The 232,637-nt window shown below is 43.9% G+C and overlaps 3 protein-coding genes and 1 non-coding gene across 22 annotated transcripts; all 4 read right to left on the reverse strand.

The window, feature by feature from the left end:
• Window positions 1–4,304: 4,304 nt before the first annotated feature.
• Window positions 4,305–66,138, reverse strand: LOC120373599 (putative RNA-binding protein Luc7-like 2). 5 transcript variants are annotated; one of them, XM_039492250.1, is made up of 12 exons: window positions 65,743–65,793; window positions 56,058–56,128; window positions 54,827–54,900; window positions 54,317–54,411; window positions 39,162–39,260; window positions 36,926–37,036; window positions 34,571–34,714; window positions 29,918–30,094; window positions 26,365–26,456; window positions 24,211–24,240; window positions 23,062–23,250; window positions 4,305–4,645 (listed from the first exon to the last, which is right to left on the reverse strand). In XM_039492250.1, exons 3-12 carry the CDS (start codon window positions 54,888–54,890, stop codon window positions 4,453–4,455), a joined length of 1,194 nt encoding a protein of 397 aa, XP_039348184.1. In that variant the 5' UTR covers window positions 54,891–54,900; window positions 56,058–56,128; window positions 65,743–65,793; the 3' UTR covers window positions 4,305–4,452. The 5 variants fall into 5 exon arrangements, with proteins under 5 accessions (XP_039348184.1, XP_039348192.1, XP_039348219.1 ...); XM_039492258.1 differs by having other exon boundaries at window positions 54,827–54,897; window positions 65,743–65,780; XM_039492285.1 differs by lacking the exon at window positions 54,827–54,900 and having other exon boundaries at window positions 65,743–65,901.
• Window positions 66,139–80,084: 13,946 nt separating this feature from the next.
• Window positions 80,085–81,167, reverse strand: FMC1 (formation of mitochondrial complex V assembly factor 1 homolog). Its single transcript, XM_039492298.1, has 2 exons — window positions 80,900–81,167; window positions 80,085–80,391 (listed from the first exon to the last, which is right to left on the reverse strand). The coding sequence occupies exons 1-2, from the start codon at window positions 81,035–81,037 to the stop codon at window positions 80,188–80,190; spliced, it is 342 nt and encodes a 113-aa protein (XP_039348232.1). The 5' UTR covers window positions 81,038–81,167; the 3' UTR covers window positions 80,085–80,187.
• A 3,448-nt stretch (window positions 81,168–84,615) lies between these two features.
• On the reverse strand, window positions 84,616–84,688 carry TRNAR-CCU. Its single transcript has one exon. It is a non-coding gene; the product is annotated as a tRNA-Arg (tRNA).
• Window positions 84,689–86,128: 1,440 nt separating this feature from the next.
• Window positions 86,129–197,657, reverse strand: UBN2 (ubinuclein 2). Of its 15 annotated transcripts, XM_039492354.1 has the most exons (18): window positions 196,489–196,582; window positions 194,131–194,261; window positions 191,869–191,958; window positions 184,618–184,752; window positions 158,326–158,463; window positions 157,284–157,396; window positions 148,012–148,510; window positions 144,137–144,207; window positions 143,203–143,332; window positions 139,662–139,780; window positions 138,836–138,949; window positions 136,468–136,611; window positions 127,889–127,939; window positions 125,691–125,733; window positions 122,163–123,698; window positions 98,480–98,726; window positions 97,480–97,569; window positions 87,513–95,368 (listed from the first exon to the last, which is right to left on the reverse strand). In XM_039492354.1, exons 2-18 carry the CDS (start codon window positions 194,152–194,154, stop codon window positions 95,319–95,321), a joined length of 3,594 nt encoding a protein of 1,197 aa, XP_039348288.1. In that variant the 5' UTR covers window positions 194,155–194,261; window positions 196,489–196,582; the 3' UTR covers window positions 87,513–95,318. The 15 variants fall into 15 exon arrangements, with proteins under 15 accessions (XP_039348263.1, XP_039348288.1, XP_039348253.1 ...); XM_039492319.1 differs by lacking the exons at window positions 194,131–194,261; window positions 196,489–196,582 and adding an exon at window positions 197,214–197,657; XM_039492327.1 differs by lacking the exons at window positions 194,131–194,261; window positions 196,489–196,582 and adding an exon at window positions 197,214–197,657 and having other exon boundaries at window positions 184,651–184,752; window positions 191,869–191,961.
• Between the last annotated feature and the right edge of the window lie 34,980 nt (window positions 197,658–232,637).

Raw genomic sequence — 232,637 nt, forward strand, 5'->3', positions numbered from 1 at the left:
TGCACTTTCACCAGCATTCACACATGCAGCTGCAGTTACACACAGGCTCTCGAACCACCAGGTTCCAGGTCTAGGACCCGAGAGACGTACCGTCCAGCCCTGGTCAAATCTGGCCAGTATATGGGTTTAATACCCAGTCCGCCTCTCCCTCAATGTGAAGAGGACAATGCACACTTGTGGTAACCAAGCAGAGATTTTCCACAAGCACTCCAGTCAAAGCTCACTGGTTTCGATTAAAACAAAACCAAGTTTATTAAACAAAAGTGATTATAAGTGATAGCAAACATTTCAAAGCAGACTACCTAGCAATTGCAAACAAAAAATGCATACTAAGCTTAATATACTAAATAGATTGGATATGATTAGCAGATTCTCACCCTGAGAAATGATACAAGCAGACTGCATTTTCTTAAGGGGTAAGCTGCACTTGCTTTACAACTTGGAATCCCCAGGTCTTTCATAAACAAGCTAGAAATCCCTTTAGCCTGGGTCCAGCACTTCCGTAAGTTCAGTCTTATTCCTCAGTTGTTTCCAGGAATCTTCTTGGGTGGGGAGTGAAGAACCCCAGATGTCACTCTCTGCCTTATATAGCTTTAGCATATGGTGGAAACCCTTTGCTTCAAAGCTTGGTTCCCCAACCAGTTTGTGGAAAAATACAGACATCCCAAGATGGAGTCCAGAATCATGAGGCCTGAGGTCACATGTCCTTGTAGAGTCATATCAGCTATTACTTACTGCATTCTCAGGAAGGCTCACCAGGTGGGAGATTAGCTTCTCCTAAGGCCTACTGTTTTCCCTAATGGCTCATTGCCCTGAACAGGTCTTTCCCAACCAGTTATCTAGACTGAAAGCATCTTATCTAGTGGGTGTTACCCAGGTGTAACTACATTTGAAGTACAGATACATACTCGGTATTTATAATTTCAGATAAAAAAAATTATGCTTGCATACAAATAAGAATCATAGTCGTAAATCATAACTTTTTCAATAACAGCTTACATGACCTACCGTGCACACAATGAATCATAATTATGCCATAATCATATCACTGAAGAATATGGGGTGCAGTATCACAGTAGGTTTCTGAGCTAGAGGGACAGATGTTGGTGATTTGTATTTACAATGCACTTGGCAATATAGACAATTTCACAAAACATTCCTGGAGAAGGAAAAATCATGCTCCAGATTTAAGAATGGTTTCATGTAATTGTAAAATTTGCCCACCAAAACTGCTGTAACATCTTCATAAGTTCCTGAAGTCACTGACCTAAAAAATAGGACGGAATGTGCCACACAGGGTATAAAAACAAATTTCAGTTCCGATCAACTAGAATGCTCCTACATATAGTTTAAGAAGTAAATGTGCCCTGCTCATACCATCTATCTTAGGCTAAAATACTGGCAGAACTACACTGGTATACCTGGTTAGTACAGAGCAACTGTGCTGCCCGTTTCAGGATTGGAGTATAAACTGAATGGTACAGTAGCCCAATGAAAAAGAAATACATGTGGTAACAGTCACTAGGTAGGACGGAGCAGAGACATGCCATATGTACGTGTTGCAAGGGCTCACATGTGCCCTTACCTGAGGGTACGAAGGATACACTGTGGAACTTTTTGAACAACGACAGTATATCACATCACTGTGTAGTTCAAGGGTGCAGAAATTCAAACTAGGACAAATATATATAAACATAACTTACATTTCTAAAGCACCTTTCATTGTGCAGGATCCCAAAAGGATCAATCCCTGGAAAAATCATGGAGCAGGCCCTCAATCAGTTCTGAAGCACTTAGAGGAGAGGAAAGTGATCAGGAACAGTCAGCATGGATTCACCAAGGGCAAGTCATGCCTGACTAAGCTAACTGCCTTCTATGATGAGATGACTGGCTCTATGGATGAGGGGAAAGCAGTAGGTGTGGGGGGAGGGATAGCTCAGTGGTTTGAGCATTGGCCTACTAAACCCAGAGTTGTGAGTTCAATCCTTGAGGGGGCCACTTAGGGATCAGGGGCAAAATCAGTACTTGGTCCTGCTAGTGAAGGCAGGGGTCTGGACTCAATGACCTTTCGGGGTCCCTTCCAGCTCTGTGAGATAGGTGTGTGTCTCTCTCTATATATAAATTCCTTGACTTTAGCAAAGCTTTTGATATGGTCTCCCACAGTATTCTTGCCAGTAAGTTAAAGTAGTATGGGCTGGATGAATGGACTATAAGGTGGATAGAAAGCTGGCTAGATCATCCGGCTCAATGGGTAGTGATTAATGGCTCCATGTCTAGTTGGCAGCTGATATCAAGCAGAGTGCCCCAAGGGTCAGTCCTGGGGCTGGTTTTGTTCAGTATCTTCATTAATGATCTGGAGGATGGCATGGATTGCACCCTCAGCAAGTTTGCAGATGACACCAAACTGGGAGGAGTGGTAGATATGCTGTAGGGATAGGATACAGAAGGACCTAGACAAATTAGAGAATTGGGCCAAAAGAAATTGGACGAGGTTCAACAAGGACAAGTGGAGAGTCCTGCACTTAGGACGGAAGAATCCCATGCAATGCTAGACTAGGGACCGAGTGGTTAGGCAGAAGTTCTGCAGAAAAGGACCTAGGGGTTACAGTGGATGAGAAGCTGGATATGAGTCGACAATGTGCCCTTGTTGCCAAGAAGGCAAACGGCATTTTGGGCTGTATAAGTAGGGGCATTGCCAGCAGATTGAGGGACGTGATCATTCCCCTCTATTCAGCATTGGTGAGGCCTCATCTGGAGTACTGTGTCCAGTTTTGGGCCCCACACTACAAAGAAGATGTGGAAAAATTGGAGAGTCCAGCAGAGGGTAACAAAAATGACTAGGGGGCTGGAGCACACGACTTATGAGAAGAGGCTGAGGGAACTGGGATTATTTAGTCTGCAGAAGAGAAAAATGGGAGGGGATTTGACAGCTGCTTTCAACTACCTGAAAGGGGGTTCCAAAGAGGATGCATCTAGACTGTTCTCAGTGGTACCAGATGACAGAACAAGGAGTAATGGTCTCAAGTTGCAGTGGGGGAGGTTTAGGTTGGATATTAGGAAAAACTTTTTCACTAGGAGGGTGGTGAAGCACTGGAATGGGTTACCTAGGGAGGTGGTGGAATCTCCTTCCTTAGAGGTTTTTAAGATCAGGCTTGACAAAGCCCTGGCTGGGATGATTTAGTTGGGGACTGTTCCTGCTTTGAGCAGGGGGTTGGACTACATGATCTCCTCAGGTCCCTTGCAACCCTGATATTCTATGATCCCCTTATAAGGAATCACTCACTCTCAACTGAAACACAACTGCCTCTGGGGTGGAACATGGATCACATTCTGTGTCAGTAACAAAAAGGTTCATTTTTAGGAGGAGAAAGTAAAGACTAACTTTTCTAAGTTGAAGCTGCTAAAAAGGTATGCATTGGTAACAGCCAGGACACTATGATTTTAAGAGCTTTTGTCTCTTCATTATCTTGGAGTAGCCATGGTCTGTTTTAGGTCTCATCAGAAAGACAGAACTTTCAGTAGTAGAGTTGTGTGTTTAAAACATTTTCCTCCAAATGAGAAAGTTCTCTACTGTTTCTTCTCATACAATTGACCTAACCAAAGAACATACACAAATAATTAGCCACATTCACCTTGAGACACCAAGGTGCTCAATGTTAACTTACCGGACAATGCAGTTTACTTTTTAATTTTTTTTATTTTATTTATTTATTTTTACAATTAAGGATGTACAGCCTACATCCCACAAGAAAAAGCAGAAAAAGTCCTTATGGAAAAAAACCCAAATATACTGAACACATACCAAATGGTACAGAGGTGGGACTGGCTTTGATTTCAAAATTTCAATAAAAATAAAAAAAAGATGTAATGCAACAGCTGTTCAATTCCCCAGTCTAAATAGGCACTGTAAAAAACGACATTTCAGCTTTCTCTGGCACATATTCCAGTCTAAATGCTCTTACTGTAACCAACTCCTAGGTTCCCATACAATCACTGGGAAACAACCTTAGAATAAAAGTTTAGTACCCACCCGCCCTCTTAAAAAAGCCTTCAATGCTGCTGTTTGGACTGGACCAGAATTAGAGAATTTTATAAAGGTTTGAGAGCACCCAAGGCAAGTAGTGCAATATAATTTGTCACTATTTAACTTGCTTTGGAAAGGAGAGTAAAACAGTGAGATCTGCACCTTGGTACATAAAACTGTCATCCTGGATAAAGAGAAATCGTTCAGAGAAGTTTTACAGCTTGGTCAAAGTCAAGGACACAGCTTTAGGCATCATCAATTGAAGGGGTTCAATTCAGACTTAGTTATAACCACTTTTATATACTGTACTTCTACCCTAGTTGGATCAGTGTCTGGAACTGCCCACTGGTGTCCCTTTGAACAACTGTAAACTAAACCATAGTATGCAACTCCATAGGAAGCTAGAGGATCCGGTGACTGTACAGCAGTTATATCTCCCCTGCTTCACGCTCCTCTGAGCTCCTCCGGTCTTCTGATCGGCCATTAGCACTTTCATATGAACGTTTCCTGTCTTTGTTATCTCGGGGTGACCTCTCTCTTGAGCTCCTGTCTTTGTCACGTGATGTTCTGTCATGATCTCTTGACCGTTCTTTGTCTCTGGAAGATCTTTCTTTTGAGGATCTGAAAAGTGCAATACATTTGAGAACCCAAATTAGTCATGAATCTGTTGCTGACACAAAGAACATGTTTTGTTAAAATTTTGTATTTATCTTTCGCAGACATACCCAGTTTGGTTCCATATAGACAAATACATGAGAAGCCATCAGGAGACACAGACCCCCATATCCAATTTCAAAACAGACTAGCAGAGGCAGCATTTTTGAAGTACACTTATTATGGAGCTAAGCTTAAGGTTAGAACTTGCTTTTCATTAATCCTTTTGACCCCTTCCCCTGAAACTTTCATCAATAAAAGTTTCTGCCTGAATTTTCTCATGTGTGGTCTTTAGTCCAAGGAGAATTTTCTGGCACACTTTGAGGTTGATAACACAGAGCAATTTTAAAGTGAGATTGAGATATCAAAGGTTTTTCTTTTCTTTTTATAAACAGAAAGCAAACTACTGAAGTCTTCTAGTTTTTCGAGTGCCATCCCTCAAGAACAGCTTCGTTTACAGACTCCAGAGTTGTTTTGTTCATTGACCCTCTCATGAAAACTAGCATTTTTGAGTAATTTTAGGAAAGTTGCATGCTTTATTTTATTTTTTTAGATGCTTAACTATGATTATTTGAACTTCCAAGAACTCTGCCAGGCAGCCACAGGAATTTTCTACTGCAGATTTGTGGTATAGCTTTAATCAAGTAAAAAGGTGTCTCATATTCCCAGCCCTGCATAAGGGGTTAATTCTTACTCCCCTTGTAAAACACTTTGACTCTATAGATGAAAAGGCTCTTTGTAAGTAATAGTACCACTGAAGCTTTCCAATGTTATAAAAAACTAAATGATGGAAAGGGAAATTATTACAGTGGTCAAGAAATTCTGTGTACTTAAAACTTGTATAGGAGATTCCCCTGTCTCCACTTAATGGAATTGTGTTGAGAGTTTGTATTAGTGTCTCATTATCTTAACTCTTCAAAGGACAAGACTGTAAGAAAGAAGATCTATAATCTGTTCTCAAGTTTTGATGCAGACTTCCTTTTTGAGCTTGGACAAGTCACAACCTCAGTTCCCCCACTTGTAAAATGGAGATTACTCTACAGGAGTTTTTCAAAGCTTAAATATTTAAAAGACATCTCGAGGTCCTCAGATGGAAGGTCATATAGAAGTACCTAGTATCAATCACACAGAGTAACTCAAATTACAGACAAAAGAATTAAGAAAAGATAAGACTTGTTACAACTTGGCTCAGTTACCACCCTGTATGGTCAGTCTGTTGTGAGTGGGTCCAATCACCACATCCCACTGCAGTTCCAAATCAACTGGGTCTGGGTAGAATCTAGTCACTGTTTCTAGCTCTGGGACTATGGATACACATTCAGGTTCAGACCTATTTGACACACTACCTTGTGACTTACGGTGCCACCACCCAGAGGCCCTACACCCCAAAGTCAGTGTGAGCGCTACTGTACACCTCACCCCCCAAGTTGCTCCCCAGAGGTCCACCAAGCCAGTGGGCACTCAGATTCTAGTTCAACCCCTCTGGGGAGAAATCTTGCAGGAAAGCATGGAAATGAAGGTTACTTATCTGTAGCTGGACCAGATGAGCCTCTGCATAGTCACACTATGGGAATCATGGCACCTGTGCTGTGAGCTTTCAGTACCTTCTGGAAAGCAGTGCCTGTTGAGGCCATTCACTCCTCTCTCCTCCACTCACCCTGGAGAGTTTTGAGGGTAGAAAGGGAAAGTGGCCCTAACTGCTCTCCAGTTCTTTCCACTACTTTGGGAATTCTAATCTGAGCCATTCCAGAAGTAAGTAGGGGGAGGGAGAGAGAGAGAATGAATATGCAGAGACTCATCTAGAAGAATTCTGGTTACAGGTAAATAACCTTCATTTCTTCTGAGTGGCATCTATACATTCCCACTTGCAGGTTGAACTGCTTACTAAACTCCCACAAGAAGGTAGGCTGAGGAGTTCTAGGTAAACAAGGTCAACAGAACACTTAAAACAAGCATTAGTTCTGCACAGAGTGAACAGAAGTAACCAAACTTCTCGCTTTCTCAAAAAAACTAAAACCAAAACAAAAAACCCCTTTGGTTACTAACCTTTCTGTAACTCTTGTTCTTAGAGATGTGTTGCACATGTCCATTGCAATTTAGGTATGTGCACACCCTGAGCACAGTTGCCGGAATTTTTTCCCCTAGTGGTATCCATCAAGTTGGTTCCAAGCACCTTCTCGTGTTGGGCACTCATAGCATTGGTATAAAGGGCCCTGACGATTCTGCTCCCCTTAAGTTTCTTCTTACCAACTGACTCTGATGAGAGGAGACTGACGGTGGGTTTTGGAATGGACATGTGCAACACCTCTTGGAGAACAACAACTACAGAAAGGTTAATAACATTTTTTTTCCTTCAAGTGCTTGCACATGTCTATTCCAATTTAGGTGACTCAAGTAGTTGTACAGGAGATGGGCTTGTAGTTCAAGGACAGGCTGACTGCAAGACTGCACGCCCGAAGTTGGTGTCATCTCTAGCTAGTCAGGTGATGACATTTGGTGAAGACCGGTGTGGCAGTTGACAGGTTGAATGGAAGACGTGCAAACTGGTAATGAACTTGGTTCATGACAAATCTTAGGAACCTTCTGTGGCCTGGGAAGATTCATATGTGGAAGTATGCATCCATTAGATGGAGGACAGCATACCACTCCCAGTGAGTAAACAATGGAAACCAAGAAGAGCATGTGAAATTTAAGTTCTTAAGATAGTGGTGTCAGATCTAGTATTGGCCTGACACCACCCTTGGCTCCCAGGATTAGGAAGTAACAAGAATACAACCCCTTTCCTCTTAAGTGGAATGGAATCTCTTTCACAGCTCTCACCTGAAGGAGGAACTGAACTTCTTGTTCTAAGAGTTGCTCGTGAGAAGGGTCCCTGAAGATGGCTGGGAGGGTGGGGGTGGGAAGGTGAGGTAGACAAAAATTGGATAGTATATCCCATTTCTACTGTGCTTAGAAACCAACGATCTGAGGTAAGATGGGTCCAGGCACTGAGAAAGCAAGAGAGTCAGTTGGAAAACAAGGAGAAAATTGCCTAAGCAATGAGGAATTCCTGCAACCATCACAGGCAGTAAGAAGGAACGGAAGAGGAGTGGGGTCAGTAGGACCCTTCACACCAACGGTATCAGTAGAGCCCTGTAAATCTGCTGATATCCACTTTATATCTACATCTGCGGATGTGGATATCCGCAGATCATTTTTGCAGATTGTGGATGGATGTGGAGACTAATTTTATATTCACACAGGGCTCTAGCTATGAGCGTGCAACACCACAGGGTGCTAGAGCTGACCCGAGAGATGCCAATAGGGGGAAAAATTCTGGCAACTGTGGTCAGGGCATGCACACCCCTAAACTGGAATGGACATGTGTAAGCACTCAAATAAGTCACCTTAATGAGGGAAAAAATTTGCTAAACCCCCCAAAATATAACAAAACCACATATATAGATACAGTAACAGTCATGCAACATGATGTGATGATGACAGTGTGAAGGTATGCCATGGATATTGCCTTTGTCCTGGATGAGGGCTAACAGTTCCAGGAGACTGAAGCCCTGTCAGGTGATAATTTGAAACAGTGCATTTTACAGGGACAATCTTTGGACCATGAGGGCCTAACTCCTCTTGTATCAGCTCCATCTCTCCAAGGGCTTGAAGATCTTCTAGATAAGCTTTGGCCCCATATAAATAATGGCAAAGTTTATATATAAAGTATGATACCAAAAGGTAATTGACTTTGTTTGCAGCAAGAGACATTTAGATTAGATATTAGGAAAAGCTTTCTAACTATAATGTTAGTAAAGCACTGGGACAGGTTATCTAGGAGCTTGTGAAATCCATGTAATTGAGGGTTTTAAGAACTGGTTAGACAAACATCTGTCAGGGATGTTGCAGGTATATTTAATCCTTCCTCAGCATGGTGGGGTGGACATCCTACATTTCTATAATTCCTCATTGAATGTAAATGAGGCTTAGGGACATATAGACATGCAAGTAGTCAGAATAAGATGGAAAGCCCAGGCATCTCAATTAGGATAGACATGAGGGCAGGACCACCTGTTCTGTAAGAATGAAACTTAAAGGTGATAGTACAGATAGACATTAGGCTTGGATCTCAGAAACTATCAAGAATAGTATCTTCATAGAGATACAGTCCAGAGAACATCTGACTAATGTTTAAATGGAAACCTCTGAGCTTTATGAGAATAAAAGCTACAATCCCACAGGTCATGCTAGACAGGAACACCCTAGGGTGAGACAAATGAACTTATTCTTCTGCAGCATTAGCAGTACATCCTAAGCATTACAATGGAGAATTTAGACTACTTTAATGCAGCTCTTAACAGCAAAATAACTACTCCAAGCAGCTCTAGAGGTACACAGAGCAACCCTATCACAGAGAAAGTTATTACTAAGCGAAGAAAGGCTGTCAATGTGCATCATATGTTGGAACAGAGATGACAACCAAATGTCCTTTGGCAGGAGTTGTTTCTTAAAATAAAAACAAAACAAAAAAACTCCAAATGCAATAGTCTAAAACAACAGTCAAGGAAGCCTTATCAAGTTCACCAATTTAGGAACTGTTTAGATGGGGGAATTGAAAGAGATTCATAGCGTAAAGGCTCCTGTTTTTCAACAGAGACTTTCGGACATCAGCATAAACAATCAAGAGACACAACAATATTGAGTCAAGATGTCAACCAGAGAAACTTCAAATCTGTATGGAGACAGGAGACCCAGTTGTTTGGAAAACTGAACTTGACGGATATACCACCATAACCAAAATACTGAGCGACAGACTTGCCAATCTGTAACCACGAATACTGAAAGCAACTTTATACCAACCTAACATCAAAATCCCTTCTGGTTCAATAAATCAGGGGCAACATGCAAAGAATTTCCTGTTCTAAGTGCAGGAAAGGAGTGCTACATTAGGACATGCTTCTCTCTGGTTCAGGACCATAGGCAGGCATGTTTTATCCCTGTTTGGAAAGGACTTTAGTAGTATTTAACCCATTTGTAGAACAAGATAATATAAGATGGAGACCTTAGGCAGAGTACTTGTGCAACTGAATGAAAAACTCTTCTCAAAGAATCAGTCAATACATCTTCTTTTCCTGGTAGATGAGACATAGGACCAATTCAATGAAGTTATTGGACTTTGGAACAGGAAATTTCCCTGGCAGAACTGTTTAGAGCGAATTCCTCTTCAGTGGTGTGTGAGATGCATTAATGTAATGCTGTCCATCGTAATTTAGACAGATTTGCATTTGATCGCAGGGAGAAAAGCCTGGCCAGTCAGGGCAATCTTTCACTCAGCTGCCGTATCTTTACATCTTCCACCAAGATCACAAACCTGGGAGTGGATGGAGATGAAGGTGAAGATTCCTTTCCACCCTCTAGGATTATTACTGCACACAGCCAGAAGATAAAGAATTCCCTGAAGAGCATGCTCTTTCCCCCATCTTATGAAATCTTGCAACTGGAAGATACTGAGGCATTGTAGCTGAGGTGTTCCTAGAAAAGGTTGTAGAATCCTGAAGAGTTCTGCTGAAGTCTCAGACATAACCTGGTATTAAAACTATCAAGTAACTGCATAGATAAGGAACCTGTCAACTGCAGACAAGCTTACAAGTCTGGAATATATTACAGCTTTAGTGACCACAAATCTTCTGAATGAGTATGAAAGTTGTGCAAACTACTAGGAAAGAACCATCTAGACACATGGAGGGTCAAGTCTATATAGAAACAAACACCCAAACATTCAAGAAGAGTCATGATAGCCAGACAACACTTGTTGCCATAGAAATGGCAATCGGAAAGGTACAGCTTTACTGATAGAGGTCTTCTTTGACTCCAATAAGAAATATGTATAAAGAAATAAATATGCAACAATTGCATAGAAAGGGGGGGTAGAGTCTGGAACATTTCTGGAAATTAAAAAGAGCTCTTTCTCTGGAACTCAGAAGTATGTCCCCCCTCAGGATATTAGTACAACCAGCCAGCAGTCTGCTCCATGCCATGTAGTCCTGTTGTCCACACTGTATGATAGGTGGCAAATCTCATTCACACTGCAGCCAGGAAATAAACCTTATGCCGTCTAAGTGTAGGCAATGGATGTTCCAACCCTTACATTCAACTGTCCTTCCAAATTGGAAAGAACAGAAAAGACGGTTACTCACCGTTGTAACTGTTGTTCTTCGAGATGTGTTGCTCCTATCCATTCCAGTTAGGTGTGTGCGCCGCGCGTGCACGGCTCTTCGGAAGATTTTTACCCTAGCAACACCGGCGGGCTGGCTGGGCGCCCCCTGGAGTGGCGCCGCTATAACGCTAGATATATACCCCTGCCGACCCATCCGCCCCTCAGTTCTTTCTTGCTGGCTACTCCGACAGTGGGGAAGGAGGGCGGGTCTGGAATGGATAGGAGCAACACATCTCGAAGAACAACAGTTACAACGGTGAGTAACTGTCTTTTCTTCTTCGAGTGATTGCTCCTATGCATTCCAGTTAGGTGATTCCCAAGCCTTACCTAGGCGGTGGGGTCGGAGTGAGACGTGGCAGAGTGTAAGACTGCTGAGCCGAAGGCTGCATCATCTCTGGATTGTTGCACCAACGCGTAGTGGGAAGCGAAGGTGTGGACAGAAGACCAGGTGGCCGCTCTACAGATGTCCTGGATGGGGACATGGGCCAGGAAGGCGGCAGACGAGGCTTGCGCTCTCGTAGAGTGAGCGGTGAGGCGGCTAGCTGGCACTCGAGCAAGCTCGTAACATGTCCGGATACAAGACGTTACCCAGGAGGAAATCCTCTGAGAGGAGACCGGCTTGCCTTTCATATGCTCCGCAACCGCTACGAATAGTTGGGGCGAACGCCGGAAGGATTTTGTTCGCTCTATGTAGAAAGTGAGGGCCCTGCGGACGTCCAGGGTGTGAAGCTGTTGTTCCCAACTCGAGGCGTGAGGCTTCGGGGAAAAAACCGGAAGAAAAATGTCCTGGTTCAAATGGAAGGCCGACACCACCTTAGGGAGGAAGGCCGGGTGTGGCCGAAGCTGAACTTTGTCTGCATGAAAGATGGTATACGGTGAACCAGCCGTCAGTGCATGAAGCTCAGAAACTCGCCTCGCTGAGGTTATGGCAACTAGGAAAGCCGTTTTCCACGACAGGTGGAGTAGGGAACACGTGGCCAAGGGCTCGAAAGGGGCTCCCATGAGCCTGGCCAAAACTAGATTCAGATCCCAGGACGGGGTAGGACGTCGTATTGGCGGGAACAAGCGATCTAGGCCTTTTAGGAAGCGGGAAACTGTCGGATCGGAGAAGATAGACCGGTGACCGACCGGCGGTCGAAAGGCGGATATGGCCGCTAGGTGTACTTTCAACGATGAGACCACGAGACCCTGCTCCTTAAGCGACCAGAGGTAGTCCAGGATCGTTGGAATAGGGACGACAAACAGACTAAGGTCTCTCTGATCGCACCAGAGTGCGAAACGCTTCCATTTCGCGAGGTAAGTCGAGCGAGTGGAAGGCTTCCTGCTCTCTAGCAGGACTCGCTGGACCGCCACCAAACAGTCACGCTCCGCGTGAGTCAACCACTCAGGTACCAGGCTGTAAGATGGAGGGACTGCAGGTCCGGGTGGCGGAGCCTGCCGAAGTCCTGCGTTATCAGATCCGGCCACAACGGGAGTGGAATGGGATCCCGTACTGAGAGCTCGAGCAGTAGAGTGTACCAGTGCTGTCTCGGCCAGGCCGGAGCGACGAGTATGAGGTGGGCCCTGTCCCTCTGAAGTTTGAGCAGCACTCGATGTACGAGTGGGAACGGAGGGAAGGCGTAAAGGAGGTGATCCGTCCAGGAGCAGAGGAATGCGTCCGACAGGGAGCCTTGGGAGCGACCCTGGTAAAAACAGAACTGGTGGCATTTCCTGTTCTCTCTGGAGGCAAACAGGTCTATTTGGGGAAACCCCCACCTTCGGAAAATTGTGTGCCACATCTGGACGCAGGGACCACTCGTGAGAAAGGAACGACTTGCTGAGACGGTCGGCCAGCGTGTTCTGCACCCCCGGAAGATAGGACGCTACCAGGTGAATCGAGTGGGTTATGCAGAAGTCCCACAGGAGCATCGCTTCCGTGCAAAGCAGGGAGGATTGGGCCCTGCCCTGCTTGTTGACATAAAACATCGCCGTCATGTTGTCCGTACACACCACCACACAGCGCCCTTGGAGATGGGAGCGGAAGGCTTGACACGCAAGGCGAATTGCCCGCAGTTCCCTGACATTAATATGTAGGGAGAGCTCTCGGGGCGACCAGAGACCTTGGGTGTGCAGGTGGGCCAGGTGCGCCCCCCACCCCAGCTCCGAAGCATCCGTGGTCAGGGTGACGGATGGGTGAGGAGGGCGGAATGGGACTCCGGCACACACGACTTCCGGGTCCAGCCACCAGCTGAGTGAAGCAAGGGTCGGCTTCGTGGGCGTGACCACCATATCTATGGAGTCGCGGTGTGGCCGGTACATCGACGCAAGCCAAGTTTGAAACGGGCGAAGGCGCAACCTCGTGTATGAAGTGACGAACGTGCACGATGACATGTGGCCGAGGAGGCGGAGGCAGGATCGCACCGTTGTTGTGGGAAAGGATTGCAGGTCCCGAACTAAGGAGACCAGAGAATGATGCCGAGGTTGAGGGAGGCGGGCCCTGGCCAAATTGGAATCCAGGACCGCTCCGATGAACTCCACCCTCTGCGATGGAGTCAACGTGGACTTCTCGGCATTTACCATAAGTCCTAGGCGCTGAAACAGGGCCAGGGTCGTGGTCATGTGACTTGCTACCAGTTGGCGGGATGGTCTGCGGACCAGCCAATCGTCGAGATACGGGTATACGTGTATACGACGACGGCGGAGGGCTGCGGCAACCACTGCCATGCACTTGGTGAAGACCCTCGGCGCGGTGGAGAGGCCAAAGGGAAGCACCGTAAACTGGTAGTGTGTGCTGTTGACGACAAACTGCAGGTAGCGTCGATGAGGAGGGTAAATCGCGACGTGGAAATACGCGTCCTTCATGTCGAGGGCGGCAAACCAGTCTCCCGGATCCAGGGAGGGAATGATAGTCCCCAGGGTTACCATGAGAAACTTGAGCTTGAGCAGGTATCTGTTGAGCTCCCGGAGGTCTAGTATAGGTCTTAGACCTCCTTTCGCTTTGGGGATCAGGAAATATTGGGAATAAAATCCCCTGCCTCGCATTTCGCTCGGCACCTCCTGTATGGCACCCAAACTCAGCAGAGTCTCGACCTCTTGGGAGAGGACTTGCTCGTGAGAGGGGTCCCTGAAGAGGGACGGGGTGGGTGGGAAGGAGGGAGGGGGCGAAACAAACTGAAGACAGTAACCGGACTCTACCGTGCGTAGCACCCAGTTGTCCGTTGTAATCTGGGCCCACGCCGGGAGGAAATGGGAAAGCCGGTTGAAAAATAACGGGGAAGGATCCGGTAATGAGACTGATGGGCCGTCCTAGGGCATCCCATCAAAACCCCTGCTTCGGCCCTTGAGGGGCCTTGGGGGGCGCCTGGGACTGGGTGCGGCGGTTGCCGGATGGCCTACGCCGGTTCAGCCTGCCTCTACGCCCATTATCAGGCTGTGGCCTGGCCTGATTGAATGGCCGATACGGCTGCTGCCTGAAGGACCTCCGCTGGGTAGCTGGCGTGTGCATGCCCAGGGTGCGGATGGCGATATGGCCATCTTTCAGGGTCTGGATTCTGGAGTCTGTTTTCTCCGAGAATAGGCCCTTGGTATCGAAGGGCAGGTCCTGTAAGGCGTACTGGACTTCTGGCGGCAAGGTGGAAGACTGCAGCCAGGAGACACCATAATAGAGGCCCAACTTCAATGTATACCCCAAATTAAGAAAAACAGTAAAAGAACTAAAAAAGAGCCACCATGGCTTAACAACCATGTAAAAGAAGCAGTGAGAGATAAAAAGACTTCCTTTAAAAAGTGGAAGTCAAATCCTAGTGAGGCAAATAGAAAGGAGCACAAACACTGCCAACTTAAGTGCAAGAGTGTAATAAGAAAAGCCAAAGAGGAGTTTGAAGAACGGCTAGCCAAAAACTCCAAAGGTAATAACAAAATGTTTAAGTACATCAGAAGCAGGAAGCCTGCTAAACAACCAGTGGGGCCCCTTGATGATGAAAATACAAAAGGAGCGCTTAAAGATGATAAAGTCATTGCGGAGAAACTAAATGGATTCTTTGCTTCAGTCTTCACGGCTGAGGATGTTAGGGAGATTCCCAAACCTGAGCTGGCTTTTGTAGGTGACAAATCTGAGGAACTGTCACAGATTGAAGTGTCACTAGTGGAGGTTTTGGAATTAATTGATAAACTCAACATTAACAAGTCACCGGGACCAGATGGCATTCACCCAAGAGTTCTGAAAGAACTCAAATGTGAAGTTGCGGAACTATTAACTAAGGTTTGTAACCTGTCCTTTAAATCGGCCTCAGTACCCAATGACTGGAAGTTAGCTAATGTAACGCCAATATTTAAAAAGGGCTCTAGGGGTGATCCCGGCAATTACAGACCGGTAAGTCTAACGTCGGTACCGGGCAAATTAGTTGAAACAATAGTAAAGAATAAAATTGTCAGACACATAGAAAAACATAAACTCTTGAGCAATAGTCAACATGGTTTCTGTAAAGGGAAATCGTGTCTTACTAATCTATTAGAGTTCTTTGAAGGGGTCAACAAACATGTGGACAAGGGGGATCCGGTGGACATAGTGTACTTAGATTTTCAGAAAGCCTTTGACAAGGTCCCTCACCAAAGGCTCTTACGTAAATTAAGCTGTCATGGGATAAAAGGAAAGGTCCTTTCATGGATTGAGAACTGGTTAAAGGACAGGGAACAAAGGGTAGGAATTAATGGTAAATTCTCAGAATGGAGAGGGGTAACTAGTGGTGTTCCCCAAGGGTCAGTCCTGGGACCAATCCTATTCAATTTATTCATAAATGATCTGGAGAAAGGGGTAAACAGTGAAGTGGCAAAGTTTGCAGATGATACTAAACTACTAAAGATAGTTAAGACCAAAGCAGATTGTGAAGAACTTCAAAAAGATCTCACAAAACTAAGTCATTGGGCAACAAAATGGCAAATGAAATTTAATGTGGATAAATGTAAAGTAATGCACATTGGAAAAAATAACCCCAACTATACATACAACATGATGGGGGCTAATTTAGCTACAACGAGTCAGGAAAAAGATCTTGGCATCATCGTGGATAGTTCTCTGAAGATGTCCACGCAGTGTGCAGAGGCGGTCAAAAAAGCAAACAGGATGTTAGGAATCATTAAAAAGGGGATAGAGAATAAGACTGAGAATATATTATTGCCCTTATATAAATCCATGGTACGCCCACATCTCGAATACTGTGTACAGATGTGGTCTCCTCTCCTCAAAAAAGATATTCTAGCACTAGAAAAGGTTCAGAAAAGAGCAACTAAAATGATTAGGGGTTTAGAGAGGGTCCCATATGAGGAAAGATTAAAGGGGCTAGGACTCTTCAGTTTGGAAAAAAGAAGACTAAGGGGGGACATGATAGAGGTATATAAAATCATGAGTGATGTTGAGAAAGTGGATAAGGAAAAGTTATTTACTTATTCCCATAATACAAGAACTAGGGGTCACCAAATGAAATTAATAGGCAGCAGGTTTAAAACAAATAAAAGGAAGTAGTTCTTCACGCAGCACACAGTCAACTTGTGGAACTCCTTACCTGAGGAGGTTGTGAAGGCTAGGACTATAACAATGTTTAAAAGGGGACTGGATAAATTCATGGTGGCTAAGTCCATAAATGGCTATTAGCCAGGATGGGTAAGAATGGTGTCCCTAGCCTCTGTTCGTCAGAGGATGGAGATGGATGGCAGGAGAGAGAGATCACTTGATCATTGCCTGTTAGGTTCACTCCCTCAGGGGCACCTGGCATTGGCCACTGTCGGTAGACAGATACTGGGCTAGATGGACCTTTGGTCTGACCCGGTACGGCCTTTCTTATGTTCTTATGAGATCCTCCTCATGGTCACTCCTGATGCCAAAGTTCTGGCTCCGGAATCTGCCGAGTCCAGCGAGGCCTGGAGGGAGGACCTGGAAGCTTTCTTGCCCTCCTCAAGCAGGGCTGAGAATTTTTGCCTGGAGGATGATGGAATCAACTCCGTAAACTTAGAGAGGGCCGCGAAGTTGTCGTATGTGTAGCGGCCAAGGAGAGCCAGCTGGTTGGCTATCCGTAGCTGAAGGCCGCCCGCCGAATAGACCTTCCAGCCCAACAGGTCCATCCGCCGTGCATCCTTGGACTTTGGCGCCGGCGCGGGTTGCCCATTTCTCTCCCGGTCATTCACAGACTGCACGACAAGGGAGTCTGGGGTCGGGTGCGTATACAGGTACTCGTACCCAGTCGGGGGAACGGAGTACTTTCGCTCCACGCCTCGAGCAGTGGGAGGGATGGATGCAGGCGACTGCCAGATTGTAGTGGCATTCTTCTGGATGGTGCGAACGAAGGGCAGGGCCACTCGCATCGGGGCCTCAGCTCCAAGCACCGTAGTAACCGGATCCTCGTCTTCAGTGACCTCTGCGACCGGGAGGTCAATGGCTTGTGCCACCCGACGAAGGAGGTCCTGGTGGGCACGCAAGTCAATCGGAGGGGGATCCGATGATGAAGACCCCGCCACCGCCTCATCCGGTGAGGAAGACGAGGACAGGCCCTGGCCCATGGCTTGAAGCTGAGGCTCGTCCATGGGGTGCGAAGCCTCCGCCTCTACGGGATGCTCCGCCGGTACAGGCGGTGGTGGAGCCTCAGCCGGAGGTGATGGAGGGGGCCTGCTGACAGTGGCGTCCGGCACCCTGTGTTCGGAGGCCCTGGGTCGCTGCAGGGAGGGGACACCTTGAGCCTCGTGATAGGCCCAGGGGGTCCAGAAGCCCCATTGCTGTGGACCGTGGTCCTGCCCTTGGGGGTCTGCCCGGTGCTCTCCAACACTGCCCTCGTGCGAGGCGACCGACGGTTGGCGGGAAGGCCACGGGGGGGCACAGGCGCTCAGAGACTGCGCCGTCGATGCCGCTAATCTGCCCGTGGACGGTGCCGGGGACCGGTGCCGGTCAACGCGGTGCCAGGAGCAAGAGCGGGACCATCGACTGCGTGAGTATCAGGAGGTCAACCGCGATCTTGACCGTCGTCGACGGGAGCGGCTCCGTGAACGGTGATGGGATCCGGACCTTCTTCGGTGCCGACGGTCCGGAGACCGGGACCAGGATAGTCTCCGGGAGTGCGACCGGTACCGCGATGAGGAGCGGTACAGGGACTGCGACCGGTGCCGAGAAGGAGAGTGGTACCGGGATGGTGACCGGTGCCGGGACCTAGATCGGCGTGCAGGTGACCGTCTCCGGGATTGGGATCAGGAGCGGGACCTGGATCGCCTTCTATCCTGTCTGTCAGGGGAAGGAGGCCTCGTCATGGCCGGTTTACCCACTGACTGTACAGCCCGCACCGGCAGTGCCGGGGGCCGGAGGCTCGGTGCCTCTGTGAGCTCTATGAGCTCCCTCGCCGTCGAGAAAGTCTCAGGCGTGGACGGGAGAGGCAGCTCGACCACGGTTCGCACCGGGGAGCACGGAGGTACCGGACTCAACGGCCCTGACGGTGCCGGAGTCGACGGTACCGCGCATTATCTATGCGCTGTCGAGGTCGGTGCCGAAGGGGCCGACACTGGCTGCTGGACAAGCGGTCCCGATGCCGACGTCTTCATAGACTTTTGCTGCGGCTTTCGTTTCCCCGATGGTGAGAGGGAACGGTGCCGAGGCTTCGGTGCCGGCTGCTTTTTCTTAAGAGTCTCGGTACTGGACCAGTCGGGGACCGCTGGAGCGCTCCGTGCCGAGGATGACGGCGGAGCTGAAGGTGTCGGCAACGCAGGGGTAAGCGCCGTCTCCATTAGGAGCTGTCTCAATCTAATGTCCCGCTCCTTTTTCGTTCTAGGCTTGAACGATCTGCAAATTGGGCACTTATCTGGTCGATGGGCCTCACCCAGACAACGCAGGCAGGAGTCGTGAGGGTCCCCAATCGGCATGTGCCGCTGGCAAGCCGCACAGGGCTTGAACCCTGGTGTCTTGGGCATAAGCCCGCACCAGACGGGAAATGAGGGCTAAGCCCCCCTAATCCCCTTAATCTACCTAATAACTAACTTAACTAACTATTTAACTAACTATATACACTAAATACCAAATGAGAAACAGAGGTGAGCTAGGGATGTGGAGGTCAAAGGAGCACTCCACTGTTCCAATGGCCGTCACGGGCGGGAAGAAGGAACTGAGGAGCGGACGGGCCGGACGGGGTATATATCTAGCTCTATAGCGGCGCCACTCCAGGGGGCGCCCAGCCGGCCCGCCGGTGTTGCTAGGGTAAAAAATCTTCCAAAGAGCCGTGCACGCGCAGCGCGCACACCTAACTGGAATGCATAGGAGCAATCACTCGAAGAAGCAGCCAGGTTTACTAAGACCTGAAATGTGGGTCAACTGCTCCATTGGACCAGAGTACTCTATTAGAGCCAAGGAAGGCTTAGTAAAGCTAAGTATTGGTGCCTATCTGTGTTTCTACTACTCATGGGGGGGAGGAGTAATGTCACGGTAGCCAATCCCAGACACTATACTCCTTCCTCATTTAGAACCAGAAGCTAGGTATACAGAGCCCAATATTATTCTAATAAAATTTCCTCTTGCAAGAGGTCATGTTGATTGATCCATGTGTCTATTTATGTCTGATCTAGAACAGTGGTTCTCAAAACAGGGGTACATGTACCCCCGGGGACACGCAGAGGTCTTCCAAAAAATACATCAACTCACCTAGATATTTGCCTAGTTTTACAACAGGCTATATAAAAAGCACTAGCAAAATCAGTACAAACTAAAATTTCATATAGTGACTTGTTTATACCTCTCTATACACTATACACTGAAATGTAAGTACAATATTTATATTCCATGGTAAAAAAGAGAAAGTAAGCAATTTTTCAGTAATAGCATATTGTGACATTTGTATTTTTATGTCTGATTTTGTAAGCAAGTACTTTTCAAATGAGGTGAAAATTGGGGGCAAACAAAACAAATCAGACCCCTGAAAGGGTACAGTAGTCTGGAAAGATTGAGAGCCACTGATCTAGGAGATATCAGAGTAGGCCTCAAAGCCCGTCATAGACATCTCTAAATCTAAATAGGTCCTACAGCACTGTATCTTCTCTGCAGAACCTTGGCAACATGCTTTTTAATTCCCTGTGTGGGAAGGACTTCAGTATCTTTTTTGCCTTTGCATTTGAGGGTTACAAAGAGGGTTGGAAGCCAAAAGGCAATCCTTTCTGGATCAGATTCCTCTGACACTGTAACCTGTCTCTCCTACAAAGGCTGCACAGCAGAGAAATCTTTGGATCCTTGAAATATTTCAGAATCAATAGAACTTTAGTGGGTATAGACATCTGAAGGGAGTCTTTCATCCAGATCTCAGTTCTCAGCCTTTCAGATCTCAGCATCTGTATCTTGCAAACCTGGCTCTGGGCCGCTGAATTTGATAGAGCATCGGAAAGAGAAACACCCTCTCCTTGGGAAACAGCCATGCAGAGCACTGAGTGTGTGCATCTGAAAATGGCTGAACAGGAAGCACAATGTTAAAACACTATCCCTGTAACAGAGACCCACCATCCTGGATCTGATCAGAATCTTATTCTTCCCCCTTTCCAGTGTTGTGAGGGCTTCCACACTGAATTTGTTTCCTCAAGCCACTATATTGGGTACAGAATCAATAAGGCAAGTAGTTCTGCAAAGATCATGGTGTTGGAATTTCAGTACCATGGTCTTAGTGGTGCAGAACCACTAGACAAATTACACTCAATAGTCAAAGATGTCTGATTCTCATGCTGGCTACATCCCAGGCAATTTGATCTTGGGAACCATGCTTGGCAGTTATTCATATCTGGCTGTTGAATCTGGATCCATGTTGCTACTCAGGATCCATGTTGGTTCTGGCTCTGGATGTGTACTTGCCAGGCACTCATCTATACTTAGCTGTAAAATTTGGATTTTTTTTCCTTTTGTAGCCTGGACCCATGCTTTGCTGCAACCCCAGATCTTCCAGATCCTGGCTCTGCTGATCATGATCCTTTGGAAACCGGATCGAGTGGCCAGAGAGCCCCTTTAGGCACATTAGGTCTCTTAGATCAACCTGGACAGACCCTGGAACCAGATGCCCAAGCTGATGCTAGGACTTACAAATGGCCAGACTTAGTTGACTGAGCCTGAGGAGCCTCCCCGTCAGCTGGGTGGCGTGGAATGGCCCAACCCTCTCCTGCCAGTCCAGACAAAGCCAGTGTCAAACAAGCATCTGCTCTCCTCTTTTAAAAGAAAAATCTCACAAACTAACTATAAACAAAATTTGCCCCAAAGTTTACCAAAGAGGTGGGGGGCAGGAGCAGATGAGGAAAGCATCAAGGACACTGTGTTCAATATGGGTTCTCTGCCTCTGTGGCGGTTAAAATGAATTGGAGGGTGGTTAGGACCACTCCCTGTTTCCTACCCTCAGAACCCTCCATGACAAGAAGGGGAGGAAGGAACAAGTGGCCCCAAAGAATGCATCTTTCCAGAAAGCTCTGGAAGCTCATGGTGTATGTGCCTTGATCCCCACAAATAGGAATAAACAAAGACCTAATGAAGAACAACACAGGCTAAGAGGATTTTCTTAACCATAGTGACTTTACTCGTAAAGCACTTGAGAGTGAGAGATCTTTGAAAACGACTAAGTCTTCAGATTCAACTTCCCCATGTCTAATCTCTCCCCTTTTGGGAGTCTAAGATTTGCCAGCATTTCAGGCCTATAACCTGGGTATCATTTTTTATTCAGATCTCTACTTAGGTCCTCACATCTAAGCCAAGTTTAAGTCTTGCAGATTCTTTGTGTGTAACATCTAAGATAGTGCCTTTCTTATCCATCCACACAGCCCAAACTCCCATCCAAGCTCTCATCTTGTGTCCCAATTACTGCAACATCATTTTCTCTACTCTTGACAATACAGTTTTGCCTTGATTATCTATTCTGAATACTGCTGCAAAGATCATTTTCCTAGCCTGTTGCTTTGACAACATTCTTTGCAACCCTCTACTGGCTCCCCTTTCTCTACCACAACATACATAAGTTGTTTGTCTTCACTTTTAAGGATGGTCTATTCCCACCTACCTAACATCTCATTAGAGAATGAGATGCTGATCCTCACCTACAAGTGGCCCAAGATGCCAGCCTCCATCGCCCACTTGTTAAATTTTCTAATAGGCATCTTTGTGCTTTCACCCACATGTTTGGGAGAAGCTCCCCATGAACTTCCTCAAAATCAACTCATTATCCTCCTTCAAAACCCTCCTCAAAGCACTGCTTTGCCACGATGCCTACAAAAAAAATTAACAATGGTTTGGCTGCTCATGTGCTGAGACCACTGCTTATCAAGCTGACAGATACTGTCTCACTGCTTCCTTGTGCTCGTCTTTCTGTCTCCATCTGTTGTCTCCTGTTGTATACCAGATTGTGAGCTCTTGAGGCAGAAGCTGGATTTTTTTTGTTCTGTGTTTGGACAATGCCTAGCACACTGGGGTCCTAGTCCACAACCAGGGCTCCGAGGTGCTAGCTACAGTAATACAAACAATCACAACAGATGGTTCTCAGCAATAGTCCTTCAGTGAGCTATTAAATACCTTTGCAAGGCAGGGAAGCTGTCTGGAATGCAGTACAATAGGTTGTCTTCAGGAACATTCAGGCTTATTTTCACTCACAGTACAGCACAGGGTTCACAATTTGACAAATATATTGCACTTTGTCACAGCAGTTTCCCCACACCAAAACAAACAAAAAGGTAACCTTGTTTCTATATCAGTGCTCATGCTAAAACAATGACTGAAATCAGGAAATGCCCCACGAGGTGTTTAAAATTACTAAGGGTATGTCTACACTACCCGCCAGATCGGCAGGCAGCGATCAATCCAGCGGGGGGTCGATTTATCGCGTCCAGTCTAGACGCGATAAATCGTCCCCCAAGTGTTCTCCCGTCAACTCCTATACTCCACCGCCATGAGAGGCACAGGTGGGGGCGATGGGGGAGCAGCAGCAGTCAACTCACCGCGGTGAAAACACCATGGTACTTAGATCGACTTACATCGGACTTCAGCTACGTTATTCATGTAGCTGAAGTTGCGTAACTTAGATAGATCCACCCAGTGTAGACCAGGCCTAAGTGTTCTTGGTAAACAATTACATTTCTACTCTAAATTTCTGGAAACAGTTACAACTGTTTTCTGATCAGTGTATCAGGGACGGGAAACTGCTTCTCTCAGAAGGCCAACATTTACCTTTTTTTGCGTTCTCTGCTCCTGTCCCTGGAACTATGCCTGCTTCTCTGATGGCTGCGGCTCCTGCTGCGGCTGCTGGAGCGAGACCTGTGACGGTGGCGTTTCTCACGGGATTTGGAGCGAGTTCTTCTCTTTCGTTCCCGGGAGGCAGAGCGAGACCGATGTCTGCGGCGATCTCGAGACCTAGATCTGGAAACAAAGGATTTACGGTGAATGAGGCAGTCAGCTGCTCTACCAATATACCAATATTTAGTGCTTTGTACATGGTAGTGAGTCTGTACAGAGATCAGTTTCCAATTATCACAGCTATTATATATTTCTCAGAGACCGGCCTGAAGGAGGAAAGTGATGGGGGAATCCTCCAAATTCCCCTGTGACCAACCAAATTTAGAGCACATGAAGGGAAGACTCTGCATGTTTGGTGCTTTGCCACTACCCTTCAAAGAAATCCAAGTGCTTATTCGACAGAGTCTATTTAACAAACACAAAGTTCAAAATGTTGATGTTATGAAAGATGTAGTGACAATGAGTCTCTGGCAGGTGCTTTATGAAGCCTTCTATTTAAGGCCTGATATGCACCAGATACCACTGAAGTTTTAAAACAAGAGCTATATTCTTGTTTAGGGCCATTAACATAAGAGAATATTTGCAGGCTCTCAAACCTCTGAAGGTTTATTATTACAAATAATTTCCTATTGAAAGGCTAGCAATGCAAATGAGTGGCTTCCAACTGAAGCTTAAGAGGCAACGTGCATTGCCTAAGTACTGACACCTCTGGATGGGTCACCTGTGGAGCCTGAACCTGGGATCTCAGGGTCTAAAAGCACAAGTGTCCATTGCTTAAGCTAAAGGACTTGGGCCATTAGCTTGCAAGCAGTCACAGACTCAAGCCTTTTGACATATTCTTATTACCACCAGAGGACAAAAAAAAACATTGTGTTGGCCATGGGCGAACACATGTGCATAAGCAGTCCAACACCATAGTGATCAGTGCAGTATAAATCTGTTGAGAACGGCCATCATCTATGATGCTTTGGTACTAAACAAGGACGCTGCAGTCTAGCAATGCTTGACAATGAAATTTATAAAGGTTCTAGCTTTTAAAAGCTTGACTTCACTACTAGTGTCCCTTTCTTACAGATTACATACCTTCTGGGATTCTTGCTATGGGATCTGGACCTGAAACAAATGGAAAATGGCAATCAGCTTGTGTTATACAAACAAATATTCACATTTAGAAAATGCAGAATATTACAATGAGAACAAGCTAAAGTAATTGATTACTTACCACAGGGGTCAGCAACCTTCGGCATGCAGCCCATCAGGGTAATCTGCTGGCAGGCCACAAGCCATTTTGTTTACATTGACCGTCCGCAGGCATGACCCCCCCGCAGCTCCTAGTGACCATGGTTCATCCTTCCTGGCCAATGGGAGCTGCAGGAAGTGGTGGCCAGCATGTCCCTGCGGCCTGCCGCTTCCCACAGCTCCCACTGGCCAGGAATGGCAAACCGTGGCCACTGGGAGCTGCGGAGGCCTGTGCCTGCGGACGGTCAACATAAACAAAATATCTCACGGCCCGCCAGCGGATTACCCTGATGGGCTGTGTGCCGAAGGTTGCCAACCTGACTTACCATTACATTTCTGATTCTATGAAACAGTTAAGATAAAGGCCCCAATAAAATGTGAGTTACAGTTTCTTTAGAGAAAGATTTCCCAATGCTACACTGATCTGACTGTTTAAATGCTTCTTCTCTCTTTCTTCCTGGGTATAGCATGCCACAAAAATTCCCTATTTTATTTAAACTCTCTTGTTTTTTTATGAAGACCTTAGAAAGTTAAGGAAAATACTGACCCTCTGTTCTTCTGATGCACAGAACACCTGATTTTATGGGGGATTTCATAGCTGAGATGTGAGCTCATCAACACTGCTGTAGAAAGTCACTGTGGACTTCTTAAGTCCACAACATAATGCATGCAAACAGCAGTTTAAACAAGTCTGCGTGTGAATTCCTAGAAACAGTGATTGTGTATTTCACTGAGAAGATTCAGGACCACTCCTAAAGGGCCAATTATATACTCAACTTCTTTAGGTCTAATTTGAGTATTTCAGATACCTTCCAATCTATCTATGCAGGGTATTTTCCCTAAAAAGACACCTAATGTATAATTTACTTGTTAATTCTCAGAGAAAATTACGTCTGAAATCACACTGAAAAGTCAATATTTGCTCATGTTTATATTCACCCAGTTGTATCCATTACTTATATAGAAAAAGTACAGTAACTCCCCACTTAACGTCCTCTCGCTTAATGTTGTTTTGATCTTACATCCCTGCTCAATTACAGAACATACTTGTTTAAAGTTGTGCAATGCTGCACTATAACGTCGTTTGGTTGCCTGCTTTGTCCACAGCTGGCAGCCTCCTTATCACCCCCCATTTTCCCCGCCTCCGGCCCGAAGCAATCAGCTGGTTTGAGGCATTCAGGAGGTAGGCGGGAGAAGTGAGGACACTGTGCGCAGGCTCCCCCTCCCTCCTGAACACCGCAAACTAGCTGATTGCCACCAGCAGGAGGCAGGGGAAGGAGCGGGGAGAAGCTAGGATGCGACATGCGCAGTAAAGGGTGGGGGGAGAGAAGAGGCAGGTTAAGGGTGGGGGTTTGGAGGAAGGGGTGGAGTGGGCGGGCCGAAGGTTGAGCCCCCCCGCGCCTGGTGCTTGCACAGTAGGGGAAGCTGCAGCGGCTGCTGCGCAACGTACTTCTCCTAGCCAAGGCACCTTCAGCCTCCTTGCCTGCAGTGCCAGTGGGCTGTGCCTGTGTGGGGTAAGGCGGGGGCACCTCCCATTGCTTCATATTACAATCATCATTGTTGAGTATTAAATTGTTTCTTTAAAATTGTTGAAAAACGTATACCTGTATTAAATTGCTTGTTTAAAATGTATATAATGCCTTTTGTCTGGCAAAAAAAAAAAAATTCCCTGGAACATAATCCCCTCTATTTACATTAATTCTTATGGGGAAATTGGATTTGCTTAACATGGTTTCGCTTAAAGTCGCATTTTTCAGGAACATAAATGCAACGTTAAGTGAGGAGTTACTGTATTCCACCAGAAACAAGGAATTATAGGCTTGAGAAAAGCAGTCAAATAGCAAATAATTTTCAATTCATGTAGAATTTTCAGCAAATGCAGCCTGTTTTGCCACCAAGCATACATACACGAACACAAATATGCAAGAAAATTCAGTCTTGCATAGATTCTACAACAGCTATTAAATGTATGCTGCCAAAAACAGAGCAGTTCTCTACCTCCTTAGCTTCTCCCTTTCTTCTTTCTCCCTCTCCTCTCTGCGTTTCAGGCGCTCCTGATTCCGTTTTTCCTGTTTATCAGCCACAACCCTCTAAAAAACAAAGGGACATTTTCAATACATCACTTCAACTGAAAGGTGATATAAAGTCATCTAAACAGTTAATAGTTGGTTCTTTCTCACTTTCTGTGCATGTATATTATCCCCTCTCTTCTCATTCTCAGCATCATATTTGACTTATTTACTTTGTTTCGGAAGTGGCCATTATTACAAGAGAGCTACACAGAAGTGATGGTATTAACATCAAGACCTGAAGGAAGTAGAACTATACTAAGTCAAAGTTTTACATGGAAAGGAGTTCAAAAGCAGTGGGTCAGGATTTCAATGTGAGAGTTTCTATACTAATTCTGTCATACTCTGGCCAGTGGGTGGTAAATCAGAATGTGCAGAGCTAGAAATTTTATGAGCTTCCTTCGTTTACACTGGAAGATAAGTAAGGGCTTAGTCTGCATCAGAAAGACCCTGAATGGGCTGGTGCCTGGATCTGAGGCTACTTGTCTCCACACTGTGAACATGACAATTACAATCACAGAAAGGATGCTTCAGTTGATAGTATGTGGAGGTTGAATTCACTACATTTAGGGGCAGGGCACTCTCAGCAGAGGGCCCTTAGGTGTGGAACTCACTGCAGCTGGACATTAGGAAAAGCCCCAAGTCTTTCCACCTTCTGGGCATAATGCAAGAGATTCATCTCTTTATAAAGGTCATCTTCCGAGTTGTGGAATTGTCCCAGACCATCTTGATTAGATTTCTGAGGAGAGTTTTAGGAAGGAGGAAAGTTGTGTTTTTTTTTTGTAAGTGACGTACTTCAAAGATTACATACAGGGTACTTTAGGAATTTGGAATCATCATCCATGGACAATTTTTTAAGTTAGTATTCAATTTCTTATAGTTTTGATGTCAAGTAATTCCTTGTAAAACAATGACAATTTACTTGTAATTATTTTTAATAACTATTCTTGTTCCAGGGAACTATTTGCATTAATGCCTCCCTCTCATAAATATCACACATAACCACACAACACAACACTCTGAGTCCACTAGCACTTTTACTCATGATCATAACAGAAGCATTTACTGCATTTGGGCTCCAGCTGGGGAAAACTTGTGCTTAACTCCTATTGAAATCAAGGGGCCTTAAGCACATGCTCACATAGCTCACTGAATTGCAAAACCATAATTCATAGATTTTTAAGGCCAAAAAGGACCATTATGATAATATAGTCCTTCCACCCACATAACACAGGACACAGAATTTCACTCAGTATTTCTTGCCTCAAGCCCACAATTTCTAGTTAGGCTAGAGATTCTCATTTAGAAAAGACACAATAGCAGAGCAGGGAGAGCAGAGAAATCTGGGAGTTTAGAGGTGGTGTCGGGGCTTGTAAGCTCTGAATTCTCCCAGTCTGTGCGTGTGCTGGGATCTCAGGGAGCCCCTGGAGCAGGATGCTGAACGGGAACGATGTTGACATTCGTGCTGTGACTGGCTGCAATAGCCCCTCCGAGATGAGGACCTTTGGTGTCGTCTGCCTCGGTCCCGTTGGTGTTCGCTCCTTGAGGTGAAACGGTGCTGAGAGTCTAGGTCAGACGGAATCCAACCAGTTTGGTGGGCGTCAAGGGCAATCCACGTGGACTTTGCCCGGAATGGTCGCTGGGCGGCGAACGGTGTCAGGAACGTTCCCTCAACCGAAACCAGTACCGAGCCCGGGTGACTGTGGAGATCCCAGCGGCAGCCTGCCTCTGGAGCGCGGGCTGACATCGGTGGTGCTCCTGGTACTGGCATGGACATAACATCCCGGGTCGCCTACAGGGCCTCCAGTGTGGAGGGCACCCGGACATCTGGGGAGGCCTGCTCCGAATGGGCCAGGCTACTCTGCTCGACTTGAGTCGGAAGCCTAGAGGCCGGTGGGGATCGAGGACTGCCCGACATGGGTCTAACCTCTGTCCCAGGTTTACTGAAAAAGCAACAAAGAATCCTGTGGCACCTTATAGACTGCCACAGGATTCTTTGTTGCTTTTACAGATCCAGACTAACACGGCTACCCCTCTGATACTTGACACCAGGTTTACTGAGGCGCTGCAGCGAAGAAAGCCTCTTTCTAGCCTTCTTGACATGCCCCGTGGACAGGGAGCAGTACCAACTAGTTGATGGTGCCGAAGGGTCGCCGCGCACCGACACTATGGTCCCCCGGTGCTGACTCAGAGCAGTGCACCAGAGCCGGGGTCAGCGCCGACTCCATCAAAATAGCCCAGAGCCTAATGTCCCTTTCTCTCTTGGTCCGAGGCTTAAACGACTTGTAAATCTTGCAGCAACCGCAGAGATGGGTTTCCCCCAAACAGCTCAGACAGTTTGTATGTGGATCACTCAGTGGCACAGATCGCCTACACATGCTGCATAACTTAAAACCCGGAGCATGGGGCATGCCCCAGCCTGGGTCCTCTAGCTGAACTAAACTAATTAACTACAGGTACCATACACTGAATGAACAAGCAGTTTTGGGGACAAGCTACAGCAAAGCTGGAGCAGAGCAGTTCCAAATCACCTTCACTGGCGGCAAGAAGGAACAGAGAGTGGGAAGAGCGTGCAGCGCCCCTTATACCGCACCATGGAGGCGCCACTCCAGGGGTCGCTGGGGCGCTCCCCTATGGGTACTGCTAGGGGAAAAACTTCTGGCACCAATGCATGTGGTAAGCACACACACCTACTGTGGACTAAACATGAGCAATCACTCAAAGAAGAATCACCACATCTCAAGATTAACAGTAGATTAACCATTGAAATAACTAAAAATTTGCATCATATTTCTAGTCTGAATTTATCGAGCTTCAACTTGAAGGGACTGGATCTTATGCCTTTGTCTGCTAAAGTGAAGAGCCCTCTACTACCAAGATCTCCCTCCCCATGTAGCTACTTTTACAGGTCATCTGTTAACCTTTTTCTTGGACAGAGCTTCTTTCATTTCTCACTATAAGGCAGGGTTTCCAGAGCATGGACACCACATTCCAGTAATGGTCCTGTTCACATTGAATACTGAAGAAATACCACCTCTATTCCTACTCAATATTCCCCCTGCTTGTACATCCAAGATTCACATTACTCCTCTTAGCCATAGTATCATACTGAGAACTCATGTTCAGTTCATTATCCAACATGACCATCAAGTCCTTTTCAGTGTCAGTGCATTCCAGGATACACTTCCTTCTTCTGTAAGTGTGACCTATGTTCAGAGATGTATGATATGCATTTGGCTATATTAAAATGCAGGTTGTTCATATGAACTCACCATGCCAAGAGATCATTTTATAACACTGTCCTGTCATTATCTTTAACTTACCATTCAACCAATTTTTAATAAGGGCCTGCCTCAAAAGTTTTAAATTTACAAGATGAACAAATAAATTCACATACAATAAAAAAGTTTCCACTAACATCTTCTCACATGTGATTAAGTTGTCAGTAAGAGAGAGAGAAAAAATAAGTAAGACTGATTTACCCTGAGCTCCTCAAGTTTCTCCCTTATTTCGATAAACCCTAAGTGCAGTTTTCCTCCAAAGTGGTCAGCAAGTCGCCTGTCATTATCATGAAGACCAAGGTAGGCAGAACACACTTCACAGACACGGAGCTTCTGCTGCTGAAAGCTGGAGGCAGGCATTGAATTCCTGTACACTTCCTGGAGGGGAGAATGGGGAAGACATTTTGAGAGCTTCTTACTCTTCAATACATGAAAATATGAACACAAGAACCTCTTATCAGAAGCAACATACATAAAGGGTTATACCTGCCAATTAGGAGTCAGAGTAATTCAGGATACTATATAAGACCTGTTTTACTATTAATGTTATCCATGTAAGGTATAAATCAAAATGTCTCCATTAAAATACAAAGAAGTTTCATTATTTTTAAATAAAACATTATTTGGACACTAACTACAAAAAAAATAGAGCCATGGGCAATTCATTTTGCTTTTCAAATAAAAACAAAAGACAACAGACCTGTTCTTTAATCTCTCCTCCACAGTAGGTTACTTTGGAGGAGTCTGACAATTTTTGAGAGCTCAACATTGCTAGTAAATATTAGCAGTGAGCACCATATCTATGAAGATTGCACAGTGGCTTCCATAGTGAATCTATTTAAAATGCTATCCTGAAAAATCATCTTTCCAGTCTTGATCTCTACTGAAGAGTTATTTTTAATTGAGCAAAATTTGTTTGGCCATTTGAGTATCTGAGGACAGCTGGGAGAAGGAACAAAGCCACACTTAATCCTCTGTTAAAAAAAACCCCAAAAATTTGCAGTTATTTTAAGCTGCTCAAGCATAAAAAAGACTCAGATAGAAAACAGAAATATGACATTGAAATAGCTCTCAGTGAAGAGTCTTTTGAGAGCTCCAGTGAAAACTGGTTTGTCTTGTCAGAGTTATACAACTCTGAAAAAGTCTCGCTCAGTGCAACTCATCATGCACAAGGCTGAAAACTAGTCTTCTTACCAGCACTAGCCATAACACCAACTGGTCTTAACAACTGTAGAACCAAATACACTGTCCATGGAAACGAAACAGACCAACATAACTCAACTTAAGTAAAAGCCTTATCTGTGAAAACAAATACACTTGAAATAGTGCAAGACTACCTTAAAAAAAAAAAAGTGGGAATACCAGCAGAGACCCAATGCCCTGAATAACAGAATAGTGGTGAAAATATGAGATATATTTAGGCTAACTCTGTAGCAAAGTTAGCTTTACAATGAGGGTGGATACAAATAAATGATTTAAATTTTTTTTTTAAAAAAAAAACTCACTTTATTTAAAATCGGATTTTTTTGATTAAATGCTTTTTGAGGAAAAAACCTACCTAAAGATAGTTTTAATTAAGATACATCATAGCTCAAAGATATCTCAGCATGGAATAGGGATTATAAATTCTAATTCTATAGTATGAGACAATATATTCATGTAATAGTTAAGAAAAGTTTTGTAAATGAGTTCCAATAGTTCATGGATTAGGGAACCAATCTTATGGGGTTCATGAGGCTTCTGTATAGATTATTTAGGTTTATCTTTCTATCTACCCAATGGGACTCAGTGCTCAGTCTAGAAGATACCATCAGAGATGCTTAATTTTGCAGTTCTCAAACTGTGGATTTGTGTCTCCAGAGAGAACATGCTTGTTATAACAGCAAAAATATTTTTAAATAAATAAATTATATAGAGAGGTGAGAAACAACAGACCTCAACCCTATTGTCCCTCTGCAAATTTGTGTCAATCCCTTACCTCTCTCTAAAAGTGCAAAGTTTCAAAAAGTTCAATGAATAGAAGATTGTGGGGGCAGAATAGATCTGGACAAGGAGAAGTCATCTGGAGATAAATGTGAGAAGGGAGGGCCAGGCAGCAGAAAAAAAAAAGTGAAACTGTTTGAGCAGCATATTCCAGAAGTCTTGAGGTCTTTCTGAGTGTAGCCTTCATTGATTTGAGATCTACCATATCATTCTCTCACTAGAAGGGAAAACCTATAATGGCAGCAGGCCATAAAAAAGACCCAGTTTGGGGATATTTTAATGAAGTTCCTCTACCTGTGGGTAAGACAGGCATGCGTGCAAAATGCAAACAGTACTATAAAGAAATGCAAGGCCTGGTCGCTCGAATGAAACAACATCATGAGAAGTGTTCCTTCTCAGGAGGTAGCTGCATTGAAGATAATGAAAGGAAAAAGAAAAAAAAATCTCCATCATCCAGAAACAACCATAGATAAATCTGTAATAAGAACCAGCAGATTATAAAGAGAGGTAATTGATTAAAAATTGCCTGGTTTGTTTATGCAACTCTCCTTTCCGTATGACTGAGAACCCACAACTTTATTAACATGTTCAGTCATTAAGACCAGGATACAGTCCACCCAAAATAGCAGATGTCACAGGCAAATTGCTGGATAAAGTGTATGAAAGAGAAATTGAGCAGTGTGCAAAAGGTCTAGAGGGTGAAATTGTTAACCTGAATCTTGATGGGTGGAGCAATGTCCACAATGATCCTGTTGTATATGCTTGTGTGACAACAGAAGGAGGGAATATCTTCCTTAAAGAAGCAATTGATACATCAGGAAATGCACACACAGAATACTTACAAGAAGTAGCAGTAAGAGCTATAACAAACAGTGGAAAAAAATTCAATTGTCTAGTACACAGCTTGGTTACAGACAATGCTGCAAATGAGATGAGAAGAAATTTAGAAGAGAGTCCCAAGCTAACAACATACAATTGTAATGCTCATTTAATGCACCTCCTAGCCAAAGACTTCAGTGTTCCAGAAATAAAGGCTAATGTTTTTGAAACTGCAAAATACTTCCGTAATAACCACTAAGCAGCAGCTGCTCTGAAAAAAGTGGGAGGAACCAAGCTAACTCTCCCACAAGACATGCAATGGAACTAAGTAGTGGACTGTTTTGAGCACTATATCAAGAACTGGCCCAATCTGATGACAGTTTGTGAACAAAACTGTGAAAAAATAGATGGCACTGTCACAGCCAAAGTTCTTAACACTGGGCTTAAGAGAAATGTTGAACACATGCTGAGTACCCTGAAGCCTATTTCTGTAGCCTTGAACAAAATGCAGGGAAATAGCTGTTTTATTGCTGATGCTGTTGAAATTTGGAAGGAACTGAGCGAGATCTTAAAAGAGAAATATGCAATGACAGAGTTAAATTACAAGCATTAAAAAAACCAAATGGGACAAGCACTATCTCCAGTTCATTTTCTTGCAAATATTCTCAATACTTGGTACCAAGGTGAAACCTTAACTGCTAAAGAAGAGGAGCTGGCTATGACATGCACATCCAGCAATCATCCCTCCATAATGCCAACTATGATAAACTTCAGAGCTAAGGATGAACCATTCAAGAAATATGTTTGCTGATGTTTTAAAGAAAGTCACACCAGTGAACTAGTGGAAGTCATTTAAGCACTTGGATTCAGACTGTTGAAGCGATAATCTCACTTAACAGCAGTAGCTTCTTCTGCTGGTGTAGAAAGAATATTTTCATTCTTTGGACTAATTCATTCCAAATTGAGAAATCATTTTGGGACCTGAAAAAGCAGGAAAGATTGTATTTCTTTTTCAGATTATGAACAAAACAGGAAAATGAAGGTGAAGATGACTTAGTTAGCTGCAGAAGCCAATATTTTTAGTTTCTCATGTTGACCTGGCTGACAGCCGATTTAATTTTTTTAAAATAAATAAATATTTAGTTATTTTAGTTAAACAATTTTAACAAAAACAAATCTGATTTTAAAAAACTTGAATGTTTACATTCAAAAATTTATATGCTTGTTTGTTAAAATATTGTATGTTTGCTGTTGAAGAAAAACATCCAGAATACACAACATTGTTGTTTTAGTTAAATAAAAAAAAATTAAATGTCTGTTTGGTGATGTTCTCCTCCTAATACATCATGGCAACAAAATCCTCCAAATATTAATGATTAACCTGTTGAATTGGAGATCACCTCCCAATGACTTCATAAATATCTGCTTCAATTACCTTTGGTAAATGAAATAACCAAACAATCATTCATTTTCTGATATAGCTATAAAATGAATCTGAAAAGTTTTCAAAAAACACTTTAAAAATGTATAGTGTAGGTTTCATTTTTAGAAGGTACACATCTATTTTTGAGTTGGGAAGAATATGTATTAATGTTATAAAAACCAATGAGAATGCACTTTTATGTAGAAACCCATGATTAAATCGAGTCTTCCTGACTAGTGATTTAAATCAAATCCACCCTGTTTACAATTGACTGTCTCATACCCTGAATCAAAATTAAGGAAGTGCTGCGGATTGATAAGAAATTGTATAGTACATAGCTGCTGATGAAATGTAAGTTATTTTTGGGCATTCAAAAAATTTAGGTGCCAAAATACACACTTTTGGAAGAAAAATCCCTTTTACATAAAAGTTCAAGTCAAAGACATACTCAGCCATTTCCATTTTGGCAATAAAAATAATACAAACCATTTAAAACCTTGCAATACATGCTGAGCATTCCAAACCAAATTATTCAGAGAAATATGATTTAAGAGATCTGGTCTCATCTCCTAAGGACCATCTGGAATGAAGTGTCAATGAATTCACAGATGTAAAGACAACAAAATTACCTCTGCTTCTCTCTTCTTTGCCCTTGCTTTCTCCACTTCATCCATTACTTTCTGGGACTCCTCCACATTTCCATCAGCTCCCAGCTGTTCTACTTTGGCCAATAGCTTCCCAATTTCTTCATTCAATTCATGAACTCGTTCAGCCTTGGAAAAACAAGGGGGAGCTCAATACAGGCAGGTTTTCATGTGTTTTAGGTTTGGATTTTTCTCAGAGAAGCTAGATTGTGCTTGTTGGGATTAATATCCAGAAGTCATTGCTTATATGAAATAAACTCTTTAAGGCAAAAGTCAATGGAAACACATGTGGATCAGAGGTATTTGTATATGAACAAGTAGTGTAGGCCCCACCCAACCTGTATTCTGCAACACATATACTCCGAAGTAGGAAGTCCACCCTGCATATTCACAAGTTATTAAATATTCAGGTTATGACATTTCTACAGCTTCCTCTGGGATTTTCATGGTGGTAACTGTTCCATAGTGAGCTGGAGCCAGTTCGCACCAGTTCACGGGAACCAGTTGTTAAATTTAGAAGCCCTTTCAAATTTAAAGTGGTGCCTTAGGCGCCAACTCCGTGAGCTCCGGCAGCTCCCCGCCCTAGCTCACCTCCGCTCTGCCTCCTCCCCTGAACGCTCCGCCCCGCTTCTCCTTCTTCCCCACCCCCGTGAATCAGCTGTTCGCACAGGAAGCCTGGGAGGGCTGAGAAGCAAGCTGTGGCTTCGCGCTCAGCCCCAGGGAGGCAGAGACAGAGCTGAGGTGAGCTGGGGCAGAGGGGCGCAAGGAGGGCTGCCCACGCCACGGCAGGCAACCCCCTGCTCCCTCCTTAGCTACGCTACCCCGCCCCTAGGAGCCAGAGGGACCTGCTGGATGCTTCCCAGGAGCCGCCCCAGGTAAGCATCGCTGGGACTCCCCACCTCGCCCCCTGGCAGGTCCCTCTGGCTCTTAGGGGTGGTGCAGGGTGGGCACCCACTAAGGTGGCCCACGAGACCCTCCTGCCCAGCCCCTGAGCTCCTGGCCGGGGAGGCTAGTCCCCAACTGTTCCCCCTCCCCCGCAGCTTCAGCTCGCCCCGCCACCGGCCCATGCTCTGGGCAGCAGGCTGCGAGCTCAGCCTGACCCAGTGCTCTAGGTACCACGGCCCACCTCCAGCCAAACAGCGTGGCTGTAGCGCCTCCAGACACCAGTGCTCCATGTGGTTCGTGGTGGCAGAGGCCTGGCCCGGCTCCAGCTGAGCAGCGTGGCTGTAGCGCCACCAGCCACCTCCAGGCAACACGGAGGGGGTGTTGGATAGAGGGCAGGGGAGCTTGGGGGGTCTGGATAGGGTTTGGGGTGGTCAGAGGGCAGGGAACAGGGAGATTGAATGAGGGCAAGGGTCCCGGGGGAGCAGTCAGGAAGGAGCAGGGGTTGGATGGGGCGGTGGGAGGCAGTCAGGGGCAGGGGTTCCAGGGGCAGTCAGGGACAGAAAGAAGGGGTGGTTGGATGGGGCAGGGGTCCCGGAGGGCCATCAGGAATGAGAGGAGGCATTGGATGGGGATTGTGGGGGCAGTCAGGGGACAGGGAAGGGGGGTGGATGGGGAGGCGGCGTGTCAAGGAACGCAGGTGGTTGGATGGGGCAGGTGTCCCGGGGAACGGGGGCAGGCCACAACCCCCTCGTGGGGGGGCCACAGCTCCATTCCCTGCCTGGGGATGAGGCTGGGGGCAGGGCCGTGAGCAAAGCCGCACCCGTCCACAGATCCAGCTCCTGGCCAGCATGGCAGCCCAGCTGCGGCTCCATTCCCAACCCCAGCCTCAGCCCCTAGCCATAGCTCTGTTCCTGTCCCCAAACCCACTCCCAGCCTCTGCCTCCTTACCCCTGTCATGCCCCTCTCCCCCCAAGCCCAGCTTTGGGGGGGAGGGGGGGAGAGGAGGAGAAAGGGAGTGTGACCCTTAAAAGTTTGGGAACCACCACTCTAAACTCCCACATGCTCCAGGCCAGGATTAGGGTTGTGGTACCAGGGTTGAGGGTGCATATATGTAACAATGGGTTGCAAAAAAAAAAAAATGCCGTTGGGTGGGTTGCCTTCGTAAAAAATTTGGGAAACAATGATTTTAGGGACAGATTCAGGGAGGAGATGGAATCTCTCTCACAAACAAAAATGCTCAGTTCGGGTGGCCTGTCAAAGCCTAAACTTCCTTCTTTATGAAAATGGTTTGAATTTCACTTCTGGGTAGTCTCATTTGAATTCATCTCAGATGTACTTGTGCTAAATAAGAAATGGTTACTTTCTGAGAGAGGAAAGTCAGCCCAATTTTAAGTATTCCCTTAAGCAGTCCAACAGGGCTTTGCAGCATGTCAGACACCAGTTTTAAATGCTTACTTTAGCTGCAACTTCAGCACTGATCTCTTCTTGGGTTTCTGCTAGTCTTTTCTTAGCCACTTCAGTTCTTCTGTCACAGTCGGCAATGAATGACTGCAGGTGATCCATTGCCTAAAACATCAAAAGATTATTACTGCCAGAAAGAACAAGCAAAGCCACCTAGACAAAAAAAATCTGGACAAAGCCATATTTGAGAATGTGTGGGAATTACCTAACAAACTCCTTTTAGGTTCTCTTCACTAAGAAAAAGATCATTTTTAACCAGTGTTCAAATCCTTAGAGAGCAGCCTAGAATTTACCTCAACCAGCCAATATGGGTTAAAACTAAAAATGTTTCATCATTGGGATTCTAAATGAGAGTTAATGAACATGGATTAGTTTACCATGGGTTAAAAATATATATCTTTATTACTAGTGAATATAAGGCCTTAGGAGCTCTAAATGTGACTATTCAAAGCACAGATGACCGCCATGGTATATAATCTGTTAACCCAGATGCAAAACAGAAATATACTTTTAATTCTGTGGATACGGATAGCATACTAAAGCCTCTCTTCAAAACATGCAGAATTCCTTCAGAATGTGTCACTGTGCATGCACAGAATTCATGTCCCTCCCCGCCACATTTTTTTTTCTCTCTGCAGAAAATACATTCTGCAGAGGAGGTGCTACTGTTATGCCCTTTGCCTGCCAGGGGCTGCTGTGGTGCCAAAATAGAGGGCAGCCACTCACTAGCCTTAACACCCGAGCAAAGAGAGAGCAGAGGCTGCGTTCCTCATCACACCCTGCTCGCAGAGCCAGGTGGAAGAGGCACATATGGGGGAAGGGAAAGAGAGCGGAGGCACATGGGGCAGGTCACAGACTGGGATTCAGAACGGACACTGGAGGGAGGGGAGAGACAAACGGGGGTGGGGGCTGAATCAGAGTGTGAAGGGACACACAGGGACAGATGTGACAGACTGAATGGGAGAGGCTAGGGGTCAGCCAGGGTCTGCATGGGGGAGGCTCCCCAACTCCTTATCACTCTCCCCCACATTCCCCCCAAAAAACAACTATTCCATACTTCTCCCACCCACATCCAACAACCTTCCAGGTTCATTCCCAGGCTCCTTCCCAGCAATTATGTCCCTCTCCCTCAGTTCCTCCATTATCCCTGACTCCCTCAAGCTTTCGCACTGCTTCTGATGGGTGCAGGAAATACATTTCTGTAGTGTAGTTTAATGAATTACTACTCAAAGTTTTATATTAATACAGTAGAACCTCAGAGTTCTCTCAGGAACGGAGATTGCTTGCATCTCTGAAATGCTTGTAACTCTGAACAAAACATTATGGCTGTTCTTTCAAAAGTTTACAACTGAATGCTGAATTAATACAGCTTTGAAACTACACTGTGCAGAAGAAAAATGCTTCTTTTACCATCTTAATTTAAATGAAACAAGCACAGAAATGGTTTTCTTACCTTGTCAAATCTTTTTTTTTTATTATTATTTTTTAACTCCCCGCCCCCTTTTTTTAGTAGTTTACACATTTAACACAAGGCTATCCTGTTTGCCGGAGGGAGGGGGGCGGAAGGGGGTACCTCTTCTGCTGCCTTATTGTGTACTTCCAGTTCCAAATGAGATGTGTAGATGACCGGTCAGTTCATAACTCTGGTATTTATAATTCTGAGGTTCTACTATATGGCTAGTAAGGAACCTATTTGTCAAAAAAACATTTCCTGAATCTTTTTCATTGTCTGTATTGTTACAGACATATTTGTGGACAGATATTTTTAAATAAATTACCAAAATAATTGAAACTGGCATGATTATATTATGTTATTTTGAAAAATAAAATATGCAGAATTTTAAAATATTGTGCACATATTTTGTATTTTTTTTTTTGGTGCAAAATTCCCTAATGAGTAATTTGCATCGTAACAAACAACAATTAGTTTTGAGACAGGAGTTGATGGCAACAGTTAGATGACATTCAGAGTTATGGGGATAACAGATATGAAGAATTAACTGCCTAGCCACAGACATAATACTCAGCTCTAGCCACAGACTAGACGGTTAGCTATTTATATGCTCCCATTATTGTAGTATCTAGATAATCATGCAAGAGCCCCACCCTCCAAATCTATAGCTTTGTGGAGAAGGTTTATATTTTCTCTATATACTTAGCATGTTACATCTATTGTATGTACATAACCAGTTTGTAGAGAGAATAGTGTATTTTAAGGCAAAAAACATACATCAAGCTCAAAGAAAAAGTCTTGTTCTTTGGATGCAATTTCATAATCTGCTCTTAATGCCAGGTCATGCACCTTCAGACATTCTCCAAGGTCCATCCTCTGAAAATAGACAAAAATGATTATTTGGGGGTGGAGTGGGAGAAGAGGTAGAGCTTAATCTGTAGGAGAATTATTACTATAAGTGGAGTGTGAATGATTTTTTCAATTGTAAAATATTGGAAAGTGAACAATTTTTCTTTATGGACCTTCAGATAAGATTATTTTAGTATTGCTGCAGGTTATTTCAGTTTTGCTACAGAAACAATGTGGCATTTGGAATGATTACAGCATACAGGTGTCAGAAGAAATAAAGCAGAAAAATGACTAACATTAAGTCAGATCCTATTTGTGCTGTATGACCTGAGAACCATCATCTCCCACCCTAGTTTAAAACATGCTCACTAACCAAAGTTCAAGAAAATGACTGAAGTAATAGACATCCAGTATTTAGCTAAACAATTTAAAAAGGTCCAAGTCACTGCAACACTGTTCTCAGCTAACTGGGTAATAGTCATCTTAATTATCACTTCAAAAGTTTTTTTTCTCCTGCTGATGATAGCTCATCTCAATTGATTAGACTCTGCCTGTTGGTATGCATACTTCCACCTTTTCATGTTCTCTGTATGTATAAATATCTCCTGTCTGTGTGTTCCATTCTATGCATCCGAAGAAGTGAGCTGTAGCTCACGAAAGCTCATGCTGAAATAAATTTGTTAGTCTCTAAAGTGCCACAAGTATTCCTGTTCTTTCTGCAGATGATCTGCAGTGACAGTTGCTGGTCCACACTAGGAGATAAATAACTTAGTCTTAATCATCCTTTAAATTGCTGCAATCTAAGCTTTCTTACAGACAAGCGTTGTTTAGAACTGGACAGGTTATATAAAAAGTCTGGATGAAATCTCCCTCAAAAGATTTTGGTGATGAGTGAAGACCAGCGGTCTAAGTGTACGTCTTAAGACTGAGAAATAAAAAAGAAATAAAAATAAAATTAAAAACAAAAAAACTCCAGCCCCTTAGTTGTTTTTTCCCCCTCATCTAAAGTAGTATTAAAAGGGATGCAGTGGGAAGGGAAAGAGGCAAAAGGGATGCGGTAGAAAATGAAATGGATTGAGCCACTGCCCATTATATGTTATGGAGAAAAAAACCTGCAAGGAGCAGAGAATTCTTTTAAAAAGTGTGCCCACAAGGGTACACTCAGCTAGCAGTTAAATTCTGTTTCTAATTTGAAGTCAGCTATAATAAAGCATAAAGTTCTAATGAAATCAGCTGCCTATGAGTTTGTAAGGAGGCAAGACAAAGCAAGATAAACATAACCCAATCAGTTCTTACTGAAAGAAAGAACAAAGTGTTACCCAAAACACCATGTTATTATGCAAAATGAGATTCTGCAAAGATGTCCGATTTTTTTTTCTCTCATGTGAAAATACTTAAGACGCAACAAAATTAGGTTACCAACATCTTTATTTATTTTACTATATCACATAACATTTCAAAAAACAAAATGTGTAGAATTTTCCTTAAATCAACAGCCTAAGATAACAATGAGAAATATTTAATCAAACTATGAAAAGTATCTGAGAAGAAACAATAAATTTGTAATTTCTAAGCCACTTGTTGGCAGTGGCCATCTTGCTAAATCGTGACCTCAAGCATGCAACTGTCAGTATGCATGGAGAGACCTGAACATTGTCAGAGACTGGAAATAAGTCACTGCTCTGGTTTAACAGTGATTTTACAACCAAAATAAAATAATAAAAATGAGTTTAAAGCATTTTTTTAAATAAGCACTGTATTAATAGCAGGGTGAAATTTGAAAGTCACCTGATACTTGACTCCAATTGTCAAAGACAATTTCACTTTAACAAAATACCTAATGTATTACCAGAGGTTCAGAAACTACTGGCATTATAAATTATTTACAAAGGTAAACATTTAAGAGAACAGTCTCCAATAGCTCACATCAGTGAAAAGTATGTTTAAATTTAACATTTTAAAATGTTTGTGGAGAAGTAAAGAACCCTAAATGTTCTTGGTTAGGTTAAAAAAAAACAAAAAACAAGTTTTTAGTTTTTTACATACGCTTCATCTTGTTAATCTAAGGTTTTTTTTTTCCTTTAGGATTTTATTTAATTGTTGAGCTGAGCCAGAGAATTGCTATTTTCTCTGCAATTGCTACACAGGACTTTGTGACAATCATGTTGTTAAGTGAAATAAGCCACTAAGACAGAGATTCTCAAACTTTTGTACTGGTGACCCCTTCCACATAGCAAGCCTCTGAGTGCGACCCCCTTTATAAATTAAAAAACACTTTTTATATATGCAATACCATTATAAATGCTGGAGGCAAAGCAGGGTTTGGTGTGGAGGCTGATAGCTTGTGATCTCCCCCCCCCCCCCGTAATAACCTCATGACCCTGAGGGGTCCCGACCCCCAGTTTGAGAACCCCTGAACTAAGAGTTAGTGACCATGTAAGTTATTATGCACGTCTGCTTTCCATGGTAGCAGATTCCAATTCTTTATTCTAACTCCAGGTTGAAGATTTGATTATGAGGAGAATAATGAATTATGTTTTGATAAATGTAATTAATCAACATTAGAACGTGCATGTCTTGCAGCCTCAGAAAGCACTGCACATCGTATCTACAGCATTGTTGAAATTAGGACTAGGTAAATTATAACCACTTAAGAGTTAAAACCTTGGGTTTAAAAGAGAACTGTTAAATTTGTCAGCACATTGGACAGAGTTGCTCCAAGCCAGGTGTACACAAAACTTTACCTCAATCTGGTGATCTGCAGTAATAAGTGATATGAAAATATTGGCATAAGATCTGAAATATGTCCAGCATGAGATGGAGTGAAAAAAATAAATCTGAAAATTTTCCAATTCAGAGACAGAAGATTAGACTAGAAGGAAAATTACAAATTATACTTAGTTAATATATTAGAACACTAAAGCTATCAAAAACAAAGTTTTGGACATGAGACTATAATTCAGATTTAAGGTTCTTACACCAAACTTTGCAGACATAAGCAAAACCTGGCTAGATGTCATTGTAGTTGTTGGTGCAGACTTCAGCCAAGTACACTGTGCAGCACTAGACACAGGGAACTCAGGCAGGAGGTATGGCTGTGCATGTTGTAGCTACAGTCACATGTAGGAGGTCTACAGACCTAAAGATAGTTATAAGAGTCCATCTGATTTTCAGGTCTTGGAATGGGGTTAATATTGATACACTGGTCACTCTGAAACACCAAAGAGGCCTTTGCTGAACCGATCAGATTCTTCACTGTGCTGAGGCACCAAGGCTGACAATGTTTGGCAACTTCACTAAAGTTAATGACTTCTGCATAGGTTCAAGTTTTCATGGATGTCAGGTGCCATGACAACTAGGGCACTGTAAAAATTAGTTTGCAGATCAGCTCACAGAGCCAGAAACTGTGGTGTCAAGTATTTGGAATGGGACTGGAGACGGAGCAAGAAAATGTTAATCAGGACAGATCTTTTATCTTCTGTGATTTGAGGTCAGGACACATCTTTCCCATAAGGACAGAGAGCACGTTGTGGTCGTCCATGCCCTTAGAGGTTCCAGATGGCTCTGGAAGTAACGTATTGTTTGCCATCAGGCCACTATCAAAGAGTTGGGACTGAATAACAACCTTTTGTCCGCCATCATTGATATAGTGACCTGTAAATGTCCTCTTAACTTCACCCTTACAAGTCATGATGGTTTACAGAGGAAGGTAAAGGACAAGCAGAATGGCTACAGCACTGGAAGTCCCTGACTGAATTTGATCGCAAATGTATAGAGTATTTGCAGTCACATGCAGGAACAGTGCACGAGACAAAGAAGAGTGCTTCACCTCCACCATAGCATCTGCTAACTCTCTCACTGCAAACTGGATGTAAGCCCTTCACAAGCGAAGGCCATTGTGGCAATATTGAATTGGAGGCTATCAATATATCCATGTGGGAAAAAACTTCCTTAAGGACAAAGGACATCCTACCATGGAGCCCGTGCTTCAGAAACTATTGCTTGTCATCAAATCTTGCCAACTACCAACATATGTAAAACCTTCCATTTTTCTGGAAAGGTCAGCAAAAAGGTGGAAGCAGATTAAATGGCAATTTTTCAAGTCCTCCAATTTCCTAGTTCCAAGTCAGTTGGGTTTTAGATAACTATTAATCTGTATTAAGAGATCCTACACACAGGCTCTTACAGGAAACTGTTTTGCCACCTCTTCTGTGTAACATGTACATGAGGCCATCAGAGTTAGTAAGGAAATATGGATTGCACTGAATTCAGTATACTCACCTTTTCAATCACATAAGATCCACTGGTGCAACAAAATGAATAAACTCAGTGTCTTTATGAAGACAGAACAGAGGAAGGCAAGCTTGATGAGTATTAATTAAAACAAGACTGGAGAAGCGATGGTGGGTTAGGGACAGAAGTTGAAAGATAAGTATAGACCCCTGGATGAGAGAATCCACATTTGTACCCCAAAATTCACTTTTGGAACTGAATGATTCAGAGATGCTTTTGGAATTTTAACTAACAGCTGTAGCTAAACAGGTCTTTTCCAAGAATCTGGATCTAGTTAGAGTGAGATTTTGTTTCTGTTACAGACCTTGCTATAATCACTCACTTCTTTACCACCTTGAGACAAGACTGGTATCATAAGCACTACAGGGGGTTGGGTTGCAAAGAGACTATTCAGAAACTCGAGCTAGTGCACAATACAGATGGCCGTATGATGAGCCAGCCATAATGTAGCAGCATATAACATCAAAACTTCCAGGAGCAGCACTGCTTCCTGATAAATTTCTGGGAGAAGTTCAAGGTGCCTTTTTTTAAAACAAGGCTTTAAGTCTTAAATGGTTTGGTATCTGAGGTACTGCACTTTTGTCTTCTACTGCAGCAGTACAGAAGAAGAGAGGTACTCAAGCTGGAGCACCATTTCTACAAATGAAAGGGAGCTTTTTATGAGGTGTCCTCAATTATGGAATTCACTTCCTTTTTTAATCCAATACAGCCAGAATTTGTGTCTTCTAGATATGCTGCAACACTTATATTTTCTTGTAGGCATAGGAGGGTCTGGAGACTGATGATGATTTAAGTTATTTTATGACATGAATGGACAGAGTGTATTTTTTGTGGGAGAGTTTACTAACTGGAAAAACTCATGACCTGAAAGTATTGTAAAGAAAATTTTAGATAGGCATCAGATTTAAAATGCCCATCCAGAGTTCCATGTTTTTACACACCCCCACACACCCCTTTAATCTTTCCCCTACCTATACTTTCCTTTGGAATACACGAATTAAAACACTGTAGATTTTCACTAGGATATAGACTGCAACCATCCTCCCCTACCCTATCAGACATTGGGTGATTTCAGGGCAGTATTGCAAGGGTGTCTGCAATATTAGGATTTTACAGACCAGCTGTGTAAATACTGGTGTGAGGTCTGGCCAGTCATCTAGAGATTGGAGTCTGACCAATACTGGAAAGGTGAAGTAAATGTAGTCAAAGCTCTGGCCCATTTTAACAAGAACCTTAAGAATGTACCTAACTTTCAACAAGGTGAGTTCTCCTGTTAAAGTCAATAGGATTACTCATGTGCTCAAAGTTAACCATGTACTTAAGTATCTTGCTAATTTGGAACCTCTATCTATATGGTCCTATCCTGCAAGCCTCCTGGAAGGTGTCGAGTGCCATGGCTTTGAGGGATGATGTAGGTACTCAGCATCTTGCAGGATCAGACCTACATAGTGTACTTTATGGTAGGCATATGGAATGTACAAAATGTGTGACAAGGTGCTCTCTGGCCCATAATGAAAAAGGAAGATAAGAGGCAGGGCCTCTGGTTCATGAGTTGTATATGGGATTTTTTGCAAGACAACATGCAGTATTTTTGTGGCATGCCTGAGTATCTGATAGGGAAGTATGGTCAATGTTAATGGGGCAGAGTTAAGACTACTGCAGGGAAGCAAAAGTTAATTTTCTCAATGTCAAGGATTTTTTTTTTAAATATCATTTTAATAATTTCCTGAACACACATTATAACCTATATATAAGCCCCTTCATTTTCAGTTTAAACAGATTTTTACCAAAAAATTCCCAAGTTTTACAAAAAGTATTCATTTTTTTCCCCGATTTTCACTCTACTTTCTAAACAGGCACGCACACAAGCTCTGAAGTGCACACACATCTGAATGTACTGATGAATCTTATGCCCATCACATACACATTTCAAGCTGTTAGCAGATAACAGTTTAAATATTTGACACACTAAAATGGGAAGAAAGCAAAAATCTGTATCAGAATATGTTTCAGAACACATGGCAATATTCAAAAGTTTAAATACAAAACAGGAGAAAAACAACAAAAAACAAAAACAGGAGAAAAGGATGAAGTGGAGTGCATGCGCTGCAAATGGGGTGGCCCAATTATTAAATGTAAATATTTATAGGCTAATAGTTCTAAGTCTACAACAGTAAACTATTTATTCAAATGAAAAGTTTTATATGGAGATTGGAGATATATAGTTTTCTTAAACTCAGAGGTGGCATTATTTTAGTTCTGCAGCAACCCACATTGATGAATGGAATTCAAAGCATTTATCTATTGAATACTTTCCCCTCGTCTTTACATCCACCAAAATAAACCCCAATATTTACCCAGAAAAATTATTACTTGTTTTTTGGCTAAAAACTCTGGTAAATTCCCAGAAAAATGTAAATAAATAAAATAAAAACTGAAAACAAAGGGCCCTACCTATGTATTAATGACCTTATCTTTATTAAGTATTTGTCTGAAACTTTTCTTAGTTTTCATTTTCGTATTCTGGTGTTTCACTTCTACAGAAATTTGAAACATAACACTGTAAAGACATGTATAAGCTGTATAGGTTTTGATTCACAAACCTTGTAAAGATATACAGAGGCCAACACAGTGCTTACATCTGCAGGCTGCTTGTAAGCTCCATACCACTAATTATAGCTTAGAAACTCCACTAATATTGAGTAGAGTTTGTAATACTAGTGAGGAAAAAAAATCTAAAGAATTTAGGAATTCTTGAAAAAAGGAAAAATTAAGCCTATGTATTAGTTTTCACTGGGCTTAAAAATGAAGTCTGAAGCCTTTAGGACTACGTACTTTAGATATAAATGGTCAAAAAAACTCTTATATAACAAGTGTTAGTGAGAGAAATATGACTTATTTTGAAAAAAATCATAACTGGAAGGAGCTGGGTCAATTAATCTCAAACTTTCTAAAAATTCTCAATCTGAAATGTTCGGGTTAAGCCCTGCACCCACATAAAGCCTGAGATTAACCCTGTGCCCATATAGTCAGATTGAAGGACCAGGGCATCAGTATGCAAAATATCAATCTGAAAGAACAGTTTCTGTGAGAGAAGAGAGGAGAATGTCAAAACCAGGTTTAGAACAGACATTGATTTATATGCAGTCACTTTCTGTGGCCCATGATAACTAGTATATTACAGCTTACCACGATATAGTATTACCTGTAAAGAACTTAAAGACGGCTTTGCGTAAACAGACATTCACATAGGAGAGAATACACTGTGGTTTTTTTAACCTTAATTTTAACTTTTTCAAATAGGTTCTATTCTCTTACTTCCACTGTTCCTAGAACCAGGGTATACAAAAAAAAAGTTCCTCTTCCCCCTCTCCTTGCCAGCTTCTTCTACTGGAATATAGACAGCTGAGTGTGAGATCCATGCAGTGGCTTTCAAATTAGAGCTGGGCAAAATTTTCAGATGAATAGTTTATTCAATTAAAAAGGAAGTTTCAGGTTGACCAGAACTATTCATGAATATATTCACCAAACACACATACTAAACATTGCAGTAATGTCAAACCCAAATTTTTGTCCCAAAAAATTGTTTAGACTTTCAGGCATTTTGACAAAAGCAAAATAAAGGATTCATGAAACAGCCAGAAGAGGAGCCTCCCTCATAAGTTTTAGCTCAGTAGTTAGGGTGCACTCACGTGGGATGTGGGAGACGAGTTCCATTCTCCACTCTGCCTGATGAGGAGAGCCATTGTGGGCGACCCTAATTCAAATTCCTTCACCTCATCAGGCAGATCAGTGAATTGAACGTAGGTCTCTCACATCCCAGATGAGTGCCCGCTCAACAGTCATCAACAGAATCTCCTATAATATCCTGGGTCTGGCCAGAGTAGCAGATCCTATATACAAAACATGAAATGACAGGTAAGAAAACTAGTTTTATCCTTTCTCCATGGTAGGATTCATCACTCTACGCAGTAGTTATGGGAAATGGCCAGAAGAACACAAACTCCTTTCCAAAAAAACATGGAGGGAGATGTACATTTTAGAGATCCATTGCTCTAACAAGAGGAAGACAGAAGCAGAAGATACACTTGCATCTGAGTGTTTTACTTGTTCCCCAATCAAAGCAAGAGCATATCTGATGTATGGTGAGACCATTTATATACTGTATTTATAAGTGATATAGCTTTGCTTTTGTTTTATTAGACAAAATTGAGAGAAGGTTAGGAGATTCTGCATATGAAAACAGCAGGTAAGAGACCAATATTAAGTCTTAGTAGTTTGTCAAAAAGATGAACAGAAGGCTTTTCAAGGCTATTGGTTTAGTCATATGAAGCACTGTAGCTTCCTGCTTGCAAAGCCAGCAAGTCACTGGTGGAGTGAGCACTATTTCTTTTCAGAAATTTTTTAAAACCATATGGCTTTATACCAAATACAGTTTTATACCCCTTAACCACACACAGTCTACAAAGTTGATATTCCAACCTGTTTGAAGGCTTAGCAATGAAAGAGGATAGCGATCTAAAGTGTTGCCATCTCTCAAGATTTTGTCATGAGACTAGCAATACTTGGTGGGTTTTTGTTTTTTTTATTTAAAGCCTCTGTTCTTGGAATCATTTGATTATGCAAGAATCTCTGCTTTCAAAAGAAAAAAAAAAAGTATCTTGCCCTCATGGCTGGGGAGAAAAGCTTAAAGATATGAATTCTAAAGGCTTAAAAAATAAAATAAAAAAAAAGACTAAACAATCTCATGATTTTTAAGCAACTTATTTTTGAATGTTTGCAGCTAGTAAAACTGGAGTGCTCATCCAATTATGCAGAAATAGTCTCTGTAGGGGCAAAATCAGAAATAAGTCTGAAAACCACCTTGTCTGCATGTAGGGTCACTTACTAGAGAGATACTCACTCTCCTGGCTGAAACAATGGCCAGGATATAAGGGACTTTAGGGTCAAAATATGGTTAACGCTTCTGCCCTCTGTTCAAAGGATGTCTTTGACAGAGCCCAAAATATTCTCTTTAGCTTTGAATGCCCCACAGAAGCTCTGTCCTAAGAAACTGCTTTGAGGAAGCAAGATGTAAGAGGATGCAAAGTAGGAAATAGAAGAATTTGTGTACATTGTTTCTACGACACAAACTTGAATTCTCTTGAAATTCCAGCTTAGAATTTACAGAAGCTTTACAGGTCATCTGGAATTTCATCTGAAAAGTCAGCCAAAACAGGTTAATCCCCCTGAGGAAGCACTAGGAAAACAACCTCTCCAAACAGTCCTGAGAAGTTGAGTGAAGTTCTTTCAAAGTGTTAAAGGAAATCAAGCAGTTACTTAGAGCATCCATGGCTCAAAAACACTATCAGTATGGATCCCAGGTTATACATGAAGAGATCTGAACTATTCAGAGGAACTTTATGAACGGTCTTTGATCCTCAGGAAAGTCTACATACAGGGTTCTGCCAACGTAATATTCAGGGAGACCCCAGTCAAGGTAGAAAAAAAGAAATCAGGATGACTAAAGCCTTTTCCTGATTGACCCTTCTGGCCACTTGGCTATTAAGTCAGACAAGATCATGTATAAGTGCACAGATCTGCCCCACCACTGAGTTTCTCTGTCTTGTGTTTATATGAATGTCAACTATGCAGGGGGGGAGGGGGGGGGGGGGGAGAGAGAGAGAGAGAGAGAGAGTGTGTGTGTGTAGCATGAAAATCTGTATTGGGCTGATGGGATTAGCCACAGATAGTTCAATTTAAAGAAGACTCCATCTGGCCACGAATAGCTTAAAGACCTTGTGGTTGAACTCCCATTCTTCTACTGCAAAAAACAGTCAATGCACAAGTTTGACCTTAGGATATATGCTGCTGAGACCAAGAGATCTGTTCCTCCAAAAAAATTCTGATGGACTCGAGGTTTGGTAACCCTTTCTTGATTCTTCCCCAGAAGTCAGGTATAACATGATTTTCCTATGAACAGTAATAACATTTTAGAGAATCTTATGGAGACATTTCTCAAGGGCAAAGATTGCTCAGACAAACTAGAAGTTTTTATGTTCCCCTTTTAATGGTGCTGTAGGCTTCCTGAAATGGCCATTTCCCCAGAGCCGTGAGAAAGTTCATTTGAACTCTTGCTCTTAAAGAAGGCTTCTCAGTATACAGCAGGACACAGGATACATCACATAAAGGCTTGCCTCTGGGAATTCCTTTCCAATTGCTCCTGATGACGGGAATAAGTTACTAAGTTTTTTGTTGGATTCAGAGCTACACTGTGGGAGACTCTCTGTATCTTCAGGATTCCCTTTGAATGAGGTGGAAAAAGCGTTGCTGATAAAAATATTTAGGAATATGGAGACATGTCTTGAGGGGATGGATCTCCTGAGGTGCCTTGGTTAGAAGAGAGATGAACTCGACATGAAATAATCTAATAATACAACATTTAGAGTAGGGAGGTCCAGAACAAGGTAGAAGCCTTCGATGCACTTAGTGAGAACAAACACATTTGAAGATAGTCTAAGCTTTTTCATTCTTCTTGAACCAGGAAGTTTGGCCCACACCCAAAAGCGTTTTTATGACCAGTATAGGACTCTGAAGCGCATCTGTAGATTAGTGGAAACCAGGAAGGTGCTTGTCAGAACAACCTTTTACAGATTTGGGGGGAGGGGGATGGGGGGGATTTTCTGAGCAAATTAGTGTTTAACAACACACCTGAATGTTGTATCGTTATGGCCCACATACTTCTCCCAGCTACTGATACTAAAAGGGACCTGCAGAGAATCATATTACATCATGGACAGCCTTGTAGAAAATAAATAAATAAATCAACCAACAGATATTAACTTCCCCATGCCCCCTTTCTCCATATTTCCTACAATAATGAATTAAGGAGAGGGTAAAGGTGGAGCAATACAATTGGTTATACACAGACCATCATCGTTTTCTAACCTGCTAGCACACAGATTTGAGAATAAGGAGAAGTGTATTAGCCATGGTATTCCTGGAGTGCTACAGAAAGTCTGGTTGCTGAACATGACTAAAAAAGAATGAAGCTTGAAGTGAGTCAGTGACTTGGGGATCAACTGCTTTACATTTTTAGAAGGTATGGAGGTGAGGAGGAGTGGACGGCTGTTGAGCTCACTGCAGAAATAACAATGCTCTTCCAAATCAGGACAAAACTTTGTTATGCTAAAGGAAGAGTCTGTTTTAGGAAATGAGGAAAGAGAGTTGGAACACAAATGTCTGTGTAATCTGGTGAAGCTAAAGATGTGCTCTGTAAATGGCCCTCTCTGTTCTAGGTTCAGCTGCTTAGAATCCACTACCTTCCACAGTTAGCTTTTCTCCTAAGTCCTCCAAATCAGCCCCATGGCTTATTTATTTTGCCCTTTTTCCTTCTCCTCGATTTCTCTCTCATTCTCTTCTCTGCTTTTGTAAAGGCCACTTCAGAGAAGGGAGGGACAGAGCTGCAACTCCTAGATCACAAGTACAGAGAATGCAAGGATTACTAATAGGGAAATCTGTGTACGTGTGTTCTGTGAGCCCTTCATGCACCTGAGAATAATGTGGAAAAGGGCCCTGAAAGGTTCTATGGCCATCTCTTAGGAATTAAGGTAAACTGAACCAGCCACCATGGCTACCTGAAAATACACCGAGGTACAGGTAAATCATCAAGTCTACTAATTTCAGTTCTTGTCTTCCAACAAACCCTTATGTTGTTTCCAAGCTCCATTTAGGAAAATTTCTCTGAAGGACATGTTTAATGATGAAAAGAGAAGGCATATAAAATTGGTGAAGAAATATGGGGGGGGGGGGAAAATCAGGTTCTGCCTCAAAGGGCCCCCCCCCAAAAAGCCTTTTCCAGCACTGCTACTGAATAGGAGGAGGGGACTGCCTACATGTGGCACACCCTTTGATTATCACTCTGAGGGTACGTCTACACTACGGGATTATTCCGAATTTACATAAACCGGTTTAGCAAAACAGACTGTACAAAAATCGAGTGCGCGCGGCCACACTAAACACATTAAATCGATGGTATGCGTCCACGGTCCGAGGCTAGCGTCGATTTCTGGAGCGTTGCACTGTGGGTAGCTATTCCGTAGCTATCCCATAGTTCCCGCAACCTCTCCCGCCCCTTGGAATTTCCGGGTTGAGATCCCAGTGCCTGATGGGGCAAAAATCATTGTCGCGGGAGGTTCTGGGTAAATGTCGTCAGTCACTCCTTCCTCTGGGAAAGCAACGGCAGACAAGCATTTCGCACCTTTTTTCCCTGAATTGCCCTGGCAGATGCCATAGCATGGCAATCATGGAGCCTGTTTTGCCTTTTGTGACTGTCACCGTATGTGTACTAGATGCCGCTGACAGAGGCGATTCAGCAGCGCTACACAGCAGCATGCTTTTGCTTTTGCATGACAGCAGAGATTGTTACCAGCCATACTGTACCATCTACCATACCATAAATTGGTAATAAGATGATCATGGTTACCAGTCCTTTTGCACTGCACCATTTGCTGCTGTCATAAGTGCCCCTGGCTGAGATCAGCCAGGGGCGCAAAAGCCAAAATTGGGAATGACTCCCTGAGTCAATCCCTCCTTTTTGGTATCTAAAAATAGAATCAGTCCTGCCTAGAATATGGGCAAGTGTACTAGAGAACCACTGTATCATAGAACCAGAGAGCACACAGAAATTATGAGCTGTATGCTATTCACAGGGGGTGCTCCTGCAACAACCCCACCTGTTGATTCCGTTCTTCCCCCAGCCTTCCTGGGCTACCGTAGCATTGTCCCCCCACTTGTGTGATGAAGTAATAAAGAATGCAGGAATAAGACACAGTGACTTGTTAGTGAGAAATGAGTGGAAGGCAGCCTCCAGCTGCTATGATAGTCCAGACAGGACATTAAGCAGTGTGGAGGAGAGGAGCCCAGCATCCCGCTGCTAGTCCAGGGGCAATTTAATCTTTTCTTTACACATGAAGGGTGGGGGCTGATGGAGCTCAGCCCCCTGTTGCTATGATGAAGATAGTTACCAGCCATACTGCACCATCTACCAGGAAAAATTAGGAGCAGGCACCCTTGATCGACCTCACTGATGCTAGTCGGCATGGATACCAGTCCTTTTGCACTGCCCCATGTGCCAATAGGCTGATGATGACGATGGATATCAGCCATATTGTACCATCAGCCACCCATGGCGGGGGAAGCAAGGATGTTGGTGTTGAGTGCTGCAGCATCGCGTCTATCTGCAGCATTCAGTAAAGATAGGGTGACATGTAAAAGAGTCAAGAGAGGATTGTTTTCCCTTTCACTTCTGGGGGTGGGGGGGGGGGGTGCGTAAATTGCCGAGCTATGCCCTGACCCACCGCGGACACTGTGTTTGACCCTAGAAGCATTTGGAGCTCAGCCAGGAATGCAAATGCTTTTCGGAGACTGCAGGAACTGTGGGATAGCTTGAGTCCTCCAGTCCATGAGCGTCCATTTGATTCTTTGGCTTTCCGTTACGCTTGTCACGCAGCAGTGCGCTGAGTCCCTGCTATGGCGTCTGTCTGGAGATTTTTTAAAAATGATTTTGAATTTCGTCTTCTGTAATGGAGCGCTGATAGAACAGATTTTCCTGCCCTTACAGAAATCACATCTGCATGGTCCATGCTGGACCTCTTGCTTTATTTTGATTTTTAACTGCATCGCCACACGTGCTGATCGGAGCTCCACGCTGGGAAAACAGGAAATATTCAAAAGTTCGCGGGGCTTTTCCTGTCTACCTGGCCACTGCATCCGAGTTCAGATTGCTGTCCAGAGCGGTCAGTGGTGCACTGTGGGATACCACCCGGAGGCCAATACCGTCGATCTGCGGCCACACTAACCCTAATCCGATATGGTAATTCCGATACTAGCGCTACTCCTCTCGTTAGGGAGGAGTACAGAAATCGATTTAAAGAGCCCTTTATATCGATATAAAGGGCCTCTCAGTGTGGACGGGTGTGGCGTTAAATCGGTTTTACGCTCCTAAAACCGGTTTAAACGCTTAGTGTAGACCAGGCCTGAGTCATAATACTTCTACTACTTCTAGCACTGGGGAAATGGTGCAGAAATCCGCAAGGCTAACGGAGTCCTCCTGCTACCCTTCAATACTTAACAGTTATAAAAGGGAGAGAAGACAGCAAAAAAATCTAGCCAGGAAAAAAAAGAGTAAGCAGAGGAACTTCTGGCTCAGCATATGGAGGCAAAAACCAGGATAACAAGCAGAGCTGTTGATGTGCCCGAACAGGTGGTGATGGTATCTAGGATTTATTTATTTATTTATTTTCAAGAAGGATTTTTTTGTTAACCTCCTCCAACATCAGTAGAAATGGCAGAATACCTGGAAGGAGAGATCATTTAGTGGATCCTACAACGGAAAGCACTACTTTGTCTACATGAGACTTCATGCACAATTGACATCATAGCTTCTATTACAAAATATTTAATATTCAACCATTCATTCTCTCTATAACCTTTCCAATGAAACAGAAGTGCCTCAAATGAACATAGGTGTATATCTGTATCATATATCAGAAATGTCATAGCACAGAACCCATGGATGACAGTGTGTGTAAGGATTATTTGTGCACGCGTGCACACGCTTTGACTATGTACAAAGTTGGCCAAACTATCCCACAACACTAGAGGGAAAACCAAGGCAGACATTTTCAAAAAACTGTCAAGTTAACTTAAATGTCAAAAAGAGGTATGTTGCAGGCATAATTAAGACTGAAACAGAAGAATGAATTTCTGTTATTGTTTCTGTAAACAAAATACAAGATTAAGTTACATACAGTTCCAGAGAGGACATCATGAGGGCAGCAGTTTAGGAGGTGACTCTTGCACACTCGGTCATCACTGAATTTGATTCGCTGACGGGTAGTATCCCCTGAAATATAGAAATGAAGACACTCCAGGTTAGACAAATGGAGAAGCCAGCCTGCTTTTGCTAAAAGTGTTAAAAATTCCTTTACCCCAAAATGAACAAAGAAACCCTAATGGAAGCTTAAATTTAAAGGATTAAGTACCCTTTAATCCCTACCCAAACATTAACTATGTATTAATTTGTTTTACATACTATATGCTGCTGTTTAAATGTAATTATAAGCTTCCACTTTTTCACATATTTTTAGTATTTTTTTTTATTGAAAAAGCAGTGTATTAGGTAAAAACACTTTGCTAAGAGAGCATCAATGTAAGATGCTATATAGGTGTCTGTTCCAGATTTTGTGTAAACTACCATAAATGGATTTGTACTTGGCAATTAGCATATAACAATCTTACAAACATGTAATAATACACACTTAGAGCCTCCACTGAACACCATCTGCCATTTCTTCCAATACTTTCTTCTTGGATGCAAAGCATCCCCTTACTTCTGGTGGGGCAGGATAAATAGAGGGCAAAAGAATGGATTAAGTGATTAGAAACCTGAAAGAACCAATCATACAAATAGACATTGCCTATATGTAACATTACTTTTTACAGAAGCTTGCAACCCCATGTCACAGACCCCATCTGCTGCACGTTGCTGAGCTGGAAACATTTTAATTCTATTTTCATAATGGTGTAGCTCCTGCATCACAGCAGAAGCATCAACCAGCTTACCACACAATGAGGTCCAATTGCAAGTTTAAAAAATCCCATCTGTGAACAAGGTTGGATAGTTCAGTTCCAAATAACCAATTATTGAGGGCTTTTTTATTGCAGGATTTGTTTTCCTTAAAAAGTCATAATGGAACAGCCACTATTCCATTTCTGGAAGTGAGGTCACTCAAAGATTTTTTTTCCTGTAGAGATACAGGAATTATAAAACATCTCAAAATCTCACAGGGTGCCTATCTACTCGTTAAAATACAATAACCGCCTAACATCACTATTAAATGAAAACCTACTGGTGAATTACTGAAGCAAGGACAGCTGTTGGAGAAAAAGTACAATGAGTTCAGTTTGCAACTTTTTCCCATCTCATTACCAAAGTACTTTAAAGAGGGTGGATAAATTTTGCAGTTATGAATGTAGTCACTTCTCCATTCTAATAAACCGGAAACATCTGAGAATTTTAAATCTATGAAATGGTTCAACAAGCCCAATCCATTTGTTAACTATACAATAAAATGGTCATGTCCTTCATTCTATTATGTAATCTCATTTTTAAATATCACTGCTATGCATAGGAAACTAAAACGTAACATTTTCAGATGGGCTGAACTTCATTCAAGTTGTTAAACAACTGAAAATTTCCAGAACAAGACACACGTAATTTGCCTGTAGGATGCAACACAATGTTAAGACCAGTAATTCACAGGCTAGAACAGCTTCAGAGCAGTTCAACAATAGGTTTTCTAGACGCTAAGTCTTCAGTTTTAATAGGTTATTTGTAAAACTAAAAATTTAGAATAATCCCTTATTCAATCACGCCTGCTACTGCAGTAAAAGGTTTTTTGGAGGGGTCCATTTTTTTTTTTTTTAAAAACACATAACTGCGTTTGTTCCACATTCATTAACACATCTGAAAAGTTAGTGATAACTCACGGCTCGGCGAATGCGGGGCCTTTCTGACACTCCCTTGCAGATTGAAGTAGGCAGGCAAAGATACATTGAACCTTTATAAATAAAACAAGGGGCCAGATTGTTCAGTTTGTATAGAATAGACTCTGCCAGCAATTTCAACACAGCATCTAGAAATACATGTTGACTGTAAAGATTTTTGTACATAAAAACAAATGAACAAACCAACTGGTGTGTTACAAAAAAAACAAAAAAACAAAAACAGCTGATGGCCACTAGAACTACTGAAAGGGATATTGAGACTGGGGAGTAGCTAAAGGACTTATGTTCCTCAGGCCTTCGGAGATAGGAGTGTTTTCAGATGTTACTAAGCTCCAGAGGGAGCATTCTTTGTACCTTTGCCACAATCAACTGCTGATTGTACAGCAGCAATGTACTCAGTCTCTCTTGCCTTTCCATTTACATAGCATGTGAGATTTAGGAAGAAGGGATAGGACAATACAGAGAAAACAGAGGTAGCTACAAAAATGAACGCATGAGTGACAACAGCTTTAGGAGCCTGTTCCACATTTACATTATAGTCACTATTTATGGATTCTGTATTAGGTCTTCACTCGAATAAATATCTAAATGTTTGCTGGGTAAGTTAGATCTGCATATAGCATTCTGTTCTTCTCTTTTCCCTGGTTCTACAAGACTGGTTTAATATATATTTGGATTTATTTTTTTAAATCGACTCTGCTGTTATCATAAAAAAGCTTTCGCAAAGAGAAGGCTCTTGTAACATTCCCTAAAGATGGTTAAGTTCTAAGTTAGTTCATCTGAGAGATCATTCCACAGGCAGATCCCCTTGAATAAAAATACTCTGTCTCAAGCATTCTGTGAATTGGTGCTATCTCAAAGCTGCACAGATGTCTTGGCAGGTCATAGATGAAGATGCAGTCACAGATGTAGTTTGCTCCTAACCCACTGATGACCTTCTGCTAGGATAAGGTGAGGGCCCATTTTGTATGTGCCTTTGCTGGGTAAGGTGTGTGAGAAGGGAGAAAGACAAAAAAACACCAAATGCCTGGGGCTGACTCTGCTGCAAAGGGAGAAACCTTTTGAGAATTATTTTGTAATGCAATAGCAGATGTTCCTTCCCAGAGTTTTCCAATAACCGAGTGATTTGGGTGTGAATAAGCCAAGGTTCACAAGAGTTCTACTAATCAAAATGAATATTCCTCTTTGGTCTGATTGGATTTAATTAAGCAGCCACAGCATTCTCTTTAATATTTTACCATATGAAAACAGTCACTAAACAAACCTATGAAATACTTACGAATATAACCTTGGGTTTTCACAAGGGGAAAAAAATCTAAATGCAATTAGTAATAATTTTAAAGTGTTTTAAATTATCCTGATTAAATACAATTAATTAAACCTATCCCTTTGTAAGCAGTAGCCTAACTTTTTGATTGCACCATGCTGCCTTTTTTTTATTCCATTGTGTTTCAACTTTTTCTGAGATAAAATAACTAAGTTAAATATCTTATTTTTTATAACTAAGGCATATGTATTGAGGCTAAGCCTACTAGAGACCATAAAACCTTAATCTTTTTTTTGTTACTATTCTAATAAATTAGTTTTTTAAAATATTTGACTACTTTTGATATTGGTCAATTGACAGGTCAGATAGTGTCAATTATTTTTGGACTAGTCAAATGACCAACTCTATTCTTAACCTTGCCCCTACAAAGTATTACATGGTCGAATCTTCAGGGCTTACCGTTTTACATCTTTAATAATAATTGTAATTTATTAATGTGTTACAGCTATCAGCATCTATTCTATTATGACCCATTTCAGTGCTCCCAATTGGATATTATTTATGTTGATTAACAGTGGATTTATATGGAAATTCAAAAGGATTGATTTAATTCACCTAAAGAAACAGCAGCTTCAGTTTTATTCAAGATATCTGACCCAAACCATATTTCTGTGATGTATTACACTAGGGTGAGCGGGAGAAGAACTTTAAACGGGAATGAAGCTATTCAGGAAAATAGCCAATTGTCAAGGATGCTTCTATGCTTAACTATCTCATTTCTTGAGATGCATGCACACAACACCCCGTTAGTATTAATACACACATCAGGAGGAGACCAGACCCCAAACAATGGCAGTAATAATGCAACAGTCATTTTAGGACACTGTTTTACTACATTAAATAAAAAGAATGTTGACTAAAAAGCAACAAAAGTCAACAGCTAAGACCAAATTATACTGCTGAGCTTTAAAGAAAATTTAAGGGCTAAGAACACACTTAGTACCTGTAAACTCTCAAGATTAAGCCTCATAAGAATAAGTCATTTTAAAACACCTTCCAAAAATCAAACTTTGCTGTGAACATCCACCATGTTCCTTTGGTTCATGCTTGAAGGAATTTACAGTACATTTTGACTGATGATTTTGGCAATGAGTTTGTATATTTCACCCATCTTTTGCAATAACTAACTACAGACTAGTTTTATTTCAATCCATCCCTTGTTCACAGTATTGAAACATACTATGAACAGCAAATTTATTCCTTCCATTTTATAATCATATATTCTAGCAGGAATTACCAGTTAGTGCTAAAGCTTAAACTCTAATACCAAGGCACAAGTGCAATGCAACCAAACACAATGGCAATGTGTCTTTGCATTTGGAGGGCAGGATCAAGATCTTAGTTTTTTCTGTATTAAGCTATATTTACTAAGACAGATTAGGCTTTTTCCTCATAACTTACACACCAAAAGTTTACATCTGTTTAATACCTACCACACTGTCTTTACCATAATATATTAATAGGAATAATATATTCTAAGCGCAGAATCCCTCATACTTTACACTGTGGCAATATAAAATTGACAGCTATATGCCACAGTCAAACAGTTCACTTAAAATTTACTTCTGAACACGCAATGCATCAAGAAGGAACATTATTCCCATGCCCATCCCAAGAGGCTACCAATTTATTTTTTATAGAGATGTTGTTCCAACAGGATCTTCAATCCTAGGTCTCAACTCTGCGGCCTGAGACTGGCAGAGATAAATTCTTGAACATTTTTTATGTTTGTTTATTTAAAGGGCAGCAGCAGCAGGGCTGAGCACAAGTCAGCAGCTCACTCCCACTATGGCAGATGTATGCCAGTTACTGAGCATGATCACTGCCCAGGGAACCTTTCCATCAGTTCCCAGTTATGAAGGACGTAAACCTCCCAAAAGAAACAAGCCACCTGATGTTAAAAATCTGCATTAAGAAGTGAAATAAAATTAAGCTGCAAAAAGCAAAAGATCACTTCAATTAAAAAAACCCTTCAAACTCTGAGGGAGCAGTGGGCAGCTGAGAAGAATCCTGTTGGAATTGCATGTCCGGAATTATCTCTTCTCTAAAGATACCATCCAACAAGATTCTCATTCCTGGAGAGTAAAAAGTACATGGGATGTCCGAAAAGAGAGCAAGGCTGCAACACACAACACTAAGTCCAAAACAAATAATGTGACCAAAACAAAAATTAAATACACAAGGGAGAGGCTAAATATCTTCTACCCTCAAACAAAACACAGACAGCATTTAAAAAGTATAAAAGTCTCAAAATCAGCCAACTCAGATACGGGATATCCTAAAATGAAACAAAAAACTTTTCAGGACAGAAGAGTTGTTTATTCCCTACTCTGTAAACAAATTCTGTAGCGCAAAGAAAACAAAACATAATTCCCTCTCGATAGCTGAATCAAAGGAGTAATCTTTTGCGAACATCTGGAGAAAGAACGGTGAAGATGTCTGCGAGCCAAATATTTAAGAGAGGCAGGGGAGACAAACTTGCTTTGGATTCAGTGAGGTTTGACATGACTATCTAGTTCACACCAGCCACGTCACAGCAACACAAAACATATCCAACAACTTTGACATGGTCTTCATAAAAATTATTGAATCAATTCTAAACAACACATTTCCAAAGTTGTTGGAGTTTGCAAGGACATTAGTCCCTCTCAAGGAAAATTTACAAGAACATTTTAATAATCAAATATATGGAGAAGGGCTTCCCCAGGATAGTTTGTGTGGAATTGGCAGTTACCGGAATACAATGTGAGACACCCTATGACACTTGGTTTCTCTGGGATTTCAGAGTCCACTGAGGTTGTCACATGTGGAGATTCACCATGGGTACTACAAAGCAACGGCCACAACTGTGTATCTAGGTACTTATTTGACCTCCCTGTTCAGTGTAGCAACTAAGAACATGGGCTCACTGGCTCTGTCAGGAAGTACTACATTTCTTGCAGCATCTCTTCCTGATAAGGTGCATGAACATATTCTCAGTGGGGTAGGGACAGAGGAGAAGCGATCTGGATAGTTTTCTGAAAACCTGAACTTGTAGCTCCATTGAACAACTCTCAGAATGCATGTGTTCAAGGTGACCATGAAACTGCCTTGGAAAGCACCAACTTTCTTGTAGCCCCAAGTGCAAGAGACACCTGAAACTGTAGCGTCAAAGCTGGAACTTTTGTGCACTGAGAGCACTATTCACAATACAAAATATACCCACCTACACAGAGAACTCTGATTGTTCACAGCGCAAGGATAAAGAAATGGTTTGAAGCTGGTACTAGAGACCTCATGGTAGCCTCACAGAGGCTCTGCAGCGATCTGGCTGGTTTGGCAAACATATGTCATCTGCGAACCCTTGGAGTTTGAGAATGACTGTCTTCCATAAAATGATCGCCAGTTATCACTGGTGGATCTGCAAGTGGCTAATGAGACCAATCCAGGATCCATAGATCTTGTCACAACTGGGGCAGACATTTCCCAATGGAAGGGGTAGATTTGGATTGTTGAGTTGGGATGCAGCGAATTCTTTCCTCCTTTCCTGTTTATCCAATTCCTGTTGTATCAGTTGGATCTCAAAATACTGGGGTCCTTGCCACAAGATCCTTTCCCATTTTGGTCAATTGAGGGCTTGGGTTTCCCCAAGAGTTTGTCAATATTGCACTTCTTCATGTTGGCTTTGAGGGTGTCTTTGAAGTGCTTTCTTTGTCCAACCCTCGTCTGTTGGCCATGGCTCAGTTGTGAGAGCATGACTTGCTTTGGGAGTTGATTTTCTGGCATTTGAAGAACATAACCAGACCAATGGAGTTGGTGGTGGATGATCAAAGCTTCAATGCTGGAGGTTTTGGCTTGGGACAGAACACAGACACAGATGTGTCAGTCATCCCACTTGATTCGGAAGATCTTGCGGATGCACCATTGATGGTATCATTCAAGAACCTTGAGGCGTCCACTGTACATGGCTCTGGTTTCAGCGCCATACAAGAGAGCTGGGATAAAAATGGCCTGGTACATGAGAAGCTTGGTTTGGTTCTTGATGTCACAATCTTTGAAGACATTTTCTCAAGCATCTGAAAGCTGCACTGGTGCATGGAAGGCGGTGTTGAATTTCCTTGTCAATGTCAGCTTTCTGTGACAGATAAGGTAAAGGGAGTGCTAGACATTTTCCAGGGATCAGAATTATGGGAGCAGGATCCTGGTGATGCAGAGCCTGTTGGAGGAATACTTTCATTTTCTTGGTGTTGTGCGTGAGGCTGAGTTGGTTGTAGGCCTCAGACTTTTTTAAGATAGTTTTCCGAGTGGGCGCACAGGGCCCAGTCATCTGCATATTGGAGTTCAATGACTGATTTAGTGATAACCTGTGTCTTGGATCAGAGGAGATTGAGGCTGAAGAGCTTGCTGTCCATTCTGTATTGGGTATCAAATGCAAACATATAATGGATCACTGAATCACCAACTCCACCTCAAGAACATGAGCACAGATGGAGTTCGAGACCTCTTGACTGAAGTCTGCCGTCAGCAATGTCTCAGAGAGCTACTGATTTTCTTCTAATACTTCATGAGTTGACTGGAGCTTAGTATCACGGACTTCGAAAAACTGAGGCTTCCAGCGTATGGCGGGGACAAGGCTTGTAGGGCACTTACATTACAAGGTGATGATGTGGGACACTTCAATGACTAGGCTGCTTCACTGAGTTGATCACAGAAGTGCTACATTTGAGCCAAAAGGACTGGCAGACAGACAAAGTCAAACGACTCACATGTCTCAACCAACTGAGGCTTCTGCCTTGAAGATTTACCCTTTGAAGCACTCTGGCCCAGACTCATGTCAGATGTACATAAATTTCTGGAGTTGCCTGGAGGATGCTTCATGTCTCCTTAGAGCCCAAGGTGACATCTGCCAATATTTCTGGCACTCCTTAACATTGTGGTTGACTCTATACACAGACAATGCAACCAATATGCTCATTTGTCATTAATAGTCCTGTTGCAAGGATGTGGAATGAAGCTTGTGAGTGGCCTTCCTTGCTCCCTATGTCCTTCAGAAAAAAAAACCAAATATACCACCAGGAGATGTGAGGCTCAAATTATGCATCACAAATGCCAGCACCAGGGTACTAAAGACAGGCTCCCAATTCCAAGAAAACTACTGGCAATGACACTAAACAACAGGTGCCTAAAATATAAGACACGGGCAAAGCTGCTTCAGAGGTGTTGAAGTGCAGATAGACAAATAGACAAAGACCATGGGTAAGCATTGATTGAAGTGTTGAAACAGCTGGCGCAAAAGGCAAAATTTAAGAGACTTGGACCAGAGTGGAAGTCAAAGACTTTACTACGAAATATTGTGTGTGTTTCCAGGAGTAAGGGGAAAAGAGCTGGAGCAATGACTGGAGAGGTCCTTTGCAGACCACAGTTCAGGAATTGAACTGAATACTCCAAAGGCAATGGTTAAACTAAATAGGATAGCATGCACTCAGAACTAGAACTGCTGGCCTGTTCTCCACCCCAACAATGATCTACATATGGACTAAATGTATTCAAGAGCTTAGAGTCTCACGGTGAGAATCCTAACAGATGTTATGTTTAGAGAAGGTTTTGTTTTCCATTAACAGACAATTCCATATCTTAGTCTGTACTCTGCTTCCAGTTAGATTCCAGTTCTTATAAATGCTCATGATCTAAAACTATACAGCTGTATAGGTTACTTGTCAAGATTACTTTATTCAACTCATTTTAATAGTTTCTTCTACATCACTTAATTTTTGTTTAAATCCCTGATTTTCTTCATATAAGCCTCATCAACAGACGACTCAACTTTGACTTTACATCATCTGTCAGGGTATTTGCATACAAGATAAATGCCATATCCTGAACTATATAACTACAACTTGCTATGTCACTTTACCTTAGAAAGAAATCGGGCTCCATTTGCTCAATACCTTATACTGGGTGTTTACAAGATAACAAGCACATATGTGAAATTTTGAAAATAATTAAAAACTTAAATTTGTACTTCCTGCAAGTACTAAATGAAGTAATCTCAACAAACATGTTGTGTGGGATTGGAATGACAGATCAATAAGAGATTGGAAGACAAGTTTCTACCTTGTCTTAATACTGAACTATTTAACATTTAAATAAAATGTTACTGCCTACTAAGTAAATACTAGAGAGTTCTGTTAGTAAGCAGTAGTAAAGCAAAATGAAAACTGGTCTTAACATCCTGACACTGAGCATACATGGTCACTGCCAATTTTAGTTAAAGATATTTATTTTCAAATATATTTCAATTTAAAAATAGTAAAGAGTGCTTACTGTCAGGACAAAGCTACTACCTAACTGTAGTACGAGTCTGACACTAATTCTTGTTAAACACTTTAAAAGAACTGTGTCTATCGAATGTACAAAAAAAGGTCAATTTAATAAGCTCAGGGCTAAGAGTTATCAACCTAAGGGTCTCCCACACTCTCCCTTTTATTAGCAAGTTTTGAAGTACTCAAGTTAGAATTGGATGCTGATCCTCTCATCCCAATTACTGTTTTGAGATTAAAAACAGCATATGCAAAGGAAAAAAAGGTATGCAAGTAAATTAATATGCAACAAAACTGTGAGATATGTATTTCCAGCGCTAAAAAAAGAAAATATGAAACAATTTTCAAAGTTACCATAACATACATACCACTAAATTCAGGAAGAGACTGTTTTACTTAACACTATGCAAAAATGTATTTCCATAATTTACTATGCCAAGAGATATGCTTGATATACCTTCACTTTCCCTCAGTATGTTATATGTATTATAGACATATAACCTCTGCCTTCTCTCTAAATTAGGACTACTTAATCTAAGGGATGGTGTCCCTAGCCTCAGTTTTCTAGAAGCTGGGAAAGGTTCAAAAGGAGCAATAAAATGGGCAACATTTTCAAATTTAAGTACCTAAAGTTAGGCACCTAAATCTGCAGCTTTCATTTACTTCAGCACCTCTGAAAGTCAGACCACTTATTTAGTTGCCTATATTTAAAACATCTTCATTTGTAAGTCTTGACGTAGTTGTATTAAATATGACTTAATTTTCCACACCTCCAGAGCACAGTTTCACTCTAGTCTTAGCTGTGTTAATTAATCCAGTTTTATGCTACCACCACAGCAGTTTTTTTAAATTATGGCATGCTCTGCTACCAATCCACTTCTTTTTTTTTATTAAACAAACAGCATTAATGAGAAATGCTTAAAAGTTGAGCCCCTATGCAATCATTTCTCAATCTCTTCAATATACCCTTCTCAGAAAGAGTCTGGGAAAACAGGTAAGATTTGCCAATGTGGCCTGAAGGTCAAGCTCAGGCTCTGTCTGATACATCCTCAACAGTATTGCATATAACATTTAAAATATCTAAACTATATCTCAATGACAGTACAATATTCTGTCAACTTGTTATTAGTAAGTTGTTTTAATAAAAGGAAAACTGAATAGCAAGAATGTCAAACGGTAAAGCTGGAAAGGTCCTTCTACGGTCTAGTCTATCTCCTGTAGGATCAGCCTGCATACATTAATCTTCCCTTTTTACCTATCTTACTTTCTGAACAGCTCTAATGGCGATGCCTCAGCCCCGCTGGAGTAAATTTTATTAACTCGATTCTCACTTTCAAAAGTGATCATCATTCCCGCCTGCTGATTGAAATGATGGTTTGGGTCAGACTTCCCTGGGACGGATTATTACCCCTCCCGCCATGGCTCTGCACCTTACGATTTGAAAGGCTGATTTCGCCTGTACGAACAATGCAAAGTGCGGTGTCGAGGGACCATGAGCTACGAGGGAAGATTTACAAGTGTTTATCTGTGACTTGGCGGGGGGTGTCCTCTGCGGTGCGCGCGGGGTGGCTCGGAGCGCGGCGTGCGCCCCGAGCACCGTCTGGGCGCGGACTCGGCCGGCCGGAAGACAGGCCTGCGCCGACCAGCAGGACGAAGGATGGATTTTTCCACCACCTGACCGGGCAGTGGGGCCGCCCGCGGCTGCAGGGCTCGAGCTCGGGCGGGCGGGGCCGCGGGCAATGGGGGTTTCATGACAGACTCGCAGCCCGGTTCTAGAGGAGCTCGCCGTAGCCACCAGGGGCCCGCAGCAGAGCCAGCCCCGCCCGCGCCCCTCACACGGGGTGTAACCGCCTCCGACCGGCCCCGTGCGCCGCCGCCACCGCCCTTTAACCCCCTAGCCCCGCCCCGAGCGGCAGGGGGAAGCTGGCGCTCGTCCTGCCAATCATCGCTGCCAGCCCAGCGCGCTCGCTGTTCCCAACCGTTGCCCCTGGCTATGACCGCAGGGGGCAGCAGCCCCGCCCCCCGGCCGGGTGGCACTTACCGTCCCGGGACGTGCCCATGAGCTGGTCCAGCATGGCGCGCATCTGGGCCTGCGCCGACATCCTGAGCGCGCGGGGCCCGGCCGGGCCGAGCCGGCGGAGTCTGCGTGAGCTCCGCCGACAGCGGCCTACAGCGCTTCGGGCCGACGCTGGCTCGCCCCCGTTACGGGTCCGGGCGGAGCCTCTCTCCGCGGCCGGTGAGGGCTACGATGGCGCCTCCGCCTCACGTTCGCGGTTCGGCCCGAAGGGCAAAGCGGGAAACTGCCTCGCGCTGCTCTCGGTCTCGCGACTTCGCTTCCCCCGCGCGCGACCCTTCACGCTTGCTACACGCGCGCGCGCGCCAGCAGTAACGGAAAGGCGCGCAGTGCGCGCGCTCTCCTCTCCCGCCCCCTTTCGACGTCAGCGCTATCAGGTTGAGCACCCGCTGATTGGGCGAGTAGACAAATATCTGTCTGTGACAAAAGCGGCTCCGCGTTTCCTGATTGGACTCTAGAACCTTTCGTCTGGCTGGGCTAGCGCGCGTGCTGATTGGACACGGGGCTCTCGTTCTTTTTCTGTGTGACGTCCTCTATACCCCCCTTCGAGTCGGGCGAACCCAATCGTTGCATTTCCCTTTCGATAAGAAGAACCTCTCCCCCTCCTCCCCCCCCCCCCCAAGATAGTACAATCCGCGTTCTACCTCAGGAGCATAGAGCAGCTGCGTGGCTGCGCGGTCCCCGCAATGACCAGCTCGGACACGCCTGGTGTAGTCTGAGCTATAGGCCATTGGTAACATTTAGATGGGCAAAATCTCTTCCTGGACTGTGAATAGCTCTGTGTCAACGAACGATGAAAAGTTATGGTGGGTTTTTTTGCAGAGTAGTTTAGTAGAACTGAGCCTGGTTGTTGTTTTTGGTTAACCATCAGTTTTTGAAAAAAATCCTGATATGCAGATTTTTGTTGGATAAGGACTTCAGTGAAAGGAAACGCACTTTGCTAATGAACGTGTTGAATAAAATCTAATCAAACCGTTGCATTTTGATATCAGGTTAAGGACATTAATTTCAAATCTCAATCTACAAAATAGATAATTAAACCACTCCTGAGATCTAAATACTACATAATGTAATAGAAATGTTTCTTTTCGTGTTTTTGAAGCTTTTTCCATGCTACTAATGTTATTGTATGTTCTGCCATAACTGCATTGGCAAGTGACATATCAAGCCCACAATAATACAAATATTGGAAAAACTCAATTTACTTTGTCTGCTCGTGGAAGCTTCTTGGGTTCTCTAACAGTTGGTATCTGAGGCTGCACTGCAATACCAATTATTCAGTGATATCCCTGCACTGAATATCTCAAGTCTGTTGATGTTATATGCCAAAGGTGTGGAGATGAAGGGCAGAATTTTGAATGGTATTGCCACACCTGATTCATCCTCATTAACTCACTTCTGTAGACAGGGGGCTGTGTCCATTTCATTTCATTCAGCTGATTTATATGGTATACCTGTTGACTGAGTATCTTAAAAAAAACCCATGTTGCCTGTGAGGGATGTGACATTATTGACATGAACTGTGACTGTATAAATCGTTGTTGCAACCAGGGTCCTATGGTTGCACCAGGTCTTGTACAGAGGAAGTCAAGTGGGGTGCCTATGGAAAAGTTGTAGTTTTCTGGTTATGATTATGTTGTCTATATGTGTGTATCATTTTTGTATTTGAAGTTATGAATATTGGCTATGTACTTTTATCTCAATGTGTTTGATTCTAAGTAGCCTCAGTGAAGTATTTGGTCAGCTTTTTGAGAAAGGACTATTCTCAGTAAGTGCCCAATCAAGAAACACTTAACTGACAATGGACTTTAGGAGACACCAGTCCACATCTGAGCTTTCTTGGGAATGTTCAAACTAACATGTAAACAATGGCGTTGGCCTGCAAAAAGCTGAATCATTCATGGACATGTGACTTGCCCAGGTGGCTACAAACTCCATCTTGTTGTTGTGACTTTGCACAGAAGAACAAAGGGGTTTCCACCCACAAGAGAGAGAATATAAAAGGCCCTGGAAGCCGCTCCATTTTGTCTTTAGCTGGCTCAAGAGATGACCTCTCCACCCCAAAGAGATGCCTGAAAGAAACTGGAATAAAGGACAATAACTACAGGGGTGTGAGTGATTGCTGGACCCAGACTAGGAAAGAGTCCAGTCTGTGAAAGAAGCTTATTGGAACATCTGTGTGGGGTGAGATTTTATCTGCAGTCAGTTTCTTAATGTATTAGGCTTAGACTTTCATGTTTTGTTTCATTTTGCTTGGCAACTTACTTTGTTCTCTCTGTTATAACTTGGAACCACTTAAATCCTACTTTTTATACTTAATAAAATCACTTTTTCTTAATGGTTAACCCAGAGTAAGTAATTAATACCTGGGGGAGCAAACAGCTGTGCATATCTCTCTATCAGTATTATAGAGGGTGGACAATTTATGAGTTTACCCTGTATAAAGTTTATACAGAGTAAAATGGATTTATTTGGGGTTTAGGCTCCCAGAAAGACCAAAATACTGAGTGTTGGGAAAGTCTCTGTTAACTAAGGAGCCCCTGAGCTGTGTGGATCTCAGTTTCAGTGAACTGCAGGAGGCCATGGCCCAACCTCTGGGTCTGTGCTGAAGCTGACTGGAGTGTCTTACGTAGCAAGACAGGAGTGGAGGGAAGCCTTCTCTGGCAGGGGAGTTTGTTCTCAGTGGTATCCCAGCACATCTAGTGTCAGTCTTGAGGGAGTTTCTGTGACTGAACCTGTCACAGTGGTATAATTGGTAGGCTCTGTGCACAGCTGATTGCTTTCAAACACTGGTAGTGATTTTAAGTGACTTTTGAGTGTAGTGGCTGGAGAACAGACAAAGTGGTTACTGGTTTCTTCTTTTCTGTTTGCTTATTTGGGGTAAGGGAAATAGAGGCAGAAAAAATAGCAAAATAGGTAAGAGTAAAGCTCAGAAGAAGCTAAAACTGCACAGGTTACAAATTGCTAAGAAGGAAAGCGAGAGCCAGCAAGCCCTGGACTTAAAAAAACAAAGAAATTGAGGCCCAGAGATAACACAAATTGAAACCCAAAAGCATGAACTGGAATGAAGTGGAAGAGGTGCTCAGAGACATGTATCCTGAAGGTGGAAGTTGGGGTCCTAGTGACTCCTGGGGTGGGAACAGATCCCAAGGACTCTGTAGCTGGAAGCAAGCCTAACCTGAATGAAAAGGGGGTTGGGGGAGGGATTTTGCTGACCAGTGAAGGGTCTGTCATAGCTGTGAGCTGGATCAGGGTCACCTTTACTTTTGGGGGACATAGTGTCTGCCCCAGAGGAGAGCCCAAAGAGGAATTTTAGGTATACTTCCTCCGCCACGGACAGCATCCAAGTCTCTGGCAGTAAGTTCAGGAGAAGAGTGTGATGTTGCACTCCACAATGTTTTATGGAAATATGCTAATGAGTGTGAATATAATGTAACTGGAATATCCTTCATGCAAAAGGTCTCTTGTAAGGTATCATTACAAAGCTTATAATCTACTGAGTGTGGTCATCCTATTTGTATAAATGTATCATTCTTGTATCTGAAACTAGAAATATGAAATATAACTCTGAGGTCCTATTGTAATTATGCAAAGTGTGGGCCATTAATGGTGGTGGTTTGGAATCTTGATAGCTCCCATCAACTAGGACAATTGGTTGTAAATGGCTCTGTTTACTTGCAAGCCTTCCTGTGAGCCAGGCCAGGAAGAATGAAGGCTTGGGGTCTCCTTTCCCTACACCCCCCCTGAATTCTCCCCCCCCCCCGAGTTTTGTGAACTAGTTACATGACAAACCTGGTGGCTGAACTTTGCGACTTTGTCTTCACCCACAACTATTTCACATTTGGGGACAATATATACCTTCAGGTCAGCAGCACTGCTATGGGTACCCACGTGGCCCATAGTATGCCAACATTTTTATGGTTGACTTAGAACAACGCTTCCTTAGCTCTCGTCCCCTAATGCCCCTACTCTACACTGATGATATCTTCATCATCTGGACCCATGGAAAAGAAACCCTTGAGGAATTCCACCATGATTTCAACAATTTCCATCCCACCATCAACCTCAGCCTAGACCAATCCACACAAACGATCCATTTCCTTGACACTACTGTGCTCATAAGTGATGGTCACATAAACACCACCCTGTACCGGAAACCTACTGACCACTGTACTTACCTACATGCCTCCAGCTTCCATTCAGGACACACCACACGATCCACTGTCTTCAGCCAAGCTCTAAGATACAACTGCATTTGCTGCAATCCCTCAGACAGAGACAAACACCTACAAGATCTCTATCAAGCATTCTTAAAAGTACAATACCCACCTGCTGAAGTGGAAAAAACAGATTGACAGAGCCAGAAGAGTACCCAGAACTCATCTAATACAAGACAGGCCCAACATAGAAAATAACAGAACGCCACTAGCCGACCTTCAGCCCCCAACTAAAACCTCTCCAGCGCATCATCAAAGATCTACAACCTATCCTGAAAGATGATTCCTCACTCTCACAGATCTTGGGAGACAGACCTGTCCTCGCTTACAGACAGCCCCCACAACCTTAAGCAAATACTCACCAGCAACTACACACCACAGAACAAAAACACTAACCCAGGAACCTATCCTTGCAACAAAACCCGATGCCAACTCTGTCCACATATCTATTCAAGTGACACCATAATAGGACCTAATCACATCAGCCATGCCATCAGAGGCTCGTTCACCTGCACATCTACCAATGTGATATATGCCATCATGTGCCAGCAATGCCCCTCTGCCATGTACATTGGCCAAACCGGACAGTCTCTATGCAAAAGAATACATGGGACGCAAATCAGACGTCAAGAATTATAACATTCAAACACCAGTAGGAGAACACTTCAACCTCTCTGGCCATTCAGTAACAGATTTAAAGGTGGCAATTTTGCAACAGAAAAGCTTCAAAAACAAACTCCAACGAGAAACAGCTGAACTTGAATTAATATGCAAACTAGATGCAATCAATTTAGGCTTAAATAGAGAATGGGAATGGCTGAGCCATTACACACATTGAATCTATTTCCCCATTTTAAGTATCCTCACACCTGCTTGTCAAACTATCTTAAATGGGTCATCTTGAGTATCACTACAAAAGTTTTTTCTTCCTCCTACTGAGAATAATTCATCTTAATTAATTAGCCTCTTAGAGTGGTTGGGCAACTCCCACCTTTTCATGTTCTCTGTATATGTGTGTGTGTGTGTGTATATATATATATATATATATATATATATATATAATCTCCTCACTATATGTGCCATTCTATGCATCCGATGAAGTGGGCTATAGCCCACAAAAGCTTATGCTCAAATAAATGTGTCAGTCTCTAAGGTGCCACAAGTACTTCTGTTCTTTTTGAGGATACAGACTAACACCACTGCTACTCTCAAACATGCCAATTTAGTGACTGTTTGGAAATTTGAATTTAAATTGAAACATTAATACACACTTTAAAAGCATATACAGTGTATGATAAAATACATATATCTGAAAAAGTATAATAGATTTCAAAAGTATGAACATAGACTAGCTTCCTTATACAGCTGTTTTTTATGACAATGTCAGTGCATTCATTTCGGTGATGTTGGCCAACCTAATAATTTCAAATGATAATTTGTAAGCAAAGTCTAAATGAGCTCTCCCTGACAGCTAGTGATGAGCTGGAGGCTGGGGGGAAAGGCTTCAGGACCAGATTGTATTTACATTCACACCTAATCTACCTAGGTATCCAGCAAACAGATCTGTGTTGCCCAAGTGATAGATTTTGCCTGAGTTTGGGTTACAAATCACTTGAATGCAGGGCGTGGGGGGTGGGAAATGAAATGTTGTTCTTATTGTATGAGTAAAGGTCAGTAAAACTGTACTTAGCCTGTGCTGATTGACCTCTATCGTATCCCCCCTTAGTCGTCTCTTTTCTAAGCTGAAAATTCCCAGTCATTTTAATTTCTCCTCCTGTTTCATACTCCTCATCATTTCAGTTGCCCATCTCTGTACCTTTTCCATTTCCAATATCTCTCTTTTGGGATGGGGTGACCAGATCTGCACACAGTATTCATGGTGTATACATACCATGGATTTATATAGAGGCAATATGATATTTTCTGTCTTATTATCTATCCCTTTCTTAATGATTTCCAACATTCTGTTTGCTTTTTTGGCTGCTGCTGCACATTGAGTGGATGTTTTCAGAGAACTATCCACAACGACTCCAAGATCTCTTTCTAGAGTGGTAACAGCTAATTCAGACTCCTTCATTTTGTATGTATAGTTGAGATTGTTTTCCAATGTGCATTTATCAACATTGAATTTCATCTGCCATTGTGTTGCCCAGTCACCCAGTTTTGTGAGATCCCCTTGTAACTCTTCGCAGTCTGCCTGGGACTTAACTATCTTGAATAGTTTTGTATCATCTGAAAATTTTGTCACCTCACTGTTTACCCATTTTTCCAGATCATTTATGAGTATGTTGAACAGTAATGGTCCCAGTGCTGACCCCTCTGGGATACCACTATTTATCTCTCTCCATTCTGAAAACTGATAATTTATTCTTACTCTTTGTTTCCCATATTTTAACCAGTTACTGATCCATGAGAGGATTTCCCTCTTATCCCATGATGGCTTACTCTTCAAAAGTCAATTTAAATTAAATACTTTTTTTTTAATTATATATTTTTTAGAATTCTAGACCTGTTATGTTTAACTTGCATTATCCTAACAAAACATTTACTTTATTCATATCTCATTAGCCCTGACACTCCCCCTGAATTTTGTCTATAATTGGAGATATACCAATCTCCTAGAACTGGAAGGGACCTTGAAAGATCATCAAGTCCAGCCCCCTGCCTTCACTAGCAGGACCAAGTACTGATTTTTGCCCCAGATCCCTAAGTGGCCCCCTCAAGGATTGAACTCACAACGCTGGGTTTAGCAGGCCAATGCTCAAATCACTGAGCTATCCCTCCCTACCTGTAAATTTGAACACCCCCCCCCCCATTTCAATTCCTGGGGAAACTACTGCTCTCAGGACATGCGATCATGCTACCTGGTACTGGAATTCATCTTAAACCTGGTGGTTTTCCATTTAGAAGGAGGGGTGGGTACCCAGAGAGACAAAGGATTCCTGCATTGTGCCAAACTATAAAAGGGGGCAGAACAGAACAAAGGGGGCTGCAGTCATGAGAAATCCCCTAGCTACCACCTGAGCTGGAACAAGGACTGTATCAGGGGAAAGGATTGGGCCCAGACTAGAAAGGAGTCTAGTCTGTGAAAGAAGCTTATTGGAACATCTCTGAGGATGAGATTTACCAGCATTCAGTTTCTTAAATGTATTAGGCTTAGACTTGCTCGTTTTGTTTCATTTTGCTTGGTAACTTACTTTGTTCTGTCTAAAACAACAAGGAGTCCTTGTGGCACTTTAGAGACTAACAAATTTATTTGAGCATAAGCTTTCATGGGCTAGAACCCACTTCTTCAGATGCATTACGTGGAAAATACAGTAGCAGGTATAAATACATAGTACATGGAAAAAATGGGAGTTGCCTTACCAAGTGGGAGGTCAGTCTAACGAGACAATTCAATTAACAGTAGGATACCAACAGAGGAAAAATCACTTTTGTAGTGGTAATGAGAGTGGCTCATTTCAAACAGAAGGTGTGAGTAACAGTAGGGGGAAATTAGGTTTTGTAATGACCCAACCACTCCCAGTCTTTATTCACGTCTAATTTGATGGTGTCCAGTTTGCAAATTAATTCCAGTTCTGCAGTTTCACATTGGAGTCTGTTTTTGAGGTTTTTTTGTTGAAGGATTACCACTTTTAGCTCTGTTATTGAGTGACCAAGGAGATGAAGTGTTCTACTGATTTTTCTAATGTTATAATTCCTGATGTCAGATTTGTGTCCATTTATTCTTTTGCATAGAGACTATCCAGTTTGGCCAATGTACATGGCAGGGGGGCATTGCTGGCACATGATGGCATATATCACATTAGTAGATGTGCAGGTGAACAGGCAGCTGATGTGGTTAGGTCCTATGGCACCGGGATTTGTTGCAGGGTTTGGTTCCTGGGTTGGTGTTTTTGTTGTGTTGTTTGTAGTTGCTGGTGATTATTTGCTTCAGGTTGGGGGGCTGTCTGTAAGCGAGGACTGGTTTGTCTCCCAAGGTCTGTAAGAGTGAGGGATTATCCTTCAGGATAGGTTGTAGATCCTTGATCATGCGCTGGAGAGGTTTTAGTTAGGGGCTGTAGATGACGGCTAGTGGCGTTCTGTTACTTTCTTTGTTGGGCCTGTCTTGTAGTAGATGACTTCTGGGTACCCTTCTGGCTCTGTCAATGTTTCTTCACTCTACCAGGTGGGTACTGTAGTTTTAAGAACGCTTGATAGAGGTCCTGTAGGTGTTTGTCTCTGTCTGAGGGATTGGAGCAAATGTGGTTGTATCTTAGAGCTTGGCTATAGACAATGGATCGTGTGATGTGGTCTGGATGAAAGCTGGAGGCATGTAGATAAGTAGAGCAGTCAGTAGGTTTCCGGTATACGGTGGTGTTTATGTGACTATTGCTTATTAGCACTGTAGTGTCTAGGAAGTGGACCTCTTGTGTGGACTGGTCCAGGCTCGAGGTTGATGGTGGAGTGGAAATTGTTGAAATCCTGGTGGAATTCCTCAAGGGCCTCCTTCCCATGGGTCCAGATGATGAAGATGTCATCACTTGGGCCTCTTCAGTCCTACTTCTTATACTTAATAAAATCACTTTTGCTTATTAATTGACTCAGAGTAAGTAAGTAATGCCTGGGGGAGCAAACAGCTGTGCATATCTCTCTATCAGTGTTATAGAGGTTGGACAATTTATGAGTTTACCCTGTATAAGATTTATACAGAGTAAAACGGATTTATGATTTTAATGCGTGTAGAATCATGTTTTCACATGAAGCATGGTGTACCCTCCCCCCCCCCAGTTAGGTTGTTAGTGGTTGCCATGGCAATGGGGCATAGTTTTCATTATTTTAATGGCAAAAATTACCCAAGATTGAGTGAAGATGTATTCATTTTTAGTCAAAATATGGCCCATATCTGTTTTTCACCCAGTGTCTACTCTTACGTGCATCGTTTCCTGGGAAACCATACAATTCCATCTTTAAACTACCACACATAAAGGTCAATCAACTATTTTTGTAATACGTATGCATGGACTTTAAAAAATAAGAAAATGGGAATTTGCCTATCCCATGGTACCAAAAGGTTGCCTGGCTTATGGACTAATGCATCTACGTCTGCTACAGGCATACTTTTGTTTTGTCATTTACAGTGTGGTAATATTTGTACAACTTTAATGCCAATACTTGAATGGAATTGTGTGTCAAAGCACCTGCAACAATGTATGCCTGAGCAAATTTTTTTTTACAAGTTATTTTTTTCCCCCTCTGAGCTTCTGTTTGGATGGAATTGAGCATCACCTTAAGGTTCCCCTTTTCATATCAGGGTAAGTTCAGAGAGAGAGATCATGTTAAAATGCAGAATGAAATTATGGCAGTGCAGGTAGAAAGATGACGGTCATAACAGCAGCTCTTCAGAAACCCCTCCCCTAACATAGAGGTCCCTGTGGGTGTATCTGGCAAGACCAGTGGGTTGGATGTGCTTCTTATATTTTCAGAGCAATGCTACAAGAATTAGCTCAAACTAGAGAGATCTCCAGGATAAAAACAAGATAACGCTGCACTTGCTATCCATCCAAACTCACAAACCTCCGAGTTATCCAATCCCTAGAACGATGTTGCCATCTAGTGTCCCAAAAGAGCCACTGATTTCTACAAGTCCCAAGAGAGCCAAAGACTCTTCCGTCTGCATCCAGGTACCAGGGCCAGTTCCAGGGTTTTTGCCACCCCAAGCAGGAAAAACGGGGGAGGGAGGAAAGCCATGATCGCTTCAGTCTTTGGCAGCAATTTGGCAGCTAGTCTTTTGCTCCGAGAGGGAGTGAGGGACCCACCGCCAAATTGCTGCTGAAGACCTGGACATGCCGCCCCTCACCCTTGGCCGCCCCAAGCAGCTGCTTGCTCAGCTGGTGCCTGGAGCCGGCCCTGACAGAAACACAATAAAATAGTTTTACACATGGCTAGTATTGAACCAAAATGTAAAACAAAAAACAGATTTAAGATTATAGATTTGAAGTTCTTGATAAAAGTTTGAGTTGAAGGGGGGGAAAAGTATGTTGCATTGCTCAAAAATAACCAGCTTTAACCAGGTTAGGAAGGGAAATCTCCCCTCCTCCTCTCCCCCACCCTTTCTCAGCTGGAGACAGGGTAATCACTACAACAATGGCAAAGTAAAGCTGGGAATAATGTGTATATTTATATTTTTGTGTATGGAGGGTTTCAAGAGGTATATGAAGGACCACCCCCCTCCACAGAAGAGGGAAAAACTAGGTTGAGAGGTGCTAGAAAGGAAAAGGTGGTTGGCCCAGGGAGCCAGTGCTTAGTGCTAGTTAGTAGTACTAGGTTTTAACCTCAACACACTCTGCTTTTCTACCACTGTCTCTATGAAGCATCATCAATTTGTCTCACACTCATTTAGTTAATTTACATTGCAGTTTGGTAATTCTACGTGTGTCACCAAGCTTTTAAATCTGACAAGGAAGATGCACATAATACAGCTACCTTTCATCACATTCACTGGACTGAGCAGTGAGGCACACTTAATCGTGCTATGGAAATCAATCACATTACTCATTTCAATTCCCAGCATATATCCATCTTGGCTTTTAACAGCCTATAGTGGTCCTGATAAAATCCAAATGATTATGCTAGGCAGGGGAAAGCATCTTGAGGAGTTAGTGGAGGTTATATCCACCCCCCATTTGACTCCAATGATCCTTGAACCCTCCCAAACACTGGAACCTTTAGGGTTGAAGGGTGGGGGGTGGCTAAACGCCAACTGTTCTCATAGAATCAGATAGAAGCAACCTGGAGTGCTCCTTCCCATGTGCATTTGGCCTAGAGATTGCAACATTTCCTCATAGATTCAGATGTGGCTGGAGTGATTTGTCATCTCTAAATCAGACTACCACAATGAGCTTGGCATGAGGCTTTATCTTAAATCCATTTGGAAAATGAAACTAGAGCAAAATCGAGGAGCTGACTTGTTAAATAAGGGTACGTCTACACTACGGGACTATTCCGAATTTGCATAAACCGGTTTTGTAAAACAGATTTTATAAAATCGAGTGCGCGCGGCCACACTAAACACATTAAATCGGTGGTGTGCGTCCATGGTCCGAGGCTAGCGTCGATTTCTGGAGCGTTGCACTGTGGGTAGCTATTCCCTAGCTATCCCATAGTTCCCGCAGCCTCCCCCGCCCCTTGGAACTTCCGGGTTGAGATCCCAGTGCCTGATGGGGCAAAAATCATTGTCGTGGGTGGTTCTGGGTAAATGTCGTCAGTCACTCCTTCGTCTGGGAAAGCAACGGCAGACAAGCATTTCGCGCCTTTTTTCCCTGGATTGCCCTGGCAGATGCCATAGCATGGCAATCATGGAGCTTGTTTTGCCGTTTGTGACTCTCACCGTATGTGTACTAGATGCCGCTCACAGAGGCGATTCAGCAGCGCTACACAGAAGCATGCTTTTGCTTTTGCATGACAGCAGAGATGGTTACTAGCCATATTGCACCATCCAAACCCTTCCATAAATTGGAACTGAGGATGATCATGGCTACCAGTCCTTTTGTACCATTTGCTGCTAGTGCCCCTGGTCAATCAGCCAGGGGCGCAAAAGCCAAGAGTGGTTACTAGCCATATTGTACCTTCCATCGTTTTGTACCATTGGCTGCTGTCATAAGTGCCCCTGGCCGATCAGCCAGGGCGCAAAAGCAAATTGGGAATGACTCCCTGAGTCAATCCCTCCTTTTTGGTATCTAAAAATAGAATCTGTGCTGCCTAATATAGGCAAGTGTGCTAGAGAACCACCTGCTCTGTGTCAGAGCCCGCAGAAATTATCTGTATGCTATTCACAGGGGGTGCTCCTGTAACAACCCCACCTGTTGATTCCGTTCTTCCCCCAGCCTTTCTTGGCTACCGTAGCATTGTCCCCCCACTTGTGTGATGAATTAATAAAGAATGCAGGAATAAGACACACTGACTTGTTAGTGAGAAATGAGTGGAAGGCAGCCTCCAGCTGCTATGATAGTCCAGACAGGACATTAAGCAGTGTGTAGGAGAGAAGCCCAGCATCCCACTGCTAGTCCAGGGGCAACTGAATCTTTTCTTTACACATGAAGGGTGGGGGCTGATGGAGCTCAGCCCCCTGTTGCTATGATGAGGATGGTTACCAGCCATATTGCACCATCCATCCACCAGAAAAAAAATTAGGGCCAATAGGCTGATGATGAGGATGGATTTCCAGCTTTTTGCACGATCAGCTGATGCTGATGATGAGGATGGATTTCCATCTTTTTGTACCATCAGCCGCCCATGGCGGGGGGGGGGGAGCAAGGATGCTGGTGTTGAGTGCTGCACTATCGCGTCTATCTGCAGCATTCAGTAAAGATAGGGTGACATGTAAAAGAGTCAGAGGATTGTTTTACCTTTCGCTTCTAGGGGTGGGTGGGGGGTGGGTGAGTAGATTGCCAAGCTATGCCCTGACCCGCGGACACTGTGTTTGACCCTAGAAGCATTTGGAGCTCAGCCAAGAATGCAAATACTTTTCGGAGGCTGCAGGAACTGTGGGATAGCTTCAGTCCTCCAGTCCATGAGCATCCATTTGATTCTTTGGCTTTCCATTACGCTTGTCACGCTGCAGTGCGCTGAGTCCCTGCTATGGCGTCTGTCTGGAGATTTTTAAAAAAGGATTCTGAATTTCATCTTCTGTAACGGAGCGCTGATAGAACGGATTTGCCTGCCCTTACAGCGATCACATCCGCATGGTCCATGCGGGAGCTCTTTTTTTATTTTGATTTCGGACTGCATCACCACCCGTGCTGATCGGAGCTCCACGCTGGGCAAACAGGAAATATTCAAAAGTTCGCGGGGCTTTTCCTGTTTACCTGACCACTGCATCCGAGTTCAGATTGCGGTCCAGAGCGGTCACTGGTGCACTGTGGGATAGCTCCCGGAGGCCAATACCGTCGATCAGCGTCCACACTAACCCTAATCCGATATGTTAATACCGATACTAGCGTTACTCCTCTCGTTAGGGAGGAGTACAGAAACCGGTTTAAAGGGCCATTAAAATCGATATAAGGTGCCTCCTAGTGTGGACGGTTTTGGCGTTAAATCGGTTTTACGCTCCTAAAACCGATTTAAACGCCTAGTGTAGACCAGGCCTAAAATAGCTCTTTGACTACATTACATCTGTCTCTGGGACATGCACTGGCTGCTTCTTGACTTTCAAGTAGTTTGACTTATCAACCCCTAAATGGCCTGGGACCTTTCTACATGAGATACCACCTCTCTTCCTGTAATACGTCTATACATGAGGTCAACAGAGGAGCTGCTGGTAGGGCATTCTCCATGAAGACCCCATGACTTTGGAGTTCATACCCTCTTCCCGTCTCAAAGTAGACAGTTGGGGATAGAACTTTTTTCAGAGTTGGGTGGATCATGAAAGGTTGAAGACCTTGATTTACTGACTAATAGGAAAGCATGTTGCTAGTTTTTTTTCCCTTTAGTGTTCCAGCATGTATGCTAAGCAAAGAACAGTAGCCATATTTACTTAAATAATCCATGTCCCTCGGGTCTCTTGTGTGAAACATTTTAAGATACAACATATTGAAGGCTTTAGAGAAAACCTAATTCTATTCCCTGAAGAAATTTAAAAAACCCAGCTATGGTAGAAATTGATGATTCGGTAGGTGGTGCTCTTCTCTCTGAATTACTATTGCATGGGCTATTGTGGTCGTAGGTGCTAGTGAAATCTTTCCAATTCAGCACAGATCTGAGGTCTTGACCTCTTGTGCTCATTAGGAATCCTCTGGTATTTTTCTTACAAGCAGTCTTCACTCTTAAAACAGCCAATTACTATATGGAAGGCAGGTAGAAAATAACTGTTTGAAGGATCCAGGTAACATTAGACACGTACAATCTCATCCAGAGATTCAGGAAAGTTTCTAGAAAATGAGACAACTCAGCACTCATGTCAGGGGAGAGTTTTTGCCCTGTTTCCCTGGACCTTGTCTGTCACATCAGATAAGCATCTGACTAGCATCTGATAAGCAGATTGTGTCTCCTTAAGGTGAGAATCTAAGCCTAAGAATAATAGAAAACCTAAGCGAGGAATCCTAAATAAAGAAGTTTCAATAAACTGATTTTTATTTAACAATAAATAGGAATTGTAACAAAGCAAAAATCTAACTCGGCTACCACTCTGAAACCTTTCTAGTGACCTCTTCCATTCCTATGGATCCCATCCTTTCCCTCCTGGCTGTTGAGGCAGTTTAAGGCCCACAAGGCCAGCAGCTTCCTCAGTGGAGCGCTCCCCTTTGGCATGGTACGCCTGGTGAAGCGCTAGGTGTTCACGGACACTGCGCAGAAGACAGAGATAAGTAGCCGCCTGGAAATGCAGCTCATGCTGGGCCCTGCAGAGTTTCTCACTGGTGATCTGTAGAGAGGAGGAAGCCAGACAACAGGCTTAGCACACACCCGACAGGCAGACACGCGGTGACCTTTCTGGCCTCAACGTCCCCCACCCGGGCACCCAGGGGCTGGCTGCGCGCCACGTGCTCGCTCCGCTTAGCGCTGCACGGCCAGTGGCCCGCTCCTGCAGCGGCGGGGCGTTGGGTCACCTCAGCTCCACCCCGGAGGCCCCGCCCCGCCCCGCCCGAGTAGGCAGCTCGGGTGACCGGCAAACCCGGGCCCGGGGTCGCAGCCCGACTTTGCGCCAGGCGAGGAACGCGGCGGCGGAGCCCCGGCCAGGCTGAGCTGCAGGGGGCAGCAGAGAGCAGCGCCCCGCCTGGCTCCTGGGGGCGGGGCACGGACTCCGAGCGCCGCGTGGAGCTTCGCGAGGCGCCCCAGACCACGCGGGAGGGGCGGAGCCACGGCGGTGTTGCCGGCAGCTTCCTACAGCGGGGGGGAGGGGGCGGCTCGGCCAGCGGCGTCCCGCCCCGTACCCGGTGGGCGCGGAAGGCCTCCCGGAGGTGCTGATAGGCCTCCATGTCCCGGTAGGGGCGGCCCGCCTGGGCGCTCACGTAGCGCAGCTCCCGAAGGAGGCTCCGCAGGGTACGGAGCGGCGAGCCCAGAGACGCCATCTTCTCGATCTTCCCCCTCAGCGCCCGTCTCCCTGTGCCCTCAGCCAATGGGGTGCAGCCGCCTCGCCAATCAGCCAATGGAAAGCAGACATCTGGCGCAGACTCCTCCCCAACTAGGGGAAAGCAATCGAGCGCTAAAAAAACCCCAAACAAACTCAGGGAGGCGGTGCAATCGGGCGCTGAACTGTCCATCGCGGTCAGGGAGAGCAGGCGCCGCACAAGCCGTCAGGACAGACAGCGCCAGGATGAGCTATAGAGGGCCGAGTTGCATGATCGCACCCACCAAACGCGCTGGCAGGGCGGGCAATCGAGCACCGAGGCGGATTTGCAATTGAGAGAAGGAGCTCTGGGGAGTCGCGCTGGCTGCGGGCGGGGTTTCTGGCCCGGTCTTTGCCTCCAGCCCCAGCGACCTTCGTTCCCCGCGGATTTAGTGCCCCCCCCGCGCCCCGTTTGTAGCCCGAGTGGGGACTGGGGGGGCCGCTGTCCCTCAGCGCTGTCGGGTCCCGTCCCCGGGGTGCCCAGTGCCCAGACATCCCGCCGGGCCCGGCGCCCTTTGGCAGTCGCTGAGTCCCAGGCTCCGCCCCACTTCCCTGTGTTACCTGCAGGGGCCTGGTGCAGTTACCGTCCCACCACCGGGGCACGCGCAACCCTGGGTATTTTGTGACACTTGCCAAACTCTGAGGCGGAGGGAAATTAGCCCATAACACATTATGAATAAAACGGAGCGTGGACACATAAACCCAACCCGCCACATGACCCTGCCCGGATACAGAGAAATGGCTCTAGCTCGGGTTCTCAAACTGGGGGTCGCGAGGTTATTACATGGGGGGTCGTGAGCTGTCAGCCTCCACCCCAGACCCCGCTTTGCCTCCAGCATTTATAATGGTGTTAAATATATAGAAAAGTGTTTTATATAAAGGGTTACAGTCAGAGGCTTGCTATGTGAAAGGGGTCACCAGTATGAAAGTTTGAGAACCACTGCTCTAGGGGCTGGCGAGTGACAAGCTGAGATGGACACTTAGTTGGGCTACCTACTCATGCTGGGCAGGAGACCAGGAATTCATTAATCCAGGCTAAACAAGTGACTTGCACTTTTCCTTATGTGTTTTACTTGAGCTTTAGGCATCTGAGCTATTTTTAAGCCTCCTTTGCTGTATTTTGAATGCCTGGAGTCTTAGGACTGATGAGTAGCACTTTAATAATGAATGTTTGCAGTCCTAGTGCCTTGTGTGCAGATCTACGGCAACAAACTGGTGTGCAGCTCAGTGCTCACAAGCTAGTGTTACTAACTTATTTTATTTTGAATTTTGCAATCTGTTTTGCTATCTCCCAACCACTGGAGTCAAATGAGTACATGAGCCTCTCAGCTTAAATTTAAAGTTTCTATTTCTTACGTAGTGGAGAAAACCTCAAAAACATGAATCCTAAAAGCTAAAAAATCCCACCACCACCAACTCTCCCTCAAACAACATCACCCCCCCCCCCCAACCAGACAAACAAAAATACAGACCTCTCCCCTTCATCCTTTGGAGCACAAGACATTCATCATTTTCTGCCATTTCTTTCTGGTGCTGGTCTGTTCAGGCTTCTGAGTGTCATGTTGATGGATTTGGCTTCTTTTTCAATTGGTCTGTATAATGTTTCGCTAAGTGGCCTGTTCATATGATCATTTGCCATGGAAGTCATGTTGTTGTCATTCTTAATGTGTGTCCTAAATATGTCCATTGTCTTCATGCCACTGTTAGATTGTTCTACTTAAAGAGTTTCTGATGTTGCAAGAAAGTCTTTCAAATGGACTTTGAAGATCTTCCATTGGCATTTACTATGAGTTGATTTTCGTATCAACTTCTATAGATTTCCATGATGCCATAAAGGAGGGAAGGCAAGATGCTAGCTTTAAAAAACAGCAATGTATTTTTGTGTGAGGGCCAATCATGTTACTTTTTCAAATCTTTTCAAGTTTATGAACATTTTTGGTGTTTTTTAATATTTGTTATGTGACAAATAGCATGGTGTCATCATCATTACACATCTCACTCCTTAGCTAGGTAAAATAACTTCTTCTAGTGCAGGTTTGGGCAAACTGCAGTCCGCAAGCCGGATCTGGCCCACCAGCCATTTTAATCCAGGCCTCACGCTCCTGCTGGGGAGCGGGGTCTGGAGCTTGACCCACTCTGGCGCTCCAGCCGGGGAGAAGGGTCGGGGGCCTCTCCACGCGGCTTTTGGAAGCAGCGGCATGGCCCTTCTCCAGCTCCTACGCATAGGGGTAGCCAGGGTGTTCCACTCTGCATGCTGCCCTGCCCTAAGCACTGCCCCTGCAGCTCCCTTTGGCCAGGAACCACAACCAATAGGAGCTGCAGGGGCGGTGCCTGCGGACGGCGCAGTGCCTGCGGACAGGGCAGTGTGCAGAGTCATCTTGCTGCGCCTCTATGTAGGAGCCAGAGACAGGACATGCCACTGCTTCCAGGAGCTGCCTGAGGTAAGTGCCGCCCGGAGCCTGCACCCCTGAGCCCCTGCCCCAGCCCTGATCCCCCTCCTGCCCTCCAAACCCATCGATCCCAGCCTGGAGCACCCTCCTACACCCCAAACTCCTCATCCCCAGCCCCATCCCAGAGCTCACACCCCCCAGTGGAGCCCTCACCGCCCCCCCAATCCCCAGCCTCAAGCCCCCTCCTGCACCCTGAACTCCTCATTTCTGGCCCCATGTCAGAGCCTGCACCCCCAACCAGAGCCCTCACCTCCTGCACCCCAACCCCAATTTTGTGAGCCTTCATGGCCCGCCACACAATTTCTATTCCCAGATGTGGCCCTGGGCCAAAAAGCTTGCCCACCCCTGTTCTAGGGGTTCTTCATCCAGTCTAATGGTTACTTTTGTGACGTTGAGAGTCATATATTTTGTCTTCCACTTGTTAATGAACCAACCAACTCGTTTTGCTGTATCTGCCAAAAGCTATGTTCCCAGAGTGGAGGAGGGGGTGGGCAACCAGAGGACTCCATCTTATTGAACCTGATTGCCATATAATATTATTAACCCCAAGCATTAAAAAATCATGAGACTTTAAAATAAGAAATTTTGGATTATTTTTTATTTGCTTTCTGGAATGTGGGCAAATAAAAAACACAACACTTTTATTAAAGTCTCATAATTTTGAAGCCAAACGCATAATATTTAAAGGCTTGGAGTTGATAAAACTGTATGTTGATCACCTACCTATCAACTGTAGGTTGATCACCTAGAATCAAACCTATCACCAATTGGAGATTTTAGTCTCCCTTCAAAAGCCATTTTATTGATCAGGGTCAGCAAGATAGGCGTGTGGTTCCTCCCCCGCTGTGGGGCAGTCAGTCAAAGACAATCTCAGATGGGAGGATGAGGTATTACGCTTCAACTCATCTCACTTCAAGTGTTCAGAGTTCTGCGTAAGGCTATATTGGGCACAAGTCACCCCCAGTGACTTCAGTCCACCCCCGAGTTGAAAGCACAGTGTGGAAAGACCTGTCCTGAGTAAAATCCGACTGAGGAGCAATTTGCGTCCCACGGATAAATAATTTGGGAAAGGGGAAAAAAATTCTCTCTTCACCCCAGATGGGACTCGAACCCACAATCCCTGGCTTAGGAGGCCAATGCCTTATCCATTAGGCCACTGGGGCTACCATAAAAGCCTGCTCTTCATTCGCTCATTTCTTCCTACATGTGATCCCCGCCCCCCCTTAAGGAACACTGATTGGCCCATCTATTAGCACCCTCCTGTCAACTGCGCACAGGAAGCTGTGCGCACAGCCTTCTGGGACTTATCATGTCTGCGCACCAGCGTAGCGCACAACGTCATGGGAGTGGCAGCTCTCCCCCTACGGAACCCTGGGAAGTGTAGTTTTACCCGAAGGCGGTCGGGCGATGATGGCGCTGGGGGCGGTGCGTGGCCTTAGAACCTGGAGAGGCCACGGAGCAAAGTGGGCGGCCCCGCCGCGCGCCAGGCCCATCACCGGTCGCTCACTGCCGCGGCCTGAGATCATGTCCGGCCCCACTCGGCGCCGCGCTAGGCTGCCACGTGCTGGGTGGCTCATAGGGGGAGCGAGTGGCGCCCTGTGCCGGTGTAGAGCAGGTACCGCTGCTCAGCTCCCCCAGCACACCCCGACCCCGGGCGGACTGAGTTTTCTGGTCCACCGTCAGCAGCTTCTGCCACATGGGGTTGGGGGTTAATTGGTCAAGCAAATCTGGCCCAACATTGTCCCCGGCTAATTTAAGAGTCGCCCTTCTGCAGTCGCAGGCCAGTTGCACTAAAACTGATGGGCCAATCACCATTTAATGCTGAGCTCTTCAGTGTCAAGAACAAGCAGACTAGATACAAACTAGGGGGCTGGAGCAAAGTTGAGAACACGACCTGTTGACCCAGCACCACCGCCGTGGGCGGAGTCAGCCCTAGCCGTTTCCGGGGGGGTGGTGCTGTGCTGTGGGGGTGGGACGGGAAAGATAAGATGTAGTTTAGCACCCCTGCCTTTACACGTTTATTTAATAATAGTTCCCATCACCCATGTAGTTGTGCATCTTTCTCAGGCTCTGTCCCATTATTGCTGCTGGCAGCCTGAAGATGAGGCATCTGACTGAAACAACGTATGTTCTTCCCCAAACGCTGGGGGATTGATCATGTTACCTGACCCTGGGTCTCTGATGGAACTGTAATTTATCAACTACAGTAGAAACTTTCATTCATTCATGCCCGTCACCCCAACCGGGGTATGGGCCGCCAACAACAGATCTCCATAGTCTTCTATCCTGGGCCATTCGCTCTAGCTGGTTCCAGGTATAGCCCATTTTTTTGCTATCAACCTGAAGGTCGCGTAGGTATTTCTTTTTTTTCTTTTTTTCCGCTGCCTTGGGGGCTGTTGCTGCAGTGCTGTGATGTTGATTTGGGTTGGCTGTGTGTATGTGTTGTGTGTATCCCCCCCAGCCCTCTCTCTCTTTCTCTTCTCTCTTCCTGAGTTGGAGGGTCCTGGGTGGGAGATGTGGATGTTGATAGTAGAAACTTAGATAGATATAAATGGTCCTGTCTTTGTGATGCTGAAAAGTTCTGACAACCACATACACGGTGCTAATATGTACATTCCTCTTTATTTAATACAGCACAGACACGTGACACATACAAAAGAAAAATACACTCATGAAAAAGAACCCTGTCCCAATTAAGGACAGGAAACATTTACACTCAATTGAATAAGGCTCTTACTTTAGAACACAGGTCTGCTAGCTACACTTGGAATCTCAGAGCAAGCCTATTGCCAAAAAATCTCAGCACCTTATTTAGGATAGTGAAAGTAGGGAGGGACAGAACATGTTTGGGACCTGTGAGGCAGGTTCAGTAGATTCAGTTACCACACTGAGATCTGCAAGAGTGAGTGCACATATGTGGTTATGAGATAGCACTGCCTTCTTTGCTATTTTATCCTGCGGGACCAAAGCATGATGAAAGGAATTATGTTCCACCAGCTCTTCTTGCAGAATGTCAGATATGCAACCTGTCAAAAAAAAAAAATTCAACCTGTCCTGCAAAATGCAGGATGATAAACCTGATTATTTGGGAGGAAAGCGAAAACATCACAGTATCAAGGTGAAGAGTTTTATCAGGAACCTCCCCCCAGGTGGCCAACACGCTGCCAGCCACAGTTGGGAATGCACACAGGAAACTAGCTTCCCTGTTAAATGGCTAGCATGTATTAAACTGATCAGCAAGCATACACATTTTGGAACTGGTGCAGACTTTTGTGGCAGCAGCTTCCCCATTTTCCTGCTCCAGTTCAGGATGGAAATTAAGCAGGCACCAGTTTCTCTGGCAAAGAGCCTTATACACTTTTTTTTTTTTTAAACTAAAATAGAAAAAAGGGAGACAAGTGTATTTACAAAATCCATGGCTGGTACAGTACATAATTTTTAAGACACACTAAATGCTACAATCTTTCAGGTCCTGAGATTATTACAAAAAAAAAATCAACTCAAAACTTGTATTCAGGTCCAGTTTTATAAGGAGAGAAATAAAAAAAAAATCACTTGTTTAAAAATACAGTATCCCTTTAAGTTAGTGGAACGCATCTTTGTAAAAAAAACAAAACCAAAGTAATTGGCACCTGTCACCAATAAGTAGCTGGATTTGGTTATTCAGGCCCCTCTCCTCAAGGGCTGCTATACATGCTTATTGTCATATGGGGGAAGCATTTCACAGGGGAGTTCATCAGGTAAGCACACGGGCTCGCTCTCCTTTCACCAAGCCAAGGGCTTTTCCCCCCCATGTTCTGAAGTAAGCAGGTATTAAGGAGCAAGTAGACGTGAATTCGTGTGGAATAAAATGAAGAAAAAAATAAATCACAGAATCCCCACTTCAAATGTGTCTGCCATCACACAGGAATTGTACATTCCCTTTCTTGGTATTAAGGAGGATCACAAAAGTCTGTATACTGACAGTTTCTTTTTAAGTTTAGTTGAGGCACAATAAGCACTCGCCTGCTAATTTTTTGTCCTAAACTTGGCAATGACAGTCAGGAAAGTACCCAGGTAAAGGGCCCTCAGCCCCTCACTTTACATAATCTACATTCTCAAGAGCACCAGCCAGCCAAGTAGAATTAAGCTGGTTAACTCTTTCATATATTTTTTTAATGAAACAGCAAACAGGATACTGCAGCCTAAACCCTTTCACTGAGAGGACTCTTGCTGCAATTAGAATAAGCAGCTTTTAAGCTTGGAAGCTCTGCTGTTGAACAAATCCCTTCTCTAGGCAGAGGTAAAAGGACTTGCCCATGTCTGCTCACAAGGAAGAGTTCTAGTACAGTGCTTTCTCTCTCTCTAAATTAGAGCAACAGATACCCTCCTATAGTAAGCATCTTTGACTGGGAGCCCAGAAATTGCCAGCATTCTAAGGATTATTTAACCATAAAATGCATTTGACCTCCAACCCTTGGGGGAAGGAGGCTGGAAGAGGGAGAAAAATCACACAGAAAGGGGACTAATTTAACTGCTAAAATATAACAATGCTCAGCAGAGACTTTTTGGGGGGAAGTAGAGAGGAATAATTAATTGTGTAATGTATTTTACTTCTTTAAATCAATAGTCCTAAATAAATATTCTGGAGAGAAACAAATCCCAGTCTAAACCTTGAGAATGTATGCAAGAAAATTGCACAAATTGCTACAGCAAGATAGAAATACTGACTTTAAAACAGACTCATTACAGCTCTTGCCTCTGAGGCTGGATTGTTCTGCTGTAACAAGTGCAACACCGCAGTGGATGAGAAGGCAGTGGGGATCCCAATGCAGCCTCTATTTAGAAGAGATTCCATCTATAAGAGATCCAGCCACTGACTAGCTAAAATCTCCCCTTAATTAGAAAGGGTCAGTTCACTAAACATTGCATTTACTAAATCCTATATTTCAGTGGTAGGAAGGGTACAGGAAATCAATCCCTCACCCACCCAAAAGTGTAATCTATACATCAGAATTACTTCAGATTGCTGTGGCTTCTTGGTCCAGTTCTGCAGAGCTGAATATTGTGCAACTATCTAAAAAGCTCTCAGAATCAAACCTATCACCAATTGGAGATTTTAGTCTCCCTTCAAAAGCCATTTTATTACACTTGTGACACTAGAGTTTGCACCAGAGAATGGGTTTTTTCTTTTTTTTTTTCTTTTTGAATACAAAGTTCATTTTCCCTGTTAGAAAAAAATACTTTTTTTGAAGTACAGACATTCAAAAACTACGTCATGTTTCTTTGGGTAGAAGTTTAACATTTGTTAATGGGGGCAGGGAGAGGAGTGTACATAACACTGGAACATGTAAAGAATACTTATCTGCATAGTTGATATTCATGACTACTAATCAAACTAAGGCCTTATCTGGAAAAAGCTGAGAACACAAAACAGTTTTTTCGCCCCCATAGGTGGAAACTAATCAGTCCCAAATAAGCTGTGGGTGTCATCAGCTATTTGGTTTATCTTAAACTTGGTAGCGTCTCCCAACTTGTTTTGGTTGGACAACAGAGCTCTTTCCCTCTCTCACATCCTCTCTTTTGTTGTTGGGCAGTCAAGAACACTGTCAAAGTTAACCAAAGGTAGTGTACCCCACTTGTACTGGACACTTTCATTAGTATTACAAATTTATTAGCAGCTTACTGCTTCACAGCCAGAAGGGGGTGATGAGAGAAAAGGAGAAGTTGCAATTCATTTCTAGAAAGATGGAATAAGTAGGAATTTTTTTTTTCATTCTAAGAGTTGCTCTATAGAGTTACAGTTATCACATGTTGGATACTAAAAATGTAGACAGACATCCTTTGCCTCAGCTAAGGAGAGCACAGCACAACTCAGGTAGGGCGTGCACACATGGCTGGAGGACACCTTTGTTTCTGCCCCCTCCAATCATGGGACAGCTGCACGCCAGGCTGGTCCCTTGGAGCAGATTCATAGGTTCTCTAAGTTACTTCACCTACCCATAGCCCCAAGGGGCTATGTTAATTAACAGCCAGAAATTGCTGGGTCTCAGGAAAGTTGGGTAAACCAGCTTTGGGGTTGCTTTGTGCTGATAGGATCACTAATTTATATAGATACAGTCGTGATTTTCAACAGGTTAAAAAAAGCTTTCGGGTAAGGTTAATAACTAAAATTACAGTCATACCCTATTTTCTCTCACAAAACCAAACCCTGGTACTTGACAGCCCACCTTACTTTCTAGATTAACTCTGCTCCTAATTAGGGAGGGAAGTTCTCAAACCTTGATCTGGTTTCTGGAAGGGGAAAGCCCACTCTTTCCTCCTCCATATTGCAACCAGACCAAGCCTGTCACTACCTAGCAGAAATACCTCACAGAACCACCATAGCTTACTTCTGTTTGTTATTGTAGGTTGAGCAACATTCAGCATTAGTCAACATTTGATTTTGATTTTGACTAGTCAACACTGATTTCTCTGAAAGTTTTTATAGAAATGCAAGCTAGACATTTGTTCAATTATTTTCAGCATATAGTAAAACCTTACTAATTTGCATTAAATCACTTGGACACCTATTAGCAGATTGCTTATTATATAACAAGCAAAATTTAACAAATAAAACAGATACGTTCATTTAGTTTGATCACTGTAGTTAAGATATATTGTAAATTATTTATACTGCTAATTAGTAGATCTTCTATAAATAATGAAGTCTCAACAAGAAGACACCTCACTCCAATCTTTGAGAGCTGGAAAAATGCACTTTTTCTGGTGTGTGATTTAAGCAGCTTGTGGATTATAGCAAGGTTTTACTGAGACTAATTTGCTGAGAACAATATAAGGAAGCGCACTCCATTCTTCTATTGTATGGGAGAAAGTGGCACAACTTTGGTGAATTTAAGTACTCATTTAAGCTAGAGAGTGATAGAATGACTATTGTCGGGCAGACGTGGATAGCACCATGAAAGCTTCCCTGTAATACATCTCAATTCAGACTTGTTTCAACCTAGTATTTTAGCTGTCTCCTCTACTAAAAGGGCTATCAGTTGTGGGGAATTGTGCCAAACTCTAGGAGTGGTTATGAGAGACAGTCTAATACTTACAGGTAGAAAGACTGAGATTACCAAACTAATCTCATTTGCGACCTAAACAAGATTCAAACAGATCTCCAAAGGGAAATGCATCAAATTCCTTTCCCACTAACCAACTCCTCTGTGTCTCTCACACACAGCTTACTATACTGTCATCTGTGCCCAAATGTCCACCTTTCAGAAGTAAAACAGAATTCTTAGGAATACTGTTTTGTGTGTGAGAGAGAACATACAGAATGAATGCCATGGTACAGCAGCTATAACTTATTATACACACACACACACACACACACACACACCACACTTTTTACAAAAGGGAAAATAGTATAACAGCATAAAGTCATCTTGGCAAGTTTAAGATTTTTCTCCCAAATGCCTCCCAGCACTTTAGGATCTCTGAGAACAGTTTAAAGGAAGGGAGAGGGGGAAATAAAATAAAGAAAAGGCACTTAAACAAAGGACAAAGGCCTGAATCAAGTAAGTCATGGAGGGGTAACAGCCATTTCACCAGAGCTAGGACCAATCAGAATCTACCAACTTTTATTTTTAAACTTCTATAAAATTAAAATTGCATAAAGTGTTAATTAACCAGTCATTTACCTACCACATTTACCTTCTGGTTCATTTTAAGAAAACAAAACAGCAAGTGTCCCTACTGTGATCCCCATCTCAGCAAAAAATGGGAAGCTGGAGTCCGGGGTGTAAGCCTTCCAGAGCTTTGCTTGACTGCAGGTTTTGCTTTTTCCTGCAATTCAATCTTCAAAGAAAGTCCAAAACTAAAATAATCGAAGAGGAATCACTGTGCCTTTAACAATGCACTCAAAAAAAATCAAACACCCCATCACGCCTAATCCATCTGTGGGCAAAAACTACTCCAAAAACGAACTGTAAACTAGATTAAAATTCGCTAATAAATACAGCCAAAAGTTCATTTTACAAATGTAGCAGCAAATGTGATAAAGTTAGTTGGAGTCCTAAGAGACAACCCCCAGAAGGTTATGGTTTGCACAACTGATGGCAGCTTGGGAGAGTTGCGGGATTTCTCTGCTTTCATGTCCTCAAGTGTCCTAGACCAAGTGGAGGAGGAGTGTGGAGGAAGTGTCAGGCAGTTGGAGTGGGGGAAAGGAACAAGACCCTGTGTGCCTGCTTCACCCAAAATCTATGCACCAAACAGCCTTGACAGGATTCAAACAAAAACCAGAACCCAGGTAATTAAAAGTCACTTCTGATTAGCTGAAAACAGATGTTAAACCCACAGCATCCACTCATGACTTGGTGGCTCAATATTACTAATGCATTTTAACAGCAACCTAATAGAGAATGATGGGCAAAAAATAACAATTTAGGCCATCAACATCTATCTTGGGGAGGTGGAGAACACAGAAATAATGATCCAAATGATTAGAAACTTTGCAGCTTGTGGTTCACCTAACCTAGTTCCTTTCTCTATTCTTTGCAAAGTTCTCAGAGGATTTAAAATTGCTACCTATGCCTTTTGGAGCTTTGGAACATGTAGCAGAAGGCATTACTCAAAGGGTTTTTAGCATCTAAAACCTGTGTTTGAAATTATTGCTTGAATTATTTGAGGTTCAGAGTGAGCTTGATACTTCAGCTCACAGACAATCCCCAAATGAAGGTCAGCTGCCCAGAAAGACAGCTCAACTGGCTCTTATTGCTTGTGAATACTGAGGGTTATTTAGTATGTACAGCAGCTTATATACATTACCAAAGGCCCTTAAAAAGTAGTAACTCTTGAAAAACAGCTTAAACAATAAGTTGCTGTGCAAGGAGTAATAAAGTGTATTAGTCTAATTTTGCATTGGGATGTTGCAGATATCCTTCACATGCTCCCTGGTTCTGCAATCCTGGGAATTACTCTATAGTTATCTTTTGACCTGGCTTTTCCGGGTTGAGGAAGTGGAGAATAGAAAAGGAGTTGGAATACAGAATCTTTCTCCTTTGGGTCAACTGATTCCAAAGTGGCCCACGAGGCTGGTAGTGACTAGAAATAGTTATACTCCAAGAACTGTTTCACTGGCCTATATGAAGTGAGTTTGTGACCTCAGTGAAGTTTCACATCATACAACTATTTCCAAAACTAGTACTAATATGCCTTCTTGTTACCATTCTCAGAAAACAGGCCAACGATTGAATGGGCTGTGGAGACTGAACTCCCCTCTCAATCCTAGAGATATACCTTGCAAATGAGGCACACTTGCGGGTTGGGGAGAAGGAAACTTGTGCTGTCACTGTCTGTGCTGTACGGATAAAGGGCTCCAATCTCCAGGACTGTCAATTGTGTACCTGTCACTAGATCTAGAATTTCACTTAAAAAAAAAAAGTATGAAAGTAAAGGATGGCAATGTGTGTGAGACACCTTGAGGGAGGAAGTATAGAAGAGGGCAGAGTTCTCTTGGGGTGGGGGTCTTTTCCACATATTGCTGCTGGGTGGCCCTCCACTTCACCCCCTCAGCTACATGCATTATTAGAAGTGTGGGGTATGTTTGGCATAGGTCAAAGAATTCTGGCTTCACAGAATCTGCTTCCTTCCTCCCTTCCTGGGGTAAAAGATCACACAAAAGCAAAACTTGGATGCTACCCTCTGAATAGTTAATGGAATCTTATGCCTTGGAGAATTTTCATCTGAGTAGGAATGCCAGGGTCTGTATGAATATATACACCCTTTTTGAAATTAACCTTGATGCTAAGAGTTGTAATTTTGTCTAGCCAACATGCCACCTACAGAACATTTACATAAGCAGAAAAAACACAATTTGCCTAGTGCCATGGGGTGAAATTCAAAACCTAATGGATCTTATTTTGGTTCAATCTGTCATTTACAGAAATTCCTTGTGCAAAATCCTTTATTGCTGGGCTCAACCCAACATTTATTTATATTTATATGATATATACAATATATATTATTTTAAATTCATGTTTTTATATAATTTATATATATAAAATTAAAGAGATCTAAATAGAAAAAAGAATTGTTGTCTGTTCTTAAGAAAAATAGTTCACATGTCAAAGAAAATGGAAAGCTAAAAGTTGGTTTAGCAAAAACACTAGAGATTTAATAGCCAGAGGTCAAAGTTTGTACTTGGAAGGTGTGAGGTGACCATCAGTCATAAGTACAATCTCAGATCAGAACTACTGGAAAGTTCAAGACAGACTAGAATTCCAGTATCTTTGATCACAGGGATATACTGGGTTTGCAAGAGAAAGGGCCTCAAATCAGAAATTGTGATATTCCAGATCAGAAGATCCCATACTTTCTTACTTTTATGTTGCAATTTCTGCCATGCTTCTCTTTCCACTTAAAGAAAGATGGGACTCAACAATAAAGTTTTAATGTAAGAACCTCTTCTGTCCTATTGTCAAAAGTGCAATGTGTGCTAAATGTTTCCTAAACATATAAATGGACTACCTGATATATTGCTATCCAAAAATGAAAGCCAGCCTTGCTGTTTTGTATTACCATCCAGGGCAGAGTTGAGGTCATGAGTACCCCAGGCCAGCAGGGGCCGGCAATGCTAAAGAGACAACACATTCAGCCCCAGGAGGAGAAAAGGCACCCCAGGTCACTTCTGAATGATTCCTCTTTGGCTAATGCTTGAAGCAGTATAACTTGGCTCTGAAGTAGGCCTCATCCAGCTCTCCTTAGCTGAAGGGTTCACTACTATGTCTAGCTTTTGAAAGTAGTTGGATGGAAGAGGGAACGGATCCAGCAGGGATGAGGAAGTGCCCTTGTGTTTTATGAAGGATGTAGATTCTACACTGTAAATAGCAGAGATACACAAGGAGAACCAATTGAAGAAATGAAGCAAGTTTAACGGTGGAAAACCATAGTGTTCATCTTCCAAAAAAAAAAAAAAAATTAGGTGTGGGGAGATAAGAATGCTGTCTGATCTGAAACAAAATTTAGATTCCATTTTATGTAAAAAAAAAAAAAGATTTTTTTTCTTTAAATACCAATCACTCTATGCTAAAATTAACTTGGGAGTAGAGACTAATGGAAACTCCTCTTTACTCTTCTCCTGCCTCTCCAACAGAATTCTCTCTTTGAAAGAGAGCTCTGCCTGGGGAGTAATGAGACTGCTTTAGCCACAGGACCCACAAAACCCAGCAGGGCCTGTATTCATTAGGCTTTTCCAAAGAGGTAATGTTGGACAAATGTCTGTATCAGAAACTATCTGTGGAAAGTTTATTCTTATTTATGCCACAGAGTGCCCAAGCAGAGACCATCTCTGGTCTGCACTACATATGGTCCACGACCATAGGATACACTCAGGGCCCATTCATATTCTTTTGCAGGGACCTTCAAGTTGTTAAAGTGGATGGCTTCCTACCTCCCAGGACAGATGGAGAAATTTACTCCATCTCTCTTCATGCTTCCTCCTTATCATTAGGCATTACCCAGAAAGTAAACATTGTGCCACTGTGGGTTTGACAAATGAAACTTGCCAGTCAGAACAGATTTTAAAAGGCTGAGTTTCTTTAGGTAAGCTCAAACTCTGATCAATCTGCATGAAAGCCTTTCCTCCTTTTCCTCCTCTATTTGATCAAGTATTTTCTTTTTCTTCTTTCCTCTCACCACAGTGCTTGGGATCAGAGTATGTAAACATTGACAGAAACAGCAGCCCTGTGACCATGTAAGCACTTTCCCAACCGGGCAGATTCCATCAGCCAATCAGAACCGCTTCATGCTCCCGTGCTCATCCAGAAGTCACTGGGTTTTCCGCTGTAACTTAGTGTCCCCTTTACTTTGGCCTCCATCTGGAATTTGGGGGTGTAGGTTGAAGGGGGAAAGAAGAGGAACAAAAAAACAGATATAAAGTTCTCTTGTGATTATGTGAGTTACACTATGAATAAAGCAACCTGCACTGCAGAATACTGAACTGCATTCCTGTTGGTTGTCCTGAACAGGTGAATTCCAGCAGCTAGTGAGAGTGCACAACTGTGACATGCAGTAAATGAACATACTTGTTTGCACCAAAGGCTGTGAATGACTGATAAGCTGTCTACAGGATGTGGGCGGCTTCTGTTTGTTTTTTAAAAATAAATTTTAAGTGGGAATGCCAAACTCAAACACTACTAAAATGTGTTGTCTTCATGGGGTGGAGGATTCCCTCATTATCTTCTTACCAGCTTATTTAATTTGCACTATAATTGTTGATGCTTAACATTCAGCAGAAAACACTATTCTTTCTTGAAGTAACAGCTAAATTGTTGTTTGGGAGAGTGCTAAATCTAAACCTCAGGTCTCTAGCACTTTTTGCAATAAAGCATATAAAAATCAACCTATGGAACTTATTGCAAACAGTTGAGTAAGAAAGGTTGAATTGTTTTCACAGGCTCTTGAAACAGCACTTCCTAAAACCCGTGGAGCTGAGCATTGTGTGGGTGGAGTAAAGAACCCCGCCAGCTCCACTCAGCCCACTTCAGACCCCCACTCCCTGTTTGGGCCACAACTCATGAAGTAGCCAAGAAAATTCCATGTCCTAAATTGCATAATCCTTTACAACTGTGGAACTATTTTTCAGCCATACTGAGCTCGTGGACTGTAACAGGGCGAAGCAGGGTCCCCCTTAGTCCTGCCTCTTCTCTGATCCAAAAAACACTCAGAGACCCTTAGGTTTAGCAATCACCGGTGCAGTTTATGCAATCCCACCACCTTCTCATCCTATACCACTTGGGGTTTTCAGCCTTGAGGACTCCTGAGCCTCAGCACCCACAAGGGAAGAGCTACCCCTCTCTGGCTTCCCCTCTTCCTTCCTTCCTCTGGGCCTGTATATAGCCACAGGCTAATAGACTGGCAGCTGTTTCCCCTTTGCCAATCAGGCACAGGTTTCTCTAGCCAGTTCCAATTTACCTCCCTTAATTGGAGCTGGCATGACAGAGGGCTGGCTCAGCAGTTCCTGCCCAGCACCCTGTCACATGGTCCCAAAAAAAATGGAGAGCCACTGCTTTAGACGGGAGTGCTCAAACTTTATTGCAACGACCCCCTTCTGACAAAAAATTACTACATGACCCCAGGAAGGGGTACTGAAGCCTGAGCCCACTCGAGCCCCACTGTCATGGGCGGGAGGGCCAAAGCCGAAGGGCTTCAGTCCTGGGTTGGGTGTCAGTAACCTGAGCCCTGCTGCCCAGGGTTGAAGCCAAAGCCAAAGCCCCAGGAGGTGGGGCTCGGGGTTAGACCTTGAGCCCCAGCAAGTCTAACGCCAGCCCTGGCAATCCCATTAAAATGGGGTCGCGACCCACAGTTTGAGAACCGCTGCTCTAGACCACACTGCCTTAAAAAAAAATCAATAAACTAATCCTCTCAGAAGGGACAATATTTATCTGAGCTAATCTGTCAAGAGTTTTCAATCTGCTCGTCCTATTTAAAGTAGGAGGTGTTGTATACATACAAAGGAATTAAAGAAAAATCAAGAAGCCGGTAACTGGAAGTTCAGTGTCACCTCCAAAGGGGAAGACTAGCTCCACAAATAAGTCCCTCATTCATCTTGTAACCAATAAAATAATTATTTACTGGGTATTAATTTTATTTCATTGCAATCTTAGGCCTCTAGCTTCCAGTGCAAGAAAGTTCACTACCTCCAAGATTTTTTACCTTTTGAGGCAATGGTAGTGACAATTTATGCATGAAAGACTCACCATTCCACTTCCAAATATAAAACTGCAATAGCATGTGCACCATTTGCCATTACTGCAGCCTGAGAACATTCCAGCCACTTCCTTTGTTGTCTTTGTTATCTTCAGATCATCATCAATCTGGTCCCCAGCAAGGAAGCTGAAGCCCAGATAAATTCTCAGGCCAAAAAGATAAATTTGGCCTTTAGGTTTTTAACTTCTGAGAAATGAAGGAGGGGAAAGGATTTCCTTACCTGTGTAAGCTTGCTGCAAGTGAGCAGGCAGAGGTGAATGAGACAGCGTCGCTGCATGCTGGGCACCTGGCTGCAAACCTTTCAGTAAATCTGAATGAAATGAAAAGATTGGGGGTGGGGGGAGCAGGAATTCACATCCAATGTATACAAGAAGGCAGTGATGTTTAAAAAAAGCAGCCTCTTATTTTCAGACCTATATTGATGGGCGCTACATAAATAAGTAGATGCACATCAGCACATTCCCATTACTTGTTTGAAGCCATACCCCAAACCTTAAATGAGAGATCAAAAATTACATGATAGCGCTATCACATGTGGGATAAAGGGCCCAATGGGTTAACATCACCAACAGTTGGTCCATTCAGCCATGTGTTTTATTCAGTACCGAGCAGGGGGCATGTTAGAAATGCAATCCTTCGGACTATTTCAGTAAACAGAAAGGTCCTATTGCCTCCAGTAATAATCCCAAGTGGAAAATCTAAAGGCTTTTTCTACACTAGGAGATAATCAATCCTGTCCTGGTCAATATTCCCCTCTGCAGTTAAAAATGGTTCTAGTATCAGAGGCTCTGTGTGAGCTGCTACTGAGGGGAGCATGGCTGTGACCTTGACCAAGTGTCTCTGCATTACCAGTCTTTTGATTCATTGCTCTGTAAAACTTATAGCACAGAAACTGCTCTAATAAAACTGTGTTCTCTCTTCTAAAAAGGTGGGACAAATGAATACAAAAAGCAAGTTCAAATCCTACTGTATACTATGAACATGTTAGTGCTGGTCATCTTCTTGAAGAAAATTGTGACTAATTTTTAGAATCATACACAACTAGAGACTTCTTATATAACACATTATAACACTGTACTTTGCCCAGTCCAACTTTAAAGGAACTCAGGCAATGGTGTTTCCATCACTTCCTTCCCAATTTGAGTTCGCAAGTGGTGAAGTAAGGAAGGATGCAGTTACCGCTGAATTAGATTGCGGTGTGAATAACTAGCTTCACTTACTCTGAGCTAGGCTGTGGTGGAAAGCCGCTGAGGTAGATCCCGAGGTGGTTGTTACTCCAGCTGTGTCCGTCCCAAAGCCAAGCAGCTCCAAGGGAAATTGGAAGGGTACGGTCACAGGAACAAGGCCACCCAGCATCCCAAAAGGAGTCAATGGTGCAGACGTCACATTCTGATTGGTTACAGACAGGGGTGATGTCATAAGAGTCAGAGGTGAGGCATTTGCCAGTAACGATGCTCCTGCTGTTGACTGTACAGAGACAAGGGTTACAAATAATAACATTTTTTTAAAAAGTATTGCTGTAGCACCTAGAAGCCCTAGTCTTGGACCAGGACCCCATTGTGCTACGTGCTGTACAAACAGAGAAAAAAAAATCAGTTCCTGATCTGAGGAATTTACAATCAAAGCCCTACTGGGATAAAACCAAGAACAAAAAGTTAACAAAATTTAAATAACTGAAATGTTTTTGTTATATCTGGTGTTCCTTAAAATACCAAGCTTAACTCCTTAGAAGTATCTGCTATCAATGTTTGATTTTTTCTTCACATTGCTGGCTTATTACATAAGCACAGCTTTCACTTTTATAAGATTCAGGCATAATGACATTCTTGTTCATCTCTTGTGATTGTAGGGTGACCAGAGGGCAAGTGTGAAAAATCGGAATGGGGCGCCCGGGGGGGGGAAGATAGGTGCCTATATAAGAAAAAGCCCCCAAAAATCAGGACTGTACTATAAAATCAGGACATCTGGTCACTCCATGTGATTGCCTTCAGTCTAGGCATAACACCATTTCTTTGTTGGTTGTACACGAGGAGAGTAATCAGAGCTCTAAAGAAGAAATTTCCCATTAATTTTTTGCATTATTTTTAATTTAATAAGAGTAGCGCTGAAATTTTTGGAGGCACGGAACCTCTTCCCCTTCAAAACATATACTTTGAAAACATTGAGTACACTAGTAGCTTTTTGATTTCATAACAAGATGTTTACAATAAGGAGTCTTGAAAGCCACAACTCTATTTAAAAATGGCTCAATTTCAAGAGCTACATGGCACTGCAAATAAGTGGCCATAATCACACTAAATGAGAATTTCAGAAGGAAGGCAGGAGAAAAACAACCTTGCTCAGAAAAAAATATAATCTCTGCATATCATTTGATATCCAAATTGCATTTGTGTTAATATCATCTCCAGGTTGGAAGCAAGAAAAGCAAAGAATATTCAGGTTTCAAGACCCTCCAAAATGCATTAATTAGCCTGCCATCTAAATACCAGCAACTGTCCAGCTCATTATAATCACCAGTTCCGCAAAGACAGAGAAGTCATATGATAATTCCCTGCCATTGCACAGGCCTTAGGCATTGGTGTACCTCAGTCCCTCCTATTCTCTGCCTCTGGCACAGTCTCCTGTGGGCTGTAATACTTGGTCTAATTTTGGTTGTTAGCTTTAGTGTGTGAGTGCTGGTGGCCTGTGATATATAGGAGGTCAGGCTAGATCATCTGGTGATCCCTTCTGACCTTAAACTTTATGACTAATCTCTTCCAACTGTTTTCTTGTGAAATGTCTGAGAAACGGAGACGAGCTTTCCAGCACATTCAAAAGTAAACAAATCCAGGCTCTGGCAGAGTAAAGGTCAGGGAAGAACATTCCGAGACTGAAGACATATACAGAGAGAGTTCCAGCTCAAGTGCCTCTGATCTTACCTACAGCTGCAAGGCACAATGAAAGAGGTGACTTCTGGTAACTCAGACCCAAGCCATTTACAGCTTTAAAAGGTCAAAACCAACAGCAGCTCATGAAGCAGCAGTAGGACAAGCTATCTCCACTTAATAATCAGGCTGCCATTATTTTGGACTAGCTTCAGCTTTGAATGATTGGCACTGAAGCTTGGTGGAGAGTGGGCTGTGTACAGATAGTGGGCTTGCGGCAGTACATAAGGTTCCCTTTGGACTCCGAAGAGAATTCTTCTCTCGGCGACAATGGTGGCGTGGTACCCACTTCTGCCTCCATATGGTGCCAGGGGTCTGGGGACTGGTGACATGCCAGAAATAGGGAGGCTGGGATCAGGTAGGGCTTGCTCCTAGATAGTGCTGGGGGACCCAGTGCCAGGAAGGTGTTTGACACACCCTGTTCCCTCCTGCTTCCAGACACTGGAGCTGGTAGGTGCCCCACTGGGGTTGGCGGAACCAGAAGAGAGAGAAGGTCCCTAGCCGCCTGAAAAGCCTCTGAGGTCCATGGTACCATTAGTCTGTTAGCACCATGGTGGCTTCCTTGTGTCTACGGAGGGTCCTGTACCAGACTCAATGCCCTCAGCGTTGGTCCGGGGGTAGAAGAGTGGCCCAGCATGGGTCTCACTAAACTCTGTTCTTGCCACTTGCCTCTCTTCTGCACCAACAAGCGCCCTCTCAGTGTGCTGCTTCTTATTTTTCTTCCTCAGCACTGGAGATGGAGAATGGTGACGGGAAGACCTCAGTGCTGGGGGAGCACTTCACACTGACGCCGAAGTACTCGGCACCAAATCGGAGCAGCTTGGCTTTCAGACAGGTCTGAGGGCAGCTTCCACGAGGATAGCCTTCAGTCTGATGTCCCCCTCTTTCTTGGTGTAGGATCTGAAGTCCCAACAGATCTGGTACCTGTCCTTCACGCGAGTGTTGCCCAGGCACTTTAAGCAGCTAGAGTGCAGGTCACTCACGGACATAGGCTTGCCACAAGAGGCACAAGGCTTGAAGCCTGGGGATTGGGGCAGGCCCAGCCCCTGGGGCTAAGAAGTCCCTCTACGCTAGGAACTAACTATTCACGCTAAATATATACACTAAAACTGCTTGAAACTATACACACTACACTATGACAACCACAAATGTAGAAAAAGTCTGAAAACCACTAGGAAGAAGCCTTTCTGAAGTAAGAAGGATTGTTCCAACGACCACCACGGGTGGTAAGAAGAAACTGCGAGGGTGCTGGGCCAGCAGCACCCCTTATACCAGCGCATAAGCGTGCAGCTCCAGAGGGCACTAGAGTGGCCGAATGGATACCGTTAACAGAAAACTTTCCAGCAAAGGTGCACACACACCTAAAATGGAAGGGACTTGAGCAACAACTCAAAGAAGAAAAAGTACTTTTCAAACATGGCTGCTAGGTGCCAACACCACCATTGTCATAGATTTTATGGTCATAAAGACCATATTTTTTGATCTGTGCTGACATCCTGCACAACACAGGCCATAACATTTCACCGACTGATTCCTGCATCAAACCTATAACTTCTGGTTCGGCCACAGCATCTTTCAGAATGATATTCTGTCTTGATTTAGTTACTTCAAGCAACAGAGAATTGACCAATGGCTAATTACTCTGACTTAAAATTTTGTGCCTCACTTAAAATCTGAATTTGTCGAGCTACAGCTTCCAGCCATTTGATCTTTTTATGCCTTGTCTGCTAGATTAAAAAGCCTATGACTGACAGAAATCTTCTCCCCAGGAAGATAGCTAGACAGTGATCAAGTTATCCGGATCCAACGGTCTCTTGGATAAGCTAAATAGACTGATCATTAATGTCCCACCATAAAACAGATTTTCCAGACCTTGAATTGTTCTTGTAGCTCTTTTCTGAATCATTTCCAATTTGCCTTTTTTGAAGCATGGACACGGAACTGAACACAGTACTCCAGTAATGGTCTCACTAATGCCAGACATCTCTTCCTACTCTACTCAATATTCCCCTGCGTATACAGCCAAGGATTGCCTTTGCTTTCTAAGTAGCTGCATTGCATTGTGAGCTCACATTCAGTTGGTTATCCATCATGACCCTGAAGTCACAGTTGCCCAAAATACATTTTCCCATCCTGTAAGTGTGACCTATATTCTTTGTTCCTGCATGGATTTAGCTGCAAACACATGTTTGAGTGAGCCCAGCTTACCATGCAATCCACATTGCTCTAAAGAACTAACCTGTCCCCATTATTTACTGCTCCACTGATTTTAGTGTCATTTACAAACTTTACCAACAATGAAGTTTTCTTCCAGATCACTGATAAAGATATTGAAAACTTACTCAAGATAGTTAAATCCAAAGCAGACTGCAAAGAGTTACAAAGGGATCTCACAAAACTGGGTGACTGGGCAAAAACATGGCAGATGAAATTCAATGCTGATAGATGCAAAATAATGCACACTGGAAAACAATTCCAACTAAACATACAACATGATGGGATCTAAATTAGTTGTCAACACTCAAGAAAGATCTTGGAGTCATTGTGGCTAGTTCTTTGAAAACATCTGCTCAATATACAGCGACAGTCAAAAACGTTAACAGAACGTTAGGAACCATTAGGAAAGGAACAGATAATAAGACAGAAAATATCAATGCTATTATATAAATCCTTGGTATGCAAACTCCTTGAATACTCTGTGCAGTTCTGGTCATCCCATCCTAAAAAAAAGATATATTAGAATTGGAAAAAATACAGAAAAGGACAACAAAAATGATTAGGAGTATGGAACAGCTTCCATGTAAGTCAAGATTAAAAAGACTGGGGGACTGGTCAGTTTGGAAAAAGAGATAACTGAAGGGGAATATGATAGAGATCTATAAAATCATGAATTGTGTGGAGAAAGTGTTATTTACCCCTTACATCACCCAATGAAATTAATAAGTGGCAGATTTAAAACAAACCTAATGAAGTACTTCTTCACACAACACAAGTCAACCTGTGGAACTCTGACAGGGGATGTTGTGAAAGCCAAAAGTAAAACTGGGTTAAAAACAAAACAAAACACATGATTATGTAAGCTTATGGAGGATAGGGCCATCAATGGCTTCTAGCCAAGATGGTCAGGGACACAACCCCATTCTCTGGGTGTCCCTAAACCTCTGGCTGCTAGAAGCTAGGACTAGACAATGGGATGGATCACTAATATTGCCCTGTCCTGTTCACTCCCTCTGAAGCACCTGGCACTGTCCACTGGGCTATATGTACCACTAATCTGACCCAGTATGACCATTCTTACGTTCTTGTGCATAGTATTGGACCAAAACAGATTCCTATGGGACTCCACTAGAATTATTGCTATTGGACTCCAATTCCCCATTTTCAATTCCTTTGAGAGCCACCAGTTAACATGTTATTAATCCACTAAATATGTATGGGATTGATTTTGTATAGTGCTAATTTTTTTAAAATCAGAATGTCATGTGATATCAAGTCAAATACCGTTCAGAAGTCTAAGTTACTTATTACCTTTGTCAATCAAACACCTTGTCTGATCCGATGGATCAGTACAGGATTGTGTATGTAACATGGACCACTAAGGACAGAATTCAAGACAATTACATTGCTTTTTTCCCCACTTGATCTCAGATTGGTCATACAAGAAAACTTTGATATTCTCAACAAGAGCTCGGTGGACAAAGGAGACAAAGCCTCCATACTTTATCTGGAGAAGTTAAAATAATCAGAACAATCACACCCATAAGGTATGAAGGTGCATGATGTCGTCAGACGCTACCGATGTGGTGCTCTGCTCTCTTCAACGTTGCTATCAGTCCGCTGCGTGTGTGTTCTCTCTGTGTGCTGCCCCGGCTCTGCGCAGATAGCTGACACAGCAGACCCCAAGAGAACCCCCAAGGACCACAGACTCTAGTAAGGTACGAAGGCACCCGGGCCAGGTTTATTGTCGAAGAGAGAAACAGTCTCCAGCTCCCCGGATTAGATATACAAGGTGCTGCTAGCTAGTACATATGTGCTCCCTGACAATGGACTGGCTCAGTCAGTGGCGGGACCTTCCACTGCCCCCTAGGCCAGACAAAGATATCCACTCAGGGGTGCATTCTTATACACAGGTACAAACAAGTTACACATCACTCCTGACGTATTGAGATGCAACCCCTCTACATAGCAAGGTACAACCACACTACAAAGTAAGGTGCCGCCTCTCACCTTGTACACATTGGTTCGAACAAAACAACTATCATATTACCCTGTCATTGGGATGGGTGAGCTTGTTCCTTGTTATCTGTGTGGAATGTACAAGTATGCGAACGTTCTGATATCTGGTGTCCAGTACCTTTTAGGTATATCTCTTTTTCCAGCATCAGCCCTTTCCTTGCCAGCTTCTGTGAGCAGGGCCTGCCTCTGGCTCACAGCTTAACTTTGCTTTATGTAGCAAAATCTTGACCATTGCTTTAGTTCAGGCCTTAGGCCTCATACTGGGCCTCTGGTAAGAATTTATGTTTCAGGACCTCATCTTACTACACATGAACCACTGTCAACGGTATCACTCATTGCTGGGTGTTTTTTTGGTTCTTTTTTTGGGGTGTGTGGGAATTATAAAATATAAACTTCCATTTAAAACAAGTTACTAGCTTCCCTCATTGTGAAGAAAACCTTCCCAATGTGAACGGCAATGCTGTCCTGAATCTACAGACAAATTGAACCACCACCACAGCAAAATGTGATCCACATTATTATTCTGAAACCTAGTTGTGTTCATCCTTTAAATATTGCTGTAAATGAGTCACTGCCAAACATAACATGCCTCTACCCAAAGGGCTCATCAACTAAAGGCACAAGTGAAAACAAGACAGGGGAGGAGACACAGTTAAGGCTTGGCTACGAAGCTCAAATGTTTCATACAATATATTTTGGCTTTAGTACTTTCTTCATACAGAAGTTGAGGGGAAATTATTGTTTATTAATGGGAAGGGTATTTCAGACCTATCAGGTGGTGCAGAAAGCAGCAAAGAAGGTAGTGGAAGGAGATGAAGGCAAAAAAAAATGACCAGGGTGAAATTATTGAAACCATAAAGGTGAAGAGACGCTTGAACTTCATACAGGAAAATAGCAGGAACTATAGCAGGAAAATGCAGAAATCTGAGACGCAAGAGAGGGTCAGGAAAAGGAAACTGCATTTTAGATTAACTGGAACAGGAAGATATCCAAGACTGACAAGCTGGAGAGAAGGTTGCAGTAACTATGCTGACATTCAAATGGTCATAATTTACAATTTTACATTTTAGGGTAAAAAAATCAAGCCAATGTAGTTATGCAATGTGGCTGGATGTTCCATTAATTGGAAAAGACATTCCACAGAAATAAAACTTCCAGCCTTCAGCAGGTAATAGCTTAATGGAGAAAGCATCAAGTATGAAATACCTATTCTTCCAGGAACCACAGGTTCATATTCTAACAGTCAACTCAATCAGCTCCTTAACCTTCTGAGACAGATAAATGGAGTGTCAGTTTACTTTCTGTAGATCTGTAGAGAAAACCTTAATAATCAAGCTCCTGTCTGCTTCATGTGCATTTCAGTAGATTATGTGTATTTTTACTTGCATTGTACTTTAACATAAGTGCATGTATCAGAGAACTGAAGCCTTTAATACTTTGTGTACATCCTGTACACATACATAATACATGCTTTGATTAGTTGGAGTTATATGATGTTGTATATGGTGCAATAAACAGCATGTTTTAAAAAGTGTATCGCTGCTTGACAGATAGCATATATACCCATCCCCACAAGTCATATGTTGTAAAATGCTGCAGTTGTTTAACAGAAAGTAAAGAATCTTTCTAGGTGTAACTGTAGGACTAATTTTTGGTTTAGGTAGGCAGAATATAATTACCCTAATTGGAATTTGGCCAAATAACCAGAGCTATTGTTCCTACACTTCCAAAAGTAGCATGGAATCTTTAACGGCGATGAGTGAGGTCAAGTGTTCTATTTTACATCTCATTCTAAAGATGACATTTTGACAGAAACCCAGCACCTCACAACAGGATACTGTGCTATTGGTACAGTAACAGCTCAGTGGGAAGAATACCATTCACTAAATCATGAATACCTTTTATTTACAGAAGCCTGGGTATTCTTTAATAAAAATTAGTAACTGCATTTTGCTCCCATATAAATGCTTTTCATCTGTAGATCTCAAAGCAATTTACAAAAGGAGGTATCAGGCCTACCCAGGAAGCTACTGGAAATGGAACACAGGTCTTCCATATCCCAGTTTAAGTGTTTTATCCACTAGATCACACAGTCTCCCAAAAATGAGTTGCTGGGTCTCCTCTTTGGAAGTTTCTATCGCAAGTTCTGATCAGGTACGACCACTTTGGTTTACATCTGAGGAGATTACAGCATCAGATGGAAGCGGTAAAAGCCATACGGTAAAACTAAGCAAAAAAACCCATACAGCCCCAGCACTCCCAGTGTTACACTACAACCAGAATGCATACATCAGAATAAATCACTGAGAACAATATGGGAAAATGTCAGTTTCAAGCTTGCAAGAGGGTGACTAAGCAGAAAGAATAAAGCTATTTTGAAAACTGGGAGAAGGATCTTAGTGCATCTTAAAAAATTTCAAATAAACTGCTGCTTTAGGTTCTACGGATGGGACGTTAAAACACAACAAACTTTCTCAAAGCTCTCTGATCAATACCATGGGTACACAACGGCAGTTCATTTAAAAGGATTTCTTTGTTCACACTTTCAAAGCAGACTTGAACAGTTGGCTTGCTGGCTAGTTTGTAAGTGCTGCAAGTTCATGCTGGCTGGATGAGTTAATGAATAAGAGGAGGTTACTTACCTGTAACTGGAAGTTCTTCGAGAACTTTTTATGTGTGGTCCCTATTCGTATTCCAATCATGGATGTACGTGCAGGCTATACGCCAGAGGGTTTTTGTAGCAGTGTCTGTTGACCCACACATGTCATGTGTCTCCTTGTGCTCCCAGCCAAGGTTATAACAGGCTGTGCGGATTGATGCCCCTCCAGCGACCCTTTTACCGCTGATAACGTTAGTCCACAGCAGAGGGGATGGAGGGCAGTTATTGGAATACAAATAGGGACCACACATCTCGAACCTCCAGTTTCAGCTAAGTAACCGCCTCTTCTTCAACTGATGGTCCTTGTATGTATTCCAATCATGGGAGAGCAGTGAGCAGTAATCAGTGTGGAGGTGGATACATGGATGCAGGAGGAAACGCAGCTTGTAGTACAGTACAACACACGGCAGTGTCCACAGCCGTCTGCTGTAGCTTCCTCCCTGAGGTGCTTTCTGAGGTGAAATTGTCACACCTCCCAGCTCTGCGGCGGGAAAAGCAAACAGCGATATGGGCTTCCCTGAGGCAGTAGAGACAGTGCTGGTGCTAGTCATTCATGGAGAATGAGCAAGGGCAGGAAACAGTTCTTAAACCCAGGATTGGAAGGCATAGTCCACGGGAGGAGGTGGTGGTGGTCAAGGTCAGACTCCAACCAGGGAAAACTATCACTAAGTAACTATCAGAATTATGTAAAACTATCTACACTACAAAAAAAACCAACAAAGAAGAACTATATAGAAGGTAGATTAAAAGCTCTCAGTGTAAACACTAAGATTGCAGAGGAACAGAGGTTCTAACTCCAGCCATGTGCCAGTAAGAGGGAACTGGAGAGGCGTCAACCCGTATGGCTTATCATAACCTTGGCTGTGAGCACAAGGTTACACATGAACAGGTCAATGGACACTGCTACGAAAACCTATGGTCTCCGGCGCATGGCATGCATGCGCACCAAAAATTGGGATACATAATAGGGACCATCACTCAAAGAATGCAGGCTTTGGTTTCATTTCCTCCTCCCTACAAACCTTTGGAAATAAAACATCATCCTTTATTTTGGATACAGTGGGCATGATTCTCCACTTCTGGTGCATTAGAGATACTCTGTGCCTCTCTGGCAGCGCAAAACAGCTCTTAAAGATAGGTTAACCAGCCACAGGTTGGCCCATCACCCCAACGTAGGGGGAATCTCACTTTGCATAGAGCCACTATTTTTCTTCTGGACACTGTGACAGGGGAATGGCCAGTGTTCCATTATGCCTATGATTCAAATTATGAGATTGGCTTAAAAAATCTGGAGCTTTAAGTAAAATACCTAATACTGTGAGATTTGCGATACAATTGTGAAAGCTGACAACACGATTATGGTTGTTGAGGGCCACTGGCTGCTGGAGTAAATTAGAGCGTGTATGTTGGGGACTGGACTGGTGCCCGACGGTCAGGGCGGGGAGGACAAAGCTACCCTTGTCCCTACTCTGATTTTCACAGAGTGCTCCTTGGACAGACCCAAAGGTAAGGGCCAGAGTGTGTTTGATGTGGAAAACATTATCCTGGGGAGTCTGCAATAGGGCTTAAAAGTCTTATAAGTAATACACACCTCAAACACACAATCACCTTTATTAAATTAGGATTTCCATGGACCAAAAGGATCTGTGAGTGGGGTGGGGATAGAGGACAATGCCTCACACCACCCAACAGCAATTCCTGCAATCAAATAGAGTTCTACAAGACCAAAATGTTGTTGTGAATGTAAATCATAGAATCATAGAATTCAAGATCAGAAGGGACCATTATGATCATCTAGTCTGACCTCCTGCAAGATGCAGGCCACATAAGCCGATCCACCCACGCCTTAGCAAGCGACCCCTGCCCCATGCTTCGGAGGAAGGCGAAAAACCTCCAGGGCCATTGCCAATCTTCCCTGGAGGAAAATTCCTTCCCGACCCCAAATATGGCGGTCAGCTGAACCCCGAGCATGCGGGCAAGACTCTCCAGCCAAACCCTCTGGAAAAGGTTATATCATACCATTGACCCATTGTACTATTTACCAGTGTGGCACTTAATTGACCTATTGACTAAGCCCGTTATCCTATCATACCATCCCCTCCATAAACTTATCTAGCTTAATCTTAAAGTCATGGAGGTCCTTCGCCCCCACTGTTTCCCTTGGTAGGCTGTTCCAGTATTGCACTCCCCTGATGGTTAGAAACCTTCGTCTAATTTCAAGCCTGAATTTCCTGACTGACAGTTTATATCCATTTGTCCTCGTGTCCACATTAGCACTGAGCTGAAATAATTCCTCTCCTTCCCTGGTATTTATCCCTCTGATATATTTAAAGAGTGTAATCATATCTCCTCTTATCCTTCTTTTGGTTAAGGAAAACAAACCGAGCTCCTCAAGTCTCCTTTCATACGAAAGGCCTTCCATTCCTCGGATATAAATAGATATAAAGCAATAAAAGGGCAGGGGGATATGAAGGGTTTAAGGAAGAAGTTTCCAGAACCCAGACAGTGTGATGTAGGTATTCCCATCTGACAAGGGAGAAGAAGAAAAGACATACATCTATTTAAAAATCTACCATCTAGGTTTCTTATTAATTAGAGAAGATGACGACATTGTAGAAAAGCGAAATGATTTCTCTCCGGTTCTCAGCATGGAGGATGTTTGGGAGATGCCTCCCCCATTCCCAGTAATAAAGATGAAGCACTGTCAGAGATTGAAGTATCAAAAGAGGAGACACCAGAATACACTGATAAATTAAACAAGAAGTCTACAGGATCAGATTGTGTATATCCACCAATTTTGAAAGAACGTCAGAATGAAGTGGCTACGTGGTTAACAAAAATATGCAATCTCATCCAAATGAGCAACTGTACCTGAGGAATGGAAGATAGTAAATGTTGCACCTATAATTAAGAAAAAGATATTAGATATCATCCTAAAAGTTACAGAATAGTGAGCCTTACTTCGGTACCAGGCAACTTGGTTGGAAAAATAATTTAAAAGAGAATTATTAAACACTTATCAAATTCATCTATGAAGGAACAGGCAAGCACAGCTTCCTTAAAGATGTCATGCCTTCCCACTCTACAGAAATTCTTCATGTGTGTGGCGAAAACAGTGAATAAAAGAAAACCAGTTGACTGTTCATTTGGAATTTAAAAAGCCTTTGGAATTTCAAAAAAGCTTTTACGCTGTGGCTACTTAATAGTAAAAGTACTCCCAGGCGTTAGAAACTGGCTAAATCTTAATCTATATTAAAAGCTGCATCTGTTTAAAACTGTTTAAAATCACACCTTTGTTAAAGTTAAATTGGAGAAACTCAATGTAGGGAAGGCCTAAGAAACAAATATGAACAGTAAGAATAAACTCTCACTCTTTGCAATGGCCAATGTTTAATCAGTAAGGTGCTCCAAAGATCAATACTAGTGTGGACAGGACTCCTGTCCGGGAGTGTGAGAGCCTCTTGCACATACCAGCATGACCAGGATCAGCTGTCAGTGAGCCTGGTGCCCACTCCAGTCGCCAGGGCTGAGGGCAGCACAGCCACGCTGGAGGAGCTGTCTGGGCTGGGTGCTTGCTCCTGTAAGCAGTGGCCTGACATGCTGCTGCTTTCGCCTCTGCAGTTCCTGGCCCGGTTGCCGGCCATGGCCCTCCTGGTCTCTCTCATTGTCACTAAAGCCCCACAACTCTGTGGATATAAATTGTGTATCCGCACAGGGCTCTATACATGGACCACTAATTCAATCTTGTATGGCATGCTACTTTTTCCACAAGCCTTTCAATAGTTTTTTATTTTTATTCTGGAATTTATCATTCTGAAAACACACACTGAACACTTTACATTTTAATTTTCCATTGTAAGTGGTACCAACTCTCTTAGAATGCTGAAAATAAATGTCCCTTATTTTTGTCCTCCTTTCCCATATTTTTACTTGACTTGGAAATTAACTAATTTGTTTGCTTCTTTATGTATTAACAGCAATTCCAACAGAGCAAAAAAATGTGCTCATACATATAATCCAATCCTACAATTCTCAACCAGGGTTTAATGCAACTAATAAGTGTTAGTTAATTGCTTCTACTGAGTCAGAGAGCGCAAGCAATTGGTTTTTTGTTGGTACTATTTTTCAAACAGCTACATGACATTTTCTTAAACGGGATATTCATTAAAAGAGGAGCTAGTAGCGACCCCTGTATTAGGTTACCTGGCTTTACATTATAAAACTTTCAACTTTTAAAATAAGTTCTAACACCTCCATTGTTTGCATCAGGCCTTTACAAATTTGGCAGGGAGAAAGCCCTTGTGATAGAAAAGTCTATTTTCTTTGTCTCACAAAATTCATTCAGTTTTAACTGATGTGAGCTATTAAAAATGACCATTTCCCTTCTGTCACTTACACTCAGAAAAAATTTGATAGCACACTAAAACATAACTTAAGAACCATTCTAGAGAGCTGGGTCCATGCTGCCATCACACAGGAGCAACAACACAAACCATACCGGGAATGGTTGGGTGCTACTTGAGCACTGAGCCAGGCCCCTCCCCTGCCCATGGACATGAAGATAGAAAATTATTTAATTGCATATGTTTACCAATGCTAGGAATCTGGTAATAAGAGAAATCAGAATTTAACATTTATGAGCATAAGTTCAGCCTAGTTGATATTGCTCAAACCTGGTGGTAAAATTCACATAATTGAATATTAAAAATCAATGGTTATAAACTATTTATGGAGCATTGACTGGGCAAAAGGGGAGGGGGTCAAAAATGGCCTTAACTGTTTTTGAGTCACTGACAACTCAGAAGAAAATGATCTGGAATGCTTACAGATCAATATCCTAAAAGCTAAAGCACAAGATGGGGTACTAGTTGTGGTTTCCTACAGACCACCAAAATCACACTAGAGAACACTTGACTGGCTCCGTAAGCATTATCTATACTGTGTTGGAAAGAAAGCTGAACTATTATGGTGGACAATCTGAGTGACATGTATTTACAGTCTCATGCTGCCCATAGCAGGATAAGTGGTATTTTAAGGGAGACGGAACCAGCCCCAACTGTGAAACTTTACTAATCTTTTCCACCTGGGGAGGTGAGCAAAGTCACACGACAGGCAGATCATGTGTCTAAATCAGTCCTTTGGGGTCGAGATAAATATGTTATTTACACTATAGAAACTGTAGTTCTTTGAGATGTTGTAGTCAGCGTGGATCCCATTGTAGTTGCACATGTGCCTCTCATACATGAGACTGAATTCCTTTCATTAGTAGCATCTGCTGGGGCTGTGCAGATGCCCGGAGTCTTCTCATACTCCTGCACAAGTGCATAAAAGAGGAGGATGGCTGAAATCCTCCTTCGGTTCTCTCACAATTCAAAGCCTGTGCAGCTGAGGACTCAGAAAAGCGGGGATGGAGGGCTAATTGTGGAATCCACACTGACTTCACCACCTCAAAGAACCAGTTATGTAGGCTGAATAACAATATTTTCCTCTTCAAGTATGTGTCAGTGTAGATCCCATTGTAGGTGGCCTGGAAAGCAGTATTCTCCTCCGCATGGCTAAGAGGACTATCAGTTGTGTTAATCAAATAAAGATTTAAAGCTAGACATTCTGGGTCTTCTGAACTTGGCATCTGCCCTAGCTGCCATTTCAAGTGCATAATGTTTAATGAAGGCCGGTGTGTTACATCACATAGCTGCCTTACAAATCTGTGAAACTGGCACATTTCTGAAGCAGACTGATGAGGTCCCCTATGCCCTGGTGGAGTGAGCCTTGACATTCAGAGAGAGAGAGAGAGAGCGCGCGCGCGCGCTGGTAACAGGTGGAAGTACACTGTGTAATCAACTTGGAAAGTAGCTGAGAAGAGATCAATTGAGCCATCTGATATACCTGATATGGCCACAAAGACAAGGAGGTGAGCTAAGGGCTCAGTCCTGTCTAGATAGTAGAGAAGGGCTCTGGAAGTGTCCAGGATATGGACTTTTTCTCCTGGAGAGGAGTGAAGTTTTCAAAAGAAGTCTGGTAAGGTGATTGAAAGTCTGATTCAGGTGAAATCTTCAAACTTGGGAATGAACTTGGGGTTTGTTCTCTTCATAGGGAAATGGTGGTGATATGACATACACGGCAGTCCAGCCATAAGGGCTTGAATATTGCTGACCCTGTGTTCACATAATGGTGACTAGAAAGACCATCTTGATGGTAAGGTGGTACACTGAACATTCTGATAGAGGTTTGGAGGGAGGCTCCATGAGCTACAAGAGGATCACACTGAGGTTCCAGGTAGGAACGGGTCTCTAACTGGAGGGCAGGCATGGAGAAGGCTCTTGAAGACTCTAGACACTCTGGGGTGAGAGAAAACACTCTGGGGTGACTGAACTGGTGCAAGATGCACAGATATTGGTGCTAGATGAACTTTGAGAGAGTGAAATGTCAGCCCTGACTATTTCAAAAGTAGCACATAATACAGGATAATTGGGATTGGGGCTTTGACCAGATTCACATAGTTCTAAATTGGCCATATTAAATAAAAACCAAACCAAAACAAAAAATGTTTCCATTTCACAGAGTAGGTTCTTCCTGTGGAAGCCTTCCTGCTCTTCATAAGACACTCTTGCACCTGTCTGGAGCATTCCATGTCAGTGATACTCATCTAGCCAGCATCCAAGCTGTCAGGTGCAGCAACTGTGTGTCCAGATGCAGCATCTGACACCCTAGATACTATGTCTGGGTAAGAGGGGAGGCATGGGAGGTTGGCTGGACATCTAATGTAGGTGTGTTTGCCAAAACTGTCTTGGCCAGCATGGGGCTATTATGACAGTGACCTTGTCCCATCTGATCTTGGATATTATCCTGGGGATCAGGGGAATCAGTGGGAAGGCACAGAGGAGAGCATGAGACCACTCAAAGAGAAAAGTGTCTGGCAGAGATCCTATACTCATGTTGCCCCCTAGAGCAAAAGGCTTCACATTTGGCGTTCCCTGCTGAGGTGAATAGGTCTATGATCAGGGTACACCACCTTCGGAATATCAGTACAGGCTGGATTTCTGCAGTGACCACTAATGGTTGGTTACCATGTTTCTGCTCAAGAAATCTGAAATGCTGACCCCTGGGGGATGAAGAACTAGTGGTAGGTGATGCATGGAGGTATTGTCTATCAGGATTTGCACTACAGAGTTCCAGGTAGGAACACAATCCTGGCTAGCCTGATGGCCCTTAGGAATAGGTCATTCCTGTGGGGATTGGTCTGGCTTTGAGGAGGGGGTTGGATGAGATGAACCTTCTGAGGTCCTTTCCAACCCTGATATTCTATGATTCTATGTTTAATTTCAGATGATTCGGGAACTACACTTCTCATATTTGGAGGTGATTCTCGTGGTCAGCCCAACCTGCCCCTAAGGCATCCATAATAAGCGTCACTGTCAAGGAAGGTCAATTGCGATAAACCAACCAGAGACGAGATCAGAAAAGCCATCACCATGATGAAGAATAGGAAGGCGGCTGGACCTGACGATATCCCAGCAGAGGCCCTGAAAGCAGACCTGGATGCCTCAGTGGAAATGCTGTACCCCCTCTTTGAGAAAATATGGGAAGAAGTGATTCCGGCTGACTGGAAAGAGGGATATCTCATCAAAATCCCCAAGAAAGGAGACCTCAGCAACTGTGCCAACTATAGAGGAATCACACTCCTGTCGGTGCCAGGGAAGGTCTTCAACCGAGTCCTCTTAGAGAGAATGAAGGATGCCGTCGATCCACAGCTACGAGATGAACAGGCAGGTTTCTGGCAGAACAGATCATGCACGGACCAGATAGCAACGCTCCGCATCATAGTCGAGCAGTCTATGGAGTGGAACTCCTCGTTGTACATCAACTTTGTTGACTATGAGAAAGCATTCGATAGCGTGGATCGAGAGACCCTCTGGAAGCTCCTTCGGCACTATGGCATCCCAGCAAAGGTGGTCAACCTGATCAAGAATTCATACGACGGCATACACTGTAGAGTGATCCATGGAGGGCAGCTCACAAACAGCTTCCAGGTGCGAACCGGAGTCAGACAAGGATGCTTGTTGTCACCACTTCTCTTTCTTCTCGTCATCGATTGGATTATGAAGACCTCCACTTACAAGCGTAGGAATGGAATCCAATGGTCATTGTGGACCCAGCTGGATGACCTGGACTTTGCCGACGACCTTGCACTCCTTTCGCACAGTAAACAGCAGATGCAAGAGAAGACCAACGTGGCAGCCACGTCATCACAGGTTGGCCTCAACATCCACAAGGACAAGACCAAGATCCTTAGGATCAATTCCATCAGCAACGACCCAGTCACACTGAATGGAAGCCCCCTGGAAGAAGTGCAGTCCTTCACCTACCTAGGTAGCATCATCGACCAGCAGGGTGGCACAGACGCAGACATCAAAGTAAGGATTGGTAAGGCAAGAGCAGCCTTCTTACAGCTCAAGAACATCTGGAGCTCCAGAGAGCTGTCTTTGGCAATAAAGATTCGACTGTTCAACTCCAACGTGAAATCAGTCCTACTGTATGGAGCTGAAACCTGGAGGACAACCAAAACAACTACCAGGAAGATCCAGACCTTCATTAATAGCTGCCTCAGAAGGATTCTCCAGATCCGCTGGCCAGACACCATCAGTAACATCCACCTCTTGGAGAGGACCCATCAACTCCCAGCAGAGGAAGAAATTAGAAGGAGAAGGTGGGGCTGGATAGGACATACACTACGCAAGCAGCCAACCAACATCACCAGACAGGCACTGCAGTGGAACCCCCAAGGCAAGCGGAAAAGAGGCCGCCCAAGAAATACCTGGCGACGCGACCTTCAGGTTGATAGCAAAAAAATGGGCTATACCTGGAACCAGCTAGAGCGAATGGCCCAGGATAGAAGACTATGGAGATCTGTTGTTGGCGGCCCATACCCCGGTTGGGGTGACGGGCATGAATGAATGAATGATGTCAAGGAAGGGGCTGAAAAGGACAGTTAATTCCTCACATTCACGGTAAGTTCTAGCAGATCAATGTACTGTAACTAATCCACAAGTATGGTGTTTGTCTAGGGAGTACACTGTTCTTAGTCAGAAGGCGTTCTCGAGGCTTCAGCACCGCATGGTGTGCCTGCCGGGGCTCAGGGCTTCAGCAGGAGCCCTGGCAGGCTCTCGAACTTCTGAAGATGGTCGTATGCAGCTCAGTGGATCAGTAAGTTTGGCCAACCAGGGTTAGAGGAAAGAACAATCAGAACACAAACATCTTATGGAGTGTGGTAAAACTGTAGGCACAGTTTTACCACACTCCTTCATCGGTGGTGAGATGTTCACCCTCTTGAGCCGGCATATGGAGAGGCAGCATTATCTGTGGGAGTTCTGATTTCAGTTTTTCAAAGCATCCAGGCAATAGCAGCATCAAGCAGGTCCAGCAACTAGAGTGGGTCAACTGCCATAAATACAGAAAGGAAATAAGGCATGGGCACTGCCAATTGTGTGCATTGATTGTGAGCAAGTGGGACGTGGAAGATGGGTTTGCCCTATATGAACAATGACTGGAAGCTCTGCCTATTTGCACATAGCATCAAGAAAATATGAGGAGGCCTAGAATACTAAAGATACTGCAGGCAGAGAAGCAAACTGTCTGGTGTCAATGGAAATGAGGTTCTGGTAGATATTGAGAGCTTGCCTTGGGATGGGCAAGGCTTTGGACTGTCACATGACAAGTAGGTCATGTGGTTAAATCAGGTGGAGATAAAACAGAAGTCTGTGGAGAGCCAAAGGGAAGACAAGAGAAGGAAAGACTTCAGGCAGAAAGCCCTGAACACGACGGCTCGCTAGAGAGTCAAAGGAGCAGCAAGGCTGAATAAGCAGCTTTAACACAGAGGCTCTCTGTAGCTCCCAGGCAGAGGGCCTGGAGCCTGCAGAAAGCGGGAGCCAACTAGGAAAATTTGAGCATAGAGAGCAAGTCTGCTAGAGGATAGCCTCAGCAGACAGGGCTACAAACCCTGTACCAACAGTTGTGAGCAAGCAAGGAAGACTGGGTAGGAGTTCATGCTTCTTTGAAAACTTAGTTAATAAACAAAGACCCCAAGAAGGGCTCTAACTCAATACATGAAATTTTATGTTGAAGTTATTGGGGAACTGAAGAGAGAAACAGAAGTAGCAGCTAGCTTGAAACCAGAACAGCTAAGGTGGCCCTGCTATATGGCTAGTACTAAAACATTCTTGGAATTTCTAAAATTGAAGATTACAATTTCTTAACTCAAAATCTGTTGCATCTAACATGGGGCAATTCTATATTAAACCTCATCTTGCCAGATAAAGTGGAATTGATCACAGAAATAAAAAATAGTGGTTGCTTAGGTAAAAGTGATCATGACTTGAGAGAGTTGTATTTTTATGTGCAAACAGAAAGAAGTCCAAAAACCATTAATACAAATACTGGGTGCTTTAAAAGGCCAATTCACAAATCTGAAAAAAATTATGACTCAAATCAGCTGGAAGAAAAAAATTTAGAGAAAAATGTGAATGATAATTGGGAACCATTTAAGAACATTTTATTAAACGCCCCCCAAATCCACAAATAGAGAGGGGCGAAAAGAGGGGGAAAAAAAAAGGACTACATTGGTTAACCTGGCTTATAGGGGAAATGAAAGCAGCTATAATATAAAATAAACGGACAAAAGAAGATGCTGATAGCAATGAATATAAAATTAGACAATAGGAATATAGAAAAATACTAAGGAAAGCAAAAAGCACACAAGATAGAAATCAATGGCCAGAAGAGATAAAGATAGTAAGGAAGAGGTGGTTTGTGGTTTTTTGTGTGTATTTTTAAAAATATATTGGGAACAAAAGAAATCCTAACAATGGTATTGGTCCATTACTAAATGGAAATGGTAGAAAAGTCAAAAATAATGCAGAAGAGGCAGAAGTTTTCAATAAATATTTCTGTTCTGGCTTTTCCCCAAATACAGATTTATTCATATTATATGATTATAAAATACTTATTCCAGCAGTAACTCGGAAGTTAAAACAGCAGCCACTTGAGGCAGTTTTAAATCTGCAGGTCTAAATATTGTGCATCCAAGAGTTTTCAAAGAGCTGTCTGAGGAGCTGAATGCACCATTAATGTTGATTGTCAGTAAGTCTTGGAACACTGGGAAAGTTCCAAAGTACTGAAAGAAAGCTATTGTGCCAATATTTTAAAAGGGTAAACACAATGACCTGAGTAATGTTAGGCCTGTCAGCCTGACATCAATTCCAGACAAAAAAAAATAAAATGGAATAACCAACACAGGACTCAGTTAATAAAGAATTAAAAGAGTAATATAATGGAAAATAGATTGTCAAAGTAACAATCTCTTTTCCTGATAAGCTTAGAAGTTTGGTTGATAAAGGTAATAATGTGGACATAATAGACCTTTAAAGGCATTTGACTGAGTACCACATGACATTTCGAGTAAGAAACTAGAACTATGCAAAAATCAACATGGCACACATTAAACATTTAAAATGGGATGACAGGTCTTAAAATGTAATTTTAAACAGGGAACCACTGAGCAGGTGTGTTTTTAGTAGGATGCCATAGGGATCAGTTCTTGGTCCTATATTATTTAATTATTTTATCAATGACGTGCATACAACCATTACTGACAAAGTTCGCAGATGACAGAAAAACTTTGTGAGTGGTAAATAACGAAGAGGATACAGATACACAGATACAGAGCAATCTGGATTGCTTGGAAAGTTGGAAGAAAGCAAAACATGCATTTCAGTAACCAAACAAAGTCATACATCTAGGAACAAAGAATGCAGACCACACTTACAGGAAGGAGGATCTATTCTGGCAAACATTTTCTCTGAAAGAGACTAGGGGATCATGGAAATGATCAGTTACACATGAGCTCCTAGTGTAACATTATGGCCAAAAGGGTTAATGTGATCTTTGAATGTATAAATAGTGAATACTGAGCAGGAGTAGAGAGGTTATATTAACTCTGAATTCAGAACAGGTGTGACTGCTATCAGAATAGTGTCCAGAATTCAAGAAGGACATTGATAAATTGGAGAGGGTTCAGATAAGAGCCACAAAAACAATTAAAGGATTAGAAAATATGCCTATAGAGAAAGACTTGAGCTCAATCTAATTTATCAGAGAGAAGGTTAAGGGGTGAGTTGATCATAGTGTATGAGTACCTATGGGAAACAAAACTTTGATAATAGGAACCTCTTCAATCTAGCAGACAAAGGTAAAACAAAATCTAATGGCTGGAAACTAAACAAATTCAGTCCAGAAATTTGGCACAAGTTTTTAACAGAGAGTGTAATAAACTATTGGGATAACTTAGCAAGGGTTGTGAAAATCTGGAAATTTTAAATCAAGACTGGATTATTATTTTTTTTAAAGATACTCTAATTCCTTGAATTAATTCCTGTTTGAAGTCCTATGGCCAGACTAGATCATCACAATAGTCCCTTCTGGCCTTATCTATGAACCATAATCCTCAAACTCAGTGGATGGCCCCAGCATCACATCCACCTTCCTTGGTGGGGGCACCACATGGGGCAGGAGCTCCCCCAAGTCCTCAAGCAGGAAGTAAAAAAAATGGGCCAGACTCCCCTATAAACCTCCAAACTCAGCATATGGTGCCTGTAAATCCCATTTTACTGTGGCATAAACAGCCTTTTTCTTGCTGCCAGCTAATATAGTGAGTCCTGTAAGTGCTACAAATCTTTAGCACTGCAGCACAGATTTAGGGTTCAAATCCTGCTGATGATGCATTATGAAGGAAGCCATTACAGATGTACATAATATCTGTTTTTACTTTTTTCTTAAAAAAAAAATCTAGGACACTACATACAAAAAGTCATGTTAAAGGATTATTATTTAGGTTGCAAAGTCAAGCTCTCAAGAAGTTAGAAAAAGCCAAATTTATGGTTGTCTATGCAACTTTAAGTCAGCACAGTTGTGCATATGCATTATGATACAGTGTTTAATTACATGGGAGCTGGATCGGTGCCGAGTGTACCGGGCCGGCAAACAGGTCGCTGACCGGTGCTGCGAGGACGACCGGTACCGAAATGGAGAATGGTGCCAGGACTGCGAGCGGCGTCGGGACATGGATTGGCAACGGGAGCGAGAACATCTGCGGGACCGCGATCGTGAACGGTGCCGCTCTGTGGTGCCGACGGAGGGTGGTCTGATCAAGGCAGGCTTGCCGATCGACTATATAACCTGCACCAGCGGTGCCGGGGGTTGAGGTAGCACAGACACTGTCATTGCAATCAACTCCCTTGCCGTGGAAAATGTCTCCAGCGTGGAGGGAATAGTGAGCTCAACCACGGCTCACACCGGGGAGCTTTCAGGCACCGGACTCGACGGCTCTTGCGTGGCCGGAATTGACGGTGCCGATATTGTCGGTGCCACGGCAGGTATCGGTGCCGGGCGGTCTGACTTAGTATAGCGCTCGGGCTGCGGAGCAGGCGGCTCGGACGCAGCAGGAGTCTTGTGCCTCTTCACCCTCGGGAAGAGGGATTGGTGCCGAGCGGATGTCGGTGCCGGCGATGGCCGGTGCCAAGAGGCCTTGGCAGTACCAGCGCGATCCGGTGCCGAGAGAGCGCTTCTTGAAGACTGTCCAGCGCTCGGTGCTGAGGGCGGAGGAGTAAGAGCTGCCTCCATCAGGAGCTGCTTGAGACGAAAGTCCCACTCCTTTTTTGTTCTCGGCTTAAAGGCCTTACAAACGCGGCACTTATCTGTTAGGTGAGATTCCCCGTGGCACTTAAGACAGGAGTCGTGGGGATCTCTTGTCGGCATCGGCTTGTGGCAGGCCGAGCATGGTTTGAAACCCGGTGAACCGGGCATAGGCCCCGGCACCGGGTGCGGGGAAGGGGATAATCCCCGAACCCCTCTGAAATATATACACTAACTATACTACAAACGAATAAAGTTAACTACAACTATATATACAAAAATTAACGAGAGAACTACGAGTAGCTAGGGAAGTGGAGGTCAGCTAAGCCGCGCTCCACTGTTCCAACGACCGACACGGGCGGTAAGAAGGAACTGAGGGGCGGATGGGTCGGCAGGCGTATATTTCCGGTGCCAGAGCGGCGCCACTCCAGGGGGCACCCAGCCGACCCACCGAGTGTTGCTAGGGTAAAAAACTTCCGACGAATGTGCACGCGGCGCGCGCACACTTAGTTGGAATCGATATGGCAAGCACTCGAAGAAGAACCTAATTATTCCTATGAAGTGGAACAGAATACTCTAGAAATTGTAAATTCTCTTCCCTGGTTAGTGGTACCAGAGCTTCGTCAAGTCTGGCCAAGGCATATTTTCAAACTCTATTTCATATGAGCAACTATGAAGACTAATCTTACATGGGCTGTTTTTATTCATGTACAAGCAAATCTTGCCCAAGACCTTTTTACTTAGCTCGTTTCCAGGATATATGTGTACTCCTGGGCTTTCATATTCCTTCTGAAAGTATTCCATAGCATACATAATAATATGTATTAGCATAAATATTAAAACTATGCTGGTTATCCATCAACTTAACAGAGGTCATGCTTGCTATTCTAACCCTACATAACTTAATTCTCATTGTGCAAGTCAATCCTGGAAGAGTGGCAGCAGATGTACTAGACACTCTTCTTTATCGTACCATTACAATAAAGGAAATCAAACACAGAAGATGTAGACAGGAATGGCCTCAGTTTACCAATGCTTGATCCCACTGCAATCTCCAGAAATACCATTAAGTAGTTGCAGTCCACAGAATCGAACATCTCTCTTCTCAGTGTTCTAGAGAAGACAAACTCTGCTCCCTTACACCACAGACCTGCCAATATATGTTGTGATGAAAATTCCTTCCCTCCCGAACCCTAAGGTCAGTTGGAACCCTGCCCCTGTGAAGAAACACCCCTTTCACCAGTGTGAAACCATTTCAGCACATGCATTAGAAAGATTTAGTGAAAACATGTTCATGACCAATCTTCAATCACATTTATGAGAAAGGATAGTGACAAAAAGAAACTTCAAAATAAATCTCATTATGAGACCCACAATTGAGTCTCATTAGATACATACCTGCACGCTGGCTGCTACAACTGGAGACCCTGAGGCAGAAGATGGTCTATGTGGCGTCGACAACTGTTTAGTAGCACCCTGTGTTCCACTTCCTGCTCCCCCCGAGAGACTAGTCCTACTTGCTCCGCTTGAATTAGGGTTACTGCCTCTGCTGGCAGGTACATTCATTCCGACTCCACTCAAGTTATTTTTGCCAATAGTCCCAGAGGGAGAAGAGCTGGGCAACTTTGAAGAGGCCTGAGGGTTCTTTGCAGGCTGAAGGCCTGTGGTGCGACTAGATGGCAGCAAATTCATGGTGGGAGACTGCCGGCTGATATTTACTCCACTGGGCTGTTTATGAAGGGGGCTGCTACTGGAGTGACTACTCTGGGGTACTAGTGCACTTGAACTGGAAGAAGTGGGTGATGTTGTAGGCCTGGAGGATGAGGTTGATTTAGATGGAAATTTAGGAGATGCTGTGGGCTTGGGTGTGACAGAGGGTTTGGATGAAGTGGGCTTGGGAGAGGCAGCCGGTTTAGGAGAGGCAGCCATGGAGAAGGGAGGCTTGAAACCCTGGGAAGAACCCTGCGACACCATAGCCTTGGCAAAACAGTTACTAGAGGTAGAGGTGCTGGATGTTGTCCGAGAAACTAGAGGGTGGGATACTTGAGAACCACTTCCAGATGAGGGGCTAGACAAAGGAAGGCGGTACATTACTGGCTTATCTGGACTCTTGATAACTGGGGATGAACAGGAGAGTTTGGGATTGCTACTCAGTTTCACCACGGGATTGGTCTGTGACTTAGTAATAGTTGCTTGTAGAGGAGACACGTATTTCTGTTGGACAGCTGAATGCTGGTGTACCTTTGTCACTTGTAATGTTGAGGAAGAACCACCTTGGCCCTCTGAAGAGGATACCAGGATAGCAGCATCCTTGCACCTCTGAGAGGAGGAGGAGGAGGAAGTAGCTGCTTGGGCCTTGGAGGAAGAAATATGGGTCTGCGAAGAGGAAGCAGCTTGGATCTGGCTTGACCTCTGTAGTCCTTGCTGAAGTAGCTTGGCTGGCAAAGGTTCCAAGGAAACCTTGGGGTTTTGAATTGAAGAGCCAGCAATAAGGCCTGAAGAGATGCCCGTGTGAACTAAGTCCTGGGGTTTCTTTGGTACTGGTCCTGTGTGACCAGCAATAAGACTTGATGAATGTGGAGTCTGAGTTGGCTCTACCTTCTTTGAAGTTGCTAGAGGCAACTTACTCATGATGCTTGCTAGCTTCTCTTCTCTTAGCCCAGGGCGAGGTCTTGAGGTTGGTGTGTCTATGGTGGACCCCACAGGCGAGATCTTGGCTCCATTGTTGATAACTGCCAAAGCATCAGATATAGAATCCAAAGAGGGTGGGTGGAAAGAGAGGTCTTCATCCAGTGAGTCATCCAAACAGATGGTCTCTGGAGCTGATGTACAGATAGAGCTAGCTACCGTACTGATAGGTGCGCTGGAATTAGTAACACAAGCTGAAGTCACCAAAGATGTACAGGTTTTCTGCTCTTTCTTTGGACTGGAGTCCTGGTGGAGGGTGGCGGGGTATGGGATAAAAATAGAGAAAAAAAACATTAGGAAGTCACAATGCCCTCTCCAAAGCAAATCAGTGCAACTTTAGTGCAATGCTATCATTCCGCAAATCCAGAAGCATAGCTCTACTGTTATATTTTTCCTTTAAAGATAGTCTCAGCATTATCTGATACCCAGATGCTGCAGTACTGAATACCTTGTTCACCAGGTAGTAGGGTACAGGAAGGGGAGAACACCGTATTCAGCTATGAAGAACAGATATTATGTGCTTCAAGTGATCATATTAAGTATACTGAATTTAAATATGTGAGTTAAGTGGTAAGGCATTGTGAATGGCCTCCATGCCATCTTGACGCAAAAGCCCAGATAATGGTCATGCTATGAACAGAGTCCAAGATATTTAGATGCTTAACTCCCATTGATTAAAATGGGAATTGGGTGCCTAAATACCTTTTGAGGATCTGGGTCAGAGTTTGCAAAAGATCTATAAAGACACTTACATTTAGTATATTAAAGCATTCACCCCTTAATATCTAGGCATCAATAAGGTTACACATTGTGGCAGACTTTCCCACCTTTCTCTGCCTGCATGACTGAACACACACAGAAGAGATAGTGCAGCAAGGAAGTAGTTCTAGGATGCAACATTTTAAAATGGGTAGTTTCAGTCAAATTCAGTCCTGTGCATATAATGTAACAAAGTGACAACATGATCTACTGTACCAGGCCCACATACTCCTGGAGTATGTTAGCAGTATACCTAGTGTTGCTCACAGGAACAAGACCTAGAGCTATAGTTCCACTTGGAATATCACAGTAAAGAAGAGTAAACTGTATTATAGAGGCTTACGGAGCTAGTCTTCAATATGCTGAAAGTTAAGGCAAATCTGAGCTCAACCATAATTACAATGGAACTCAGAGGAAATGGTAAGCCTAGTTAGAGGCTACATCAGCTTACTACACTGAACTTGTCCACCCAAATATGCAAAATTTTCCAGTGCTATGACCTAATTTAAGACGAAAATGAAGTCACCAAAGTGCACGCATTTTTAAAAAATGTGTATTACTTTAATGCATTTAGTACCTTCTTACAGCCCATTTTTAATGTCTTTATAATTTAAAATTACAATAAAGCCAAACGGTATATTACCCACTTTAAAGCCTATGGCATAAGTCTCTAAAGTGAGTAACGGCACGTGATGCCACCACATGCAATTAAGTGCTGATTGAAACAAGTAACCAGTGATTTTCAATTGATATAAAACAGGATCATTAGCAATATATTCATGCCAAATGGTTTAGTATGTGAACAAAGATTCCATTGTGCAAACTCATGTTAACTGGATTCCACTATATTTCCTCTTTGCCAACAGTGCAATGAAGCCAAACACTCGAGAGGTCACAACGAACAGGAGGCAGATTTTTTTAAAATGTGCATATGCTCTTTTAGGGAGGTTACCAAATGGGTCCACTCAAAGAACCTGGATCAAGTTTGTGATAAAAAGAGCTTGTCAAAAAAATGGAATTTCTAGCCCAAAGGAAATTCTGAGATTCCAAAATCTGATTTAATCCCAAATTGGGATGAAAAATTGAAATCTCAATATTTTTTGAGAAATCAAATATTCTGAAATATTTTGGTTTGATCTTACTGAAATTATACATTTCATTTTTATTTTGTTTTGACTTTCATGTATAATTTATGTCAAAACAGACTTTTGTTATATATTATAATTCAAAATATAATAAGCTGAAGCAAAATTTTGACTTTAATGTTAAGTTTCATTTTCTGTAGAAAATTTCAACAAAATCAATGTTCCCATGAAACATTTTGATTTCATGAAGTCAGCATTTTCTGATGGAAAACTATTCCCTTGGAAAGTTTTCTACCAGTTCTAGTGATTTAGCTATGGAAAAAGGAAATTTTTTAACATGCACCATGTTCAACATCACTTCCTGAACGTTTGCATGGGTGGCTGCAATATTTACCTTCACTTTGGGTTTAGGTGCCAGAATCACCTTCTTCTTTGCCCTAAAAGCAGGAAAGAGAGAGAGAGACACAAATCAAGAGAAAAGACAGAGGATTAGTCATTCTAATTCTAGAAGATGTAATCATCAGAGCAACAAGTTCACAGAAGACTGTTCCTCCCCCTAATTTAAACTGCAAAGGTCCCTGAGACAAAAGTTCAGTTAAGACTGGGAGGGAACAGGCGAAAAGGAGGAAGCAGAGATAATATGTAGTGCAACATAGCTCAGTGGTTTGAGCATTGGCCTGCTAAACCCAGGGGTTGAGTTCAATCCTTGAGGGGCCCATTATAGGGATCTTGGGCAAAAATCTGTCTGAGGATTGGTCCTGCTTTGAGCAGGGGGTTGGACTAGATGACCTCCTGAGGTCCCTTCCAACCCTGATATTTTATGATTCTCTATCATGCTTGTCACACTTCCCTGTGCTTCCTTAGATGCATCTGATACGCTTACTGACTATCAATTCTGCCTCATATATGCCAAGTTAAAAGAGAGGCTCATTTAGCCCTTTTGAGGCAGAGAATATTTGTATTCCAAATTATAATAGAGACTACACTGTTTAATGTAAACTCATATTTCAGTCTATTTCAATCACAACTGTGTTTGCTTACTGGGTAGCCGCTATAGCATTGTGCAATCTGGAGTGATCTATGACAGTTATACCCATACTAAAAGCCGGTGCTGCTCCACAGGTGTAGCAGTTGGGAGAAGTAATCCACCAATATACAGTCTCCCTCATATGATCAAGGAAACTGTTGCATGTAAATTAGATATACAGCAAGGGTGGTGATTGGTTGAGTTACCACTGATATCACAATGGTCTAGAACTCTTGACATGGCATTGATACATGCATTGCTGTTGCATGGGTTTAGTTTGTCAAGTCAAAATGACTTAAAACTTGTGAATTGGATGGTAATAGACTGCAAATCCTAATGATGATTGAACCTGGTGATATTCTGAATAAAAAGAACTCTCAAACATGCTTGTAGCGGTTTCCGTCACTTCATATTGTCACTTTGAAGCCTAATGTCTGAGTCAACTATGAAATCTTATTACATAGATAAAAGTGCCTCATACACCTGCTATTGGATTCGAGAACAACCTAGCATCTGGGTATCCTGAATGTTTTCACATCTGTAGTTTGTTATCAAACCATACAGGAAAAATAAATATTAAGGATAAAAGAGCAATAAAGACTGAACTTCTGTGTGATTAGCTAATAAAATGGCAAAATGTCGATATTAACTTTTGGAACTCTGTGATATTATTGAGGCAACCAGTTTAGTAAGATGCAAAAAAGTTTAAACGTTTAAATGAATATGAATAGTATCTGCCGTTATACCAGCTCGAACAACAATAAGGGCTTAACAATCCTCAGCTGCAAAGTCTGAGGAGTACCATACTCCCACCTGCATCCTCCTCCACACACATACCTTTGCCCTTCCATTTCCTCAAAAAGTATTAAGTAGTTTAGTGCACTGTACTGTTTTTATGCACTTCTCTGAAACAGGACACTATATTTATTTGTAAGATTAACACAGAATTGTTGGGGTTTTGTTTTATTTTTTGGTTATTACAGGAGTTACAATTTGCTTGGTGCTCAAAGTTATAAATGAATATTCCAATTCTGTCTGAACTACAATGACTCCTCACAGACAAGAGCAGCAGTGTTTGAGGGCTAGGGAAGGTAGAGTTTCACTCAAATCACAGTGGATATTTTAGTAGATGTGTTTTTGTGGAGTGGAACGAAGAGAGAAAGAGTGAAAGAAATACCCACATGCTATAATACCTATTTGCCAAGGGTGGTGTGAAGTTTAGGATTTACAAATCACTTTGAAATCCTTGGATGAAAGGCATTATACCAGTATTAATATCTGTTTCAGCTTTTTAACCACTTCACGCTTGAATTATGCAAACCACAGTGCGTCAACACCACCAAAGTTGTAGGTCAGAGAGTTAAATTATTAAAAGAAAAAATCCTGGTGTATTCTAAAGCTCCTCAAGCAAAAAACAAACAAAAAGCAGGAGATAGAAGCAGTGAAAATAAGCCAGAATCTGTCTGAACTCCTAAGGAACAGAGCAACACACAAGGCTCGCCACAGCTACCCAGACAACTGAAGCACAAGGAAGGGATACCAGCAGGTGCCAGATTTGTACTCACGGAGCAGAAGTGAGATGATTGTGAACACTTCGGCTTTCTTTAAAGAGCATCCTGAAAGAGAGAGAGAGGGAGAAAGAGAAAGACACACAGTGATTCTACATGAGCAACCATGACATGGTTACTAGCAACTCATCTACCACTAGATTTTCAGATAGGCCATTTGTTTATCTGCCCCCCTAAGCACAAAGCAAGCAGTTTATTTGTACGGTTGTCTTGGTATAGTTAAAAACAAACAGTCAACCATGAATAGACAAATGCTGCAAAACAGATTACAATTCACATTCAATATAGATAACTAGTGAGCTGGCAGAAAGCAATGTAGACAAGTATTACCTTCAATGGGATAGAAGTATTGTATTTTAAATGCAGCAAAGAGTCCTGTGGCATCTTATAGACTAACAGACGTATTGGAGCATGAGCTTTTGTGGGTGAATACCCACTTCGTCGGATGCATCCGACGAAGTGGGTATTCACCCACAAAAGCTCATGCTCCAATACGTCTGTTAGTCTATAAGATGCCACAGGACTCTTTGCTGCATTTACAGATCCAGACTAACACGACTACCCCTCTGATACTTGACATATTTTAAATGTCCCCCTCCCCTTGCCAAGGCTCTCAGTGCAACATACAACCAAAAAATCCCATCAATATTTCAACACATTGTAATGGGCCAACACCATGATCCTGGATTTAAATTAATTTCTGGCACTGCAAGGGTCTACACACCATAATTTCCTTACCATGGTGGAGGAGGAAAGCAGAATCCAAAAGACATGCTAGCTCCCAAACATCTCAGCATCATGTACAGAATACCAAAAAATTGCTACACACAATGACATCACATAGGCTGCTTCAACATTGTCCAAAATTCATCAATGGAGTCAACAAGTACAGCTCTACCAATGATAGCAACAGTGAATGTTTTAATGTAGATAGGGTTCAGGTGTTATTACCTTGTCATCAGATCCTACTCTGAGACAGGTTGAACAACATGGTAGGTAAAAATACCCACATGCTGTCTACACCAGAACTTCCACTATTGCTACCATTGATGGAGCTGCATCAGAGGTGAATTACAGTCCTTCCTCCTTCCCCTCCCACCCCACTGCCTCCTCTAGGCAAGGCATTTACCCTAGGACAATGAAGCATTCTTCTGCACTGCTTCCATCATCAGGCAACTCACCCATTATTTCACCTAATCCTGAACAGCTGTCTAAATAGCTTCCATCGTTGGTAGCACCCTGTAGAGCAGGGATCGGCAACCTTTGGCACGCCGCTCAGCACGGTAAGCACCCTGGCAGGCTAGGCCAGTTTGTTTACCTGCCGCGTCCACAGGATGCGGCGGCCAGCACATCCCTCGGCCCGCGCTGCTTTCCGCAGCCCCCATTGGCCTGGAGCGGTGAACCGCAGCCAGTGGGAGCCACGATCGGCCAAACCTGTGGATGTGGCAGGTAAATAAACCGGCCTAGCCCGCCAGGTTGGTTACCCTGGTGAGCCGCGTGCCAAAGGTTGCCGATCCCTGCTGTAGAGGTACACCACAGCAGAAAAACTTGTTTCCTAGTATATGAGAGGTATTGCAGCATGAGGCAGGTCCAAGAGCAGGGTTTCATAAATCCCATAAGGAAACTCTCAAATCCCATATGAAAACTCTCCCAAGTATCTTTTCATTATAGCTCCAAACTCCTTCCCTTTACTCAATTCCATTGTTAATTCTTTTGACTCCATTCTCACAGCTGCTCTCTAGTCCTACTCTCCCTTTCAAGTCCATCAATTTTACCAGTCTTCAACCTTGTCTCACATCCCATCCACGGTTCCTGCTCCCAAGCCACTGAATGCCCATAAAGAAAATCCAGGGAGAACATGAACTTCCTCCTCTACAAGTTTGTTTTGTTCTGCTTAATTACTACTATCCTCTTACAACAGTTTTACCGCTCCTCAATCTCCACCCTGTGCCCTTTCTTTACCTTAAGATCCTTTCCTCCACTGAGACAGACACCAACTACCATCAACCTGGAATCTGGGGTGGAAATTACAAGGCTCTCAAGACGCAAAGTAATGGGTCTATATTAAGGGAACTGAAATTAGAGACAATACTCAAATGACAGGGCAGCATAAATTCTAAAGCAAAAAAAATGAACTGGAAATATTGAATTTTCTGAGCACAAATACTATGCTCAACAATATATAAAAAAGTTTAAGCTAAAGAGAATATTCAGTTTAAGACACTCAAAAAGAACTCTGTGTAGTTCAAATTACATGCACAGGCTGCAGCAGGGCTCCCACAACAGCTGTGCCAGAACACTAACTGCAAAATCCCCTCCAAGAAAGATGAAAGCCTCAAAACGATGAAAAAACCCACACTTTCTGCATCCCATCCACAACACTCAATGGGGGAGGGGGGATGATCCACCTGAAGAAAAAAAGCTATCAGTAAACTGAATGTTTATCAAGAATATTTTACATTCATATAATGCCTTTCATCCTGAAGGATCCCAAAGCACTTCATCAATAGACATGCACACCAATAAAATATAACCCCTGGTGTGGAGTAAGGCAGATGGCATATAGCACATCACATGAAAGTGGGATGGGATAGGGGAGTGGTGACAGGTTTTGGCCAATGACACTGGGGCAGCCTACTAACCAAATGCCAGGAGATTGTTAGTGTCCATGCAGAACAGACAAGACATTGATTTGAATGTTTCCTCTGACAGTCTCCCTGCATGCAGTAAATTACAGGGAATTCAATGTATTATTTAGTTCATAAGAGCAAAGAACAGAGCTGAACCTGTCATTCCACAGAATCTAGATATTTCAGACCTCTTGTTTATATTATCAAACCATTCTCATCTGGAATGTTACATGCTTATCCAGCCATTCATGATTCAACATAAAGTGCCTCATTAATTTCCAGTTTATATAGTCCTGCTGCTGAACAAACACCAATCCAAAGCTAAAAAATGGTATAAATAATGGAACATACCGAGCATAATTACAAACACATCAAATAGGCAGACTGGTTAATAAAAGAGATACTCCACATGTTAAGTGCTAATTGCTTATTTACACCACACTATATGATTTGTTAGAGGTCATCTTCACCATTGTCAGACAACAGGAACCCTCTCTCCACTCACTTTTTCCTTCTCATGTACACCTTTAGATTAAAAGGTTCCATGGACATCTTTCTAAATACAAAGGACTACAAAGTACTCTCTCTGGAGTCTACTGATGCCCATTCTTACTTAAAGAAAAAAGTTTCTGTAAAAAGTTATATTAAAATTTCTTCCTCTTCCTAGTCACTATGTACAGCCTTGCCAATACTCCAGAAATTGTACAGATAGGTATTGATCTTGCAGGGCAGTAGCAATTGCACTATTTTATCTCCTACACAGCTGAATCGAATTTTTGTTGGCACAAATTTGTTAACTATACCCATTAGAATATACTATTGCTTGACTGCTGACCAATCCATCAGATGTAGTAAAAACATCTCCTGCCAGCATCACTCCAAAACCTTATTTGCATACACCGTTCTCTCCCCCTAATATGATTTTTTATAGCTCAATTAATTGAAATACAAGCCAATCAGAATGCAATGCATCAAAAATGGTACAACATTCAAAAGTCAAGCTGTCACACCAGCATGAATCACACATAACAATGATCAAGTCTACATCAGTTATCCTCTCTCTTATAATGTCACTGCAATGGAACATGGGTCACAAGATCAATTTCTCCTGCTTTGCCTTAGCTTTTCTTCTCCATGGACTGGTAATTATAGCATGTAACTGGGAGTCAAGAGACCTAAGTTCTCTTCTTGTCTCTTTCACGGGCTTGCTACAAAACCTTTGGCAAGTCACTTAGCATTTCTGTGCCTCAGGTTCTCCATCAATAAAATATGGACATTGACTATTTCACAGGGGGTGCTTATTAATGTTTAGAAAACAGATTTTTGGACAGAAATAAGTGCATTCTCATAAGGACAGCCATATACCTGTCTTTGGATCTTGTCTATTTTGGGTATTCGGTCATCTTGCTGAACTGCATTACAACCTCACGTTTCAGTGCAGGAGCTATGCCACACCAGAGTATTTTCATTCCTCCATGGCCCCTCAGACTGATGGATTGTCTCCTGCTAACTGGTGTAAAGAAATGTTCAACTTTCCCTTACAGGAGTGTTGGAAGAAATCAATCAGCTCAGCAACTGCTATTACCATCTGTGTTAAGCAGCTTTAGACTGCTTTACTTATATAAACTTGGTTGCCTCTTGTGCTCAGAGACCACCATGGTTCCATCTGTGGGAACTGAAGCAGCTGGGGCAGAGATTAGAGATGATGGCAGGGAAGCATACTGAAGTCAGATTATTTCCTGTACAAGGAATTTATGGGGTATACATAAAAGATAGGACAGCATAAAAATTTTCCTTATCCTCAGAGACAGACACACACACCATGAACTCGTGTGTCTAGTTTGTGGTTCCTACAGTCAAGTATGCTATGATGTTTGTAGCTAGGACTGGCTTCAGGCTGGTTTTTCTGTACTCTCTGATTTCACTGTTTCTTCCTGTGTACGTGTTGGGAAGCTGGGGATACCTGTGGTCTTCTGGGCTCATTAAGACTCACCATTGAGAACTATGATAATTGTTCAACCTGGCTGGCTATAGCAAATAGTGTGGATATGGTACCATTATCAACAACATGCTTAATTATGCGTGCTGGTCACCCTCAAACACATGGAGGCCCACCCCCTCCTCAAGAAGGTACCATTTGATGCTGGAGTGACTGTCAACCAGCCAATCTAATTTCTCCATTTTAGCTATTGAGAAAACTGCTATTCAGGTTTATAGGTAAACTTAAAATTAACGACAACCTGCGTAGATTGGTCCATTCTTATTCTGAAGTTGAAACCATGATTGAGAATATTCTGCTGGTTTTAGAGCAGGGTTAGATGGGCATGCTGGACCTCTCAGCAATTTTGATATGACTGAAAGTAGGCTGATTGGTGACTAAAACTTTGCTGATGTGTTCTAAAACTACCAAGGAGTCATATTTAATAGTGAAAACTGTCATGTCTGATTTGATAGGACACATCCCTGATGTATACCACATATCTTCCACATTTTTCAGTATACATGAGCTCTCTTGGTGAAATAGCCTCTAAATGCAGGATACAATTGTATCAGTATGTGGATATAAATTATGTACGTCTTGCTCTGTAGACTCAGCAAGTTATTTTTCTGTCACGTAATTACCAGATGGATATATAAAACTGCTTAGTCCTTAACGCTGATAAAACAGAAATCTTGTTGTTGGGCAGAAGTAATTTAGATGAGACTACTCTTCTCCTTCGCAGCCCCACTTGTTGAGACCACTCATCTGGAAGTAATAAGGTTAAAAATCTTGAAGACACTTTTCACACATTCATCCCATCAAAAGCCATATGCCAGATGTGTTATAATGTTTTCAGTAGCAAAGTATGCACAGGTTTCACTTTAATTTATCCTAGGATGACCTTGCAACAGCACTCAGGTACTTCATTTTCCTCACCAATAATCTCTCCTGACCCTCTTTTACCTAAACTGTTGTCCTGTGTCTTGTCTATCTTAGATTGTAAACACTCCTGGACAGAGCATGTGCTTCATTGTTTGTAAAGAGTCAGATATATTTACAGCACTATATAAATAATAAACACATTAATAATAGTAACAACAGACATACCCATGTGAACATGAACGTTTTTATCCATTAGCACATTTACTCAGTAGTTTAAAAAAATCATTGTACCCTCCCTTGTATTCTTTACATTGCCTGCTATGCAAAGGTAGACAGGTTATAAGCTTTTTGGTTGGTTATTTATTTCAGTCATAAGTAGTGTTGACTTTTGGCTACACTCAGGACCTCCTCTGAGTCTCGGATCATTGTCAAAACTCTTGACACCATCCACCTTTTAGGACTCCAACTATTATGTTTAAAGCATGGCAGAATTCATTTTTTAAAATAATTTTGATGGATAATATTGATGTTTATTTTTAAGCTTTTTAAAAAGATTATCGATTTAAATGTTCACAGTTGCAGAAAGTGATGGGGGGCTGTCAGTTATTTAATGAGAGTAGATGATAATGCTTTAACTTTGTTTTAACATTGATAAGATTCAAAAATTGTCAATATCATATGTCAAAATATACAAAGTAAATATCCTTAAATCAACAAAACATATGTTTTTACTATTCGTTTGCTAGTCGATTTGTAACAAGCCTAATTCTGAAGTCTAAATAACTGGATTTTGACTCTAAAAAGTTCTCATGCAGCATTTTTCTTTTCCTTTTCCTATCTGTAAATTTTCATAATCATCTATGGAAATATTTTTCATTGTTTTGTATGTATGGCGAAATCAACATTTATTGACATTTACTGACAAAAATCTTATCCCTCCAAATTTAATTATGTCTTAGAATTTCGCAGGCAATTATGCCTTTTCTGTGATGGACCCTAAAGTATGGAATTCATTCACCTCTTTGCCATCTGACTCTGTTCATCTCTTCCTATTTTTGAAACACCATAGGACTTTATTTCAAACTTGCATTTTAGCCTCATTATTACGTCCCTCCTACTTTCCCCTTCTGCATTGTCCTTGGTTCATTGGTTTATTTGAATTTTAACAAGATTAAGAAATTGTTGTACTTTACTTATGTCATTGCACATCATCCAAAGCGCCTTAGCAGGGGACAGTTTAGAAATACAGTAACTCCTCACTTAAAGTCATCCCACTTAACATTTTTTTTTTTTTTTAAATAAGGGTTGGAAGGGACCTCAGGAGGTCATCTAGTCCAATCCCCTGCTTGTTTCGTTGCTGATCAATTAGGGAAACATACTCATTTAAAGTTGTGCAATGCTCCACTCTTACGTTGTTTGGCTGCCTGCTTTCTCCACAGCTGGCAGCCTCCCTACGCCCCTCCCCCTCAAGTGCCTACCGCCCGCCAGCAAACCCCGCAGATCAGCACCTCCTCCCCGCTCCTGCCCATGGCAATCAGCTGGCTTGCGGCGTTTTGGAAGCAGGAGGGAGGGGGGAGGAACGAGCACTCAGCATGCAGGCTCCCGCTCCCCCCCAGCCTCCCATGGCAATCAGCTGGCTTGCTGCGTTTAGAAGGGAGGGGAAGGAGGGGAGAAGAGGGAAGGGGGGGAAGGAGCCAGGACGCAGCGTGCGAAGTAAAGGGGGATGGGGGGAGAAGAGGCGGGTCAGGGGTGGGAGCTTGGGGGAAGGGGTGGAGTGGGTGGACTGAGGGTTGAGCCCCCTGCCCCTGGTGCTTGCAGAGTAGGGGAAGCTGCCCTGGAACCTAACTCCCCCTATTTACATTAATTCTTATGGGGAAATTGGATTTGCTTAACATCATTTCACTTAAAAAGTCACATTTTTCAGGAACATAACTACAACGTTAAGTGAGGAGTTACTGTAAAAGTACAAAGATTATTAATAAAATGTTTTGTGCACTCTTGCTATAGGATCAGAGCACTGACAAATTAAAATCATAATCTAGTCACATGTTAAATTGGTCAGAGATTACACAGACAGCTCCACTTCCTATATCACCCAAAACATCACAGGAAAAGTCTCCCCAGCAATCAACCCATGATCTCCTGTATTTCCCCAAAAAGATGTGCCTTGGACCATGCACTGAAGGTTAGTAAACTCAATCTCTGGCAGACTACCAGAGAGAGTAACCCTCCCCTAAAAGCACTCTTCTTCCAGCCCTCAAGATTCTATGTAAATACAGAAACAAATTTAATTTGTAAAATCTGTCAATTTTCCTACAACTTTGTTCCAGTTCAACTGGCACAGTTTAAAGCACAGCTGGTCACTTTACGTGACCTTCATTACTTTAACAAGGTAAGGCGAAAGATGCCTGCCAGCCGCCCTCTAAAGGGACACTGTCATGTAGTGTGGCATAATATTTAAGTATATTTAGGAGAGACTTACAGAACATAATTCAAATATTTTTAGGAACATTTCATTTCAATTAGGAGATGCGTTACCAAAACATTCCCCATAAGGAAGGGTTCTCAAACTGGGGGTCGGAACCCCTCAGGGGGTCGCGAGATTATTACATGGGGGGTCACAAGCTGTCAGCGTCCATCCCAAACCCCACTTTGCATCCAGCATTTATAATGGTGTTAAATATATAAAAAAGTGTTTTTAATTTATAAGGGGGGAGGTTGCACTCAGAGGCTTGCTATTTGAAAGAGGTCATCGGTACAAAAGTTTGAGAACCACTGCCATAAGGGAACCTAATATTATAGCATCATGTTAGTATAAAAGAGCGAAGGAGCAAACCTTTAGTAGCTACATTGTTCAAACCAGGTGAAATGCAAAAAAATATACTGCATCAGTGATGAAAGTTAAATGTTTTTAAATTTTCAGCTTCAATGACCTAAAATGTTATCAGTTACAGGATATTTACTGTATTTTAAAATTATGACAGTGTCCTTTATACCAACAGTCTGTAGAAGCATGTCACCCTAAGTGAGACTCAAGAAGCTGTTACACAGTGGCAATTGGAGATACTAAGCAAGTAGCTTACCTAGCCTGCATCCAGCCTTTAGGCCAAAGTGGTTTCACCTCTGTCTCCATAAAGGTCTTGAGGTAATCCTCAGGAGACTGACTTCTATTTGGCTCTAGCTCGTAGCATCCCAGCTTGATCTTGACAAGGTTACACAACAAAGCCCTGTTGAGAAAAAGAGAAGCCAGGCATGAACCATATAATGAACTGCAAAAGTCAATTTGAATGCTCAGCAGAAAGACTGAGGAATGGAAGAGTTGTTGCCATGTAATGGGCTGTTCACTGCCCTCTGTGAAAAGAGCTCATGAGTCTCAATCCACTTTTGTAGAAAAGATGCTAATGTAAAAGACAACCATTGTAACTGACATTGATGACCCACCTCTCCACTTTCCTCTTAATTCCATCCAGGCTTTATGACTAAGGCTATGTTTTAGTCCCGGGTATTTTGAGTAAAAGTCATGGACAGTAAACAAATTCACGGCCTGTGACCTGTCCATGACTTGTACTATATCCCCTTAACTAAAACCTAGGACCATCGCAGGTGTGGGTGCAGGGGGGAATGCAGCCCAGGCAGGCTCCCTACCTGGCTCCACACAGCTCCCTGGAAGCGGATGGCATATCCCTGCAGCTCCTAAGGGGAGAGAAGGCCAAGGGGGCTCCAAACACTGCCCTAGCCACGAGCTCTGGCTCCGCAGCTCCGACTGGCCGGGAACCACAGCCAATGGGAGCTGTGGGGCAGCGTGCAAAGCCCCCAGACTCCTCTGCCTAGGAGCTACAGGGACATGCCGGCCGCTTCCAGGGAGTCACCCTGAAGGTAAGCACCACCCCACACCTCAACCCTCTACCCCAGCCCTGAGCCCCCTCCCACACCCAAACTGCTGCTGCTGGGGGTGGAGGGACCGCGGTAGCTCAAGACTGCCCCAACAGCAGCTGGTGCGACTGGCCCAAGGGCTGCCTGATCTGCTCAGGCAGCCCTGGAGTGCCACTGCAGAAGTCACAGACTCCGTGACAGACATGCAGCCTGACTTATGACCAACACCCTCTGCGCCCTCCAGTTCTTGACATGTCCTCTTTTATATGGCATCCCCATGTCTGGAACGTTCTCCCACACCTGGTCTGTCATGGCTCCAATTTCTTCTTAGAACAGAGGATGCCTAAAAGCTCTATTGATGCACCATATTCCACATCACAGTACATTGTTTATTGAGACTGCAAGCTCATCTGGGCAGGGACCTTGTCTTTTTACTGTCACTAAAGCACCTGACACTGAGTTATACCAGAAAAATTGCTTTTTAGGCCTTGGACAGATTGAATGAATGGGACAAAAACTGAATTCCCTTCTTGACCCTAGTGGTAGTCTCTCTAGGTCAGCTTGTGATATATTGGCCATAGATGTAGATGGGCAAAGACCTCATCAGTGTTCAAGAGCTGCAAATCTGGCACCTTTCACTAATGCTGGTTTCTGCTCTGAAGTGAATTTAAGTCTTGCCTAGACTGGGAGATTTAATCTTTTTAAATACTGATTTAGTGAGATCCATTTGCTTAAAAAAAAAAACCAAACAAAAAAACAAAACAAAAAAACCCCCCCAAAAAAACAATTTTCAGTAACTGTTAAATTTCCTGGAGTAGACAAGTCATCAGTATTTCAGGTGAGGTTCCAGGTGCTGTCCAGAATCTCAACAGTGCTATGTGATGCACAGGGGCGGCTCTAGCAATTTCGCCGCCCCAAGCACGGCGGCACTCCGCGGGGGGTGCTCTGGCGGTCGCCGGTCCCGCAACTCCGGTGGACCTCCTGCAGACGTGCCTGCGGAGGGTCCGCTGGTCCCGTGGCTCCGGTGGAGCACGTCTGCGGGAGGACCACTGGAGCCGCCTGCCGCTCTCCCGCTGACCGGCGGAGCACCCCCCGCAGCATGCCGCCCCAAGCACGCGCTTGGCGTGCTGGGGCCTGGAGCCGGCCCTGGTGATGCAGCCCACCCCCAGCACATCCTCTTATATTAAAGTTTCTAAGGCGAGTCCTTGAGATGCAGCCTTTCAACATTCTTCTGAAATTCCTGCATCAGGGATAGCCTCCCTTTGGCCGGATACAGGATTTTACACAACTGATGGCCTTTTATACTGCTTCAGCATTTTTATGTTGTATAAAGGAACTGGAGTGGGGATTAAGGTCCCTCACCCCTCAAGTTTCAGAAACAAAGCTGCATGGGAAACTGAGATGCCTTCCTTCATACCTATCTTTTTTATAAAGCCATGTTGTCCCTGTCCCTTTCCCAAATCTTTATCAAGCGTGTTTCTTACTGGGATTGTTTATTAGATGGTGCTGTGGCTCAGTGTCCCCACAGACAGGCTAAAATACTTGTGCAAGGTGAAAAAGGGAAATGTTATGTCACACCTCACTGTATCATCCCAGCGGAATTTCTTTCTTGGCCCAACAATCCTCTTTCCTGGCTTCTCATCATCATCTTCCTCTGATCCATTTTTCTCTCGTTCATCTTCTGCTTGCAATCTAGAACAATTTTTTTTGTGAGAGAATTAGGACTTAAAGACACAGACACCTGGTGTATTCCCCTAAGAAAGGCATGAATTCTCTTGTACCAGGTTGTACCAATTGGGGAGCAGCCCTCAGGTTCTCATTATACCGTTCCCAAAGAGGCAAACAAGACCCTCCCACTCCATCTCTCCATGTGACTCTCACCACCTCTGGCTGGCAGGGCAAATTGTGTAGACTCCTTCAGGCCTGCTCACTGCCAGTCTAGTGCTGTGAATGCGATGACAGATGGAGGATGCTCACCAGTCAATTCTTACTCCTATACCCAACCCCAAGCCCAAATCAGTTTCCCTCATGTAGTGAAGAGGTAACAGTTTTAATAATCAGGACAAAAATAATCAAGAACATAAAAAATTACATTTCAATTCCATCTTCTTGTTTCCCATTCCTAATATGTTACAGCCTCCTTTTCCTCCCATCCTTAAGATCTTACCTCAAAGTCACTTAATGGGACCTCTTTTCAGAGTTAATTGACAGTGTTACTTAATTAGCTGAAGGAATCAAGGATTACTTTGCACTGTTCCAATTTCCTTTTACACCCCTATATGGTCCAAGTACATTGCCTTTGCAGTATTTATACCCCAGAATTGAGAAACATGGAAATTTAACCTATGTTTCCTGCATGAATCCCCTCGCCAAATACAAATATCCAGATTTCAAAAGTACGCACTTTGCATTCTTGGCTTGATTGCGAGCCTGACAGTCCTCCTGATACTTGAATAATTGTTCAGGCATGACATTGCTGACAGCCAGTCTCAGCTTTTGCAGCGGTTCCCTCAAACGGTCATCCTGGAAGGGGCAAAAACATAAAACTAATCTTGGTATATGCACTGGAAAGGACATACCCAAGATGTTTTATGAGCTGCTGCTCAGAGATTGCAATCAGGCATTAAGAGTGATTTCTAATCAATATTCCCATCAAAATGTGTGTGTCACTGAGTCCCCAGGCGATGCTCTGGAACTGCGCCCTATGAAGCCAGTCAGAACTCTGGTGAAGTCTCCTCTCTATGAGCAGACTGTCTTCAGGGCAAGAAGCTCACACGGCTTCCACCTCCCTGAGTCTGACCTTGGAGCATTCAGCATCCTCTGCCCCTCCGTGCGCTTCCCACAGCGAGTCCACCCAGGTGGGGTCCTGGAGAAGCCAGAGGGTCCTGCACCCCTACTTCGCAGTCAGACATGACTCTTAGCCAGCCAGTAAAACAAAGGTTTATTAGATGACAGGAACACGGTCTAAAACAGAGCTTGTAGGTACAGGACCCCTCAGCTGAGTCCATCCTGGGGAGCAGCGAGCCAGACACCCACATCTGCCCTCACCCCTCGTCCCCCGCTAGCTCCAAACAAACTCTCCAGCCCCTCCTTTCTGGCCTTTGTCTCTTTCCCAGGCCAGGAGGTCACTTGATCTCTTTGTTCTCCAACACCTTCAGCTATCCCCTTCCGGGGGGTAAGGGCCCCAGCCATTAGTTGCCAGGGGACAGAGTGTCAGCCATTTATGTGCATTGGCCCTTTGCTCTGCAACAATCTCACCCCCTAGAGACTTAAGACTGCATAGGGGAAACTGAGGCACCCCTCAATATTCAGAGGAAAAATGAAGTCCCACTTCGTCTCAATATGGAAACTTTAGAAACAGTTCAAGCAATACCTGCTTATTGGCAGTAACAAAAAAGCATGGGAAATTCCAACATGGTTCTCTAAAATGGCAGTGAACTACCACATTATGGTTAACAATGATACAAAACAATAGATTACTGTTTAATTGCTAATACAGCTGAACTGTTAAAAGGCAAATATCTAAAAAGAAAAACATTTCTATCTTTGTGCATTTCTCACAGCATTACCTCCTGGTTTCTTCAGATGACCCTTTTTACCAAAAAGGGGCTAAAAGTGTTTGATAGAAAAGTAAGAAAAATGGACTGAAGTGGGTACCAAACACTTGCCAGTAAGTAATTTAAAATTAAAGTGGCCAAAAATTCCCAGCTGTACACAAGCCATTCGGGCAATATGCAAGACTGCCAAATTTTGAGGAATGATCATTTTCATAGCAAAAAAACTCCAGCAAATGTTAAGCTGATATTATATTATGCACCTACCATTTTCCCAGCTCTTAATTATTTTATCCCTGGCCACTGCAACCATTTGCCGAGAACGACTTTTACAACATTCCTACAACCAGCAAGAGGACGTTGTAGCATGCAACATGTGGCATTGTCTACTCCTTCTCCCGCCCCTGCCCCTCCTCCATACCACACAGGTGATAAGCCTTTTGCCTCCATGGAACACTTCCAGGCCCTGAACAAGGCATGGTCCCGAGCTCTTCCACCACCAACTCTAACTACTCGCACAAGTAGCAATGCATTAAACAGATCACCAGGGCAGCTTTACTATTCAATCATAGATCACAAAATACCTTCATTTACTCATCTTCACAGGGAAAACATACACACCCATATTTACAAGCAAAGCAACTGTGAAAATGGAGCACAAAAATCACCAGTCATAATAAGTACAAAAGAGAGTTAAACTAGATGATTCTTGCAGTCCCTTCTTACCCTATGATTCTATGAAAGCAGCATTTTCAGACTCACAAAAAGGGTTAAATTGGCTAACCTCCTGTTATGATAATGAGTTTCAACTCTGAAGCACTTAGAGGAGAGGAAAGTGATCAGGAACAGTCAGCATGGATTCACCAAGGGCAAAGTCATGCCTGACTAACCTAATTGCCTTCTATGAGGAGATAACTGGCTCTGTGGGTGAGGGGAAAGCACTGGATGTGTTATTCCTTGACTTCAGCAAAGCTTTTGATACCGTCTCTCACAGTATTCTTGCCCGCAAGTTAAAGTTGTATGGGCTGGATGAATGGACTATAAAGTAACTAGAAAGCTGGCTAGATCATCAGGCTCAATGGGTAGTGATCAACGGCTCCATGTCTAGTTGGCATCCGGTATCAAGTGGAGTGCCCCAAGGGTCGGTCCTGGGGCCGGTTTTGTTCAATATCTTCATTAATGATCTGGAGGATGGCACAGACTGCACTCTCAGCAAGCTTGCAGATGACACTAAACTGGGAGGAGTGGTAGATATCCTGGAGGGTAGGGATAGGATACAGAGGGACCTAGACAAATTAGAGGATTGGGCCAAAAGAAACCAGATGAGGTTCAACAAAGACAAGTGCAGAGTCCTGTACTTAGGACGGAAGAATCCCATTCACTGTTACAGACTAGGGACTGAATGGCTAGGAAGCAGTTCTGCAGAAAAGGACCTTGAGGTTACAGTGGACGAGAAGCTGGATATGAGTCGACAGTGTGTCCTTGTTGCCAAGAAGGCTAATGGCATTTTGGGCTGTATAAGTAGGGGCATTGCCAGCAGATCGAGGGATGTGATCATTCCCCTCTATTCAACATTTGTGAGGCCTCATCTGGAGTACTGTGTCCAGTTTTGGGCACCACAATACAAGAAGGATGTGGAAAAATTGGAAAGAGTCCAGTGGAGGGCAACAAAAATGATTAGGGCACTGGAGCACATGACTTATGAGGAGAGGCTGAGGGAACTGGGATTATTTAATCTGAAGAAGAGAAGAATGAGGGGGGATTTGATAGCTGCTTTCAACTACCTGAAAGGGGGTTCCAAAGAGGATGGATCTAGACTGCTCTCAGTGGTACCAGATGACAGAACAAGGAGCAATGGTCTCAAGTTGCAGTGGGGGAGGTTTAGGTTGGATATTAGGAAAAACTTTTTCACTAGGAGGGTGGTGAAGCACTGGAATGGGTTACCTAGGGAGGTGGTGGAATCTCCTTTCTTAGAGGTTTTTAAGATCAGGCTTGACAAAGCCCTGGCTGGGATGATTTAGTTGGGAATTGGTCCTGCTTTGAGCAGGGGGTTGGACTAGATGACCTCCTGAGGTCCCTTCCAACCCTGATATTCTATGATTCTATGACTGATTTGCATGGAATTTTGTACAATCAATCAGGTACCCCAATTTGTGTGTCCATTCATTGTGTGTTATTAACAGTGTAATCTGCCATTACAGCAGAGCTAGAAACCAGGCACAAGCAAAGCCTTCTTGATTTCTAATCTTATCTAGCCTTCAAGATGAATCAGGTCCATCGCCATAAAGGTCTTGAAATATCTGGCAAACTAGCTTTGCCTTCAGACTCTCACATCCTGCCCTTACTGTTACATATGTGACTCCTGCAGAAGCCACTCTCTTCGCATTTTACCTGGACATTGAGATGTAATTTCTTCAGACGCTTTATCAGTGTGTCCTTATTGCATGGCACAAAAGCCTCAAGATGGGAGTACACGTTGTGACGGACGATAGGACTCATCTCTTGTAACTGCAGCTCAATACTGACCAAAACAAACAAACAAGAGATAGCTAACTAGTGAGGCAATACTGGGTGAGGATGGAAACTATGCCAAAACCTAAGGAGCTTTGCAGACATTACATACTCTAGTTATGCAAACAAACACACATTGAGGGTGGAGTGTTTTTCTATAGGTGTGTCAGTAAGACTAATTTTTGCAGAGAGAGATGAAAATCCATTAGCTAAGAATGAGAGTACATTCAGAAAAATATGCTAATCTAATGCATATTATCCTGGCAATACTAAACATGGTTTTGTATACCATTCAAATTTGCAATTACTCTGCCAATTTCATGCCATGAATGAATCAACTGTGGCTGTTACATTTATTCAGAAATAATTTGATATTTTCTAAAATTTCTTTTTCAACCTACACTATGATCATACAAGACTCTGCCCCCAATACAAAAACACCCCAAACAAAAATCACCTTCCCACACCAGACACTGGGCTGCAAAGATTAGAGAATTAGAATGGGCTAGGTTTTTCCTTCTTAATAAAATCTGAAATTATTTCATTTTATGAAAACATGGGACTGTAGGGAAGTGATATGCAAACTTCCACAGAACTCTGCTAACAAACTCAAGGCCAAGGGCACTGAAATATTTTACACTGGATAAACCATACAGATGCATCTCTGTATTGGAACTTGTCACCAGTACAGATCTTCAGCTGGTCACTAACTGGCTTAGATTAACTTGTCTTCCCCACTCGTTTAGTTTCCTTTAGGTCTTTGTAGGAGTAATTTAAAGATAACATCCCAAAACATAGAGAGGTGAACACTTACTCCAGCAGAATATTGTTCATATCCTGTGTGAAGAATTTCTTCCTGCCTTCTTCATCAAACATCTTGGCAGCCTGGAAGGAGAGCAATAAAAGTACCAAGAAATTTATAGCACATTTTACCCTAAAGATCTTTACAGACTTAAATAATATACAAACTACCTTTATGGCCATATCTCACTCTGTCTTGAAATACATCCACCCTAACAGTGAAATACACCCGAAGAAGTGGGTATTCACCCACGAAAGCTCATGCTGCAAAACGTCTGTTAGTCTATAAGGTGCCACAGGACTCTTTGTTGCTTTTAGTGAAATACAAAATCACTACAAGACTATTTAGAACAGGAAGTGAAGAATATTACTACACCTCTACCCTGATATAACGCAGGTTCGCATACAACGCGGTAAAGCTCTGACACGCTGCTCTGAGCAACATGATAAGGGTGCCAGGCCAGGCCAGGCCAAAGGGGTTCGATAAGGGGCAGAGGGTCTCAGGGGTGGTCAGGGGCTCCCCCTCCCCAGGGTCTGGGGGGCAGGAGCTGTGGGAGGGCACTTCTGGGGGCCCCGCAGTCCCAGAGTGGCCCGGGGGATTAGCGGGGGGCCGGGAGCAGCCTGCTCTGCTTCCCTCACCCTGGCCCCAGCTGTGTGGCTCGGGGAAGGGGGCTTGGAGGGAAGGGAGCCCCCCAGCACTCACCAGCAGTGGCGGAAGTGGAGCAGCCCAGCCCCAGTCCCCTCCACTCCGCCAGCTTCCAGATGCAGCGCTCTGCTTCCTGCCGCCGGTGAGTGTGGAGGGTGTCCTTTCCCCAACCTCCCTGCACTCACCGGCAGCAGGAAGTGGAGCAGCCCAGCCCCAGCCAGCTCTACTCTGCCAGCTCCCAGCCGTGGTGCTCCACTTCCCGCCACAGGTGAGTGCAGGACCTTTCCCCAGCTGTCCCCCAGCGACACGGCTGGAGCTGTGGCAAGGAAAGCAGAGCAGACTGGGGCCGCGTCGCTCTGCTTCCTGCCGCAGGTGAGTGCGGGGGTGCATCCTTTCCCCAATTTCCCCGCACTCACCGACGGTGGGAAATGGAGCACCATAGCTGGGAGCTGGCGGAGTGGAGCGGACTGGGGCCCGGCTGCTCTGCTTCCCGCCATTGCCAGTGAGTGCCTGTTGTGGGGGGAGCAGGGGGGAAAGGTGGATGGGGTCAGAGCAGTCAGGGGACAGGGGGGTTGGGTAGGGGATGATTAGGGATGGGGGTCTCTGGAGTGGGAGGTCAGGGAACAAGGGGGCAAAGCAAGTTTGATATAACACGGTCTTCACCTATAACACGGTGAGATTTTTTTTTTTTTGTCTCCCAAGGACTGCGTTATATCGGGGTAGAGGTGTATATCGAATTGAAACTGCAGGAGAAGCGCAGATAGGCAAAACAATCATTCAATTTAGAATGTTTCCAGGTCTCTGGGATTAGTACCCCATTCTTTAGTACCCCATTCTTGCTAAAAGTGCCAAAGGACCTTTCAATGAAAAGTTATTAGGACCTTTGTTTTAATGCCTCCTCCAAAAGATTCCACCAGCAGGGATACTGAGCCTGGTACCAGGCATGCTCTCTTTGGTGGGATGGTACTTGACCTTACTTGATGCAGCAGAAAGGGATGGGCGTGGAAAGGTCCTGGAAGTAGGGGGGAAATTCTCAAGGGTTCCAAAACAGCAATTGGTTAGGCAGAGGAGCCTAATTACTTCCAGGCCATGGATCGCTACAGGTCAGTCAGGACAGTCCCTGCTCAGGGTGCCAGGGTGTTAAGACCTCAGAGGGGAATGAAGAAATACATGACATGACTTCATAGTCTGAAGATGAATCAGCCTCTTCTGACCAAGGAGGAAGGGAGGTGCTGTTCATGTTTGTGCTGGTGATCAGCACTGGAAGTCCTGGGATGATGGTACCAGAGAAATCATCTCCAGCTTCCCTCTTGATGGCACCACACAATGAGGCTCTTGGATATCCAGAGGCGCCCATGGTACCAAAGTCTGTATTGTAGTAGCTGGCAAAGTTTGACCTGTGGTCTTTGGTACCAGATAAGAGGTCTCCTACACCACCTGAGACAATGGTACCACGAGGCTCAATAAGTCACTTGCAGCAGTATAAGCCACTGGAGTTGATGGCACCAAGATTGCCTATGGTTGATGAGTCAATACAGATAGCACAGAGGAGCTTCACAGTGCCACTTCAGGGGCCGGATGCGACAGTGCCTGTGCCAGATTCGACAATCCTGACTGAGCAAATGATTGCCTCGTGGAGTGCCTCAACTTCGAGTGCTCTCTACTTCCATTATCTGCATGCCTGCTGAACTTCGGTGACACAGATTCTCCCTCTCCCTTTGGGGGCAGACCTGCGATGTTACTTCCTCAACACTAGGAAAGGTGACCAGTGCAGAGACTCAGACAATACAGGTGGAGTGGTGCTCACTGAAGCCAGAACACTCAGCATCCATTCAAAGCAGGAAGGTACAGCGCTTCTTCCATAAGGAGAAATTTAAGTCGGCCTGTCCTGTCTTTCTTGGTTCTAGGTTTAAAGTCCCTACAAAATTGAGACTGATCCCTGATGTGCAACTCCCCAAGACGCTTCAGGCAACAGGAATGCAAGTCACTCAGTGGCATCAGCTTCTTGCAGGAGCAGCAGGGCTTAAATCCTAGTGACCAAGACATGCCCTAGTATGGTTCCCAGTAATGGGAACTGAAGTTTTTGAAAAAAATTTAAAAGAAAAACTTATAACCATTGCTAACACTATAAACTACTAAACTAATAAAAATGGGTACAAGTTATATATTAATAGAAGGACAGAACTTGCAATTGCATGACAACTGTCACGGGTGGTAAGGTACTAAGGAGGGAGAGGTTAGGGACAGCCCCACCCTCTATCACACCATGCAGCAGTGCAGGGTAGCTGGGGATGCGTGTGCCGCTTCAATGGGTATCCTTGAAGGAAAAAATTGACCACAGTGCACTGGGTGCACGCTATCCCTGAAGTGGAATGGACATATAATCACCCAAAGAAAAACTGACTAGTTTATTTTTCATCCTTCAAATTGATATGCACACAGTAAATAAGCAGCATGGTGAAAAAATTAATACTTTCAGTTTCAATAAGATTAAGGTTACAATAAAATAACAGATTTAAAAAAAAAAACACTAAATCCTCAAAGATTTTAAACCTGACAGTATCTTTGTGAATGAACTTGGACTCTGTCCTCCTTCCTACATCTACAAATGAAAATGTTCAGAAATCATTAAAATTAGCAAAAGAGTCCAAGTTCTAAAAATTACCACTGAAACTGAAAGGACATATTGTGTCTCTCCCTGATACAAAGTGGGAAAGTCTCTTTAAAAATATCACCAGTTTACTCCTTCCTGATTGAACTTGGCAAGAAGGGCAGGAATAAAAAGACAATATTAGCAAAATAAATGAGCAAGGAATTAGGAGTTAAAGATGGAAAAGATTTATTAAGTCATCTAGTCTATCCAAGCCCAAAACTCACTAGTACTGGATTTTTCTGTACAGAATATTCAACTGTTTTGTATAGTCATTTTAGCTCAAGCAATGAAGTTCCCACTACTTCCCTATGGAAAGCATTCCACAAGCTATTGTGAGGTGAAATAAACTAAACAATAGATCTTGTTTCTGGCAAATATTTCCTTTATATTCAACCTACATCATCTTTGCTTAGTTTCACCTACTTAAATCTTACTCACAGCCCCTGGGGGTGAACCAAACAATTATGATCCCTTCCTGATATTTCTACCAGCATTTAAAGGGTATGACAATGCAGCTTAGGCTGTAACTATTCCTCTCGGCTCTCAAGGGTCCTTGAATGCAATCCCCTACCAATGAGTTTACACTTACTATTCGTAGGTCTCCAATGCGCTTTTCAAGAAGTACAGGCAGGCCTTCTGGGAGGGCAGGCACCTGCTTTGGTGTCATGACCTGAGAGGTGTTGGTTGGCTGAGTGGCACTTCCATTCTCTCCTGATGGCTCAGACACTGGGCTGCCATTAGAGGTGCCATCAAGCAGCTTGTCAAAGTCAATTTCTCCCAGAATCTCCAGGGCACTTTCGGCTTCCTGCAGGAGCTCATGCTCATTTGTGCTACCAAAAATGGAGAGGACAGGATCGGTAACCCTGAGGTTCAAGTCTGAGACATCATTTCCTGTGGTAGCAGAGGAGGAAGGGGCTTTACTAGGGGTGGAGGTGGCAATAGACACTGGTGGTTCTGGATTGGATTCTTTCTTCCTCAGGGCTTCCTTCTCCTTTTGGAACTTCCGGATCATGGCTGCCAAAGAAAGCGAGTCCTTGTATAACTTCTTCTTCTTCTTTTCAGATTTGTGTGAATTTAAAGCCATTACTCTGCAGAGAATGGAAACTTTTGTTAGAACGCATACAACTGCCAATGCCAAAGTCACTTTCTGCAAGCATGTGGGAATTTACAACAGCTCAAAAATAACCAGTGGGGAGGAAGAGCAAAGTCAGGTTGTGTGCATGCACCATGAGATTTTTTACCCAATCAAAATAATATAGACCTCGTTGCCAACCAAACTGCTCCTTTTCCATGCTGCCCATCTCTTCATCATCCACCACTACTAAATCCTGCACACAATACAGTATTAACAAAATAAAGCTTATCCTAATGAATGGTGAAGAGCAAATTATGGAGGAATCAGTAGACTCTATAGTTAAAGACAAGAGTTCTAAACTTATATTCTAAAGCTATTTTCTCTATTGCCTTCCAAACATTTGAATGGTGACCAGTTTGCTTTTGATTTGGTATATTTAACTATCATATGGCAGAAATTTTTCCTAAGAATTTTGAAAGTGTAGGATTAATGTTTATATCCTACTCAATCAAAATGAAGTTCTTATATATTTCCTCGATTTCTCTTTTTCTTTTTTAAGCATGTTATAAGCAATAGCAGGTTTTCAAAGTTAATTCAAGAATCTTTATCTTTATGTACTATCCAGAGAGAACAGGAAGGATCAAAGCAAAAGATAGTTTAGTTACGCTGCCTGTTTGTTACAAATATTTAAGATTTTGGAGGACTATAAAAAGTTCTCCAGGATCAGATAACAGAAAACATGACACTGTCTCATTGGATACATATTTTTAAGTCTCAACTAACAAAGGCTGCATTGGTAGGAAGACTGGATAGGATGGATGCCTGGAGCAGGACGGTAGGGACTAAAGAGGTTAACAGAGATTTCCTGAGAAGGGAAACCTGATGTGGTTATGAAATGTAATGAGAGCAGGCAGGACAGGAGAGTCTAGTCGTGGAAAGAAGGGCAGGTGGAGTGGCAGGGAGCAAACAGAAGAAACATGGCGAAAAGATGAAAAATAGTAGCCTAGGAGATAAAGGAATTACAACTTATAGCAGAAGTAAAAAGGAATACACTACAGTGAGAAAATGAAGAATCAGAGGAGAAAAAAGTCTGCATTAGGAAAAAACATGCTGCAAGTGCCTCAAATGCTGTCTTGTTTGGCATTATCAACCTAGAATTCAGTATCATCTTAGAGCTCAACATCAATGAGTTACTTGACATTGGCACTCAAACGCTATATTTAACATTAAGATTTCACTAGTGCATGAATGCCTGAGTATCACAGCACTTCAAGCACTGAAACATTCAGCACTGAAATCTTTACACATGAAATCTGATGGTGATATACACAGTTAGAAAACTACAGGGAATGATAGAGGCATGGAGAAACGCCAGGAGGAGGAGACTGGAGGCATAAAGAGCAACAATACTGCTTTCCACCTTACCTTTCTAGCAACACTTTCTATATAGTCTCCTTTCTCACTGCACGCCTCTATGGGCACCTGCTATTAACAAATGTGAATGGAGCAAAGGAAAGCAAGGGCACAAAGAGACAGGTGAAATGAAAAAAGGAGACTAAGGATGGGAAGGAGACTTCTTGGCATGAAAAAGAGGGAAGGGTAAAGAGAAGAAGAGAAAAGAGAAGAGAAAATATTGCTGGTAAGGGGCCCTGGGCAGAACAGAGATGCTGATCTTCATGGACTCCAGGCTCCTTTTGCATACAGTAGAACCTCAGAGTTACAAACAGCTTGTGAACGGAGGTTGTTCATAACTCTGAAATGTTTGCAACTCTGAACAAAACATTATGGCTGTTCTTTCAAAAGTTTACAACTGAACACTGACATAATACAACTTTGAAACTTTACTATGCAGAAGAAAAATGCTGCTTTCCTTTTTTTTTTTTAGTAGCTTACATTTAACACAATATTGTACTGTGCTTGCTTTTTTTGGTCTCTGCTGCTGCCTGATTGTATACTTCCAGTTCCAAATGAGGTGTGTGGTTGAATGATCAGTTTGTAACTCTGGTGTTCGTAACTCTGAGGTTCTATTGTATTTAATTTCTCCTGCTTCTCTTCCCTGCTCAAGGTTTTGTGGCATTACTATGGATATTTAAATATTAAATTACTAATGCCAAACCGTGGGTTTCCCAAGCAAGAACTTCATTAGCTAACAGTTATGGTTGGAAGTGCTACTACAGAGAACAACAATTATTATAAAAATTAAACTGTGGAAATCACTAGCTAAGGTATACAATTCTGATGCTAAACTTCAGGCATGTCTATAATGCCCCACAGTTCAGACTAAGGAGATGTGAATAGCAGTATGTACCAAAGTGCTGCTCTGTAACTCCACCATGGAGACTCTGTGGGCGTGAACTCAAATCTATATTAGTGTGAACTCAGGACCTTCAAGACTGCACCCACAGCATCCTCGTAGGAGAGAGAAAGCACAGCTCTTTGGTATACACTGCTATTTGCATCCCCTTACTCCAAAATGCAGGGCAGAATAGACATGCCTTTTCCATGCAATTCGTTAATGTACACCTACCTAGACTGCAAATTTCTGTCTGAGCAACAAGCCAGTCTCAACTTTGCATCTGTATTGCTGCTCTGAAGTTGGGGAGAGAAGAAACTCAAAACAACCTTCCCATCCATAAGAAGTTTGATCTCAATGACAACAGCCACTATAATGCATTATTGAGACTTGTAAAGTAGATGAACAAACACTATTCTACTTTATAGCTATATATAGTCTACTAATCATACATAAGAACGGCCATACTGGGTCAGACCAAAGGTCCATCTAGCCCAGTATCCTGTCTTCCAACAGAGAGAATGAACAGAATAGGTACTCATCAAGTGATCCATCCCGTCACCCATTCCCAGCTTCTGGCAAACAGAGGCTAGGGACACCATCCCTGCCCATCCTGGCTAACAGCTATTGATGAACCTATACTCCATGAATTTATCTAGTTCTGTTTTGAACACTGTTATAGTCTTGGCCTTCACAGCATCCTCTGGCAAGGAGTTCCACAGGTTGACTGTGCATTGTGTGAAGAAATACTTCCTTTTGTTTGTTTTAAACCCGCTGCCTATTAATTTCATTTGGTGACCCCCTAGTTCTTGTGTTATGAGAAGGAGTAAATAATACTTCCTTATCTACTTTCTCCATACCAGTCATGATTTTATAGACCTGTATCATATCCCCCTTAATCATCTCTCTTCCAAGCTGAAAAGTCCCAGTCTTATTAATTTCTTCTCATATGGAAACTGTTCCATACCCCTAATCATTTTTGTTGCCCTTTTCTGAACCTTTTCCAATTCCAATATATCTTTTTTGAGATGGGGCAACCACATCTACATGCAGTATTCAAGATGTGGGCATAACATGGATCTATAGAAAGGCAATATGATATTTTCTCTTATCTACCCCTTTCTTAATGATTCCCAACATTCTGCTCACTTTGACTGCCACTGAACACGGAGTGGATGTTTTCAGCAAACTATCCACAATGACTCCAAGATCTCTTTCCTGAGTGGTAATAGCTAAATTAGACACCATCATTTTATATGTACAGTTGGGATTATGTTTTCCAATGTGCATTACTTTGCATTTATCAACACTGAATTTCAGCTGCCATTTTGTTGCCGAGTCAGCCAGTTTTGTGAGATCCCTTTGTAGTTCTTTGCAGTCTGCTTTTGACTAAACTATCTTGAATAGTTTTGTGTCATCTGCAAATTTTGCAACCTCACTGTTTACACCTTTTTCTAAATCATTTCTGAATACTTTGAATAGTACTGGTCCCAGTACAGACCCCTGGAGGACACCACTATTTACTTCTCTCCATTCTGAAAACTGATAATTTATTCCTAGCCTTTGTCTCCTATCTTTTAACCAGTTACCAATCCATGAGAGGACCTTCCCTCTTATCCCAGGACAGATTACTTTGCTTCAGAGCCCTTGATGAGAGACCTTGTCAAAGGCTTTCTGAAAATCTAAGTACACTATATCCACTAGATCCCCCTTGTCCACGTGCTTGTTGACCCCCTTAAAAAATTCTAGTAGATTGCTGAGGCATGATTTTCCTTTATAAAAATCAAGTTGACTATTCCCCAACAAATTATGTTCATCTATGTGTCTGACAATTCTGTTCTTTATTATTGTTTCAACCAGTCTGTCAGGTACTGAAGTCAGGCTTACCGGCCTATGATTACCAGGATCACCTCTGGACCCCTTTTTAAAAATTGGCATCACATTAGCAATCCTCCAGTCATTTACAAAGGGATATAGTATGTGATCATGTAACTAAAGGCTATAACACACGGACAAGGAGACCAAATTAGGATTGCACAGGTAACCTTCATTCTGCATTTGCTAACTTGAGTGCCTATCTTTGCAAACTTAACATTCTTTTAGCTTTAAGTTGTGTGCAATCCCATTGGTTTTTAAAAAAACAAAGTGAAAAAATAGACAATCCATCATGTGGAACAGAGATGAACAATGTAGGTGACAACAACAGAGCTGGAACCTTTGGATTCACAACACACATCTCTGCCACTTAAGCTAACAGAGTTACTGATGGCACTATCAGACTGTCATCATGTATATACGGGCCAGCCACTAGAAGTGGATAAGAAACACTGCTAATGGGGTTCACAGATGATGTTTGCTGAGAGCAGAGGTAATGGAAGGTTTGGGAATTTTGGGTTACATTCCAGGTTCTGGAGGGGAGTTCACTCTAATGGTCCCCTCAAGCCTGACTCCTTTTGCCCTAAGCTCTCCAAGTTATATCCATCCCAATCCTCTCTTTGCTCTCCCCACCAGCTCTTTGTATCCTCCCTCTAGCTTCTCATCACGGTCTCAGTCTTCTCATCTAGCAAGTACTTGCCTCCCCTCTGAACAGCACATCTGAGTCTTCATTCCTCCACCTCAGCTCCCACTCCCAGTTTCCCTCCCCAGGCTCTTCACTCCAGTCTCCTTACTTCCTCACCTAGCCAGTCCTAGCCCCCAACCTACCACTGGCTCCTCATGTGATCTCTCTTCCCTGCTGCAATGGCTCTAATCCTAATCTTCCCCCTGTACTGGTTCCCAATCCTTTCTCATACCCACATTTCCCTTCCCCACAGCTGGCTCCCAATTCCAGTCTCCCTCCCCCACAAGACAAGCTCTTACTTCCACAGTTCTGTCTCAGCCCCAGTCTCCCCCCATCCTCTTGTCCCAATCTACTCCCTCTACTGCCATCCCAAGTCCAGTTCTCACCCCCTCTGCATTCAAGTCAAAAGGCTTTTTCCTCCTTGCTGCCTGAGCCCCAACAATGGGAACACAGACTACAAAGAGAGACAGTCTCCCTTTTTTGAAGTCAGTTGTTCAGTGCCACTGCAGCCAGAAGTAGCAACTGCAAAGTAAGTCTTGCTCAGTCCCTGCCACCCTGCAGAATTTAGCTGCCAAACTCCAACAAGTATCAGAGGGGTAGCCGTGTTAGTCTGGTTCTGTAGAAGTAGCAAAGAATCCTGTGGCACCTTATAGACTAACAGATGTTTTGCAGCATGAGCTTTCGTGGGTGAATACCCACTTCTTCGGATGCAAGCCGAAGAAGTGGGTATTCACCCACGAAAGCTCATGCTGCAAAACGTCTGTTAGTCTATAAACTCCAACAAGACTCTATTGAGCATGTATGAATTGAGATTTTTTTTTTCCAAATCTTTAGAACTTGGGCAAATGTGTGTGGTTTAATCACAGGAACAGCAAAAGACACGTCCAAGGCCAGGATGACACCCCTGCCAAATTTCCAGTCACTGTTTCAAAGCACGGTGGCACTAAACTTCTCAATGACACAGTTTTGGATTTGACTTTAACATGGGCAAAACCACTTACTTTTTCCTAATCTTATTTTCACAAACTACTGAACCATTTTTGCTGAAACTTAAACAAACAAAAAAGCCAGCCTGAGGAAGGCACCCAGCATGGGAAATTACAGCCCACATGGCTAAAATTTGGCATACTTATAACTGAGCAATTGAAAACAGGGTCTTTATAATCAGAATGGCTGTGTAACCTTAGCTAAAGATGGTGCTATTAGTACAGCATGTAACAAACTCCTTTTTGGACTAACAGCACAGAGAGTGTCATAACACTATTTCTATATTTGTCTGTGTACATTAGGCTCTCTGAAAACCCTATCACCATGGTATGCAAAAGCAGATAGTAATGGATGAGACAATTACACAAGTATATGTATATATACCATCTAGGTTTACATCACTCTTCAGATTTAAGATTTCATCTTATAGAAGGCTGCTTAAATTCCCTATGATAAAAATCATGCTGAAGGAATACTGAAGATGGGAATGGTAAAGTTATGATAGCAATATATTGGCATTTTAAAAAAATTGTCCTATGTCCAAAACTTCCATTCTACATAACTACTTAAAGTTCTTCATCCAAAAAGAAGAAATCTTTGAACTTAAAGGCCTCATTTTGCAAGCCTTTAATACCTTGAGTAATACATATACCGTATATACTCAATCATAAGCTGGTTCGTTTATAAGCCGACCTCCCCAAGATGTATAAGTGAAAATAGAAAATTTTTATAACCTAGCCCTACATTTCAGGGGTCAGCAAACTTTGACTCCCGAGCCATCAGGATAAGCAGCTCGGGGGCTGAGATGGTTTGTTTACCTCGAACGTCTGCAGGCACGGAGGTAAACCTAATTAAACAAGCTGTCCCAGCGTGCCAGCTGCTTACTCTGATGGGCCTGGACAGTAACTGGTGGGGAATATTTTTTTTTTTGGGGGGGGGGGGGGGCTGGGAGTCAGGGGAGTAACCCATATGACCACCCCCACATGACCCCACCCTTAGCCCAGGACCCCCACTCTCTCCCCATCCCATCCCTTTCCACCTTATCTGGGGAGGGTCAAGGGAGGATGTCTCTGACCTGGCTGGAGCTGCTCCAGCAGGCTGGGCAGCGCGGCCACAGCCTGCTCTGGGGGGCAGGGCCGAGCAGCACTGCTGCAGCCTGCCAGCCCTGGAGCTGCAGCTGCTGTGGAGAGTGGGGGGAGAGCAGCGTGGTGGCCAGAAGCGGAGAGACATTGGCCCCGCCTCTTCCCTTCTGTCTCTGCTGTCTGTGCTGCCTCTCCTTGCTCCCTCTGTTGGGAGGAGGGGCTGTGTCCTACCTCTCCCTCTCTATACCCGTTCATAAGATGACCTCCTCTGGTGCTTCCCTTTTTTACTAAAAAAATTTGGCTTATGAATGAGTATATACGGTACTTCTGATTAAGATCACCACTTTAGATTATTAGAACAATTAAAGCTATTCAAATTTTCACAAGTGAAGCAGAGTGATGGGCCAGAAATTAAAAACTGAAGTTTCCAACCAACAAAGACTTGTGCGCATGCTTAACTTTATGCACTAGTGAGTAGTCCCATGGAAATCAATGGGACTATTCAGAGTGTGTAAAATTAAGAACATGCATAAGTCTTTGCAGGATGGAGGCTTCAGTTTGTTCAATGACACACTAGCCTGAATGTTGTCACCTTCTGATTCGCATATAATAATATCTCGGTTGACAATATTGCAGTATAAATGTAGAGGAAAAATATCCATTAATTTTCTTACTCTCTTAGGTGAAAACAATTTTGTCCATATTACATTTTGTAAAATTCTCCCCCACTCCTCTTCAAAAGGAAAATAAAATTTTGGGCAGAAAACTAGATCAGTGCCCATTTAGTTACCCAAGCAATTAAAATAAACCCAACATCATATTCTATTATAGACTAATTACATGACAAATTTCTGTTTTCTTAAGTTTCAGCTATTACTGAGAGTAACAGTCTCAAACTTGCGTTTTAATCTTGTCAAATGTGGATTTCCTTCCAACTTTAGGCAACTGACTTTCTCCACACAAGTTTTTGGTTTGTTTTTTTAAATAGGAATGGTAAAAGTAAAATTTATAAATCAAACTTAACTAATTGATCAGAGATATGTCTTGTAAAGCTGCAGCCCAGAACAATTCTTACAAAATTTATGGACACATTATTTTAAGCCCCTGAAAAAGGAGTTTTAAATTGGGAAGTATGATATAAACTCCATTATTGTGCTAACTCTAGGAAGTCCCCGGATAGTGACTGAGAATCTTATATAAAGACTGTACCACTAACACCCAGACACACACCACTGCCCAAGCCCTAAAAAGCAATATATATATATCCATTTTAGTACAATGGACTGATCCCACTTCTATCCCACTCCCTCACTGTTCTTTTGATATCCACGTCACAACTTTACATTTAGGCTTGGAAGGATTAGATTTTTATCGGTAAGTGTCAGCCAACGTCGATTTCTCCATACACAAACCCACAAAAAATATTTTTATCTATAATAATGGAAATTTATAGATAAGCAAAGTACGAAAAATAAAGTTTGTGAACTTATTAAAGTCTGATTTAAGGATATTTCCTTTGTATATTTTGACATGTGATGTTAATTTTTTTCCAACAGTGATAAAGCATTAACTTCTTTGAATCTCACCATTTGTCATTAAATTGTTTGACCCCTTCCATAATTTTCCACAGCTGTGAAAATTTAAATAGATAAAAATCTAAAAAAAAGCTTTAAAAAAAATCGATATCCCTCAAAATTAAAAAATAAAACTCAAGTTCTGCCTACCCTATTTATGTTTAACTATATTCAGCAAAAAAGTCAAGACTGGCAAACGAACTCAACAGGGGATGAGGGGACATTAAGCTATTGCTTCTCTTGTTACAGTGAGGTGCCCTCTCCTTTAAAAACCTGACAGACGGACCTACCCCAGCTGCTTAGGAACTTTCATTTTCCGAGGCTTTTTCTCCTTCTCTGTGCCCTCTTCTTTCCGCTTCCGCTTCTTAATCCCATGGTCCTCTCCTTCTTTTAGTTTGGATACCTAAAGAACCAAAAAGGTGATAGGGTTACCTCTGCTCTACAATGTTTTTATACAATAAGTGCTTCAGCCTCATGTCTAGCAAGTCACAGACGACATCATCACTGTTAAGCAACTGGATTAAAAAAAAAAAAAAAGGGGGTGAAGGGCACTCCTTCACCTGTTTAGCCCACCAAGAGCTCAAGGCCTCAATTACATATTTTCTTATGTACTTTCTTTTTGCTTCACACCACTTCAGATGACAAATTAGACATAAGTGTTCTTAGACTAAGGGCTTGTCTTCATTACCCGGGTAAAGTCAACCTATGTTACACTACTCCAGCTATGTGAATAAGGTTCCTCCTTTGTGCTATTGGAGTGTATGTCAATACTTGAATATTAACAACAAATGTTTTTAAAATTAAAAAGTTACAAGATAATGAGACTGACATCACCTCAGGGGTAATCAAATTCTTATCGGTATGGGGGCCCGACTCCGGGCATCCGGAAGGGGTGGGGCCTCGGGTGGAAAGGGCAGGGCTTGGGGTCAGCCTCCCCATCCATGCTGCCTGGCCCGCACCACCTAGGGCTCTGGCGGTGATTTAAAAGGGACCAGGGCTCTGGCTGCTGCTGCGGAAGCAGTGGCCGGGAGAGCTCCTTTTAAATCGCCGGCCCCGGGGCATCTTCCCCTTTTGCCACCCCCGTTGGCAGCCCAGCCAGTAGTGCCTGCCAGAGGGTCTTTTGCCACAGCAGCACTTTAATGTCGGTTGGGTACGGGCTGGTACCGGCTTCTTACCGGTATGCCGTACCGGCCACCTTCAACCCTGCATCACCTATCTCTTTATCAGCAAGCTTTCAGTCTTTTCATTTTGTTGTAGCCAGATTATGAAGCCTTTCCTGATTTTCAAAATCAGCCAGAAATTCCAGGAGGAAAAAAAACTAAGATCACTTGCTTTAGGTGGCCTGTGCTTTTTGTCCTCTGCAAAGTCTTCATCCTCTGAATCAGATGCTTGGCGGAATTGCAATGTTCCCGTGTTGATATAAAATCCCCCATATTTGGTTGTCAGAGATGCAGGAACCAATTCATCATACTGGGCAGGAAACAGAAGAGTCAGATAATTAACCAACATCTATCACCTTATTAATAGGAAACAATTCACTTATTTAAATACAGTCTCTGAACATGAGGTATTAAACACAAACATCTTACATAACTTGCAAGATTTCAAATAATAAACATACCATTGCTGCTGAAAAGTTATTTGTCAAGGCTGTGGAGTGCTAGTGTCACAGTATCAATCCACTGCTTTTGAAGCAACTAATAAAAATTCATATTTGGGAGACGGCTAGGGTCGCCACAGTGTTGATGACACACTATTCATGGAGTGGCAGCAGTGGCACACCAAAAAACACCACCTGTTAGATGTTGTCCCAGTTTATAGGGACAGTCCCCTACATTTGGGTTTTTTTCTTATATGGGCTCCTATTACTCCCCACCCTCTGTCCCAATTTTTCACACTTGCTGTCTGGTCACCCTATTAGGAGATGTAACAACAGTCATCTAGGTCAATATTCTGTTTCTGACAGTGTCTACTACCAGAAGGTTCAGATGATGGTACATGAAACCATGTAGCAGAAAATTACTGAATAACCACCCAAAGGTCAACATAGAATATTTCTTCACAATTCTATCAGTTACTGGGTGACTTGCATACTGCAGTATGTAGGTTTAATATTTAGTATACCTGGATTTTTTTTCAAAATCCTACTAAGATCTTGGCCTCACCAAGATCCGCTAGCCACAGACTCCACAGATTTATTATAAGTTGAATAAAAATATCTCCATTTATCAATTTTTAATGCGTTTGCATTTCAATTTCACAGAATTCACTCTTATTTTTCTAGTATGAGAAAGAATGCCCAATTTACCTTCTCTATACCATTCATTTTTTTTGCATGCCTCTAACATGATTCTCTCTCAATTTCTCTTTAAATGGTCCTTATCTTTCCATGCCTCTAATTATTTTCATCACCTCTTCCTAGACCCTTTCTTTCTGCTATATATATATTTTGAGATAAGGTGACTAGACAGAACAGAACATTGCAAGTAAGGCGGGGGGGCTCCCATGAGTTTATGTGCAAGCTTTATAATATTTATAATCAATTTATGTAGGGGTTTTATAATATGTTCAGTGTTAAAAGTATAATACTGAAAATATTGTAATATTTTATTTGCTTTTTCTGAAAAACGCTACACTGAGCAGAGGGTTTCACTGAGCTGTCTGCAACGATACCCAGGTTGTCTTCTTGTGTAATTACACTTAATTAGAACTCAGTGGTGTCTCTGAATAGTTCATATAATTACTTTCACCATGCTTTACTTTGTCAACATTAAATGCCATCTACCATCATGTTGCCCATTCAACTGGCTTTGAGAGTCATCTGTAGTGCCTCACTATCTTCTCAAGTAGTCTACAGAATGGTCATCTGTAAAAGTTACCATCTTACCATTCCTAGCTCATGAATGTATCACATACCACCAATGGTAGCATAAAACACTATACCACCTCAAAATTAACCTTATGCAATATAATCATCAAAATGTAGGGCTGTAAGGAACCTTCAGGAGTCAAGTCCATCCAACTCCCTGAGCTGAGGCAGGACCAAGTACACCCAGACCATCCTTGACAGGCCATGTTGGTAACTATAGATTTATTCCTACTCTGTTTACTCTCACTCAGTCAATTTCTTGTAGACATTTTGCTAGCAGTGTGTGTTCAAGAAGGCTCTGTACACAGAGAGTAGCAGTCTTGTTGATTCACTCAGGAACAACATTCCACAGAGTATCATGAAAGAAGTGCTTGCAAGAGGACTAGAAGAGTGGGGCATTGAGCAGCAGCATGAAAGGACAATGAAAATGAGACAAGGATCTTAAGATTGATGAAGTGGAAGGGGGAGTGGAAGGGATGAGATGGTCATCTTGAAGGGTGAGAAATATGATTCTGGTGACAGCATTTTTTATGGGGAGTGGTGAAAGAATGGGAAATCTGTACAACACCTATGACTAGGAGTCCAGAGAGAAGACATTTACAATACCTACGAGAAAAGATTACAAGAACTATCACAACTGTAGTGTATGGATAGAGACAAATGGATTCGTGAACTATTTTGAAAGAACAAGAGACAGCATTTGGATGTGCCTTAGAGGTATTAGACATAGGAGATGGAAAAGTCAAAGGTGACCCCAAAGATACAGGCCTAAGCAACAGAGACTAATGCTTGTCAAATATGAAAGAAATGGAGAAAGTGGCAGCTCGCAAGAAAGAAAAGGAATTGCTCTTTGGCTATGTCAGCTTGAGCTGAGACACATCAATAAGAGGAAATGTTGGAGACAGGCCAAGATCCAAAACTGAACAGATGGAGACAAACTAGGCGCTAACAAGTGAATGAGAGTCACTGGGATGGAGATCGTAACTGAAGACATAAGAGCATATGAGATCACTTCATGAAAGGATATAAAATGAGGAGGGGAAAAAAATCAAGAACAGAACACTGAAGGATGAATAATAAGACTGAGAGATAGTCAACAAAAGCCAGGAGAGGTAGGTCAAGAACCAGGAAAGAACAGAATAGCAAAAGCCTAGGGTGACTAAGATGTGAAGGAGGGTATAATCAATGGTATCAAAAGCAGTAGAGTGCTAGGAGGAGGAGCATGAATTAAAAGACCTCAAGATTTGACTAGGAAGAGGTTGCTAGAAGCCTTGATGACAGCAGTTTCAATGGAATGAAGGAGGCAGAAGCCAGACTGGAGGGGATCCAGTAGGGAGTTGGAGATGAATGTGGCAGTGTTTGTAAATCATAATATTTGATAAGGGCATGGGTAAAAAAGAGAGTTAAATGGAGAAGGCACTGGAGAAAAAGGAAAGAGGTTAAATGAAGATGGAGGACACAAAAGTGGTGAGGCAAAGGAGGTTAGGAGGCAAGAGGGAATGGGGATCACTGGAGCACACTGAAGTCACAAGAAAGATAATGGAAGTGGGAGGGGGAGGTGGTGTTAGAGGGAGAGAAAGTGGAAGGCAGGCAGAGCAAAGGAAGTACACAATGATGTCCTCTCTTTAAAATGTCAGCAAAATCTTGCTAAAAGAAAATGCAGAGAGAGGTTTAATGTGAGAATCAACAGTAGTAACAGGCAACAGGGACTTCAGGCATAAAAATCAACAAGGGGAGAACTTGTAGTGGAAGAAGTCCGTGCAGCCACATAACTTTCTTCATATAGACTCTTAGTGATGCAAGAAGATAAAGGAAGTCAGAAAAGAAAAGGCTGTGAATGTGATTATCTTTTTAAAGATGGAGTGGGCATTCCACTGGGAACAGGAGTAGATTTAGTGAAGTTGGAATATGTAAGGTCAAAGGAATGGGGATGCAAGTGATGTCAAGGGCAAGAATGCAGGGAGATTGGGGGTACCCAAAGTTGGGACAAATCATCCCAGGCCAGGTAATGGTGGCAGTGAGATAGAAGAAAGCAAAAACAGGGAGTGAACTGTCTGTGGGTTGGGAAGGAAGTGTTGATATGAGTGGAGAAGAGAGTTGTATGAAAGAAGTGGGATGAAGGAGAAAAGCAGGAACTATGCCACAGAAAGTTAGTCAATCAACCAGACAAACAGAAATTTAAAGGAGTTCATTCAATATGTATAAAACCAAACAAGTAGAATGTAAACTATCCAGTGGTTCAATAAGCAATCAAGCAAATAGCAAACAAGATCAGTGAGACACAGATGGACAAAAATATACCAGTTAATGTTTCAACAGTGGCTTGTGAAAGAGTATCAAAGAGCTTTTTGAAATCCCACAAAAATTCATCCAGCTCAAAAAAATTCTAGTAGACTTGACTTTCCTTTACAGAAAGTATGCTGGTTTGTTACCATCATATCATGTATGCATAATTTATAATTCTACATTTAAATTTTCTTTTCAGCCAGTTTACCCAACCCTGAAATAATGCTAACTGATCTATAACGCCCATGATCACACCAAATGACTTTTTAAAAAAATAGGTACGTTTGCTAACTTTTAATGCTCCACTGTATTAGGTAATTATGGGATTACATAATCTTGGGAGTAGCTTAACTACTTCACTCTGAAGCTCCTTTAGAACTCTTGGATGAAGAAAAGACGGTTACTCACCGTTGTAACTGTTGTTCTTCGAGATGTGTTGCTCATATCCATTCCAATTAGGTGTGTGCGCGCCGCGTGCACGTTCGTCGGAAGATTTTTACCCTAGCAACACTCGGTGGGTTGGCTGGGCGCCCCCTGGAGTGGCGCCGCTATGGCGCCAGATATATACCCCTGCCGACCCATCCGCCCCTCAGTTCCTTCTTGCCGGCTACTCCGACAGTGGGGAAGGAGGGCAGGTCTGGAATGGATATGAGCAACACATCTCGAAGAACAACAGTTACAACGGTGAGTAACCGTCTTTTCTTCTTCGAGTGATTGCTCATATGCATTCCAGTTAGGTGATTCCCAAGCCTTACCTAGGCGGTGGGGTCGGAGTGAGACATGGCAGAATGCAAAACTGCTGAGCCAAAGGCTGCATCGTCCCTGGACTCTAGGACCAATGAGGCAAAGGTGTGGACGGAGGACCAGGTAGTTGCACGACATATCCCCTGGAAGGGTATGTGAGCCAGGAAGGCAGCAGAGAAGCCTGAGCCCTGGTGGAATGTGCAGTAAGGTGGCTCGATGGAACATGGGCCAAATCACAGGAGGTGTGGATGCACGTCGTCATCCAAGATGAAATCCTCTAGGAGGAGACAGGTAGGCCCTTCGTCCGGTATGCCAGCACGATGAAGATTTGGGGGTGATACGAAAGGGCTTTGTCCGCTCGATATAGATTGCGAGCGCCCTACGGATGTCTAGGGAGGGCAATTGTTGCTCCCTTTGCGATGAGTGTGGCTTCGGAAAGAAGACCGGAAGGAAGATATCCTGGTTGATATGAAAGGCCGACAGCACCTTAGGGAGGAAGGCCGGACGTGGTCACAACTGCCCTTGTCCTTGAGAAACACAATATACCGTGGGTCCATCGTGAGAGCCTGAAGCTCGGAGACTCATCTGGCCGATGGAAAGGCTACAAGGAAAAACTGTCTTCCAGGACAGGTATGTCAGCGAGCATGTTGTCAGTGGCTTGATGTACATATAGGTACCTGTAGCCCCTGGAGGATACCATGTACATGCGTTCGACTGCCCTGACCGCGGGCGGGATAGTGGCTGGAGACTGCCAGATGATATCCAGATTGGCCTTGACCGCGGAATGAACGGTAGGGCCACTCTAGAGGGGGCGACAGCCGACAGAATGTCTACGACCGGATCCTGTATCTCCGAGACTTCCGCCACTTGGAGATTCAAATTGAGTGTCACCCGTCTCAGGAGGTCCTGATGGGCCCCCAAGTCGATTAGAGGAGGGCCCGAGGAGTACGCTCCTGCCACCGCCTCATCTGGGGAGGAGGAAGAAGAAAGGCCGGGGACAAGCAGGTCCTGTGTGGGCTCGTGGCCCTGGATGACCTCCTGATATTTGGGATCTGGGAGTCCGGTGGCTGAACCGGGGCTTCCTCCATACCGGTCGGAGGGGGACGGCTAACTGTCGCCTCTGGCACCCAGTGTTCTGACGGAACAGAGCGAGATGGGATCACAGGTATGCCTTTGGCCTGATGGCATGCCCAAAATGTACAGGGTGACCACTGATGGGGGTCAGGGTCCTGGGGCTGGGGCACCTGGAAGACTCCGGTGTGCACATCCGAATCACAGACCTGCGCATATGACCTGCCCACGCGGGACGACAGTGATGCATGTTTGGATGACCATGGAGGAGCTGAAAAGCCCTGGCAGAGTCTCCCTCTCTAGCTGACGACGCTCAACGCGGCACCGGGGATCGGTACCGGGAGGCATACCGGTACCTGGAGCGAGAACGGGACCTGCGACCGGAGCGGTGCTGGGAGGTCGACCGAGATCTCGAGGCTCAACGCCGAGTGTACTGGGCCGGCGAACGGGACGGTGATCGGTGCCACGAGTACGACCGGTACCGAAGTGGAGAACGGTGCCGGGACTGCAAGTGGCATCGGCACCTGGATTGGCGACGGGACCGAGAACATCTGGGGGACCGCGATCGTGAACGGTGCCACTCTGCGGTGCCAACGCAGGGTGATCTGATCAAGACAGGCTTGCCGATCGACTATATAACCCGCACCGGCGGTGCCGGGGGTTGAGGCAGCGCAGGCGCTGTCATTGCAATCAACTCCCTCGCCGTGGAAAATGTCTCTGGCGTGGAGGGAATAGTGAGCTCAACCACAGTTCGCACCGGGGAGCGTTCAGGCACCAGACTCGACGGCTCTTGCGTGGCCGGAGTCGACGGTGCCGATATTGTCTGTGCCGCAGCAGGTATCGGAGCCGGGAGGTCCGACTTAGTATAGCGCTCGGGCTCCGGAGCGGGCGGCTCTGACGCAGCAGGAGTCTTGTGCCTCTTCATCCTCCAGGAGAGGGATCCGTGTCGAGCGGATGTCGGTGCCGGCGACGGCCGGTGCCGAGAGGCCTTGGCGGTACCGGCGATCCGGTGCCGAGGGAGTGCTTCTTGAAGACTGACCAGCGCTCGATGCCAAGGGCGGAGGAGTATACTATACTACAAACGAATAAAGTTAACTACAACTATATAAATCTGAACTATATAAACAGAATTAACGAGAGAAACTACGAGTAGCTAGGGAAGTGGAGGTCAGCTAAGCCGCGCTCCACTGTTCCAATGACCGACATGGGCGGTAAGAAGGAACTGAGGGGCGGATGGGTCGGCAGGGGTATATATCCGGTGCCATAGCAGCACCACTCCAGGGGGCGCCCAGCCGACCCACCGAGTGTTGCTAGGGTAAAAATCTTCCGACGAAGGTGCACGCAGCGCGCACACACCTAACTGGAATGCATATGAGCAATCACTCGAAGAAGAACATCTGGTCCCTAGTGAGAAAGAACTCTTGGATGAAAAATATCTGGTCCCTTATCAATTTGTTCCTCCTTGTTCCTAATGCAAAGACGCTGAATGATTTCTTTTAAATGCCCTAATCTTCTTTATTTGCTGTCAGACTAGGGGGAAAATTCTTATCACAGGACCGTAGAAGCTAAAACTTTAGATATGGTTGTCTGATGAGAAAGATGAAGAGCAACTAGGAAAATACTCAAAAAAAAATTGCTGTTAATTTTTAAGTACATCAGAAGCAAGAAGCCTGCCAAAAATCAGTGGGGACACTGGACAATCAAGATGCTAAAGAAGCACTCAAGGAAGACAAGGCCGTTGCAGAGAAGCTAATTAATTCTTTGTATCAATCTTCACTGCAGATTATGTGAGGGAGATTCCCACACCTGAGCCATTCTTTTTAGGGAGGAAATATGAGGCCCTGTCCCAGATTGAGCTATCAGTAGTGGTGGTTTTGGAACAAACTGATAAACTGAACAGTAATAAGTCACCAGGACTTCATGGTATTCACCCAAGAGTTCTGAAGGAACTCAAATATGAAATTGCAAAACTACTACTGTGGCAGGCAACCTTTTGCTTAAGTCAGCATGTATCACATGACAGGAGGATAGCTAATGTGACACCAAAATTTTTTAAATGCTCCAAAGGCGATCCTGGCAATTACAGGCTGTTAAGTCTAAATTCAGTACCAGGCAAATTGGTTAAAAGTATAGTAAAGAACAGAATTATTATATAGATGAACATGATTTGTTGGGGAAGAGTCAACATGGCTTTTGTAAAGGGAAATCATGCCTCACCAATCTATTAGAATTCTTTGTGGGGGTGAACAAACGTGGCCAAAGGTGATCCAGTGGATATAGCGTACCTGGACTTTCAGAAAGCCTCTGATAAGGTCCCTCAAAGGCTCTTAAGCAAAGAAATGAACGATGAGATAAGAGGGAAGGTCCTCTCATGGATCAGTAACTGGTTGAAAAGACAAGAAAAAGGGTAGGAACACATGGTCCATTTTCACAATGGAGAGAGGTAAATAGCAGGGTCCCCCAAGGATCTATACTGGAAACAGTGAGGTTCAACATATTCATAAATGATTTTGAAAAGGGTAAACAGTAAGGTGGCAAAGTTTGCAGATGATACAAAGTTACTCAAGTCCAAAGACGACTGAGAAGAGTTACAACAAAGATCTCACAAAACTGAGCAACAAAATGGCAGATGAAATTCAATGTTGATAAATGCAAAGTAGTGCACATTGTATGTATAGTTGAGATCATGTTTTCCAAAATGATGGGGGTATAAAGAGAAAGTTACTCACCTTGCAGTAACTGAGGTTCTTCGAGATGTGTCCCCCTGTGGGTGCTCCACTCTAGGTGACGGTGCGTCCCGGCGCTGTCGATCGGAGATTTTCGGTAGCAGTGCCTGGTTGGGGCGCACGCACCCAGATGGTATCTCCCGTCTAGTTGGAATCTTCCTGAGTGCGTGCGCCCCACACCCTCCTCAGTTCCTTCTCTACCGTGGAGAGTCATCTCAGTACTCCAAAGTAGAGGAGGAGGCGGGAGTGGAGCACCCACAGGCACACACCTCTCGAACAACCTCAGTTACTGCAAGGTGAGTAACTTTCTCTTCTTCTTCGAGTGCTGTCCCTGTGGGTGCTCCACTCTAGGTGAATGTGTAGCAGTACCCACTACGGTTGGTGGGACTTTGGAGATACGGCAGGGAGTACTGAAGATAATACTGTATGACCTACTATTGTGTCTGCCATGGTGTCTTGCATTAGAGCATAGTGTTTTGCAAACGTGCGTTCAGATGACCATGTAGCCGCTTTGCAGATATCAGGAATGGGAACGTTGTGTAAGAAAGCAATGGATGCCGACATGGCTCTAGTGGAATGAGTTCTAATGTCGTTTGGCGGTTGAAGATTCTTCGCACGGTAACCGGATCTGATGCAGTCAGAGATCCACTTGGACAGACGTTGTTTAGAGATAGCCATACCGTTTGATTTTTTTCAGTAATGGAAACAAAGAGTCGTGGAGACTTGTGAAATGGTTTAGTCCTGTCTAAATAAAAGGCAATTGCTCGCCTGACATCGAGAGTATGCAGGGTTGCCTCTTGTGGAGTCTTGTGAGGTTCGGGATAGAAAGTAGGTAAGTATATAGGTTGGTTGAGGTGGAAGGTAGATACCACTTTAGGAAGAAATTTAGGATGTGATCTCAAAGTGACTTTGTCTTTGGAGAAGATTGTGTAGGGAGAGTGGGCCATCAGGGCACTCATTTCACCTACTCTCCTTGCCGATGTTATGGCAACTAAGAAAGCCACCTTCATGCACATATGGAGATGAGAGGAGGTAGCCAAGGGCTCGAATGGAGGTTTCATGAGAGCGTGTAGAACGAGGTTAAGATTCCATGAATTCCATGAATTCATATTGAGTGAATTTCAGGGTAGAGGTTTTGCAGGCCTGTGAGAAACCGTTTTATGGTTGGGTGAGTAAAGAGTGAATAACCTGCTAAGAGGTCATGGAAGGTGGCAAGTGCCACCAGATGCACTTTGGTGGAGCTGAGCGAATGTCCATCTTGTTTTAGTTCCAAGAGGTAGTCTAGAATGATAGGGAGGGTCACCATATTGGGCGCTAAGTGATTATGTGAGCACCAGAGGGTGAAACGGTTCCACTTCTGCAGATAGGTTTTATGAGTGGAGTCTTTCCTACTGTGCAGGAAGACATAGCGGACCTGCTCAGAACAGGCTAGTTCATGGGTTTGGAACCATGAAGGAACCACGCTGTGAGGTGGAGCTTGAGGAACTCAGGGTAAAGAGCCAGTCTATTGTTCTGGAAAGGAGATCTGGCCTGTTGGGGAGAGCCCGTGGGTGACGGGAGGGCATGCAGAGTAGGTAGGGATACCACGTCTGTCTCAGCCAAGCCGGGGCAATAAGTATGACCCAATCCTTGTGGTCCACAATCTTCCGAAGAACCCGGTGTAGCAGAGGGATTGGTGGAAGGCGTACAGGAGAGAGCTGTTCCACGGGATGAGGAATGCATCTCCTGGGGATGCAGTTCCGAGTCCCACTCTGGAGCAAAACTGGGGACATTTTCAGTTCTGGATTGTGGCAAAGAGGTCTACTGACGGGGTGCCCCAGAGGGAAAAGAGCTGTTGAAGTATTGTGGGGTGCAGTTCCCATTCGTGTTTCGTCGAGAAGTGCCTGCCGAGTGCGTCGGCAGTAGTGTTGTGGCAGTCTGGCAGGTAGGAAGCGGTGATCTGTATTTGACGTTATATACACCAATTCCATAGGCAGATGGCTTCCATGCAAAGAGAATGTGAGCGTGCTCCCCCTTGTCTGTTGATGTAGTACATACATGCTATGTTGTCTGTTAAGACTCGAGGTATTTGTTCTTTATGAGGAAGAAAATGAAGGCACGCTCATCTCACAGCTCTGAGCAATAAGAGATTTATGTGTAGGTGCGACTCTGATGCAGACCACTGGCCTTGTGCCCTGTGTCCCCCTAAATGCGCTCCGCAACCAATTAGGGAAGCGTCCGTGGTGAGCACGAGTGCTGGGGATCAGTTCTGGAAGGAAACCTTAGTGCAGAGGTTCTCTGGTCTTGTCCACCAGTGTAGGGAAGCTAGAACATTGGGAGGCGGAGTTAACAGCATCCCTAAGGTGTGTCTGTTGGGTTTGAAATTGGAATTGAGCCAGCCCTGAAGACATTTCATGTGCAGCCTGGCGTACTGGAGTATGAAGGTGGTGGCTGCCATATGACCAAGGAGCTGTAGGCAGAGTTTTGACTGTGTCCTTGGATGAATAGAGAGCGTGCATTTGAGCTGCGTGATAGCGAGGAATCTGTGATATGAGAGCAAGGCTCTGCTCTGGATTGAGTTGAGATGAGCGCCGAGAAACTCAATCTGTTGTGTAGGTGTCAGGGTGGATTTTTGGGCGTTTATTTGGAGGCCTAGGCTGTGAAAGAGGGCGATAGTGAAAGAGTAGCTTGGAGTGTCTCACCATAGGAGTTGCCCTTGATGAGGCAATCGTCCAGGTAGGGGAACAGCGTGACCCCATGTTTGTGGAGGTGAGCCACAAGCACAGCTAGAGTTTAGGAAAAGATTCCCGGCGCTGTGGAGAGGCCGAAAGGAAGAACTCTGTATTGGAAATGGTCATGACCAATTGTGAAGCTTAGAAAGCGTCTGTGAGCTGGATGAATTGATATATGAAAAGAGACGTACTGTGGGTCGAGGGCTGTAAACCAGTCCCCTTGATCTAGTGCAGGAATTAATGTGCCCAGTGTGACCATTTTGAATTTTTGTATCCTCGCGAATTTGTTCAGTTGTCGTAAGCCTAGTATAGGCCTCCAGCCCCAGTCTTTTTCTGGGTCAGGAAGTAATGGGAGTAGAAATCTTTCCCTGGATGTTGCATCAGCACAGGCTCCACTGCGCCTAGCTGTAGAAGGTAAGCCACTTCTGCGCGAAGCAGTTGCTCATGAGAGGGGTCCCTGAAGAGGGACGGCGACCGGGAGGAGGATAGGATATGAATGGGCTAGAATAACTGGACTGAACTATCTCGAGGACTCAGCGGTCCTGTGTAATTTGCTGACAGGCATGTTGGAAACTCTGGAGGCGGTGGAGAAATGGGCAAATAGGCTGTGGAATCAAGGAGTGGTCGCACAGACCCTGGACCAACCTTTTAAAATTGTTGTTTATTCCCAGATGGATGGGAAGTGGTTGCTTGAGCTTGATTTTGTCTGCACTTAGGGGGTCTAGCGCGATTCCTATTTACGTGGTAAGGTTTGTGTTGAGGCCGATAAGACTGTAGTGTATGTAGTCTTAGGTAGGGTTGCTATCGTTGACCCCTGGGAAGAGATGGGTGAATGCCCAGGGTGCGCAGTGTCGCTCTAGAATCTTTCATTGTATGAAGTAGTTCATCAGGTGGTTGTTTTTTTTGTTTTTTTTTTTTTTAAGAAAACAGTTTATATTTATCAAAGGGGAGGTCCTCCACTTTGTTGTGCAGGTCTTTAAGGATGCCAGATGCAGAAAGCCATGAAGATCTGCGCCTAATCACAGCCGGTGCAGTTGTACGGGCTGCTGTGTCTGTCGTGTCTAAAGAGGCTTGTAGGGCTGTTCTGGAAATCAATTGGCACTCGCTCAGAATTGATTTAAAGTCCGCTGTCCTGTCCTCTGGAATGTAAGAGGCGAATTCAAAAGTTTATTGTAGTTATCAAAGTCATGCCTGGCAAGGAGTGCAAGGTAGTTTGCGATCCAGAATTGTAGAGTGGAGGATATGTAAACCTTGCGTTTAAGGTCCTTGTCTTGCGGGGTGGACTGATATTGTGGCTGTTTCGTTCTTTGTGCGACTGCATCGATAATGAAAGAGTTCAGTTGTGAGAAAATAGGAAGTCAGCGTCCTTAGCAGGAACATAGTATCTATGTTCAGCTTTTCTGCAGGTTAGTAATAAAGAACCTGGAGTTTGCAGAGAGTGTCAGCTGGTTCCAAGAGTGCCTCATTTATAGGGAGCAAAGTAGGGAAACTGAGGCTGGTGGCTGCGGACCTTAGCCTGAGGTGGAAAAGGCTCCAGTGGGGGGAGGTGCGGAGAACTCTGCTTGCGTTGTAGATCAGGTTCACTCTCAGTGAAGGTAGCCAGTTCAGGGTTGGAGGTGCCCTGCAGGGGGTCTGCTGCTGGTGCAGGGGCAGAAGGCAGGCTTGGTGCCGACGTTCTTCCTGGCACTGGGGGAGAGCACGTGGTCGGAACTGCGGCTTTTTTTTTTTTCTTCTCCCTTTCTTCCGCCCTGAGGCTTGCGGTGCCGACGGCTTTGTCGGCACCGGGGCAGAGCGCGTAGCCGGCTCCGCGGCTATTTTTAGCGCTGAGGTTTGGGTGCCGACGTCCTTGTCGGCACCGGGGCAGAGCGCGCAGCCCGCTTCGCGGCTATTTTTAGCCCTGATGCTTGCGGTGCCGATGTCCTTGTCAGCACCGGGGCAGAGCGCGCAGCCGGCTTCGCGGCTATTTTTAGCCCTGATGCTTGCGGTGCCGACGTCCTTGTCGGCACCGGGGCAGAGCGCGCAGCCGGCTTCGCGGCTATTTTAGCCCTGGGGCTTGCGGTGCCGCAGTCCTTGTCGGCACCGGGGCAGAGCGCGCAGCCGGCTTCGCGGCTAATTTTAGCCCTGGGGCTTGCGGTGCCGCAGTCCTTGTCGGCACCGGGGCAGAGCACGCAGGCGGCTTCACGGCTATTTTTAGCCCTGGGGCTTGCGGTGCCGCCGTCCTTGTCGGCACCGGGGCAGAGCGCACAGCCGGCTTCGCGGCTGTTTTTAGCGCTGAGGCGCTTGGTGCTGCGGAATCCTGCTGTGTCCGGGAGGTTGAATTTCTGTCTCTACGGTCTGTGGGAGCTGTTGTTGAGGCGTGATCCGGGGCTGAGGCGCCTACCTTTGGCGCTGTCAGCACAGAGGGTAGGGATCTCGCAGGAGACCCCTTACCCTTGTTAGAGTCTCTCCTATGAGACTGCTCTGCTTCTTGCCTCCGCTCCAGGGAGGGTGAAGCAACGCTCCCCACCGGTTCCGATCTGGCTGGGGAGGATATGGGAGTGGGTTTAACTTTCCCCATCTCCAAAAGCGGCTGCGGGGATTTTTCCATGAGAAGTATTTCAAGCCGCAGGTCTCTGTCGTGCCGAGCCCTCGACTCGAGGCTCATACAGTGGAGGCACTTTGCGGGGATGTAGGCTTCCGCGAGGCACTTCACACAATGTGAGTGCCCATCCAAACTTGGTATGGAGTCCTGCCAGAAAACACACCTCTTGAATCCTGAAGCCCCTGGCATTGTAAATTAGAAATGGCAGGGGAGACTGTCTCAGTGAGAGACAAGTCTGAAGTGATTTTTTTTTTTAAACTAAGTAACTAACTATATAACTATACTAAAGGAAGGGAAACAACTGGGAAGTAATTAATAATTATTTCTATGTTCTTTGTTACTGTTTCCTATAGATACCAGGGAAGAGAAGGCAGCACTGCTCCGAGTCCCGTCTTCAGCCGAGGACGGTTGAGAAGGAACTGAGGAGGGTGTGGGGCGCACGCACTCAGGAAGATTCCAACTAGACGGGAGATACCATCTGGGTGCGTGCGCCCCAACCAGGCACTGCTACCGAAAATCTCCGATCGACAGCGCCGGGACGCACCGTCACCTAGAGTGGAGCACCCACAGGGACAGCACTCGAAGAAGAATCAGCTGTTACCACTCAAGAAAGATCTTGGAGTCATAGCAGATAGTTCTCTGAAAATATCTACTCAGATTGCTGCTGCAGATATCAGCAGCAATCAAAAAAGCAATGTTAGGAACCGTTCGGAAAGGGCTAGATAAGACAGGAAATATTATGCCACTATATAAATCCATGGCATGCCCACATCTTGAATACTGTGTGCAGTTCTGGTTGCCCCATCTCAAAAAAGGCATATTAGAATTGGAAAAAGTACAGAGATGGCAACAAAAATTATTAGTGCTATGGAACAGCTTCCATATGCAGAAAGATTAAAAAGATTGGGACTGTTCAGTTTAGAAAAGAGATGGCTAGTAGGGGGGATATGATATAAGTCTATAAAATCATAAGTGGTGTGGAGGAAGTGTTATTTACCCCTTCACATAACACACAAACCAGGGGTGAACCAATGAACTTAATAGGCAGCAGATTTAAAACAAACAGAAGTCAATCTGTGGAACTCATTGCCAGGGAATGTTTTGAATACCTAAAGTATAACTGGGTTCAAAAAAGAATTAAATAAGTTCATGGTGGATAGGTCCATTAATGGTTTTTACCCTAGATGGTCAGGGACACAATGCTATGCTCTAGGTGTCCCTAAACCTCTAACTGCTAGAAACTGGGACTGGACAAGAAGGGATGGATCACTAGATATATTTCCCTGTTTTGTTCACTTCCTCTGAAGCATCTGGCACCAGCCACAGTCAAAAGACAACATACTGGGCTTGATGGATCACTGGTTTGACGCAGTGTGGCCAGCCTTAAGAAAGGTTGCCCCTCTCTTGGCTTGCGGACTCATTCTCAAAAGTTAAAAATGAAATTAATTGCTCTTATGACTGTCTAAAGGCAGTTCTTTAGACAATCAAGCACTCTAGTCATTCTGTTTTGGACTATTGTGCAAAGGCTCCTTATTGTTGTTGTTATATTTAGCATGTCTGAATCTCAGTCAGAAATATTTAGGTTTGTCTCTATGTAAGAGAACTATCAGTCTCAGTTCTGATACAGCCTAATAAAAATTCAAATATCTAAATATTATGGATGTCCATTTGGTTTTGAAATCTAGATCTGGTCATAGGTAGTAACACTAATCCAGCCTTTTATTAATACTACCATTTGTTGTGTCCACAAATATTTTACTTGTTGTATCTCACTCCAGCTTCAAGCCAATAGAAAAAAGACTGACAGGGCAGAAACATTCACACTGAGCTATACAGTCACATCTGTGTTAAGTCCTGGAGATGGTTTGGTGTATATAGACACACGGGTTTGTTTTCGTTAAGCTCACTGTAGAAAATCCATGTCTTCCACTACAGTGCTGTAGGACAACGAGAACACATTTCCATCAAGCACAACTTATCCTGAAATGCAGGTGGGCTTAGTGGTTAAAAGGCATATGCAATGTCATTTGTTGTAAGCTTGATAATATTCAAGTGTAACTACAGAGTTAACCACTGATAAAGCACATTCTCCTTTACCTCCTCTCTCAGTACTTGTGTAATTTTTGTCAGTCTTAGCCCTAGTTCACAATCATTAGCCCACTGTATGGAGTCAAGAAATTGAAATCATGTGAGTGACAGTTGCCATAGCCTGGTAATCTGGCAGCTTCAAGTATGTAGATCTGATTGTTCTGCAGTTATAGCTCTAAAGATCCAGAAATATTTACTTTTCAGGTTTGCTGCCCCTAAGGATAAGTTTTCAGAAATAATGGCCAGGATTGTCTTTCAGTACTATGAACTCCAACAAAGCACTTCCTAGCTTTTCAAAAAGAGATCCCCTCCTCAGAAAGCAGGGCTGCCCAGAGGATTCAGGAGGCCTGGGGCAAAGCAAAAAAAGTTGCAATACTATAGAATACTATATTCTCCTGGGGGCCCCTGCAGGGCCTTGGGCAAATTGCCCCACTTGCGTCCCCCCACCCCCCGTAATCTGGGCAGCCCTGTCAGAAAGTAAGGAAGACTTCAGTCACAGTGGTAGTTATGTCCATCATGAAACACGTGTCCACAAATCTGCCTGTATTGATCTCCTTAACTCGGACTGTCTCAGCCCCAGCTCAATTTCTTCAGTATGTTCCAAATAGGGCACAATCACAATCATTGCCTTTCATGCAACTGCAAGATTTCAAAAACTGAAGTTGCATTTAGCAACTGAATAAGTGATGTTAAGCAAGGTAAACTTCTGGATCTCATTTTTCATTTTACAGAAGAGCGAGCTTTTTTATGGCCAAATTGCCATTTTCTGCTTCCACGCATTTCACATGCAGAGCTGTCACATACATGTAACAGTTAGAAGAGGACTACTCTTTTCAGAAAGATGCATGCATTTGGCAAGTTACCAAAAAAAAAAAATAATAATAATAATAATGATACACCTCTGCCCCAATATAACGCTGTCCTCTGGAGCCAAAAAAATCTTACTGCGTTATAGGTGAAACCACGTTGTATCGAACTTGCTTTGATCCGCCAGAGTGCACAGCCCCGCCCCCCCGGAGCACTGCTTTACTGCATTATATACGAATTCATGTTATATCGGGTCATGTTATATTGGGGTACAGGTGTATTTAGATTTCCATTAATTGTGAAAGTGCCTTAAGTTTTTCATATTGGTTTAACATACTCTTCTGCACCACATGCTTTAAGATTCCTTTGCTCAGGGCCATCAGTTCTGCCTTCTGGTGATTCAAGATTTTATTTTTATTTGGTTTTAGTTTTAAACCCAAGGAACTCAGGGTGATTTGATGTTTTCCAGATATTTCTCTTTGTAAAAAGAAGTCAACCAAGTCAGTGTGTAATTTTTTTAAATACAGATGTTTAGTTTGGAAATTAATATTTGGCACTATGTTAAGCTTCCTGGCCCTGACAGCACCAAAGGCTTCAGTTCAGCAAGGTACTTACACATATGGCTAACTTTAAGCACCTCAGGTGTCTCATCAAAGTCAATGGAATTGCTCACGTGCTTGAATTTAGACACCTGCTTAAGTACCTTGCTGAATTAAGTAGTACAGAGGCCCTTTCCCTTCTAAAAGGGAATCAAATTACACTTTATAGAAATAGCGAATAATCAAATTGTTGTTAATTTTACTACAAAGCCTACTCAGGCTCGCTTGGCAAAAACAACTGCCTTTGAACTATCTGACTGTAGTTTGCAATACAGCTTTATTCTTCATCTTAAACTAACTGTCCACGACATTTGCCAGGTTCTAGAAGCTACTATACCACCTACTTTGTCCTGCTTGGGGGGAAAAAAGAAAGAGAGAGAGAGAGAGTTACTTGCTAGTAACTGTTCAAGACACACCTTTGTGCATTCACACTTATAGGATATGGCACTCCTGGCATCAAGGTACAGATGTGCCCTGAAAAATTGTGTCTATTGAGAAGTGGCCAAGAGAGCTTGGGTGAGGGTAACAGTGCACTTTAGGCCTTGTCTACACCACAGAATTGTGTCGACAAAAGTTATGCTGCTTCAATTAAAGTACTTTAATTAAACCGCTGTTGCATGTCCACACTATGATCCTTGTGTCTGGCAGCAGAGCACATCCACACTAGCAGCTCTTGCATCGACACAGAGAGCAGTGCACTTTGGGAAGCTTTCCCACTATGCAACTGGCCACAGGATACTTTGGGAAGGGTTTGCAATGCCTCCTGGGGCAAATACAGTGTCACATGATGCAGGTTTCTCATCCCATCATTCCATGGGCATCCTACTAGATTGCCAGTTGCTTTTCAACTGACGTGTATGGGGGAGGAGAGAAAGAGAGGGCACACGTGTAGGAAGGAGACAGCATGTGTTGGGGAAGCGTGTGAGAGATTGTGTATGTGAGGAATGTATATGTGAGAGACAGCGTATGTTGGGGGAGAGTGAGTCAGCAAGCTGTCTCTTAGTTCAGACAGCAGCCCAAGCAACCAATCCTGGGGGAGAGGGAGACCCCCCCCACCACATCAGGCCCCAGCTCTGCTCAGCAGCCTCTTCCCCGAACACTGTCCCACCACCTGCCCACTCTGCCTGACAGCTGATTTCACATTAATGGTTCTGTGATTCCCTTTGAGTTCTCCCACAGACTCCTAAGAGACCAGGAGCTGCATCCTCATCAGCTCTGAGAGCTCTCCACCCTGTGGAATGTCAAAGTTTCCCGGAGTCTTGAAAGGGGAGGGGCATAGTGAGCAGAGTGGTCACAGTGGACATTGTGGCATACTTGGGGAGGCCAGTTATGTCGACGTACTGAACGGCAGAAACTACACTGATGCTTTGTCGCTTTGCCATCAAAAGAAGCTTTGTGGTATGTACACCTCCACTGTTTTGTCAGCAAAAGCTACTTTTTGCTGACAAAACTGTGTAGTGTGGACAACATCTCCCAACTGCAAAGTCCTATGTTATGTAGGGCTCAGATGTACAGGGGAAGGTGGAGAGGTAGCATGAACACAGAGGAAACTCTAGGAACAAGAGCTACTGGTAAGTAACCTCTTTCTCTTTGAGGGCCTCTGAGTATTCTAATTTACAGATCATCATCAAACACTGCTCTACCAGAAGTACATCAGGCAAGGAGTTCTTCGCTAAATGTGCACTGTAGCACTGCGTTCCAAACTATGCATCAGAGCATAATGCTAAATCCAAGGATCAGTGTCTGGTGAAAGTATGCACTGAACTCAAAGTTGCTGCTCTGCAAATCATGACATAGTGGGTCTTGCAAAATGCGTCTTTAAATCAAGGGGTACTGGTTTCCTAGCTGACATGTAAGCAGTGTTCTATGCACCACCTAGCCCAATATAAAAGTCTATTTGGTAATAGGTTCTACACAGCATTTCTCCCCAAATGCTACAAATAGCCCATTAGTATTTTCTAAAAAGGGCTCTTTTTTTTTAACCCAAAAAGAAAGTGCCCTCACTACATCTACAGTATGTAGACAAGTTTCTTAAGTGGGAACAGGATTAGGGGGAAATACATTGAGGTAGGTGGAAATTTGAGACCGCCTTATGCATGAAGCTGGAATGGGGCATCACAACGACCTTGTGTTAGCCACTCAACCATATACTAGTGCACAATCAGAGCACTGATCTCATGCTTCTAGAAGGGGTAATACCTATCAGGAAAGCTAGTTTTGATTAATAAATGTTGAAGAGGCTTGTGCAAAAGGCTCATACAGAGGGCCCATCAGCTTCATTAAAATGAGCTTTAGGTGTCATGAAAGGAGAGGCAGGAAGTAAATTTACCATAACTTTAAGGAACCTGGATACTGTCAGATATGAGAAGATGGATTTGTCCCTAACAAAACTGCAAGAACGCAAATATTGCTGTCAAACAGACTTTTATGGAGAATATGGCAATTTCCTGAAACTTAAGATGTAGGAAGTACTCTAGAACTGCAAGGACCTCAGCTGGAGATGGAGTGAGTCCCTTACCTATGGCCCAGACAGTCAACTGTTTCCATTTTTGCATATTGCATTTTAAGATAGAGAACCTCCTGGATTGTAAAAGGATGTCTGAACCCTCCAAAATCAGAAACTGTCCACATTTGTCAGGTAGTTAGCCTCTGCACTGCAAGATGGAGCATCTCTGAGCTGGGATGCAGAATCTTCCCTTGCTATTGGGACAGACATCCAGAGATAGAAGGCAGCAGGTATGGTGGTTCTCTAGGCCACCCGCAGTGCTAATGAGGCCACCTTGTGGCTATTAATAGGATGTTGACAGTATGACCTGATTTTCTTATGACCCTGAATATCAAGAATAGAATGGAAGACATATAGAAGATGTTGGCTCCAGCCCAACAGAGAAACATCCTTAAGAAGGTTTGTCTCAGAGTGCTCTTGTGCAATACACTTGGCAACCGGTCTTTTGTTCGGTCACAAATATATCTATTATTGGTTGGGCCCATCTGTGAAATAGCACACTGGCTCTGCTGGATTCAAGGATGGCTTTTATTGGTGATCCTGAGACTTCCTGCTAAGCAAGTCTGCCCACACGTTTGCCTTGCCTGCAAGGCAAAGAGCTACTGAGTGGCTTTGGATGCACCACAGCCAAAGATATTTGTGGAAGCAAGAAGAGAGCTACAAATATACTCCTCCCTATTTGCTGCTGTGATACAGGACAGTGGTATTGTCTGTAAGCATGCGTACTACAAATGCTGCAGAGATAACTGAAAGGCTTTGAGAGGCCACCAAGCTGACCTAAGTTCCAGTATCTTGATAAGAAGTGTAGACTCTCAAGTGTTTCCTGGCCTATGTCCTTGACAATGCACAGCCCAGACCAGATTGGAGGAATTGGTGAGGATTATGATGTTAAGGTAGGGGAGAGCAAAAGGTATCCCCTGGAGGACATGGCCCCTGTGAATTATTTGTATTGCAGTACTGCCTGTTCCCACTAATGAAGCTATTGGAGCACTTGAGAAGGAATAGTCTCCTTTGAAGACTGTACATTTGGCATGGCCAGTGGTGTAAAAATCTCATGTTCAGACAAGCAAAGGGTGTGACAGAGTGATGAAACCATCAGGTCTAGTAGTCTTGGGGGGGAGGGGGAGGAAATCACGTAGTACATACTTGTTAATCCCTGAGAATTGCCAGAGGGTCTTGAATTTGAAAACTTTCTTGTGGAAGAAAGGCTCTGGCCTGAGTGGTGTCCAGGACTGTTCTGATTAAAATGGATTCTTCGTACAGGTTGAAGTGTCAATTTCTTCCAGTTAACAGTCCCAAAGACTGGAAGGAGTTGCACATGTAGTGCTCTCTGAGGAGAGGTCCTTCAGTGAGTTAGCCCTCAGGAGCCAATCATCCAAGTACGGGTAGACAAATATTCCTTGGTGTCTGAGGTGTGCACTAGCCACTGTGAGGCACTTGTTGGAGCTGTAGACAAGTCAAAAGGAAGGCCTCTGAATTGGTAACATCTTGTGCCCCATCTCACATACTTGATGTGAGCATGTTTGATTGCCAGATGAAAGCAGGCATCCTTTGAATTGAGAGCTGCAAATCTATCCTCTGGTATAAGGAAGAGATGTCCCCTAGAGAGAGCATCCTGAACTTGAATGCTTTTATATATCTGTTTTGGAATCTGAGGTCAAGGTTGGGTCTCAGAAAGTTGCTCTTGTTGGGGATCAGGAAATGGATTTTAGTCTCGCTTTCCCTGAGTTTTCCTGCGGACACTGTTCAGTGTCCCACCTCTGACTCACTTCTTGAAAAGGAAATCAACTTCTTCCACCAGGATTCTCTTATAGGATGGGTGTTTGAAGAGAAAGGTGAGGGTGGCGAGGCGGTCACGTGCAGAACTAGATGGAATCTGTCACAAATGGTGTTCAGTAACCAGCAATCAGAAGTAATCATGCAACAGGTGCTGCAAAAAGACAAAGTCCAAAAGTGTGAATGTATGGAGAGGAGATGCAGACTGGAGGCATGGTACACGACTCAAACATACAGTCAAAATTGCTGTTTAGAAGCTGATGTTGATGGCTGTGAGGATGCACAGGGAGGAAGCCTACTTCTATACTGCTGAGGTTATTTGCCAATATCAGCCACCTCTTAAACCTGCTATCACTTCTGGGGATGTATCCCTTGGTGTTGCCTGGGAGCTTGTCTTTGGAAGCAAAATGACAGGTAGAAAAACCTCAGAGTTGAGGAAGAGGACTGTGTTAATTGCAGGGAGTGGAGAGTGGCCATGATCATCTCTAGGTCTTCATTTTGTCACTAAAAGTGGCAGTGCCCTCAAAAGGGAATTCCCCAGCCCTCCCCAGGATTCAGGTACAAGACCAGAAGCCCTCAGACAGAAGTACCTCCCAAGAGCCATTCCTGAGGCCATTTTCCTTGCACTGGCATCTAAGGCAACCCAGGCTGCTCTTCAAGCAAGCATACAACTATTGGTGACAAGAGTCTTGGCCACTTCCTTCTGTTCCTTGAACAAGGATTCAGGTCTGGGGCTTGTGACATCAAACAAAGCATAACTGTAGTGGGACAACATAGCTTTATAGCTGACCACTCGAAGGCCTATTTAACCAGGTAAGTAAGCTCTCCTGCCAAAACATCCATACATCATCTCTCTCTGACGAGAGTGTTGCACTTACGTGTCCTATAAGATGCCTTGTTGCCCTTAAATCTCCTATATTACAGATACAATCACGGAGTTTGCCAAAGGATGCTGCAGCAGGAACTGGTGTCTTTTAGTACAAGATATATCCGATCACTATCTTGGATACAGGCAGGGCCAAAAAAAAATAAAAATAAAATAAAATAATTTTTGGCTGCACTGAGAAGGCTGAAGCCAATAGGCAGAGGCAGTTTCTCCCCAATCTCCATCTGTAATATGTTGAACAGGGGAAATCACAGGATTTCTCCAGTGCTGTGACCCCTGCTTGCAGCTAGCTGGAGTATTTGCCAGTGCCCAATAGTTTCTGAAACATTTATTAGTCAGAAGGGAAAAAGAGATGAAGCATTAATCTGATCCTCTAGTGAGGTGCCATCTGTATGTTTCTCTAATGGTGATTTATATGGTTCCTCTGAAGAAATCTCATTGTATTTCTCAGATTGTAGGTGGATTACCTGCAGATCTGAGGAATCTGGTGAAAGCAAGGAAGATTGCATTGACATCAAGTGAGGAATAGAGATGTTAGTAAAAGGACTGATGCTAGAGGAGGACACGGTGCTGAAAGAAGTATTGGCACTGATGTCAGTGTGAAGGTCTATGCCGGAGTTGATCTTGCAGCCTCCAGCAGGTCTTTCATGGAGTCCCATATGTAGGGCCACAAGACGAGGTGAAGACTGTCTGGATCTGAGGCAAGGAAAGAGGACCAGAATCTTGAGGTCAAGTTGTGGGACCCTCCAGTTTTATTTCTGAAGGAGTCCAAGGTACCCTGCAGCAGTTCCAGATTGAGACTGGAGAAGTCAGCAAAGTCAGACAGCAAACCATGCGGTGGGGTGGCTAGTAGCCTCCATGGTGGATTCCCCACTCGGACACGGAGAGGTCAAAGTTTTATCAGGATCTGAAGCAATGAGGAGTCCAGTCGGTGCTGAGATGTCTAGCTCTGGTGGCATGTGGAGAAGAGGTGACAGTTTAAATACTGTTTAAGTGTCTTCCAGGCCCTCCTGAGTCAAGAGAGAGCACTTCCTCCTTTTCTTCTGCTTATGTCTCTCTTGTGGGAGATGTGCTTCCTCTTCTCCTTCCTTTTAGCCAGATGGGCCTCTGAGTGGATCTCAGTGCCAAGACTGGGGCAATGGAGGGTAGGTTTGGTGTCAGAGAAGAGGGCAGTGGTGCTGAGTGAGGGTAGGCACCAAAATGTAGGCTTCCTGCATCACCATCAAGGCTACTGGGACCTGAATAGATGGTGCTGATTTGGTCTTCCATGTCACTTTTAGTTTAGCCTGGTTTGGGACCTGACAGGTTCCCAAGACATGGGAAGGATGTCTTCACTAAACTGTCCTATGCTACTCTAAATTAACAATTTTCTTGTAAATATCAAGCTAGACTAAGGGAAGTTCTAGCCTGAGGAAATGAAAGCGAGGTCACTTTGCTCTCTGTAGTGGCAGCAAATGAACAGAGGTGGGTGGGAGCTAGCTGACATCCTTTAAATAGGGCAATGAAGTCATCCTCATATGAGATCTCCTGAGCACCCTACAACAGACACTGCTATTCGAGGCAGTTCCACAGCTCAGTAAGAATGCACAGTGGCCCTCAAACAAACAAAAAAAAAATCAATTGTTCCTTGTCTTTCTAGCTATTCTAATTGCATCTGAGCACCATAACTATCACTAAAAAGCCCAGACTTAATTTCTGCCTCTAATTAAAGTACTAACCAACACCACATTCAAATGAGGCTTTGCATGACATATGTCAACCAATGCACTTCTCTTGGGTCCAATTTCCTTCTCCTTCCCTCTGGCTATGACTCACTTCAGTTCTCATTGCGCCATTCTCTCTCAAGCCTTCTGGCCACCCTCCTCTAGGAATAGCAGCTCAGTACTGCTGGGCTTGATACGACTCAGCCTACACCCAGAGCGCTGCTATTGCCTTTGTACTGCAGGCAGGAAGCCCTACATTTTTACTTGCCTGGATAGCACTTCACTTATCCCGGGCAATAGAATTTCCCTCAGCCTGTTTGCTCCCTTGATTGCCTGATATTCAGTGAATTCCTCACAAGTTTACTGCTTCTGATATACTTAAAGAATTTCCTGCTATTTGTTTTTATATCTGACTAGCTTCTCTTCAAATACCCTCTTAGGATAGGTCTACCCTGCAAGTGCTACAGCAGCACTGCAGCACGGACACTTGTTTCAGTGACAGAAGGGTTTTTTCTGTCACTGTAGTAAATCCACCCCCTCGAAAGGCAGTAGCTAGGTTGATGGAAAAATTCTTCCGTTGACCTAGCAGTGTGTATACCGGGACTTAGGTTGGCTCAATGGTGTGAATTTTTCACACACCGTGAGCAACATAGTTAGACTGACTTAAGTTTTAGGTGTAGACTAGGCCATAGCCTAATTTCCATCTAAGATTTTACCTGGACTGAGTTAATGCTTCTATTTACTTCATTTCAACTGGATGTCCAGTTTTTGAAGTTTGGGTTAAATAAGCTATTGAACTTTGCTGTTAAACCATACTTGCTTATCACCAGTACTCCTTATGTACTTACAGTAACTCCTCACTTAACGTTGTAGTTATGTTCCTGAAAAATTCAACTTTAAGCAAAACCATGTTAAGCAAATCCAATTTCCACATAAGAATTAATTTAAATAGGGGGGAGGGATTAGGTTACAGGGACACACACAGTATAAGTTTTAAACAAACAATTTATACTGTACACAGCAATGATGATTGTGAAGCTTGGTTGAGGTGGTGAAGTTAGAGGGTGGAAGAGGGCGGGATATTTCCTGGAGAATGCCTTACTGCTAAATGATGAACTAGCATTCGGCTGAGCCCTCAAGTTAACACATTGTTGTTAATATAGCCTCATACTCTACAAGGCAGCATGAATGGAGGGAGGGGAGACAGCATGGCAGACAGAGAGAGACACAAACCCTGTGTGTGGGAGACAGAGATGCACATTGCCCCTTTAAGTATGCTGACACCACTCTAAGTACATTGCCTTTAAAAAAAATCAGGAAGTTGAGACAGCAGCTGCGGCCAGCAAGCTCTCTCCATCCTGAGCCCTGTCCTGTCCCCACCCTGCTCTATATGGAGAAGGGGTAAGCAGGGGAGCATGGGGAGGGGGACACCCAAACATTAGCCCCCCTCTACCCTGCTTCCCTGCACAGCAAGCAGGAGGCTCTTGGGAGCAACTCCAAGGCAGAGGGCAGGAGCAGCACATGGTAGTGTGGGGAGGGACAGCTGAACTGCCTGACAATTGGTAGCCTGCTGGGCGGCTGCTGCTCAGGGAACTTAGGGGAGCGGGGAGCTGATAGGGAGGCTGCTCGCCCCCCCTGGTTACAAGCCCCCACCAGCTAGCTCTAATGGGCTGCTCTTCCTGCAAGCGGTGGACAAAGCAGGTGGCTGCCAAACGTTAAAGTTGTGCAATGCTCCCTTATAAACTAGCATGTTCTCTAATTGATCAGCAACTAACAAAAAAACATTAACGGGATGACTAAGTGAGGAGTTACTGTATTTCAATAATAAAATGTTTAAAGGTAATGAAAACAAGGTGATTGTTTTTGGAAGAGAGGAGGAGAACCTAAACATTCTTCTGAAGCGTTGGAAACCCAAACATACCAGCATTTTGCCAGAATGGGAGACCTAGTCAAACAAAACTGGTCTAATTTCACTAACAAAGCTGAGTGAAGTATGATAAAGTGAACTATTGCATCAATAAGGAAGTCAATTTGATTTTTAAAATCACTGGTTTTAATCATTTATGGGATAGTAACAAGGCAAAGAATTTATTTCTAATATACAGTGAACCTTTGATCTTCTGATGCAATGATGCCTGTGAATGACCATAAAAATTAATACAATAATAGTTTCTTAGGTGCCTGAAGTCATTTGTCTTTTGGATTCATATCATGCAAACAGAGTAAAAAGTATGTTCCCCTCACCCTCCTTAGAAATAAGTACCGACTCACATCTTTATTGCTGCTTAAATGAGATTTACTCACAGCTTCAGAGTTATCGATGAAAGGGTCTGTTTCATCATAGCCATAACCTATATCAATCAGATCCTGCAAGCGATCCTTTCGATGCTTGTGACACTTTCCACCCTGCAAAGAAAACAAAACTGTGGTAAGCCAGTCTGGGAATCACACTGTTCTGGTATCAAATGAAGTCTATGAAACAGGAACAGGAACCCTGGAACGAGGGCTCAATTTAGGAGACTACTAATCAGATAGAGTTTTTCACCTCTTGGACACTTGGGACAACTCTGAACTAGTGAATATAGAAACCAAAAAGCCATTAATATCCAATGGCTATATTTTAACTTATGCAAAAAATTAGTTGGTGGTATGTGCAATTCTTTATAACATCCACAGCAGAAACCACAAACAAAGTTGACATTCAAGTTGACCAAATGGTGGTTGACGCATGAAGGGACACATGAATCTTTATCGCATCTGGCACGTAAATATCTTGCGATGCCAGCTACAACAGTGCCATGTGAATGCCTGTTCTCACTTTCAGGTGACAATGTAAACAAGAAGCGGGCAGCATTATCTCCTCCACATGTAAAAAAATTGTTTGAGCAACTGGCTGACCAAGAAGTAGAACTGAGTGGACTTTTAGACCTTAAAGTTTTACATTGTTTTATTTTTTGAATGCTGTTTTTAGGGGAAGGGGTTTAAACATAATTCTACATCTGTAAGTTCAACTTTCATGATAAAGAGATTGCACTACAGTATTTGTATTAGGTGAATTGAATAAAATTATTTCTTTTGGTTTTTTACAGTGCAAATATTTGTAATAAAAAATATAAAGTGAGAACACTTTGTATTGTGTTGTAATTGAAATCAATATATTTGAAAATGTAGAAAACATCCAAAATATTTAAATAAATTGTATTCTATTATGAACAGCGCAATTAATAGAGATTAATTTTTTAATCACTTGACAGCCCTCATCATAAATTATTATAGTTGCAGACAGACAAACACAAATGCGAAGAATGAAGCCTCTTGTCTTAAAAAAATTTAAAAAATAAGATAACTTGAGCATATCCCTTTCAATAGCAAATGGCAACTAAGGAAAAAATATACAAGGGCAAATTTAGCTTTTGATTTGAGCTTCCTGGGGTTTTAATTTTATAACACCTTCCACAACTCCTCCTTCATTCAAAGAGCAGGTCAAACTTGGAATAACTTCATGTCACTACACATGCAGAACATTTTTCAAAGTTCTGAAAGGGAAATTAATTCTCTTTAAAGAAGTGCACGATATTACTATAGGATTCTCACTCTTGGGTCTCCAATGTAAATCATGCAGGAAAGTCCCCTAATTCTTAGATTTTTGGCCTTCTGAGGCACCTCTAAGATAGCTCAAGAGCAATGTTCTTCTAAGCATGCTTCATCCCCATGTATCTCACTGGATCCAACACACCTCAACAGTTCCTTTCAAGAGCTCCCTAAAGTTGAATTATATACAAAACATTGTTTGGTATATATCTATATAGCCCGTTACCCTAGTATCTGAGCACTTCACAATCTTTAATATATTTATATTCACAAAACATCGGACGTAGGGAAGTATTAACCACCATTTTATGGATGGGAAACTGAGGCACAAAGGAACTAAATGATTCGACTAAGGTCGCACAGGAAGTCTGTGGCAGAGCATGGAACAGAACTCAGCTCTCCAGATTAAATATTTATATTTGATACATGTAGTCAACCATTTCCGTCCCTAAAATACTCTCATGGAAGAATTCTGCTTTTGGAAAGGAAGTAGATTGAGGGATGCCCTAACAATGATAAAATAAACATCCCCCTTGACAGCCTGAACAGGAGCAAGGCCAATAGATAAACATGGAGCAGGGCTTTAACAACTACTTTGTGTGTTCCCATAATTTAAATATCTTTTTACAGGAGAAAACAGAAGCTGCCTTGGTTAAGGACTAACAGAACCCTAACATTTTTCTTAAGACCCAGGCCAGCTATATCACTGCACTGAGAAATGCCATCAGGCAGTAATTTTAATATGGTCCTCTAGCAATATTACCAGGGAAAGATGCCAAAAAAAGTTGAATAGTGCTTCTAAGGCTTGTCATCTTCTCAAAGTAAAACCTTAATGGTTTTTCAGTATGAAAGAAGGGGGCCTTTCTCCAGCCAATTGAGGATGCAGGCATGGGAAAGCATAAACAAACGTAACAGAAAGCTTGAGTGGAATAAAACAAAACTAAGGAGCAGTAAGTTACACTCAAACAAGTGAAGACATTTGAACTGCCTGTGATTGCAATTAGAGTGCTTCTTGTGGGCATGCTTGCACTCTGCTGCAGATGGTTTGCAGTCACAACTGTAAAAGCCACTTGTAGACACCACCTGAGATATTGGAGTCTGAGACCTGCTTATGGATACCATATGTACCCAGGTTCACCTGGTTTGAACTTAAGTTGTCAGAAAGTGGATTCTTGGGTTGGAATGAAGTGAAGTGTCCTGACACTGAGCCACTAAGCAAAACTCTTAGTACCCCAAAACTATTATTGGTGCTGGCCATCCACACTTAAAAAAAAAGTAATTGTTTGGCAAAAAAACATGAAAGCTTTCACCTTTTCACATGCAAATTTATCATCTGTACCTTACGAATTAAGTCAAGATGTAGCAATATACTACAATCTGCTGCATTTCAAAAATAATCAAGTAACAATGTCAAAGAAAATCCCTAGTCAAATCAAAACCATTCACTGAAAAAGTCATAGATTACATCCATTTCAGCTAATTCAATCTGATATATACACATCACTCAAGGTATTGCCTCTGTCTCTCAAAGTTATTCAAGAGACACCACCTACCAATGTGGAAATAAAGGTGGTGCTTTTAAGATGCAGAGATTGCGCTTAGATACGTTTCAGAATCAGAAGCCTATCCAGTTTAGCTGCAGATATCAGTGGTAGTTGAAGAAGAAGGACCAAGTACCTTTCAGCTAATTACCTTTTTTCATAGTAAAGTATGCACTGTGTAATTGTGTCTTTTCATCATATTAAATGTGATGTGCAGAAACCATGTATTGAATTATTTTGAACACAAAAAGACAATGAAAATATTTCTTTGCACAATATGCACCCAAAACTTAATGAGTTGAACTGTGCCTGATGATTTCATCCTTTTAAGTGACTTAAGCCTCTAAATCCAGAAGAAAGAATAAGGTTCTGGGTCCACGCTCTCTCCTAGCATCTGTAACCTATGTGGTGTTTGAAAGCTCAGCGTGATCTTAGAAGAATTACATGGATTGGTCATTTAGATAGTAATGTGAAGCACAAACCATAGACTTGATTTTAGTCAGGGAAGGAAAATGGCTGCATGGATCAAGTCAAGAATGGGGCCATTCGAAGCATACTTTGTGTGTTGAAGTCTAACTTTTGCAGGAGTCAGTCCACCTAGAAAATTCTGCCTGACCAAATGAGCAGCTATGTAAAGTGTCCCTGTTCAAATGCTCACAGAATGCATCTACTTTTATGGGAAAAATTTCTACTGGCATGCTTTTTTCCCTCCCCTTCTTCATTTGGTTCAATGAGACTTATGCCTGATTATATATAGTCTGCTTGAAAACTAGCCTACACATAAGGTTCTGATGCTGGCTATTTACCAGCTGAATGAACAGGGTGTTCCGGTGAAACACAGCATCCAGATGAGTGGTCCCCAAACTTTTTCTGTCATGCCCACCCCTTACCAGTAATGGAATCTATCAGAGCCATGGTCAGGGGCCAAGATGCAGATCGGGGCCACGGACCCAGACTGGCGCTGGAGCGGAGCTGGGGGCAGAACAGGGCTAGGTGGTGCTCCCTACCTGCTCCCTGTGGGGGCTGGCCCAGGCCCCGCTGTGCCCCCCTGAACATTCCTTCATGCCTCCTAGGGGAGCGTGCCCCACAGTTTGGGGAACTCTGATCTGGATACTTTAGTGACTGACACTATAAACACTCATAATTAGAGCATTTAACTCCATTCTCAATATATACAAACATTAACCAGTTAATTTTCCAAAAAGAATTAGTTTTTAAATCTCTACAAACCAGAAAAAAGTTCAACCTCACTGTGCGTGAACATTTTTTTTTTTTTTATTATTATTAAAGTTACAGGGGAAATGGGAGGTGAAAACTGACCTTAGGATAGGAGTTTAGTTGCACCTTTAAATACAAATAAATTGTCTTTCCACAATATTTCAAGACATTAGCAAGGAAATGCATTTCATAACATGATGTACTGTAAAAATATATTGTTTTTAACACTTTAAATTTTTCTCAAGTTCAGTAAGTGCCACCTTGCTCTTTTATTACTGGACAAAGTAAACAATAGTATTCAACTGCCTTTTTCTATACCAGACATTTTATGTACCTATGTCATCTCTCCTCATTAGCAATCTCATCCCCCATAACACGTCTAAGGTATTGTCTCTAAAACACAATTATCTCTGTATAATATATTGATATCATAGACTGAATGTTTCTTATCCTATTAAAGAAACTTGCCTTTTTGATAGGAAAAATTCCAGAGAAGTCAGAAAAATCAGTTTACATAGGAACATTAATACCAAATGTATTTTTGCTAGTGAAAGGCACTACACTAACAGCCCTGGATACTGAAGTCTTCTAAATACAATGATTAAGTTGTTTTTATTGCCAGATCAATTTATCATCTAAGACTATCCATGTGAATTTAAGAAGCTGACTGGGTGTGGTCTTATCTAACATCTCTTGGTTTCTACTTTGGCATTTATTAGTGGAAGCTTTTTTCACGGTGGACTATTTAAAAATCAAAGCAATTCAAATAAATTAATCATGATTTGAATTACCAAGCAGGGAACGTTGATTTAAACAACTGATTTTAATCATGCTTTGCATTTGTACTTTTTAGCTATTTTCTTAAAGAAAAAGCTGCGCCTCATTCATTGGTAACCATTTCAAACATGCTTATTTGCAACTAAACGTAGTTTTCACACTAAATTCAGTAATTTTTTTTTACTAACCAGAAGAGTATACTCTATACACATTTATTTAAGCAATTACATAGCTTAACATATATTTATTTGGATTCTGAATTTTTTAAAGTTAGTAGATGGTGATTTCTTATTCACTAGATTATTAATTTTTACTTATGATTTCTGTCAAGTTCTATTTGGACTGAAATTGTAAATCAAAGAAAAATGCACAACAGCATTTAGGTTTTTTTTATTAGTTAATATAATTACCTTAAAAGATGCTAGACACAAGAAACAATTTTAATCAAAAGAACTTTTGCATTTAAAACTCACATTTATTAAACAAAGAATATCTGCAATTAGTAAATTAAAGTGATTGTTTCTGGTCACCATATCCTTCAAGATTTTAGAACTAGCAGATCTCATCCTCTCATGCCTACTTTTTATTCACACATTTGAAAAAGAAAACAAGCTTTCCTTCTTTTCCATTCCCAGTTTTTCAACTCTGAATGAACTATTCATTGAACTAAACTAATTGAATTAACTGAAATGAAAAATATTCTCTGCAGCAGCAGTTACTGCTGTCAGACTCTGGTTCCAGGTGCTTAGCCCATGACTTCCCCCACTTCAGTGGTTCGACTTTCTTGAAAATTTCAGCACCAAATATACTACTTAATATTTTTAAGTGATTTTAATAGATCATAGTAAATTTAGGCCTTTACATATGTGAAATTATGACAACCTACTTAAAAAGAAAAAATTATTTTGATTTAAATTTAAATTTTTTTTTTAAATCACTGACTTTTATCCACTCTGGCTTGTTTACATTGTTTACAGTGTTGTTCAAATTACTCTCAGTACTATTTTAGTGCTTGTCCCCAGCAACCTGCAAGTTTTTTGTGATGTGGCAGCTGCCGGATAAAACTCATTCAAGACTGAAATTTCTATTACACTTTCCAATAGAGGCATCCCAAAACAAGTATGGCTCTATCTTGCTGCATCTACATTTGAGGTAGAATGTTGCAACTATTTAACAGTGCCCAATACTACTACATGACAATTCAGGAAGAGAGAGAATATGATATCAAATAGGGCTCACGCAACTAGTGTTAGGAAAAAAGATCCTGAGTAAGGCTACGATTCTGTCACAGAGGTCACGGTTTGGTGATTTTAACAGATGTCCACAGTTCTTGAAAACTCCAATAAAAGCATTAGATTTGAGAAAAAATGAGAAATCACTTATTTCCTTTAACGTCTGCAGTACAAGTGTTGAAAATAGCATTTTGTGCACTGTTACTGAGGCCAATGTTAGTGAGTAACAAGCAGGGCATTACTGGGTAACAAGCTAAGTTACAGGCAGCGAGGCTCAGGCTTTGGCTTTCAGAATCATGGAAAGCTCTGTTAGTAAATGACCATTTTAACCCTCTAACAATTAATCTTGTCAGTAGATCTTGTCAAAATTATATAAGGTTTAATAGACAATTTAAAAGTTTCTGTATTGATTTAGTGAAAACTGAATTAGTATATGTACATTTCTGTGATTTATTGTTTACTGCCCGCATCCTGTCAGTGACTTTTAATACAAATGCCCATGGCACAATCATAGTCTTAATCACGATAACCACAGTGGTCAGTACCTACATTTTTTTTCTTTCATCCAAAGAACTGCATCATCTGAATTTTTGGGTTTTTTTTTTTTTGATGATGTGGCAGCTGCCTGAGAAAAGGCATTAAATAATGACTGACATCTGAAGGCTAGGAGAAGTGGACTGTGATGGTAGCATGGGAAAAAGAATCCTCTTGCAGAGTGGTCTGCATCACTGGTACAAATATAGAGAGAAGAGTACCATCTATTGTCACTATCCTTGTATTCTGAAGCACACATGTTTTTCCTCTGAGATTTCCCATCCAGTACTGAAGAAGTGCAATGACTTCTTCCCTTGAGAGATCTATCATGAGTACAAACCACTGTATAACAGGTGCAGGTATTTGCTTAGGGAACTCACCTAAGAATATGTTCCAAGGCACAGATAATATCTAGTTGAGTTTTTTTCATTAGTATAGCCTTATCAGACAGAAAGTGTGTCCATTACAATCCGAGCAAATTAAATAAGACTAGAAACTTGACTGATATAGGTATAAGAAGCAGCTGCGAAGTCAGAGAAGCAACCATACCCAAAAAAACCTGAAAGCGTTAGCATCCAATGTTATTACTAAGAAATGGGGTGTTACAGCAGCTCTGCTAAAATACTCACATATTTTGCCTCAAATTTCTTGGCCAGCATTTCCACCTCATACCGCTCACGTTGTTCATCATTAAATGGATCTTCTGAATGGGTAGGTTTCTTCTGAGAGAAGAGAGGTGGAAATTACACATTCATTCTGTTTCACAGAAAGACATGACGAAATGAAGCCTTATTTAATATCAAGTTGTGTTCTGATAGCCTAAGTAGTTAGAATTCACTTAAAAAAAATACAGATGAACTTTTCTGCTTCCAATAGCTATTAAAAAGGAGTTAGAACTATTCAGATCAGTCAGAGCTACACAATTGCACTTTTACTCATTTATCTTGTACTTCAGTTCATAACTCTTTTGCTGGCATATCTGAAATCAGGCATATTCCAAGGTACAGTATACCCATTTGCCCAAGTAATTATCTTACCTGGCAAGCCTCAGCATTTGGCAGACATGAGAGAACTGCTGTTTGAGGAGCAATAAAAGGAAGAATTACCTCCAACCAAAGGTACTCCCTTATTGCTTATCAACACAATTTGGATGTGATATTTTGTGATGATAAAAAGATGAACTTGGTATATTTTCAGCATGGAAGCAATGCAAAAGAACTATGACACTCAATAAAGCATAGCCAAAATGGAAAAGAGGGTAATTCCCTTTGCATTCTCTCACCATCTCCTCCTGGCTCCTTCAAACAATAAGGAGTCACAGTACACACTGTCCGCATCTGCTGCTATGACAGCCATAGGGATGATGCAAACTAGAGATTATGACCTCACTGTACAAATAAGCAGGAAAGAGGTACTGGTTTCAAAAAAGCCATTTTCACCCAGCTATGGATAAACTGATGTAAGGACTGGGAGAGGGACAAAAACGGACCTGTAGACAAGAACAAAGATTTTTGTTTGGGAGTAAGGGGTAGCAAAGGAAGCCAGATTACTTTCCTCAGACAAGATTTCATCTATAGAATGGGGGTGTTGTAACAAAAAAATACTAAAATGGTCCACAGAATATTTTTTCAGGCTAATGCAGTCCTTAATGGATGCCAACTAATTTGGCTGAGCCTGGTCTTTCTATTCTAGTTTTATTTTAGCACTTCAGGATAAGAAAATTAGCGACATTCTAAACTTACAGAAAGATAAGTGCCTTCTCTAAGTAGGACATGGAAGACCAACCTAGGACCAACTAGTTGCAATTCTAGCCCAGTGAAGGATTGTGAACTATTCTCTAATTCAGTGTGATGGGGTCTCAGTAAAGTAGGTCTGCAAGGCCCACATTTCTAAAGTTCACAGGGCTTTTGAACCAAGTGCTTAGAGAAGAGGTAGAAGAAATTACTTATCTAAGAAATTCTGTAATGGTATAAAAAATTTACTGCAGGATTAACTAAACTTAACCCCTTGGTCACTTTCATTCCTAAACAGAAAAATCCTGGTTTATACTTAAGTTAAATGTTACATGAAGACAAAATGTTGGCAGCAGAAGTAACAACTTAACAAGCACAATCTTGCACTGGCATATATCAGCCCTTTATTTCTAGGTTAATTTTCCTCCTGTTGGGACCCTTAAAAGCCACACTAGATTGTTATATCACTTTTGTTAGTTAATACCACAGGCTTCTTAACATTTAAGGACAACTATTACTACTGCAACTTACCAAGACATCCTGCTAATCACATGCCACAATCTTTCATACTGTGGCCTTGGCTTCACTGGCGCTTTACAGCACTGCAAGTTTCTCGCTCAGGGGTGTGAAAAAAACACCCCCCCGAGCGCTGCAAGATACAGCGCTGTAAAGCGCCAGTGTAAACAGTGCCGCAGCGCTGGGAGCCCGGCTCCCAGTGCTGCAAGCTAATCCCCACGGGGAGGTGGAGTACGTGCAGTGCTGGGAGAGCTCTCTCCCAGCGCTGGCGCTGCAGCCACACTCACACTTCAAAGCGCTGCCGTGGCAGCGCTTTGAAGTTTCGAGTGTAGCCAAGCCCTTAGAGTTAGTAGAACACATCTTGTCAGCACTAAACTAAAAGCCCTGACAAATGAATTTTTCCATCTATCCAGAGGAAAAACAGAGCAAGGGCAGCATAAATTTCTTCCATGTAAACCGGCCATCTGTTTCTTACTTGGGGTGGGAAACCCATCTCTAGGCTGGAAAGAGGAATTCATTCTTCATGGCCAGTAAATATTTGGGCTCTTCACTGAGTCTGGCAACAAGGGGTCAATTATTATAGTGACATTTTAAAGTTATATAACTTCCTTTGGAAATATGTAAAACAAAACTGTGAAATACCCTTCCACTTCTTGCCGTAATCATCTGTCTCTTGGGGATTCCTTTAAGGCTATTCCGGTTCTATCAGATATTGTAAGATGGAAAGGTGTACTCCCTATCTTGTTATGCAACACCAAACTGTTCAGCAACTCCTTATAAGCAAGTTGGGAGCAAACAAAAGCTTTAAAAAACTAATCTTCCTTTGTGCAATAGTAATGGGTAAAACTCAACAAGTTTATATAAAGATCTTATTTTAAAATCTGATATGTTGCTAAAAATTATGCTAAATTCTAAACGCTAAAACTACTACTTTAAAAAAAAAGCCAACAGTGCCAATAACAATTTCAATCTCTGCTGGAAAGGAAGAAATAGGCCCAAAGAGATGCTATTGAAAGAGCCATAAAGGATAAGAGTGTTAATTCTTAAGGCTCATTTAATATGGATATTTCCCTCATTGCATTAACTGGCAAAATGTTAGTGTGGTTCTTCTACACGACAAATGTCATCAATTCTGTTTTAACACCATGAAAGCCATTTCCCCGTTATTTTAGTTTGCTTCGAAAAATTGCATCTGTAACATATCCAGAAAAGTGGGAAGTATCAGACTGAAAAACAGCAGGTCCAAATGAGATTACCCCCACCCCAAGGCCTACGGCCCCTATATCTTGCAGAGCTACCCTCTCGTCTCATATCTCCCTGCTTTAAGTGAAAAATTCAATACTAGTAGCTACGGAGTACAATTGTGCCTCTATAATATGGCTGGATTAAGTGTTTTCCCCCTTTGTTGTTCTACTCCAGTAAATGAGGATACTTTCACTCCTGTCTTTAACTTGAGACTTCTTTTTTAAGCCTCTACTGTTCAACAGTTTCAAAAGAGGATGGGAGGAATGAAAACTCAAAGGACCACTTCAAAAGGATGGAGGTTCTTTATGGAAAAAAATTTCACCATTTGATGGTTTCACACTGTTCAGGGGAGAGAAGACATCATGACCTGTTATTATAAAGTAGGACTCTGCAGGGAATTGATAAACATGAGAGCATGTAAAATTCTTGTCTTTTCCAATACCTAAAGTGAAACATGTTCCTTCTCATCCCAGTGGTACTAAAATCCACTAACCTGCCAATATTTTTTTTTTAAACTGGTCTACATGTGAAAGTTGTACTGGTGTAACAATCACTGAGGGGGCATGTTTTTTTTTTAAACAAGTATAGGTATACTAGTACTACTCCAGGGTGGACGCAGACTAGTATAGCTTATTCCCATTCTCTTAGAGGAATAGCTATACTGATGTAGGCATCTTTAAAAAACAGTATATTCATATGCACATGAGCAGAAGTTTACACTTGAACTATGCTGGCATAGTTAAAGCAATACAACTGTTTTAGTGTAGGCAAGGCTCTTGCCAGCACAACCACTAACGATGGTCAAAATTAATATTTCATGCTCTCTTGCTTTCAAAGAGAGGAAAGAGATGTGGAAATGAAGTATATCAGATTATCACCTACCAGCCAGATATGAATATTATATGTTACCAAAATTAATTATATTAAGACCTTCAGGGAAAACTGGACTAAAGAAAAGTTGGGAAGAAGTCAACCTCTACAAACACAAAACCTCTGAACATTTAACATCAATTTCCAACCCCCTCTCCCAACACTCCTTAATGTTCATACAGGAACAGTGAACAAATTTGGTACTGTAATATTCCATATAGCCCTGCAATATACAGATTTCCACCAAAGTGCAGACCAGCCATTTAAGTAGCCTGCACTGGCACTGTATGCTCACAGTAGCTGTAGGAAGAGATCTCACTACAGGAAGCAGATCCCACAGAAATAATTAAGAGTTAAGTTGTTCATTTTCTGTAATCCCTCTATATTTCAAGGATAAAGTGATGTTATTCATTCCAAACAGAGGAGAAGGTCAAGGAGGGTAGAATATAAGGTTGTAGTACCACTTGAATGAGAACCCAGGGCTTATCTACCCAATGCTCTGGATGTTCAAGTCTAGTGGTGCTACAGACAATGGCATTTAAGCCTTTTGTAATCAATATATCCACCATAACCGGAATGATGTCAGCTACTCCCTTTCCTCACCCCAAAAAGAGAAAAAATACCCAAGAATTTTCTATATACTAAAAGAAAGAAAAGCAAGTTACACGAGTCCTCTAGCAACTTCACTACTACCAGCATATTATACAAAAAAATGCTCAGATGTTATGGTGATGGGCAGCATTCAACACTCAAGAACTGATAAGAATAGGATAGGCCTAGTGTATCTACTTTAGCATTGCTCCACATGCTGGTCTCTGATGAGCAGCAGGTGCTGCCTATTTCCCCATGAAGTTGTATCCACAATTTTTTTTGTAATCCACTCACCAGTGCCAAATGGGAAGCTTTTCTTGGGGAGTTCTGGGGTCTACCCCACCAGTTTTGGGGTCCCCCCCAAGAATTCAGGTTTTTTTCCCCATTAAGTGAAGTTTTCAGCAGTTCTAACATTCATAATAAGCCTGAGTCTACAGACACATGCCTCCAGCACAGCTACTGCTAACGCTGTACTTTTGCCACGCCAATAACTTCACACAGCTCTGACTCAGTTTCATCCTGCTGACAAAAACCTTGCAGACAACTGTGACCTGACAGGAACTGTCAGTTTCACTCTGCAGCTGTTTGGCAGAGCTTACAACAGCAGGAAAGGCAACACTTGACCCGCTGACAGGGGAGAAAGACCTGGGAGAGGCACGTAATAATAGCACGGCCTCCCCCACGCACTGGGGCAACATATTGGCGCCTAAGGAGGGGACTTGTTTTTGAGATACCAGCCAGCAAGTGCGGAGATGGAGCCCTGTCCTCCGCACTGGGCACGCGGCAGAGGAGCTGGGCAACTGGGCTCCTCAGCAGCGCGCTGCCCGAGCCATCTCCGGCGGGGCCCACCCCCAGGCTAAAAGTCGCTCAGTAACAAGCGCCTTATCTGCGCCGCCGGAGCCGAGAGGCTGCGGGCGCGGCCGGCTGTGAGCCGGACGGGGAGAGGGAGCAGGCCCCGCTCCGAGGGCGTGGGGCGAGCGCTGTGCGCAGCTCCCCGGGGAGGTGTTGGGGTCCCGTACCCGCGGCTCCCCGCACAGCAGCAGCTCGGGGTAGCTGAACTCCACGCAGCTCTCCTCGGTTGGGTCCTTCAGCACCACCTCCAGGCGGACCGTCTGCCGCGGCGGTGGCGCCTCCTGCGGCGGCGGCGGCTCCTGCCGGCTGCTCTCGCGCTGCTGCTGTTGCGCCGGCTGCGGCTCCGGCCGGGGGGGCTCGCGCTGCTGCTCAGGCCGGCTGGTCTCACGCGGCGGTTCCGGCCGCGGGCTGGTCTCGCGCGGCAGCTGAGCCTGTGGCTCCGGCCGGGAGAGCTCGTGCTGTTGGTCGGGCGGCGGCACCACCTCGCGCCCTAGCAATAGCTGCTGCTCCGGCTCGCGGCCCCCGGGCTCGCGCTCCAGGGACGGGCTCTCGCCCTCGCGTCGCCTCACGGGTGCCAGACTAATGAACGGCACCCGGCGCGGCTCCGCCATCCTCCGACCCCCACCCCCACGCTCACCGGCCCCCCGCCTCACCCGTACGGCGACACTCCCCCGCCGGCTCCTCCTCCTTCTCCCTCCCTCCCCACCCGATCGGAGCTGCCCCCTACGTTCTCCTCGCTGCTACCACAGCCGCCATTTTGGAGCCCCCCCACATAAATAGAAGCAGGCCGCTAGGCCGCGCATGCGCAAGACGACGTGGGCCACGGGCGAACCGCCCCACGTCGCTGTTGTTATTGCTCATCGACTGCTACGTCACGGCAGCCCCGGCGCCCACACGCTGCTGACGCCTGCTCCCGCCCACAGTTGCCTTGGAAATATGCACGCTGCCTGCGGTACGGCTCTTAAAGGGCCACGAGTGCGGAGGTCACGGCGTGGGGGTTTTGCACAGAGCCAAGCTGGACGGCGGGGCCGCCTCGCTGCGAGGCCTGCGTGGGGTACGGACCTGGGCCGCACCGTGACCCTCATGTTGGGGCTGCAGCGCGAAACGCAGGGCCCGGCTGCCGGGCGCCCCGCCAGAGGCGTCCCCTCGTCCGCCTTCCCCAGGGAGCAGCGGGGCCCACCCCAGCGGCTGGGCCCGTCCGGTGCGGGTGCGTGTGACGCGGTTGGGGAGGGGCTGGCATCTGAGTCCTGACCCGCTTTACTCAGCTGCCCGGATTGGGCCGTCCTCACGGTGCCACCAGCGGAGGTGTCCCGGCGAGCCCCGGCCCCGTTGGGGAATGCGCACTTTGGTTTAGTAAAATCCTTCTGCTCCAGGAGCGCCGGGCCCCGTCCTACCCGTTGCGCAAGCCAGCCCGGGGGGCTCAGCTGTCATCTTTGAAGGCAAAACAGGAAAGTATCCCGCTGTAGAGGAAAGACAGGCGAGAATGAGACCAATATGGCTGCAGCAGGAGCTCTTTAATAACCGGAAAATCCAAAAAGAGTCTTACAAAAAGTGGAAACATGGACAGATTGCCAGGAGTACAAAAGACTAGCACATGGATGTAGTGATAAAATCAGAAAGGCTAAGTCACAGCACAGAGTTACAGCTAGCAAGGGACATAAAAGACAATAAGAAGTGAGTCTAAAATACAATAGGAGAAAGAGGAAGGAAAGTGTAAGGCCTTTACTTCACTGGAGAGGGAGTGAATAATGGATGACACCATCACCAAGAACGCTGACGTGTTTAATACCTTCCCCCCCTCCCCCAGTCTTCACTACAAAGGTTATGACTAGCTGTTTAACACAATCTTAACAATAAGACAAAGGGAACACAAGCCAAAAGAGGGAAATAACAGGTTAAAATATTATGATAAATTAGATGTATTCAAATGGTCTGTCCCTGTTGAAATCCACCTCAGATTTATTTAAGGAACTATGTGAAGCAATCTTAGAACCATTAGTTAACTTCAAGAACTGAATGAGTACTCCTATCTTTCCCCTTTTTGTCCTCCCCTTTTATAAACTAATAACAAAAGGGGAGGGTAAAATGGGGGAAGATATGCCCACTTATTTAGCACAGAATCACAATGTTGAGAACATTAAGGAATCAAAGGGCGTGAAGAAAATAAGTTATTTCATTGGCCATATACCAATGCCAGGATCCTGGGTAAAATAAATAGACTTGGAATTCCTCATTTATGAGCATAAGTTTGATATAGTTAATATTACTGAAACTTGATGGTATGAATTGCACAACGGGAATGATAAAAATCAATGACTATTACCTATTTAGGGATCAAGCGGGCAAAAGGGGAACAGGAGTGGCACTCTGTCAGGGCATTGCCTGCTTCTGATAATTTTCTTTAAAGTTATCAGTTATCTTAAATGCTTGTGGCTTGATGTCCAAACAAATAAAGCACACAATGGTGCCTGTTACAGACTACCAGTTCACAGTAGGAAATAAGATTACTAGCTCCTGATGCACCTCTTGATAGTGAGTAGGAAAAAAAAGCTTTGTGACCCTGGGGTACTTCAGTTTGAGTACTAGCAGTTTCATGGTGCCAGTGCTAAAATATCCTTGCATGAGGAACACATTTTTAATAATGGACTCTTCAGTCTTGCAGAGAAAGGTGTAACAAGATCCAATGGCTGGAAGTTGAAGCCAGCCAAATTCAGACAGGACATTTTTTAACAGTGAGAGTAATTAACCATTGGAACAATTTACCACAGTTCATGGTGGATTCTCCATCACTGGCAATTTTTAAATCAAGATTGGATTTTTTTCTAAAAGATCTGTTCTAGGAATTATTTTGGGGAAGTTCTATGGCCTGTGTTATACATGAGGGCAGACAAGATTATCACAATGTTCCTTTCTGGCCTTGGAATCTATGAAAATTCATGGAGCATGCATGAGAGGCTAGAGAACTATATTTAAAAGAGGAACAAAGAGGACCCAGGAAATTATAAACCAGTCAGCCTGTCTTTGATACTCAGAAAGATACTGGAACAAATTAATTTATAATTTTGATAAATACTAGTTAACATGAATTTATTAAGAACAAATCATGCCAAACCTACTTAATTTCCTTCTTTGACAGGGTTATTTGCCTAGTGGATTGGGGGAGGAATACTATGTGTAAATATATTTTGATTTTAGTAAGGCTTTTGACACAATCCTACATGATATTCTAATAAACAAACAAAGAAAATGTGGTCTAGATGAAATAACTATAAAGTGGGTGCAAAACTCATTGCAAAACTTTACTCAGAGTAGTTATCAGTGGTTTGCTGTCAAATGAGGGATATATCTACTAGGATTCCACAGGAGTCTATCCTGTGTCTAGAACTAATCAATATGTTTATTAACGACTGAGAAGATGGAGTGGAGAGTATGTTTATAAAATTTTCAAATGACACCCAACTGGGAGGGGTTACAAGCACTTTGGAGGACAGAATTAGAATTCAAAAGGACCTGGATATATTGGGGAATTGATCTGAAATCAACAAGTTAAATTTCAGTAACGACAAGTGCGAAGTGCTACACTTAGGAAGGAAAAAATCAAAATGCACAAATACAAAATGGGAAATAATTGGGTAAGCAACAACACTGCAGGAAAAGATCTCTTAGTTATAGTGGATCATAAATTGATTATGAGTAACAATGTGATTCAGTTTCAGAAAAGGCAAATATTCTGTATCTTGTGTATTAACAGGACTGTTGTATGTAAAACATGGGAGGTAATTGTTCCACTTTATGGAGGATTGTGTCCAGTTTGGGATACCACACTTTAGGAAAGTTGTAGACAAACTGGAGAGAGTCCAGAGGAGGGCAACAACAAAGATAAAAGTCTTGACCTATGAGGAAAGGTTTAAAAAATGGGATATGTTTAGTCTTGAGAAACGAAGACAGGGGGAGGTGTGGGGAACCTGATAATATGTTAAGGGCTATTACAGAGAAGATGGTGATCAACTATTCTCCATGTCCACTGAAGGTAGGGCAAGAACTAATGTGCTTAGCCTGCAGCATGAAACCCTTAGGTTAGCTATTAGGAAAAACATTCTAACTATAAGGATAGTTTGTCAGGGGTTGGCAACCTTTCAGAAGTAGTGTGCCGAGTCTTCATTTATTCACTCTAATGTAAGGTTTCATGTGCCAGTAATATAGGTTAACGTTTTTAGAAGGTCCCTTTCTCTAAGTCTAGAATATATAACTAAACGATTGTTGTATGTAAAGTAAATAAAGTTTTTAAAATGTTTAAGAAGCTTCATTTAAAATTAAATTAAAATGCAGAACCCTCCGGATCGGTGGCCAGGACCCGGGCAGTGTGAGTGCCACTGAAAATCAGCTCGCGTGCCACCTTCAGCACACGTGCCATAGGTTGCCTACCCCTGGTTTAAGTACTGGACTAGCTTATCAAGGGAAGTTGTGGAATCCCCATTATTGGAGGTTTTTAAGAACAGGTTAGACAAACATCTGTCAGGGATGGTCTAGGCATAATTGGTCTTGCCTCAGTATGTTGGGAGGATGGAGTAGATGACCTCTCAAGGATTCCTGCAGCTCTGTATTTCTGTGATCCTGATAACCGTTGAGCTCTGCTGGTATACAGGGGTAAGCAAGAGCATGGGATAGTATGGAAATAAAGCAAGGAAAAGAGAGAGTCACTTATTACTGGGGGGAAATCCTGACAGCCCTGGTGGGGACATACAAGTATGCCAAAACAAAAACAAGTTAAATCCCACAAATCCTTTCAAATCACTAACAGGGAACAAAGCATGAAAATATCTTGTGTCCATACAATTCCTGCCAAGAACTTTTTGCAGCTTCATTGTCACCATCACTTAGATATAGACATATCCTGGAAAGGGAAAGCCAGGGCCCAGGAGATAGGTATGGAGTTATACTAAGAATAACTTTTAAAAGTTTGCCATGTTCGCAATCAGAGAAAGGGGAGTAGGAGTCTAAAATGTAGATTTTTAAGAAGCAATCAGCCATGCACTTTTTCAGGGTTGAACAACATATGATGATGTTCTTATTCTGGATAAATGGGGCCTGGGTGGCTTGTCCTATGTTTTGAAGATGTTGTGAAGGATGAACTTAGTTCTCAGTTTCCCTTGTCCTCCTGCTCCCACCTCATAGTCTTTCAGTTGCATAGATTAGCCACTGTTTTTTCTCTCATCTGAATTCAAATAGCCTGGTCAAAGATAGTGCAAATCATACTTTTTTACTTGGAAGTGTAAGCCATTGCTTTGTTTCTGAGTAGAAAGAAGCAATAGGAAAAACACTGCTGATGGACTGTAACTCTGAGAAATGTGGGATTTCCCTTTGAAGCCTGGCAGTCTTTGGCAAGTGTTGCTATCCAAGAGGACTTCTCAACCCTGAAAACTTGCAGCTTTCATCCAGGTTTTCATAAAAGCAACTTGTGTTTGGACTCCAGCACTACAATGAATAAAACATATGATTTGTAAAATCACTTTTCCTCTGTTGTTTTCTTGAAACTTGTATCTGTTGGGGTAAAATGGCATTGCTGTATTCAAGTGGTTCCCAAACTGTGGGTCGGGACCCCAAAGTGGGTCACAACCCCATTTTAATGGGGTTGGCAAGGGCTGGCATTAGCCTTGCTGGGGCCCAGGACTGAAGCCCGAGCCCCACTGTCTAGGGCCGAAGCCCATGGGCTTGAGCCCTGAGTATGTGTGTGGGGGCCCTCAGGTAACAGGCCTCCCACCTGGGGCTGAAGCCCTTGGGATTCAACTCTTTCTCCCTCCTCCTCCCCCGCCCCGCCAAGAGCAGTGGGGCTTTGGTTTTGGCCCCCCGTCCCGGAATGGCAGGGCTCGGGTGGGCTCAGGCTTTAGTCCCCCCTCCAGGGGTCGTGTATCAATTATTGTTCTCAGCAGGGGGTCACTGTGCAATGAAGTTTGAGAACCCCTGCTCTACTCTCTGGACTGGCATAGGAAACCATCAAATCAAGATCTACTGACCCTGCCAGACTGAAATTTTAGGGCTTGTTAGGTTCTGTGAGATTAAACTCCATATTTCACTGAACCTTATTGAGGGAGGAACTTGGTGCTCAGGTAACAGGTCTTGTGTGGGATCCATGGAACTTTGAGCCAGCTGCTGTGAACCTCTTTTGCTGAATACTTGTTTTCAATTTGACAAGGATGTGAGAGCCAACAGAAGCTTGTTTTTATTTAGAAAAAGGAACACATGGATACTATCCTTGTACTGCAAGTTTGAAGACAACCCTTAGGAGGCTACCTACTGTAAAACTAAGTTGTTGATTGGAAGACAGAAATCACTGGTAAACTGGCTATCTAGATTCTTGACATTCAGAGAAATGATGAACGCAGACCAGCTTACATTTTTACTCAATACATAGTAGCTGGAAAACTACCTTGAATTTGTGTTCAATGTGGAGGTTGGGTATAAAGAGTGCATACACACCCTGGCCAGATTTTGCGTGCAGTGTCTGAATGTTTGTTTCTTTGACAGGAGAAAACAGGAAATAGTGTTAATGGTAAGTGATTGGACTACAGAAAAGTTAGTTAGAGGAAGTTACTTCTTATAAATATTCTCAAACAACCATTCTTTCTGAATTATGCCATCCCAGATCTTAATGAAAGTAGCAGTCTTCTACCTGCAAGGTTCTGGCAGGCAGAGGCACCAACTTCCTTTGTTCCCAGGTGGTGCTCGACCCCCACCCTAGGCTCCGCCCCTTCCCCAAGCCCCACTCCCATCCTGCCTCTTCCTGTCCCCGCTCCTCCCCCAGTATCTCCTGCATGCTGCTGAACAGCTGATCACCAGCAGGTGGGAGGCATTTGCCGGGTAAGGGGAGTAGCTGATCAGTCAGGCTGCCAGTGGATGCAGTCTAATGCTGGCCCTGCTCGGGGGACACCCTGAAACCTGCTCATGGCCCCCCCGGGCCAGGGAGCTCCAGACTCCTAGTTGAGAACTGCTGGGCTAGCTGAAAGAGACATTTAAATTGAGCAACACATGCCTGTAAAATGCTGATTGTGACCACTGTGGTGCTAAAATTCAGCTGAGCTGTCTACCTACGTATTGGTAGAAACCGTGGTCATTTTGCAGTTTAGAAATGGCAGGTCATTTTCAGGGACAGGAGGGATTGTGTCCCCTGGAGTTTTGTCTTAAATGCTGTTTTGTTTATTTGCACTGTTTCTTTAAAGAAGTTTGCCTGAAGGGGATACCTGACTGGTATAAAAAGCTGATCTATCAGACCAGCGCATCTGGAGGCAGTCTAAGGGCTTGGCTACACTTACAAGTTGCAGCGCTGGTGGAGGCTTTCCAGCGCTGCAACAACACCCCGTCCACACTTGCAGGGCACAACCAGCGCTGCAACTCCCTGGTTGCAGCGCTGGCTGAAAACCCATCCCGGCAGGGGTATAAGGAGTGCAGCGCTGGTGATCCAGCGCTGCTCAGCAGGTGTGGACACTCACCAGCGCTTTAATTGTCCTCCAGGGAATAAGGAGCTATCCCAGAATTCCTGTTCAGCCACTCTGCACATCAGTTTGCACTCTACTGCTCTTGCCTCAGGTGACCCGCCCTTTAAATGCCCCGGGAAATTTAAAAATCTCCTTCCTGTTTGCTGCAGCCAGGTGTGGAGTGCAATCAGTTAATCAGTTACAGGTGACCATGCCTCCACGCGGCAAACGAGCCCCAGCATGGAGCACTGGTGAATTGCAGGACCTCATCAGTGTTTGGGGTGAGGAATCTGTTCAGGCACAGCTGCGCTCCGGCCGTAGGAATTACGATAATCTTTGAGCAGATATCAAGGGCCATGCTGGATCGGGGCCATGATCGGGATGCACTACAATGCAGGGTGAAAGTTAAAGAGCTGCGGAGTGCCTATTACAAAGCCCGAGGGGAATCGACGATCCGGAGCTGCTCCCACGACCTGCCGTTTTTACAGGGAGATGGACGAGATACTTGGGGGTGACCCCACTGCCAATCCCAGGATAACGATGGACACTTCTGAGCAGGCTGGGGGACAGGAGGAGGAGGCGGAGGAGGCGGAGAGGAAACCGTGAGTGAAGCTCCTGGGATGGGGGAAGACACCCCAGAGTCCCTGGAGGCATGCAGCCAGGAGCTCTTCTCAAGCCAGGAGGAAAGTACCCAATCGCAGCAGCCAGCAGTTGCAGAAGGACAAGCAGAGGAGCGGGTTACCGGTAAGCGGCTTTTATTTTCTGGGTGGAAATGTTTCTGGAGAGGAAGGGGGGTTATGGCTGCATGCATGCCAGCCTCTAGATGTGGAATAGCCCGTTGATGTGGTCTATCACGTCGCGGTAATCTGCTTCAGTTATCTCAGCAAAAGCTTCATCCAGAGCGTGGGCAATATGCCTGCGCAGGTTTATAGGCAGAGCCACTGTGTCCCTTGTCCCAGTGACGGTGACGCGTCCGCGCCACTCTGCTGCCAGTGGTGGGGGGACCATTTCTGAACACAGGCACGCCGCATAGGGTCCCGGGCGGAATCCACATTGCTCTAAAAGAGCCCCGCTGTTCCCTAGTGACTGCAGTAGGAAACATCTTCCAGGATTAAGTCCTGTGAAAAATGTTGGGAGACTCTTTAGTGAAGAGATAGGAGATAAGATCACCCCTGCATCTGCATCTTCACTCAACCCCTCTAGCACTCCAGATTACCCGAAGCAACCAGCTCCCTCTATCACTCAAGCCCCACTTCTCCCTATATAAGTAAGCACCCTCACTCACCATTTCGTGGCTTCTGTTGTGTTATGCGTGTGGGAAAAGAATGCTAAAGTGAGAACTCCCTCAGTGTAACAATTCATGTCTGGAGATAGTGGATACAATGCTGCCCGTGTTAAATGTTGTCATTTCTGTGTTTCTACAGTGACCTTGACTACTGGACTGCCCAGATGTTCAACATCACAGAGGCTTCAAAATTTGAGAAAAAATCCCCGAAAGAGCAAAGAGGACATGCTGAAAACTGTTCTTAATCACTCTGCTCGAGAGAGTAAAGACTTGAAGGAGTGGCGAGAGAAAGAAAGCAGGATCCGCAAGAGAAATGCAGTGGCCAAGAGGAAAAGCACGGAGTGGCTGCTAAGCATCCTGGAGCGCCAAGCGGAGTCTATAGAGTCACTCGTTGCCATGCAAGCAGAGCACTACCGTGCTACTCCCCCACCCGCCCCGTCCTTTGTGCCTTGTGCCCCAATGTCAGCTCAAACCACCTTTCCCCAGCATCCAGGTTCTTACCACCACCAGCTGCCTCCAACACCTGTACGTTCCCCAACCAGCCCTGATACCTACCACCCTTACCCTCTGCATTCAACCCCCATCACCATGCAGTATATGCACCCTGAAGTGCAGGATTCATTAAACAGCAATCCAGACAGGACATATGCAAACTTGTGACTGTACAGTTCACCAACCCACACCCCTGCCCTCTTGTGTTCATGAAATGTTGTGTGTCTGTCTGTCTGTCAAGGAAGTTTTTTTCTTTTCAATAAAACAATTCTTGGATTTGAAAACAGTCTTTATTATAGCAGATAGTGAAAGATGCCTTAGCCCAGTAAAGAAAGAGGCACTGCAAATCATATTATTATTATGGATAATAGAATAACAGTGTAAGCAGTGCAATTCACTCCCATGCAAGGCAGCAAACATTACTGTTGGCTTTCAGCCTCAAATTCTTCCCTCAAGGCATCCCTAATCCTTGTAGCCCTGTGCTGGGCCTCTCTATTAGCCCTGCTCTCTGGCTGTGCATATTCAGCCTCCAGGACTTGAACCTCGGTGGTCCATGCCTCACTGAATGTTTCACCCTTCCCTTCACAAATATTATGGAGGGTACAGCAAGCGCATATAACCGCGGGGATGCTGCTTTCCCCCAAGTCTAGCTTCCCATACAAACATCTCCAGCGGGCTTTTAAACGCCCAAAAGCACACTCCACAGTCATTCTGCACCGGCTCAGCCTGTAGTTGAACCGGTCCTTGCTCCTGTCAAGCTTCCCTGTATAGGGTTTCATGAGCCAAGGCAGTAATGGGTACGCGGGGTCTCCAAGGATCACAGTGGGCATTTCGACATCCCCTACTGTGATCTTCCTGTCTGGGAAAAAAGTCCCTGCCTGCATCTTCCTGAACAGGCCACTGTTCCGAAAGATGCGTGCATCATGCACCTTTCCAGGCCAGCCTGTGTAAATGTCAATGAAACGCCCACGGTGTTCCACAATCGCCTGGAGAACCATAGAGAAATACCCTTACGATTAACGTACTCTGATGCCAGGTGGGGCAGAATAGGAATATGCGTCCCATCTATCGCCTCCACAGTTAGGGAAACCCATTTGTGCAAAGCCATCCACAATGTCCTGCACGCTCCCAGAGTCACGGTCTTTCTTAGCAGGATGTGATTAATTGCCTTGCAAACTTGCATCAAAAGCGATTCCCACGGTCGACTTTCCCACACCAAACTGGTTCCCGACCGACCGGTAGCTGTCTGGAGTTGCCAGCTTCCAGATTGCAATAGCCACCCGCTTTTCCACCGTCAGGGCAGCTCTCAATCTTGTGTCCTTGCGCGCAGAGTGGGGCGAGCTCAGCACACAGTCCCATGAAAGTGGCTTTTCTCATACGAAAGTTCTGCAGCCACTGCTCGTCATCCCAGACTTCCATGACGATGTGATCCCACCACTCAGTGCTTGTTTCCCGAGCCCAAAAGCGGCGTTCAATGGTGCTGAGCATTTCCGTGAATGCCACAAGCACTTTGGTGTCACACGCGGCAGGAGAATCGATATCGATATCATCGTCAGACTCCTCACTGTCACTTTGGAGCTGAAGGAATAGCTCGACTGCCAAACGTGTTGTGCTGGCGACACTCATCAGCACAGTCCTCAGCAGCTCGGGCTCCATTTGCCACAGAAATCGCGATTCACACAGAGAGTAAAACAGAAAGACACTCACAATGGCGCCAAACGCTGCCGGAAAGAGTGAATGCTGGGATGTGAAGCGATGCACCACGGGGCGCTGGCAAACAGGAAGCGGAATGACCCGCACACTTCCTTCCCCTTCCCACAATACTCAGCGCCAAAATGGGACGAGGTGCTCTGTGGGATAGCTGCCCACAATGCACCTCTCAATACAGCGCTGGAAAGTGCTGCAAGTGTGGCCACACTGCAGCGCTGGTAGCTGTCAGTGTGGCCACACTCCAGCGCTGGCCCTACACAGCTGCATGACCAGCGCTGTAACTCCCAGTGCTGCAAATTGTAAGTGTAGCCAAGCCCTAAGGTTGCAGATCTGTCTTCGAAATGTTGAAGCCAGCTTATTGTGTCTTATTTATATTCACAGTCAAGCTTTAAACAAAACTTTAATGAGTCACAGTTTTGTTTTAAGCAGCCACCACACCCATTTGTAACACAAATAAGGAGGATTATCCTTGATGAGGAATCCTTTTCAGCAAAGACTTGAAAATGGGAACTTCTCAATACAAAGGCAATAGTTCTAAAAGAGACGCTGTGAACATTCTTGCTTGAAGCCTGTAAGTAACACATTGTACAATATATATTTGTATTATAGATGTTTTCCCTTTGAGGGATCTTATGCAGGTAGTGAGCGGACACAATCCTGCTTTTGAAACTAGATGAGAATAAAATTGGGCACATTCAGACCAGAACAGACTGCTTATTAGGTAGCTAGCTATTTCCTCTTTAATGTCATCTTTAATTGTTACCAGTACTTCATTAATTCCCCAAAGCAATTCAAACTACTGAACAGGTAACAAGATAAGGAAGGGCTATTAGGGCAGGAACAAGCATTGAGCAGTGTTCTCCCCCAGAGAAAGGACAAGCTCAGGGGAATATTTGTAAGCTGTCTCTATGAGAACCAGAAAGATTAGTGGATCCAAATCAACCTTTTGGGGAGCAAATGGAGCAGGAAACTCAACTGCTGAGTTCTTTTCCCAGCTCTACTGCTAACTTACTGTGGGATTTTAGGAAAACCACTCAACTGCTTTTTGCCTCTGTTTACCAATTTCATAAAACAGTTCTTTCATGCCTTTCTCACAGTGATTTGCAAAATGCTTTGAGTTACTTAAATGATGGACATTTTATAATGGCCAGATCCACAAAGATACTTGGATGCCTAAATCCCTGTTTAGGCTCCAATGCGATCCACATAACTGCCACTTGGCTGCCACCTAACCTTGCAGGCACTCAGCTTACTCATCTAATTTTTGCAGTAAAAGTTCCCTAGGCACAGCCTCAGCAGAGCTTTCCCAAAAGTGTGGAGGGGTAGGGGTCAAGGCCAGGGCCCTTGGCCAAGATGGACGCTGGAGCGGGCCAGGAGCCATGGACCCTCCACCTGCCCAGGATGGGGGGGGCAAGAGTAGCCCCCACCCCGTGTATCTGCCCTGTGGGCTCCCTGCCCAGGGCGTGTGGAGGATTCGCAGCTCCCCACAGCTGCCCACATGGCTCTTACTCCAACCCGACTCTGGCTGGGGCCTTGGAGCTGCCACCCAGCCATGGTAAGAGCCATGTGGCCAGGCAGCTGTGAGGAGCCATGGACCCTCCACCTGCTCTGGGCTGGGGGCCCAGGGGCAGGGATGTGGGCCAGGGGCTGCTCTGAGCCCTCCCACCCCAGGCAGGTGGAGGGTCCGCATAGTTTAAACAACAGCCCCAGGCTTCCCGGACAGGCTCCAGCTGCCAGCCTGGCCATGGGGGCAATGTCTTGGGGGGATGAGGAGGGGTGGGAGCAGGAGAGCCCATGGCAAAAAGTGAGAAGGCCATGTCCTCCTGTCCCCTCCTTCCAGCACCGATGCCCAGGCACCTAAATTTCTGCCAGTGAGCAGGTACACTGCTGCCCAACTCTAGCTGATCAGGTGCATATCTCATGCCTAAGCTCCAGCACAATCCATGAACCAGGGGAAAACAAGTGTTTGTCTGCTTAACTTTCATATGGGGCCCAACCTGGTAGGTGTGCTCAGAGGCTGCCCACTGAATTGTGTCCCATTCAAAATCTGGCCACTGGACAAGATGGCTATGTCCACCTCAAAAACCTTTAGCCCCATGTTCAGAATACTATACTAACCTGGGATGTGGGAGACCTAGGTTCAATTTCCCCCTTAGGCAGCGGGCGAGAAATTATTTGAAGTGGGGTCTCTCACCTCTCAGGACAATGCTCTAACTGCTGATCTATTGCAGTGGTTCTCAAATTTGTTGTATTGGTGACCCCTTTCACAAAGTGAGCCTCTGAGTGTGACCCCCCCATCCCTTTTAAATATAAAAATGTTTTTAATTTATCATTTTAAATGCTAAATTTATAATCCTGTTTAAAATGAATTTACCTTTTCTCACCACTTTTAAATAAAGACAAACACATTTTTATTGAATTATTGTTATAAGCAGAATTTTTATTCTTTAATAGTTAATGTTTAATACTGGGAGTGCAAAGAAACTTGATATCACTTTTCACAGCAGACTTAGCCACTGTTACTTCTGTGCTGCTGCTGCTGCTGCTGCTGCTGGTGGTGGCAGCACTGCCTTCAGAGCTGGGTGGCTCATGACCCCCACATAATAACCTCAGGACCCCCTAATTGGTCATGACCCCCATTTTGAGAACCCCTGATCTATGGGATATTCTGATGTAGGGCTCCCTTAATCTCTCCTGTTGAAGCTTTTACACTGGTGAGCAGTTAAACAAATAATCAGAATTAAGTCAATGGGACTACTCACATAACTGCTCACCATTTTAAGTAAGAGGTTCACTGTCTAAAACCAAGGAATTAGAGGAGTTATTTAATACATCACACTTAAATACAGTCTTCCATGTGAAGATTTCAGTATACTCTACAAATAACTAATAAAGTTTCAACATAATACCTCTGTTGGGTAGGGCAAGCTAAGCACAGTGGGTTTTCAGATTAAATTGAAAAAGAGAAAATGTAGGCTGATTAGCAGGAAACATTTTCTGATTATGAGATCTATTCAACTTTGAAATAGACCATAAAGAAAGTGTTGGAAGGCCCACCCCTTCAGCAGGTAATTTATAAACAGATTAGACAAAGCTGTGGGTTGTATTATAGGAACAATCACACACTAGAGGATAGAGGAGAAGGGAAATGAATTTAGCAGAAAAGTTAAGGTGCAGAAATAGCTTCATGTGGTACTGTGACTGAAATGCAAAATGTACGCATTGTACAGAACCTGCCCTAGAATGACTAGGAACATTGAGTGGGAAAACTTGTATATCTTCTCATTGAGTTTATTCAGCATGTGACCTAATAGATCTTTACTTTATGATTGCAAAAACCAGCCTTCTATTCTTTCTCAGTTCACTGCATTTGTGACATCTGTGAATGAACAGGATAAGAGTAGGAGGTACATTATAAAGGAGAACCATATTACATACAGATACTATGATAATCAGTAATGATGAGAAAGAAACACAAACTTCAGGATCACGTTTGACAGAGTTTTGGTAACAACATTTTTCTAAAGTTTGCTTGCAGTAGTTTAAGGACTAATTTTAAAGTCATTCACTTTGTGCTACTTGCATAAATTCATTAATCCTGGAAGATGAGATATACCTTTAAGTTTTACATAACAAGTAAGGTGCTTTTCCACACAGCAAGAAATCTCTCTACTGCAATTACTTTGCACTATATGATGCATGGTGTCCCACAGAATATTGGTCACTTGAGACTGATTGTGTATTAAAGGAACAGATGATAAAAGATGAGGCTCATTGTCCCTCCTGCAGCCAGTTTAAAATGTGGTTTGAAGATTCTGACTTTGTAATGTAATTCCTACATCCAGGGAAGCACAGCTCAGAGACCACACTGGATCAGTTATCCCATTTTTCAGATAGGTTTGATTGACACATGAAATGGTTATGTATGAACTACTTGCATACAGTATTTGAATATTGAATAGCTCAAGGCCTTTTTTCTTTTTAAAATCCATGTAAAAAAGAAACTGTGTACAGAGATGTCAAGGTATTTATACAGCACTATGTAGCCTACAAGATTACAAATATGTTATAGACCCATTGGACACAACACTATATGTAGGGTTGAGTTGATTTTTGCACTTAAAATGGGGATTCAGTCTAAATTTATAACACTTACTAATACAGAATGAATTTTCTGAAAATGTATAAGTAAATATTAATATAGCATTTGAATTAAAATTAAAAATAGGCCCTCTAAGAATGTCAGTAATTGCCTCACTGGTCAGAGGTGTCAGACACCTGGCTTACTTGATATGCTTGCATGGCATGTTCAAATAAAGAGAATCAGAAGAGGAAAGAGAGAGAAAGGGTAGAAAGTGGAGGTTACTTACCTGTAAATGGAGGTTCTTTGAGATGTGTGGTCTCTACCTGTATTCCACATGTGGGATACGCATGTGCACCATATGCCTTAGTCCGGAATTTTTAGTATTGGTCCACACATGCACCGTAGCTCTTCTCATGCTCCAAATCAAGGCTTTAAGGGACAGTGTGGGTTGACACCTCCCCAGTTCCTTCGTTTACCACAAATTCAGATAATCCACAGCAGAGGGGACAGAAGGCTGGTAGTGAAATACAGATAGGGAACACACATCTCAAAGAACTTCCAGTTACAAGTAAGTAACCTCCCTTTCTTCTTCGTGTGATGGTCCCTATGTGTGTTCCACATGTGAGAGAGTAACAATCAGTGGTCAAACAAGAGGTGGCTGCGAGGACACAAAAGTGATAGCTGACTGTAATACTGCTGTCCCCACAGCTGTATCTGTAGTTGAAGATTGGACCAAAGCAAAATACCTTGTGAAAGTGTGCACAGAGCTTCAGGTAGCTGTCCTACATATCTCTAGTAGAGGTACGTCTCTCAGAGATGCAACAGAGGTTCCTTGCGCTCTGGAGAAATGATCCTCTCCTCGGGAGTGGGGGGTGGGATGTGAGCTAGTTGGTAGCAAAGGATTATACAACCAGAGATCCATTTTGAAAGTCTCTGCACAGAGGCAGCAGAGAGATCAAGGGATCAAGCTATGGTAACAAATAATAGGTGTCTTTCTAATAACTTTTATTCTTTGTAGATAAGAGGCCAGTGCCCTTCAGACATCCAGAGAATCCCTTCATCCGAGGCACGTGGTTTTGAAAAAAATACTAGTAAACTGATGGTTTGACTCATATGAAACTTGGAAACTACTTCAGGGATGAATTTTGGGAGGGGGTACAGCAAGACCTTTTCATTATGGAAGGTAGTATATTGTGGGCCCACCATGAGTGCTCTCAACTTGCTAGTTCTTCTGGCTGATACTATGGTGATCAGAAAGGCCACTTTCATAGACAGGTGGGCCATACAGTGTGTGGCTAGAGGATCAAAGGAAGGTCTGGTGAGAGATGAAAGAACAAAATTGGGATCCCACTGGGACACAAACTCCATCAATGGGGTTGAAAGGATCGAAGGACCCTCTTTAAAAATGTAGCTGTGACAGAGTGAGTGAAGACTGTGCGATTATTAACAGGAGGATGAAAAGCATTGATTGCTGCTAAATGAACCCGAAGAGAACTAAAAAGAGAGAATTGAAGACTTAAGGGTAAATAGGTATTCCAGGACAGCAGGGATCCCAGCAGATTCTGGAGATAACTGGCCTTGCTGAGCCCAAGAGGAGAAGTTCCTCCATTTAGCTGAATAACCTCTTCTAGTAGAGTCTTTCCTGCTTTGGTTAAGGGTGGATTGCCCCACTCTGGAACATAAGTACTCTACATTGATGCCCATCCAAATACGGGGCTCTAAGCTGCAGTGGTTCCAGACTGGGGTATCTGAAAGTGTCCTTGTGCTGTGTTAGACGGTCCAGAAATGGGCAGGTGTTAATGTGCGGTTGAGACGAAGGCTTCATTAGGTCTGTAAACCAGAACTGTCTCAGCCTGCAATAAGGAGGATTTAAGCTCTGTCTTGATGGATTTCCAATAGATCAGGGGTCGGCAACCTTTCAGAAGTGGTGTTCTTCATTTATTCACTCTAATTTAAGGTTTTGTGTGCCAGTAATACATTTTAATGTTTTTAGAAGGTCTCTTTCTATAAGTCTATAATATATAACTCAACTATTGTTGTATGTAAAGTAAATAAGGTTTTAAAAATGTTTAAGAAGCTTCATTTAAAATTAAATTAAAATGCAGAGCCCCCCGGACTGGTGGCCAGGACCCGGGCAGTGTGAGTGCCACTGAAAATCAGCTTGCATGCCACCTTCGGCACACTTGCCGTAGGTTGCCTATCCCTGCCATAGATATTAATGTAATGGGAGGGAAGCCATACCTTGGGTGATCCTTATCCAGTGAAAATGATGAAATTGTCCCTGGAATCATCAGATCCAGTTTACCTTCCTTCTCTGAATACTCCAACAGAGCTGGTTCATAGTGGCAAATACAGCTCATGTACTGATCCCATGGGCCCCAATAGTGCCAGTAGGAGGGATCACCCAGCTGGGGAGGGCTGCCTGGCATAGAGTATTACCAGTCTCTTGCAAATCATTCTTGGCAGGAGAATGAAACCTAATCTTCTAGGGCTTCTGTCCAGGACTATATCTGCCTGATACCTCTGAGACTCCTGAGGAACTTCCAACTCATCGGAAGAAAAGGTCAGATCCTAGATTCCCAGCAGAACCAACAGTACCAATGGTTGCGTGCCAAGGCTCGCGGGTCTGAGGGGAGAACAGCTCTGCACCCTTTGAATAGCTTTCTCCTTTGGAGCAACTATGTCCCTGAACAGAGACAGGCCAGAGAGGAGGAGTGAATAAGGAAAGGGGAGAGCAAAAATGTCCTCTGGGGAATGACCCCATACTCAGAAGACCCTGGAGTATGGGGTCAGTCCACTGGTGGATCTGTCGAATCCAGAGCTTCCCTGATCATAGTGGAAGTGGGATCCCTCCAGGGCTGTGTTGGTATAGGCACTGCGTTGGCTCTGGATGTGGAAGGGAGCAACAGAGGGATGTTTTTCCTGTGCATTACATGTTAGAACCAGTAAATCCATAGCCATACACACCACTTTCTCTTGCTAAGAAGTTTTACTCATGCCTAAGTCTTTAGCACCTGTGCACACAGAGTCTCCCGACTTTAATGAGATTGGAGGGGATGCTTGCTTTTCGGGGCAGTCTTGGATGAAGACGATTTGTCCCTCTGCCTATCAGAGTGCCCCTTACTCTCATGGGAAGCTGCCTTTTTATGGTTAGAAGTCTTAGCTTGTGCTTGGAGGGGTGCTGCCTGTTTGATGAGGCTGATGTACCATAGGGTCTCCCCAGCCTGGATCTGATTGGGGTCTCATTGCCTGGCCCATCAGGTGTTTCTTAAGTCTCAGTTCCCAGCCCTCACAAGTTCTGGGGGAAAAGGAGAGACAAATGGTGCTCTGGTCTGAGATGTGAGCCTTGCTGAGGCAGCAGAGACAGCATCGATGTTCTTTGCTCACTGAAAAAAGAGCGTGGGCAGGAAACAATTTCTGGACTCTGGGCATAATCCCTGCCTTCCTGGGGGAGCGAATTCCCCAGAGTGGGGAAAAAAGGGGAACAACTACTTCACTAAACTATACTGGAGTCTAAAAAGGAGAAAAATACTAAAAACAATTTACAATATATTTACAGAAATGACACAGCAGCTGAAGGAGCTGAGGACAAAGATGATTCCAACTTAGACCATGCAGCAGTAAGACAGAACAGGCGAGGCGTTGGTCCGCACCATCCCATATATCCTCAGTTTGGGGAACAAGGAGAACTACAGTGCATGTGTGGACCAACTGACACCGCTTACCAAAAAATTCCAGACTCAGGCACATGGTGGAACCTGCATGTTCCACATGTGGAATACACACAGGGAACATCACTCAAAAGAAGAAAAGTTGTGCTCTTAGAAGTAAAAATATCCAAGAAGACACTGAATAACTAAACTTAGTTTAGCTAAAGGCCATATTCTACTTTGACCTTACTGCAAACTGTTGACATCAGAGGGAGACCCACTACAGATTGAGGGGGCATGTAATCCTAAATCCTAAATGTATACCACAGACAAGCATTAAAAATGGAATGTGGCTTTTGCCACAGAACAAATTTGATACCTGTCACTGGGAGATTGCTCAGGCCCAACTGTCAGTTCTTAAAGGTTATATGGCCACATGCTAGATTCAGGGATTAGTAAGAGAGGAATGCTGCTCTATTGGACCAGTTCAGATGCTGGTCAAGGAGACCACCTCCTCTTGAGCTTGCTTCCATCAGTTAAGGAGGTAGGACTACCCTTCTTTCCCCCACAGTATGATTTAGTGAGATTTTATTGGCATGATAAGTTATTCAGGTGTTGCCAAAGTTTAAGAAAAAAACACCTTCCTCAGCTATGTCAGGTGGATAGGACCCATCCAAGATAGGGTTACATACTGTGACAGGGTCAGGCCAGATGGCTACAAGAGAGTGGTCGAAGGTAGATACATTAGCTCCAGGTTAAGCAGGTCCCTTTTCCCTGGGTAAGATAACAGGGACTATTCCAGAACACTCAGGAACTTTCTAGAACTAATTAAGGCAGGCAGGCTAATTAGGACACCTGTAGCCAACTGCGAAGTTACTAGAATTAATTAAGGCTAATCAGGACACCTGGTATAAAAAGGCTCTCACTCCAGTTAGTGAGGTGTGCATAAGGAGCTGGGAGTGAGAGGATGTGCTGCTGGAGGACTGAGGAGTACAAGTGTTAACAGACATCAGGAGGAAGGTCCTGTGGTGAGGACAAAGAAGGTGTTGGGAGGAGGCCATGGAGAAGTAGCCCAGGGAATTGTAGCTGTTCCTGAAGGCACTCTAGACAGCTGTAGTCCACAGGGCCCTGGACTGGAACCTGGGGTAGAGGGCGGGCCCGGGTTCCCCGCAAAACCTCCCAACTCCTGATCCAACACAGGAGGATCTCTGAGGCTAGCAAAATCCGCTAATAAGCACAGGACCCACCAAGGTAGAGGAGGAACTTTATCACGATACATATTTGGAGTTTGATCCCCTGTGTCCATTTGTTACTGATCCAGTGGCAGATTGCTATGTAATACCATGCCATCTGTACCATTACTCTCCTTTCTCACTGCATCAGGTACAGTTTTGCTTCATCATTGTTTGATGAAGTCATTTATGACTCCTGATAATCTGAAAGATCTTTTTTGAACTTTCTTGTATTTTGGATATTGAAGAAGAAAGTGTCTCTGCTTCAATCTCTCCTCTTTTAAATTAGCTGTACAATAACTCCTCTCAGTGTTCAGGCTGTGTTTTGTAGCTACTAGTTTCCATTTTGTATTTGACTTATCCCCTTTCCCCTCCTACAGCCTACTCTTTGCTCCTCCATTCCTCATATCGCTGCTCTTTCCCTCTCCACAGCTCTTCTGTTCCTTCCAGGCTGCCTCACATCTCTACTCGACCCCTGCTCTACCCCCACGTCTGTTTCTCTCCAGCCCTTGGATCCCACAGTTCTGCTTTCTGGTGTCAGGGGAATTGAGCTGGATTGGACAGGGAGAAGGTTTTGTTTTGTTTGGCTGGGGGTTGAATATATAGTTGTAGAAACTCTTTATTAAAGAATTCACCCTTAATTCCCCTTTCTGAGCTACAAGAACTCCAACTCCACATCTCTGTTCTTCTAATAAGATCTCAAGCTAAACCAGAGAAGACTTTTGTTTTTAATCTTAAAAAATATTAAACAGCAGCAAAGAAATAGTTATTCACCCTGTAGAGCAGAGGTGGGCATCCGGCCTGCGGGACCATCCTGCCCAGCCCCTGAGCTCCTGGCCAGGCAGGCTCACCCCCGGCCCCTCCCATGCTAACCCCTTCCCCTGCAGCCTCAGCTCACTGTGCTGCTGGGCAGCTCAGCACCGGCGCATCCCCCGTGGGGTGGGGGGGGCAGGGAGGCTCACCGACAGACCCAGGGAAGCAGGTGGGAGGTGCGGGCAGCAGGAGCGCCGGGCGCATGGGCCGGAGGACTCAGGAGGAGCTCCAGGTGGCTGCCCAGCCAGCCGGAGAGAAGCGGTGTTTTAAAGGAGAAACCGCCGCTTCTCTCCAGCTGCACAGCTGCCCCTGCTCCTCCTGAGTCCTCCACCCATGTTTGCAGGGCCACATTCCGAAAGGGGCTGGGGGGGGGTTGGATAGGGGTGGGGTCCCAGGGCGGTTAGGGGCAGGGGTCCCAGGAGGGGGCAGTCAGGGGACAAGGGTGGGGGTTAGATAGGGAGTGGGGACCTGTTGAGGGGATGTGGATGGAGGGATGTGGATAGGGGCAGTCAGGGAACTGGAAGCAGGGGTTGGATAGGGGTGGGATCCCAGGGGGGCAGTTAGGGGCGGGAGGTCCTGGGAGGGAGCGGTTAGGGGACAAGGAGCGGGGGGGGGGGATGGGTTGGAGGTTCTGAGGGGGGCAGTCGGGGTGGGAAGTGGGAGAGGGTGGATGGGGGCAGGGGCCAGGCTGTTTGGGGAGGCACAGCCTTCCCTATCCAGCCCTCCATACCATTTCACAACCCCGATGTGGCCCTCAGGCCAAAATTTTTCCCACCCCTGCTGTAGAGCAACTATGGTTCTTCAAGATGTGTATCCCTATGGGTGCTCCACTCTAGGTGCACTTGTGCCCTCTGCACCTTTGATTGGAGATTTCTCACAGCAGTGTCCATTTGGCCTGTGCATGTGTGTTACTTGGTCTTGTGCTCCGTGACATTGTTATATAGCATTGTGCAAGTGAACTGCCCTCAGCAGGAGCGGCTCTAGAAATTCCGCTGCGCCGCTCGCGCCACCCTTCTCCAGTCCCGCGGCCAGGGCAGAAGTGCCTGCGGACCGTCCCGTGGTCCCGCGGCTCCGGTGGAGCATCCGCAGGCATGCCTGCGGGAGCTCCGTCCGAGCCGCGGGACCAGCGCACCCGCCGCAGTTATGCCTGCGGGAGCTCAAGCGGAGCCGTGGGAAGAGGGGACCCTCCGCAGTCATGCCTGCGGCAAGTCTGCTCATCCTGGGGCTCCGGTGGACCTCCTGCAGGCATGACTGCGGAAGGTCCGCCGGAGCCAAATGCCGCCCTGCCAGGACAATGCCGCCCCACGCGCCTGCTTGGCGCGCTGGGGTCTGGATCCGGCCCTGGACCTCAGTTCCTTCTCTACAGTAAAGCTCCATCAGAGAACTCTGAAGCAGAGGGTAAGAAGGGTGGATAGTGGAGCACCCATAGGGACATGCATCTTAAAGAACCACAGTTTCTGCACAGGGTGAGTAGTGTCCCTATGGGTGCCTCACTCTAGGTGACTACTGAGCAGTTTCTTCTAAGGAGAAGTGGGCTTTGGAGTTGAGTCCAATATCAAAGAAAGTATAACCAAGCGAAACGCAGCATCAGAAGCAGAGTTGTGAGTTATTGCATAATGCTCAGCAAACATATGTATGGAGATACAAGTCACGGCTCTCCATATTTCAGTGATGGGAACATTTCTGAGAGAGGCTGCAGAGGTGGAAACAAACCTCAGAGTGAGTTCATATGAACAAGGATGCTTGAATATTACAAGATCAGTATAAAAAACAAATGCAGTCAGATATCGACTTGGAAAGTCTGTTTAGAAATTGCAGACCCATTTGATCTGTTGGCGATCAAGCCAAATAATTAGTGAGTCTTTCTGAAAGGTTTAGTCTTGTCAAGATAGAAGGCCAGGGCTCTCCTGACATCAAGTGTGTGTAACAGCACCTCTTCTTTGCGTACACAAGGTTTAGGGTGGAAGATCAGAACATGAATTGATTGGTTAATACGGAACTTGGAAAATATTTTTGGTAAAAACTTGGAATATGGTCGTAATGTGACCTTGTCCTTCAAAAATATTGTGAAAAGGGGGATATGCCATAAGGTTCCCTATTTCCCCAATTCATTGAGCTGACGTGATGAGTATAAGAAATGCTTTTTTCATCATTTCATACATGAGTGAGTGAGCAGCAAGCCGTCTGGTCAAATGGTGATCTTGTAATGAATTTAAGAACCAGACTGAGGTCCCAAACTGGAGTAGAACGCTTGACTGGTGGAAAGATTTCCAAGCCCCCTGAAAAACCTCATTGTCCTTAAGTCAGCAAATACAGAATAATCTTCCTTTGGAGAATGGAAAGCCATGATGGCTGTTAGATCGAATCTAATCGATCTCAACAAGAGCCCTGAGTTCTAGGATGTAGTCCAGTATATCTGTCCATGATGAGGTTGTTGGTAGAATGTGTTTGAAGTCACACCAGCAGGGATATTTTGTCCATTTTTGGAAGTAAGTGTAGCATGTAGACTGTTTTCTGCTATATAATAGCACTCTTTTTACTTCCTTTGTTTCTAATCCCGTGAACCATCGAGCAGCAATGCTTTGAGATGAAGTCTGAGATTAGAGTGAAGGATCTTCCCGCCTTTCTAGGAGAGGAGATGAGGAGTGACCTGGAGAGTGATTGGTGAGTAAACAGCCAGCTGGTATCAGGTAAGGAAACCATGTCTGTCTGGGCCAGATCAGAACTATTAGAATAACTCGGCCTTGTCCTTTTTTATTTTGAGGAGAACTTTGGATATTAGAGAAGTTGGGGGAATATGTATTATAGACCCGACAGCCACTGAAGGTGAAAGGCATCCCCCAAGGATCGATGACCCAACTCACCTCTTGAGCAGAACCGGACGCATTTCTTGTTTATCACCGTGGTGTACAGCTCTATTTGAGGGGTTCCCCGTTGCTGGAATATGTGGTGCAGTATGATGGAGGCTTTCCTGGGGAGGCTTGAGAATAATATCCTAACCAATTGGTTACAAAGCAAGCACAGATCAACCCCCCTGGGTCTTTAGGACACTGAAAAACAATCAGGTTCTTAAAAGAAGTTTCTTTTATTTTTATTTTTTAAATAATCACCTCGGTAAAATCAAGATGGAAGATAACTTTACAGGGTAACAAAAAGATTCCAAACACAGAGGATTTCCCCTGTAGGCAAAACTTTAAAGTTACAAAAACAGGGATAAACCTCCCTCTTAGCACAGGGAAAATTCACAAGCTAAAACAAAAGATAATTTAACGCATTTCTTTGCTATTACTATTTCTGCAATACTAGATGCTTAGTCCAGATATGGCTTAGGGAGATGTATTTGCCCTGCCCTGGTTCCTTTGCTGCCTCTGAGAACAAAACAAAGACAAAACCAAAAACTTTCCCCCACAAATTTGAAAGTACTGTATCTTCTCCCCTTATTGGACCTTTTGGTCAGGTGCCAACCAGGTTATCTGAGCTTCTTAACTCTTTCAAGGTAAAAGAGGAATTAATCCTTTACAGGGTAAAGAGGAATTTTATGCTACCCTTAGCTGTATGTTTATGACGGGTCAACATGGATTTTTGAATGTTTAATTGTAGGCCCAATTTGAAAGAGAGGTCTGTGGCTTCAGATGTTCCCTGGACGTTATGTTCATGGAGCGACCTTTCAGAAGCCAATCATCTAGGCAAGGAAACACCAGAATTCCTCTTCTGAGGAGATGTGCCGCTATCACTGACATAACCTTCCAAAAAATCCTTGGCGCAGGTGATAGGCCAAAAGGGAGCACCCTGTACTGAAAATGATCCTGACAGACAGTAAAATGTAGGAATCATTTGTGTGAGATGGGTGGATCACTATATGGAAATATGCATCTCCTTGGTCTAATGACAGAATTATTGCTGCAAGTGTCACCATTTTGAATTTTTGTGCCATCACAAAGATGTTGAGTATACTTAAATCTAGGATAGGTCTCCAACTGCCATTCTTTTTTGGAATCATGAAATACCTGGAATAAAATCCCTTTCTTCTGTGCTGCATGGGATCTGATTCTACAGCACCAAGAATAGGAGAGAATATATTTCTTGTTGTAGCAGGTTCTCATGAGAGGGGTCCCTGAACAGGGACGGAGTAGGGGGGCTCACAAGCAGAAGAGAACTAGAGTGGATGGAGTACCCTGTGGATACTATCTCCAAAACCCATTTGTCCATAGTGATTGACTCACAAGCCTGCCAGAAGTGGTAAAGGCAGTCGCCAAAGGGAGGAAGGCAGGTGAATCGATGCAGCTAGTAAGAATAGGGATGGTAACTCAGGACCTTGACCAAACCGTCAAAATTGGTGCTTGGAGGTGGAAGACTGCAAGGTTGAAGGGGGTGGTTTTCTTCTCTGAAACCTCTGTTTCTTATACTGAGGATCATATGATCTGTGGGAGCTTGACAATTGGGCAGGACAGGGATCTCTGTTCTGTCTGGGACTTGCTAAACTCTCCCTTGTGGGCAGGTATATAGACCCCGAGAGAACACAAAATGGCCCTAGCGTCCTTTAACATGCACAGAGATTTGTCTGTGCTGTCCATGAACAGTTTAGTACTATCAAAAGGTAGATCTTTAACCATATTTGGACCTCCTCTGTAAATCCTGAGAGCTAGAGCCAGGAGTCCCTCCTCATAACTACTACTGTAGAGAGTGAATGGGCAGCAACATCAGCAGTGTTGAGGGAAGCCTCCAAGGATGTTCCAGTGAGAAGCTGTCCTTCTGCAATAACTGCCTGAAGTTGCTCTCTATGTTCAGCTGGTAGGTACTCAATAAAAGTTCAGCTAGGTATAACTTGTATGATTGTATTGTTGCCATTAATGCCTGTTTCTGAATTGTAAAGTAGCTGACAAATACAAATTTCTACCAAAGAGGTCCAGGCATTTATGGTCCTTGTCAGAGAGCGTAGATTTAGCATGATTGTCCAAGATGTGCCTTCCATGTTTAACTACATTGACCACCAAAGAGTTAAGAGAGAGATGAGAAAATAAAAATTCTGAGTCTTTAGATGGAACATAGTATTTCTTATCCACTCTCTTGCATGTGGGCAGAATTGTGGCTAGGGTGTGCTAGATAACAAGGCCCTGCTGGACCCTGCAAAGGTTAACAGGCAGGGCAATGCGGGCAGATTAAGCTGTATGGAAGATGTCAAGCAGCTTATGACGTGGTTCTTTAACCTCCTCTAGAGGGATCTGAAAAGAGTCCACAATTCTCTTGACTAGTTCCTAGTCAAGTTTAAAATTATCTGCCAAGGATGGAGGAGATGGCATAACTGCTTCATCCAGGGATGAAGAAGAGATGTTAGCTAGTGGAGAGACATCTTCATCAGCTCTAGCTTTCTGTTCCACAAAGGTTTCTTCCTGATGTTCCAGTCTCCTAGAGAGGGAAGGCGATGAAGGCTGTCTATCACTGTGACAGGTGGTGCTAGAGGCCCTAGAAAATTGCTGATGATAGGCCACACAAGGGTCAGTATGGCCAAGGAGGCCAAGGAGATGGCGCATATGACATGGGTGGAAATATCCATGGGTGTTCATACCAGCAAGATGGTGTTTGTGGCCATCTCTCATGAGTGGCACCAATCTCTTCAGAGACCTCAGGAAAGGGGCCTCTATAAGAATGGAGAGGAGAGCCCTGCACAGATATTTGGGAGACTGAGGCAAGATCTTCAGAATTCACCTCTTCCAAATCACTCTGTATCAGTGGAGCACTGGAAGAAGCATGAGATGAAACCGTAGGTACCGGGCTAATGTCCGGAGATCTGGAAGTCTGTGGTACCAAGAGTATGTCAGAGCAGAGCAGTGGTGAGTCAGGCATCTTGGACACAGCAAGGTCTTGGGGAAAGTGAAGCTTCTGCGTACCGAGAGTGTTGTCAGTACTGCATCCATGGCCTGCACTGAAGCAATAGTGGATGAGGAAGTTGACAGAATCATGAATCTCAACTGCTCCAAGAGGAGTCCAGATAGCTCTCAAGTGGGTTTTTTTGATACCGAAAAGTAGAGCTCTTCTTGCCACCTTGGCTCCACTGACAGTACTGATGACCTCTTGGAGCCTGAGACTTTACAGTCTTTAGGTCTGACAGCAGCACCCTTGGTACCCGAGGAACAAGCAGTTTCGCGGGTACCAGGTTGGAGAACAATGAGTGCTGAAATGGGTGGAGTCATCAGAGACCATGACTTCTTCGAGATAGAATTCCTATCCGGAGAACTCGAGAGATGGTCTTTGGGAGTCATACGGGAGGAATCTTGGATCTTCTCTTAAATATTCCTGAGGAGTGAGGCTTGGGTTCAGTGAACTTACTCAGAAACTGGCATACAAGGAGTGGGGGGTGGGGCCTGGGTCAGACACTGGGTGCAGTGAGGTCTCCATCATAAGGGGTCGAAGTTTGATTTCTTTCTTTTTTTTTTTTTTCTGGCTCTAGATTTTAACGCCAAACAGAAATTGCACTTTTAGGAAATATGAGATTCCCCAAGGCATTCACTTGGATTGCCTCCCAGCATGACAGGCAATGTTTGAAACCTGGAGAACCAGGCAGATCCTTCCAGTACAGTAAAACTCCAGGACAGAAGAAACTATATCTATAAAAATATTTTTATAAAGGTTTTTTTAAAACTACTATAGCTGCGATGCACTATACCTCAAAGTAGCACCCTGTAACTCCCATATTCATCATTTGTATATGGTTGTGATATTGCATACAAAGCATGCCTTGTTAAGGTCTCATATGAAAGGTCATGATCTGCTAAACTCATGGGTGTGTGTGTGTGTGTGTGTGTGTGTGTGTGTGTGTGTGTGTGAAATTGAGATTTTGCTATATAGTTGTTGTTGAAATATGTTGAGAGTCTGGGAGATGACCACAGCTGGCTTTCCAGTGGCAACAAGGGATGACCCACCCCCAAATGGGTGTTAAGCGACCATCACGAGCCATTGAACAGCAGGAGAATTGTAAACAAGAGATTTACAGTTCTGCAGGAGACAGTTGCACATCACACAATGAAGACTGCTCAACTCTGACTCAGTTGTGCAAGCACCACACAATGGGGATTGCTCAACTCTGTGAGTCAGCAAGACACACCATGACATGTTTAAGACAGTAACTTCCCTGGAACATGAATTGAGAGTATAAAATAAGGGCTAGTGGCATCATGATGGTGACCTAAGCCCAGAGGTAAGTGGGATACCGGGAGGAAACACAAGGAGGAGGGTACAAGACGGGAAGCCTCCTGATTCATGCTGAGAAAGTAGGGCAATCGGCTAGTTATCTTAGGTGCATGTACACGAATGCAAGAAACCTGGGAAACAAGCAGGAAGATTGGAATTCCTGTCACACTCAAGGAACTATGATGTGATTGGAATAACAGAGACTTGGTGGGGTAACTCACATGTCTGGAGCACTGTCATGGATGGGTATAAACTATTCAGGAAGGACAGATACGGGAGGAAAGGTGGAGGAGTTGCATTGTATGTAAGAGAGCGGTATGATTGTTCAGAGTTCTAGTATGAAACTGGAGAAAAGCCTATTGAGAATCTTTGGGTTAACTTTAGAGGCCAGAACAACAAGGGTGATGTCGTGGTGGGCGTGTGCTATAGACCACCAGATCAGAAGGATGACAGACAAGGCTTTTTTCGGACAACTAACTGAAGTTTCCAGATCACAGGCCTTGGTTCTAATGGGGGACTTCAATCACCCTGACATCTGCTGGGAGAGCAATACAGCTATGCACAGACAATCCAGGAAGTTTTTGGAGAGTGTTGGAGATAACTACCTGGTACAAGTGCTGGAGGAACCAACTGAGGGCTGTGCTCCTCTTGACCTGTTGCTTACAAACAGGGAAGAATTGGTAGAGGAAGTAGAAGTGGGTGGCAACCTGGGCAGCAGTGACCATGAGATGACTGAGTTCAGGATCCTGACAAAAGGAAGAAAGGAGAGTAGCAAAATACGGATCCTGGACTTCAGAAAAGCAGATTTAGACTCCCTTAGGGAACTGATGGGCAGGATCCCCTGGGAGGCTAATATGAGCAGCCAAGTAGTCCAGGAGAGCTGTCTGTATTTTAAAAAAGCCTTATTGAGGGTGCAGGAACAAAACATCCCAATGTGCAGAAAGAATAGCAAATATGGCAGGCGACCAGCTTGGCTTAACAGTGACATCTTCGGTGAGCTTAAACTCGAAAAGGAAGCTTACAAGAAGTGGAAATTTGGACAGATGACTAGGGAGGAGTATAAAAATATTGCTAGAGCATTCCATGGTGTAATCAGGAAGGCCAAAGTACAACTGAAGTTGCAGCTAGCACGGGATGTGAAGGATAACAAGAAGGGTTTCTATAGGTATGTTAGCAACAAGAAGAGGGTCAGGGAAGTGTGGGACTCTTACAGAATGGGGGAGGCAACATAGTGACAGATGACCTTAGAGTCTATGAGTCTATGATGTGGAAAAAGCTGAAGTACTCAATGCTTTATTTGCCTCAGTCTTCACAGAAAAGGTCATCTCCCAGACTGCTGCACTGGGCAACACAGTATGGGGAGGAGGAGAGCAGCCCTCAGTGGTAAAAGAACAGGTTAAGGACTATTTAGAAAAGCAGGACATGCACACATCCGAGGTCCAGATCTAATGCATCCAGGGGTGCTAAGGGAGTTGGATGATGTGACTGCAGAGCCATTGGACATTATCTTTGAAAATTCGTGGTGATCGGGGAAGGTCACAGACTATTGGGAAAAGGAAAATATAGTGCTCGTATTTTAAAAAGGGAAGAAAGAGAACCGGGGGAACTACAGACCGGTCAGCCCCACTTCAGGCCCCGGCAAAATCATGGAGCAGGTTCTCAAGGAATCCATTTTGAAGCACTTGGAGAAGAGGAAAGTGATCAGGAAGCGTCAACATGGATTCACCTAGGGCAAGTTATGCCTGACCAACCTCATTTCCTTCTATGATGAGATAACTGGTTCTGTGGATATGGGGAAAGTGGTGGATGTGATATATCTTGACTTTAGCAAAGCTTTTGATACTGTCTCCACAGTATTCTTGCCAGCAAGTTAAAGTAGTATGGATTGGATGAATGGACTATAAGGTGGATAGAAAGCTGGCTAGATTTTTCGAGCTCAATGGGTAGTGATCAACAGCTTGATTTCTAGTTGGCAGCCAGTATCAAGCGGAGTGCCCCAGGTGTCGGTCCTGGGGCCACTTTTGTTCATCTTTATTAATGATCTGGATGAATTGCACCCTCAGCAAATTTGCAGATGACACTAAGCTGGGGGGAGGGGTAGATATGCTGGAGGATATGGATAGGGTCCAGAGTGACCTAGACAAATTGGAGGATTGGGCCAAAAGAAATGTGATGAGGTTCAACAAGGACAAGTGCAGAGTCCTGCACTTAGGAAGGAAGAATCCCATGCACTGCTACAGGCTGGGATGATTTAGTTGGTGTTGGTCCTGCTTTGAGTAGGGGATTGGACTATATGACCTCCTGAGTTCTCTTCCAACCCTAATATTCTATGAGACCACCTCTCTCCTCCACCACCTACTCTGAAGGCAACAAGAATGCTGGAAAGACAAAGACTTTGACCTGGGGAAATTGGTCCACGACTGAGAAGAAAATTAAGTCTGTGTATTAGGAACTGTAACCTGCCTGTGACATCCAGTGGGGTGAGAAAAAAACTATTTGCATCAAATCTTGCTTAGTCTGAAAGATTAGAATTTAGAATGCGTGTTTAAGGTAACTATTTCTGACCTTTATGCCTACCACTTATAATCTCACAAAAATCTGTCTTTCTGTAGTTAATAAACTTATTTTAATATTTTTATCTTTACTAGTGAGTTTATCTAAAGTGCTTGGGGAATCTGCTCTGACTACAAAAGCTGATTCATGTCTTCTATCCCTTGACAAAGTGGCAAAATAATGAGCTTGCATTGTTCAAGAGAATGTCTTGAGCAGTGTAAGATGGTACACTTCTGGGGTGCAAAGCTGGGGGGATTTGCTGGTGTCTCCCTCTATCATTCATGAATGGCTTAGACAGCATTCATGCAATTTAGCTGTGTGTGTCTCTGTATGCTGGTGGCTGAATGATAACAGCACCTGGAGGGGTTTGCTGCTTGTCATTAACAAAGCAGCATGAGAGACATCCCAGTCTGGAGAGTTATGGGGGCACAGCGATCCCACAGTTCCATGTTGTGCCCCAGTGATTCCGTCACAATAGCTAAACTGAACTACTACTAAGAACAACTATAATTAACTAAGGGGACACAGTTGAGGTAAAACTCAATGCGGACAACTGCAAAGTCTCTGTCTTAGGCTGAGGCAATTGAGAAGGAACTGAGGGCATGCCTGTACAATGCTATATAACAACAGCACGGAGCATGAGACTGAGTAACATGCATGCGAGGACTGAACAGACACTACTATGAGAAATCTCTGATCAAAGGCACAGGAGGGCATGGGCGCACCTACAGTGGAGCATGCATAGGGACACTTTTTTCAGAGGAACTTTCTGAACTAAATCTTTCAGGTCTTCTTTATACATTATAAAGCAAAAAGTTCAATCCTTCCCCTAATTCAGATCACCTTTAAGGTCAGCATATAGACTTGATCTACACTGGGGAAATGTGTTGGAAGTCATGTTAAGTAACACTTTGTTTACAGTACTTGCTAAGAGGAATTTAACTTTTTTTTTTTTTAAACAAAAGACGACCACCATGTATCAAAATGTTTTAGTTGGTCATGGATCAACCTTAGATAGTTACAACCAGCTAAGACATTTTAAAATAAGAAATATTTAAAATATGACAATTATGGAAATTCTAATTGTCACAAAAATACAACTTTTAAAAGAAAGTTTAAAATTAGCCCATGAGCTCACATTGCTTAGAAGATAGTAAGGCGCTAAGTAACAATCAGCATGGATTTGTCAAGAACAAATCATGTCAAACCAACCTAATAGCTTTCTTTGACAGGATAACAAACCTTGTGGATGGGGGAAAGCGGTAGATGTGGCATAGCTTGACTTTAGTATGGCTCTTGATACTCTCTCACATGAGCTTCTCATAAGCAAGCTAGGAAATACAACCTAGATGGAGCTACTATAAGGTAGGTGTATAACTGGTTGGAAAACTGTTCCCAGAGAGTAATTATCAGTGGTTCCCAGTCAAGCTGGAAGAGCATATCAAGGGTGGGGAGTCCCCACAAGGATTGGTCCTGGGTCCAGTTCTGTTCAATAGCTTCATCAGTGATTTAGATAATGGCATAGAGAGTACATTTATAAAGTTTGTGGACAATACCAAGCTGGGAGCATTGCAAGTGCTTTGGAGGATAGGATTAAAATTCAAAACAATCTGGACAAATGGGAGAAGTGGTCTGAAGTAAATAGGATGAAATTCAATAAGGACAAATACAAAGTACTCCACTTAGGAAGGAACAATCAATTGCACACATAGAAAATGACTTCCTAGGAAGGAGTACTGTGGAAAGGGATCTGGGGGTCATACTGGATCATAAGCTAAATATGAGTCAACAGTGTTACACTGTTGCAAAAAAAACCCCATCATTCTAGGATGTATTAGCAGGAGTGTTGTAAGCAAGACATGAGAAATAATTCTTCTACTCTACTCCTCGCTCATAAGGCCTTAACTAGAGAATTTCAGGAAAGATGTGGACAAATTGGAGAAAGACCAGAGGAGAGCAACAGAAATGATTAAAGGGCTAGAAAACTTGACCTATGTAGAAAGATGGAAAAAATTGGGTTTGTTTAGTCTAGAGAAGAGAAAACTGAGGGGAGACAGACAACAGCTTTCAAGTACATAAAAGGCTGTTACAAGGAAGAAGGAGAAAAATTGTTCTTGTTAACCTCTGAGGATAGGACAAGAAGCAATGGAGTTTGTAGTAAGGGGAGGCCCTGAGATATAAACCTTGGTATCAGAGGCCTGGTATGAGGCCTAAGACCTGAACTAAAGTAATGGTCAAGACTTTGCTAACATAAAGCAAAGTTAAGCTGTGAGCCAGAGGCAGGCCCTGCTCACAGAAGCTCGTAAGGAAAGGGCTGATGCTGCAAAAAGAGACATACCTAAAAGGTACTGGACACCAGATATCATAACATTCGCATACTTGTACACTCCACACAGATAACAAGGAACAAGCTGATCCATCCCAATGACAGGGCCAAAAGGGTAATATGATGGATAGAGTTGTTTTGTTCGAACCAACATGTACAAGGTGAGAGGCGGCACCTTACTAAGTAGAGGGGTTGTACCTTGCTATGTAGAGGGGTTGCACCTCATACGTCAGGAGTGATGTGTAACTTGTTTGTACCTGTGTATAAGAATGCATCCCTGGGGTGGTGTCTTTGTCCAGTCTAGGGTGCAGTGGAAAGTCCCGCCACTGACTGAGCTGAGTCCATTGCCAGGAAGCACATATGTACTGGTTAGCTGCACTTAGCAGCACCTTGGACTTCGTTTGCCAGGGAGCTGGAGACTGTGTTTCTTTTCGACAATAAACCTGGCCGACGTGCCTTCGTACCTTACTAGAGTCTGTGGTCATTGGGGGTTCTCTCAGGGTCTGCTGTGTCAGCTATCTGCGCAGAGCTGGGGCAGCACACAGAGGGAATACACGCAGGCAGCCGATTGATATCAACATTGAACAGAGCAGAGCACCACACCGGTAGCATCTGATAACAGAGTTAAATTGCAGCAAGGGAGGTTTAGGTTGAAAATTAGGAAAAACTTCCTGTCAGGATAGTTAAGCACTGGAATAAATTACCTAAGGAGGTTGTGGCATCTCTGTCTAACCTGCTCTTAAAAATCTCCAATGACAAACACCTGTCAGGGATGGTCTAGATCAGGGGTGGGCAAACTTTTTGGCCCAAGGGCCACATTGGGGTTGCAAAACAGTATGGAGGGCCAGGTAGGGAAGACTGTGCCCCCTCCCAAACAGCCTGCCCCCCACCCCTTATCCAGGGGGGGTGCCCAGGTCCAAGGGGCTGGGCTTGGAGCTGGGAGTCAGGGCTGGGTGGGGAGGATGGGTTTGGGGGGGTGCCCACCTCAGAGGGGCTGGGCTTGGAACTGGGGGTCAGGGCTGGGCCGGGGGGGTCCGGGGGTCCGGGGGTGCCTGACAACCACCTGAGACCCCCCCAATCCAAACCCCCCTTCCCTGGCCCCTGACCGCACCCCCCCACAGAACCTGTGCCCCCTGAGTGTCCCTGGGACTCCCTGCCCCTTAGCCACCCCCTCGGCCCCAGCTGCTTACCCCCGGCTCACTGCGCGCCTCGAGAAGCGGCCCTGCCCAGCGAGGCAGCCGCGTGGCTCCGGAGGGGGCTGAGCTCTTCCCCGCTCAGAGCCGCGTGGTGAGGGGGCGGGGCTGTGAGCTCCGGGTTGAGCTCAGCTGCCCCCGCTCAGCGTGGAGCTCCCAGCCCCGCCCCCTCACCACACGGCTCTGAGCGGGGCGGAGCTCAGCCCCGCCCCCCCAGCCAAGCTGCTGCTGCGCTGCTTAGGACCCGGGCGCGAACAAGCGGAGGAGGAGCAGCCCGTCTTCTGCAGCCAGGCGGGGCCGCGCTACCGGTAAGGGGCCATCCCTCTCCCCCAAGCGGAGCCGGTAGCGCGGCCCTGCCCCGGCTGCAGGGGACGGGCCGCTCCTCGGCTCGCAGCGGCAGGATGAGCTGGGGCCCCAGCCTTTTGCGGCCCCCTATATTTTGCCGCCCTAGGCACCAGCTTGTTTTGCTGGTGCCTAGAGCCGCCCCTGCTCCTGGGTCAGGAGCTCGGGGGCCGGGCAGGACAGTCCCGCGGGCCGGATGTGGCCCGCGGGCCGTAGTTTGCCCACCCCTGGTCTAGATAATATTTAGGGCATGTCTACACTTACGTCTGGAGCAATCGATCCAGCAGGGGTCGATTTATCACATCTAGCTCTCCCATCAACTCCAGTACTCTTCCAGAGCAAGAAGTGTATGTGGAGTTGACACTGCAGTAAGTAGCTCTAAGTATGTCGACTTCAGCTACACTATTTTCGTAGCTGAAGTTGCGTAACTTAGACCGACTTAGCTTGCCCCGACCCCCTTCTCACAGTGTAGACTAGGCCTTAGTCCTGACCTGAATGCAGAGTGTAGAGTAGAAGACCTGGTCCTGCTTTGAGCAGGGGGTTGGACTAGATGACCTCCTGAGGTCCCTTCCAACCCTGATATTCTATGACCTCTCGAAGTCTCTTTCAGTCTTACAATTTTATGATTGTTGTCTACCAGCCTACATCTAGAGGCTATCAGGCTTTCCTGCTGGTTAAGCATCAGTGAACAGAATAATTAGCTGCATTTAACATCTGTCACAAAGCCACCACATTGATTTTTCTATAGCTTTAACCCAGGCTCACAGCAGCCATTCCAATCTGTTTCCAAGTTAATTAAACTGGAAAGGAAAATAAAAATGCCTCTTACAAATGGAATGTTTTATGTAACTGCCTTTAATGACAGCATTTACTGATCCATTATGTGGTCTCTTTTTGCAACATGGCGACCCTACCCTTATTCCTGTCATGGTTTGAGGACCTTATTCCCATCACTATCATGGTGGGGGTCCTTAAAATAGAATTTTTCCTTCTTTTCATATAAAAGCAGATGGCCTACAGCCTATCAAATCATGCCAGACATCACATTGATGATACAGGTGGAAGTTCTTGTTTGAAGACTTGGGCATGCTGGAGAAACACCTTTGTCTCTGCTGCAGTGAGATGATAAAAGGTAACTGAAGTTCCTGAGCTCCAGCAGAGAGGCCTAGCGATATCCTCAGAGTTAGGAGCCTATTCCTTAGAAGCTGGGGAGAATTCAGAATCTCTTCAGGAGTAAGAAAAACAAAAACA

This window comes from Mauremys reevesii, linkage group 1, assembly GCF_016161935.1.
Source record: "Mauremys reevesii isolate NIE-2019 linkage group 1, ASM1616193v1, whole genome shotgun sequence".
Taxonomy (NCBI): domain Eukaryota; kingdom Metazoa; phylum Chordata; order Testudines; family Geoemydidae; genus Mauremys; species Mauremys reevesii.

Coding starts and splice junctions, on each gene's coding strand:
- LOC120373599 (XM_039492250.1), bottom strand. CDS start 54,890: ATGCTTTGCATCCAAGAAGAAAGTATTGGAAGAAATGGCAGATGGTGT. Junction 39,261..54,316: donor ATGATGTCCTCTCTGGAACT/GTATGTAACTTA, acceptor GTCTATTTTCAG/AGGATGGACCTTGGAGAATG. Junction 23,251..24,210: donor CATAGCAAGAATCCCAGAAG/GTATGTAATCTG, acceptor CTTTGTTTCCAG/ATCTAGGTCTCGAGATCGCC.
- FMC1 (XM_039492298.1), bottom strand. CDS start 81,037: ATGGCGTCTCTGGGCTCGCCGCTCCGTACCCTGCGGAGCCTCCTTCGG. Junction 80,392..80,899: donor AGGCCTTCCGCGCCCACCGG/GTACGGGGCGGG, acceptor TCCTCTCTACAG/ATCACCAGTGAGAAACTCTG.
- UBN2 (XM_039492309.1), bottom strand. CDS start 197,657: ATGGCGGAGCCGCGCCGGGTGCCGTTCATTAGTCTGGCACCCGTGAGG. Junction 148,511..157,283: donor AAAGTTCCTAAGCAGCTGGG/GTAGGTCCGTCT, acceptor CATTCTCTGCAG/AGTAATGGCTTTAAATTCAC. Junction 143,333..144,136: donor ATGAACAATATTCTGCTGGA/GTAAGTGTTCAC, acceptor TGTTTTGGTCAG/TATTGAGCTGCAGTTACAAG.